Source organism: Delphinapterus leucas, chromosome 9 (assembly GCF_059928025.1).
Source record: "Delphinapterus leucas isolate spDelLeu-1000000601 "Yukka" chromosome 9, BTC_Dleu_Yukka2, whole genome shotgun sequence".
In the NCBI taxonomy this organism is placed as follows: Eukaryota; Metazoa; Chordata; class Mammalia; order Artiodactyla; family Monodontidae; genus Delphinapterus; species Delphinapterus leucas.
In genome coordinates this window covers 42,338,624-42,626,981 of record NC_143137.1, presented here as the reverse complement: position 1 = coordinate 42,626,981, position 288,358 = coordinate 42,338,624, and the positions used below count along the sequence as shown (strand labels likewise).

The window sequence follows — 288,358 nt, the reverse complement described above, 5'->3', positions numbered from 1 at the left end:
AAAACGCACGGCGCGCCTCAGGCTGGTGCAACATCATGTCGGCCTCTGCCGCCGCAGACTCGCCCCGCCCTCCGTGCCCTTCCCTCCCCCACGGCGTGAGCGAGCCAGAGCCCCCAATCAGCGGCTCCTTTAACCCCGTCCTATCTGAGCGGAGAACAGACGCCCTCCGGCGACCTACACGCAGAGGCGGGGCCAAATCCAAAGCTGAGCCCCTGGGAGCTGTGAGAACAAAGAAGAGAAAGGGAAAGCTCTTCCAGCAGCCTCAGGTGCAGCGGATTAAAGCTCCACAATCAACTTGATGTACCCTGCATCTGTGGAATACCTGAATAGAAAACTAATCATCCCAAATTGAGGAGGTGGACTTTAAGAGCAAGATTTATGATTTTTTTCCCCTTTTCCTCTTTTTGTGAGTGTGTATGCATATGCTTCTGTGTGAGATTTTGTCTGTATAGCTTGGCTTCCACTATTTGTCCTAGGGTTCTATCCATCCGTTTTTTTTGTTTTTTTTACTTTTTTTCTTAATAATTATTTTTTTATTTTAATAACGTGATTATATTTTATCTTATTTTATTTTACTTTATCTTCTTTCTTTCCTTCCTTCCCTCCTTCCTCCCTCCCTCCTTCCTTTCTTTCTTTCTTCCTACACAACCCACTGAACCAACCTTAGCCACTGGGGACTGACACCAAAAACAATGGGAACTACGAACCTGCAGCCTGCAAAAAGGAGACGCCAAACACAGGAAGATAAGCAAAATGAGAAGACAGAAAAACACACAGCAGATGAAGGAGCAAGATAAAAACCCACCAGACCTAACAAATGAAGAGGAAATAGGCAGTCTACCTGAAAAAGAATTCAGAATAATGATAGTAAAGATGATCCAAAATCTTGGAAATAGAATGGACAAAATGCAAGAAACATTTAACAAGGACCTAGAAGAACTAAAGATGAAACAAACAACAATGAACAACACAATAAATGAAATTAAAAATACTCTAGAAGGGATCAATAGCAGAATAACTGAGGCAGAAGAACGGATAAGTGACCTGGAAGATAAAATAGTGGAAATAACTACTGCAGAGCAGAATAAAGAAAAAAGAATGAAAAGAACTGAGAACAGTCTCAGAGACCTCTGGGACAACATTAAACACACCAACATTCGAATTATAGGGGTTCCAGAAGAAGAAGAGAAAAAGAAAGGGACTGAGAAAATATTTGAAGAGATTATAGTTGAAAACTTCCCTAATATGGGAAAGGCAATAGTTAAAGTCCAGGAAGCACAGAGAGTCCCATACAGGATAAATCCAAGGAGAAATACGGCAAGACACATATTAATCCAACTGTCAAAAATTAAATACAAAGAAAACATATTAAAAGCAGCAAGGGAAAAAGAACAAATAACACCCAAGGGAATCCCCATAAGGTTAACAGCTGATCTTTCAGCAGAAACTGCAAGCCAGAAGGGACTGCCAGGACATATTTAAAGTGATGAAGGAGAAAAACCTGCAACAAAGATTACCTACCCAGCAAGGATCTCATTCAGATTTGATGGAGAAATTAAAACCTTTACAGACAAGCAAAAGCTGAGAGAGTTCAGCACCACCAAACCAGCTCTACAACAACTGCTAAAGGAACTTCTCTAGGCAAGAAACACAAGAGAAGGAAAAGACCTACAATAACGAACCCAAAATAATTAAGAAAATGGGAATAGGAACATACATATCGATAATTACCTTAAATGTAATGGACTAAATGCTCCCACCAAAAGACACAGATTGGCTGCATGGATACAAAAACAAGACCCATATATTCGCTGTCTACAAGAGACCCACTTCAGACCTAGAGACACATACAGACTGAAAGTAAGGGGATGGAAAAAAGATATTTCATGCAAATGGAAACCAAAAGAAAGCTGGAGTAGCAATTCTCATATCAGACAAAATAGACTTTAAAATAAAGACTATTAGAAGAGACAAAGAAGGACACTACATAATGATCAAGGGATCGATCCAAGAAGAAGATATAACAGTTGTAAATATTTATGCACCCAACGTAGGAGCACCTCAATACATAAGGCAAATACTAACAGCCATAAAAGGGGAAATCGACAGTAACACATTCATAGTAGGGGACTTTAACACCCCACTTTCACGAATGGACCGATCATCCAAAATGAAAATAAATAAGGAAACACAAGCTTTAAATGATACATTAAACAAGATGGACTTAATTGATATTTATAGGACATTCCATCCAAAAACAACAGAATACACATTTTTCTCAAGTGCTTGAGAATGAAATATCATTCTCCAGGATAGATCATATCTTGGGTCACAAGTCAAGCCTTGGTAAATTTAAGAAAATTGAAATTGTTTCAAGTATCTTTTCCGACCACAACGCTATGAGACTAGATATCAATTACAGGAAAAGATCTGTAAAAAAATACAAACACATGGAGGCTAAACAATACACTACTTAATAACGAAGTGATCATTGAAGAAATCAAAGAGGAAATAAAAAAATACCTAGAAACAAATGACAATGGAGACACGATGACCCAATAACCCCAGGTTATTCCAATGTGCAACCAGGACTGAGAACCCCACCCTGGTGAGCAGTAAGCATGTAAAATACAGGGCTTTGAGGGGGCTCCAAGTTTCTACAGGGAATGTAGAGGTTTGAGGTTCACTTCATTGCAATCTGTCAGCAAACCATTTACTAAGGCTTGTATTAGGGAGGTGGCATGGTGGGTAATGGTGCACTGCATCTAGTGATATACTGGGCAGAGACCAGTCCTCTCAAAACAGAGTAGAGTCACTGTGAGCGTACCTGTCGGGCTCTGCCATGAGCCAGCCCCCAGCACTGTTGGATATTCAAGGCAAAGATTCTCTACTGCACCATCACAACATGCTGGGTTTGTGGGTATTGTTGTTTTTGGGTAATAGCTAATTAATAAAGTCAAAGTACTGACATTTTCCAATGATTTACGTTTTTTTGTTAAATTTTAAAAGTTTCAAGGTTATCCTTGTAACAACACCACACTCACACACTTGCACTCTGATGGGTTCATTCATTCAACAAATATCTATTTAATGCCTATCATACGTGTGCCAAGCACCGTGCTAGATGTTAAAGATAAAGCAGTCAACCCAACAGCTGTGGAGCTTATCATCTATCAGAGAGCAGAGATATTTAAATAAAGTATTAAACTGAGATGAGCAATATGATGGGCAAAGTAAAGGCTACCAAGAGGTCACAAAGCAACAAGCTCTTGGAGGTTCAGGGAAGCTCTTTCCTGCCATGAGACCTGACTGGTAAGTGTTGAGTGAAAGAGCAAGGGATGATGTTACAACTAAGGATGAGGAATTGCCCCAAACGAGGTGCCTATTCCCAAAGCTATAGAAAGTCACTATCCCTGAAGGAAATGAATTGTAACAGTTATTAGCTATCATAATATTGTGACACAGTTTACTTCCCTACAGATTTGGGGCAATTCATCAAAATCTCAGTAAACACAGGAGAGAATGTTCTAGGCATGTGAATACCATTTTTATATGCATCATGTTAGAGAACAACAGAATTGATTCTGGAAATATATCAAAAGGTATGGGCTTCCCTGGTGGCACAGTGGTTGAGAGTCCACCTGCCGATGCAGGGGACGCGGGTTCATGCCCCGGTCCGGGAAGATCCCACATGCCATGGAGCGGCTGGGCCCGTGAGCCACGGCCGCTGAGTCTGCACGTCCGGAGCCTGTGCTGCGCAACGGGAGAGGCCACAACAGTGAGAGACCAGCGTACCGCAAAAAAAAAAAAAAAAAAAAAAATGGTAATCACATTCATTTTATGCCTAAACGCCAATGGATGCATTTCAATCCCTCACCAATTCCACTCATGCTCCTCCACCAACATCATTCGGTTCATCCTTCTCATGACACCATGAGTTTTGGCATGCTTCTCTGGGAGAGTGCTTCTCAAACTGTAGCAGGCTTCAGAATCACCTGGAGGGTTTTTTAAAATACAAATTCCTTAGCCCCACCCCTAGAGATTTTGATTCAGTGGGTATTGGGTGGGGCCTCAGAATTTGCATTTCTAGCCAGCTTCCAGGTAACGATGTAGATGATCCCAGTCCTTAGGTCACACCGTGAGTATCACTGGTCCTTGAAAGAAAATCCCAACTAAATTCACAGTCACCTGAGACCCTGCTCCATTCTTTAGCTCTGACTACAATATCCACAGAAGCTTCTGAAGACAGATGCAGACTTGGAATCTGCTATCCCCACATTTTTGCTTTGTAGCCCCTGCAAATGAACTTCCAGAATCAGGTTTCCAGGTGCCAGCTACTGAATATGGCGAATGTGATAGTCCATTATTTGGACTCTTTGTGTGGAAAATTTATATTAGGACTGAGGAGGGCTCCCAATTATTGACCCAATCAAAGGTATTGGATTGGCCAAAAAGTTCGTTCAGTTTTCCCATGTGTTTCGGAACAATCCAAACAAACTTTTTGGTCAACCCAATACTTGCCTTAAATAGCAAAAGATGAGGGTTTTTTAAATGTATAAAAGTCATATCATCATGTATAAAATACGCTGCTCTGCAGAATGGTGTCAGTAAATGTCTCAAATTATACATTTGTTTTTCTTTCTTTTTGAAAATAGTCTGGTATTCATGTCAAGATCATCTGCCAATCGTATCACCCTCCAAACTAGATCACTTTGGAGCCATGAATGTCAGAAAAAAATAATTATTTATACTCACACATAAATTATAACTTTTCTAGATACAAAATTCTAGGTACTTGCATCTGATATTATTGTTAACAATCAGATACCTATGTGATGTTTGTTTCTTTGTAAGAGTTCTCCTTTTCCTCTTTAGAAATTTTTAGAATTTTCTTGTCTTCAGTATTCTTAAATTTACTATTATTTGTTTAGACTTTTATGTTCCAGTTTCACACTTGCTGTAGCCTTTCAACTTAAGGCCTTACACCATTCTTTAGCCCTGCAAAATTTTACATTTGCTATAGATTATTCATTCTCATTGATGTGTAGTATTTCATTATATGATTACATAGAAATTTATTTATCCAGTCTACTCTTGATGGGTATGTGAGTAGTTTCTAGTTCCGACCTTCTCAATTGATTCTGTCACCATAAATATTTGGGTTACTTCTGGTTTGTTTCCAAGCAATACTGCAAAGGCATGTTTGTGCATGTTTCCTGTACACATACATAAACATCTCTCTTGGGTAGCCACAGGTCAAAAACTGATCCAACTGGACCATGAGTAGAAAGAAAACAGCACAACCCGAGGTTCTCTCTCCACCTATTCCCTGTCCATGGCATGTACATTTTCTCTCTCTTCATCCTGACCACACTATGACTTAACTGACTTCTGTTCTTCCCCAGAAGTTTCTCACAGATTTCATTTTATAAATTTTTATTGAAGTAAAACAGAGCTACAAAAAACGTGCATGCATTTTATGTGTGTAGTGCAGTGAATTTCCCTAAATTAAATACCTGTAAGGAACCCAGATAAAGAGATGGAAATTATAGACCGTGTAATTTCAGCTTTACTGGATACTGACAAATTGCTCTTCAAGGTGACCATATCAGCTAACTCTCACACCAGAAGTAAAAATGTACACCCATTTCTTCTCATCTTTGTCGACACTTGGGGCAGTCAGACCCTAGTTTTCACTATGCCAATGAATAAAAATTCTGTCTTAAGTTGTTTTTCTTTAATTTAATGGTTAAGCACTTTTTTCGTGTTTGCCAGTCAGAATACTCTTTGCTCATTTTGCTATTGGGTTGTCGTCCTGTTTTGACCCTTTCCCTAAGAGTTCACAGCTCATCCTGTTTTCTGAACAGCTCCCTCCTATTTGCTACCCCTTCAGTATAGACTTAATATCTTCTCATCTCTATCACACTGCACTCTTCCTAGGCGGGATGGATTATGCTACAACTTTCCCAGGAAATATCATGGGGGCTGTATTCTTTTATGACCATCACTACCTCTTATACTAGGTGTTGTTAACCAGGGGCCGTGCATATATGGCTCACAGAACATTTTCAGTATAAGTTACCAGGTATCATGCTTGGTTGTAATACAAGCAGCTTAGTCCTTTTGCTTTGCACCTGGCCTGCTCCCCTTACTCATGTTAACTTCATGCCTCAATAGGCCCTTGAGGTTTGATGCAAATCAGTGTATGTTACAGTAAAAGCACCTCTGTCTAGGAATTTCTGAAGAAATGAGTTATCATCTCATTTCCATCACCAGCTGTGGGATCTGAGCAAGTCATTTCATGGTGAGAAGCAGTCTCTTCTAGTGTAAAATGAGAACATAAAGATATGTTCCCTGCTTACCTCGCAGAGTTGTTTTGAAGATCAAATAAAAGAACATCAAGGTGATAAGAGTATCTACCAGGCACCAATCCCAGTCGCATCACGAGGGGTCGTGGCTGACTGACAAACACAGACCCCAGGCTTTTCTGAGCACTGCCCTCTGAAAACCTAGAATAGAACCACGGGTGTGAAATACAAATGTGCTCTTTGCCCATATTTACTGAAATAACGTACAGGCTACTAAGTAAATGACTGGGTGAGGATTTTAAGTCAGAAGGCACCCTCAGCTGAAACAAATGCATCATTATGATTTGATTTCGAAATGCAAACATGACCTGAATGAATCGACTGTCTGTTGAGTCCAAATTCCTATATTGTTGAAGCTGGAGCAGATGTGTGGTGGTCTGTCCTGGAAGTGAGGAAAAGTACAACTGAGCAGGGAGGCCTGTCCGGGGAACCACGTGGATCGCTGTGAGGGGCTCCTGCCTGTTCTGGGGACCAGGCCCCCTGTGCTGGGTGGGAATGTGGGGTGTTGAGCAGCACGTGGTTTCAGGAAGCAGGCAGGGCTCTCTAGTGAGGTGGGCTCCACAGGATTCCGTGTCTCTGCTCAGCTGAGCTCCAGCAGAAGCTTAGGGAGGCAGGGGAGGTGTAGAGCTGCAGCTGCTGTCCCGCTCTCACGAGAGGGCAGGACTCTGTCCCCGGCTGCAGGCGCAGGGACAGCTGGGCTCAGCCCCACCTCACGGAGGGCAGCCCCAAGTCCAACGGGACTGGGCAGACACTGGATTCTCCCATCCTCTGCACGGAAACAGTGACTTTCACTGCAGTGGTGGAAGGAGAGGAACGGGGCTCCTTCTACTACTCCTTTAAGGTGAGTTTCCTGCCTTCCACTCTGAACACTGATTTTAAGTCATAAGACAAAGTAGAATGTTAGACTGAGTTAAAAGAGTGTAGCCAATATTGTGAATTAGTGTAGTTTATTTTCTTTACTGAAAAGAGTTTAAAACAAAAAACTGATGATCTAAAGCAATGAATTTTTCATACTGTGCAAGGACCTGTATTGTAATTTCTTAAGAGTACTGGTGGGGTCTGTTGTTGGTTTGTTTTTCTGCTGCTGCTGCAAATGTGTGAATCATGAGTAACATTCATGAGTGGATGACTTTTTAATTTTCCCCTTTTCCTTAGGTGAAAGCACTTTTAATTGATCCTGTAGTAGTGCTTGAAATGTCTGTTTCTTGTAAGGGTTACTGTTGTGAGTTTTTTGCTAGGAACATCAGAGGAGTGGAAAGCCCACATTGCCCAGGACAGTACCTGATGCAGTGAGAGACAGCGCTGAGGAAGGAAGGAAGGATCACACTTTCTTTGTTGAGTCTTTGCATTGAACATCAGTGAGAAATAGGGTCTTTGACTGTAGTTGGTGATGTCACTGTTTGCAACAAGTTGCCCTCCTAAAACAGATGAGGAAACCGGAGTTCAGTGAGTTTCACCTTCAAAGTATCCAAGGGCCACATTGAGGAAAATGTCCTCATTAAGCTAATACTGTTTGCTCCTCTGAACAAGACTGTGGTCAGGAACAAAGCAGGCATCTGGAAAACAGCGTCCTGCTTCTTGCATGGGAATGCTGGGACGTCAGGTTACTTCACAGGCTGCCTGATGGTGCTTTCAGTTGTTACACTAGCTCCCAGGGCTCAAACTGGTCTTTTATACCAAAAAGGAAAATACTTCAGGAAAAATTCTAGCAGTTTTTTTTTTTTTTTTTAATCCTCTGGGTGTTCTTGAAATTATTATTTTTTACTGACAAAGTAGAATTGCTGTAATATCCACGTTGGAGCTTTGCTTCTTTGCCAACACTCAGAATAAAACTTTCAGCAGGGAGCTGTCCCAGGAGCCAGCCTCACTGGTGCTGGAGAGACCAAGAGACAATATAGCAAAGCAGAGCCGAACAAGTCACTTCAGCTGACTGCACGGGACCTATCCCTAGGCACCACCTCCTAACGCATGAATGCTCACACACAGCCCAGCTGCCCGGCTCCACGACAGAAAATAGAAGCTGAAATTGGAGTTTGGGGCCATTTACTGTTGACTGAATAATCCGCTCTATGAAATCAGCCTGCAGGTCCAGAGATTCTTAGAGAAGCAGGCTTTTTGCACCCAGGAAACACACCACTCCTCTCAGCGATGCTGCCTCTGCAGCCTCTTTGATATTGATAGAACATGACAGCAAACAGAATGAAGAGAGACGGGCCACTGCAAGAGGGATAATAATCAGCAATAAGGCAGTTGTTCTGAGATTCAGGCAATAATCATTCTCAGCTGAAATCTCATTTGCCATTTTTTGAACACAGCTCCTAAGGGGATGTTCTGAGTATGTGGACAAACAAATCCCTGCTCAGTCTCTTCTAGTGTTTGTACTCGGTGCTAGCAACATCATCTCCAGGCACTAAGGAACATCACATCGTTTTCATCTCATTTCTATTAGTAAGTTTTCTCTCAAGAAATTGGACCATTAGACAAGGAGAGGAGCAGAAAGAGAGTAAATATGTCTGGCCAGGAGCTTAGAATGTTGTTTCATTTTTTGAGAGGTATAATCATTCATTAAAACAGTGATTTTTAGTTACATAGAAGTCAGTAGTGGTGTTGGTGGGAACTAGCTTAAGTGTCTTAGTGTAACTTTTTCCATGGTCCCCTTTGAGCACAAGCAGTTTTGATGCACTGTTGATACAGAAACAGCTCTGATGCACTCTTGTTCCTCTTGTTCTGATGAAAACTGTCACCCTTTTATCCCACAACCTTCTCAAGAAGAAAGTCAGAAATGTGCTTCTTTACTGTCTCCCAAACTTATCCTTTTCATCCACTGCCTTTTCCAAAAGCAGTAAAAATGTCATCAAAATTGAAATGGTAACAGCCTTACCAGAACTAATAGCAAGAGCAATAGTCATACCTTTCATTGGCTGTGGGCTTTCCTGGTGGCAGGAATTTTTCTAAACAACTTTTGCGAAGTATCTCATTTAATTCTCAGCCCATGTTGTATCTTCCCATCTGGAATTGCCTTCCATCTTCACCCGTGTTTATCTAAATTCTTCCCACTCTTTAAGGCTCCTCTTGGGTTGCTTCCTCCCTGAAGCCCCCCTGACCCACCCCTCCTCTGAGTTCCAGTAGTGTCCTGGAGTGTACCTCTCTCCTTGCCACTTAATCCAACACTCCTTAACTGCTCTTGCAATAAGCATCAGGTAAATGGGTGACAGTTATTAAGCTCCTTGAGTGAAAGGAATGCCTGATGTTTGTTTCCTGTTTTTTCCAGAAATCAGCACCATGCTAGGCTTGCTCAATAAACACTTACTGCATAAATGAAATGTGGTGTTCTGTTTCTGTCCACTGTCTACATGTTGTCAGACTGGGCAACAGGAAGTTTGCTTTCTTAGTGACAGAGGTGGGGGTCTTGTTAACTGCTGCTCCACACATCAGCCCCTGCCCTGCTGGGTCTCTATCAGCTGTACTCACCGAGGTCCTTCTCTGCAGGTACATTCAGCTCATCCTTATTCCATTTCTAAACCAATGTGATGAAGGTAAGTTATAGTTGCCAGCGGGTGGGTACGGAAGTAGCTGTGCCATCATACCTCGTACCTGGTTAAGCCCTGGAGAACCCATACCCACCCCGTTGCCGCCTTACCTAGCCTCAGCTGCCTTACTGAGTCTTCATGCCTGGACTTCTAACCTAGTTACCAACGTAACCCTGTACTTCTCTGAACCCAAAGCTCTCTTGGCAGGAGGCAAGACACCCCTGTTTAGATCTTACTAGCCCCTTCTTCACAAGCTCAGAGCCTTTTCTTTCTTCCCCATCTCCATCTCCAAATTCTTACACCTGCTCCCCACTGCTCCAACCTACTCTGTCAACCTAAGTGTGTCCTTGGATATCAGCGGGGAAGGCAGAGGGGAGTTCACCTCCCCCTTCCTCTCTCCTGGGCTTCACATGACTAATGCTCTGTGGTCCTGGGTTCAAGGTTCTCAGCTCAGGCCCCAGTTTCCTTCACAGTTTCCAGTTTCTCATATGTTCAAGGTTTCATCCAGTTCACCTCCTCCATTCCTAGTCCCCAGCATTAAGCAATTATATGGGCTTCAAGAATCTACCAGATGCTTTCAAGGAAGATGGGACCTGGCTCATCAGAAAGTGAATGGAGGACCTGAATATAAGCCTCCCCAAGTGGAAGACAAAGATGAAACTCTCTTCTTAATAGCCTTTAATATTTTTTTGTTTTGTTTTTTAAAAATATTTATTTATTTAGGGTGCGCTGGGTCTTAGTTGTGGCATGCGGGCTCTTTTAGTTGCGGCATGTGGGATCTAGTTCCCTGACCAGGGATCGAACCCTGGCCCCCTGCATTGGGAGCGTGGAGTCTCAACCACTGGACCACCAGGGAAGTCCCAATAGCCTTTAATTTTGACTGTAAATTTGTTAACAATGTTTCCTGAATCCCTGATTCTTAACGATGAGAAAATTAATTCAAAGTAACGGGGAGGGAAACCTGCTTGAATTAGTAAATTGCCGAAATTATAAAATAATGCAAATGAACTCAGTTTTATTACTCTCAGGTGAGGGGAGAAATATGAACCAAGACTGTGAATATATCACCTGAAGAAGATCTTTTATTGAATCTCCTTCAGTGGGTCATTACAAATGATATGCAATTAGTCTAACTATTGTTTATATGTAAATGGCTGCTTCTAAGTGCTTGAGGGTGATTGGACAGTTTGTTGCCTTTGTTTTGCACCCTTTGCTTGCAGTCTTACTGTTAATTTTGTTAACACACCCTTCCTCCATTAATATAACAAAAGCAAATTCCAGTTCAACCCATGCCCCAATTATTTCACATTAAGCTTTAGGAAAAGCTTAATTTAAGAAGCTTAAGTATACTGTGCTTGTTTTTATTATATTTAGGCTGACAAGTCATTTCTAAGAACTCTCTCTACCTACTGTGTACCAGCATTTTCACCTTCAGTGACTGTCACTTCAGCTCCTCTCTGCCCACTTGCCTGCTTCCCTGAACCCTCCTCTTGTCCCATCACAGCCCTGCAGGACTTGCCTGTCTCACTTCCTGCTTGGACCCCAGGACAATGTCAGGGATGCCCTTCCTGGAATCCAGGAGCCCTCAGTCCTAGACCTCCCAATGTATCTCCTGCAAGTTATAACAAGGGTCTTGCATTTACATTTTTTTGTCCTCTTCTAATCAGTTTAACTCAGTATGTTCATTTTGAGTTTCGAGAGTTGAATAATGTGGCTGTTCATAGGGAAATTACTACTAATTTTGCCCAGTTAGATAATTATTAAAGAGCTGCTATCACTGCCTTTTTCTGCACACCACTTTCCAATCCCTTGCCCTGGGCCAGCTCTACCATGTTCACCTTCACTCCATGTCCTTGAGAAAAGCACGTGTGTCATCTGTTGGCTCCACAAGGCTATTGTGCAGTTCCCAAGCTATGTACTCTAGTGTGTGAGAAAGGGTAACTTCCTTAACTAACTTTCTCTTTGGGTCACTAATATATCTGATGCCAGGAAACAATCTTAGTTAATTCAGAGTAAACTCAGAATTGCAGAGTTTTCCAGCCTGTGAAGGGTTTTCCCACTTTCTGACTCAGGAAAGGCATCTAAGCTCTAGGAATGATGCTTCTACAGCGTGTGTGTTCACATGTGTGTGGTCAGAGTGAGGGAGGGAGGCTGACCTTGGGAGGAATCTGGGCAAGTTGGCGTCAGCTAAGATGAAGAGGACTGTCTGGGCTTCATAAGTGGTCATGCTAGTTCCACACCCTTGTCTGGATCCCCATCTGGCCCGGGTCAGACTGCACTGCTTTCTGCTGCAGCACACCTTTGTCTCGTTTCCTTCAGGTACACAGGTGCCCACATCTCCCTCTTTCCCTCTCTCAACTTTGGCTGAATTTCTGGATCCTTCCTGGGAATAAAAAGTTTGACTGCTTCCCTCCCAAATTTGGGCTGGTCTTCTCTCTCCCCACGTGGCCATCGTATCTATTCAACTCCCACGCCATACAAATCTGGGTAAATCCCCAGGGGCTGCCATCCCCTGGTTCCTATACAGTAAGTGTAGCTCAGCACCCTTTAATCCTGCGCTCGCAGCCTTGGTCTCTTCCTCTCTTTGTGGTAGCCTTATAAGGGGCCAATACAATATCCTCTCACATTCTGTACCACTATCGTACCGTCTGACACTCCTGTCTCCTGCTGCCTGCTTTTCTCTCTGGTGGGGAAACGGACTTGACTGTTTTCTGACAAATTTATTATTCCAGACACTCTGCTCTGAATGCTCAAATGACACATCCTCTTGCAAAGGAAAAAGACACTTCTCTTCAAGCTACTTATGATATCCTCCATGAGGTATTTTTGAAAGCCCCGGGCTGACTTGTGTCTCTTTGTCTGCACTGCTGGAGTAAAGACTGCCCTGAAGGCAGATCGGGTAGAGCTCTCTGGCTGCCTGGACTCTGGGAGGTTTTCTCAAGGAAGTAGAAAGGAGCATATCCATTAATGCTTCAAAAAAAAAATGTCACCCCGTCATCCTTGAAATAATTTCCTGTTGATAGAGTGGGTAAGAATGTTTCGAGCTATGTTCTCAAGTGGACAAGAAATGTAACTTTATTTTCTGTAACTGAACTTAGCTTCTGTCTGGACCTCTCAGTCTAGCTGATGGCAGAAGAAGTAGCCTAGTCATCCCCAGGTAAACTCAGGCTCTCGACTCTTCCCCATCACTGTAGAGAGGCACAGGCTGGAAAGTCGGACTGCTGGGGTCAGGTCCCAGTGCCGCCACCATCGAGCTGTGAACTCGGGGAAGTTTGCTTCTACCTGTGCCTTGGTTTACTTACCTGACAAATGATTCTGAGAATTAAGTGTCCTTCAGAGGGCTGTTGTGACAAGTTAACCCTGAATCTCAGTGGTTTAACACGTCAAAAGTTTATTTTTCTCTCACGTCCCAGTTGCAGGCAGATCAACTTGTAGCTCTGCCTTCTAGCACAAGCAGTTTCCAAGGGAGATGGCAAAGCTTCTCTTACCTGCTTTGGCCTGAAATGACACATGACTGACTCCGATTCCATTGGCAAGAATTAATTAGCTGATGGGCATAGGAGATGTAGCTTAACTGAATGCCCCCAGTGAGGGGAACATAGTACACTGCTGTAAAGCTTGGTTTGACCTTCACCTTCTGCACAATAAAACCCAAACTCTTCAGCCTGGCCTTCTGGCTCTGCACAGTCTGACTGGACCGCCCCCCCCCGCCACCTCCCATCTCCTCTCCTCTCCTCCTGTACCATGCTGCACTGAATACCATATTCCAGGGAAATACTACCTTTGGCAGGAATGCCTTTCTCATAGCTTTTTCTTCTGATATCACATCTAAGCTCAATTGCCCCCTCATCTGTGAAGAATTCAGATTGTTTAGTAGATCAGCATCATCACTATTCTTATGCTTCCAAAGCACTTCAAATCTCTGTGCAACAAGATTCATCTCTTGACATGCATGTCTGCCTACACACACACAGACATACGTGTGCACATAAACATAGACCAACATACACACACACACACACACACACACACATATCAATCATTTTAAGGCAGCTCTAGATCCCACTACCCCTAGCGTAGTGCCTGACACATGGTAGACAAATGGTCACAAAATATTTTGTTGAATGAAAGGGCATATCAAGAAACAATCTGTATAACAAGTTTATTCCTAAGGTCTCAGTAAATTCGTGTGAACACATTAGAGTGGATGGAGTCTTAATCCTTATTCTACAAGCCACTGGGTTTGAACTTAAAGGTACCATGATTTTAGGGAATTCCTGACACCACAGCATGCCCTATTGGCAGGGAGGATGCATAGACAGGTCATTAGACCTGAAGCAAACAACATCCAAGATCTGTCTGTTCCCCTTCCCTTGCCACCAGCTCTGGTTCCACATCTGAGACCTGGAAGCCATCCACTTCTGAGACCTAAGACATCGGGCAGGTTTTGGAAAAGGGTGTTCACATTCACATCCCTGCTCTCCACTTATGTGTTCTGATGCCTGATTATAGAAACTCAGCCACAGAGATCTTCTGCAAAGTGCAGAGGGCAGAGGGCACCACCTGTGGACAACAGGATCTGCTCCAGTGGGGTGAATGTGTCAGCCTTGTCTACTAGAATCTCAATCAGGTAGTCACACATCGTTCCTGTCTGCTGCCTCTGGACACTTCAAGCAGAAAATGTGTCTCTGCTGTGAACAGTGAGACTACAACTGCTTTCGCTGGGTAGGACCCTATACTAGGGACTAGGGAGCCAAAGAGGATTTATCACTGTCCTAAGGGGCTGGGAAACTAATGCTTTCATTCAACAAATATTACTAAGGTGATTTCAGCCTTTTAAATTCTTAACAACTATAGATAAACATAAATATTTCTCTCTCAATTTAAATTTCAAAATAAATTAAATATCATATCTAAAAATAAGTCAAAGTATAAACATGCAGAATACAATCTTCTAAACTGTATTCGTTTCTTCCCCATATGTCATGTACCCCTTTACCTTACCCAGTAGAGAATCACAGATGGGCTTGACTATTACTTTAGGCACTGGGGTTTCAAAGATGAACAAAACAGGTACGTCATTCTCAGACAATTCTGTGTAATGGGGGAAAGAGAGAGCCAATAATTATGATACAAGGGAAGAGAATGCAGTCACTTAGATAAGGGGAGAAAAGACAGGGGTGAGGGGAAAGTGACAGAACGAGGCATACGCAAATTAAAAAGGAGGATTTCCACAGAACTAGAACAAAAAATTTCATAATTTGTATGGAACACAAAAGACCCCAAATAGCCAGAGCAATCTTGGGAAAGAAAAAAAGAGCTCGAGGAATCAGACTCCCTGACTTCAGACTATACTACAAAGCTACAGTAATCAAGACAGTATGGTACTGGCACAAAAACAGAAATATAGATCAATGGAACAGGATAGAAAGCCCAGAGATAAACCCACACACATATGGTCACCTTATTTTGAATAAAGGAGGCAAGAATATACAATGGAGAAAAGACAGCCTCTTCAATAAGTGGTGCTGGGAAAACTAGACAGCTACATGTAAAAGAATGAAATTAGAACACTACCTAACACCATACACAAAAGTAAACTCAAAATGGATTAAAAACCTAAATGTAAGGCCAGACACTATTAAACTCTTAGAGGAAAATATAGGCAGAACACTCTATGACATAAATCACAGCAAGATCCTTTTTGACCCACTTCCTAGAGAAATAGAAATAAAAACAAAAATAAACAAATGGGACCTAATGAAACTTAAAAGCTTTTGCACAGCAAAGCAAAACATAAACAAGATGAAAAGACAACCCTCAGAATGGCAGAAAATATTTGCAAATGAAGCAACTGACAAAGGATTAATCTCCAAAATTTACAAGCAGCTCATGCAGCTCAATATCAAAAAAACAAACAACCCAATCCAAAAATGGGCAAAAGACCTAAATAGACATTTCTCCAAAGAAGATATACAGATTGCCAACAAACATATGAAAGAATGCTCAACATCATTAATCATTAGAGAAATGCAAATCAAAATCACAATGAGGTATCACCTCACACCAGTCATAATGGCCATCATCAAAAAATCTACAAACAGTAAGTGCTGGAGAGGGTGTGGAGAAAAGGGAACCCTCCTGCACTGTTGGTGGAATGTAAATTGATACAGCCACTATGGAGAACAGTATGGAAGTTCCTTAAAAAACCAGAAGTAGAACTACCATATGACACAGCAATCCCACTACTGGGCATATACCCTGAGAAAACCATAATTCAAGAAGAGTCATGTACCACAATGTTCATTGCAGCACTATTTACAATACCCAGGACATGGAAGCAACCTAAGTGTCCATCAACAGATGAATGAAGAAGATGTGGCACATATATACAATGGAATATTACTTAGCCATAAAAAGAAATGAAATTGAGTTATTTGTAGTGAGGTGGATGGACCTAGAGTCTGTCATACAGAGTGAAGTAAGTCAGAAAGAGAAAAACAAATACCTTATGTTAACACATATATATGGAATCTAAAAAAAAAAAAGAAAAGAATGGTTCTGAAGAACTTAGGGGCAGGACAGGAATAAAGATGCAGACGTACAGAATGGACTTGAGGACACAGGGAGTGGGAAGGGTAAGCTGGGACAAAGTGAGAGAGTGGCATGGATATATATACACTACCAAATGTAAAATAGATAGCTAGTGGGAAGCAGCCGCATGGCACAGGGAGATCAGCTCAGTGCTTTGTGTCCACCTAGAAGGGTGGGATATGGAGGCTGGGAGGGAGACGCAAGAAGAAGGAGGTATGGGGATATATGTATATGTATAGCTGATTCACTTTGTTATAAAGCAGAAACTAACACCATTGTAAAGCAGTTATACTCCAATAAAGATGTAAAAAAAAATAAAAATGAAGTGGGAATTAAAAAAGAAAAAGGAGGATTTCTACATAGAAAATCAAGTCACTCTTCATTGAAGACAGGTAAACAGAAGCTTTGAATTTAGATAAAAGAGAGAGATAAAAAGACCCAAGTGGACCATTAGACTAAACAATATGGAGTTTTTTCCTTATAGGCAAGAAGAAATCTTTGAAGTTTTATTAGCAAAAGTGTTAGCAGTGAAAACTGTGACTGAAAGAGATTAATCAGGCTGCAGAGTGCTGGATGGGATGTAGGGAGGGGACACTGAGGAAAGAGAGTCAGTTATAATGACCCAATGAGTGGTGTCAGTGCTCAGACAAGGATTGCCTGAGAGTGGACAGGAAGAAGCCATGGGACTTCCTGTCCAATCATATGCAGGTTTGGGGAATTAGAGAAGATTGGCAGAGGCAGGGAAGGACGATGACATGGAGGCTCAAATTGATAAGATGATTCTAAAGTGTATGTGGAAAGACAAAGGAAATTGAACAGCCACAACAATTCTCAAAAAGAATAAAGTTGGGGACCTCACACTAGCTTGTTATGACTTACTATAAAGCTACAGTGTGGTATTGAGGAAAGGATAGACAACCAGAAATGGAACAAATAGGGAGTCCAGAAATAGACTCAATCATATACGGTCACTTAATTTTTGACAAAAATAAAAAGGCAATTCAATGGAGAAAAGCAAAATTGTTGCTGGAATAAATGGATACCCATATGTAAGAAGGGAACCCCTGCCCAAACCTTACACCCCATAAAAATTAACCCCAAATGGATCACATACCTAAGTGTAAACGCTAAAATAAAACAAACCTAAAATAAAATAAAAAGACAATATAGGAGATAAACTTTGTGACCTTGGATTAGGCAAAAATTTCTTACATACAACACTAATGGCACAATCCATAAAGGAAAAATTTATTAAATTGGACTTTGTTAAAATTAAGAACTTCTATAATTTAAAAGATGCTATTAAGAGAATAAAAAAGCTAACCACATACTAGGAGGAAATATCTATAAACCACAAATCTAATAAATAATTTTTATCCAGAAGATATAAATAATTCTTAAAGCTCAGTACAAAGAAACAAAAATCCCAACTTAAAACAATAGGAAACTTTCAAACAGATATATCACCAAATGGTGACTAAGCACATGAAAAAATGCTTAACATCCTTGATCACTGGTGAAATGCAAAATAAAACCTCAGTGAAATACCACCACACACTTATTAGAATGGCTGAAATAAAAATATACTGATGATATCAAGAACTGGCCAGGGCATGAAGCAACTAGAACCATCATACATTACTGATGGCAAAGCAAAATGGTAAAGACAGTTTGGAAACTTTTTGCCATTTTCTTATGAAGTTAAACATACATTTATTATACAACTCCAAAATCCTACTGCTGGGTATTTGCCCAAGAAAAATAAAACTTATATCTACATAAAAGCCTGTATGTCAATACTTATACTGGCTTCATTTGAAATTGCCAGAAACTGGAAACAACTCAAATGTCCAGCAGTTAGAGAATGGATAAACTGTAGTACATCTATACAATGGAATATTACTTGGCAATAAAAAGAATAAACTTACAGATACACAAAAAAACATGGATGAATTTCAAATGCATTATGCTAAGTGAAAGGAGCCAGACTCAAAATGCTATAATGATTTCATTTACATGATGTTGCTGAGAAAACAAAACTCTAAGAACAGAAAACAAATCAGTGGTTGCTGTGAAGAGGTTGACTACAAAAGGGCACAGGCAACTGTCTTTGGGTTACCGAACTATTCTACATCTTGATTGCAGTGATGGTTAAGTTTGTCAAAATTCACAAAACTAAGCATTCAAAGGGTGAATTTTCCTCTGTATAAAGTATTACTTAATAAAAAGTATTCTATAGCGATGTAACTTTCCTCAAAGCATGTTTCATTTAAAAGTTATAAACCCCCAAGTGACAGCATAGTGGAGGTAATGCTACAACCCCCAGAGGACCTGAAACAGGATACAGATTTAGAAGATTAGTACGGAATTCAAGATGGAGGAGCCTCCGAAAGCACAAAGTATGGATCAAAATAGACAGAATAATGAAGTTCTCACTCCACATAGGTATTGCTTAAATGTCACCTCCTCAAGAGTCTTTGATTTAATGACATTATATGTCTATGCATTTGTTATCTATCTCATGGTGTCTACAAACTATGCTCCATGAGGACAGGAGCTGTACCTTGTTTTATCACTTGCCTCCAGTGCCACCAGTCATGCCTTGATAAGACCCTCAGAGAGTCTTGAAGAGTCAATGAACCCTATCATAGACTTAGCACTGTGCTAAGCATAAATATGGACAAAGAATTCAGGATATAGCTCCATGAATGTTTTCCAAGGGTCCTCTTTATTCTACTTTACAAGTAGACATCAACCATTAGCCATTTAGCATGAATCTTTACTATATAATACTTAGTACTAGTGAGGAATATTGAGGATGCTACCAAATTTTGGAAAACATCAACAGCATTGGTGAAAGGAGGAACTACATGAGCCTGGAGAAGGGGAAAGTGTGTTCAGGAACAGGTCCTGAATAGACTCCTGTAGATAGCAATGCTGTTTGGTTGACCCCATAGTTAATCTCAACATCCTTCTCGCTTTCCCAGCTGAATACTCCCTTGTAGTAAAAGGTAGCACAGTTTGAGAAACTAATTGGAAGTCTATGAGATTTCTGATAAAGGTTTCTCTCTTTTTTTTCTTTTTTTTTTTGATAAAAAGAGAAAGACATGGCTGGAATTTTACTTCCTCCCTTGAATTCAGATACAATGCATGGAGCTGCAGCAGCCATTTGCAAACACAAAACAAAAGCTAAGGCAATTTCAATGAGTTAGGACAGCAGCTACCTATCTTCAGATTTCTTATTATGTGAAAAAAATAATTTTATTTGTTTAAGCCATGGTTAAGTGGGCTTACTTTTACTTTTGAGCTGAACACTTTCCCAAGCGATACAAATACCAAGTGCAAAACTACACATTTAGAGTACTGAAGCCAAGCCGTTGAAAGTGAGAGTCAAATAGACATTTCATATATTCTACCTTTGGGTGGTGCAGGGCCTGGCTCTTCTCATGTTTCTCATCCTGCTATTTTCTAGATTACAAAGGTATTGAACAGAGTTTTATAAACAGTGATTCAGAATGGATTGTATGTTTCCGAGTAACCAAGGAAGAGAAAGTTTCTCCCCCTTCCCAAAGAAAAGAGCCCTAAATTTTTCAGAATTATTCTTCACATTTCAGATAATGACCATGTGATTCACTTAGGTAATGCTATGAAAAAAAAATACTAAAAGTACTTTTAAAAACACTAGTTCAGGGCTTCCCTGGTGGCGCAGTGGTTGAGAGTCCGCCTCCCGATGCAGGGGACACGGGTTCGTGCGCCGGTCCAAGAAGATCCCACATGCCGCGGAGCGGCTGGGCCCGTGCGCCATGGTCACTGAGCCTGCGCGTCCGGAGCCTGTGCTCCGCAACGGGAAAGGCCACAACAGTGAGAGGCCCGCGTACCGCAAAAAAAAAACAAAAAACCACTAGTTCAAAAAACTACCCAAAACAATGGCTCATTTTTTCATGATGGCTCAATAAGAGGATTTTTATTCTCCTCCCTGAAGCACAAGGAATCACAACCCTTCCTGACAGTTTAAAACAACGAAGAAAAGTGTGAGAAATGGGCTGTGGACCCTAAACCAATCCTATATGGTGCTACCCTGACCGCATCACACGGTTTCTCTGGACCCAGGCAGCTCAGCTGTGGAAGCAAAACAATAATGATGTCCCTGCAGGATGGTGAAGAATGGAAGGAGCCACATCTCATGTGAAAGGTGAAGTTTGTGGGGAGAGAAGAAGGAGGATGATCATGGAGAAGTTCTACTCACTAATCTCTTGGGAGGGTCCCCCCAACCCAGAAGGGGTTAGGGGTGAGGGTGGGCTAATGCCCTTCTCCTCAAAGACCAGCCTCACAGACTCTTCATCTTCCCACACTCTCCACCCATCCAGACTATTACCCATTCTTAAAGGTACACAGAGCAGAAACGTCCCCGGACTCCTCCTCTTTTTAGTTCCATTGATAGTTCTCCTACAGATAGAAGTAGGTGGTTGGAGAGAAATAAGAAGCAAGCATAACCTTGACATGATTCACAGGAAAGTAAAGAAACCTGTTTAATTCTGCTTAACCTGAATTTCCTAAATTTATTTGACCACATAACATTACAGTATTACCTCTAATTATACGCACCATGAAGACAATGTCCCCTGGAACATACCTCAGAAAAGGCTCTGCAACATCGTGTTGAGAGGCCAAGGAGGTAAAGTGATCTTACCAAGGTCACACAGCAATTAAATGGTAGTCAGGACAAGAACTGTAGTCTCTAGAAAAAAGTCAGAACTCCTGGTCGGCTTGTTGAGAGGATCATGAAAATAAGAGGGTACTTTATAAACTAGAAAGCACTAGTCAAATTTAAGATAGCAATAACTCACAATGCTAAGCATTACTGAAGTATATAGAATATTTGAATAAATGAAAAGGTATGTGGTGCTTCAGGATAGGAAGACTAAATTTTGTGAAGATGTCAATTCTCTGCAAATTTCTTAATAATGTTAAAAAATTTAATCAAATCTTCAATGTGACTATTTTAATTTGACAAAATAACTTAAAAGCTCTTTTAAAAAAGGTAAGAAAAGCTAAGAGATTTGAATACAGATGCTAATGAGGAAGAGGGATTTTTCTCTATCAGTTATTAATAAATATAAACCTGCATTAAGCAAAACATTTTAGAATTAGCACAGTAATTGAAAGATTAATAATAAATAATTTGCCCTGAAAATAAAATCCTAGTACATATATGAACTTACTACTACAAAGACACTACAAAAATTAGTAAGAAGAAATGAATGTTTTGGCAATAAGAGTAGTGAGTGGATGAGTGATGATTCTTACCTCATGTAAAGTTGTAAGATCAATTTCTGTTGGATTTCGTAACTAAGTTTTTACAAAATAGACAGCAAAAAGCATAATTAGCAGAGTAATTTTGGGATGAGCAATAACTTTCTAAGCCTAACAATAAAAATGTAAGGGGAAACAAAGAAAAGTATTTTCAATAAAAATAAATATATAATATTTATATGTACATAAACATAATATTACATATTATAATATGAAATAGTTGTACTACAAATATAACATGACTAAAGTCCTTAATATATAAAAGCTCTTAGAAGAAAAAAGATATTTCTAACAGAAAAAACAGGCAAAGGAAATAAAAAGAGTTTTAGTTTAAATGCCGACTTAATGTATAAAAAAATGTTATTTGCTTGTGGTCTGAACAATTCAAACTTAACCATGAAGCATAATATAAGACATATCAAATTAGCAAGGATTAAAGACAAATGTTACAAAAGCGTGTGACAGTCTTGTAGACTGTTGGTGGGAAAGTAAATCGGGACAACTTAACCCAACTTTTCTAGAGAGCAATTTGGTACTATACAGCAAGCATAAACAGTACATTTACACTTGGACTTAGTAGGTCTACTTGCAGGATTAAACCTTAAGAATAGTAAAGAAATATTCAAGGAAACTTTAGACATAGTCATTTGTGTTAGATTATTTCATTGAGTACATATCTGACAGTAGAAAAGTGAAATTGTGACACAGCCACAGGATGGAATATTAAGAAATATTATGCACCTATAATAATCATTGTTCCTTATTCAATGTTAAACTTTTTAAAAAGCACAATAAACTGCATATATAATATATTCCAAGTTTTACAGATATATAAATACCTATTCATATCCAGATATATAGCCAGAAAATATAAAAAGGAATATACCAAAAATGGGAAAGTGAGAAATCCTCTCTGGCAGATGGGGTTTTGTCCTTGCACTTTTAAAATATTTCACTAAATTTTTGACAGTGAGCACCTATTACTTTTATTATCAGAATCAACAAAATAATCATGTAAAATACACTATGTAATGTCTCAAAAATATTTTGCAAGTCGCAGTTCCATGAGAGCAAATGAAAGGATCTATTTCCTCTGCAGACAAATCACAAGGGAGGCTCTAAGAGGCATCTGAAAGCAGACACCTTTGTGATGGTAAAGCAGGCCAAATGGAAGAGGAGGAGGTTCCAGATAATGCACTTGGCCCCCAAGAATCACACATCGAAGGGTCTGAAGACCTGCCAGCGTCTCCCTAGTAATGAACTGTCTGGGTGCGAGAGGGATGCAGTCTTTAAATAATGAAGTTTACACACTTTCAGAGCCAAAGCAGAATTCAGGAATTTAGTGATGAATGCAGTGATTCTCCTAATTCATTTCTTTCTCTCCTCTCTCATATTGCTCCTCTTAGAATTTTTTCCCCACTCTGACCCCCAATTAGTATCTTAATAGTGATTTCTGGATTAAGCATGCAACATGTGAATTATCTATTCCTTTAAAACTCCATTTTCCAATTGTGTCATTTTTCTATTATCATTGGGATGGGCTGAACCATAAAGTGCACTTGGGCTTCCATGTTAAGTTGAGAATAGTAGGTAGGTGGATTAGACAGAGGCAGGCATCAGGCTTAGAGAATCAACCTGGCCCAGGGCACTAGCCTCTGCTAGGAACCAGGGCTCCTAAGCATAGGCCCAAGGTGATGTGGCCAACTCCATCGAAATCCAAGAGGCTCGGGTGGAGTGGGAGTGACGCTCGGAGTCAGGCAGGTGCCTGCATGTGTCGACTTTGGATAGGCTCCCAGGGAGCCTATGAAGTGACTAATAAGAGGTGGAAGAATTAGTGTTCAACCCTGGGCTGGGGAGGCTTGCATGTAGGGGATCAGATAGCATGTAGGGGACTAGAAACACAGGCAAGAGAATGGGAGGACAGTGGAAACCAAGGCAGATGACCAGCGGTCATTGGATGTACACTAATCATTAGCTTTTTAAACTCTGTTGACCAGCCACCCAATTTAGATGCACAGAAAATGAAGCCGCCAAGAGTAGCAATATAGGACTAGAACCATCTCCCTGGAATCATACAGAGCCCTTCTCAGGCCCCTTTCCCCCACCTGTTCTCATCTACCAGGATGTTCAGCTCCATGCCCTGGCCTCACATCTGCTTCTGTCCTTCCATTTGCTCGCTCCCCCAGATTTCTCCTAGCTACCTGATTTTGAGCCTCCTGGAAGGACTGGAAATGACAGTTTGATTGTATCATGGTCTGAGCTGAGATAAGCCCTCAGGGGGAAGTTTCCTTGGACACTTTCCCTGTTGAGTAGCACCTCCAAAACAGAAAACAAATTCCCACAGTGTTATTTTTTTAATTATGTGGATCATGAGGAAGAATAGTTTCTTGGTATTTTTATTACATAGAATTACTTTGGTTTCTACTCCACTGTAGAGATTTGGACCTAATTTATCCAAATGTTAGTGTTCTAAGTTTCAAGGATCTAGAGCTCAAATAGCAATTTAAATGTTAATCTCAGTTCTTGGTACACAGCAGACACTTCATTTATTTGTTCAACAATATTAATTTCTACCTAGACTGGAGCCCAGTGGGTTTTAAGATGATTTCTAGCATCTGTGGTCTGATATACTATGGGAATTCAGATGGAATCCCAGAATTTAATTGCCTCAAAGCTTCCAGTGTACCCTATTTGTGATTAATCCGGAGGTCATTTTGTGATTCAAGAACGAATCACAAGAAGGGACTCACATTAAAATGAATGTGGGACACGTGCATTTCTGTTTCTGGTGAAATTCAAGGATTCACTAGTAACCAGAAAGCTGAATCAGCCTGTCATGTAAAGGCAGTCCCTGATTTGCACCAAAGCCTGATATGAATGAGAACAATTAGGCAGTGGGAAGTTAACACTGCTAATTAAACTCGAAATATGACCCATGGCAGTAATGATCAAATACTCCAGCCTAGTAACTAACCCTTTCTGGTCAGAGTAGAAAGAGCTGTATTGAATAATACAGTTATTCAATATGTCCTGGAGGCTAAACTAAGAAATAAATGTTAGACAGTGAATTGCTTTCTTGTTCAGCCCCAGTTTGAGGGAGCTAAAGTTGTATTCTGTCACCTATGATGATGGTGTTGAGAAGTAGGGCAAAGGTAGTACATGCAATGAAGACAATTGGGGAAGATTCCAGATGGGGAGGAATCTTTTCTCTTGGTAGCAAGTTCTTTTAACTAAGGACAAAGACTCAGTGTGGACCTTTCTCCACTTAAAAGTGGAAAAACTATTTTAAAAAATAGTTTTTAGGACACAAGTCCAGTTTCTCATTATAGGCCTTTCTCTGATCTGTGACCACACTTAACGTTCATGGATGGTCCCTGCCTGTCATCACTAACCTGAAAGTTTTCAGTCTGCCTTCATGCATACTCTTGCCAAGCAACCTACTTGCTTGTTTGGCTACTTCTACTCATTTCTCAGACTCAACTCACATATTAATTTCTCTAGGATATACCTTTTGACCAACCATGACCAGTCCCTCCTCAAGTTCTACTACATGTCCCTTATTGGGGATCCTACAGCATCTCCATTACAGTAGTTCACACTGAAAATTTTTGTTTACATATATGCCTCTACCACCAGACTAGAAGCTCTCTGTCCTAGCCTTCCTTCTATGGTACTATGGAACTTCTGTGGAACTACGGTAAAGTTCCCAACGTATGTTGAACTTAGCTGCTAGATTCTCAATAAATGTTTGCTGAGCTTGATTATACAGACTGTAAACCAGTATAATCATTGTCACAGCAACATGACTTCAAGGACAGCTTCCTACTTCGGGCCTGAGTATCATTTCTACACCATCGTATAGGTATATGCCAAGGCTCTCCCTTCAGGGTAAATGCCTTCCCCCTCTGGTACACTACATGAGAGATCACAGGATAACACTTAGTGCCCAACTATTGATATTTGGGACCATCTTGGTCCACAGCCCTGCCGTCCACCTCAACAGACCCAGGCTGCGACAATACTTCCCATTCCATTCATGTTCTCTCTTCTACATGCGGGAGGCCTCCTGCCAGCTGATCCTACCAGCCCCTAGTCAGAGGGTGCAACCTACATTTCTGTTCAAGACCCCTGTTAAAATGATATTAAGAGCCTTACAAAAATATAAGACTGGAATTAACATCCACACTTACATGCAGCTTTATGTAATTCTCTAATTTTTTGTAATTTAAACTAATTAAATAATAAACTATAAATATATAGTTTATTTATAAATAATAAACTAATTACTTAAATTAATTTAAGTAACTAATTTAAAAGTCTCGTTATATATTTTTTCATAATTGAGTATTAGCAATGAAGGCTATCCTGAAAGTAATCCAAGACGGAATTCCCAGAGGTCCAGGTAAAACAGCTAGAAAATGTGAGTGCAGATAGGTGGTTGTGATGACAATAATTCCATGGTATTTGCAAGGATGTCTCCAAGCTGGGTTACTGGGAGGGTGGTGAAAATGCAGATTTTCCAAAGGGGCATCGGCAGGAGGAGGGGTCGTGGGGAAGTAGACGAGGCAGAGGCTCCCATGAGCAAGCCTGGTCCTACCCCCGTGCCTCCTGCTTGACCTCCTTAGTGATTGCTGACCACCTGGCAATGCTTCTGAAGCAGCAGGTAGCGCGAGACACAGGGAAAAATTGGGACAAACTCCTGAATGACAGGTTTCCGATGGTTCAGAAATGGTCACTGCCCAAGGGTCTACAGATCCTCAATCCATCTCATTCCCCAAGTCTAATGAGGCAGCTTTGGGAATCCAAAGCTTTGCAGTCTGCTCCTGCCTATCTCACTTCAGAGTGTGTGTTCCCTGTGTTACATAGTGATTCAGCCTCAATGGAATTAGATGCTTTCAGAGCTCTGTTTTTGATATTTCCAACCCACCTAAGCCAATTACTGAGGCTTGGAGCAGACCTCAGAGCCTGATGCTGTGAATGACAGGTGGCACACTGGTCTCAGTGACAGGACAGCAGAGCTTCTTGGACTGCTGGCTGAGAACTGAGGCTGAATCATAACCTTGAGACTTCATTTCCTCTCTTGGGAAGTATGATGTATTCTCTCCTTCCTGTGTTTGAGATATTCATCTTCAACATCACAGAAATAACAGGAACCATAAAATGAAACATAAAAATGTAAAGGGTAGAGAAAGCCCTGTGATCCCTGGGGCAGACGACGCAGCTGCATCTTGTGCGATATTTACGACTTCTGCTGTGTGGAAGCCACACGTTACTCCAGAGTCCATCCCTCCAAACACATACTGAACATTGACCTTACTCTCAGTCCTGGGGAAGACAGTCATGAAACCGACTCAGCTCCAGAAACCCAGCTTCAGACAAGTTTGGGTCAGAAGGAAAATGAAGATCTGTTTCCCACTTGAAAATTGAAAAGAAATGAGGCAGCTTCACCGTCTCTGGCCTAATATTCGAGCAGAAAGCCACTACAGTAAGCAGGGCATGGACTTTCAGTCAAGCAAAGCCATGTTCAAACTCCATCTGTATCGCTTATAAGCCAGGTATCCTAGATAGCAACTTCTCTGAGCCCTACTTCCTTACCTATAAGAATGAGGACAGTGTCATCTCATCAGTCAGGCTGTGACGATTGGCAGCCTGACCAATGAGTACCTATTTACTGAGTACCTATTATACATTACAAACTAAGTCAGTCAGGTGCTAGATTAAAAAGTGATTCGCTCAAATAATGTTAGTTCCTATTCACTCTGTGATTGTTAAAGATACCTTAGAGTTTTTTTGTTTGTCTTTGTTTGGTTTTGTTTGTTTTCAGTTTCCGGGACTGCAAAGGAAAAGAGGATTATTATTCCTTGGATTTGAATAAATCATGTCTTCCTCTCCAGACAAATCTGACATATCTAGTTTCAACAAGTCATACAGCTAAATGTCCTATATTTCCTGAGATAATTTTCATTTCAAGTAACCTCTTACGATACTTATAAGTACCCTTGTCCTTGTCATCAACCATATATTCATCCATCAGATATTTATTAATCACTTTCTACGGGGAAGATAAAATTTCAGTCCAAAATGGTGACTCAGACTTAATGCCTGGCCTCATGGAAATCTTTTTGGCTCTGGAAACATATCCCATGGAATCAAATCCCAGGTATCAGCCCCATGGCAGCATCAGCATCGTCAAGAGAACACTGCAATTCATCCCTCTCAAACCAAGGTTGTAATTTTCTGCTCTGCAGGAAGCTGGGGTCACTGCGTGACCTCAGTAACTTGAGGTTAAAAACCAATTAGTCATAATCCCACAACTATTTAACTGAGCTTAAAACAGTCTCTAGTCACTGAAAAATTCCAAATTCACCTATTCCCTCTACTCACTATTGAGCATCTGGCTTGAATTTTTGCCTCACATGACCACTAGGGGGCGTTTAATCCCCAACTATATTCTTAAACACTGGTTCTGAGAATGGTGTTGGTATACCATCCGTACCTGTGGGGAAGAGGCGCAGGTGGAAAGCCTGTGAGGCTCAAGTGAAATTTCAGCAGACTGGAACTGAAAATAGGACAAAGAGGGTAAATTCAAGTATCATTCTTAAAAAGTAGTGAGTTATTTATAAATCACTGCTCAAACCTAAATGTAGTCCATGAAACTAAGAAAGGAGATAAACCAAGTTTTATTTTGTGTGTACCATGCATCAGTCACTGAGTTAGAAATCTCCATTTTTGTCATCATATCTATCCATCACAAGTATCCTGAGACAGATTTTATTTTTGTCTTCATTTTATAAATGAGAAAACAGGCTCAGAGAGGTTATCATTTACTGATGTGTCACACATCTAGCAAGTAGTAAAGAATCTGATTCCAAATCAGGCTGGTTTGAATGCCTACTCAGCTTTCTACTAAATGGCTCACTTGACTGTGATGCTCAAATGCCTCTAAACTTGTTTCCCCCATTCCTATTGTCATAATTCTCCAAATCCTCGTATTACCCTGGGATGCGTGTGTGTTTAGGTGTATGTGCAAGCATGGGTTTAAGTATACTATGAATAAGTGATCCTACAACTATGTAATTGTTTTCATATTTAATGACCTTTGTACAACTTGATGAAACAGGGCTTAATTTTGGCTGGGTATAATTTATACAATCTACATGTTTTAGTCTCCTTTGTAGTGCCAACGCTTTATACTAGAGACAATTCACTGATACTGAATGAATTAACAAATAAATAAACATGGCTCTTGGAAAGCAACAGTAGGGAACTTCTCTCATCTGGAAATTTCCTGGAGCCAGTGACTTAAGGTTGAGATTGTCTTTCAATAGAAAACTCCAAAGCAGAAGGAGTGGACCTGATTTCACAGGATTTGTTCAACCTGCTCCATACACATCATCTAATCCCAAGGAGAACAGACCCTGACCTGTTCACAGAGCACCCTGGGACGCCCAGCCCAAAGCACAGTTACTGCAAGCTCCTAAGAAAAGGCTCAGCCGAGCCAGCACTGACTGCTCCAGCCCTCCTGAGTCACTGATACAACTAACTGGCAAGTCTGAAATCCTTAAAGGATATAGCAGGCTGGAAACTTAGGCTTGTCCCACAAGGAATTTTTGAGGAAGCATTCCTTCTTCTCTGAGAAACCTCGGCTTTTGCTCTCAAGGCTTTCAACTCATTGGTTGAAGTCCACCCATATTAGGGAGGGTAATCTGCCTTTATTTAAAGTCGAGTGATTGTAGATGTTGATCACATCTATAAAATACCTTCACAACAACCACCTTACACTAGGGTTTGACCAAACAGCTGGGTCCTCTAGCCTGGCCAGGTTGACACATACAATTTTACCATCACAAGGGGTTTCTTCAGGCTCTTCTTACCATCTTCTCCAAACAGAAGCACTTCTCATCCCAGTCTTAGACGTGTGCATTCTTACCAGGATTCTGCCCAGACCTTTTGGGCTGAAGTCTCTTGGCTTCTGATTTCCGACTTGCCTCTGGATCCCCTTGGCTCCCTGTTCCTCACCCACAGCTCAGCCCACCCCGTCCTTACGTCCAACCCATCCTGTTGCCCCGGGCTTCTGCTTATTCTGGGCTATGGACTTTAGGTAGATGGAAAGTTCCATTTGAAGGAAGAGTGGAAAACTTTTTATGAAGAACTTGACATTTTAAATGAGTAGCATTCCTGCTTTTTTCATCTTTACTAATTATACACTATTCAGTGGAACTTTAATATTACTATATTATATAATTCTGTCAAAGGAGAAATAGTAAGATAACCCATAATCACACTACCCTAAAATAACCACGCTTAACATTTTAGTATACTTCAGTCTTTTCCCTGCATGTATAATTTTGCAGAGTTGTAATCACACCCAACATACAATTTTATTATGTTTTTCCATTTACCATTATATTATAAGCATTTTTAATGTTGCCACATAATCTTCATGTCTGTCATTGTTAATAGCTACATAATAGTTCACTGAATTGAAGTGCTTTATTTACTTAACTATCCTATTATCTTTCAACAATTTCCAATTTCTTCTTACAGTAAATATGCGTAGTGATTGTAGTGCTCTTTTTCAAACTTAGAATTCTTTCACATAGGCTTAAAATTGTTTGGCAAGAATACTGTGTATACATTTTTATCTCTTGACATATATTTCCAAATGGATCTTTTTAAAGGTTGCATCAATTTACACTGCTGCCAGCGTAAATAAGGACCACTGTGTCTTTGTTCTCTTGAGAGTAGAGCTTTGACAGGTGGGGATAGGAGCCCAGGAGGAAGACATTTCAACACCAAAGCCTGAGCCTTGCATTCTGTAAAGTACCCTGATCCTCACTGATACACCAGTTTTGTGTTGCTTTGTTTCTCACAGACTGAGCAGTTGATAACTCTGTGGGTCCTCTTCGTTTTTACCATTGTTGGAAATGCCATCATGCTGTTCTCTACACTGAGAAGGAAGAGGAAGTCGAGAATGACCTTCTTTGTGGCTCAGCTGGCCATCACAGGTACATAACTGCAGTGTGTGCAGAATTCCAATGGCTCCTCACTTTCAATTATTTTACCAATAGAACTGGTGTATTATCAGTCCAAAATGCAACCGCAAATTTGGGAGAAATCTCTTTAGGGATATAAAGCTCAAATTTGAATTTTTCTTCCAGCAAATTTAACATATTTAAATATTTATAAGATTCCATTATAAAAATAACTCCTTATACAACAAACTTGAAAATATCATTATCAGTGCTACCAAAGCATTCTAAAGAGTTCTACTTTCCCTATAACAGCAGCCTCCATGGTTCACTAAGGTGATATTACCATATCATACCGTCTTATGAGCTTAAAGACTATATCCCAGAAAATAGAGTAAAGGGTAATTAGGATCACCGAGTAAATGCAAAATTCTTGGATGAGGGTATAATAACTTTCTTTCACCATATTTTTTCAATTACAGTGTTATAATCCACATTCTACAAAACTATGTGTTCTTCTAAAGTGTAAGAATTTAGAGGTGGTAAGGATATCAGCTTAGAATTTAAAGTACTGTCAAGAATAATAATAAATGAACAACTGAAATTTCACCATCTGTTGTCAAAAAGAAGAGTTGCATGTTCTAGTCAAATCCATAGTCTGCTGTGTTAACCTGGGCTTAATTTCTCACGAATGTTCTAGATAGTCTAGATAGTCTAGATAAATTAATTTGTTAATTCCCTCTGGAAAAACTCAAGGGGTCAGATCAGGAGCATTTCAACTGAAGAATTCTTGGAGAGAGAAAGTTTGCCTAGAGTCTGAGATTAGGCTAACTTCTTATTTAAGGTGTTAAAATTTCCTTCATACACATTTCACCATGATCTCAGATCCTGTAGTAAGCGATTTGAGAATACATATCTGAGTCTTTAGTATGTATAAAAAGGTTACTCTGGTATCAGCTGAAGGATCCTATTCTTTCAGATTTACATAAATTTGATTTGAGTCCCCTATCCTAGGCTAATGGCCTCCCCAAGATTTCTTCAAATTTTCTGGACTTTATATTTTTAGTCATCACTTCTGGTTCTTACTTGCTAACTCTGCTGAACCTTTGCTCTCTTTTACAGGAATCTCACCTTCCCTAGTCTTTTTTTTTTTCTTTTTAAGCCATACTGACCCTAACAGGGCACTCAGCTCCCCTTTCTTTTATATTCTTTAAAATCATCCACAGAAACATAACTTTCTATGTTTAAAAGACTTTGTCAAATGTTTCTGGCAACAGAGGGAGATTGCATTATAGCAAAGCAAATATATTAAAATTGAATATTATATATTTTTGAAACTTTCAGCTACAACCAGTTGTGTCTTTGACTCTCCAATGTTGTTTTATAGGATAACCAAATTTTTTCACATAAACATATTCTTGAATCATCAGATTCAACTGACATCATCAGTGACACACATATTTGGAAAATTAAATTCAGAGACATTAATTCTTGGCTCTTCTGATAGAGAAAAATAAGCGTTAACAGTTATTACTGGGTAAGGCAATATTAATGCCCTTCATTAAATAATATTTTCCATCATGACTCACCTCCTAAGAGCAGCTTCCTACTTACAGGCTGGTATCCTTGAGTGATTCTTTAAGGAATATTTTGATTTCCATTTAGTAGGTGAATCAATTGGAGTCAGATTCATCTGCACATCTATAAAATCCAGATAATGGTGGCTTAAGTTTACATGGATTTATTTTCATCTATGTAAACAATTCTGGAGGTAGACGGTCCAGGGCTCATATTTTATTTTCTTATCACTGGGGTCTCAGGCTCCTGTATATATATTTTTACTCTATTAAAGGATTTTCATACTCAAGGTCACCTCATGGTATGGATGGCTCTTGGTTCAAGGTGGCTGCTAGAACTCCTGCCATCATCCCCAGATTCTAGTCTAACAGAAAGGACGAGAGGAGGAAGGACAAGAGGGGCTCATGCCAGATATGTGTCCTCTTAACTGGCATTCCTAGAACTCCCATCCATTCATTTTTGCTTGCATCTCATTTGTTATCTCTAACTGAAGAAAAGCTGGTAAATGTTTTTGTTTGTTCATTTTTAACCCATTGGCCAGAATAAAATCAAGCTTCTTTTCCTAAGGAAGAATGAGAGAACAGAGATAAGTAGCAGTCTCTGGCATAGCTTGCCTTCCATATTTCAGTTTCCATTGAGAACTGAGAAGTTTAGACAATGAATCTCTGTTTGACTACCCATTTGACTGCTTTGAAGGTGCTTCCTCCAGAGTGACATGCTTTCTTCTTTACACCTCATGTCTTGGAAGGCCAGCACTTCGCATGTTGTCCAAACACTGCAGTGACCCATTGGATGACTGCCCCATTAAGTAGATAAACTCCTATTGTTGACTATTCACATAACCTCCCCCCCCCACCCAGTTTTTAGCTATTATTAGCAATTCTGCAATGAATATTCTCACAATTAAACCTTGTGAGCATTCTTTATAATTTATTTAAGAAAATTTATAGACATGAACTTACTGCATCAAAAGAAGACACTTTTGTGAGCTTCAAACTGGCCAATGTCCTGTTAGGTCACCCAGGATTAAAAGGTGATGAAAAATGTCATGGGACAAATGCTCTAGAAGCTACCAACACAGATCCACACTGAGTCTTGTTTAAAAAGGACCCTGAAAACAAAAGCCCTACTGGCTTGCAATAGTTATAGAATCATGACCAGTTCCTTGAGGACACGGATTCTCTTTGTTCGCCTATAAATGTTCTATCTGTACCTACTCAAGTCTAATTTGCTTATTTTAAAAAGGAGCATTTTCTTCCACCCTAGCCAGTGTATCAGAGAAGAAGCCACACCTAATTTGGCCTTTCTTTCCCCCACAGTAATTATAGCAGCACTCGTATTTGTGAAAACAAAGAACACATCATTTACAAGACATTTGAAGAATTGTTTTTATTTTGCATCTGTATATTTTAATTCACTTCCCTCTTCTCCACATTTCTGATCCCTTCAAAAAATGTTACCTAATTCTTCTCTATATCTTCCATTAGGAATTTTAACTGTAGGTTTAGTCTTGAGAACGGAAGGAAACCAGAAGTTCTTAAAGCTGCTATTTTGGCATATTCTGCCATTCTTAGCACTTCCATTTTAACAATCTATTGGATGAATTTAATGACTGTTTATATTTTATGAGCTAAAGTGCCAATTAAAATTTATTAGTCATTTATCATCTTCAAGACTGACTTGTCTGTTTTATTCAAATGTCATAAAGAAGGGGAGCTAATGAGAGTAACTCCCATTGAGTGTTCAACCAAGGAAAGACAGAAAACATATATTTTTTGGCACATATTCAAATAACGTCCTTCTTCTGATAGGACCAAATCTCACATTGGTGGAAATTAGCTCTGCCTCAAAGCACTTTCTGGAGAGCAATTTACTAATAAACGAAGGTATGTGCCACCCTGAAAGCCTTCCTGTTAATTATCTGACAGCAGAGAAAATTGAGAGGTTCAGGCAGGGAGGTGAGACCAGGAAGACTGAGGTATTCAAGGCCATCCATGGAGTTCACTACCACTTCCAATGCTAATTTCACTCACTTTTTCCCTGGGGTTTTGAGTTGTATACTCAGTTCATTTATTTATTTTAATTCTGCTCATTCGTTTTTTAAATATTTTTTCAGCTTTATTGAGATAAAGTTGACATAGACTATGTATAAGCTTAATATGTACAAAGTAATGATATGCTGTATGTACCTATTGCAATAAATTCAGTTAGCATCCATCACCTCACATAGTTACAATCTGTGTTTGGCGGGGGAGGGGAGTATGTTAAGAACTTTTAAAATCTACTCTCTAAGCAACTTTCAAATATACAATACAGTATTGTTAATGACGGTTGCCATGTTGTACATTACATCCCCAGAACTTATTCTTCTCATAACCAGAAATTTGTTCCATTCGACCATCTTCACCCATTTCCCCCAATCCCCACCTCTGGTAACCACCAATTTGTCCTCTGTTTCTATGAGTTCTTTTTTTTTTTTTTCTCTTTTCAGATTCCACATATAGCATTTGTCTTTGACATTTCATAATGCCTTCAAGATTCATTTATGTTGTCACAAATGGGAGGATCTCTTTCTTTTTATGGTTGAATAATATTCCATTGTGTATGTGTACCATGTATTCTTTTTTTATAAATTTATTTATTTTATTCATTTATTTTTGCCTGCATTAAGTCTTCGTTGCTGCGTGTGGGCTTTCTCTAGTTGCGGCGAGCGGGGGCTACTGTTTATTGCAGTGCACGGGATTCTCACGGAGGTGGCTTCTCTTGTTGCGGAGCGTGGTCTCCAGGCGCGTGGGCTTCAGTAGCTGTGGCGCTCGGGTTTAGTTGCTCTGCGGCATGTGGGATCTTCCTGGACCAGGGCTCGAACCTGTGTTCCCTGAATTGGCAGACAGATTCTTAACCACTGCGCCACCAGAGAAGCCCTATACCATGTATTCTTTATCCATTAATCCACTGATGAAAACTTAGGTTGTTTCCATGTTTTGGTTATTGTATATAATGCTGCCATAAACATGGAGGTACAGATACTTTGAAGATAGAGATTTTATTTCCTTTGGATATATATACACAGGAGTGAAATTGCTGGATCATATGGGAGTTTTTAATTTCTTAAGGAAACTCCATACTGTTTTCCATAGTGGCTACACCAATTTACCTTCCCACCAAAAATGTACAAAAGTCCCCTTTTCTCCACATCCTCACCAACACTTACCTCTTGTCTTTCTGATAATAGCCATTCTAACGTTTGTGGTGATAACTCTTTGTGGTTTTGATTTGCGTTTCCCTGGTGATTAGTGATGTTGAGTATCTTTTCTTTTACCTGTTGGCCATTTGAATATTTTCTTTGGAAAAATGTCTATTTATGTTCTGTGTCCATAATTTAAATGGATTATTTCTATTTTGGCTATTGAGTTGTATGAGTTTCTTATATATTTTGGATATTAACCCCTTATCAGATATATTGTTTGCAAATATTTTCTCCCATTCCATATGTTGCCTTTTCATTTTGTTGATCATTTCTTTTTTTATGTATAAGCATTTTAGTTTGACATATTCCTGCCTGGTTATTTTGCTTTTGTTACCTATGCTTTGGGTGTCATATCCATAAAATCATCGCCAAGAACAATATTGAGGAGTTTTTCCCTATGTATTCTTCTAGGAGTTTGATGGCTTCAAGATCTTACATTTTTCTTTAATCCACTTCAAATTAATCTTTGTGAGCAGTGTAAGATAGGGGGTCCAGTTTCATTTTTTTGCATGTGAATATCCAGTTTTCCCAGCACACTTATTGAAGAAATTATCTTTTCTCTATTGAGTATTCTTGGCTCCCTACAGTCAACTATTAGTTGACTTTATATTCATGGGTTTATTTCTGGTCTCTCAATTCTGTTTCAATGGTCTATGTGTCTATATTTATGCCAGTACCATACTGTTTTGATTATTACAGCTTTGTAGTATATTTTGAAATCAGAATGTGTAATGCCTCCAGTTTTGTTCTTCTTTCTCAGAATTTCTTTGGGTATTTGAGGTCTTTTGTGGTTTGATATGAATTTTAGGAATTTTTTTCTATTTCTGTGGAAAAATGCCATTGAAATCTTGACAGGGATTGCATTGAATCTATAGATTGTTTTGGGTATTATGGACATTTTAACAACATTAAATTTTCCAATCCATGAACAGGGGGTATCTTTCTATTTATTTATGTCTTCTTCAATTTCTTTAATCAGTATCTTACAATTTTCTGTGTGCAGATCTTTCACCTCCTTCATTAAATTTATTAATAAGTATTTTATTGTTTTGGATGCTATTGAAAATGGGATTGTTTCCTTTATTTCTTTTTCAGATAATTGTTAGTGCATCAAAATGCAGCTGACTTTTGTATGTTGATTTTATATCCTGCAACCCAAATCAGGCAAAAATACCAACTAAGCTCCCTAGCCAAATGGGGTCACCATCTGTGATCTTTGCTCTGGTGCATGTGTGAAGAGAAATGTCATCTGCCAAGATCTGAGCACTGGTTGTTATAAGCTCCACCCTTCTTCTCTGCTTGTTTCTGATCCACAGTGGTCAAGCCCTGCAGATTTTCCCAGTGATTCTTGTGAGTTGAGACCAGAGAGGGCATCCTGGGAAGCATCCTGCAACACTGGGGGAAGTGGATGCTCACTTTGGGATATTTTTTCCCCACTGGAGAAATTGTAGGCCCAGTAGGGCCCTCTCAGTGTGGCCTTGTGCCTACCTGGGGGAAGGACGATGCTGTCAGAGTGTAGTTCTTCAAATTACCCTTCTAACGTGGTCCTTCTTGGTCTCTGTGGTCCAGGGGGTTGTTTCACATCACCCCTGTGTTCTAGAGTTTTCACAATCATGTCTTGTCTATGGACACTTGCTAGTTGGTCTTCTTGTGAGGGGGACTGAAGTCAGGAATGATCTATGTTGCCATCTTGATGACATTACTTGTAATTCTTCCCTTTCATAATGAAAATGCTTAAGACTAAGGATTTTTTTCTGAATTCATAAATTTTATGAGATAATTCTTATTGTTTTTATTTTCCAAATATTTTAGTGTTGAATTTTTAATTTCCTCTTTCACTACTAAATAACTATTTAGTAGTTTTTTGTTATTCTTATCTTTAATTTCCAGGCAACTTTATTTTTCTTTAACATTTTGTAATTCACATTTAATTTTATTGCCTTGCAGTCAGAGAATATTTTTAGAAGGATTCCTGCTCTTTGGAATTTACTAAAAGTACCTTTGAGGTATAACACGTAATTATTTATTTTGAAAAATATCTAACGTTTACTAAAAATTAGGACATAATAATTAAAATTGGGGAAATTAAAAAAAAAATCACCTAAATGAAAAAGAGCAATGGTTGTTTACTTTAGAGCTTACTATAGCAAGGAAGTCAGTCAGTATCATTTGTGTTGGCAGGACTCAAAGGTAGGCAGAGGAGTGGGAAAGCTTTGTAACACACACACAAAAAGAAAAGCCTGCAGGTGTGCCCTGATTGGAAACTGTTGGCATGGGAAGCAGTAGGCAGACTAACCAGAAGCACAGCATCCTATGTGATTGGTTAGCATTGCATATTTGTCTTTCTCTGTTTGGTCCTAAGTTGGAAGCAGAGTCGGTTATTAATAAGGGAAGCTGTCAGTTGTTAATCAAGTGCTTCCTATTTGGGGCATATCACTACAGCAGTTATTGTTTGGCTTTCTGGACTGGTTGCTACAGATAGTAGGCTGGCTTCCTGAGCTGGTTACTTCAGGTTGCAGTTCAGAGTTCCATTTTTATATACAGTCTGGTCATTGTCCATATGTATATTCAGTCTCTCAATGTATTCTTTGTGCTTATCTTTCTGAATTTGCCCTTATTAATTACAGTCTTCAGATTTTCTCTATTTCCATATATGTACTTCTTGCCTATTTGATATGTCATGAGTGACTAAAAGTGCTGTTAAAAAGTTTCACACTTTGTCTCATTTTCTCCCAGTATTTTTTATCAATATTTATTTTATAAATTTTAACATTTTGTTATTTGGCTCCTAAAGGCTCCTGACTAATTTATCTTTAATATAGGTCTGAGTGCTTAATGTTATAAACACACACACACACACACACACACACACAATCCTTCTAGTTTCTTTTATTTGTGTGATATTAATATTAAATGTGTCTATTTAATTTTTATTGCATTTGTTTTCCAAGCACGGGACTAAGCATTTTAATAAAATCGCATTTAAAAAATATATTTATCTCATTTGTCTTCTGCTTTATGACTATGCTTGCAATAATTATCAGCAAGTATTTCTATATTTGAATGTTTCAATGCTCACCAATAGTTGGCTTCCCCATTCTTGGTTCCTTTATTTTGATAGAGCTTCCAATTTTCTGGAGTACTTTGAGTGCTAATATTTTTCCTCATTCAGCCTGGATAGGATTCTCAAGCACCCGGCATCAATGAAAAAGACTTTCTCTTGCCTCCACAACAATGGCAGTATAGATGAGGAAACCTTGAATTCACAACTCAGATCACCATAGATGTTGCTCCACTGACTTCTGGCACCCCACGTTACAGAAAAGTCTAAAGTCAGCCTGGAATTTCTTCCTTTATAGCTTACCAGATTTTTTCTTTTGTTTCCAGATTTTCTTTTCCTTTTTTTGCTGTGCTGAGCTGGGTATGGGATCTTAGTTCTCTTACCAGGGAACAAACCTGCACCCCCTGCAATGGAAGTTCAGTCTTAACCACTGGACCTCCAGGGAAGTCCCTAATTTTTTTTTTTTTTTTTTGAGGATTCACACTTTTACCTGGTTATATCTATTTATTGATCCACTATATCAGTTCTGCTTTTTACCAAGTAAGCTCTTTGGATCTGCAGATTAAAGTGATTTCATAGCTCATTTTATTTATGTCTGAATATTGATTATCTTCCATTTATTCTTATTGTATGTTCAGGAGCACTAACTATTCATACGTCAGTAACTATGGTCTTTCTCTCTCACCATTTAGATATCTTGGTCCTATTCTTCTAACTATTAAAACTTTTTCTAATTATTGTTTTGATTAGCAGTGTTAACTCTACTTTTTAATGTTTCTAAAGTATCTTAAAAGCTGCTTTTCCTTTGAGCAGTTTCAAAACATTCATTCCTTACATTATCCAGTACCTTTTTATCTGTCAACTTCTCAGTATTTCTCTTTTTACAACTTACCTAATGTCTTATTATCTCATCTCTCTCCTTTTACGCCACAATGTCAAAGTTTTTCTAAAGTGTAAAAAGAACACAAAACACACTGCTTAAGATTTAAGTATGTTTCCTGAACTAAAAGGGTTTTTTTTAAAGGATTTTTTTTCTGACATTTGTGTATTCTTTTCTACTTAATATTACAAAATTTCTCTACCATATGACTCACTCATTCCACTAAAAGTTGCTTGATTGGCTAACATCTGAATAAATGTGCATGCTTTTCATTTAGATTACTCATACAGTGGCTAGACAATACCATCATTGTTTCCCACTCTGAGAAGAGATGGTCTATGTTTGTAAAGAAAATCAGTTTCTCTTGAGCAGGAAAAGAAGGTATTGTCCTTTCACTATGGGAATAATTTAACTAAAAGGAATGAACTATTATCCCAGGAAAACATTTTCTTCTTTAGAGAAATTGGGTTTTTTTTTTTGTTCCCTCCGTTTGCTCCACCATTAGCACACTGTGTGACCTGGAAAGGGCACTTAACCTCACTAAGTGTTCGTTTTCTCATCTCTAAAATGAAGGAGTTATCTGGATGATCTTAAGAGACCAGAAGTGATCTGGCTCTAGTAGTCCTGTGCTTCTAATTAGAAATTTCCAGTTGTAGAAATTGAGGGGAATTTTTACATTTTCAGATGTCTGCCAATTAAACAACTTTTGCTATAATGAGTACAGGTCACCTTTATGAATTAGCTCTGTTGCTTAAAAATGGTAATATCTGTCTTCTGGTCTACACAGAACGTGTCCAATGGAATGTAGTAATAATAGTAATAATAATAAGATTGACTCACTCCTCTGCTGCTTGCTACCTCACTGGGCTTCCCAGATCAACACACTACAATTCTTTTTGTGGCTTATTCTTTCATTCCTTCCTCTAGTCATTTAACAAATACTATTAAGCACTTACTACGATGAGGCTTGGTTCTAGGTTACTAAGGACACAGTGGCGTACTTGGTTATTAGTTACAGTTGAAACAATAAAGCAAAAAGGGGGACAATTTTGCTTTTGTCATGCAAAGTTCAGTGACAGAATAAGCTCTGGGCTTGATTTGCTTCGCGATTCAGGAATGCCACCAAGGACCCTGTCTCTGACGTGGTAGAAGGCATCACCCTCAGCCTTGTTCCTCATCCTGGCTGTAGGATGCTGTATTCATTTGCTAGGGCTGCCATAACAATTACCACAGACTGGGTGGCTTAAACAACAGAAATTTTTTCTCACAGATCTGGAGGCTAGAGGTCCGGGATGACGATGTTGCCAAGTCTGGTTTCTTCTGAGGCCTCTCTCCTTGAAGTGGTGGCCATCTTCTTCTTTTGTCTTCTGTTGACCTATAACAAATAGACTGCCAATTATTTCTCCAGAAAAAAAATAGGGTTTATTCAGGATCAGTAAAGAATTGCCATTCAGGGTGTGCAAGTATGGCAAGCCATGTGCAAGTCCTCTCACAGGAAGGAGAGGAGAACTCTTTTAAAGAGGGGAAAGGGAAGCTGGGAGGGCTATAGGAAACAAAGGGTCCACCGGAGGACTTGAGAGTTCAAAAGATAATGGCTTTTCATTGGCTGAGTTGTGCTGACGTTTTCTCATTGGCTGAGCTCTTGCCAGGAAAGAAGAGAAAGTCTTTCTTCTTCCTGTTGGGCTCTGCTGTCTTCATAGGACAGGAGAGCTCCCCCTTCTGGCTTCCTGACTATGTTAATTGAGGTTGCTGTTTATCAATTTTGACACTTCACATGGTCTTTCTTCGAGTGTGTGAATGTCTGTGTCCTAGTCTCCTCTTCTTATAAGGACATTAGTCAGGTGGATTAAGTCCAACCCATATGACCTCATTTTACCTTAATTACCTTTGTAAAGGCCCTATCTCCAAATACTTTCATGTTCTGAAGTACTGGGAATTAGGACTTCAACAAATACATTTTGTCGGGGGGGTAGGGGGACACAAGTGAACCCATAACGGATGCTTACTAATGACTCCTGGGGAACTCTTGTCCACATGCACAGAGAAAGACTGTGATTTTTAGAAATTTTCTTAGAAATGTAGGAAGCCACCCTTCCCGGCAGTGCTTAGCAAACACATACATGACCCTCACCAACCTAACTGGAGCTATATGCTCATATATGAACTAATCAGTGTGAACAAGATATGCAATTACTGATGAGCTCACATTGAAGTCAAATGCCCCACTCCTAAGGATTCAGCTTTCCCCAGAGCACACTGGCTGGGATGAGATATTTGAACTAAAAGTTGGGTTCTTACTAAAAGAAGAAGTAGATGTTGGAGAGATAACCTCATTACAAATGGTAGGGGGGAAAAGACAGAGTGCTTAATCCTCAGGAGCTTCTATTCAGGGGAGGGGTCGGGGGGAGATTTTTCTCAGGGCTTTAGGACTGGGGCAGCTGGGCAGTTAATGCCTGGAATCCAGAGCAGGACAGAATATATCTCTACCCAAGAGTTGGGAGCCTCCCAAATATATCTGAAGATTAAAAACATTAAAACTCTGCCTGAGAAAAGTAAAATTTATGAAGTTATAAAGTTAGCTTATTCGATTCAACTCGGGAACTTACACAGATCAAGTGAACTGCAATTGTGTTTGTCTCCCTGATATTCAGATAGAAGGGTGATTGGTGAGCACAACCCTTCAGGATGTTTACAAATATCATCACTTTCAAGTTTATACCAGCCTTGTGAGATAAATATTCCCGTTTTCCAGATGAGGACAACAAGGCTCAGAGAGGGTAAGTGGCCTGGCAAAAGTTTTCGAGTGCCTTCTGCCCTGCCCCATAGCCCCTCTGCAGCGTGAGGACGCAAGAATGAGCAGCCTGGAGTTGCAGGTGGTTCTTTTCCCCTAAAGGGGTTTGAGAGCCACCAGCACCTGTTCAAGGGGTCCTTGTGGTCACGCCTTGAGGATCCTCCGAGTAGAGCAACTTAGTATACAGACAGGCACCACAACTCTGTCCTGTGCAACTCTGTCCTTGGCTCAGCAATTATTGGCTCAATTCTAGATGAACTCTGCCAAAAATTTTAACATTAAGAATTGTTGCCTGTTTCTAATTTTAATAATTAATGGAAGTTTTACAACTCTCAGTGACTTTTAACTCAGTTTTCTTTGGCTTACTGTTTCTTGGGCAGTAACAGTGTGATCACTGTTATACAAACAAAGGCTGGACATGATCTATGACCAACTTCTTCCTCCATGGTAATATCATTGCATGCTTCTGAATTCCCCAGCTTTTTGTACAATTGGGTCACTGTCTCAAAATTCGAGCAATCAACACTTGAGTTTAAAACGTGTCCTTGTAGCATACTTTTTAGGCTAATCCAATTCACGATGCTCTGACTTTTGTTGCCAACCGCTTACTTGACACGTCTAAAAATGCCCTTCTTCATGCACAGCTTTCCACACCTCAGTTGCTGCCAGCACATCTTTATCATTGCTTAGAACAAACAAGAAGTCATCCTAGACTCCTCTCTTTCTCTCACACCACACATGCAATTCATCAGAAAATCATCTGCCTTAAAAAAAATGCAACCACTTCTTGCCATCTCTATTGCTTCCACTCCGTTCTGAGCTTTCAGCATCTCCTGCATGGATTACTTCAATAGCCTCCTGTAGGTCTTCCTGTTTCTATAGTTGCCTCTTTATAGTCTATGCCAAGGGTGGCAAACTATAGTCCATAGGTCAAACTCTGTCAACTGCCTGTTTTTGTAAATAAAGTTTCATTACAACACAAATAGGCCCATTTGTCTACATATTGTCCATGGCTATTTATGTGCTACAATGGCACAGAAATGAACAGATTTGACAGAGATCATATGGCCCACAAAGCCTAAAATGTTTACTATCTGACCCTTTAAAGAGAAGGTTTTCTTCTCTTTAGGTCCCTGGAATACTCTCAACTTGGCAATCTGAAACGTCCTTTTGAAATAAAAATCAGATCAGGTGATGCCACTGCTCACATCCCTCCTATGACTCCCCAGTTTACCATGAGTAAAATCCAAAAAGCTTTACAAAGACCTTTTAAGGTTACATGATCTGGCTTTTCCATTACCTCTCTGATTTCTTCTACTGCTATCTCCCTCATTCACTCTGCTCCAGCCCAAAGGACCCCTTGCTGTTCCTCCAACATGCCAGGCACAATCTTACCTCAGAACCTTTGCACATGCTGTATCTTCAGCTTAGAGAGCTCTTTCCCCAGATGTCTGCATGGCTCACTCTCTCGTGTTCCTCAAACCTTTGCTCAAATATCAGTTGCTTGTGGGTTTCTAATTAATACAACCCACCAGCCCTAGATCCCAGAATTCCTGAGACTTCCTTCACACTGTTCAATTTTTCCTTTTTTTTGCATAGCAATTGTTACATTCTACTATGCTATAATTTACTTATGCATTGAGTTTATTGTTTGCCTACACTCCCTAAAATATAGGGAAGGGATTTTTGTTCTATAACAACTTAGAAAAGGACCTGGACGCATAGTAGTCATTCAATAAATATTTGTTGAGAGAATGAATGAACAAATGAATAAATGAAAAATGAACATAAAATATTTACAGGTCCTAACATTCTGCTAAGCACTATGGGGGAATACACACACACACACACACACAAACACACACACACACACTCCCCAATATGTGACATGTTCCTCTATCTCAAGAATTTATTATCACACACAAAGTTGAAGGAATTTAGGAAAAGTATAATGGAATATAATTAGCACTAAAATGACTAGTATAGCCAAATGTACAGAGTAGATTAGAATAAAAGAGAACAAAGTAGGACAGAGTTGTTTGGGAAGGCTCCTTGAAACACCATGAACCACTCCCAGAAAAGTAGAGAGAATTAAACTCAATTAAACAGTGGGTGGCAGGAGGAGCTCACAGTATTGCATATGAAGGGCACAGCATAAGCAAAGCCAGGGAAGCGAGGAAGAACAATCTTTACCACACCTGTTGCTCAGCAAATTATTAGTCAGCCTTAGCTTAACAATCCAGTGTTGAAGTTGTGATCTTCCTCCATCAATCATCAATCAATCAATGGGACATTGAGGAGCTTGGTCTAATCCACCTAGAGAGTCAGTACAGAGAAAACAGGCTATAGAAGGGAACATGGAGCCCTCTGGAAGACCCCTGGCCAGGTAGTGCTGGAAGAGCACAAGCGCAGGGTATGCCTTTAGTAGAGCTTCTTGGCATCTGCATGTAGGAAATTCTGATGGACATTCACAAAGCTCCAAGCCCCGGACGTAAAAGAAAGGGAAAGAAGGTTTCCATTTAATAGTTATATTTATTAAACCGATCCATGATGGGAAAAGGCAGAGTCTTCTAGATCCACTGAAATAGTTACTTTGCTATAGATTATTCAGTAATATGCAATCCTCTAAATAGTAATATGATAATATAATATGTAATAATACATGTATATACATTAGATATATACATTATATAATATATATCTATAACTGTATATATAATATATAGAGAAATATATATAATATACAGAGATACAGTTTATAATACATGCAGATACATAATATCATATATATATGGATATATATTATACCTATATGTCTATATATCACATATCATATATATCCATATATATCTATAGATTCAAAAAGACTGACAATATGAAATTTTTTAATAAAAGGAGAGAAACCATGGAACTAAGTATCTACTACCGACCAAGAGAGAGAAGTACTAAATCAGGTCACTAGTGTAGTGTTCTGTCCTTTGAATCAAGGATATGTCATCAGGCCTCACGATGATTATGTATCCATTCAATTAATCAAAGTTCATGGAGCATCTTCCATGCACCAGGCTTATGCTAAGTGCCAGGGACTGAGTGGTGAGCAAAACAGACAGTGTGCCAAGCCCTGAGGGACAGAAGTCTCGTGTGGGTGCAGGTATTAAACACACACTGGTCTAGGACAGTTTGGAGGGGTCTCCAAGACCAGCCACCAATTCTTTCTCTGATTATATGATCATGAAAACCCCTTCTGATGACTACTTAAGTCTCTCATATAGATTGTTCAGGAAACTGTGAGGTTTGGGGGAGGTGGCTACAGATTGAAAACCTAATTTCTGAATCTGCCGTGCTGAGGACTAAACCATAGATTTCAAATCACCACAGGAAAGTCACTCTGTGAGCCTCGTGGGGGCACCTTCTTGCTGGCTACATACTCTGCTTTCAAGGGAAATTTTTTCTTGAGCTTTCTTTCTTTTTCCCATTTACATTTTTTCTCACATCTTCTTTTCCCCCCCCAAGTCTTCCTCCAAATAAGCTTGTCTTGACTTACCTTGAGTTCATTTTGTCAGATTGTCTGTTGTTAATTCCATGTCATCACTGCCTCTCTCCAGGTTTTGCTTTGCATCACAGGGGAGAAGGCTGCATTTCCCAGAATTGTTTTTCCCATTTACTTCCAGGTCACATTCTGCCACTGAGGGGTACAGACATGAAATTTGGAAGGTAGTTGAGAAGGAGAAACCACTTTCTCCAGTGGCAGTTCTGCCAGAATACAAGCAGATGGCAAACATGCGATTATCAGCAGCAACTTCTAAGCAAGTTCTTGGAAGTTACCTGATTTCCTGGTGCTTCCAAAGATTCTTGAAGTTTGCAGGCTCCTGGTGAGCCCCTGTAAACCACCTGCTTTGGTGCCACGGGCAAACTAAGGTCATCTGCAGGTGCTTTGTAGCCACTCAGGTGCTTTCTGATTTTATGAACTCAAGCCAAAGCCTCCCTAAGCCCTCTTAAGTCTCATTCCCTTTATCTAAAACCTTTTCTACTTGGAATACCTAGAAAGGCTACTTTCTGACCAAACTTGAAAAGTTCAGTAAGTTTGTATGGGAAGGACTATCCCCAGTTATTTTGGCCCTCTCTCCAAGATCCTTAAACTAAATATACAATGGCCTCCCTTCAGGTAGAGAAGAGAAAACAGAGGGAGGAAATGTAAATCACCTGTTTCTAGATTCCACTATTAGTGACTAATGTGCTCTTTGTGCTTCCTACACTGGAGCCTCACAGACTAATCAGAAGTTTGAAAAGAAGTCCTTTAGCCGATAAGAGAAAAACCTTCTTACCTGACCTCATATTGGATAATTGAGAAGCTCTCCTTGGCCTGTGGGTCTTCTTAGTGATGTTTTCAGCATATGGAAAACAGGCTTGCTTGGCTAGAGAACAGGGACTCCATAAAGGAGTGAGTAGGTTTATAAAAATATGATCAACTAGTGGACTCCAAAGCTGGTGGTTCTCAACATCCTGCAGATAATCAACTGCAAGAGCAGTTACACACACACACACAAAAAAATGTCCAGACTCATACCAAAGATTTGATTTAATTGATCTGGGGCCAAACCAAGACGTTAGTAGTTTTTCAAAGTTCTCAGATTATTTTAATATGCAGCCAGGGTTGAGAAACACTAAGAAGATGTCCATGAAATGCTCAGCACAGATCCTGCTCAAGAAATGTTAGCTCTATCCTCTGCTGTCATTGTTGGGAAATCTGAGACTTGAGCCCAGGCTTCTTGGAGGATTGTCCCTTCCATTTCCCCACAGCAGCCCGGAAGCGTGGATAAGACCATACAACACACTCCTTGGCACTGACTGAACATTCCAGTCAATGGAGACTTTGCAAAAGTACTGATGCCTGGTAATCCTGACCCATTAAACCAGCGCCACTGGGGTGGGACCCATGCATCAGTATTATTATTAATTATTCCACAAACATCGCCACATGATCTGATCTCTATACCCCATTATAATTTATTTGTAGCTCTTTATGCCACTTCAGTCACAGCTGCTTGTTTATATTCTCTCTCTCACTGTACTGTGAACCACCTGATGTCAAGGTGGATGTTTTGTTTCGTATTGTTTTCATACATTCTCTTTCCCCTTACGCTCAGAACCCACCAGAGTTCTAACATTTTGTATATATTTAAGTAATATTAATTTAATTGTCTAATGCTGCAGATACCCATCTGAAGCTCTCCCACTTCTCCAATCTACTTTTTCACTTACATTCCCAGCTGTACTTTCTTCTGTTGTTGTTTTATAATATCTCTTTTCACACTGTAGCCAAAATGATCTTTTCAAAATCCAACTCTATCATTGAAGTCTGTTGGTGGGTATGATAGTATATAGACAATGATATAATTAGCATGCATGTGAGTTATAATATTTGGTCTATTTTTGTGTATGTGAGAAGGCACCCACAATTTACAAATGTCCCCAGTGATTCAAAAATGCACCCAAGGTTAAGAATCACTATTCTAGGGGTAGATTGAGGCCAGATTGCAGAAGCACCTGAGACCCAAGACCAACTCTAGGAGTTGGAGTGTAATAAATGCGGGCACTGGGTCATCACTGATGTCTTTGAGCAGAGATGCAGTGGAACCGGAGACGTGTTTAAGTGTATAAGCCAGAATGCAGCATGTGGATATAAGAGAGATTTAATTACTTCTGAGAGGGTCCTTTATTCATTTCTCAAAGGACTTACATAATCATCTCAGTTCTGTTTCCAGTTTCCTTCCTTCTATAATTATTTTTTCCTCCATTCACTTGCCCTGATAGCCTTATACTCATTTGAGCAACTGTCAAAGGGTCACATTTCAGTATATTAATTCTCTTGCTGAATGTTACAGATGAGTTCCCATCTGCTAGTTTTATTAAAATATAAATGGGGAAAAAACCCTCTACATTATCTAGGAGATACATGTGAGCAGCCTGGCTCCATTAGCTGTTGTCTACAGTGGATATGGGTTATGAGCGGTCATGATCCTAAGGACACAGCTCTTTGTTAAAAAGAAGACCAGACTGGGCAGAGACGGTGCCTCCCTGATTTGTAACTGCCATTGCTGGTCCCCACAGCTAATAGAATTTCAATCGTCAGAGCCATCCTGGAACAATAAACTACAACTATGAATTTAATCATCTAGAAACCAACGACATAGTTTCATTTTTCTGAAAGAATTTGCATCTTTTAAAAGAGTTAGCACATTCATGGTTTTGCTAGCACAGTCTTGTGATGTAGGGGGCAAATAACCAAAAATATTCTAGAAAGAAGATAAGGTAATGAGGTTAAAATATCAGATGGAGCAGCCTCTGGAACTCCTCCTTTGCAGCCCACCTTCACCCCCACCCCAAATTAAAACTTCTAGAAGAAAAAAACATATATTTATAAAAATTAATAACATCATAAAGGCAGAAGGTGAAATCTTCACGTGCCAGAAATAAAGAGCAAATCCTTAGGCTGGAAGGCTATGGGAGCTGAACCCCTGCAGAATATAGTGGGAATCAAGATGTGATACTTTAGATGCCGTGCTGTCACATCTCTGAGACGGTCAAGGCTTCAGGACTCGAGCACGGAACTGGACTGCCTGAATGAAGCCTGGAATTGGGGAAACTGCATCGTCTGTAACTGAGAAATGGAAAATCTCCCCACTGGCTGGGAAGCCAACCATTTGTCCTAGGCCTTGTTTCAGGACCCTCCAGATATGAGAGCCTCAGGAAATAGGATCTCAAACCCACTGTGCACCACACACCAGGCACCAAGTCCACTGGACATCTCTGGAGGACATCTTTCACATAAACAAGGGTCCCCTGTTCTGGTCATTGATTGCTATGTGACAAATAATCCCAAAAGATAGTGGCTTAAAATATCAGTTTACTGCCCCTCATGTTTCTGAGGGTCAGGAAATCAAGCAGGACACAGCAAGGTCCATGACGTGGACTCCATGATGTCTAGGACTTGTCTAGGAATAGCTTGAATGGCGTGGCTGGCATGGTGACGCTCACTGACCACGGGAGCTTAGCAAGGACTGTAAGACAGCTTCCTCAGCTCCTCTTCACATGGGTGTCTCCAGAGCTTCCTTGGAGGGTGGCAGCTGGGTTCCAAGTACACGGGGCAGAAGCTGAAAGGATACCTATGGACCAGGCTTAGAAGTCATGACGTGTCACTTCTGCCAGATTTCATTGACCAGGCACGAGCCACACACCAGCCAGGATTCAAGACGAGACCACACAAGGGTGTGAATAACAGGAGACATGGTTCTTGCCGTGGGAGGCGGGCCGGGAGTGGATTTTTAGAGACTAGTGACCACGCTACTGGAATCAGGCAATGTGTCAGTCCTTGGCTGCGGTTGTGGAAATTCCCATGTAAAAGCCAAATAGAAACATGGATTCAGAATAAGATAATCCAATGGTGCCCTTCAGAAATGATCGTAAAACTCCTCCCATGGAAGGACCTCTTCTCATTAGAGCACCTGCAGGACTGCCTCGGAATTCCCAAAGGTGATAGGTCCCCTGGAAGATGAAGTCAGGTAGAACGTAGGCGCCATTTAGCTGGGATGTGAGCTCCAAGGCTGACTAAGTGGGGATCTGCAGGGTTGTTCACCACCGAAGACCCAGACCCAGTTCCTGATTAGCCTTAGGAGTAAAGCAGAGCTGGGGTCGGGGCTAGATGGGTAGATGGGCTAGCAAGTGAATTTAACTATGCATCAAGGAGTGCCACAGAGACCAGGAGTCAAATGAATGAAGATGTGCCATTATTTTGAAGGACATAAGACCACATGCACGTTTATAAGAAATTTTACTAGGATCACAAACCTCCCATGTCAGACCAGCATTGATCTCTGAACAGAAGCCCCAGGGTAGCACAATTCACAGTGGAGATGTGTGCTCAGATTAGCACAAATGACAAGTCCTACTGTGTTTCCTCTGTCTGGAAGAAGAGTAACTGAGGACAGCCTATGTGGGGGAGAGCGTGAGAGGAGCATAGCTGTCAAGGTTGTGGCAGGTTCCTTTCTGCCCTGCTGATGCTTCAGAATAGAGTGGAGATCTATGACTGCCTCACAATTCGGACTGCTTGAAAGGCAGCAAAGAAAGAATACCTAATTTAATAAATCAAGAAGCTCAAGCATGGAAAGGCAATGCTATCCCAAGCCAGCATTCCTGTTGGAATAAGCACATGGGAATGTGAATTCAGAAAGTCCTTCTCCCAAGGAAATCCCCTTTTTGACAGCTAATCCAGCACAAGTGGATTATAAAGTAGCTCATGCAATGAAACATTTAGAAATGCTTCAGAAAATCATATCATTGGAGCCTCTACCAAGGAATTGTCAGTCAGCCGTATAGAATATTCTGTGTGACCTTACCTTAAATGCTTAGCAGAAATACTTCTTCCCTTCTGGATGGGGTCATATAATTCGTTCAAGCCAATGAAATGTAAGCAGAAGTGATTGTGTCACCTCCAGGCTGAAGCCATGAAAAAGTCCCTTTAAGATTACCCTGTCTGGAATGGCCATCATCAAAAAATCTACAAACAATAAATGCTGGAGAGGGTGTGGAGAAAAGGGAACCCTCTTGCACTGTTGGTGGGAATGTAAACTGATACAGCCACTATGGAGAACAGTATGGAGGTTCCTTAAAAAACTGAAAATAGAACTACCATACGGCCCAGCAATCCCACTACTGGGCGTATACCCTGAGAAAACCATAATTAAAGAAGAGTCACGTACCACAATGTTCACTGCAGCTCTATTTACAATAGCCAGGACATGGAAGCAACCTAAGTGTCTGTCGACAGATGAATGGATATAGAAGATGTGGCACATATATACAATGGAATATTACTCAGCCATAAAAAGAAATGAAATTGAGTTATTTGTAGTGAGGTGGATGGACCTAGAGTCTGTCATACAGAGTGAAGTAAGTCAGAAAGAGAAAAACAAATATCGTATGCTAACACATATATATGGAATCTAAAATAAAAAGAAAAAAAATGGCTCTGAAGAACCTAGGGGCAGGACAGGAATAAAGACACAGACATACAGAATGGACTTGAGGACATGGGGAGGGGGAAGGGTAAGCTGGGACGAAGTGAGAGAGTGGCATGGACATATATATACTACCAAACGTAAAATAGATAGCTAGTGGGAAGCAGCTGCATAGCACACGGAGATCAGCTCGGTGATTTGTGACCACCTAGAGGGGTGGGATAAGGAGGGTGGGAGGGAGACACAAGAGGGAGGAGATATGGGGATATATATATATGTATAACTGATTCACTTTGTTATAAAGCAGAAACTAACACACCATTGTAAAGCAATTATACTCCAATACAGATGTTTTTTTTTAAAAAAAAAAGATTACCCTGTCTGTCTCTCCACTTGCAATAATGAGTATGGAGGCTGTGTTGACACATCCGGGTCTTTAGAGCAAAGCAGCCTGACTCACTCTGCATTTGGAGGTCGTCTGCTACTGCAGGCAGCATAAGCCTCATCTATGCTGTTACTCTGGAGACCTGGCGGGCTCATTTTGTATTCCCAGAGGTGCCCTGATGCTGGAGCCCTCTCATGGGAGAGCTATTGGTGGGGGCAGCACAGGGGTGGGAAAGCTTGTTGTTCAGCTTGGAGAGGTGTTAGCGGAAGCAATCCTAGGATGTGCCTCCAAGAGAAGAAAGCTGAGTGAAGCCACAGTCAGAATGAGGGAAATAGTATTGGTTAAACTCAAAGAAGGAAGCATAGAAAACCTGGAGAAGGAGTGATGATGTGGTGGCCCCCAGAGTTGAGGTGCCAGGACATGGTATAAGTTGTGCTCAGGATTGAGCTGTTCAGGTCTCAGTTTACAAACAGGTAAGACGTGCTTCAGTGCGCATTCAGCAGAGAACGTACTTCTGATGAAGGTTGTGCTCTAAATTCTATTAATGGAGAGTCTTGTTACTTGAAGCGTGAGATGATTATAACAAAGGCATCGTCATCCATCCACCACAGAGGAAATGAGCCCATGTATGGTATTTACCAATGTATAAAATGATGACAAACGTCACACTCCTCTGGGCACTTTAGCCGGTACCTTGGAAAAGTTGAGCATTGTCACAAAAACGCTGTCTTCCTACATCAACCCTGACCTGAGAAGAGCAGGAGAGCATACATACTGGCAGCAGGTTGCAGAGACAGTGTTTCTGCTTCAGATCCTTGCTCTCCCACTTTCTATTGGGAGATCTTGCAAGGTGGTTATTTGACTTCTTTCTGCTTCTATTTTCTCATCTGTCAAATGGAGATGAAAGTGTTTCTTTTTTCATGAGGTCAGTATGAGAATTATACTGGATCAGGAAGAAAAGTGCTAAGTACCGTGTCTGATACATGAGTCCTAAATAATGCTAGATATCATGATTTAACCAGGACCCTTTAAAGTGCTGGACAGGTATCCCTACCCACCCCCTTTCCCCTCTTTTCCCATCTAAATGCCTAAGACAGGTCACTTCTCCCCTCTCCACACCTTCCACACAGTTCCTGGGAGTACAGAACCGCACTGTGGGGTCTCGTTCTGGAATGAGGGCATCACAACTTGAGGGTCCTAATTCCCTTCTGTCTCTAACTTGCCACTATTCTTGTCTGCTTCACGCCTAACCGGGGTGTTTAGGAGCAGATTACACGCGGCCCTGCACCTGCTGCTTTGTGAACGAGGGCTTCTCTTACAGGGAGAGAAGTCAGACAATTCCCTTCTTGGTGCGCTTTACTGGATACCAGAAAATTCCCACTACCAATAACATTTTACCACCATTCACATTCTCATGTCTAAAATTCTGTAAGGCAGGGCACATTCCTTTAGCTAAAATATAAGAATTCCAGGGAGAAGATATATAGCAAGAGTTATCGGTCACATTTACCTCAGTACAAATGAATTTCTCAGATTTCTTTTCTGAAAGCAGGTTAGACAAGGGGGAGATATAAGAGAGGATGAAAAGCCTGAGGATTTCAGAAGCAGCTGAGAAGGAAAAGGATCCAAATGAGAGCACTGGGAACTCCAGAGATGCTCACTGTGGAAGTACCATTTGGAGCAGGTCTGCTCTGAATGGGCCATGTCCCCAAATGAGCCGTACCCCCAGAGGCCTCGTAGGGTTCTCAGGGTCTCACCCGAGGAGGAGACTACTTTCAAATCCTGGGATTGCAGAGTGTGTAACAGTAATCTGAGGAGCTATTCATCAGTGAACAGGAAGTAATCAGAGTGCACAGCCAGCAAGTGTGGGCTTTGGAACCAAAGGCATTTTTTTTAGGACACGTCCCGCATGGGGGATTTTGAGGGCCAATAAATATGTCAAATGTCCACCCTGCCCCTCAGTTAAAGGATTTGAGATCGCCTGGACCTCTAAATGTGCCACTGTGGCCCTTTGGGGGAGTATAAACATAGGAATAAACACAATGGATGAGCAAATCTAGCTGGGATTTATTTGGGCATCATATTTTAGAGGAGAAGTTTAAAATTTTTTAGTTTACACACTTTAAAATAATATTGAGGCTCCCAAAGAACTTTTGTTTATGTGGATTAACTTATCTCTAGAATTATTTACCACTTTGGAAAGTAAAATTGAGAAATTAAAAATATTTTTATTAATTTATTTTAAATAACAGTAATAAAATATTAACAGAAATAACATACATTATGAAAAGTAACTTTTTTTCCAAAAAAAAATGATTGCTTTGTTTCTTCATCAGTCAGCTATGATATCATATGTGTGATATAGTAGGAAATACATATATTTAATCTTTGTCCCATCCTTGGCTCAGAGCTCCTAAAATCCCTGGAATTTCCTGAGCGATGGGGGTGAGAGAAGCACTTTTTGTTATTCCTAAGAAGCCCTTTTCAACTGTACCTGCGTTTATACTAATGAGGTGACTCTTGGAGGGCCCCCAGATAGCTTCAGGGTGAGAGCTGGTACACAGGGGAACCAGCCTTGTGATTAGAGGGTTGGAAATTTCAGCTCCACCCCTTCTGGAGGGACTGGAGATTGAGTTCAATCAACAATGACCAATGATTTAATGTAATGTAATGAATGTAATGAAACCTCCATAAAATCCCCTAAACAGGGTTTGAGAAGCTTCCTGGTTAGTGAACACATGAAAGTGGTGAAGGGCGGTGCTCCTGTAGAGGGTATGGAAGCCATTTGTGCACACCTACACGTTGCCCTGTAGAGGGTATGGAAGCCATTTGTGCACACCTACACGTTGCCCTGTGCTTCTCTTCTGTTTCCTGAGTTGTATCGGCTATAATAAACTGGTGAACATAAGTAAAGGGTTTTCTTGAGATCTGTGAGTTGTTCTAATGAATTATCAAACAGGGGCAGGGAAGGTTGTGGGAGCTCCCAAATCTGCAGGCAGCCAGGCAGAAGTGTGGGTCACCTGGGCTCCCCATTTGTGGCAGGTGTCTGAAGTGGGCATTCTTGTGGGACTGAACTCTTAACCTGTGAAGTCCATACCAACTCTGACAGTCAGTGTCAGGATTGAGTTGGACCGTTGAATACCCAGTTGGTGTCAGAGAAACAGAGGCATATCATGTAGCCTCTGGAAAACACCATATGAAAGAATGAGAGAAAAAGCAGTAACATCTTAGCATTGTTGTAAAAATAGTTTTGACTTTGCAGACCACACCCCCTCCCCAGAAAGGGCCTCAAGGGACCCCAGGAGTCCCTAGGCCCCACCTGAAGACCTCTGTGTTAGAGGATTGTTTTCTGTGATTGGACTGTTCTGAAACTATCCATTCCTTAGCTCCAGAATACATCATACAAGTCTCAAAGGTCCAAAAAAGGTTAAAAATCGCTTTTTCATAATTAAGATTTACGAGGAAGACTCCAAGGAGTCCTTGGAGTTTGTGTCCAGAGACAGCACGGAGCAGAGAATGGTGGAAGATGGGATTTGTTCTGTAAGTTTATCCAGAGCTCATGGCGTATGGTGACTATGCCAGGAGTGCATGAGTACTCAGTACCTAATAACGGCACTGGGGAGGTATATACAATGAGTGGGAAATGAAACGGTAACCTCACTGGTTGTCAGAGGGCTAGAGTGAGGAGAAAGGCCCTCAGAGCACGTGTGCTGGGTATGCAAAACCCTCCCATCCCTGCACCTCTCAAGGGAAGGGTGGGAGGGAAGCCTATCCCTCCTTTCATTTAAATGCTGATGCCTGCCATAATTTGCTGCAAAGCCGTTTTCTCTCTCACGACTTAGGAGAATGGAGTCAGATGGTTAGCATGCTAGACTGTTCAGAGCTATGTTGAAGCAGCAGGTGACCTAGAAAAGATCTGCCCCCCAAAAAAAGCGATAACACGCTGTCCCTGCATAATGATGATATTTTGCCTCTATGCACTGTTAAGAAGTTTCAGAAACATTATGGGAAACAAGAAAGGGATTTTTCATACAGCTGGCACCTGACTAAATAAATGTATTTCATACCTGATTCTTTAACTAGGATCCCAAATGCATTCTCATACTTCTGCCAGACAGATTGTTTTCCTTTTCTTATGCAAAAAATCTAGGTGGACTTCCAGCTCAAGACTGTGCCTGGCTAACAGCCCTCAATACAACCTGTCCCATTTTCTCACTTTAAAAATATGGGAAAAAATGAAAACTCTCACTACTGTTGAAAACCATCATTGACAGACAACCTAATGTCTGAATCAGAGAGGAATAGACACTACTTATAAAGCAGATGGAGCCACACTGTGAAACGCTAAGCCAAGGAGCCTCTGCACCATGCAAAACACAGACTGTCAACAAATGTGAGACAGAGGCATTGTCTGCAGCCTGATCTGACCCACCCATCGAGGAGAAGCTCATCCTTAGATGCTGCCAGGCTCTGAGGCAAGCAGAGGATGGACTCTGCCTCATTAACTACTTTCTAGAAAGAATACAAGTCCCAGGGGAAAAATGGTCCGGATGTAGGAGCGGACTCAGGATATAACGTGATGTGTAGTCCCACAAGTGAGGAGCTGGGTGTATGAGCAGAGAGAAGTCCCCTGGTAACGGGCCACACTGGGAGTGGGTGGGAGTTGTGTGGTTTTGTGTGGTGTGGTATGTGTGTGGGTGTGGCACGTGGGGCATGTAGTATATGTGTGGATGCCTGTGTGCGCATGTAGCATGTGTAATGTGTGGTATGTGTTGCGTTGTATTGTGTGGTGTGTGTGTGTATGATGTACTGAGTGAATATGTATGTGTGAGTATGCAGTGTGTGTGGTATGTGCTTGGTGTATATATGTATGTGGATGTGGTATGTGTAGGGTGTGTGTGTATATACCTAACTACTATAATTAAGACTCCTAAAGAATAAGGCAATTGAAAGAGAGGGATGAGTTCCCTTGGAGAAAGACCCATCAGAAACTTGGAGTTGGCCTGGAGCTGTTTGCGCACGTTGACCTGGCCTCCGGATGCAATAAAGGGTGGTTATTATTGGTTCACCATATGCTGAACAGAGAGTGGGAATAAGAGTCTTTCATTTACACTATCTGCTTCTAAGCATCAGATCTGAAAAGAAATCTGGTTATTTTTTGAGAAAAAGAAGAAATCCATCAAATAATGTGTAACTATAGGAGCATAATTTATACCAAGAAAAAAGAAATAACATCTGGAAGGCTCCGAAGAAAAAGACATCTCTAAAAAAGTATACCTCAATGACTAGAAAAAAAGATATTTCAAGGAAATGTTTTAGTGTCATGAAGAGATGGAAGAAGGCATAAGCAGGAACAGTGCTGTAAGCAAAAAGGCAGGGAGAGGAAAGGAAGAGGCTGGCATGAAAGGCGCCATTGTGGGGAAAGGAGCCACTAAAACAAAGCTTGAGGCAGCGACAACCAAAACAGGTCAATTCATGGTGCAGAAAATCCCATCAACTACTGGAAGTGCAGGTTTGAGAAGCCTTTCCAGAATGCCAGGTGAAAGGATAAGGGAGTCAAAACAAAGTAAGAGGAGATAGGAATAAAGTCAGCAAAGAGTGTTCCTGGAAGAGAAACAAAAATAGAGAAAAGCAGAATCAATCCTATAACATAAGAAATCTTTCCTGAGCTTGCAAAAAAGGGGAGAAAGAGGCTTGTGGAAGCAGATTCCAAGAGCTTACCATACTTAGGCACAGTAACTGAAAATATACCTGGGGTATCCCCACCTCCACCATCATCTAGTCATGTCTTATCAAAGCATTTTTATTCATTCACTCAACAAATACTTATTTTATGTGCCAGGCACTGCAATTATAACGATCAAAGGAAAAGTCCTCAAAGATTTAGGCAGAACAAAATTGTTTACCTACAATACCCACCGTAAACCAAATATTAGATCATTAGAAGAAGACATCTATCATCTTAAGGGATAGTTTGGGGGCTCAGGGATTTCTTAGGCTTCCAAGCTACCTTTCCTGTATGAACGTAACAAAATGACAAATGCAGGTATACATTTGTTACCAAACCAAACTTGGATCCACTTGCTTGCCTCACGCCAAGCCAATCTACTTACACCAGGTTGTGGTGGAGGAAACTGCAGCATTTATTGCAGGTGCCAAGCAAGGAGAATGAGCAGCTCATGCGCAAAAGACCCAAACACCCCATGGCTTTCAGGCAAGGGTTTTTAAAGACAGTGTTAGGGGAGGGGATCATAGGAGCATGGCCATCTCATGGACCTTCTTCTGGCTGGTTCATGGTGAGGTAACAGGGTGGTGTTTCAGGAATCTTAATCATCAACTTTCTGTTTCCAACCAGTCTGGGGTATACCACCATCCTCCACCTGGGCAGTGGCGGGGGTCTTCGATCTTGCAGAACAACTTAAAGATACATGTCAGATTGTTATATATATATCTCTTGAGGAGGAACTATTGCTGAACTGTTGATCTTGACTACTTTTCCTTTGTTTCTGCATTCTCTCACTTCCCTAATTAGTAATTGGTTGAGTCTGGTCTTTGGAACTCAGGGAAGGGGGCTGGGAGACTAAAGCTTTTTTTCTACAAACAAAAAATGGGGGACATGAGGGGCTTTTGTACCCGGGACAGCCCCACAGGTTCCTGCTTGGTTTCACAGAGGTGTAAAAACCATGGCATTAGTATTGAATATTTAAAAGTATATGTAAATGTTTTCTACAACTAGTGGAGAATTGGAGCAGAGTTAAAGGCCTAAAACTGAAGAAGTCATTCATGTACAGAAGTCCTAAAATTATTAAAACACAGATAATCATAAATAATTGGTACATGTGGTTGTAAACTGAAAACATGTACCAAATATTATACTAGAAAAAGGATGTATATAAATTTACATACCCTTAGCGCAACAATTCTATGAGTAGAAAAATTTCCCCCAAGCCATTACTTAAGGATGGTTTAATGGTTTCTAAACAAGGATATAATTTAGTGTTAGTTACAAAATGAAAAAAAAAAAAGAATAAGAATAAAACAGTGGTGGCATTGGTTATATAAACAATAATTTATATCTACGATGAAATAAAATAGAACAATGTAGATGATGTAGATAATGTCCATTTATAGGGTAATAAGCTGCGATATTATTATCTAAAATACGGGTTCACTTCTTGGTAGGTGTCAAGCCAAAAGACATAACCAAGCCAAAGATCGGGAGAAGGAAGGATTTCTTATTACTTGCAGCAAATAAGGAGAACACAGAGACTCTTTCCCAAAGCAGTGTCTCCCCAGCAGCAAAACTGGGGAAGTTTTAAGCTAAGCGTACATGCATATTCATGAAGGGGCTTGGGTGGTCCACTGAGTCCAAGCTTTAGTTGACAGAAGTCACGAGGGTCAGAAAACGTCGATATCATCATCTGTTGGGTTCCGGTTGATCTGGTGGTTGAACACTTTAGGATAATCTTTACCATTGAAACAAAACTGGGAGTCTTTAACAACTGATATATAATCTTTGCTATTGCTTCTCTTTTGCCTGATAATAGTTGTTTGTTCTTTTGTTCCTTTAAGATCATTAATTACTGAGACATGTTCAAGGGCAAGCATTGTGGCCAGGCCTAGATCATAAAATGGTTTAGGACAAAAATGGCTTCTCTTATGTCAAAAAAGCCACGCCTGGTTCTCTTTCTCCAGGGATCCCCTGTCCTGTTTGTTTACAATATGTTGTCATGTTAAAAAGAAAAAAAGCAACTTAAAACCCAATATTTACAGTATAATTCTACTTTAGAAAAAAATATATGGGGCTTCCCTGGTGGCGCAGTGGTTGAGAGTCTGCCTTCCGATGCAGAGGACGCGGGTTCGTGCCCGGGTCCGGGAAGATCCCACATGCCGCGGAGCGGCTGGGCCCGTGAGCCATGGCTGCTGAGCCTGCGCGTCCGTGAGCCTGTGCTCCGCAACGGGAGAGGCCACAACAGTGAGAGGCCCGCGTACCGCAAAAAAAAAAAAAAAGCATGTAAATAAATTCTAAAAATTTCTGCAGTTGAATGTTAATAGTTGTTATATCTAGATGGCAAGCTTTTGCATGCTTGTTATTTTCTATTTTATCCTAGTTTGGCTCATCTGGATTTTCCAGTTTTTCTGCAAGTTGCATGTAAGCAATTTAAATAAGGCTGTGACATAATTAGATTTTCAAGGGTAGAAACAGGATTGCAGGGCCAATATAAGAGACAAAGTAATTGAAGCAAATCAAATGAGAGATGATGGCAGCCAGAAGCCAGGAAGTGGCAGTGGGAATGGGCAAAAGTGGGCAGACTTGAGTGATTCCAAAGACAAGAACTGATGAGCTTGAAGATTGGTTACTTATGGGAGTGAGGCTGCAGATACCTACAGTGCAGTAAGAAATCATGCTTCCTTGGAGTTTAAAATAAGGATGAGTCAGCCAGATGGAGAGGGAGGGAAGGCCATTTCAGCCAGAAGTGTGTGTCCCATTATTTGACCTGTCTTACAGTGGCCTTTCCCAGCCAAATTGCAAACCCACCCACCAAAGTTGAATTAACATTTTCAAAGGGAGAGGAAAGCATAATTCCCTCTGGAAACTCTGAGCACATTATGTCAAAGTGAATCCATCCATCCTGGCTACAGCAGTTTCCAGACAGGCTGCCCAAGGCTGCTTTGCAGAAAAGGCTTATTCTGTGCTGAGCACCTCATTTACACCTGAATGGAGAACTCCTGAGAATCCTGGACCAGCCAAGCACAGCACAGTTACTATTTCCAGAAAATTTTCATTTGACCCCAATGACTTACAATAACAGAACAATGTCCCATTACCCAGTAATAATCACTGTGACCTTCACTGGGAATGAAGGGTCCTTTCCCACAAGGACCTGATCCAAAATACCATCCAGCAGATGGGAGCTCCTGTCAGAACATGAAGATCCATCACACTGACAGGTTCTCCCTGAAGACCCCAAGTGCCAGAGGATTTGAACAAAGCATCCTTTTATATGCAGGGTGAAGGAGGCACAAATTTCTAAATGGCACACAATACAGTAGCCTGTAATTATCTATTTTTAGCAGAATTTTTAAGTCAATAGGACAGGTCAATGGGATTTCCATTCCAAATCTTCATTGAAGTTCTTTATCAAAAAAAGACTGTTTTTCACTTGACCTATTCAACATTTCTTACCAGATATAATTTCTAACAATAATAATGATAATCATAATGAAATAGTATGAATATTTCTTAGTTTGCCAGACCCTATTACAAACCTATCTCATTTTATCTTTATAACAATCAACATGAAGAAGGTAACAATTTCTACAGATGTCAGGGAGAAAATGTGTCCATTTGATTGAACCAAAACCCATCTACCTCCCACACTGAGGAGTTAGGCTTTTATTTTAAAGAATATGCTGTTATCAAGAAAGACCTATTAAACATTTGCTTTGACCTTTGCCCTCAAAGTCATCCAAACCTGAGTTACCGGCTGGTTTCTCGAAAAATGTAATTGTTGACTTTTCTTTTCACCACCTTCGGCATAACTAGTATAAAGGAAAACCTCTAAAATAGTATAGCCATATTGCCACAGAAACAGATTCAGAAAAACAAACCTGAGAATGCTAGAGAAAGGAAACATATTATGTAAGTTTTCCCTTAGAGTTTGGCAGCCTTTGTTCATAGTTGGCTATAAACTCATTTAGTTCTACCAATAAGCCCACACAACTTTACTTCCTGACATCTGTTCTCTCCTCCAATGATCTGGAAGTTTTCTTTCTTCTGATAAGTGTAAAACATTTGTGGGGATAAGATGTGTTCAGAAAGGGACAGAAAGCAGACAGCCTGATTCAATAGGTCTTGGCGGGGGGGATCCCAGGAAGCTGGATTTCTTTAAACAACCCCTTCAAAGTTTTCCTTACCCAAGTGGTTTTGGAACAATGTTTTGAGAATCTCGAGTCAGGTATTTGGTGGTGGTATGCACATAGTGATTAGGAACATGGCATCATAGGGTCCAGAGTCAAATCCCAGCTCTTTGTGTCACCAACTGGGTGAAGGTGGCTGTGATAATAACATATGTAAATTAATGAGCTAATATATATATATATATATATGCAAAGTGCTTAGCCCAGCGTCAGGATGATAGCAGGTAATCAATAAATGGAAGTAATTATTATCATCATTATATTATATGAAAAGTTAGCTAGTAATACAGTATGCAGTGAAGCCCTCATTTTCTTGGACAGAACTAACTAAGCACAAATCCCCATATGTCCGTTGCCCATGGAGTTAGGTGAGAGAAATGTCTAATGGTAACACACAACACGTGTTAACAAGCTACCCAAATTAATAATCCAATTAAATTCCACTTTAAACAGGAACAAAAAAGGGAGGGGACCTCTAAACCCCTTCTCAGCACAAGCTCTCAGAACAGTAGACTGCTGACTGTCACCAAGGTGACTGTAGATACAGCTTTCATAACCATTCCTGAAATCACTCATATTCCAAAAAGAGAACATACTTCTAAGAGTAAAACTTAGTAATTAAGACACTCAGCCAAAAAAAGACATCACAATACATATCATAACACCCATAATAACACTTTTAGAGAATTGACTATTGTCCCATCAACTGTGCCATGCCAAATCCCCTACTGGAATTAGCTCATTCTATCCTGACAGCAACCCTAAGATGAGTGTTGGTTTGATCTCCATTTGCGACTGAGGGTACTGAGGACAGAGAGATTAAGTAAGTATTTATGAACACCTCATGGGCAGTAGAACCAGGTTAAACCCAGGATAACACATCCCAAAGCCTGTGCTCCTAATCAGAAACCACACACAGAACTGCTCATGCAGTCAGGAGAACAGCAGTTTCCCCAGAATGTGGCAAAACCCAGTGGAGAGGCTGTTTAGTGCACTATGCAAGCTAATTGTTGTCACCAGCTTGTTAATGAACAGGAAGTGGGTCAAGATAATGAGAAGACAAGCCACAGACTGGGAAAAAATATTTGCAAAAGACACATCAGATAAAAGACTGTTAACCAAAATATACAAAGAACTCTTAAAACTCAATAGTTAGAAAAAAAAAAACACCCAATTTAAAAGTTGGGCAAAAGACCTGAATAGCCACCCCACCAAGGAAGACATACAGATGGCAAATAAGCATATGAAAAAACACTCTACATATGTCATTATGGAATCGCAAATTGAAACAACAAGATACTGCTATACACCTATTAGGATGGCCAAAATCCAAAACACAGAAAATATCAAATGCTAGTGAGGATGTGGAATAACAGGAACTCTCATTCATTGCTGGTGGGAATGCAAAATGGTACAGCCACTTTTGATGACAGTGTGGTAATTTCTTACAAAACTAAACATACTCTTACCACACAATCCAGCAATCACACTCCTTGGTATTTACCCAAAGAGCTGAAAATTTATATCCCCACAAAAACCTGCACATGGATTTTTATAACAGCTTTATTCATAACTGCCAAATCTTGAAAGCAACCAAGATGTCCCTCAGTAGATGAATGGATAAATAAACTGTGGAACATCTATACAATGGCATATTATTCAGCGCTAAAAAGAAATGAGCTATCAAGCCATAAAAAGACGTGGAAGAAAACTTAAATGCATATTACTAAGTGAAAGAAGCCAATCTGAAAAGGCTACATATTGTATGAATTCAACTATATGACATTTTGGAAAAGGTAAAACTATTCTAAAACCATTCTATTCTAAAATTAAACTGGAAAGAATAAAACGATCAGTGGTTGCCAGGGGTTAGAAGAGAGGGAGGGATGAATAGGCAGAGTGCAGAGGATTTTTAGGGCAGTGAGACTATTCTGTATGATACTACAATGGTAGATTCATGTCATTATACACATTTATCAAAACCCATAGAATGTACAACATCAAGCTTGAACCCTAATGTAAACCATGGACTTTGGAGGTTCATTGATTGTAACAAATGCACCGCTCTGGCGGGGGATGTTGATAGGGGAAGAGGCTGTGCATGTCGGGGGTGGGGGATATATGGGAACTCTGTACCTTCCTCTCCATTTTGTTGTGAACCTAAAACTGCTCTAAAAAATTAAATCTTTTTTTTTTAAAAAAAAGAAGTGGGGCTTCCTTGGTAGCGCAGTGGTTGAGGGTTCGCCTGCCGATGCAGGGGACAAGGATTCGTGCTCCGGTCCGGGAAAATCCCACAAGCCGCGGAGCGGCTGGGCCCGTGAGCCATGGCCACTGAGCCTGCGCGACCGGAGCCTGTGCTCCGCAACGGGAGAGGCCACAACAGTGAGAGGCCCGCGTACCGCATAAAAAAAAAAGAGAAGTGGATGCTAATCTTCAACACGTGCAGCTTTTTATAATTCATTTATAAACAATGATCTCCAAGTGGGGAAAGACTCATGTTCATCTTGCTAGCTTTTTGAAAATTTATTTTGAAATAATAATAAATTCAAAGGAAGTTCAAAAACAGTAGGGTGAGGTCCTCATACCTTTTATCTAGTTTCCCCAATGATGTTTGTACAACATTTTGCATAACTCTGATACAATATCAAATCAGGAAACTGACATAGGTAAAATGTGTGTGTATAGCTCTATGCCATTTTGCCACATATGTAAATTCATATAACCACCACCACAATATCTTGATCAAGTGCCGACTAAGATACTCAATAAAGATACTATTAAAGACTCATTGAATGAACAAATAAGCAAGTGGCTGAGTGGCTGATTGAATGCATGAGATAAATAAACGGCACATAGATCTTATCTGAATATAGGGTCAGTCAATCTCACAAACCATTTTTATAAAGTCTTGATCTGAGGGTTGTTTATAAATGCATGGATTGGAAGCACACCACCACACTATTAAGAGACATTTCAACTTTGCTAATTGAGCCTACGTGTGTTTAGTTGCCCTCCCCAAAAACATTGTTATTGAAATAATATAACATAAATATAGGGGGAAATGTGTACATATATATATATGTATCCTTGATGATAGGAAAGAGTGCTATGCATGTGGCAAAAAAAAAAAAAAAAAAGAAAAAATTGAGACTTTCTTACCATATTCAGAGCAGCCTGTGGGAAGAAAAACAAAAACCTCCCTTTGTAGTAAGTGGAAGGGATACCCGTCAAGAATCCATTCTCCATCCCAGAACTCAGAAAACCAAGAGATGGGGCAGTGTCTCAGCCCTTGACAAAGTTCAAAAGCTCTAGGTGGAGCTAGTGCTCTGGTCTTAGTCTCCAAAAATAACTGGACTTTGAACTGGCCCAAATTCTCCCTCAACTCTTGTCTGCTCATCCAAGGTTTTTTCAGAAACCATCCAAGTATCTGAACAAAAGCGACAGCATCTCTGTAGAAATACTCTCAGCTCCAAATTTGATGTTATGAAAGACCCTCAGGAAAAACCCCTCTGCTGGGCTTCAGATTCCTGACAACTATATCCACTGTTTTTCTTCTCACAGGAAGCCCATCGGCCTGAAGACTGTGGTGTTTAACCACGGTTTCTGTGGGTCATTTCTCAGGTGAGCTGCAAACAGGAGCAGACAGAGAACGTAAACTTTCTCATTGCAGCTCTTTGTTTAGAACGCATTTTTGCTTGCTTTTTTAGCGAGAGTAGAGAAACTTGCTCCTCTGCCTCCCAAGAGAAAACTGAAAGTTAGATTCGATTTCAGAGGGTGCCCACAGTTTCTGACCTAAGGATATTAATCAGGGTGTCTTAACCCCTCCCATCTACCCTTTGCAAGAACCATCACCTATTTCCCCCGTCGGAGGTTCAGTTCTGAGTAAAACACTCCTGAGCACATCATCCTCTCCCAAGGAGCCTTGTCAGCCCCAGGATCCAGTCTATGCAAACATCCCACCTGCCCTGGAGTTGTGGCAGTGCGGTGATCTCTGGAGACTTCCACTTGAAAGGGAATAAAGGAGGAGCAAAGCCCATTGACTGATCTCTATTTGCCTCTCTGTGTCCTAAAATTTCCATCTCCTTGTGAATAAAAGAATCAAAGTATGTTCAATCCCAGTGCAGAGCTATATCCTTGAACTTTACAAGATTTAAACATCTTGAAAAAATAGAACAACCTCTGATAGAAAAATCAATGAACACGTACAAAGTTTCTGTAGTTCAAAAGGAAGCTCTCTAAGGAATTTAGCTAATACAATCCAATAAGAAGACAACAGAATAAATGGTGTAAGTGAAAAAAAATGAGTGAAAATATCAGTTTGCAAATGATGTGACTATTTTAGAAGGAAACACAAGATTGTTTGGAAATCCCATTGGTCCTAATAAGAGATTTAATTAAAGTAGCTGATTATAAAACCAACAAATATAAAAAGCAATTAGCTTTTCTATATACTAGCAATAACCTATTAGGAAATATAATAAAAAACTAAAGATTGCATTTTCAATAACACAAAATGCATATGAATCCACTTTAAAATAAATGTAGTGACTTATGTGAAGAAAATTATATCAATAGAAGTTAACTTAGTGACATTTTTTAAATTTAATAATTGAAAATTCATTCAATGTTTCTGGTCAGAAACGTCCACATTGTAAAGACTGCAATTAAAATTGTGGTTCCATGCAATTCAGATGAAGACTCCAATTGGATTTTTAATTTTAAAACGAGCAGATACTATTTTAAAGCACATCTGGAAACACATATTCTTGATATTTTTCCAAGAAATTTATAACAAGGGAAACAATAAGTAAAATGTAACTGCTCATCTTGAAACAAGGCTATGTTGGCTTAAGATTCAAAAATGAAGGAACAGAATGAAAAGCTGGAAAAAATCAAATATACATAGGAATTTAGGAAATAAGAAAAATGCTTTTGAAGTGAACAAGGGGCAAGAAAGGTGGTTGAATAATCAGAGCAGGATGTGTGCTCCAGCAGATTAGCCCTCCTGCTTTCCTGCACATGCTTAACCCTGTGCTGGCTTGGCCCTCTGACTTGAAGTCTTCCCCCAAAGCTATTCCTTGTCTCTGCTCAGTGTTCCCTCCACAGAGAGGTCTTCCTTGGTCTTCCTAACTAAAATAGCACCCTGTAGAGGGTTTAAGGGATTTGGGGGTTGATCGATGAAAAAGATGTGACCACAAGGTACCAGTAACACACACAAGCTTTATTTAGGTGCCGCTTTGACAAGTTTGCGTGTGAGGAAGTCCCTCACAGCCAGACTGTCAAGTGGCTACGGTGCAGGGGTCACCGTTCAGAAGGGGAGGAAGGTAAGGTGGGAGTGAGATCAGAGAGGGGTTTATGTGTCTAGGGGATGTCGTTCAGCAGCACAGCAGGGAGTCTAGGTCAGGGAGTTCCAAAGTTGACAGCATCTGCTTGAGGTCTTTTTAGTCTATGGCTATAGCTATGGCTATAAAGCTAACAGAGGTTGGGCACAGTTTTTTAGGGTATACAAAACAGGAAGGCTGTCAGTGGCTAAAAATCTGCTTATATGGGCTATATATAAAATAATTAGATGTAAAAACTTGAGTTGGTGCCAGTGCGCCTTTGAGCTAACGGATCTCAGTCTGCAATGAAGAAACAAGCAACCTAGGAGCTAATATACAGAGACCATCTTTGGTTTATTTATATAACACACTTCCACCCGATTCAATGTCAATACCCCGCTTGATATTTTGTTATAGCACTTATCCCTCTGTGCCATTATAATCTATATTATTTGGTTTTTGTGTTTTTATCTGTTTTTCTCATTACAATGTTAGCTCTATGAAGATAAAACTGTGTCATCCTTATACATCGATGTTTCCTCAGTGCCAAAAAATTGAGTGTCTGAACAGAATGGGTACTTAAAAAACATTTGCTGGAGGAATGAAGAAAGGAAAGGAAGAAAAGAGGAAGCCATACTAAGATAAGCATCAAAATAGAGTTAAAATTCCAACGTAAACATGAAATTGTTTTTAGGAAAAATATTTCAATAGTTAGGGTGGGGAAGAATTTTTCTAAGTGGGACATCAAGGTAGAAATTATTAAGGAAGACTAACAGATTTGAATTCAAAAATATAAAACATAAAATTTAAATTATGAGGTTCAAATTTTTAAAAATAAAATTATAAACTAATTTAAATATTTACAGTATAAGTAGTATTTGCATAGCTGATAGAGAGTTGATATCCTCACCAAATAAGGACTTCCTACAAATCAATAATAAAAAGAAAAATACCTAATAGAAAAACAAACACAAATATGTGAATAGGAAAACACAGAAAGGAAATGCCATTCCCCACTGTCTATTTTAAATGTTTAATGTCATGAACTAAATAAATGCAAAAAACAATAACAATGAGATGCCATGTCTGCCTACTAAGAAAAGAAAGTAGGTTTCAGGAAACTGGTACTGCATCAGGCCATTTCTATTAAATACAATCTGAAAAGGTATCAACAAAGCGTTAGAAAGTGTTCTATGGGTCATGTTTTGCTTTCCGATACTTTAAAATTTTTCATCATTACATATTACTTATGCAATAAAAAAGTAATTGTACATTAAAAATGAATAGTTAGGGTAAATCCCTGGCTCCTAGGGTGGGCCAATCACGGAAAACAATGTCCCAATACTGAGAGCGGCCTAGGTCTGTTGCAACTTTGGTAGCACAGAGGAGAGGGTGATGATTTTCTCTGCTTTAGATGAAGGCCAGGGGACGAGAGTTAATTCTGAACAGATGGATCTTGAAGTCTCAGCAGAGGTTTTCCAGGTGCCCAAAGGAGGAATGGATTGTAGGCAAAATAGAATGTGCAAGAAGGAGATGGGCACAGGACGGCATGGGGCGCAGTAACAGCTTGAACTCTCAGTTTCCAGAATTCACACTTGACACTGAATGTCTATCAGGTAATAGGGCTCAGGTTGGAGTTCACCTCACTGGTTATGGGTAAAAGACAGATTTTTTTGATGAAATTTGCAAAGCAAGGGTTAGTAAAAAGAGCACATTTCCCTAATGTCTTACCCCGGGGAGTGCTGGGACTGACCAGAGTGTACCTTCCAGGGGAGGGACCCAGCTTCCCCAGTTGCTCACCTTTGTTATTTATCAAGGGATAGAACAAGTTTATCAATGGGGGGAAGGGTGTGGTGGTGGCAGAAAAAGGGTCTTGACCACTAGGCAGTCTGGTGTAGAGGTCAGTTGTTTACCGCAGTTGTTTAGGAAAGCCAGCTGCCAGCCTGAGACCCATGGGAGTTGAGTTCAGGTGCAGTCCCACCTCTTGACCTGGGGAAAACCTACTGTCCCCACTGGCTCATCACCTAGGCCACTCGGTGAGAATTCCCAAGTTGCTTTTGGACTATTCTATTTATCCGTAAAAGAATCTTAGGGTCACTTTTGGACTATTCTGGTGTCCATACATTTCACTGATTTTAATTTCACTGAGGCTAGATTTGACTCACCCATGCTTTAAGGGTAGTGTGCAGAATACATCACAAAACTAGTGCCTGAAGTTAACTACATGCCCAGCAGTCACGTCTCTATTAGACGTCTTTTTGTGTATTTGTCAGCACATACACATACACGCTTATGATACAAGGCTGTTCTTTTGTGAAAAGTAGCCACAAAACTACTTTTTTTGTAGTTTTTTGTACTGACTTTTTTTTGTAGTTTTTTGTACTAACTGCCAATGCTAGGTGACAGAGAGTGAAGGGTTAACAGTTCTTGGACAGAAAAGAGAAGTTCTAGATAAATGACAAAGAAGAGAAATATTAACCCATGTTATCGGTTAAAGTTTGAGTGATAACAAGGGCAACATTTAGAAAGAGGTAAAGGGGATCCATGAAACTGTTTTAATGATTGCCTCACTAATTCAAAAACTGCTCATCCAGTTAGAGATAAAATAAATGAATGACAAAATGGTGATTAACTTAGAGTGTTAGTAGGTGTTTGACTGTACAGGAACCCCTGCCCAGCAAAAGTGCCATAACAGCTTTAAATAGTATATGTTGAAAAATAAAAGTTGGTTGGAAATTTTAAAAATATATTTTTTCCTTGCAGAATGTGGATAATAGGCCTTTGTGAGGTGAGGTCACCTTAATCACAGACCTCTGTACAAATGTGGATTCTATAAGAATAGTTAACATCATTCATCATTCTTGGTTAGTGTTACTGTAGAGATGTAATGCAATATTGTGTGATTATTTTCATGACAAATATACTGTGATTGCTATTTAAATTACCTTAGTCCTGCATTTCTAGAGTCATGGAAGTCACAAATTTTTCAGTTATAGAAAGAAATTATGTGACATTCAAGAAAACAGAGTTCCACAACTGTCTTGAGATATTTCTGTCTTAGAATATCAAAGACTACATTGGTACCACTACAGAACAAACTGGGAGGGGGAAGTCACGGGAGATAATAGTGAGGAGATGGGAGGTGGGAAGCCGACCATGAGTTGAGTTTCAAGCCATGTATAGGGATTCAGTCAGAATGCTCACAACCATAAGAGTGATGAAATCAGATTGGTTCTCCTGGAAACCAATTTCATTGAAAGATTCCCCTGGAAATGGACAGACAGATTGATGGAAGGCAGGCTGGTAAGAAACCAGACTGGAGGAGTCAAGGTAACAGCTTAAGAGACTATTTTCATTGTCCTAAAAAGATGATAAGGATCTCAAATCCAATGGTCCTCAACCCTGGTTGGATCATAGAGTCAGCTGGGGAGCTTTGGAAACTATGGATTCCTGAATACCATTCCAGATCAAACACATCGGAATCTCTGGGGCATCACTATTTTTTTAAGTTCCCCATATGATTCTGGTGCAAGATGAGAAGTGAGAATGCTGCTCTGAACTACGCAGTCACAATAGATGTGGATATATTCAAAAAACATTCAGGAGGTAAACCTTCATGATGGCTAACTGATGGAAATGGAGGAACAGGAAGTGTCTAACTTCATGGTGTAGGTCTTGGACAGCTTGGAGGATGGGTGGCACTTATTAAGATGGAAAATATGGAGAACTTCTTGAATATATTTCAAGCTTTGAATACACGTGTAGTCTCTTCAAAACCTAACCTGCCCTACAAATCTACAAACTTGGAGTGGCAATCAGCAAAGAAAGCTTATATAATTTGAAAAATAATTCTTTGCTAATGTCAGGAAAATTATATTCTTTCAAAAGTTACAAGAAAAATATGGCTTGACTATAGATGCCTCTTCTCAATGGAGATCTGGATATTGAAATAGCAACATCTCATTGTGAAGATTTTGCTCCTATCTGAGATTAGATTCATCATTTCTTTTCTTTAAGACTGAGTTGGAGTATCTCATCAGAGGACACTATTTCTCAGCAAACTGGTCTATATGGCTATGAAGTTTCATAGCAATTCTTAGATTTCAGTCTTCTTGAAAACCCACGTCCACCTGCAAATGTGTTCTCTGTCAACTCGTACTGGTCTTACCTGTTTTTCTCTTGCTTGTTCCCTCATTTAATGGTTGTATTTTTCCCTGCGAAGGTATTTCTCCCAGGCAGGATCTCTCCACAAGGAACCCCAGCAGCATTAGGTTTACATTATCCTTAATGCTAATAAACAATCACTATGACAATGGAGTAGACAACTCTGATTGGGTCATGAGTCCACACTAGGTGGGGGGCATGGAGTTAACACCGCCTAAATCATGTGGATTAAGGCCTTCTCTGGGAAAGGTAATTGAGATACTGTCATCAGGAGAAGAAATATATGTAGGGTAAGCAAAACCAACAGATGACCAGTAAAACCTCAATGAGTCTCTAACTTTCCATTTCCCTGAGCCTCACCATGACTGGGTGATTCACAGGAATAATCCATGGTTTACTGTGTTCCCTCCCCAGTCTCCACGCATACCCATGTGTGGAGGCAGAGATGGTCGTGCTTCATGGGGAGGCCCTGCAAGTTTCAGAGAAAAGACTACCCTGGAGGTTAAAGCTAAAGTGAAGGCCAACTTGTTGTGCCATTCATGGCAGGCCATCCCTCTTGTTTCTTATCCCGGAGCCCTGTTCCTCTCCTCCTTTTTGCTGACTTTGATAACTCAATGAGTGAATAAATGAAAGTATATTTGGGTGCCACACATATGGTCCCTACAAACCCCATGCCAGCCTTCCTTCTTTCTTCCAAAAGATGAACTGAGTGATTATTGGAATAAAAGAGCTGGAAAAGTGAGAGCTCTCAACTCCAGACCCAGAGAAAAAAGAATGGGGCTTGTGAAAAATAATGCTTAATGAGTTAATTTCCAAAAGCCTAAAACAGAGCTTTAAAAATGTTCATTTCTTTTAAATAGTGGTTAAGGTTTTGATAATCTACCCTGAGGAGGTCATATAAAACTGCTGATAAAGCTTTTTGCAAAGTTATTTATAAAGTAGAAAACTGTAAACAAATTAAATGTCCAACTTTGAAAGAACAGTTAAATAACATATGCTACATCCATTCAAAGAATATAGTTTACCATTAAAAATAATTTTAGTAATAAATTTATAATAATTTTGAAAAAATCTCCTAAATAAGTGAAAAGCAAGATAGAAAATTATATATGCACAGTGAACTCCAGCTATATAAAAAAGTAAAGACCAGGCTTCCCTGGCGGCGCAGTGGTTGAGAGTCCGCCTGCTGATGCAGGGGACACGGGTTCGTGCCCCAGTCCGGGAAGATTTCACATGCTGCGGAGCGGCTGAGCCCGTGAGCCATGGCTGCTAAGCCTGCGCATCCGGAGCCTGTGCTCCGCAACGGGAGAGGCCACAATAGTGAGAGGCCCACGTACCGCCAAAAAAAAAAAAAAAAAGTAAAGGCTTACATGGAGAAATGAACTCAAATAACTGTTGTTTTTGGTGATGATACAACGTATGATCCTCCTCTTCCAACTTCCTACTTTTCTTTAGTTTCCATATTTTTGGTAAGCATAACCGATGTTCAGTTCTCAATCATCTTGATTGACCTGTCAGCAGAATTTGACACAGTTGATCACTCCCTCCTCCCCAAAAAACTTTCCAAACTTGCCTTCTAGAACACCATACCCTGCTGGTTTTTTTTTTTTTTTTTCTTTCGGTACGCGGGCCTCTCACTGTTGTGGTCTCTCCCGTTGCAGAGCACAGGTTCCAGACCCGCAGGCTCAGCGGCCATGGCTCACGGGCCTAGTGGCTCCACAGCATGTGGGATCCTCCCGGACCGGGGCACGAACCCGCGTCCCCTGCATCGACAGGCGGACTCTCAACCACTGCACCACCAGGGAAGCCCCTACCCTGCTGATTCTTCACTCACCCATTGGTCCTTCCTTCCATCTCCTTTCCTTGCTCATCTTCTCCCTTATCTCTTAGTGTTGGGTGTCCCAGAACTTGGTCCACAGATCTTTACTCTTAATTAGCCACACTTCCTTAATGGCCTCACACAGCAGCATGACTTTACGTACCATCTATATGCCAACAAGTCTCCCACTTATATCTCCAGACTAGTCCTTGCTCCTGAACTCTAGACTTGAATACACAACCCTACTATACATGGATGCAAAAAGATATCTCAAACAATTCACGTCCCAAACTAATTCCTGATCTTCCCTCCCCAAACCTATTCCATTTGGGTTCTTTCTCATCTGTACCAGTCAAGATTTGGTCTGGAAATCAGTTACTCTAATTATTATAGGAATCAAGGGATTGAGTAGATAAATTGGTGCTTTCCTAAGCATGAGCAAAGTTACAAGAGTGAAGGTCAAGAAGACTGAAGCCAGAAGATCAAAGAAATACTTCCAAAGCTTGTGGTTCTTAAATGTTCTTTGGGGAACTGCAGCTTTTCTCAGGGTCTATGCCAAAGCTCCCATCAACTGTCTCAACTGCAGAAGCAAAGCAGGCTCTTCCAGAAGCCTGAGAAGCTATACACCTTGCAGTTGCTCATACATCTGCCTTGTATGGCTACTGACAATAATGGCCTCTCCTCACTTTTCCTTTTCAAATTTCTCATTGAAAAACTCTAACCTGGAACCACATGGGGAAAGAGAATCTAGAAAATATGGTTCCTAGATTCTTCTCCATCATGCAGAGGCGTCCCCTAGAAGTAGACAGACAGGTCAAAACAAACAACCACAGCTCTTTGAGAGTAAGGTTTGTATTGCTCCCTGTGGCACTAGCAACCTGCACTAGGTGTGCAGTGTCTTCGTGGCCACTGTTGACCTGGGGAGTGGAGGATGGCAAGTGGGAAATTTAAAATTTTGTAGCAATGGGGGAAAATATTTGCAAATGAAGCAACTGACAAAGGATTAATCTCCAAAATTTATAAGCAGCTCATGCAGCTCAATAAAAAAAAAACAAACCACCCAATCCAAAAATGGGCAGAAGACCTAAATAGACATTTCTCCAAAGATATACAGACTGCCAACAAACACATGAAAGAATGCTCAACATCATTAATCATTAGAGAAATGCAAATCAAAACTACAATGAGATATCATCTCACACCAGTCAGAATGGCCATCATCAAAAAATCTAGAAACAATAAATGCTGGAGAGGGTGTGGAGAAAAGGGAACCCTCTTGCACTGTTGGTGGGAATGTAAATTGATACAGCCACTGTGGAGAACAGTATGGAGGTTCCTTAAAAACCTACAAATAGAACTACCATATGACCCAGCAATCCCACTACTGGGCATATACCCTGAGAAAACCATAATTCAAAAAGAGTCATGTACCAAAATGTTCATTGCAGCTCTATTTACAATAGCCTGGAGATGGAAACAACCTAAGTGTCCACCATCGAATGAATGGATAAAGAAGATGTGGCACATATATACAATGGAATATTACTCAGCCATAAAAAGAAATGAAATTGAGTTATTTGTAATGAGGTGGATAGCCCTAGAGTCTGTCATACAGAGTGAAGTAAGTCAGAAAGAGAGAGACAAATACCGTATGCTAACACATATATATGGAATTTAAGAAAAAAAAAATGTCATGAAGAACCTAGGGGTAAGACAGGAATAAAGACACAGACCTACTAGAGAATGGACTTGAGGATATGGGGAGGGGGAAGGGTGAGCTGTGACAAAGCGAGAGAGAGGCATGGACATATATACACTACCAAACGTAAGGTAGATAGCTAGTGGGAAGCAGCCGCATGGCACAGGGATATCGGCTCGGTGCTTTGTGACCGCCTGGAGGGGTGGGATAGGGAGGGTGGGAGGGAGGGAGATGCAAGAGGGAAGAGATATGGGAACATATGTATATGTATAACTGATTCACTTCGTTATAAAGCAGAAACTAACACACCATTGTAAAGCAATTATACTCCAATAAAAATGTAAAAAAAAAAAATTTTGTAGCACTCTCTTACTACAGTGCACCAACTTCTTTCTTCACTCAGCTTTCTCCTGCTTGTTGTAAGTTACTTACTATTGGGTTGGCCAAAAAGTTCGTTTGAGTTTTTCCGTAAGATGTTATGGAGAAAGCCGAACGAACTTTTTGGCCAACCTAACGTATTCCAGAGTTCTGTGGAAGTTGATCCTGACAGTTTTCACCAGCGCGTTAGCTGCTGGAATGATGGAGCACTGGAGTTCCCTACCCTGTCATGTTCAGCAACATCACCCCCATCTTTTTTACGTTCTTAAGTTAGATACTTGGATAATTTGGCTTCACGCTTTCCTCTTTTCTATTACAGGCATTTAGGCACCATAAGTATTTGTCAAAAATGCTTTAATTTCATCTCACAAGTCCTGATAGATATTTTTTTCATTCTATCTCATTATGATTAATTAATCTAAAATTTCTATTATGATTTCTTTCTTGACAATTTTGACAAATTTTTTTTAGAACTTTAATTTTCAAAAGCACCAGTCTTGTCTTTGTTATTATTCTCTAGCTTAACTTCTTCTATGTTTTAGGTTTTATGAAATTGGAGGAAACTTGACATACCGTGTAATGCATAACATTTTTAGAATGTGCCATGTGCCTTTGAAAATATGTGTGCTCCAGATTTGAGAAGTATCATTAATTATTTACATCAGATCAAGGTTGTTTTCTGCATGATTCAAATTTCCTCTATCCTTAGTGATGTTTTATCTACTTGATCTATAGATAACTAAAAGAGGTTGCTAAAATCTGCAGTTATGGTGGTGGATTTGTCAATTTCTCCCTGCAGTTTTTTTTTTTAATTTATTGATTTTATCGATTTTTTTATTTTTTTTTTTTGGCTGCATTGGGTCTTTGTTGCTGCACATGGGCTTTCTCTAGTTGCGGTGAGCAGGGGCTACTCTTCGTTGCAGCGTGTGGGCTTCTCATTGCTGTGGCTTCTCTTGTTGCAGAGCATGGGCTCTAGGTGCGTGGGCCTCAGTAGTTGCAGCACACAGACTCAGTAGTTGTGGTTCGCAGGCTCTAGAGCACAGACAGTAGTTGTGGCGTACGGGCTTAGTTGCTCCGTGGCGTGTGGGATCTTCCTAGACCAGGGCTTGAACCCGTGTCCCCTGCATTGGCAGGCAGATTCTTAACCACTGCGCCCCCAGGGAAGCCCATCCCTGCAGTTTTATTAAGTTTTTACTTTATTTATCCTAACAGGTTTAGAATCAATACATCTTCCTGGCGTATTCAGTAACTCCCTTTGTCTCTAGTAATGCTTTTAATCTCAAGGATTTTATCTTATATTGGTGTAGCTATAGTGTCTTTCTTTTACTTAATATTTGCCTGATATGTCATTTTTATTTTAATATTTTTAGCTTTTATGTTTTAGGTGCTTCCTTTTTCTGCTTTCCTGAGAACAAGTACTCATGTATGTAGCCCTGTGTCTGGTTTGACCACCTGCTCCCAAGGGGTGGGGGTAGACCTCAGGATAAGAGGAACAGGGAGAGCAGAGGAGATGCGAAGAAGCCCTGATCCTTCATCTGGCATCAAGGTGAATTAAATGACCAGGCCTTCTCTCCACTGTTGGCCTTGGACTCAGATAAAGTTTCCTCATGACCTCTTTGTGTTTGAAACTCTAGGTGTCCAATGAAGAAGCCCTGATCCCCAAGTGTTCTGTTCACGAAAAACACTCCATTTGGTTTGTGATTCAAAACAACATCCATTATCTCTGTGAAACCATTTCCTCTTCCAAAAGTTGTGACGTTGTCTGAAAATAGTATGAGATATTTTAAATGGGGACTTTTTCAGGTTTCCTGTACCCGAGACTGACATCCTACATTGATTGTATAAAATTCCTAGGCACTATCTTTTTGCATAATGCCTCTTTTCCATTCTCTTTATCATCTCCTCCAGGAACTCCAATGAGATTTTTATTAGACTTCTCATTCTGTTCACTATGTCTCTTATCTTTGATCTACCTCTTTGTCTCTCTCTATTGCCTTCAACTTGATTTTTTCAGATCTCTCTTCAAGCTTACTCATTCTCTTTTCATCTGTTTCCAGTCTTCTCTTTATCATGTTTATTGAGATACTAATTTTAATTATTATGTAATTTTTTGTCATTTCTAAAAGTTTTACTTTGTTCTTGTTTTAATATATCTGGTCAATTAGAGAGTCACTTTTTAATATCATCAAATTTATAATTCCCTGCTTTATTTCTTTTAATGTATTTTTAAGTGCTATATAATATTGTTTTTCTGATATTTTCAATACATGAAATCTTTGAACACTTAATTTCTGTGTGTACACAGATGTTCATGTTTGCACAGTGGAGTTTTTCAAAGGTCATAGTACACTCATGACAGATGAAAGTAAAAAAGGCAAATAAAGTCTTAGTATTATTATGAAAATAATTTTGACCCGAAAGATTGAGGGTCTCAGGGACCCTTGGGGATCCTCAGATCACACTGAGAATCACCTCCCTAAAGCATCCATTGATTTAAATGAATTCTTTCTCTCCTATGCATCGAGAATTACCCTTGGGACTTGCCCTTGGCACTTTTAGGAAGATGCCAACGCTGGGAACATTGAGAAAATGAAAGCTCCAATCATTTTCTCTGGAACTCTGGTTGAGACAGACTGCAAGCAATTAAAAAATACATCATATAGCTATATATTTTTGATTCTTAACCAATGTATTTTCCCCTTCTCCTCTTTAGAATTTCTATCACTACACAATCCTCCATTTGGACAGCTATATCATGAGGTTTTTGCTGCTACAATGAAGGTTTATTAAAGGAACATGAAAGCAAAATAGTCTACTTCTTGACTTTTGAGTTTCAAATGATTTGGAAGAAAACATGAAAAGCCAGGCTATGTGGATCTAAGAATGGGAAGGGATGCAGAGAGCACGTGCAGGAGACAGGAGCTTGAACATCAGGGCATTGCTGAGAAGGAGACCTTGAGCCCTGAGCCACCACAGGACAAACACTGCAGAGGATATGGGAGGGGAGATACAAGCTGGAGAAATTCAAGAGGAAGAAGGTCTGTGACTCACTCTACCCACTTTCTCAAGAGGCAGTCCAGGGAATGAGTGAGGCACTGGGTTCCCCCTCCACATAGCGCTGAAAGTGAGAAAAAATGTGTATGTGGGTATCTAGGCAGAGAGCCTCAAACAGCAACATATGATCTCTGGACACCTGCATTCTGTTGTGGGGACAGAGAATGTACTCTGAGCAACCAAGAGCAGAGAGAGCTGGTGCCTTAAAGGGGTCCTGCAGTTAGAAAAAAGGGAGGCACCACTTTGATCTACTGACAACCAAATGCAAGATGGAGTTGGGGACATCATCTCAGTAGATGTCAATGAGGGTAAGGAATGATGCCAATGACCAGACCCCGCCCCCGCACACACACAAGACTTGACACTGAATAAGCTTTCTAGAACTTTAAGAGGACTACAGAGACAAGAGAAGGGTAAACACTTAATTGACTGCAATTAAGTTTTGACATCCAGCAGAGTAAGAGTTCATAGTAGCAATTAATTTCAGTTTTAGAAGATGAAGAATGTTATTTTTCTTGTACAACCACAAACAGAAGTGTAACGATTGCTCGGATTCCAGGATTCCTTAGCTGGGTGACAGGTGGGAAGAGATGAAGAGGGGATGCAGGGAAGGGATCTGGGTACCGCTGCTGCCTCGCTGCTTTCTTTCTATGGAGACCGCATCACAATGAGGCTCATCGTGGCTCCAGGAATGTTTACCGTCTGGTTCTGCTCAGCAAGGCTCTCAGTCAGAGAACATAACTGATGTGTACAAAGCCGGGCCTCTTGCCAGGTCATGGAGCAAGGGCCTGTAATTCAGAGAAAAAGGAACTGGGCCTCTGCCAGTCATGTACCTTTTATGCTTCATACGGGCATCAGTCAGACCCTGATTTCAGGCTGACAAACCAGGAAAAATAAAACCGTCAGAATGCAGGCAGGCTCTTGACGGGGACTGTTAGCTTGGTAATGGAAGGGAATGTTATTGTTCTAGGCATTTGCATAATATTTATTGATCAAGCCTCCTCAATGCTACTATTCTTCCTGAGAGGTTCTGGCAGTGCAGGTGGATGGTTTAGGCTCACATCACACCCTCTGCACACTCAAGCTGGGCCACAGTCACTGACGCAGCTCAAGAATGGGGCAGGGAGTCCCAGTGTGACCAAACAAGAGGCAGAGCCTCCATCAGTGTGAGACTGGAAGTCGAGGCAGCTGGGTTTTACTCACAGCTCTACCACCACCTCGCTGTGTGACCTTGGGCAAGCTGCCAGCACATTTTGTTCCTCTCTGCATTCCACACCACCTGGAATCCCTCCATTAGGGAGTCCCTCCTGGGCCAAGGTTTGATGCCCCCATTAAAACGAAAATGCTGTTGCGAGAATTAAGTGCCTTTAGCCATTAGCTCCCGAGAATTAGTTTGTCAGTTTGATTTGTTTACAGCTGAGAGCTCTTTGGCTTTGGTGGGCTGACATGGGGGTGGGAGCAGGTGGGAGAAGGCTAAGTGGAGCATTGGGAATCTCCTGCCTGGGAGTGGGATGGATGACACAGGGAAGGATCCTAGTGAGTCATTATAGAACCATAGACGCAGGTGCATCCCTCTCCCTGCAGTGCCTGAATTCTTGACAAGTGAACTGGGGATCTGCGGTTAATCATCTCCTCCTAAGGCAAGCTACTTGGAAGCTCCAAGATAATACAGAGAGAAGACCCTGAGCCCAGCCCTATATTAGCCTGAAGTCTAATGCTCCTCCCAGGTGACAGCCTTGAAGGGAAGGCGTGACAGGCACAGGCTGAAGTCAAGAGTGTGACCTTGAGTCTCCTCTTCTTCTGGATAAATCATGCCCTATCCCTTCCCTGCAGACCTAACAACTCCGAGCCCCCTTTGTGGCTGATCCCGGCCTGATGTTTCTTCCAAAGAAACCTCCACCTTCGGTCTCAAGGAAACCTCTCAGAGGCAACGGCATTTACCTGCGGCAGTAAACTGCACGAAACATGGCAAAATGTCTTAAACTGCCTCTGGGTCCATCCATTTACCTCTCCCAAGGTCTCCATAAGCTGCTCAGAATCTCTTCATTCACTGCCTTCTAGCCTCTCTCTTCCCCCAAATTTCCTCCTGAACATTCCAAGGAAAAAGGGAAGAGGGTAGAAAAGAAAGTGAGGAGAAGAAAGGAAGGAAAGCTTCCATTATTGAGAGTCTATTATGTTTCAAACACTTATACCATTTAATCTTTACGAAGTAAGTATACTTACTTCAGTTTTATAAGGTAGCCACTGAGACCCAAGATGTCTAAGTAAGTTGCCCGAGGTCACAGAGCAATTCAGTGGCCAACAATGGATTCAGATAGTGACTCTGTCACAGGTCAGGCCAAATTACAATCAAAATAATTCCTGTCCTCCTGAGAACCTGAGAGCCAAGCCCCAGGGACTCAAGGGTGGGGCGTTGAATAGGGCAGAAAGTGAGGAGGACACCAGCTGCTCATCACAGTTTGGCCCTGATTATAATGACTGCTCCAATTAAAGTTCAATTTCATCTCTTTAGAAGGTTTCCTTTATACTCCAAATCTGATGAGAAGTTCACATTCTAAAAATGCAAATCTGTTAGAATATTTAAAATTCAGGTCTTTGGTTACATCTTTTAAGAAGACTCTTCCTGTGTTTGCCCTTACTCTTGTGTCTATCTAATTTAATAACTAGAATTTTACTAGGTTTTTGGGGAAATGGGGGATAAAGAAGCCTAAGTTATGAGTCTTATCCATGAGTCTCTCACAATCTGGTTGGAAAGACTAGTAAATTTAATGACATAGACATATTAAATGGTGAGCCCTCCTCTCACTCTGGTCTAACAAAGCCCGGCTCATTCTTCAAGGTGCAGAGCTCAAGGGGTACCTCTGTGAAGCTTGCCTTGTACTCTTGGTTCCTACTGTAGCAGATTTAATCAATTACTGCATCTTTTATACCGATATCATGTAATACTCTTTGATATTTTACATGCCTCCCTTTGACACTGGAATGTGAGCTACTTGAGGACAGAAATAGAGTATTCTTTCTTGAATTCCCAGCATATGGCATGGTATTTGAAGCTTAGTAGACAGAAATCAATAATTATAGACTGATGATTATGTAAATAAGTGCTAAATAAAGTGATGCAAATCAGAGACCTCCAGGGAAACCTGATGGAAACTTCATGGAGGGGGTAGAGCTTGCATTGGGTCTTAGAGGATGAATAACATTTGGGGTTGTTGATGCTGCCAAAAGTATAGGAGAAAGTTACCAGCTACAAGGGTAAGACAGAATAAAAGACCAGAAATACAAGAATATCTTCCCAGATGTTTCATGGTGGTCCTGGTTTCAAATATCTCACCCTATTGTCAGACATTGCCAGCTTCAGAATGAGGAACATTGTTTCACAGAGAAGAGGGTGTTATTCTGAATCACAACCCGAGCTGAATGTTCACCATGAACAGAAGGCCTGGGGAACAGGACTGCCCAATGGGATACCTAGAGTTTTAAACACGAAGAAAGCATAGGATGACTTTATCTGGGGCCCAGCCCACCACTAGGAAGAAGGCCCAGCCACCTTGAAGCACTTAAATTCCCTTTGACAGTTCAACGGACATTTGTGGAAACCTTGCCAGGTCCAAGAGGGTCACCCAGCATCAGGACCCCTTCTCATCTCCTCTGCTCTACCTGACCTTCTCCTAAGATCTACTATCCCCTTTGCAGCAGGTGGTTGACTGAACACAGGACTAGGTACATCAGAACTTGCTCTCAGAGAGAGGATTTTCAGGGCAGTGAAGGATACTATAATGACGGATACTTGTTATTATACTTTGGCGCAAACCTCTAGGATGTACAACACCAGGAGTGAACCCTCATATATGAGGACACTCTGTACTTCCATTCGATTTTGCTGTAACCCTAAAACCGCTCTAAAAAAATAAAGTCCTTATAAAATAAAACAAAAACTTGTTTTCAAGAAAGAAGAATAACAATAATAATGCACATATTACATACAGGCGGACACGTTCTTATACACTCAGTGACTGTCTCTGGATATTCAGTTTGATGGTAACAGTGGCTGCTTCTGAAGAGGGGACTGAGTGACTAGGAGTCAAGAGCAGGAGGAAGGGGCCTTTTTATTTTTAGGTTTTATTATTTTGTCAAAATAGGAAGTCTAACCCTGTGCAAGCATTTACAAGAATCAGCTGATGAATTTTCACAAACTGAACACACCTGTGTAACCAGCACCCAAATCAAGAAACAGAGCATTACTAGCTGCCCCCCAAGCCTTCTCCCACCAGCTTCCCATCATCACCCCTCACCTGCACCCAGGGTAATCCCTGAGGCAAAGGTGAGACTTCTCCTGATTCTGTACCTTATCTAGGTGGAATCTAGGTGTGTGCTTTGCTGTCTGGCTTCTTTTGCTCAGCATTTGTCCAAGAGATTCGTCATCATTGTTGCCCGTAGTTATAGACCATTCACTCTGTTGAACGGCATTCCATTGTATAATCATACCACAGTCGATTTCTCTGTTCTACTACTGATGGGCATTTGGGTAATTTCCAGTTTAGAGCTATTATGACTATTACTGCCTTGAACATCTCAGACTCATTCTTTGCTGAGACATTTACTTTTATTATTTGTACTATTTGAATTTTGTATTGTGTGTTTGCATTACTTTTAAAAAAAAAACACAGAAAACATGTTTTAAAAACACCTTCTAGGGCTTCCCTGGTGGCACAGTGGTTGAGGGTCCGCCTGCCGATGCAGGGGATACGGGTTCGTGCCCTGGTCCGGGAGGATCCCACATGCCGCGGAGCGGCTGGGCCCGTGAGCCACGGCCGCTGAGCCTGTGCGTCCGGAGCCTGTGCTCCACAACGGGAGAGGCCACAACAGTGAGAGGCCTGCGTACCTCAAAAACAAACAAACAAACAAACAAACAAAAAACCACCTTCTAGGGCATTTTAACTTGAAGCACAGACTTCACTCCTTCCCTGCTGACAAGTAAGCAGAAAAATTAATAACAAGAGCTAATATTTATTGAATGCTTACTGAACCAACTCTTTGCAAAACAACAAAAAACCTTTTTATCTTCTCATTTAATCCTCCAAATTATCTGAGCTATAGATACTCTTTTTTTTTTTTTTTCAGTACGTGGGCCTCTCACTGTTGTGGCCTCTCCTGTTGTGGAGCACAGGCTCCGGACGCGCAGGCTCAGCGGCCATGGCTCATGGGCCCAGCCGCTCTGCGGCATGTGGGATCTTCCCGGACCAGGGCACGAACCCGTGTCCCCTGCATTGGCAGGAGGACTCTCCACCACTGCACCACCAGGGACGCCCTATAGATACTCTTATCACTCTCATTTTTGACCTATGGAAACTGAGACTGAGGGAGTTTAAATAACTTGCCCAGAGTCGTAGTTAGCAAGCAGAGTTCAAACACAGGCCCTGACTCTTGTACTTTAACCTCTGGTGCGCACTCTCCATTAGACAGGGCTGGGCGTCCAAGGAGCCGGTCAGAAGTGACGAGGAGGAGCTGAAATACAGCAGCTCCAAACGCCCACTCAGCCCAGCCCAACAGCATGGATTGTTCTTTTCCCCATTCACGTCCTAGTTAATCAGATCCTTTTGAACTTGAAAGAGAGTGAGATTGGATTTTGGCTAAGGTGAAGGAAGGGAATCTGTCCCATCTGATACCTTCAAACCTCTCCAGTGTAAGCCAGCAGGAAGCACTTCAGTGCAACCTGCATGGCAATTTAATAATTCCCCAAGAATGCCAGAAGATTTGTAAAGTCACAAGCAATCTGGATCCACCAGCACTTGGGCATAATAAAAGAGCAGGAGTCAGCCAGCTTTTTCTGTTAAGGGCCAGATATTAAACATTTTAGGCTTTGGGGGGTCATATGGTCTCTGTCTCAACCAACCACCTCTGCCTTTGTAGCATGAAAGCAGTCATGGACAACATGTGACTGAATGGGCATGGCTGTGTTCCAATAGAACATTAGCTGTGGATACTGAAATTTGAATTTCATATAATTTTCATGTGCCACAAAAAATTTTTCTTCTCTTGATTTTTTCAAAAATTAAAACATTTTTAAAGATTCTTCATCTGAGATAGATGTAAGTCTTTATATTTTATCTTTTTTATTAGAGAATCCTTGATATGAAATTACTGAGTAGAAAAAAAATGTTTTCAAAATTCTTGAAAAAAAAAAAAGATTCTTAGTCTGACAGCTGTACAAAAACAGGCGGCAGAGTCTAGAGATCTGGGTTTGAAGTCTGGCTCTACCGTTTATTATTTCTGTGGCTTTCAAAACATTACTTAAATTCTCCTAGCTTCCTTCTCTCTGGGGAAATGAGAAGAGCAGGAACCATGCATTCAGGTCCTCCTTTGTGGTTAGCACTGAGACATGCTTTACTTAATTTAATCCTCATAATGACCACAAGAAGCAGAAATTATATTACTGCCTTTCTTTGGACAGTTATGGTGTTTGTTAGAAAGAGATTATGTACATAATTTTGTCTGCCCTGGCCTTCATTGTTTATTGAGGTTCATCCTCATTATAAGCAGAAGTCTCTATGTCGGTTCAATGGTAGTGTTCCTGCTTCTTCTAAGATTCTGTGATTTTTTTTTTTTTTGAGTATCTGTAGTTGTACTGCACTTTAGAGTGAATCGCTTCATCTGATTAGAACTATTCTATTCAATTAGAAGTACGTAAAAGTCCAATTTATACTCCAAATTTCACTGAACCAAAGTTGAATGCACACTCTGAGTCGTCACTAATTCTATTTATGTGCAAAGTAGAGTTTGCCTCAGATACATTCATACAAAACACTGCATTAAATAAGAGCATGTCTGTGAGTTGCCTAGCACAATGCCTGGCACAAGGATAGGCTGCCAATATTTGTCCCCATCCTGCTTAAAGACAAGGATCAGAATCACAGAGCTATTTCTTGGGAAAGGCGTCACCTGGAAAGTTGAGGCCAAGGCACTTCTTTACTTCCAGGCTCATCTTGTACTCTTCCCAGCCCCAGGCCTGAAATCAACCAACTCCAAGGAGCCACGTAGACCAAGATACATTTGAGTGAAAGGGCTACAGGAACTGTGAATGTTCTAGGGACATCAGCTTATATTCTCAATCTAAGCCCAAATATCCTCTCATACTTCAGTGATTCTCAACTAGAAGCAGTCCTTGGGCACTTAGAAATGGTGGGGCATTTGGAGTTATCACAGAGTCCAGGGATGCGAAATTTCCTGTAATGCACAGAGCCGTCTAGCCTAACAAAGCATGGCTCCACAAACAGCATCCCTGCTAACAAATAGCTATCCAATCCCTGAGCCACTCATCACAGCTCGTCTATCTTGAGTTCTGTTCCCTCAAGTATTGGCTTGGTTCTATTCACCTTGTCAGGCACTCATTTAACTTAATCACCACCCTCTTCTTAGTGGATGCCAAATGTATTCAATTAACTACTGTGCCTTATAGCAGATAAAACAGCCAGTCTTTACTGTTGATCTAGTTTAATCAGAGCCTCAACCACTTATTTATCAATTATTTTCAGAAAACTATCTTCCAGAAATTGGTTATGAGCTCAGAGCTTACCTTACAAGGAAGCCCCTTTCATGTCCAGTCCATGCAGCACTCCGTCTAGTCATTCAGCCCTATTCATCGCATCACCCCCAATCAGAGGTACTCAGGGTTTACACGAAGCGTTTTACCAAGCAGTTTACATGCATTATCTCATTTAACCTTCACAATAGCCCTATAAAGCACGTACTCTTATTATCATATTTTTACAAGGAACCTGATGTTCAGCATGGTTAGTGACATGCCTAAGATGGCACAGCTATTACGGGGCAGAACCTGCATTCAAATCCCTACAGTCAGGCTCCAGGACCCATGCTGCATCCACTGCCTATAACACGTAAGACATACCCAATAAAATGAGAAATACAAAATAAAATATGAGAGTCATGGAAAATATTAAACTATACAGAGACAACAAAACCAAATTTAAGCTTTGAGGTACTACAAAGTTAACTACGACAGAGCATATTTCATTCTGTGCTTCCTAGTAGCCAAAACTAAGGGTAAAAACTCCTCAGATATGATTCCTTCCAGCCTTGAGGGAAATGCACCATAAGATGTTTCCTGAGCATGAACACTGATTCTGTGGAGCTTATATACAGGACTTGGATAAGACTTCAGTAGAATGTTCTCAACAATGTCTTTACAGTAAGTGAATCAGTGATTCTCATAGACCTTCAATAGGATCTGAGAGCATGAAGCCTGGTGGAGGACAGAGGGAATGAAAAGTGCCCATTGAACTGAGAAGGCACCTTTTTTCATACGCTTTTTTTTTTTTTTTTTTTTCGGTACGCGGGCCTCTCACTGTTGTGGCCTCTCCCATTGCGGAGCACAGGCTCCAGACGCGCAAGCTCAGCGGCCATGGCTCACGGGCCCAGCCGCTCCGCGGCACGTGGGACCTTCCCGGACCGGGGCACGAACCCGTGTCCCCTGCATTGGCAGGCGGACTCTCCACCACTGCACCACCAGGGAAGCCCCCTGAGAAGGCATCTTGAGACCAAAAAAACGAGGCAGGAAGCTCCATATACTCAATGGATCAGTTAATTATAGGGTAACTTACTCACAGGATGGGATCAGGTTCAGGCAGATAACGATCCAGAAGCATTGGCAGCTGTAGTCCACTCTGACGAGGGGCCACTGAGACAATTTTATAGTTAATCTAGGGTATAGGGGTAGGTGTTTGGAAACAGGACATGCATTCCTAACTTAAGATTTATGGATGGGTAACTAGTCTCATGGATGGGTGACTCGTCTCATGGGCGTCAGGAATATATCAGCAAAGGTTTTCATTGTTTGGGGATTAACAGAGCATAGAGGCTACCCGGTACTCTATGATTATTAAACAATATATATTAACTACAAACCCTTTGATGACAGCGAAGTGCACAGTACAGTCCTGGGTAGGGTCAGTGAAATAGGATATTTGCTAAGATCTTAGATTATGCAAAAGGACAGCCATAAAGACCATCCCAAGACAATGAATGATCTTGTGTCCCTTCCTGCCTTACTTCCTGTTACAAGTTGGATCCTTTGGGAAACAGATGTTAGAATAGAATTAGGCATGCAAAGGTTTTGGGGGAAGTAACACCTATGAAAAGAAAAGGAAAGAAAAAGGAATGGTCAGGAGGACCCATCAAAGTATGATGGCAACCTACCAGATTCTGCCAGCTCATTAAAGGATTCCCATGTTGCATAGAAATGACTAGACCCTTCTACCTGCACCTCAGGCACTGGCAGAGCTTGGATTAAGAATAACATGATCTCAAGCTGAGGCAAACCTTGAGAATCTAACAGCTGGAGGATGCCAGTGAACCACACTCCTTGCAGCTCAACAGCAGTTTCCTGAAGAGGGATCTGACTAGTGTATCTCCATGTCTGCCTCATGTCCCTATGTACAAATTTATACCTGGTTTCAGCAGGATGAGATGAGAACCAAATATTTCTTGTTACTATTGACCACTTCCGTTCCAACCTGTTACAACTCACCTGTCCTTGGGCAAGAGTGCAAAGGGAAAAAAAAAGACATTCAAAGAACTGTCTCTTGGATAACTGCAAATGGAACTCCCCACCCCTACACTTAGATTTCTAAACATCCCAGGTCATTGATGTCAATTCTTCTTACCAGGAAAACACAATCTCATTGAAAGAGGAAACAAGTTGTCCATTTCTTATATTTATACTGAGTCAATTTGAGTCCCGTGTTGTGCAATGATGACTGAGTACAACCCTGCCTCAAGAAATTTCCCCTTAAAGTGGAGTGAAGAGGAGAAATAGCAGTGACTCAGTGCCTTATCTTCCCTCATTTCAAGCAAACATTTTCTCTTGCTGAATCTGATGTTTGCACGTACCAGTGTAAGACTTCTTCACCACTCAGCAATGATCAGTGACCCAGGCTGGCCAGTTAGCCTCATTCAATGAGATTCTTGGCTTTTGAACACAACAGAAGCAAAGGGAATAGGTTTTAGGAGGACTTGGGTTTCTTTAATTAGACACATGATTTTTATTTGTTTGGTGGACCAATGGAGAAAGGAAGACATTAGTGGCATTTTATGACTTGTTAAGACTAATTGAAAAATCTCAGGAACAAAGCTTTCTGTGAAGAGAGTGCTCTAATGAGAATGGATGTGATGATTATTTACCTAACTGAGCAGTAATGACCGAGGTACAGGCCACTTTCCTGGGATTAATAAAGAGCTGGGGAGTGACAGTTTAGGCCATTAAGCTCAGCTAGTACTTAATCTTGGCGGAAGGGCACAGTGCCAGAATCATATTAGTATTGTAAAATGAGCCCAAAGCTTAGAGACACAAGAACTTACTTTTTTGAGAAATAATTTTAATTGGCAGTTAAGCACCTGACATCAGTTTGGGCAATGCAAGTTCTATCATTAAAAATCTTTCACATAATGTCTTGAAATCTTGTTTCATTTAGAGTGTTCTCAAGCATATGGTTGTTAAAAAAGAAAAGTGGGAGAGTGGGATCCTTAGTAATATCAAAAATAGTTTCTTGTACAACTGCAAGGAAACTATTATCACCTCCTCTGCTTTAAAAACAAAACAAACAACACTAAAGACATTGAATTGAGCTAGAAGCATCAAACCTGGAGATTCACAGTTGAAACTGTTACCCAGAGTGTCCCTACAGTAAAACCAGAGCACCTCTCATCCGTTAACCCATAGTTGGAGCTTAAAGGATCTTACATTATCAGACATGTTGATGTTATAAATATTGTGTTTGTATTCAATAGCCCCTTATCCAGTGCAACAAATGTTCATGTACTACTCACTTACCAAGAAAAAGAGTTACTCAGCTTGCTAGGTGTTCATTGTTCCTATAGTTCTGCTCTGCATGGGAAAGTTCAAACATTAACTCAGAGCAAGTAGAAATCTAAGAAGTGGAGCCTCAACTTGCTCTCTATGCAGAGTGAATCCTACCCTGCTGGCCTTGCATTTTCAAGACATTTGCAAATCTGTTTTATAAGCCAACGTTTCCTTCTTTATCTAGCAAGCACTGAGTATCTTGCAAGACACCATAAAAAGGGATGAGACTATAAACATGAGTAAGGCACAGCCACTGTGGTCTTGCAACCTAGCAGAGATCTTAGAATCCGGAGAGCTCTTTTAGAAATCTGCTGAGGGATCAAAATTTCCAATCATGTTCTTCCTTCCAGCATCTGGATTCTGTAATCATTATCTTAATCTACATTGAAGGAGATCGTTAATGTGGCTCAGTCTGCTCTGTGGCACCACCTCTGCTGCAGCCAGCCAATCAAGCAACAGCAGTAATAATGTAGTCATTCACTGAGTGGAAAGTTACCAAGCTCTTACCACTAAATAAGACGATGTTAGGGTCCGGAGACGTGAAGGTGAATAAAAGAATCTCTATTCTCCCACGGTATAGCGGAATTAGAAAGAAAATTTTAACATGTTAATGTGTTACAGGTACTTCGATAGTAGGGTAGGGAGAAGCCCAGAAGAGGGAATCAGCCAATCTCAGTAGTCTTCAGGAAGAAGAGAAGAAAAGGCATCATAAAGGAGGTAACATTGAACTAAACCTAAAAAAGGTAGGAGATGTCCTTCAGGTAGAGGTGCATAAAGAACCTCCTAAGTCAAGGGACCAACATAAAGAAAGGGGCTGGCAGAAGGAACAGCTGGGGATGGTCAAGGGAGTAAGGGCTTCCCAGTAGAAGCTCTCTCAGCTACGTCATAAGTGCCTCACTGGATTAACTAACACTTCCACTCTTTCTGCAAACTAGCAGAAAACACCCTGACTAACTAGCGTCCATGACAAGATGGATGGACCCTAATGAGCCTGTCCATTTCTGCTTCCACCTCTTGGGTTATTTGAGTCACAGATGTTTGTTTCCAGTTTATGCCAGTTGTACTCATTACTGAAATTATATAATTAACATAAACAACATTGAAGAGTTGTTGCTTCTGTGAAAATTAAGTTGGATACTTTGAAAAGACTTGACTTTTTTATTTTTACTGAGTCACTAAAAGAAGTTGCAATAGAATTAAGCCCAGAGAATGGAACTATAAAAGAATGAAGGAGGATTATAAAAAATCCCTACAATGAAATTCTGTCTCAAATTGCTTTGCTGATATCTCAAGTTCTCATTCTAATCTAAAGAAACCAGAACTGGCAATCATAAAAAATGCATTAGGCACACAAAAAAAGATGAGGCATAAAATCAAATAAAAGTCTTGACCCTATGGTAAAGAAAAGACATATAAATGTCCGTGAATGTTTTATGTTAAGATATTTTAAGATGAGTTTGTGGGTGCGCTTCCTTTCTTTAACCAATGTTTTGACCAACTAACTGGATGTCACTATTAATGTGCTGGTTGAAAGGGTTTCTCTTGAAGTATGAATTTAGGATAGGATGAGAAAAGATCACACTGAAGAGAAAGGCAGGAAGGATCCCAAAGTCACAACAGGGCATTTGGAGTTTATTCTGTAGACCAGGGGTTGGCAAACTACAGCCCAAAGGCCAATTTCAGCCCAAAGCCCATGTTTATAAATAAAGTTTTATTGGGACACAGCCATGCCCATTCAGTTAGAGGAGTGCCCATGGCTGCTTCCACACTGCAATGGCAGAATTGAGGCGTTGTTATAGAGACGGTGTGCAGGTATACAGGAAGGTTTAGGCCATGCCTGCAGGAAAGGCATGAAATGCTGCCCTCCTGCCAGTCATTTCTCTCAATAAAAACCATAGGCCACCGTGGGACCAAATTCTATTGCCCCCAAAGCACAGAGAAGGGCACAGAAACATTAAAAACCCTCAGTCTTTGGGATGGAGGTATAAAGCAGCTGGTCCAGGATACCATACCAATGCCATTAGAAGTCTCCTACCACTAGAGGAAGAGATTGAAACTCTCTCCCACACACGACCCACCACAGATACAAGGCAGGAGTTTGATTGCCATGGGAGGGAGGAATTGGAACACTGAAAATGTCCCAGCCCCAAGGCCCAGGTGCACAGGTCTACGTTAGACTGAGGCTGAGCCAGGACAAAACAGAGCATTACAACCACCAGCTTAGCAAGCATCGCGTGGTAAATCGTAACAGTGCTACAGGAATAGAGGTGCATCTGAAAGCCGAGAGTGCAGCATTAAAACCCTCCAGTACCCCAGCTCCCACCATAACAGAGCATCCAAAGAGGAATTTGAAGCCTGTACAGGGTGAGGATGACCATAGCAACAATGTCATTAACCATTAGGGAAATGCACATTGAAGCCACAATGAGAGGCCACTGCATACATTGTCAAATGACTGAAAGAAAACATACAGACAATACCAAGTGCTGATAAGGATGCAGAAGCACTGAATCATACTTTTTCGGTGAGCATCACTGTGGTGCAGCAACTCCGTAAAACTGTTGAGCAGTTTCTTATGAAAGGCCATACTTACCCTATGGCCCAACAGTCTACTCCTGAGCTTTTACCCTGAGGACATGAAAACTTATGTTCACACAAAATCTTAGGAAGCCTGGAAGCAACCCAGACTGAGCTTATCCTCCTGTATTTGCAGGAAGCGCCACCATCTACCAGGGCCGCATAAGCCAGGATCTTAGCATTGGGTTGGCCTGAAAGTTCGTTCGGGTTTTTCCGTAAGATGTCACAAAAAACCTGAACGAAATTTTTGGCCAACTCAATACGTTGTCAACTTCTCCCTCCACCTCACCTCTAAAACATCTAATAGTCACCAAATCCTTCTTATTTTACCTTACAAAATATATGTCAATTTTGCATCTTTCTCTATATTTTTACTCCAATTTGACATATACTAGGTACCAGTGATTTCTTTTTCTTTTTTTTTAACATCTTTATTGGAGCATAATTGCTTTACAATGGTGTGTTAGTTTCTGCTTTATAACAAAGTGAATCAGTTATACATATACATATATCCCCATATCTCTTCCCTCTTGGGTCACCCTCACTCCCACCCTCCCTAATCCCACCTCTCTAGGTGGTCACAAAGCACAGAGCTGATCTCCCTGTGCTCTGTGGTTGCTTCCCACTAGCTATCTATTTTACATTTGGTAATGTATATATGACCATGCCACTCTCTCACTTTGTCCCAGCTTACCCCTCCCCCTCCCCATATCCTCAAGTCCATTCTCTAGTAGGTCTGCGTCTTTATTCCCATCTGGCCCCTAGGTTCTTCATGACCTTTTTTTTTTTTCCTTAGATTCCATATATATGTTAGCATACGGTATTTGTTTTTCTCTTTCTGACTTACTTCACTCTGTATGACAGACTCTAGGTCCATCCACCTCACTACAAATAACTCAATTTCATTTCTCTTTATGGCTGAGTAATATTCCATTGTATATATGTGCCACATCTTCTTTATCCATTCATCTGTTGATGGACACTTAGGTTGCTTCCATGTCCTGGCTATTGTAAATAAAGCTGCAATGAACACTGCGGTACATGACTCTTTGTGAATTATGGTTTTCTCAGGGTATATGCCTAGTAGTGGAATTGCTGGGTCATATGGTAGTTCTATTTGTAGTTTTTTAAGGAACCTCCATACTGTTCTCCAAAGTGGCTGTATCAATTTACATGCACACCAACAGTGCAAGAGGGTTCTTTTTTCTCCACACTCTCTACAACGTTTATTGTTTGTAGATTTCTTGATGATGGCCATCCTGACCGGTGTGAGGTGACACCTCATTATAGTTTTGATTTGCATTTCTCTAATGATTAATGATGTTGAGCATTCTTTCATGTGTCTGTTGGCAATCTGTACATCTTCTTTGGAGAAATGTCTATTTAGGTCTTCTGCCCATTTTTGGATTGGGTTGTTTGTTTTTTTGATATTGAGCTGCATGAGCTGCTTGTAAATTTTGGAAATTAATCCTTTGTCAGTTGCTTCATTTGCAAATATTTTCTCCCATTCTGAGGGTTGTCTTTTGGTCTTGTTTATGGTTTTCTTTGCTGTGCAAAAGCTTTTAAGTTTCATTAGGTCCCATTTGTTTATTTTTATTTCCATTTCTCTAGGAGGTGGGTCAAAAAGGATCTTGCTGTGATTTATGTCATAGAGTGTTCTGCCTATGTTTTCCTCTAAGAGTTTAATAGTGTCTGGCCTTACATTTAGGTTTTTAATCCATTTTGAGTTTATTTTTGTGTATGGTGTTAGGGAGTGTTCTAATTTCATTCTTTTACATGTAGCTGTCCAGTTTTCCCAGCACCACTTATTGAAACGGCTGTCTTTTCTCCACTGTATATTCTTGCCTCCTTTATCAAGATAAGGTGACCATATGTGTGTGGGTTTATCTCTGGGCTTTCTATCCTGTTCCATTGATCTATATTTCTGTTTTTGTGCCAGTACCATACTGTCTTGATTACTGTAGCTTTGTAGTATAGTCTGAAGTCAGGGAGCCTGATTCCTCCAGCTCCGTTTATCGTTCTCAAGATTGCTTTGGCTATTCGGGGTCTTTTGTGTTTCCATACAAATTGTGAGATTTTTTTTCTAGTTCTGTGAAAAATGCCATTGGTAGTTTGATGGGGATTGCAATGAATCTGTAGACTGCTTTGGGTAGTAGAGTCATTTTCACAATGTTGACTCTTCCAATCCAAGAACATGGTATATCTCTCCATCTCTTTGTATCATCTTTAATTTCTTTCATCAGTGTCTTATAATTTTCTGCATACAAGTCTTTTGCCTCCTTAGGTAGGTTTGTTCCTATTTTATTCTTTTTGTTGCAATGGTAAATGGGAGTGTTTTCTTGATTTCACTTGCAGATTTTTCACCATTAGTGTATAGGAATGCAAGAGATTTCTGTGAATTAATTTTGTATCCTGCTACTTTACCAAATTCATTGATTAGCTCTACTAGTTTTCTGGTAGCGTCTTTAGGATTCTCTATGTATAGTATCATGTCATCTGCAAACAGTGACAGCTTTACTTCTTCTTTTCAGATTTGGATTCCTTTTATTTCTTTTTCTTCTCTGATTGCTGTGGCTAAAACTTCCAAAACTATGTTGAATAATAGTGGTGAGAGTGGGCAACCTTGTCTTGTTCCTGATCTTAGTGGAAATGGTTTCAGTTTTTCACCATTGAGGATGATGTTGGCTGTGGGTTTGTCATACGTGGCCTTTACCATTTTGAGGTAAGTTCCCTGTATGCTTACTTTCTGGAGGGTTTTTATCATAAATGGGTGTTGAATTTTGTTGAAAGCTTTCTCTGCATCAGTTGAGATGATCATATGGTTTTTCTCCTTCATTTTCTTAATATGGTGTATCACATTGATTGATTTGCGTATATTGAAGAATCCTTGCATTCCTGGGATAAACCCCACTTGATTATGGTGTATGATCCCTTTAATGTGCTGTTGGATTCTGTTTGCCAGTATTTTGTTGCGGAATTTTGCATCTAGGTACATCAGTTATATTGGCCTGTAGTTTTCTTTCTTTGTGACATCTTTGTCTGGTTTTGGTATCAGGGTGATGGTGGCCTCGTAGAATGAGTTTGGAGTGTCCTTCCTCTGCTATATTTTGGAAGAGTCTGAGAAGGATAGGCGTTAGCTCTTCTCTAAATGTTTGATAGAATTTGCCTGTGAAGCCATCTGGTCCTGGGCTTTTGTTTGTTGGAAGATTTTTAATCACAGTCTCAATTTCAGTGTTTGTGATTGGTCTGTTCATATTTTCTATTTCTTCCTGGTTCAGTCTCAGAAGGCTGTGCATTTCTAAGAATTTGTCCATTTCTTCCAGGTTGTCCATTTCATTGGCATATAGTTGCTTGTAGTAATCTCTCATGATCTTTTTTATTTCTGCAGTGTCAGTTGTTATTTCTCCTTTTCCATTTCTAATTCTATTGATCTGCGTCTTCTCCCTTTTTTTTTTGATGAGTCTGGCTAATGGTTTATCAATTTTGTTTATCTTCTCAAAGAACCAGCTTTTAGTTTTATTGATCTTTGTTATAGTTTCCTTCATTTCTTTTTCATTTATTTCTGATCCAATCTTTATGATATCTTTCCTTCTGCTAACTTTGGGTTTTTTTTTTGTTCTTTCTCTAATTGCTTTAGGTGTAAGGTTAGGTTGTTTATTTGAGATGGTTCTTGTTTCTTAAGGTAGGATTGTATTGCTATAAACTCCCTTCTTAGAACTGCTTTTGCTGCATCCCATAGGTTTTGGGTCATTGTGTTTTCATTGTCATGACCTCTTTCTTGAACTTCTGCACAGTTCCCTAACAAATCTAAATGGTAATTCCAGTACTGGAACTACCAAACTGATCTCCCCCTCCCTCCCCGCCACAACCACTACAGTAACTAAAGAAATCTATTTAAAACATGTCTGAGTACATAAACATTTAATTGTTCCCTCAGTATATGAAAAAACAAAAGCTTCTTTAATTGGCACATAAGACCCTAAAATCCCTGGATTCTTGTCTCTCCACGCCCATTTCTCGCCACTTTCAAGCACCTATTTTATCCTTCAACAAATTGTTGTTGTTTCATATGCACAAGCCATTTAATTTCTCACCTCACTTTGTCTCACCTCCATAACTTTGTTCATGCTGTCATCTGTGCCAGAATCAATGTCTTTCCCTCCCTTTTCCCCTGACCTATCCTTACTGACCCTTCAGGGTTCAGCTCAGGTGTCATCTCATTTTGACTCCTCCCCACTCCAATCATATTCAGGCTCGGACAGGGAACCCACAAGAACCTGTCAAAGGAACGCTACGGCCTGCCGGGAGCTGGTTTTGGCTTTTCTGAGTGTAACAGTTTCCTAGAATCGTTCACAGAAGAAATTTTAAAAAGCAAGAGTAATACATGGAAGTGATTAAGCCTTTAAAGTGTACACTTTGTTCCTAAGGTCCTGTTAATTACCATTTAGGAAAGGCTTATTTGCATTGTCCTCAATTACTTAGGCAACTAAATAGCTTTTACCGATCAGATTGAGCAGCATTTGCTTAATAACAAATGCAGTGGCACAGTCTATTGATAGTCTCCTCCCAGAGATGGGCTTATTTAAGCTTGAGCTCCAGAGGGAAAGTTTTTTTACTGGAGTGCATTATAATTGTTCATAGAACCACTTAGATCTAGAGAAACATAAGCTTGGGGGGTTTTTCCTCACTATTTTTAAATTAAGGAATAAGTAAACCAAAAGAGCATATCCAAGTAATTCCAATGTCCATTCCACTCATTCAATGAGTCCACATCTGCCACGAAAAGCTCTGTAAAATTCCTATTTGATCTAATCACAAGCCCACAACTCTGAAGACCCTGCTCTCATCTGACCTTCTCAGTTAGAACTTCTCTGACTATCCAGAACTGCCGTGAGATTTCTCTCCTCCAATTTTTCTGACAATTTTCTGGTAGTTCCCGTGTGCTTGCCAATGCTTCTAATTGTTGTTAGTTATAGAGAAACAAAAAGGAAGAGACAGGCAGAACACTGGTGTTCAATATAAAAATGCCAGCTGGGGACTTGGCAAGAGGCAGGCAACACCAGATCGTGGAAGGCTTTGATGCTAAACTAGGGGCTCAGACTTCACCCTATTAATGGTGAAGATCCAGAAAGAGAAGATTTACCCTCCTGCCTCTCAGGTCCTGGACAAAGTGTTATAACTTATCTCCCAAGAAAGTGACCCTAAGTCAGTGAATCAGTCTTAAGTTCTAGTCCTATTCATCAATCAGCAGAGAACCCCTGAAGCACTGTTTTGAGAAAGATTCTGGATCACATAATCAATTAAAGATATTTGTCATGGGGATGGGGGGAGAAGGAACTTCTAGACATATAGCATATTTTACCATAGCTTCTGGAGACATCCGTACAACTTATATAGTCTGTAACTTTAGAAATGAGCACAAAATCTCTAACCTTGGTCTCATATCTTGGTCTCAATTCCTCTGTAGTTTAACCAACTAAGTCAATGAAATTGATAAATCATGCACTTGACTTTTTCCAGAGGTGGATTTGAAAGGGGAAAGAAGAAGAAAGCAGAGGAACCTGGGGAAGGGGGCCATACCTGGATGTAGGGAGGTAACGAGAGGTCCAAGTTGTAAAATGATGGGTGCAGAAAGGGAAATTTTGAGGGTCTTCATGAGAATAAATATTTTCCTTTTCTTAGTTTTGCACTTTATTGATCCTCACACGGTCCTTGTTTTAGTACAGGTCTAAACACCTTTAAAACTCCTCTCCTCTGACTTAAAAGGTCAACTCTGTGATTAATATAATTCCTCTTCAGTCATTTCAAAACTCCTTCCTAAGTAGCTACATCTGAGTGGCGAGAGGCTCTAGTAATAAGGTCAAGTAACTCCTGCCTTGTCTTACATTCCCCTTAATGGCCACCTAACAAATCAGAAAAAAAGAAAAAAAAAAATCTCCCCAGGAATTCATTTCTACTGTAGCATAGCTGCAAATTTGAAAGAGGCTGAAATCAACCACTTGTGTGTTTTTGTTAGACTCTTTCACAGGACTGGTTAACATCTTGACAGATATCACTGGGAGATTCACTGGAGACTTCATGGCACCTGATCTGGTTTGCTGAGTAGTCCGCTATTTGCAGGTATGTAGCACCTTCCAAATGTGATGAGACAAACTGACATCAAAATTAGCTCTTGGATTCTTCATAAGGAAGATAATATAAAATCCTGCACTCTGATGCAACAAACTGCTCACTTCTTCCTAGTTGAAAGGAGAAGCAAAATTTCTAAGATTTTTTCCATGGTTTTTTTTTTTTTTTTTTGGTTGTTAAAAATAATACCTATATAAAGAAAATACAAATAAGAAACAATAAGAACATAAACATTCATATTTCAAGCATTAGGTAAAATTTCTGGGTTACTATTCCTTTTGACATATTATGGCTGTCTTAGTCCATTCAGGCTGCTATAACAAAAATACCACAGAGTAGGTGGCTTATAAAAAATAAACATTTCTCTCTCATAGTTCTGGCAGCTGGAAATCCAAGATCAGTGTGCCAGCATGGTCAGGTGAGAGCCGCCTTCCAGACTGCAGACTTCTCATTATTTCCTCATACACTATGACCAAGTGGGGTTTATTCCAGGTATGCAAGGCCAGTTCAACATTCAAAATTCAATTGATGTAATTCATAACAACAAAAGGTAAGAAAAGATTATATGATCATATCAATAGATACAGAAAAAACATTTGACAAAATCCAATACCCACTCACGGTAAAAACTCTCAGAAAACTATGCATAGAGAAAAGCTTCCTCAACTTGATAACAAACATTTACAAAAAACCTACAACTAACCTCATACTTAATGGTGAGAAACTAGAAGCTTTCCTCTTAAGATTGGAAACAAGGCAAGGATGTCTCCTCTCAACACTCTTATCCAGAATCATACTGGAAGTTCCAACTAATTCAAAAGAACTAGAAAAAGAAATAAAAGGTACATAGATTGGGAAAGATGAAATAAAAACATCTTTGTTCACAGATGACAAGTTTGTCTATGTAGACAATTAAGTAAAGAATAGCAAGGTTGCAGAATACAAGGTTAATATACAGAAGCCAGTTGTTTTTTCATATACCAGCAATAAACAATTTGAAGTTAAAGTTAAAAACACAGTACCATTTATGTTAGCACCATATATATGAAATATTTAGGTATAAATCTAACAAAATATATGCAAGATCAATATGAAGAAAACTGGGAAAACTCTGTTTAAAAAATATCAAACAATATCTTAAAATGTATAGATATTCCATGTTCATAGATAGGAAGGCTCACTATTGTTAATTCTTCCCAATGTGATTTATAAATTCAATGCAATCCCAATCAAAATCCCACCAAGTTATTTTATAGATATGGACAAATGCTGAAGTTTAAGGCAAAAGACACAGAATAGCAGATACAATATTGAAAAAGAAGAACATGCTTGGAAGATTGACACTATCTGATTTCAAGAATTACTATAAAGCTACAGAAATCAAGACAGCATGATATTGGAAAAGAATCAACAAACAGATCAACAGAACAGAATAGACGGCCCAGAAACAGATACACACAAAAAGTCTAACTGATCTTTGACAAAGGAGCAAAGACAATTCAATGGAGAAAGGATAGCCTGTTTAAGAAATGCTGCTGGAGTCATTGGACATCCACTTGCAAAAATAAATAAATAAGAATCCAACCAACTTTACACATTTCACAAAAACTCACTAAATATGGATCACAGACTGGAATGAAATATGCAGTACTATAAAACTACTAGAAAATAACATAGGAGAAAATCTAGGGGACTTTGGGTCTTTCAATGATTTTTTTAGATACAACATCAAAAGCACAATCCATAAAAGAAAAAATTGAAAGTTGGGGTTTTATGAAAATTTAAAATTTATTCTCTGCAAAAGACACTGTTAAGAGACTGGAGAAACAAGGCACAGATGGGAAAAATATGCAAAACATACATTTGATAAAGAATTTATATCCAAAATATACAACAAAATCCTAAAACTCAACAATAAGAAAACAAACAACCCTCTTCAAAATGGGCAAAAGAACTGAACAGACACTTCACTAAAGAACATACACAGATAACAAACAAGCATATGAAAAGAAGTTCAACATTACATGGCATTAGGGAATTACAAAGAAAAACAACAATGAGATACCACTACACACCTATTAGAATGGCTAAAAAAATTTTTTTAATTGAAGATATGAAATGGTATTGAGAATGTGTAGCTACAGGAGGTCTCATTCATTTCTTGTGGGAATGCAAAATGGTACACTTTAGAAGACAGTTTCATAGTTTCTTATAAAATTTAACATATTCTTACCATACGATCTAGCAATTGTGCTCCTAGGTATTTACCTAATTGAGTTGACAACTTATATCCACACGAAAGCCTGCACAAGAATGTTTATAGCAGTTTTATTCATAATTGCTAGAATCTAAAAGTAAGATACCCCTCAAAAGCTGAATGGATAAATAAGCCAAAATGAGCTATCAAGCCATGAAAAGTCATGGAGGAATCTTAAACACACATTGCTAGGTGAAAGAAGCCAGTCTAAAAAGGCTACTTTTGTATGATTATAACTACATGACATTGGAAAAGGAAAAACCATGGAGACAGTAAAAAGATCAGTGGTTGCCAGGGATTTGGAGGGATTGAATAGATAAAGCACAAGGGATTTTTAGGACAGTGAAACTCTTCTGCATGATACTGTAATAATGGATCAATGACATCATGCATTTGTCAAAACCCATGGAACTGCACAACACAAAGAGCGAATCTCAATATAAACCTTGGACTTTAGTTAATAATAATGTATCAATATAGGATCATCAATTTTAAAAAATTGACCACACTAATGTAAGATGTTAATAAGAGGAGAAAGTGTGGGGAAGGGGGGCTAATATGGAAACTCTCTGTCTTATCTGCTCAATTTTTTCTGTAAAAGTAGAATTGTTCTAAAAAATAAAGTATATTGACTTTTTTTAAAAGTCGGTTCAGAGATTCTACTTTAAATGAATCCAATCTGGCATTTTTCTAAATAAAAATTTTTAAGTTTTCTGCATTTAAGTCTCACTTTTCTGCAAGAATTTTTTTGTTTTTTTGGTTTCATATTTCCTAGGTCATTTTTGTCAGAATTGAGGGTGGGGTAGTGAGAATTTAGACATATGTCCTCAAGCTGCCATCTGTTCTACAAATGGTATCCCATATGTTGTTGACGTGTAGAATTTTCATTGTTGACATTTATGAATTGACTATAATTATACTTTAATTTCCTTCTTGACTCAAGTTAATTATAAGGGTGTTTACATTTCCAAGTGGTATTTTAAAAAAAAGAAGGTACTAATTTCAGCTTTTACTGCTTGTTGTTTTAGATATGTGAATTGTATAAATTCCACTTTTTGGAATCTATTGAGGGTTTTTCTTCTTGGTAGTTTAGTTTATGACTAATTTTTGAAATACTGCCTAGATATTTTACAATAATGTGTATTATTCTTACAGTTTGTTTAATTATTTCTACCTATGTATTATTGTGTTTTTTTCCTCTGTAGAACTTTGAACATCTTAGTTATACATTTAGTGTTATGTTACTTGTTACATTTAGGTTTATTAATATTCTATTGCCATTGTGTCTTGTATCTATTATCACTATAAATAATCCTTTTATTCCATGTAGTGTTATTTGCTTTGAATTTAATTTGTCTAACAGTAGTACTGTAATGAATGCCTTCTTTTAGTTTTCAGTTGCTCAGTATACGTTTGGTCATCACTCTATTTTTTTTTTAACATCTTTATTGAGGTATAATTGCTTTACATTGTTGTGTTAGTTGCTGCTATATAACAAAGTGAATCAGTTATACATATACATATATCCCCATATCCCTTCCCTCTTGCACCTCCCTCCCACCCTGCCTAGATGTTTGAAGACTCCTGAAGTTAAATACTCTTTTTGCCTGTGTCTCAAAGTAGATCTCTTTTTATTGACTTTGCCTGCTCCTCTGGGCACTCTACTGTGACCTTTCCTCCTGCTTCAGATTCTGAACTTGTGTGAGCCATCTCACTCAACACAGCCGCGGATGCCGCCATTCTTATGACCGTCTCATCACAACATTCTACCCGATGGGGTTCTGCCCTTGGGAGCTCTCCTTCCCATCCTTCTCTGATGCCATCTCTTCAATTGAGTGTGGCCAGCCTTAACAATTCTGAATTCATGGATCCCACATAAAAATCCCAGTTTTCTCTAAGGAGACAGTCATCTTATTTTTGTTGTAAAATTTGGCCATCATTTATCTCTCTGACCGTTCATCGCCTTTTTAGCAAGACTAGAATTTCTTCTTATATCCCTCAGGGGAGCGTTCAATCTCTGATCACTCTTCAGAACGCTCTCCCTATGGCACCTTCTACAACACTGATGCTGGGATGCATTTGTGGTAGTGTTACAGAGATAAAAATAATAAAGCAACGATGTAGTTGATCGTTGTTTGTCTGAGCCAGGGAATGAACAAAAAGATACAAATTCAGACAAAGGTTACTACCAAAGTCATGTTATTTCTATTTCATCTTAGAAGAAATTCAGACACTCACCCTTAGATTTCACTCTTCGAGTTACTTTTCTACCACTCTGAATTTGACCCAAAGATTACAAAGCAATGATATGGCTAGACTCCTGGTAGAAATGAGGCTCAAAGTTATTTGAAAAATTCCCACCCTGATCATCCTTTCAGGGGTATTTCATTTAATTACCTTTTGACTATGCTCTTCACAGAAGAGATATTAACCTCTTATATCCCAATTTCCTTCTCTGCAAAGTATGCAAATATCACTAAAGGGCATGGGTAAGCTTAATAAAAGAGAGGGTGGGAAGGAAGAAGAGGGGACCCAAGGGCTGACCCTAGTGAACAGCTCTGCTGCAGAAGTGGATGAGGAAGGGGAGCTCTGAGAGTGTCAGCACAGATGGTGATAAATGATTCAAAACAGCACATGGGCTCCCTGAAGCCAGATCCCTTCTATCATCTCTCAACAACTCACATTGATAAAAGGCAAATGAATGTTTGTTTCTAATTATTCTGGAATGTCAATTGTGGCAGAGAAAATTAGTTTAGCTTTAAAAGTCAATTACAAACACATGTACCATGCAAATGTCAAGAGGGACTGATCCTTGGAGAAATGCAGCGTCTCCGAAAAGCCAAGTGAATGAGTGAGCAAGCGAGAGCTGGAAGCACTCTCACTTGTCACAGCCAGCAGTGCAAATCCCAGTACCACGAACAGCAATCTTCCTGACATGGGAGTCAGTCATTCCTGTCCATACTCCAAACGTCATCCATCCCTTGGTTCAGTACCAAGGTTTCTAAATAGCACAAAATGCTCTTCTTTCCATGATGTGCATTTCCTCACCTCTGTGAGGCCACTCACCTCTCATTTCTGTTTTCAGGTTGTGCTACTCTATGCCTCTACCTATGTCCTGGTGTCCTTCAGCATAGACAGGTACCATGCCATCGTCTACCCCATGAAGTTCCTGCAAGGAGGTGAGCTGGCTCAAACAAGTACGATCCTTGGGTGAGGGTTTTCACTAATATTATCCTCTTAGTAATGGTCTTTTCCTCCCCCTTTCTTCTCCTCTTCCACTTCCTCCCCAACTTCATGAGTCTGATTGTCCAAAAAGATGTAGAAAAGAAAGTTTGGGTGCCTGGGAAAATGCTGATGGCTTCTATGGATGGCCAAGAGCCACTAGGAAAGGTGCTTTGCTGGGCCTACTTTGTGACCATTTACCTTGACGCTGACGCTGCCAGGTTTGTTTGTTGTTTTTTTTTAAGAGCAGTGTCAACACGCATACCTATCCAAACTAATGAACACTCCCACTTCTACTTGCTTACTTTCCAGAAACAAGCACCTTGCTCTCCTTACCCTAAAACCATGGAAATAATTGGAAAGATGTCTTAATTTATAATTATAATAGAAACAAGGAAAACCCTCTTTGATCCAGAGATAGCAAAGAATCCCTGAAAGAAGGAAGCAGATGGGTCAGAGGGAAGGCTGAAACCACACAACCCACAATACACACAGATGATGATGCAGCAATATGGCAGAAGTCTTCCTAAATAGATCGTGTAAATTTCCAGAGCAAGAAGGACTCAAGGAAACTGGCAGGATGATTCCTGGAGTACAATGAGGACATTTAATCACAGCACATCTCCCTTCCCACTGCTCTTCCCCTTTCCAGGCGTGCAGGAGGGATGGAGGTCTCTGCTTCCAAGTAGTGGAGATATTGGATTTGGAGAAACAGAGTGGGGCCCTGGGAAGCAGCTTGGAGGGATGGTGGGTACCTAGTCACAGGACTAATTGTCCATTCCTCCGCCCACAGGCAGAGCCCACTTACCTCTTTGACCCCCAAAAGCAAATAAGAAGCCAACATACTACACTTTCCCAAGCACGGTGTGAAAATGGTAAAATGAAGAACCTAATAGGAAACCTTGCCTACAAAAATGAGGTGCAATCAAATATCACAGAAAATGTGACAAAAGCCAAACTGTGGAAAATAGATAATACGTTTAAAATACCATTCTGCAGAATTTACAGCTAAGGAAGCAAAATTAATAGAGCAATCAGAACTTTAGAATAAGTAGAATTAATGTCATCAGATACTACTAAATACTTCAGGCAGTACTGAGACAGATACTTTGAATGGCAACTTAATAATATCTAATCAAATATAAAATGTGCAGCCTTTTGACATAGAAATTCTACTTCTTGGTATCTTCTCTGGACAAATACTCACATGTGTGCATGCACACGCATGTGTTGTATGTTGCAGCATGCTTAGAATAGCAGGAATTCAATGCTAACCTTGGTGTCCCTCAACGGAGGAAAGGCTAGCACCCTATGTAGAAGTTTCAGTAGATTAGGTTCATTGATTGCATACTATGTGCTATTCATGATTCTAAGTTCTTTACATATGTTAAATACTTTAATCCTCACAACAGCTCTGTGATGTCAATTCTATTATTATTTGCATCTTAATCTGGGCAATTACAATTCAAAGAGTTAAAGTAGTTTGCCCAAGGTCACACAGCTAGTAGGTGCAGAGGCAGGATTTGAACCCAGATGGTCTGGGTTCAGTTTAGGTGTCCTTGATTACTCTCTCTCAGTGAGGAGGTGGTAGAGCCATGGAGAGTAATGTGCATTGACATGAAAATATCTACATCATATATTGAGTAATAAAAAAAACATACATGCAGTATGCATACTGTATGATAACATTATTGTAAAGAAAAACTCAAAACAATGCTAGATATTGTGTACAGACAGAGAGAGAAGAGTGTGAGAGAATGCAAGAAAAAGTGAGGTCTCAATAATAAACAACTGCCTGCAAAAATGTACACCAACTAGTCCTCACGTCTGGGGATGGGAGCTGGACTCTCCATAGAGAACACAGGGACTTACACGCCTTTAGGGAATTTTTATACCAGAAACATATCAGTGTGTTGTGTGCAATTGAAATTAATTTTAAGATCGAATTTATACCTGTTTCTCAGGCTTTCTGTAGGTTGTGTGAGTGTAGGTAGGTGTGCAATTAGCACCAAGCTTTCCAGACAGTGTCATGCTCTAGCATCTTCTCTGGCAGAGAAGCATGCAGGGGAGGGCACGAGGGTAAATGGGAGAGACATTTTATGATATATGTATGCAAAAGTGTGATACTCTTACTCAGCCAACCACTTATTTACGTCCTGCAGGCTCTGGGAAGGATTGCATCTGGTGTACAAAAAGACACCCACACCAGAGTATTTCAAGGCGAAAGAAATAGGAGTAAAGTGAATTTAAGTATAAGAAAACATGTGAGGGGTGTCCCAGGACACTTGCTGGAGGTTGAGGCTTTGGGATCCACAGTCAAGAGGGAAACATGGTCAGTTACATGTCTCACCACCGTATTCATTAGATAAAAATTAATCAACTGTTTAGCTTATGGGAAATATGACTGGTTCTGGGAGATACTGTGCAATATTATAAATCATGTCCTAAATTACAGGAAAGGCAGGAATGAATATTATAGTGTTCTTTAAAAGATGTAAAGCAATTTACTTCCTCACTATAAAATTAATAGACGCTTCAGTTAGGGCACTTGGAAAATAATCATCTCTAATAGCTTCAGGGAAAGATGCAAGCCTGGAAACAGAAATTAGCCATTTTCCCTTCCTCTGCCCAATCCCAACTGAAGTCATGGAAGAAGCCTACAAATAGGAGGAGGCCTGCAGCTGGGATGGGAGCCAAGGAAAGACACCATCCAAAGACCAGAAACTTCAAGGAATTCCCAGCACACAGGGAGCAGATTAAATATTAACAAGGATGCCAAGCCCCCTAGGAAAGCTGCATGGCCTTGCAGGAAGTTGAAAAGATCTGCACGGTTATAGGATGTGGTAGTTGGTGGAACAGGGTGTAAGAAGGTCCAGGGAACCCTGGGCTAGAGTCATCTTGCTGCTCCAGCACGTTAGAATGTAAGGGCAGCTGTGAGGGGCAGGGTTGGGGGTTTATGTGACGGAGCTGAGAGAAGGCGGGAGAAAGAGATTCCCCACAGAGCAGCACAGAAAATGGAGCCAGTGGAAGCCAGGAGGAACTCTCCTGTGGCTGAGCAAGCACATGGCAATGGTAACAAAACCAAGGGAAGGAGAGCAGAAATGGGGGGAGGGGGCACATTTTTACTGATGTTTTATTGCTTTTTACTAAAGTGGTTATTTCCTTAGCCAGCAACTCCAGAGGAGTTGTCAGTTTTAAAGCTCTTTAGTAAAAGTAACTGTGAGAATAATTAGAAAAACATCAACCCATAATGAAGAGAGATATATAGTGCCAGGTATGAAAATATAATATAAAACTTTGATAATTATAACAATATGATACTAGAACCTATCTAAAGCATATAGAATACCAAATCAGTTAGAAAAGAATGAATTTGCCAGTGTATCGTGTTAGAACAGCTGTCTAGCCATTAAAAAAAAATAGATCACTACATGTCACAGTTAATTACAAAGTAAATTCCAATTGGATTGAAAAAGCAAAAATTTTAAACATAAGAGGGTATGGGTATGGGTAAAACGTTCATCATTTTGGTGAGGAAAATATCTTTCTAGGAAAGAAATCTTGCAGTTCTTTAGTAGTCAAAAAGATCATTTGTATATATCGTTCATTTACTTGTCGCTTTGCTTCTTAAAAATTTCTCAAAATTTTTTCATGTCCTTTGCCCACTTTTTCAATTGGTGTGATCTTATTTCTTTGCCAGAGTTCTTTATAAGAAGGATATTAGCCCTTTGCTTGTCATATATAAATATTTCGTATTTGTCATTTTTTTTTTTTTTTTTTTTTTTGAGGTACGCGGGCCTCTCACTGTTGTGGCCTCTCCCGTTGCGAGCACAGGCTCCGGACGCGCAGGCCCAGCGGCCGTGGCTTCACGGGCCCAGCCGCTCCGCGGCATGTGGGATCTTCCCGGACTGGGGCACAAACCCGTGTCCCCTGCATCGGCAGGCGGACTCTCAACCACTGTGCCACCAGGGAAGCCCTCATTTTGCTTTTTAAGTATGTTTACAATGTTTACTATTTATAAATAATTAAAAAATTTTTATTTAGTAAAAACTATTTTTATTTCCCTTATTGTTTCTGCTAATTGAAGAACTGCAAGATTAAATATTTGGATAGGAAATCTTACCAACAAGATAACTAGAGTAAGAGGAAGAATCCTCAGTGTTGGGCAACTATAAGGAAAAGGACACTTCTGTACACTTCCAGTGGGAGCCATAAATTGTAGACACTTTGGGGGAAACTTAGCTATATTTGCCCCAATCTTCAGTTTCTAAGAGTTCATCCTAAGGAAATAACCAGAGCAGTGCAAAGAGATGCATATGAATTATTTATAATACAAAATAATTGGAAACAATTTAAATACTTAATACTTTGAAAAACTGGAGTTTAGTCTAACCATGGGAAAATTTTATTTTGTCCGTGTTTTTTATTTATTTTATTTTATTTATTTATTTTTTGCGGTACGTGGGCCTCTTACCGTTGTGGCCTCTCCCGTTGCAGAGCACAGGCTCTGGACACTCAGACTCAGCGGCCATGGCTCACGGGCCCAGCCACTCCGCGGCATGTGGGATATTCCCAGACCGGGGCACGAACCCGCGTCCCCTGCATCGGCAGGTGGACTCTCAACCACCACGCCACCAGGGAAGCCCATCTGCTTATTAATTTTTAAGTTCATTACTACATTAAAGCACTGCTTACCACGTAAGGTGACTGCAGGGGCTTTTTAACTACCTAATTACCACTGACATCAAGGGGCTGAGTTTTCAAACAGGAGCAGAAGAGCTCCCACTCCACTGGATCACTGGATCCATGTACGGGGATGACAGAAAGACCTAAAAAGACTGTATTATAATTCCACCCCAAGGTTCCTGCTTGTTCAGTGTGCCAGTAATATCTGTTTTCTAAATCTTTCTAATAACTCTTTTCAGAGTGACAATTCAGCAAGAACAGAAGCCCAGATATTATTCTCCCAAGTATTTGGGATTCAAGATTCTACTAGAGTCGCTAGTTTATTCTAGAATTGTTCTCACTTCTTATAGCTCCTTGACCACACCCTACACACCTCTCTACGATACCACCAGACTCTACATTTCCCTCCCCACCCAGAAACATGCACCTGCTTTCCAATTTGAAAGTTGGAAGGTGGAGGGAGGTCTCCTGTCCCTGGATGAAGAAGGGCTGCCCAGGCCAGTCAGCACAGACAGCACAGCTACAATGGGGATGAAGAAGAAGACCTTCAACAACAGCTTAACAGAAAGCATCACATCAAAACAACTCTTTTCAAAAAGCACTCTCATGTATATTAATTGTCTCTCTCTAGCCCCATCATGACTTGATTAGGTGAGCAGAGTGTGTATTTTTTTTTAATCCCACTTTAGAGAAGAACTCAGGCTGAGACTGAGTGATTTGCCCAAGGTCAAAATATCACATCTGAAAGAGCCCAAATCTAGTGTGTAGGGTCATATCTACCAGACTTCGGGGCTAGGTTTGAATGAACCCTGCTCTCCAGAACCAAGTCCAGTGTTCTTTCTCTGCCTTACAATTCCTCCCTTATTCCTTCAAATAAAAGAAGGCTACTTAACATTTGGCAAACAGCTTTCAAACACTGTCACAGTGCTTCACAGTGCTAGGTACAAAAGAAGGATGACAGACAGACCAAAGTCCCATCCCTGCCTTTGAGGATGGGCAAGGTACAAGAGACAAGCATTCGCACAGCAACCTATCAAATGTATGTGGTACAAACTGAGCTCCATAGTACTTTAGAAATGGGTGCATCAACATCTCAATCAAGCAGGTAAATCGGGGAAGCAAAAGAGGAGAAACTGGGGAACACTGACCTTATACCAGGCAGTGTTCTAGCTTCTGTGTAAGCATACTCTTTTTAATCCCTGCATCAGCCTTAGATGCTGGTCCTATTATCCCCCTTTTATGCATGAGGAAACTGAGGCTCTGAGAGTTCCAGAATCCCTCTTCCACCATGATATTTTTCCACACTAGATGCCAAGCGTGCTCCCAAAGGATGTTTCCAGATGCCCAAGCATCCCTCTCTTTTTTCTGAGTAGAAAAGCAGGCCAAGGTCCTCAGCGTGATTGCCTGGAGCCTCTTTCCTGTTCTCCATTCCCACCCTTATCATATTTGGGAAAAGGAAACTCTCCAATGGTGAAGTGCAGTGCTGGGCCCTGTGACCCGACGACTCCTACCAGACCCCATACATGACCATCGTGGCCTTCCTGGTGTGCTTCATCCCCCTGACAATCATCAGGTAAGAGGCCAGCAGGCCAGACCCATACAGGGGCTTTCCCGGTTCACCAACTGCTGCTCTCCTCCCTTATAGGTCACTCATTGCTCCTAGTGTCCTTTGGGGAACGGGCTAGATGACAAGATTTTATCTAAAGATGCTATGTACTAAGCTCAACTCCTCCAAAGTGGGACAAAGAGGAGGGAACTAACATTTTCTGAGTATGTGCTGTGGGGCAGGCATTGTACCAGGTGGTTAACATTGATCTCATCAACCACACTACAACTCTGTGAAATAACTATTATCCCCATCTTATAAATGATAAAACTCAAACTCAGAGAGGTTGAGTAACTTACCCAGCGTTATGCAGGATTTAACCCCAGGTTTGTCTGATTCCATATCCTGTTCTTTCTCCTATATCATGCAACCTTTCAAATATAAGACATAGTACCAGTTTCAGAGATCTTATAATCGAAAAGACAGACAAACTTGAAACAAAATTGAGCAAAAAAATGCAATACACACAAAAATATGCTAGACAATGTACGCAATGAGGTCAAATAATGTCAGGGAACACTTCTTGGAAGCATCCTTTGAAGGAAGGAAGGCTTCAGATAGGAGAAGGGGACGGTGGAGAGAAAGCAGTTTCCCTGGTAACAGGGGGTCAGAGTGCGTATGGTGACAGGAAAGGACAGGCAGGCAGTGCCGATGGAAAAGAAGTTGGCAATAAGCTCTTTCTGGATGGGGTGAGACTCAGTTGTGAAGGGCCTTAGTAACCAAGCCATAGTATGTTCCCTTTGTCCTGCAGCCAATGGTGGGCCAAAGATGGTCTTTCAACAAAGAAGACCACAACCACCTGGACAAGGCAGGGTCTCCCTTGGTCACATGGCAGGATCATCTCTGAAAGAGTGGCTCTGCACTGGTGGATGGGATCAGGAATTGCAGGGAGATACCTGGCATGTTGAGTATGTACATGGGTCTTGCTCATCCTGCACCTTCTGAGTGTCCCCAAGCCGGCCATCGAGTGTCACGTAATTCATCCTGGGCAAAGGAAGATCAGCCTTTGGGTTTCAATAGTATAAATAATGCTGTGATAAAAATCTTTGTACTTAAAATTATTCATGAGTCTCTGACTATTTCCTCAGAACTCATTCTAATGGAATTGCCAGATCACAGATGATGCTCATTTTAAGACTTTTGATGCATATGCATAAACCGCCCTATTAAAAAATGTGTATTCCTGCTGACAGCAAACAAGAGCTCTCATTTTTCCTCCCCTGACCCAGAGGAAGGTGGTGTCATTTCTTTATTAAGTCTTTGCTGACCACAGAGGTTTGAAAAAGTATCTCATTGTTTCAATATGCATTTCTTAGATTAATTGATGGCATATTCTTCAAGTGTTTTCTGACATTATAGGAGTCTCTTGTTCTTACTCTTTGTTCATCTTTAGTCCCTTAAGATACTAAAGCTGGAAAAATGTTATCCACCACATAGTCCAGCCCCTAAACTTTTTACGAGTAGACTTAGGGCTAAAAGAAGCAAAATGACTCGCTCTCCATCAGCAGCAGAGGTTGAGCTGGACAGGAGCAGAATGATTCCCACTGTTAGCCCCTCAGCCTTACTGAGACTGGATATTGTCCAGTCATCTCTGCTGAATCTACAAGTTAACACTTATATTGTATTTCAACTTACTGCTCTCCTCTCCACCAAGTTGAATCTGGGGGGAAGCCTGAAGGGAAGATGAAGGTTATTTAGACAATGAATCAAAGGTAAGTAACAGCCACATTAAAAGAAGCCCATGGAAGAGGAAAGAGGCCAGTTGCAGCGGTAAGAAAGTATTTGGAAAGAAGTGACTCATGACGTCACAGGCAACTGACACATCGATTTCAGTGGCAGCAAATGTCCCAGCTTCTCTCCTGATTAATTTCCCATCAGCTCCTGAAATCAGTCAAAACCCCTGCTCAGCAGGGCGGATGCAGCCGTGAACCACAGGCTCCCAACGTGCTGTCTGGCCAGATCCCTCATGCGGGGCTTTCACTGTCTGAAATTTCCCCCATTAATTCGAGCTGCCTCTTCTCCAACTTGCCTACGGCCCAAATTGTGCATTTTTGTAGTGTCTTTGGAAAATGCAAAGTCTAATTTAATGATTAAAGGGGATGATTTCAAAATCACTCAGCCCTTGTCAGACAAAACAAAGGCCTCAGTAAATCCTGCTCCTTGCTCCTTGCTTCCAGCTGGGGTAGAACCATGAAAATTCAGAGTGACCTTGCTCTGTCTGTCCTTGAGCTTCCCTGAAGCATCTCCTACCTACTCAGTCATCATCTTCCCTCTTCCTCTTCCATGGTCAGGCTTCTGCGGGAGAGAAAGCTTCTCTCTGGGGGATGCAGCATAGCAACTCCCCGCTTCTTGAACCAAGACCAGGCCCAGATGGAGTTTTGTGAAGAATTTGTTTGCCAGCTAGTTGAGGGATAAGTTGCTATAATTTCATCTCTCTCAGAGCTAAAGCTCAACTCTTTTTTTTTGTTGTTGTTTTTCTTAATCACACTTTGGTACCCTGAGCTTGATTCTGTTGCTAGTGACTCTTTCAGATAAGGTTAAATTCTTAATTACAAGACTGAGTAGACAAAAGAAACAACACAGATAAGGTGTTCATGCTCTTTATTAACCATGCCTCATGCTTTATTGTCCCTCATGCGTGATACATTTATATACAGATATATATATACATATATATGTATATTCTTACCAAATTGATAGGCAAAAATACGTATATACTATTGTTTTAATTCGCATTTCGTTCATCACAGATGAGGTTGAACACATTTTATATGTTCGTTATTATTTTTGTTTTTTAAGTAAATTACCTATTCGTATTCTTTTACCCGTTTTTCTCCATTTTATTTTCTCTATTCTCTGTCTTTAGAGATATTTTTTACATAAAAACTTTTCCTGTTTTTATACGATTAGGATATTTCCCTAGTTTGTCCCTAGTTTGCCTTTTCATTTTGAATGTGATTTTATTTTGCTTTCAGTTAATAAGACTGACATAATTAAGGAGAGAAATCATGAATACCTAAATTAGAAAGTCAAATGACTCGATTTAAAAAAAGAATCATAGGAAAGCACTTTGCAAAACTTTATATAAATGCATGTGAAAATATGAATGAAGTGTATATGGCTTTTCTGTAATATATAAGCATTTTATATTTTAGTGTATTCACATTGACACACAATTTTCTTTACATTTTTTCATTTCTTTTCTTTCTTAGGAAATTGTCCCTTTCACAAACTATCTATACTTTAACTTTTTAATGATTTATAATTTTAATTATTTGAAAATAATTTCAGTGTTGAGAGCATGTTAAAAATATCACCTTAAAATATTTTTTATTTGATTTTGATGTTTAATTTGATTTTTATGTAATATGAATTAGAGATCTAAGTTTAATTTGTTTTTTTTTAATGCTGGGTCATTTGTTCCAATATCACTTACTGAATGATTTATGTTTTCTCTACGGTATGAAATGGTAATTTTATCATATGCATATTTATATTATAAACGCTCTTATTGTTTCTGAGCTTTCTAGTCCCTTCACTTTATTCTGTTTTTATTTTCTCTATTCTCTATCTTTAGAGAATTCTTTATGCAATAACCTTTTTCTTTTTTAATATATTGCAAAAATTTCCCTAGTTTATCGTTTGTTTCTTCACTTTGAATATGGTTTCATTTTGTTTCCAGTTTGTAGTGATTGACATAATTAAGAAGAGGAGAAAACACACAAATAACTAAATTAGTGGTTTTTCTGCCCCTAACACCACATTGTTTTCATTACTGTAGCTTTATATACATTTAATATCTGCTAAGACAGATCGCTGGTCCTTTTCAGATTCCGTAGCTATTCCTGGAGAAGCTGCTCACACACTCTCCTTGCACCCACTACTGCAGCCAGAACAAGCCACCTCTTGTTTCCGGGACACCCCACGCTCCTCTCACCCCTGGGCTTTTGTGCACATCATTCCTTACGCCTGAGCACTCCTCCAGACTCACCCTGCCTTGCTTCTGGCAAAATGATTCACATTCTTTCTGTCTCATTTCAAATACCAAACCCCACACGGAGCTGCCCCTGCCAATCCTAGGCCGCATCCCGCCTCAGCTTGTCCATGTTGCCATTAAGGCTTCATGGGAGAGTCACTGCCTGCTAGTGTGGCTACATTTCTTGAGTACATGGACTCTTGTCTCTTAATCTCTAGACTCCAAACCCAGCACATAACAGACACTTCATAAATGTTTGATTAAATAAACAATGCAGACCTGACTGATGAACTTCATCAATCAGACAGAAGTGTCATGTCACTCCATCTCTCTCTCTCTCTCTCACACACACACACACACACCCCTAGTATGTAAATTTCTGGTTATTTAGTGCCTAGATCAGTTTCTGGCATATGGTAGATACTCCATAAATATATGTGAAAGGAAAGAAGGAAGGAAGAAAGGCAGAGAGGGAGGGAAAGAGAGGAAGGAAGGAGTGGTACTGTCAGTGGCAAACTGTCATGAGAGCTGTGTATGGATAAAGATTTAGCTGTTCTGTCATTAATTAAATCAGGCTGCCAAGACTTGAAACCACAGTGACTGACAATAAAGGCAATACACTGTCTTTCTGGGTCAACACAACTCCTGTTGTTTCAAAATTTACTTGACACAACTGTCTAACTGTTGCTGGGAAAGGTTTTTAGCCCTGGTGTGATTGCTTTACTTTAGCTATGGTTATTTTCTTGCTACCTAATTGATTTCTCATTCTCCTATCATTTTTACTCTGTGAGACAAAGGCAGAGGCTTAAAAGATCCAGAGCCGACAATTGCAAAGGAATAAGAGGAAGAAAGCACGCCTGTCATGGAGCCCTGATTTATGTTACACGAAAAAAAAAATCCATCTTATTTTGCTTGGGGAAAGGGGAACAGACCGTGGGAAAGCCCCAAGCTGAAGTCAGTACAGTTCTATGGACTACAAGGCCATGGTGGGTAAAAGGGCCCAAGATCCTAGCCAGCACTGTCCATGACATGAAGTCCAAGGCCAAGGTCGGATGACCCATCGCATCAGTCAAGGAAGTGACATCCTATATATTTTTACCTGAGGGGTGGCAAGAGTTAGGTCTTTTGAAAAAGCCATTATCACTAGCCTGCCAGGTTATGGTAGATGCTTGTGTTTGGATTTCCCATATCCATTCCACTCTAAGCCACTCATGGCAACCCCTCCCCTCGGCATGTGAATGGTTCAGGAATGGCCATGTCATCCAATTCTAGCCAATGAAATGTGAGCTCTCTGAAGAGCTTTTGGAAAGATTTCCCCATTCGAAGCAACAAAAGAGTATGAAATGAAAAATAAAAATCTTCCTTCCACTTCTGCCCTGTCCCCCTCCTCAGAAGTAGCACTGTTAAGAATTTCTTATATACCAGCGGTTCCCAACCTTTTTAACACCAGGCACCAGTTTTGTGGAAGGCAATTTTTCCACGGGGCGGTGCGGGGGTGGGGGGGGGGATGGGGGAATGGGGAGGGAGGGGCTGGTTTATTTAATCAAACACTCCCTCACCTGCCGCTCACCTCCTACTGTGTGGCCTGGCTCCTAACAGGCCATGCACCACTACCGGTCCGCGGCCCGGCAGTTGGGGACCCTTGCTATATACCCTTCCAGGACTGTTCAATTCATATACCAGCATATACACATGTATAGAAACAAATTATACACGCTGAACAATGTCTGATCTTAAAAAAAAAACATGTTAATCATTTTACTTTCCTGTTTAGAGCCATTCAGTGGATTTCCATTGTTTCAGGATAAAGTCCAAGACCTCTAACCCTGCACTAAAGGCCATGTGTGATTTGGTTCTTGCCTCACTCTCCATGCTTATCTTAAGGCACACAAGCTGCCTTACTCACCATGCTTCAACCATGCTGGCCTTCTCTAAGTTCTTCAAATGCACACGATCCCTCCTGTTTCAGCAACTTTGCACATGCTGTTCCCTCTGCCTGAATGACCATCCCCTTTTGCATTTAAAAAATCAATTTTATCCTTCCGATCTTAGCTGAAATTTCACCTCCTCTGGGAAGGCTTCCATGACCCCCAGAACAAGTCTTCTATTATATACTCTTGTATCTCCCTATATTTTATCTTCATAGCATTAGTATTAGTGAAATTAACTAATAAAGGGGAGAGACGCTTTTGGTCAGGGAGCATCCTTAAGCCCCTGCTAGGAGAAGAGTAAAAAGGACCGTGCTAAGTGAAGCATCAGCTCCCCCTACACCCCCTCCCTATGCTTGGCCTCTAATGAGAACTTCAGAGCACAACTGGACATCATCCTCAGGCCCCAAAATGAGGCAAAGATGCAGGCAGAGAGAGCCTGTGGCTCCAAGACTGTGATGGGCCTCCTTCAAGTCCCCAGGCCTGTGCTGAGTCCTGCAGCATTTGTGAAAGGGGCACTTTTGGTCTGAGTGGAATGCTCTCCATGTGTCTTGAGGACAGAGAGAATTTTTGTTCTGTTTCCTGACACTCCTCATAGACAATCCAGAAGCAAGACTCAGGAACTGGCCTCAGGCATCCTCTTAAGTACTTAATGCCACTTGAAAGGTCTTCCTCTGGCTTGGACTCCCGCACTCTCCCTCCGCCAGGAGCTGCCTTCATGAAGGTAATGAAGGAAAACGGGTCTGTGTCTGGACTGTCTTCCATAAAATCAAGAAATAAACCAGCCAGTTGCAGGGAAGAGGTATTTTACTCAATCTTAGTGACCCTTAGGTTTTCAGATTTCTAAGAAACTTGAAGAAAAGCTACAACTGCTGAGGGAGTGGAGATAAAGAAAAGACATGGAAGAAGTTGACCCAAAAGAATGGAGGTGCTATTCCTCAGCTCTGTTTCTGAGAATGGGCTATTTCTAGGTCTGCTTGATCTTTAAGATACAACTGCCATAGACAAAATTCAGCGGGCCTAGTGTTATACCGGCATGGAAGCCCCAAGGAAGGGGGAGCTAACTGTCACTGAGGAACAGAGGCAGCTCTGAAAGGTTTCACAGCAAAGTGATATATAGAGAATGGGCTAAAAAAAAATAAATGTATTTTCAGGAAGAAAGGAAAGCAGACACAGAGAAATGGAAGACCTTGGATCTCACATTCACCCAAAGTCAACCACATACTAAGCATGGAATCGGGGTTAGTTTAGTTGGTTTCTCCTGTTGCCCACACGGAAAAAATGTGTTGAGAGACAGTGGGGAGGGAGGGAGGCAGGATGATAATGATAGAGATGAAGAAAGCAGAGACAGATTGTGGGAGACTTTGGATGCCCTGCTTGAGAGACTGGATACCATCTTATAGGAAAGAGGAGGCACTGGAGGGTTTTTAAGCCAGGGAATGATGCTCTGTCCCAGAGCTCCAGTTCTGATGGCGGGAGGTGTGGGCATTCGAGATGCTAGCAGAGTGGAGGTGTTTAGAAGACTATGTCAAATAATCAGGCAAGAGACTATAAGGGGTGCTTGCTTTGTCAGCATGTATACTAAAATTAGAATGATACAGAGAAGATTGGTATGGTCCCTGCATAAGGATGACACATTAATTTGTGAAGTAATGCACACTTCTGTGTTTAACGGGTACAGAGTTTCAGTTGCGGAAGACGAGAAAGTTCTGGAGATGGATGATGGTGATAGCTGCAGAGCAATGTCAGTGTACTTAATGCCACCGAACTATACACTTAAAAATGGATTAAATGGTAAATTTTATGTTATGCTTATTTTACCACAATAAAAATATCATCAAAATATCAATATTAAACAAAAAGAGATCATGAGGGTCCGAAGTGATAATGAAGAGCAGGAACGGAGAGGAAGGTACAGGTGATGGAGACATTTTCAAGGACAGTCCATAGAACTTGTTGATTAATTAGGTGAAAGAAATCAGCAAGAAGAAGGAAATGAATGTATTCAGAGTGCTCTCTGACGCATGACTGTTACACCCTGAGAAGTGGCTGGATTTGGGGAATAAGCTAAAGAGGCATCTTACTTATTAGTTTTCCTGGCTAACAGTAAAGCTGCTACTGGCTTTCCACCTGCCTGCCTGATCCTAAGGAGACAAGGTGGGGGTGACTAAAGCCCAAACCCCTAACACATAAAATCTTTCTTAATTTTCCATTGTACATATGGTTGATGGTCAATAAATATTTGAATTATTGATCAATTAAGCCCTGGGGTTGCAATTGTAGTACACAATTAATACTTGATGGTGGCTGTAACCTTTCCTTGTATTTAATTTACCTGGGAAAAAGTTTCCCTGCTCTAACAAATATTCAACTCAGGGTAAAGAATAGACTCATTAGCAGTTTTCTTTCTCATTTTTTCTTTAATGTAGACAAACAATTTCCAGGAAAGTCCCTGGGCAGGTATATGAGAAGGAGTGAGGATGCTCCAAAAAGGCCCCGAGCTTTCCTGGAACACTCAGAGGGGTTCTCTGAGCAGGGGAAAATCAATAAGGAGGGTTTTACCACAGCCATTAATTAAAGTATATTCTAAAGATCATTAAAAGCAATTAGTGCTTTGTCAGCTACTGCAAACTAGAACTCTAATTTTTTTTCAACCAAGTGATTCTCAAGAGGGAAGTTGGTGCAGTTTTAAAATGAAGAAGTGCTTTGTCTCAAAGTTTTTAGTCAAGGTTCTTAATAAATTAGAAATGTCAAATAACTAATTAAAGGCATGCATGTTTATATTTATCAAACGGAACAAAAGATACAAAATTTGCTAATGCTTTTGAGTCATTAACACTTTTTTTCCTTTTAGGTACAGATTATATCATGTAAAAGTAGGTGTGATATTATGTGAAAATTGGGGAAGAAAGAGAGGAAAGAAAATGGCATTTATTGAGCCTCTGCTAATTTTCAAGCCCGTGCATAGCACTTTAAATGTTGTCACATTTGATCCCTATAAACCTCTTAAGAGGTTTGTATTACTACCTCGATTTGACAGTCTCAACTGAGGCCCAGTGTCTTAGTGGGTTCGGGCTGCTATAACAAAATGTCACAGAGTAGGTGACTTCTAAACAACACCACTGTATTTCTCACAGTTCTGGAGGCTGGAAGTCTGAGATCAGGCTGCCAGTACATTTGGGTGAGGGCTGTCCTCCAGGCTGCAGACTTCTCCTTGTAGCCTCACGTGGCAGAAGGGTCAAGAAAGTTCTGTGGGGTCTCCTCTTATAAAGGCACTAATCCCATTCATGAGGACTTCACCCTCCTTATGATCTAAGCACCTCCCAAAGGCCTCACCTCCTTATACCATCACATTGGGCATTAGGATTTCAACATGTAAATTGGGAGAGGAGGGGGACACAAACATTCCTCCTATTTCGCTCAGTGTATTAGTTATGTATTGTTGGGTAACATATTATCATGAGCCTGGTGACTTAAAACATATACTTATTATCTCACAGTTTCTGTGGGTCAGGAGTCTGGACAGTTAACTGGGTCCTCTGCTTAGGCAAGGCAGCCATCAAGGTGTCTGCCAAGGCTGGGGTGTCATCAGAGGCTCAACTGAGGAAGGATCTTCCTCCAAGCTCCCCTGGGCTCCTGGCAGAATTGATTTCCTGGGGCTGTAGGACTCACAGCAACTTGCTTTTTCAAAGCTAGGAATACAGAGAGACACTAGCAAGACAGGTGCTACACAATTATGTAATCACAGACATCCCATCACTTTCACCCCAATGCATTGATTAGAAGCAAGTCACAGGTCCAGCCACACTCAAGGGGAGAGGATGACACAGCGATGTGAACACTCGAGGTGGGAATCGTGGAGGCACATGAAAGCCTGTCTAAAATCAAGGTCATATAACCAGCAAGTAGTAGAGCTGGTTACAAATCTAAACCTTTCCGACCCCAAACCCTGTGTTTTGATTCCAATCTAAGCTATACCTCTGACCACAGAGTTATCTTGGAGAAATCAGTTAACTTCACCAGGTCCAAGCCTCCTGGCTTAAAAAAAAGAAGGAGCTGCCATCTACTGTGATTCTACAGAGGTGGGCAGACCGTGGTTGAGAGACCCCTGACTCCACACCTCACACTCAGGAAACTCGGAGTGGTCTTCACAGTATGGACCCACCAGACATTTTAATAGTATCTTTGGTCCTTTCCGCAGTGTCATCTATGCCATTGTGATCAGAACGATTTGGGTCAAAAGCAAAGCCCATGAGACTGATTTCCAGCTGCTCAGGTAAGTCTCTCATCTGCATTACCCAACTCTTAGCTAATTTTGCTTCTGTACAGGTTTTCCTCTAGCAAATGTGAGCTTGGGTTTTATAACAAGCCTGCTCTGTTATATCAGGGCCCAGCTGGCAGGTCAGACCCCCAAAGGCTGTCCCGGGCAGGCTCTGCTTTCTCCACGTGGCTTCCCTAAAAACTGAGGAAGGAGGACTTTGGGCCTGGCCAAGTTGTGCCAGCAGAGTCCTTTGAAGCAGCCTTTGAGCCAGGATCTGAGGGTCACCCTCGTCTGGCAGGTCTGGCAGAGAGGCCCCCTGGAGGACTCTGGGATGAAAAGAGAGGACAGTGCAGGGAGGAAGCCGCACATTCAGCAAAACATGAGGACAAACATTTCTACTTGGCTTACATTCTACAAGAAAACTGCCATCTATCCACAGAACAGTCCTGGACCCTAGGACAGTCAAGGCATGGTTCATGCCTTCCCCACTGTCCCAGCACACCACCGCACAGCAGAATGAGCCCGAGGCTGCCAGCTACAACCCTTCCCCAAATCCCGCTTCAGCAAACCTTAATGCTGAGCACCGCCTACACAATAGGTGCTGAGACTTGGAACGCCACCCTGCTTCCCAGGCAGACGTTGCTGGGCCTCTGAGGACAACCTGGAGAGAACACAGCAAACCAACATGCCCGAAAGAAAAGAGAAAGTGTTCCTGGGTGTCTAGTTACTTTAATGCAACTAGTTCGGAAGGAGCGGACCAGCTCTGCTCCCATGGAGCTTCCACACCTCCTCCCATTCCAGGTACACGCACAAATGCACACATTGAAACACCCAGCCTCACATACACACACACACACACTTACAAGCCCATATGCACACACATATATATACTCTCCCACATAGGCTCACACAAGGGTAGCAAGGTATAACACCGATCCCTGGAGTAAGAAGTGCTCATTTCTGTTCCAGATGTGCCACTAAGAGCTGTGCCACCTTGCAAAGTCATTTAACCTCTCTGGACTCCAAGGGGTTAAAATGAGGGGACAGGTTAGATTCTCTCTAAGTCTTCCTCTTTTCAGACTTTCAGCTGTTACCTTTACTGGACCAAGACAGAGCTCATTTTCCTCCACATCGAAGCTACTTCTTTTAGGGTTACTGAGAGAAAGTTAAGAGGTTCATTACTGAGCACTAATAATCTGTATCCCTTTCCCTAGGAGAATTAGTAGAGATGTATAAGTCTTGGTGTCTTCATCTGAATTCAGTTCAATTCTGCTGTGTTCCAACACATGTCAGGAGTGGTCCAAAGGACCAAGAATGCTAAGGAGTAAATAGCATGTATCTTGACTATAGGAAGCCTACAGCCTCGTGCACTGGGTCTCAGCCCTAGCTGCACAAGAGTGTTTCCCAGGGAGCTTTACAAATGCACCAGTACCCAGAAACTGCTGCCTGAGAGATTCTGATTTACTTCATCTGGGGTGGGGTCTGGGCATCATTACTTTGGAAAAGCTCTTTGGATGATCTTAATGTGGATCCATGTTTGACAGCCTCTGGTCTAGTAGGAGACACTGTCACAGGCAGCTGACTTCCACTCTGAGTGACGAGTATAACCCAGAGGTGTTCACAGGCTGCTGGGAAATTTTCCACCCATGAAGAATCTATCATTTGCTTGTGGCTCAGCACAGATCTTTGTGCCTCCCTCATGCTGGTCTAGTCTTTGCACTCTGGTTCTTCTAGAAGAACAAGAGTAATCAGAGGGGATAAACACAAATGCATTCATTTTATTCTTTGTGGGTGGCTGGCGATGGTCAAAGATCAGAATATTTGTCTGGAAAAAAAAGATGGATGAAGGCATCCTTCCTATATCAGATATCAAAGAAATACACCAAATAGTTGTTGAACAATCATAGAATTACATGAAAGGGGGAATAGAACAGGACAGAAACTCTAAAGGAAACCTAAGGTATTTAGGGTATGATGAAGTAGTTCAGACTGATAGGAAAATAGAGATTGTTTGAAAATTAGTGTTGTTGAGAAAACTAACCAACTATTTGGAAATAGATGGATAGGTAAATAAATAAAAAAAATACACATGATTGCTACCTTACATGCTACAAGGAAATACACTTCTGATTAAGGGAAAGAAAAGAAAATATACAAATTATTGTTTATAATCAGGAAAAATTGAAAAAGGTATGAACATCCTACAATGAGGGATTAAGTACATTAATTATACAGCCATACAATGAAATACTACAGCTCTAAAAATTATTGTATAGTATGCTTATTGCCTTAGAAAGATGTTTACGATGTATTAGATTAAGAAGGAGAAAGCTGTATGGTGTTGCCTTTATAAATGTGTGAATATATAATATACAATAGAATATATAAGTGCATGTACAGATAGATGATAGCTGGATGGATAGATAGATGGAAAATGTCAGGGAGGACAAGTACTAAATGTTATAGTGATTATCTCTGAGTGGTAGAATCTTAGTTGACTTTTATTTTCTTCTTTTATTTATTTATTTTTTTGTGTGCTTGGACACTGAGAGGTCTAATGCTGAGACTGTATACATATATTCATTTTGTAAAAATTATCATCTATCTTTTACAAAAGGAAACCATATTAATTTTTAAATTATACATATCTGTATAGATATATCATTGCCTGGGGAGCTTTTCAAGTGAGTTGTCACTTAGCAGAGTGCATGACCCTAGTGTGATGGTGAACAGATCAAGTGTAGTGCGACCAGAAGGCTTTGGAAGGTCCAGAGCTTTGGGTTGGAAGGATGCATGGGGAAAAGGAGGATGTTTTAGTATGCTCAGGCACCACAACAATATACCACAGTGAGTGGCTTAAAGAACAAATTTATTTTATCACAGCTTTAGAGACTCGAAACCCAAGATCAAGGTACCAGTCAGTTCTGTTCCTGGTAAGAGCTCTCTTCTTGGATTGCAGATGTTCGCTGCTGCCTTCTTGCTATCTCCTCACATGGCAGAGAGGAGAGAGACAGAGAAATTTTTCTAATGTCTCTTCTTATAAGGGCACTAATCCCATCATAGGGTTCCTGCTCTCGTGATCTCATCTAACTCTATTTCCCAAAGGCCCCATCTCCAAATACCATCACATTGGGGGTTAGGGCTTCAACCTATGAATTTTGTGGGGACACAAAAATTCAGTCCATAACAGGGGAAGAGTCAGGGAAAAAAAAGAGATGGTGGAAAAATACAAAGACCGACCAAATGAGAATAGACAAAAGCTATTTTTTCAAAGCTTGCTATAGCAAGGGAGTCACCCACCGTCACTTGTCTCTTGGCAGAAATACAAAAGCAGGCGGTGGAGTGAGAAAGCCTCCAGGACGTCCTGATTGGTGGCTGTTGGCATGTGGAAGCTGTAAGTGTGCTGACTAGAAGCATGGCATCCTGTGTGATGAGTCAGGGGTGTGTATTTGGCTTTCTCAGGATGGTTTTAAGTAAAAAACAGGGGCAAATATTAAAGAAGCTGTCAGTCATTTATCAAGTCTTGGCTATTTGGGGTAGACTGTATTCTTATTTGGCTTATGGACTGTGAGATAGAGACAGTGGTCTGACTTCCTCCAAGTCTGAGTTGCACATAGCAGATTGGCTCCCTGGTCTGGTTACTGTAGATAATGGGTTGGTTTCCTGGGCTGGTTGCTGCAGAGTGTGGGTCAGAGTTCCATCTTAAATATGATCTGGCCACGATCCATTTGTTTGTTCAGTCTGTCAACACAGACTGACAAGACAGAGGGACAGACAGAGCACTTACTGTCAGCTACTTCTGGGTCCTTTCCATACTTTACCTCCCTGAATCCTTACAGAACTGAGAGGTGATATTATCATCTATCTTTTGCACATGGAAGACAGGCTCGAGGGTAAAGCAATTTGCTTGTTTTCATAGGTAGCGCATGACACAGCAGGATTCAAATGCACACATGATTGGCTAGAAAGGCTATGTTTTCTCCTCTACATCAAGCTCCCTCTCAGGAAGAAGGACATGACAGAAAGGAAGGTGGTGAATGACTGAAAAAAGAGTTCAAACTAAAAGAAACCAAACCAACCATTTTTTTAATTAAAAAACCCAAACAGGATTGTTGGCATGGCTGTCTTTCACCAGCCTCCCTGCTGTGCTTGGCCTTCAGAGCACTATTCCAGAGTCACCTCCTGAAGTGTTTTGTTTTGATATATTTAAAAATCTAAAAGGTGACCTAATTTCGTTTAAGTAGGCTGAGCTCTTCCTGTACTTTCAGATTTAAATCAGATTGCTTTAAACCCTTGTCCTGTGATTTCTGCCGGTTCCAGGAGACTGCTGTGACCTCTCTCCCTGTCCCTCTGAGTTCTTACCCCACTGTCTCACCTCCAACAGCTCTTCTGTTCCCTCTGATCCTGGTCCAACGAACCATGGAATTCACCTTATTTTCCTTAGGTTTGAGGTGATGAAAAGTTTCCACATTCTGTCAGCTACCCCACCACCCGGGGTATCTCCCACCCCTTTTTTCTCAGCAGGACTTTCACCACTGTGGTTGGGCCCCTGTCTCTCTCCATAGTGCCCCATTTCTCACTGCTACTCGATTTTCCAGTCCCTGCACTCTTGGGTTTCCCCCATCCTCTAGTCCCTGAGATATTACAAAGCCACATAGAGATCCATTTTCCCACTGATAACACAGTATGCCATTACTCCTCCCCAAAGGTGGAAATGGCTACAGTCAGTTTTTATTCTTTAATAAAAGTTTATATGTCCATCACACCTATGCTTTAGTTGTCTGTATCTTTATATCAGCATCACTGACCCCTTTCTGGAATGAGGAGCAGGCAGATGGTGGTTTCAAAAGCCTGTATACTCTCTACATCTTATTCATAAGCAGAACTCACTTGGTTTTCTATCTGTCATTACAGCCAAGTAGCTCTGGAGTTGGCTGGTAAGTAGGATCTCCAGTGGTGTTAGTACCCCAGGATTACTGCTCATCAATGAGGGGACATAAGCAATGATTAGCATGAACAGAAGCTCACTTTGTAAACACGGGCTGCAAAATTCAAGTTTAAGAATCACTCTTCTTTCTGGCAAGTATGTCTATTTCTCCCCCTCAAAGGCTGACAGAAAGGAAAAGAAAGAACTATTTAATAAATGATCTACAGACTTTCCCAAAAACAAGTGCGTGGAAGGCGAGAGGTAGAGAATATGAGGTTTCCAATCCCGTAGGTTATCTTTCATAAATGAGCTTGCTCTTGATGCCCAGGGGTGTTTACTCCTATAAAACAGAACATTTATCGCATGGGGGCAGGAGATGGGGGAGGTGCACCCATGAAATATATGAAGTATAAGATATCTGATATAACTGAGTCTGTCCATTATGACTTGGAAGATGTGATGTGATCCATGCTATATCCAAAGTACATGTTTCCAATTAAATGGGGCAGAACGAGGTGAAGAAAAATTTTTGGACTAGGAAGTGGGTTAGAGTCCTGTTCACCTCTAACTAAATGAACTTGAAATAAGCTCATTAAGTACATTTCTTCATCAGTACATGAGAGTCAAATGGCTTCTTTGCAATCAACACCATCAGCAAAAGACATAAAGAACTTTATGAAAAATATATACATATATAAATAAATGACACTTATAGCATGTTCGTGGATAGTAAGATTCAGTACCATAAAGATGTCAATTCTCCTCAAATGATCTACAGATTAATGCAGTTCCAATCAAAACTGAAATGGGACATTTTACTGAGCTTGACAAGCCAATTTAAAAACATACATGGAAATTTCAAGCACCAAGAAAAAGCCATGAAGACAGTTCTGGAGAAGTAGAACAAGGTAGTAGAGGTTTACTGAACCAAATATTGATTTATCATAAAGTTAGAATGATTAATAGAGTATGGTATTGACACAATTCAATAGAAAAATGGAAAATAAAACAGCCCCCAAATAGACCTACACATATATGAGAACTTGATACATGTCAGAAGATCATAGGGAAAGAAATGAAATTGGAACTTCACCTCAATTCTTAGGCAAAATTACATTCCAGGAAGTTATAGACTTAAATGTGAAATGTAAGACTTTAAAAAAATTTTAAAGAAAATGTAGGGTGTTATTTTTATGACATTAGAATAAAGGAATTCTTAAACGAGATACAAGATACAAGGTACATTAAACCAAAAAATTGATGGATAAATTTGACTCTATTTATATTTAAAAGTCAAGCCAAAAGGTGGGAGAAGCTATTTGCAACACGTAATCTGAGAAAATGTATGAAGAATGTACGAAGAACTCCTAAAAATCAATCAAATATATTTTTTAAAAAGATAAATAGAAGAAAAATGAGCAAGGCACAAACAGACATTTCACAGGAGGGAAAAGAGAAACAGCCAAAAATAAGATTCTCAACCTCACTGATAAATCAGGAAAGTGTGCATTTAAACTTCAATTAGATACAATTTTCCACTCACAGGACTGGTAAAAAATTTGAAGTCTGTTATTTCTAATTATTGACAAAGATATAAACCTCATGGTTCATCTGGCAATATCACTCCTAAAAAACTTAGTAGACTTCTGATTTATTTGCTTCCAGTTTCACATGCCAGCAATCACCATATTGAAAAAGTCTTTCTGAAAATAATTCTCAGGTCTGACTTGTTTCTTTGCTTCCTCATCCAATCCCTTTCCCCTAACTGAATAGAAGCTAGCTTGAAGCCATCTGAAACAATAGGTGGGAGGCCACATCCTTAGTCTGGTCTTTCCCTCATTGCTGGTTTAAACTCCTCACTGTAATAACTGAATTTGGGTTCAGGCTTCATCGGCACAAGACCTGCAGACTCAGAAGGTATACACATTCGCATTTTCATTTTGTACCCGGCCACGCAAAGTATATAGCTGGTGCTACGAGGGGCTAGGAGCAATTGACCCTTGCAACGCTACAAGATCCCAAATTTTAGGACGTTCTTTTAACTTCCTTTCATTTTTGTTCATAAACCAACCAACTCTTGTCTGAGTTCATCTCTTTTTTCTAATACTTTGCTAAACACAGCTGGTGGCAATCAACACACACTATTAACATTCTGTTTATCAACTGTGTTAGTTAATTTTGTGTCAACTTGATTGCCCTAGACAGACAGCTGGCAAAACATTATTTCTAGGTGTGTCTGGAGTGCATTCCTGGAAGCATTTGAATCCATAGACTAAGTAAAGAAGATCGTCCTTACCAATGCCAGTGAGAATCATCCAATCCACTGAAGGCTTGAAGAGAATAAAAAGGCAAAGGAAGTGTAAATTTGCTCGAGCTGGGACATCCATCTTGTCCTGATCTCGTGCATCAGCATTTCTGGTTCTTGGGACTTCAGACTAGGATTTAGAGATTTACACCATTGGTTGCCTGTTTCTCCAGCATTTGGACTTAGACTTATACCATCATCTCCCCCATGAAAATGCCTTTGGATTTGGGCTGAATTATACCACCAGCTTTCCTGGTTCTCCAGCTTGCAGACAGCAGATTATGGGATTTCTCAGCCTCCATAACTGCATGAGTCAATTTCTATTACACATTTCCACATATATATATCCTATTGGTTCTGCTTCTCTGGGGAGTCCTAACTCCACACCACCCTTGTACCCTCCCTGGGGGTCCAGTCTCAGTAGGCACACAATCTGCCTTCCAAAGCATCATATATAACAGCTCTATCCAATGCATCTCTAGTGTCCCAGCTTTCCCTATCAGTTTCCTTATTACCTGCTGCCTGCTCACTAGGCCAATGCCACATGTTTTAGGTTTGTGTTATCACAGCGCTGCATATGAAGCAACAATCTCTGCTTTAGTTAAGGAAACTCTAGCAGCTACACCAGAGAAACCCCCAAATACAGTAGCCTTAAAATAGAAGTTTGTTTCTCGTTCAATTAAAGCCCAATTAACAGTAAAGGTCAAAGGGATGGATACACAGTCATTCAGAAACTCAAGCAGATGGAGATTCTGCCACTCTTAACAGATGGCTGCTAAGGTATTGCTTAGCATCAGCATCCAGCAGTCTGGGGAGGGGGGAAGAGAGAGTGAAGGATTACTCAGGGGGTTTATCTGAGCTAGGCCTGGGAATGGTACATATGGATTCTTCCCATGTTCCTAGAGGCAGAACTTAGTCACATGACTACCCCCTGCTGAAAGGGAGACTGGGAAATGTAGTCTCTCTGTGTGTCCCGGGGGCAAAGAAAGGATTTGGTGTATAGCTAACCTGTCTCTGCCACAATTATTTTAGGTCTGTCAGGGTTCCTGGCTCTGCCTGAGCTGAGGCGCTGAGGAACAGAAAAGGCTGTGAGTTAGGTAAGTTAGGTCATACCTCCTCCTATCTAGCTATGACCTCCTATAAAAAATAAAAGGAAGTGGCCAAAGTCCTGCAGCTAAGCAGATGAGACATAACATGCTAAAAATAGTTAACATTCAGGTTATATTCGTAGATAAAGAGGTCATCAATGATCAGAAATTGAAAGTGAATTTTAAGTTTAAAAATTTTAGAAATCAGGCAATCAGGCATAACCGCTAAAATGTTTAATTTTTAAAATAAACCTGAAGTATGTAAAGTTCCCAACATATGAAAAAATATTTATTTTAAAATATTAACCAGGTAGTCTTCCTTGTTAACAAACAAATCACCTGGACTCATTGTAGGTCCATTGTAGGTCCCCTCCACCCACCAGGAATAAATTCTGCTTCACTTAAAATCCCTAGATACCACCGGTTCCCCTTCATGGGCTCAGCGCACAAGAAAAATAGGTTCCCAGTGACTCTGCAAGGGGCATGAAGTATGGGAAGGTAAGGAGCAGGAACTGGCCACTTGGACACTAACCCTCCAGCGTGGGCCCCCACTAGGGATGCATCCTTGAACTAAGACAGCCTAAGGCAGCATGCTGCTTTCAGTCCTGAATCTAATCGACCCACCGCCTCTAGGCTACCCCCTATTAATGCACAGTGACTGCTGAATTTAACTGCTTTTCTGGCTCCAGCTCAGCCCCACGGCCTGAATAGAAATAATCCTTTCATCTCCCAATAAAGGAGAATACTGGGATTTTATAGCTCAGCTCACTTTGAAGAGCCATCTTTAGGAGCTGGAGGCTTTGCATTTCCTAGAGTGGTCAGATTAAATATGCTTTTCACTGATCTCATTGGGAGATCGAAGGGCAGGAGTTGATTATATTGTCACCCATTTGCTCTATGGAAAGTACTGCAAGTTTCCATTTTAAGCAGATTTCAGAGCACAAATGTCATTCTCGAGAAGTTTTCTGAAAAACCAACTAAGTCTTCAGAGCCATACTGTTTAGGAGCCAGCTGTTAGTCCAGCAAATGGAGATACTTTGAAAAGATACAATTTAAAAAAAAATAAATTTATTAATTTTATTTATTTTTCTATTTTTGGCTGCATTGGGTCTTTGTTGCTACACGTGGGCTTTCTCTAGTCGCAACGAGCGGGGGCTACTCTTCGTTGGGGTGCGTGGGCTTCTCATCAGGTGGTTCTCTTGGTGCGAAGCACGGGCTCTAGGCACACGGGCTTCAGTAGTTGTGGCACTCGGGCTCAGTAGTTGTGGCTCACGGGCTCTAGAGCACAGGCTCAGTAGCTGTAGTGCATGGGCTTAGTTGCTCTGCGGCATGTGGGATCTTCCCAGACCAGGGCTTGAACCTGTGTCCCCTGCATTGGCAGGTGGATTCTTAACCAATGCGTCACCAGGGAAACCCAAAAAGATACAATTTGATCTGCTGTCTTTTTTTTAAAAAAGAAGATGTTGGGGGTAGGAGTTTATTAATTCATTTATTTATTTTTGCTGTGTTGGGTCTTCGTTTCTGTGTGAGGGCTTTCTCTAGTTGTGGCAAGCAGGGGCCACTCTTCATTGCGGTGCACGTGCCTCTCACTATCGTGGCCTCTCTTGTGGAGCACAGGCTCCAGACGCGCAGGCTCAGTAGTTGTGGCTCACGGGCCTAGTTGATCCGCGGCATGTGGGATCCTCCCAGACCAGGGCTCGAACCCGTGTCCCCTGCATTAGCAGGCAGATTCTCAACCACTGCGCCACCAGGGAAGCCCTGATCTGCTGTCTTTTACTTGTCTCCCATGGCTATAATCCCACCCTGATAATTATTTGATGTATACAATTCCTATATACAGATAACATTGTATAATAGCCTATCTAAATGTATATAGTAATACCTTCTGTTCACTTCCATAAAGGCAGCTCTTACCTCCTGAAATACCGTTAAAACCTATTCATCCCAACTAATAAGGGAATTGACATTCTCAGTGTGGGGCTTGGCATCTTGAATACATTATTTTATTTTAATTATCAAAATAACTCTGTGAGTTTGATGTTTTATGCTTCATGTTTGAAAGTGGGAAACTGAGGCTAGAAACAGTAGGCAATTTGCATAAGGTGACACCGCTAGTAAGTTGTGGAGCTGGAGGGTGTATTCAGGTTTGACCCTAAAGTCTGTATCCTTCCCAAGATATCACCTTGAAAATCAAGGCTTTTCAGCCTTGACACTATCAGTGTTTTGAACTAGATAATTCTTTTTTGTGAGGGGCTGTTCTGTGTACTGAAGGATGTTTAGCAGCATCCTGGCCTCTGCCCACTAGATGCCAGTAGCACCCACTCCCAACCATTTGTGACAATCAAAAATGTGTCCAGGGCTTCCCTGGTGGCGCAGTGGTTGAGAGTCCGCCTGCCGATGCAGGGGACACGGGTTTGTGCCCCAGTCCGGGAAGATCCCACATGCCGCGGAGCGGCTAGGCCCGTGAAGCCATGGCCGCTGAGCCTGTGCGTCCAGAGCCTGTGCTCCGCAAGGGGGGAGGCCACAACAGTGAGAGGCCTGCATACTGCAATAAAAAAAAAAAAAAAAAAGTGTCCAGACATTTCCAAATATAACCCAGGGGGCAATATTGCCCTCACTTGAGAACCACGGCTGTAAATGCTTCTGAAGCACTTGCTTCCTTACACCACTGAAGTTTTGTGGTGCTGTGAAATGCACGGAATGATTTGAAGGCCCTAATAGTGCCTAAGAGTGGCCTTCCAGGGGAGACATTAAGAAATAAAAATCAATTCTAATTAGCATTTCAGTTCATTGCACATAAAAAGCCCCTTATTCCTATGATTCCTGCTAACAGTTTGCCCTCTCCAGTGAGTAAGTGTTCCCGCTGTGAAAACACTCAGAAGCTTCGATGGCTGGTAGCTGTCTCAGAAATTCAGCCCAAACTCCTCAGGGAGACATTTAAGGTCTTCCCACTTTGGCCTCAGTTCTTCTCCCCACTCTCAAATCCAGCGTCCTCTCAGGCTCCAGCCAAGCGAGATGACTCACCGAGGTCCAAACGCTTCCTACATTTTCTTGTTTCCGTGTCTTGGCTGAGGACGTTCCCTCTGCTTCACACATCTTTCCCAATCCCACGCCCCTACCCCCAGCTCTGCCTTGGGAATCTCTGCCTCTGCCACGCGGCCTCCTCTGCCTAACGGTAAGGGGATGGCTTACTTCTTCGTTCATAGTCGGTTTTTGGTTTTCGTCGCTCTCATCTCATCCAGCCGTGTGCGGAGTGTGTGCTCTTTCCTGCTGGACTGAAAGTTCCTAGAGAAGAGGAACTCTATTTTAGCCTATTTTGTTCGGTCCTTATCTCTTAGCAGATGTGCTATGCTTGGTGGGTTGGACTGGATTGGATTGGAGAGGGGGTAGAATAAATAGTGCAAAGGTAAATTTCACACCAGTTTCCATGAGGATTTAAATACACTTCAAACGTGAAATCTGAACGATGTAGTGAGGACCAGCGAGCACAGTAGTTGGCCTCTAGGGTATAACCGCCCTGCCCCATATGACTTAGGTGCCCTGGGTGGGCCTCTGACCTGGGCCACCACTAGAGTTGTGCCCCTTGAGCCTTAATCAATGGCACGCAGCTGAGGGTGTGTGGGGCTAGCATTCTATCCATGACTCCCTCATTGAGGGTATGCCCTGGGGCAGGTCTGCATATATCCAGAGAGAGGGCACCTTTTCACAATTTTCACAAAGGCACCATACGGTCTGGTAGAAGCCCTGACAGTAAAAACTCTCCCACAACATCAAGGCACCTTGTGTACAACATCTCCATCCCCAAATTTGTCATCTAACTACTCCTTCTACTAAGAATTATTGCACTGAATTCTGCCCATCCTAATCAATATTTGTTTTACCACTACTTCTTGACTAGAGAGAGGTTTATATTAACTCCTTCAACAAATATTTATTCATCATTCACTAAGTTTAGAGGATGCAGAAACAACAAAGTCTCTGTCTCCATTAAGCTTACATTCTAGTGGGTTCTTATATTTAACCCTCACACGTTTTACTATCAAACAACCCACATAGGCTTAAAGTTATAACCAGGCTCCTACTTGGGACAGGTTTTTATTATAGCCCCGCTTGAGCTTTTCTCGAGAGTAGGGTTTCTGAGTTAAATGAGTACGTTAGTCTGGGGTAACAATTCTAGGCAAACCGCTTTGCCCTAGGTTGCTGAAGGGACAAGACGGGTGTCTCAGCATCGCCCCCTGTGGTCACATGGCTAATTCCAGCTTCAGCTGATTCAGGGCATCCAGCCAAGCCTGTTGAGAGAGTCTGGATGTCCCAATGCGTTTGCATTTTATATTAAGCTGCAAACTGAGCAGTTTCCAGCATCCAGCCCAGAGCCATCTTTAGGAAAATGTCCAAGGAGGGTCTTCCTGGGCATAGGTGAGGAAGATGGAAGTGGTCCCATGACAACTGTGGGTGTAACCTATGATGCTTCTATTGGCAGAAGTAGCATTTATTTTACCATTCTCCTTTTGTGCCTGCAGATGGAAAGTGGTGCACATTTCCAACTGAGGGCTCATCTCAAAGGCAAAAATCAACGCCATCAAGTATAGCATTGTCATCATTCTTGGTAAGCAACGTCCCTCCTTTTGTTGCAGAACTGTGTGGACATTCCAAAAGCAAATTTGTACCTAGAACCTGGTAGGTAGAGAGCCCATACAATTAAAAAATTTGTCTACGGGCACTTCTACCTTTGTCTGCTTAGATAAGAATATGTGGAGCTAATCAGTCCATCTATGCCTCCTTCAAGGGCGGACATTTGGTTTCTAATCACTCTCTTTATGAATATTGTTGTCCACCGCAGCCCTGGGGTGCGTAATGTGGAGAAAATCAATTAGGACATAACTGGCTGAAGCTGATGCTCACCATCATCCCGTTGACCCAGTTGCTTTCCTGAAGGCACACTCTCCCCAGGGCTGAAGTCCATCAACCAGAGGAAGATAAAAGTGGCATTCCATTTCTTCTGGATAGTTAATGTCAAGGTCACTATAAATCCTTCCTTAATGGATGCCTTATCTTCTCTCCACCCTACTGTCGTCTTCCCTTTCCTTTTCCTTTCTCTCTACTCTTAACACCCATAAAGTCACCTCATCTCAGGAAAGAAAAAAAAAAAGGTATTTCTAGAGTACCTAATATATGTCAGATTGGTGTACGTTCTTTGTTATTCTCAAACCTTCAAAATGTTCTCCCCCTTCCACCCTCTCAGTTAATGACCCTGATTCTTATTTCACTGAGAAAATACTCTATCAGAATAGAACTTCCTCATTCTCCTGCCTTCACATCCATGGACCTACCTGCATCTCTATCTGTCTTTTCTCCTATTACCATGGATAAACTGTCTCTGCTTCTTTCTAAATCCAAAATGCTCACTTGAGCCCTGTATCCCATTCCTTCCTGCCAACTCAAGATTTGCTTCTCCAGTCATCTCCTCACCCCCACAGATGTCTCCCTTGCCTGGATCGTATGCACACAAGCATACTGTAATAGCTCCCTCAATAAACTCTCCCATAACAGACCCTCTTTAACACTCTCTTTTCTAGCAGAACTCCTCCACTTTTCACCTCTCATTCTCTGGAGTCTATTTCTGTTAGCTTTCTTTCCTATTACTCTAGTAAAGGCATCCTTATCAAGGTCACCACAACCAACAAAATGCCAAGTATCAATTCTCAATCTTTACCTTACTTGACTTCTAAGCAACATTTGATTCGTCCTTCTTTGGAACACTTCCTTTGCTTGGAAATTATATCTATGATTTCTACTTGAAATCTCTGTGTATAATTTCTAATAAGCTTATCATACTCGACATGAAAACCCAGAAGTCTCACGCTCTCCTACCTCCTGCAAGATAACTCTTCCTCCTATTGCCCCCAGTTCAGTAAATGACAGCATCTTTCACCCAGTGTCCACACCAAAAACCTAAGAATCATCTGTCTGTCATGATTCTATTTCTCTCCCACTTCACATACCTAGTCCATCAGTAAGGCCTAGAGGCTTTACCTACAAAAGAGATCTCGAATCCAACCATTTCTCAGCATCTATGCAATTATTTTTTTGGTCTAAGCTCCCACCAACTTCTCCCTGGAACACTGCAGCTGATCTTCTCTTATTCCTTCCCTGCAAAGCAGCCAATGTGATCTTTTTAAAAATGTAAATCAGACACTATCACTACCCTGCAAACCCACATATAGCTTCCCATTACATTGGAATAAAGTCCTACTTTTTCCCATGTCTTACATGGCCTCTGTGATCTATCCCCCAGCCAAGTCTCCAGCCCCATTCCCCTGCTCTTCCCCTTTCCTATTCTGTAACAGTCATAACGGTTTTCTTGCTATTTCTTCAAAATGTCAACTTGTTCATACCTTGCACTGTCTCCCCCACCTGTAATGTTCTGCCTTCAGATGGTGGCATGGCTTATCCCTCACATCATCTTGTTTTCCAACAATACCACCTCTTCAGAAAGACCTCCTTGATAAGTCTTAAATAGCTCTCCTGTAATCTTTACCCTACCTTATTTTTCTTCATATTTCTACTTCTACCTGACAGTATAGGATAGATATTGATCTGCTTATTGTCTGTCTCCCCTGCTGGCATAAGAAACCCATGAGAGCAATGACTTTTGCTTTTGTGTTCCTTACATTATTATCACCAAGGCCTTAGGGGGTCCACGCACACTAGGTGCTTAATTAATATTAGTTGAATGAATGAATGAGGTTATGCAAGAAGGAAAGGGATTTGTACCATTTCCTTTTTATTTAGCTCAAATACTACCCCTCCCTACCCTTCTTGCAGCTCTTGGGAGCTCTGGGAGCATAGCTCTCATGTTAGCTCTTCTAGTATATCAAATCACCAGAACCGTCCAGCTCACCTTTCTAAAATGCAGCTGCAAAATGCCAAACAGACCACAAACAGTGTGACTCAGCGAGCAGAACATAGTCACAAAACAACACTGCAGGCAGACCTGGGAATAGAGCATATACCACCCACCAGGGCTCAAAATCCTTTCCCAGAAGCTTCTTTAGTAGATCAAAGATTATCTTGCCTTCCCAGATAATCAGAAGCACAGATGCGCATTCCCTGGATGTTGAGTTAGGAAACATATCTTATACATGTGTTTCAGAGCCAATATAGCCTTTCGTAATCAGGCACTATATTCCCAGGCACTGGGCTCCCTTTAGTCAGAGAGCAGTGCTGTCCACAAGGAGGTCAGCCAGTGTCAACAGCCCAATCAGACCCAAACCCTCCTTCCTATAACAAATATTTTGTAATGCCCCTTTACCACCCTGAAATGAAATGTACACATAAAACTATCTAGTTAACATAATTCTTAAAGGATCAATATACAATAATATAAAGGAGGAATAGAAAGAAAATAATTTATAATAAAATAACACAGATTTCAATATAGAAATACTTGGGCACAGCCCAATGAAGTAGTAATAGCTCCAAATGAAAACCAATGCACGTGTGTTTTCATGCAGACATGAAAACTAAGCAGTATTGCTGCCAGTGACTTTATTTTCCCAGCAGGTGAGCAAATCCTGCTAAAGTTCCAAATTAAACAAAGTAATCTTTCCTCTATTTGCAAGGGAATTACACTTCTGGAAGACTCAGTATTTATTTAAAATATTGTGCTCATATATAAAACAGAGTTAGGTTTCTAGATTGGGATCATTATAAACAGGGTTCTCTGCTACATAACATTTGAAGGATGTATGGGACATGGGTGGGACTGCCCGTATCGTGCACGAGGACCAGTATCCCTAGGAAAACCAGAATCCTCCCCTAACACACACAAATACATAAACATGCATTTAAAAAATTCCCCCAAATGGAAGCTTTGCCCCTCCATGCCCCAGAACCATTATTCTGGGCCAATGCCAGGCTTCACCACCTGAGCCCAGAATGTTTAGTGGTCTTTGTGTTTGAATTGCACCGTTTTAATAGATTGCCAAGGTCTGGGGTAAAAAATGTGTCAGTCCGGGCTTCCCTGGTGGCGCAGTGGTTGGGAGTCCGCCTGCCGATGCAGGGGGCGCGGGTTCGTGCCCCGGTCCGGGAGGATCCCGCGTGCTGCGGAGCGGCTGGGCCTGTGGGCCGTGGCCGCTGGGCCTGTGCGTCCGGAGCCTGTCCTCCGCGGCGGGAGGGGTCACAGCAGTGAGAAGCCCGCAAACCGCAAAAAAAAAAAAAAGTCAGTCAAACCGTTACGGAGGAAAGTTGGTTCCTGCAGCCAGATGGCAAAGGAAGCCTGACTTCTCTGAGGAAAAATCTATGCGTGAGAAAGGGGGAGAAAAAGGGTGGAGAGGATGCAGCAAGAAAGTAGGGGAGCACATGTGTGTGTCCAGTCAACCCCAAGAAGGATTATCTCTGTGGTAATAATCTGGGTTCTCCAGAGAAATAAAAGATAGATATATACGTAAAGAGATTATTATAAGCAATTGGCTCACATGATCGTGGAGCTGAGAAGTCCCCAGATCTATAGACCCAGGAGAGCTAAAGGTATAGTTTCAGTCTGAGTCAAAGTAAGAAGCTAGAAGATAGTCAAGCAGACAGAGTGACTTGCCTCTCACTCAGCCTTTTTTATTTATTTAAATTCTTTCCCCTAACCAGTGTTAGGAAGATATTTTCTGTTTAAAAAAAAATTATTTATTTATTTATTTTTGGCTGCGTTGGGTCTCCATTGCTGAGCACGGACTTTCTCTAGTTGCAGCAAGTGGGGGGCTACTCTTCGTTGCAGTGCACGGGCTTCTCAATGCAGTGGCTTCTCTTGTTGTGGAGCATGGGCTCTAGGTGTGTGGGCTTCAGTAGTTGTGGCACGTGGGCTCAGTAGTTGTGTCTCGTAGGCTCTAGAGTGCAGACTCAGTAGTTGTGTCTCCTGGGCTCTAGAGCACAGGCTCAGTAGTTGCGGCACGCAGGCTTAGTTGTCCGTGGCATGGGGGAATCTTCCTGGACCAGGGATCAAACTCATGTCCCCTGCATTGGCAGGTGGATTCTTAACCACTAGCCACCAGGGAAGTCCCACTCAGCCTTTTCATTGTATTCAAGACTTCAGTGGATAGAATAATGCCCACTCATAGTGGAGAAGACAATCTGCTTTTTTTAGTTTACAAATTCAAATGTTAATCTCATTCAGAAACAGTCTCACAGAAACAACCAGAAATAACATTTAACCAAATATGTGGGCACCCCATGACCCAGTCAAGGTGACACATAAAACTGGCCATCACACTCTGGCTCTCCATTTCTCATCCCTTTCCTCTGAGGATTTGGATCCAAACAGAAATCAGACAGAGTCTTACCCACACCAACTGATTTGTAAGAGGTATAGGGTGGGTGTTTTCTGGAGTGGCTGACTTAGAAATGGAAAAGAAAATTGAGAATCTTGTGACTTAGCCAGGCTGTGTTCCGAAACATTAGGTACCACACTTCGCCTCATCTACCCTAAATCAGGAGTCACCATCGGGGCAAAGTGCTCCCTTTTCTGTCTTTTCCCATAGAGTCTCCAAAGGGATTTGCTGGGTTTTCTTTCACACTGTGTAGAATGAGAGGCTAAGGCTATGCTGAACAGTTCCCAGCCTTTCAGTAATCCCTACAGTGGTCAAATTGGAGCCTCCCTTTACGAATAGAGAAGCTCCAGCAAATTTACTCAATTTTAGCAATGCATCTGTGGGATGTAATGTATGTATGTGTAGATGTGTGTGTTTAAGTAAATATGACATTAATGTTAACACACACACAACTGTTCTAAATATTTCTGAGAGATTCCAGGTGCTAAGGAAGCTCCTAGTTGAAGCTGCAATCAGGGCCAACACAGAGGGCCCCCTGGGCTGTGGGCTGCTATGGTGCTAACGGCTCTTTCCTCCCCAGCCTTCATCTGCTGTTGGAGCCCGTACTTCCTCTTCAATATCTTGTACAATTTCAGCCTCCTTCCAAACACTAAGGAGCGTTCCTACGCCTCTGTGATCATTCAGAACCTGCCGGCCTTGGATAACGCCATCAACCCCCTCATCTACTGTGTTTTCAGCAGCTTCATCTGCTTCCCCGGTGGGTAAGGGGCATTCCTGCCTGGGTCAGACATGGGGATGCCCACTGCAGTCACCTCCAACCTGTGTCTTCCTCATGCCAGAGCTCCCTGGCAGATTATAGATGAGACACTGGAGGGTCAAAAATGTTCCGCTAGTATGACAAATTCAAATCCAGCCTCATCCATGGCTCATGCTTTCTCCTATATTACATCACTTCTTACAGCAACCATCCTAATCGGGTCACATATAGAAGACTTTTTTTTTAGTTCAAAGCTTCTCTACATGAGTTGTCGCAATACAATGCCTTGGTGATAGCAGAACATGAAGCATTATTATCATTTTACAGATAAATTCAGGCTCACAAGGTTACATGACATTATTGAGATTATATGAATAATTAGTTGCAGAGCTGAAATTAGATCCCTCCCACATCTACTCAGTCTGCTGTTTTTCAGCTGTTTTTCAGCTGTTTTACTGCACAAGCTACAGGGAATAGGTGGAAAAATCCATAGGATATAGAGCAGTGGAATGGTTTCAGGTTTGGGTTTGATGCCCTCCGCTGGATCTCTCCTCCATCAATTGACAAGATCTTTCAAGTCCTTCTAGAATTATGGATGGTAGCATTTCTCAATGATCCTAAAAATCTTTGATAAGTACTAGAATGGCTACCATCCCCTGCCCCCCCTTGCCTCTGGCCTCTCGCTCGTTGCCGCACTCCCCTCCCCTCCCCTCCCCTTTCCTCTTGTCTCCGTGATAGAATCGTAGAGCGGTTTCAGGATTGGGTTTGATGCTGCCATTGCTGATTCACAGCTACACGTGACCTAGGGAAAGTTATTTAACTTCCATAAACCTCTGTTTCCTCACATGTAAAAAGGGGCTAATAGCAGTGCCTACCTCTTAGCCAGTGATGTCTCTGTCCATTGGGCTCTGGTCCTGACCAGTAGGAAGGAGGGCTGTGAGTGGTGGGGAAGGAAGGTGAGGGGTATTACATATAAAGTGCTTAGCATAATGTCTGATTCTTAATACATTCTCCATAACTGTTAGCTCTTAACATCCCTACTTCCCTTTTCATCAGGTCAAATTATTTTTCCTCTCTGCTCTGTTCTTTCTCTAGGGAGCAAAGATCACGGGATTCCAGAATGACATGTCAGGAGAGAACTGAGAGGCATGAGATGCAGATTCTGTCCAAGCCAGAATTCATGTAGACCCTGAGGCAGTGGTATTGCTAGGCTGAGCCCCATCAGCTCTCCTGGGTCCCCATCAGCACCCTGGGCATGTGCACGAAGCCTGAGCCAACTTCTCCACCCTGCACTTTTCATCACTTGGGGGATGCACAAGGAAAACACCCTAATGAGTGTGTGTCACCTGCATTGGCAAGTTCTAGCCAATATGAAGTCACATACTATTCACACCAGCCAGGAAAGATGCCCCGTCTTTCCCCACCACTCCCAGCTGTCCGTCCCACTGGTCAGCACCAGAATCAATGGACAGAGACTTCACTGGCCTAGGGCCTAGGCTTGGGCAAGCAGAAGGGACTAAAGAAGCATGGTACATGTGTCTTATAATTACAGTTTAAGAAGTAAATAAAAGTCTTACCTGGGCCTAGATTTTCCTCCCATTTTTGGATTTAAGTTTCAGTAGTTGTAGCCAAAGAGATGTTTGTCTTGAAATGCCAACAAATTCACTTCCAGGCATTGAAGCTTTGTGTCTCCTCTGCAGATGGCCTTGGTTGGCAGATGGATGTGTTGGCAGCAGCCAACCTCACAGTCTCATTGTATCAACAAATGATTTGTAGAAAGTACACAAATGCTGGCCCTCCAGAGCAAGGTTGAAATTGAGGGGTACTTTCTCTGGTAGGAAAAGAAATAGTACAAAAAGTCATGGTCCCTGACCTCCAGGCTCTGAGAGTTCGGACCTGGGTCTCAACACATGGCTTTTCGGCTCTCTGAAGGCTCCTGCCTTTGCATTCTGCATTTAGGCCACTCTGGGCTCCATTCCTTATACCTCAGGGACACTTCTCTCTCTTTAGTTGGGAGGTGAATTCCTGTGGCTTTTCCAGGCATGATGTTGCTGTAAGATCTTTATCATTTTTGCATGTTGCACCCATTGTCTATCTAACACCTTGGCTGGGAAGCACTGGTGAGGCTTATTTTGACAAGTCCAGAGTTTGGTATATATAAGCATAATCCAAGTGAAATATGACTAAATGTTTTCTAGTCAACTTTTATCATCAGATTTTTCCATAAGTGGAAGTGGAATAATTTAATTTGATTATATATACATCCACACCCACGGCTCTGGGATGCGCGTGAGCTCCTTATTTTTAGCCTCACATACATTCTTGACATTAAAATCTCCTTGGCAAAACCCTTCTTCCCAGAATTATTCTGAGCTTAAGCCTTTTTTTTTTTTTTTTTGGTCTACTGCTAGTGGAGTTATTAAAATCTGCAATATATTTTAATAGCACTCTATTCCTCATTATGGTGTCAACCCAAAGATTTCACATTTAAGGTCATAGTGGCATTTTTCCCATAAACTCTCTTTCCAATTCCATCTGACCTTAGGGGAAAGTATTTCTTAGCCAGAAATCAGATTCCTCAGTCACCATCTCTCCGAATTATTTTCTGAATTTGAAGAGACTGAATAATCTAGTTGTACGTCCATAGAACAGTTTTGAAGGCTGCCTTCCTTTCTGTCCAATCAGTTAAAAGTGAGAAACCCTGGAAGCTTTGAGTGGTTGAGAAGTGCTTTTTGACATTTCACTTTAAATCAAGATGTGCCACAGAAGACCCACAGAATCACTGCTAAAATAACTGCCTGCATGGGAGCCTATTAACAGCAAAATCTGGCGGCTGTCCTCACTGGCAAAACGGGAGGCCTGGGTTCTTTTGACAGATGCTTTCAATCTCTGTCAAGCTCTGGTCTGCAAAAGACATTACAAGCCTACCTCACCCATCAATAGACCCTGAAAGTTAAGGAGAGAGTTGAGTGAGGGGCTTTGTGCTCCTTAAAAACTGTGAATGTGATTTTGTAGTTGTTGTGGTGCTGTGTCTCCCATTCCCAGTGAAGACTGGAGATCAGTAAGATGATGGTACAGGCTGCTGCAGGGTAAGTTGCCATTAAAATGAAACTTGCTTCATATTGGGGTGGATTCTAGAATCTTCATTCTCATGTATGTTCTGAGCTTGAGGAAACATGATTTAAACATTGAGGAACACTGGTAATTGTTCCATAGTCTTATGACCTTGGACAAATTATTTAATGTCTCTGGGCATCAACTGTCTCATCTGTAGGATGGGAACAAAATAAGTCTGGAGCAGAGGGTCTTGTGGGTTCTTTAGAGGTACAGGTTCTGAGATTGTAAAGACTTAAATTACATCCAGAGAGTCAGAGCTTCTGGAATTTCTTCCCCAGGGGACCAATGACTGTATGACTCAAAGCTGAGTTATTTGCTCTTTAGAAGTTGTAACTTCCCCCTCTATCACCATGAAGTGAGAGAAACATCATTTCCTAATTGGGAAATACAGTTTGAGCTCTTGGAGAAAGTGAGCAGCTTAGTGCTGTGATGTCACCGCTTGTAGCCTTGGATGCCCAAGTTGGGGCAGAGAAGCCAGCAGGGTTCTATATAAAATAAAGGTGCTTACTTCCCACATCAAGATGTCAAAGAAATGGTTACATTATCTCATAGCTTTAGGCACAGGTGAAAATTTAGGATAACGAGAATAAGTGTGTTTAATATATTTAGCCATGCTAGAGAAAATGTGTCTCCACTTTACTGAACTAAATTAAATATAAATGGTAAAAACTTCTCTACTTTCAGGGCTTGTGTTGAGCATAATTTAATGGAAGTTTAATTTTGCCAAGCAACATCTCCCACTTTTTCCCCCCAGAAACTGGTAATACCTTTTTAATGGCTTTAGTTTGTGATTATGATGAGAAAAAACGTATTCCTTCTCAACCAAACAAACATGCAGCTTAAATTTGCTTCCTCATTTCATTTGGACAAATCTGTACATCCATATACAGAAAGGACTTTGCCTCTTCCTTCTGCATCCACAGTGCCAAAAGGGACCACAAGCCTGGGTCTGCTGGGGAAACAGGAAAACAAAAATATTTTGGCAGGAAATAAAGCAGTTCTGCTCTTCTAGGATCATCTTGGGTGAACTACAGGGCTACTGGCAACTACAGTTCTTTTATCATCATCTGAATATACCTCATTTTATATGCAGATCTACCAGTGTTTTCTGCAGCTTTTCAATTGTATTTGATTGAAAGGAGATGGTCCTGTTTAGGGGCCAACCTCCTCGCTTTTGGAAACCTGAAAAACACATGCTTCGTTTCTCTGCAGTTGCATTTTAAGAATGCATTATCCTCAACAGGGCTGGTTTGGTTAACATTTTTAAAGTGCAATTCCACGCGTATAGAATGTTAAGGTGGATGGAGGCTTCTTTTGTCCAAATATATCAGTAACTGTAATAATGTATGCAGATTAAATGCTCCAGTTAATAATCAAAGATCGTCAGACTAGACTTTTGTTTGCAAAAGACATGCCTAAAACACAATGACACAGAAAGTTTGGAAGTAAAAGAGTGGACAAAGGCATTCTATGGAAACAGTACTAAAAGAAAGCTGGTGAGACTATATTAATAAAACCTAAATAAACTTTAAGGCAAAAAGCACTAGTAGAGTTAAACAGGGACATTTCAAGTAATAAATATTTTAGTTCAATAAGATGATATAATAATTCTGAATTTCTATGCATTTACAATATGGCCTCAAAGTATGTATTCCAAAAAGTCAGAACTACCAAACAAATAGATAAATCCACAGCCGTAGTGGGGAATTTTATCACTCTTAATTCCAGTAATTGAAGCAGGCAAAAATAAGGAATGACCTGCATAACTGGAACAACATGAGTAACACAGGTAGGTCACTTTATCCTACCACCCCAGAGTAAACAGTCTTTTCAAGCACATGTGAAGCAGTTATAAAAGTTGACCATACGCCAGGCCATAAAACAGGCTTCAAAACTTTCAAAAGATTGAGGAGGCTTCCCTGGTGGCACAGAGGTTAAGAATCCGCCTGCCAATGCAGGGGATGCAGGTTCAAGCCCTGGTCTGGGAAGATCCCACATGTTGCGGGGCAACTAAGCCCGTGCGCCACAACTACTTAGCCTGAGCTCAAGAGCCCGTGCTCTGCAACAAGAGAAGCCACAGCAATGAGAAGCCCGCGCACCACGACGAAGAGTAGCCCCCGCTCGCCACAATTAGAGAAAGCCCACGTGCAGCAACAAAAACCCAACGCAGTCAAAAATAAAAAAAATTTTTAAATAAAAAGCTTTCAAAAGATTGAGCTCATATAGTCTGGTTTCTCTGATCACAATGCAATTATGCTAGAACTCAAGAGCAAGAGTATAACTAGAAAATTACCATATGTTTGGAAATTAGGAAATATGTTTCTTAATAACTTATGGTCAAAGAAGAAAATACATGAAAGTAGAAAATAATTGTACTGAATGATAATGAAATTATATCAAATGTGCGGGATACAAACTAACACTAGAAAGAAGAATTTTTCTTCTTTTCCTTTAAGTCAATGAATAAATCATCTATCTTACGAATGTAGGAAAATTCACCAAAATAGACCCAGAGGAAATATAAGGAAGAAAATAATAAGAGTAGGAGTAAAATTAATGAAATAGAAAACAAACATATGGGAATTCCCTGGTGGTCCAGTGGTTAGGACTCTGAGCTTTCACTGCCAAGGGTGTGGGTTCAATCCCTGGTCTGGGAACTAAGACCCGGCAAGCTCTGCATAGCATGGCAAAAAAAGAAAAAAGAAAACAAACATACAATTTTAAAAGCTCAAAAGATAAAATTCTGTTTTTTGAAAAAATAATAAAATTATAAACCTCTTGTGAGACTGGCAAAGGAGAAAAAAAGAGGGAAGGCACAAATAAGCAGTATCATTTATTTTAAGGATATCACTGTAGGTCCTAAGGTCAATAAAGAGATAATAAAAAGATATAATGATCAAGCTTATACTAAAACAAACTGAAAATATAAATGAACAGGACAACTTGCTATAACTGACAGAAGAAGAAACAGAAAATATGAGTAGTAAGTATCATTACTACTAAAGAAAGAATATGGCTTCATTGGTGAGTTCTACCACCACTGAAGTACAAAGCAACTCCAATTTTATACGGTCTTCAGGAGGCTACAAAAAGGGTGACTTTTAAAATATTTATGAGACTAAAAAAGCCTTAATGCCAAAACCCTACAAAGATATTACCAAAAGGAAAATTACAAGTGAACTTCTGTCATGAAAATTAAAAGTTCCAAATAAAATGTTAGCAAACCAAATCCAGCAAAATATAAAAAGACTAAAGCATGTAGCCAAGTTGTATTCATTCCAGGAATGCAAAGCTGGCTTAATATTAGAAAAGCACTTAAATAACAAGATTTAGCACAAAATTACAAGATTGAAGAAAAATCAGTGTAATAGATACAGGAAAATGTTTGATAAAATTAATGGGCATTCAGGCATGATAAAAGATTTTCAAAAACTTGAGATAAAAAGAAATTCCTAACTCTAAAGGCTATTACCAAAAAACCTAATGATAAAACTTTGAGGTGGTCCCTTTGAAATAAAGAATGAATGAGTAAAGAATGCCAGCATCATCACTTTTATTCAATATCATATTGAGATCCTAGCCAATACAGTGGAGCAAGCAAAAAAAAAGAAGAAGAAAGGTGTAAGAACTGGTAATGAATAATAAAAATCAGTATTATTGATATAAATGTATAGTAGAATATCAAAATAATATACAATTATTAGAATTATTAATTCTATTATAATTCTAAATGAGATAAATTATTAGAATCATGAGGTTTAGTAAGGTTGCAGAATACAAAATCAATACACAAAAACCTACATCATTTCCACACGACAGCAACAAATAAAATTTATTTTTTTAAATTATAATTTACAATCCTTAAAAGATGAAGTTCATAAATGGTATATAAATCTCTATGGAGAAATCATAATACTATTAAGAGGTATTAAAGAAGAACTAATTAAATGTAGAAATAAATACATCATGATTATTATTTGGAGGACTGAATATCATAAAATCATCCATTCTTCTCCAATCAATCCATAAAATTAATACAATGACAATCAGAGCTCCAGCAGGAATTTTATAGAACTTTACAAGGTGCCTCTAAAAATTTATATATAAAAGCAGAGGGCCAAAATTAGCCAAGATACTCTTGACTAAGAAGAAAAAAATGGGAATGTTTGATTGACCACATACCAAAACTTATCACAAAGCCATAATAATAAAAGTTGTGGTATTGTGTCAGAATAGACAAATTAACAAACACAACAGAAAAAAGAGTCCAGAAAAAGATGTCCACATATAGGAAAACTTGATTTATTTCACAGATAGCATTGCAGAGGAATGGGAAAAGGGTGCTCCTTTCAATACATGATGTGAGGACAATTGTGCATTTACATGGGAAAAATTGAAAATGAAAGCCTGGTGGATTATATGCAAAAGTGGTTCCAGGTGGATTCTGGATCTAACTGCATGAGACAAAATGCCTTGAAGAAACAATGTAGGAGAATATCTTTAAGATCTCTGAATAGGGAAAGAGCTCTTTAAACAAAACAAAAAAACTGCTGCTCTAAAAGGAAAAGACTGATAAATTTGACTACCTAAAATTAGAAACTCTGTTCACCAAAAGACATCATAAAAAGGGTGAAAAGGCAAGCTACAGAATGAGAAATGATATTTGCAAATGACCAAGATGTAGTATTTAGAATATATAAAAACTCATACAAATCAGTAAGAAAAGACAATAGAAGGCAGATAGAAAAATGGGCAAGGCTTGACTTCAGAAAAGAGATTTTCCAAATGGCCAATAAACACATGAAAATGGATGTTAAATCTCATTAAAAGTCAGGGAAAAGTAAATTAAACCACAATGAAATACTAAATGCACCCACCAGATTGACAAAAATTTAAAAACCTTGACAATATTAAGTGTTGGTGAGGATGTGAAGTATCAGAAATTCTCGTTCTGTTCTTGTGGGTAAACAATTAGTACAACCATTCTAGCCTTTAACTAATAAAAATTAAGGATGCATGTACCCTGTAGCCTTGAAATTCCATTCCTGAGTACAGATACTACAGAAGAGTATAATTATGTGTGCCTTGATATCTGTGAAAGAATATTCATAATAGCATTGATTTTAAGAACCCCAACTGGAGGAAAACAAATGCCCACCAGTACAACAGATAAATAGATTGTGGTATATTTCATACAATAGACTACTTTGCAGCAGCAGAAATGACCAAAACTCCCACGATAGCTGCCTGCCACAACATGAAAAATTCTTTAAAAACATAATATAAAAGTAAAGAAGATAGACACCAAAAGATACTATATGATTTCATTTATGTAAAATTCAAAAACAGCCAAATTATACTATTGTATTTGGGGATGCACCCATGGACATTAAAATTCTAAAGCGAAGCAAGGAAACTACTTTTTATAAAAGCCAAGATTGGGGCACCTTTGTGGGGAGGGAAGAGCTGTGCTTAGGAGGGAGCCTGCAGAAAAGAGGCTGGCAGGGTTCTACTTCTTGCTCTGGGTGTTCACTTTCTAATTACTCATTAAGCGATATGTTTAAGTTTCGTGCACTTTTATGAGTGTGTGTTACATTACACAATAAAAAGAGTTTCTAAGACTGTATTTTTTAAAAGCCTTTTAGGACCATTATTCTGGAAGCTGTGTAGAGAAGGGAGCCAGACTGGAAACAGAGAGGTTCTCAATTGGGTACATACAAGAAACAGCAGAGATGAGATGGTTCAAAGATCCTTCTGGGTTCCTTCTCTGCATCCGAGCCAGCATGTATCATTAGCATCCAGTAATAGGAATATTTGATGCCAACATTTTTCAGTATCTGCAGAAATATATCTTGGCTCCTCCACAGAGCCTTGGGAGTCAGTTCAGCAGAAATCAATAACTAGCTTCTGTTCTCTTGTTGCCTATTCAGGGGTCCTTGAGTCCTGAAGATTTTACTCCTAGCCTCCCATGTACTTACAAAGAGTCTCCTCCTCCTGTTTCCATCCATTCTGCCCTTTCTCCTCCCTCATGTGTAGCAGATAGATAATACACGTGCTACGTTAATCCCAGATCACAGCTGAATCAGCATTCCTCCAGATAGGGTTTCATGTAAATAGGGAACATTTGAGGTGGTGTTACCTATACCCAAAGAACTAATTGCTAAAACGTAGGTACTTTGGGCCTGCAGGAGGGGGCTAGAATATTTGGGGCCAAAATCATGTAATTCATCTCTATAACGATTTGACAGGGTTTAAGAAGGCTGATCAAATGGTCCCAAATCTGGCTGCATCACAGAATCACCCAAGGGGTTAGAAAAAATGTACAGATTTTGAGATCCCCAACCGCATTCTGAATCACTGGTTTCTGGGTAGAGCCTGGAAATCTGTATGTACAGCAAGCAACTCAGATGATTCTGGTGCAGGGGGCTCTGGTGCAGCTCTTCAACGGGCCAGTACTGAGGAGCCAGCACTCAAAAGCATGCCGGGTCATTAGAGCCCACGTTCCTCATGGCCAGGAAATGTGTGGGCCACCTTTGCTTACCTCCGTCCAGTTGCCCTGGGTCCAACCTGAGGACAAACGTTCTTCTAAGAGTCCAACTTGATCACCTTGCAACTCTCCAGATATCTGTTAGGTAAACCCAGGACAACTCTAATTTCTTCCCTCCACTCTGAACTAAATGCTGTTCCGCCCCCACCCAAGAAGACAGACCTTAGTATAAAGTAGTTCTGCATGCAGGTAGATACCCAAAAGAAAGTCAAGTGGGGAAGTATGGCCACAAGTTTATGTGATGTCTGGGAACAAACAAAGAAGGATGCCTCTGAAGGGATGTTTTGGGGGCCGTAACAACATGCAAATAGGGTATCACATTGAAGCCCTTGAGAGCAGCCTTTCTTAACTTTTTGATCTCAGGACCCCTTTATGCTTGTTTATGTGGATTATACCCATAGATATTTACTGCATTAAAAATTAAAAGTGAGAAAGGGCTTCCCTGGTGGTGAAGTGGTTGAGAGTCCGCCTGCCGATGCAGGGGACGCGGGTTCGTGCCCCGGTCTGGGAGGATCCCACATGCCGCGAAGCGGCTGGGCCCGTGAGCCATGGCCGCTGAGCCTGCGCGTCCGGAGCCTGTTGCTCCGCAACGGGAGAGGCCACAACAGTGAGAGGCCCGCGTACCGCAAAAAAAAAAAAAAAAAAAATTAAAAGTGAGAAAATGTTTAATATTTACTTATGAATTAATTTATAAAAATAATAAACTCATTACATATTAACATAAATATCTCCTATATGGAAAGTAACTGTAGTTAGCCCTTCAAAAAAAAATTTAGCGAGAAGAGTGACTTGTTTTAACTTTTTGCAAATCTCTTTAAGTTTGGCTTGATAGAAGACAGCTGGATTTTCAGATCTTCTGCATTCAATCTGTGGCAATATGTTGTTTTGATAGAAATATATAAAGAAAATCAGGCTTCACACAAATATGTAGTTAGGGAAAAAAGGAGTATTTTAATCTGCTTCTGCACTCAATCTGTTGTGCTAGTCCATGCCATGTAACCTCTGGAAAATTCCACTGTACACATGAGAGAATGAAAATGAAAAAGGCAAAAACATTCTAGTGCTACTATGAAAATAGTTTTAATCTCACAGACCCTCCCTGAAAGCTTCTCTCCACCCACCAGGATCAGGACCACACTTGGAAGACTGCTGCCTTAAAGAAAAACAGTGTGCACATTTGTTTGCCAGTAGCAACAGCTATTGCTTTAATACTGCTGTCTTGGCTGCACAACTGAGGCAGGGTGAGGTGGGTAGGCTAATGGACCACATGCCTCTGTTTGCAAAGCTGGGGAAAGCACTAATTATAGGCAATTATGATTGAAGCTTTGCTCCAAGACGACACCTCAACAGGTAAACCTAGTGATTAAACCTGTCTCTGCTGGGAGCCACAGCCCATAGTCCTACTCAAACAAGATACTCAGGGCATGTCCAGGACTGGGGACAAGTGGTGCTTGGACTGAGAAACAGACTGGCCAGTATTCACCTCAACAGTTGTGGTGTTTACAGGGTTCTGAGTGTGGGCAGACAAATGGCTCTCCTCATTTGCTCAATGCACTTGCTAGGTGAGCCTACCCAGACCACATTCTTTAATACTGCAGCTGCCAACCCTGCAATCCTGATCTCTCACGCCGTTCTGTGTTTATCTTTGCACCAGCACTTATCACCTCCCAGTACACTATATAATGTACTTATTGATTATGTTTATTGCTTATTGCCTGCATCTCCCATGAGACAAGTATCTTTGTCTATTTTGTTCACTGCTATATCCTCAGGACCAGAACAGTGCCTGGGATAGAGTAGGTGTCAATAAATATCAGTGAACTAGTAAGATTTACAGAAGAAGGGGCAGAGAAGAACATCACCAGCCTGCAAGCAGCCTGCACCCAAGAGAGGAGGAGGGCTGAGCTGAGCATGCCCAGTTTATTCTCTCCAAATTCCTGACGCAGATTAGACCATTCCTTCCCCTTTGGGTGACTGAAGAGCAAATAAAAGTTGAAAATGTGGCATCTCCACATGAAAGGAAACATCAGAAATGAACAAGCATCACCAACCATCGACTTTCAATTGTTTGTTCTCAACCCCTTTGTGCTTTAACTATTTAGCCTATGGTCAAACCAGGGGTGTGGCGATCCTCAGATGAGGAGACCAGAAGTTCTATCAAGACCTTTCTACTCCTCTTTCATCAGACACTCCCCCAATGCCATCCACAGCATCTGGGCCCTTTATGTCCCTACTGTTTCTCAGCTCCAAGCCCACCCTCCACTCCACTTTTGATGCTGAAGGTGGGGGGGGGGGGACTCTGCAAACCACATTTCCCAATTCCTTTGACAGTTGTTTCTCGTTAGGTAGGGTCCACCAAAGGGAGATGGGCAGGACATTGTAAAAAAAGAACACATCTTGGGGAGTATGGGGGGCTCATTTCCTGTCTTCCAATCATCAGCTTCATCTCCTCAGAGTTACTAGCAGGATTCAGACCACACTTCTCCTCGGGTGCGTAGAGCTTGCCCCAGGAATCCCAGCATCTGCCCTGGGGGCCCTCCTCTGAACTCGTAGGGTAACTCCACGTCTTTCCTTTTGTTCCCCCAGTCTGAGGGATGGTAGCTGCTTTCTGCAGTTATTAATCTCTATGTTACAATTCTTCTTTGCTATTTAAGCTCTCCAGCACCTGTGTACCCAATTCCCTGCACTGAGACCCTTCTATTTGAAATATCTACCATGGTTCCTCTTTCCCTTGGATGGCCCCTGACTGGTACAGCTCCTTTGTGGATCCTCCTGGGACCACTGGTGGACAAGTTAGAATTGATCCCCAGAGGGTTCCTACGTGAGTCAGAAAATCTCCATTAATTAAATCTCTACGTTGCTGGAAATTAATTCCCTATTCCATTTCTCTTTCCTAATGATGTCCCTCCACATTGTCCAATATAGCTAGAGTGACTGTACAGCCCAGTTCAATCCAAACAGTATAGGTTTATGCCTGTTGTCCCAGCATAATTATTAATAGAGCCTCCTTTCTCTCTCAAAACTATCCTAGTTTGGGTGATAAATTATATCGTCACTCTAAATATAGATCATTATGTGTTCTACAAAGAAATTAAATGACGGTAAGATACTCCAGCAATAAAATACCAATTACAAGATGTTCCAAGTTTGAATATCAACCCCTTCTCACCACGAATCTTCTGGGAAGAAATTAAATTTCAATGATTAAAGCCAATGATTAAGTTAAAGTCCAAAGATATTAAAGTCCAAAGGATTTAAGGTCTCAAATCATATTCTCTTCCCCTTGTGATTTAAGGTTCGAGGAAAATTAGAGTCCAATTCCCTCCCAATTTGTTATTCAACTCCTATGTTTTATTCCTCAATGTTCCAAGGACCTGCACCAAATGTTGGAGTTGAGGGGTCCAAAAATAGCCTCTCTCTTCCCATGAGAGCTTTGAACAGATTATAAAACAAAACAAAGGATGACAGAAGGGAAATTAAAACAACACCCTTATGTGCTCCCTTTTAGCATGGTCCATAAAAACTTCCCATGAGTATTTCTCATGCTCTCTCCAACTCCATCTGCAAGCTGAATGGAAAGAACTCTGAGGACTTAGAAAAGGGTGAAGCTAAGAAATTTCCAGTTGTTTCTTGCAGCACTTAGGTCACCCTGCCTGATATACCCACCAGGTTCCTGGAAGCACTGACCCAGGACAGGTATTCCTACAGCAGGGAGTTAGCTGTGCAGGGGAGACATAAAGGAGCAGAAGAAAACTTCTGTACCCTGTGGACAGCCCAAGCCCAGGAGAAAGAGAGTGGAGCTGAGCTGAGCATGCTCAGCATCATCTTCCCACATTCAAGCCAGTCAGATTAAACTCCATCAGGTAGGACTGAGGGGTCCTCTTTCCAGAGACTGAGATGATCACACCTTCCCAGGGAAGGATCTATCTCCCCACCAAAAGAGTTTTCTTTTTGTGCACCCCCTGTTTTGACCTCCAACAATCTTTCCTTTGCTCCCCATCCAGATTCAATTAGCTCTTTCTCAAGACACACCCCCTCCTAACTTCCTTAGGTATAAAATAGAGGAGAACTACACTTGCTTCTCTCTTGTGACTAGCCCACAGAAAGCCAGCCAAAGAGTCCTCGTTGGACAAAGTTGGGTGAAAGTTAAAGGAGAAACAACGCCTTCTTGACCTGCCTCTCTACCTGCTCCCAATTTCAGCGTCCACAAAGGGTCATTCTTAGTAGACATAACAGGAGATCCTTAGCACATTCTTTTATTGTTTCTTTTAAAGAATAGCGGCATTTCCTTACAAATCACCAGGCTTTTTCTGAGGGAAGTTTGTGCCCTCAGCAATTCCCTGCCTCAGAGTCCACCTGCCCTGGAGACCACCTTCCTTTGCTTGAAATGGAGAGAGAAAAGCTCAGATCCTCACCATAGCAGGAATAATGCTGGCCTGGGCTCCCTTTAGTGTGCCTACCAGTCTTTTCTGAAGGACACTGTCCTGCACAGCCTTTAATACTCAGGCCAACGTTTGGTCCCATGTGGCCTAGCACCTCCTGGCCAAAGCGGATTAGACCAAGGTAGACCCCCAATCCATGGGGGCTCATCCACAGACTGGTCAGCATACTATGGACAAGAGACTGAGTCATTTAGTGGCAATTGAAACCCAAATTTCATATGATTCAAATGGGAGAGGTCACAATGGACACTTTCAAGCCCATAAGACAGCAGGACCCATGAGTAAGCAGAGGAAGTTGACTGATAGAGAAAGGACAATGGGGTAGTTGTACAGAGAAATGCAAATGGAGAGAGGAGTGGGGAGAGAGGCCTGAGACAAAGAAAGAGAGAGAGAGGACACAGCTTGGAGGAACCTATCCACGGCGGTATCTTGGATCCTGACAGTTGTTCAGTTCCTTCTACATCTGTCCTTATAATAACCCTCTTTTTCCTTGACTTAACTTGAGCGCATCACTGTGCCTTGTTTGACTAGAACAATTCATTTCCATAAATGTTATCAAACTGTGATGAGTGATCCCCTAGAAGACCATGAACATGTGGGCTTCTTCCTACCTACCTGTCAGGTGGCTTGAGCAACTAGCTTTGGGAAGAAGTTGTGAATGAATAATAGAGAGTTTGGCAAGATCGGCACTTTGGGAAGAAAGGAGAATAAGTAGGTGAATCTTTGCTTTCTTCTTTAGGTTATTATGAGGCTCAGAGTTTAGGGTAAAGGAGAAGACATCACAGCAAGAAGAATTCTCCAGGCCACATGGGGAAACAAAGGAGGTTTCTTCAAGGACATCGTGGTGCTGGACATTGTGCATGTGGATAGTCTCACATTCAATAAGGGAGTTCAGATATGAAAAGGAGGCACTTTGAAATCTGTGGAATGAATAAACTAATGAGGCACGTCTACCCCAGATGGAGAAAGCCCGTCAGTTTTCTTAAAGGTTTCCAATCTTGGGACTTCCCTGGTGGTCCAGTGGTTAATACTCTGCTCTTCCATTGCAGGGGGTGCTGATTCAATCCCTGGCCGGGGAACTAAGATCCCTCATGCTGTGCGGTGCCGCCAAAAAAAAAAAAAAAAAAAAATCTCAATCTTTAAAATTTATAACATGGGAAGCTATAATATATTGAATTATCTCAATCTTCTGCCCCCAAAATAAAGAAGTTAGTGAGGCCATCAAATGAGATGAATTTGACTGAGTTCAAACTAGCCAAGTAGCCAAATAATCTGGTGTACATTAGAATACTATTATATAAACCTCTGGTGAATTTCCTTTATTAAAGAGCAAGAAGTCAGCAGGAGAAAGGCAGCTTTCAGGGGGTATGCCAGAAGTAAAAGCGAGCTGGAGTCGGGAACCCCTCATCATCCTTCACTGGAAAGCTAGGGAGAGATGAGGCGGCAGTACCCCTCGGCACCTCCCCTCAGCATCCCCCAGCCAGCACGTCCCAGCACTCCCTTATGCCTGCCTGGCTCATCCATCTCTGAGTAGCTCTGACCTAGCTGGGGAGAACACTGAGACTGGGAATTGCAGCATCCCTGACCAATGAGAGTTGAAGGTCCCTCAGCAGAGAGTAATCCCCCAAGTCGAAGGAAGGGATGAGATCTGAACATAGAGCTGCACTAGACACCCAGCGTCAACCCTAGCAGGGCCCACCTCTGGGACACAGCAGCATCTGCGCTTGTCTAGGAGAGGGGTGGTGGTGAGCCTGCTCTTGCCACGAGAGAGTGAACTCCCACTAAAGGGAAGAGCTGGGTGCCCAGCATGGCCCAGTAACACAGGCCTGGTTCTTCAGAGGAGAGCAACTTGGGAGTCCTGTGGTATCCGTCACTGTGTTTGCCACCTTAGCAACTCCAGTTTAAACCCATCAGGGCTGCTTTGTCCCCCCCTGTCAAAATAGAATACAGATGGGGAAGGAGGTACTGCCAGTCCTCACATTGCCAAAGGCCTGGGTGGGGATGGCCAGAAAGACGAGGGGCCCCGGCTGCAACACCAAGCCTGTTTGAAGGAAGTAGCGGCTCCAGGTGGAGTTGAGACGAACCTCTCATGAGGAATTGGAAAGACCTCACAGGAAAGCTCACTGTGCGTAGCATTTCGGGCCAGGGTTCTGAGGAAGCGAGTCCCATAATGACCACGGAAAGAAGACTGTCCACCTTGCCACCCTCCAAGACAGGGCTGACCCAGGACCCAGTATGATAGCAGACAGAACTGTTCCTGAACAACACTCTCTGGAAACTGCGAGGAAGAAATTGTCCTTCATTGCCAGGTGAGGGCAAGAATCAGTGAAACAGGGATTGGACAGTAAAACAATTCAAGTGAAACAATAAAACAATTCAAGGGGAGAAAACACAGGCCTAGTCATTCAGAGTGCTTGAAAGTGATTATTCTAAAATGCAAATTTGGTGACATCAGATCCTGTTTAAAATCGCTGCCTTTTCTCCATTCCCACACGCCCCGCCTTAGCTCAGACCATAATTAACTACCACTAGGATAATTGCCATAGTCTTCTGACTACCACCAGACTTGCCTCGCGCCCTCCCCACACACTGCTTTTGGGAATCACAACTTGAACCTTTCTTAGAGGGTGAAACCGGCAGGGCTGGGGGTGGTGGTGTGTATTAGTTGAGAGGCAACAGAAAGCGACATCTTTCTGAACTAGAACTCATGATTTTTGTGCCAAGTATGCTAGATACTTTCTCATGCTCCATTTCATTTAATTTCATTGTCACATCCCCTCAAGAGGCACATGTCAGTATCTGCACTTTAGAGATGAGGAAAATGAGACTCAAAAAGGGCACGCAAAATGTCCAAGCCACATAGCCCTAAGGGGTATGGGGTTTGAACTCGGGCTTCCTGATATCCTGTCTCATGGTGTGAACCAGTGGTGACATTTCCCTGCCCTCATCTGCCCTCTCCTTTCTCTCTCCTCAAAGCCCCAGGACAACATATATGGATCTGGCTCCCAACATCTCTTCCTTGATCTGCTGTGGTCTATGACCTAACCAACCCTCACTGTCACCTTCTTCTGTCCACATGTCCTTTGCCCCTTCATCTCCCCCTCCCCACTCCCCCTCCCAAGACTCCATCAGAGTTTTCTGTAGCTTCACCCCCATTTTCTGGAGAAGATGAATAGACCTCAGCATGTCCAAGGCCTACAGTATTTCTGAGGAAGGTGGTAGGGCCCAGGCTGGGACTATGTGAACAAAGGCTGTTACAATAATGCTTTCAGGGCTGGACTAAGTGTGGTGTGCACACAATGCCTTGCATTTTGTCTCTTAATCATCCCCTCGCCTATCTGGCTGGTTCCTGACATTGAAATCCTGTAACATCCAGTGAAAAGAGAGCCATTGTTTCTTTCCAAAACAGAATCTGGCCTGTCATTCCAAATACAGATAGGAGCCTCGCCTTTTTAGTCAGTATCTGCAGTGCCACTGTCCCTGCTTGCCCTTATTCTCCCCTAACAATAGCAGCCAGGTGTCACCAAGGGCATGAGCCAGCACAGCTGAAGGCCTCCAGGAAGTGCTGGGGCTTGACACCCTCTTGGAGAATGGCTTCATTCCTCACCTTAAACTTGGGGATCTCCAGGCCAATCCAGTGATGGAGCTACAGGTCCGGGTGCCCTTACTGGGCCTCTCAGTGGCTTGCCTGAACTTGCAGCCTCTGATCTCACCCCTCAAATCAGGCCCTTGAGTGTAGGGCACCGGAAGCAGCTATGCTCTTTAGAAGATGTTACCCTTAGAACAGAGCTTCAGTGTGTATAGGAATCCCTTGTGATCTTGTGAAAATGCAGGTTTGGATTCAGCCTGAGATTCTGCATTTCTAACAAACTTCCAGGTGAGATTACTGTTGCTGGTCTGGGACTGTGTGTTTACTCACAAGGGCGTAGAGATTTGCTCAGTCCCCAGGGACAGGACTAGAACTGACATCTGAGGGGCATCTGTGAGGCTGTGAGGAAGCCACTCAGCTGGAGTTGGCCATGATGCCATTGTCCCCTCAGCAGACCCAGACACAGCAGCAGGGTCCAGCCCTTGGGAAAGAGTTGAAGAGGATGAAAGAAATGATCAGAGATGCTCACAGAATAAAAAGGGGTAGGGGGAAGGACATCTGTGGTGGTATTAGTTGGAAGGTGAGAAACAGGGTGGAGTGTGGGCTATAGGTCCTGTGAGGAGTTATCAAAATGAGGTCACACATAGGAAGACCCCGGCACTTATTCATTTCGATAAACCTTTCCTCTTTTCCAGAGTCCTCTCTTCCGTGTCAGCTCCAGGAGGCTGACTGTGTGATGCACTCAAGGAGAAAGCCAGAAGCTCAGCCAGCGGGGCCTTCCTGGCTCCTCTGCTCTAACCACATGCTGCAGGTGGTCCTGAGCCCTCTGCTACTTCCTACTGCTCACGACGGCACACGGACACCAGTGGTTCTGCAAATGGGTCACAGCAGGTTGGGCTATGTCAGAACCAGCAGGGAGGCTTGTGAAATTGCAGCGTTCAAACCTAGAAATTCTGACATAGTAGCATGTGGGAAAGAGCCCAGAAATTTACAAAAAGGTTTAAGCTCCTCAGGCTGTTATGAAGCACAGCCAAACTTGAAAAGTATTGATTTATGCAAAATAATACTACCATCCAACTGTGCAAAATGCTGCTAAAAAAGGTAGTTAAATGCCAATATTATAGTGTAACTCCAATTGTTTTTGTGTGTGTGTGTGTGTATGTATATGTTTTGTAGTATATAATAAACAGTATACTTCCAAGTTTATAAATACACACACATTAGATATAGATGCATAGATATCTGGGTGGTAGGATGATAGGACTATAGGGTTTTCTCTTCTTTATTCCTTTCTCTTCTTTACTTCTGTTCTCCACCCCTACTGCCCAAAGGACGGGGGTGACCTCAGGCTCCCTTGTCCCCGTGTGCACATCTGATGACGTCACTCTGGTCTAGAGACAAAAGGTGGATGGGGTCAGGGAGGCCTTGGAGCAACACACATGTGCCCCAGTCCCAGCCTCACCACTTACAAGCTGGGCAACGGACTTCCATGACCCAGTTTCACCATTTGTAACAAAAGGCTAAATAGTACCTTCTTTGGGAGGCTGTTGTGTCCCTGACACAAGCACAATGTAGATACGCAACAGAATGTTTTCTTTTCTGACCCTTTTACTGGAAATTCCTGCAAATTTGATTCCAGTTAAGTCTCGAGGGTATTAAATAATATTTTTTCCACGTATTTCTGAGTAGTACAGATGGTCTTCTGTGCAACAGCATGAAATTCATGAACCCTTCCCAGGGTCTGAGGCCACTGTCCACGTAGCCTCTGCCACTGAATGCCCTCCAAGAAGATGAGAAGGGGGTTCTTTGTTATCCTCCCTCCAACATACGCACACCCTTCCACCCACACCCACCCAGAGCTTTCGGTCCTGGGGTCTGTTTCTGTGTTAAAATGTACCCAGGTTTGCTTCAGTCAGGTATGACACAGACAAGACTGTCACAGAGGAAGAAATTTATACTCATGGATCCCTAGAAACAAGAGGTACACCATGCCATGCCATGAAGGGCCACATGAGAAGCACCAGGGTAGGTTAGGAGGCAGAAGAGGCAAGAGAAGAGAACATGGCCCAGAGCGTTTATTAGGGTTTTCCCCAGAGGGGATGGGCCAGGCAGGGTAGGTACAATGAGTAAACTTAGGATGGGAAAGTTTGAAGAATTTCAGCAGTCTCTGGGCTGTGTGGGTGGTCTCTAGGTGTCTGGCACCTGGCTCTAGGGTGATTAAGGGCAGGAGGAATACTGACTTGTTGTGTGCAAGTTTGGTAAAGGAGATGATGTATGTGTGGGCTCTGGGTTGGTTGGTTTGTATATGACAGGTGCACTCTTGGGGAAATCATTTGCTATTTTTAGGAATTAGCTGGCACTGGGAGGGGCAGTCTCTCCAAGATCAAGGCACCAAATGCCAGAGTATTAAGGATACAAAAAAATTTTTAAATATAGTCAATACAAAAACAAACAATCCAACCAAAAAATGGGCAAAAGACCTACCTAAATAGAGATTTCTCTAAAGAAGACATACAGATGGCCAAGAGGCACATGAAAAGCTGCTCAACATCACTAATTATTAGAGAAATGCAAATCAAAACTACAATGAGGTATCTCCTCACACCAGTCAGAATGGGCATCATCAAAAAATCTACAAACAACAAATGCTGGAGAGGGTGTCGAGAAAAGGGAACCCTCTTGCACTGTTGGTGGGAATGTAAATTGATACAGCCACTATGGAGAACAGTATGGAGGTTCCTTAAAAAACTAAAAATAGAATTACCATATGATCCAGCAATCCCACTACTGGGCATACACCCTGAGAAAACCATAATTCAAAAAGACACATGCACCCCAATGTTCCTTGCAGCACTATTTACAATAGCCAGGTCATGGAAGCAACCTAAATGCCCATCAACAAACGAATGGATAAAGAAGATGTGGTACATATATACAGTGGTATATTACTCAGCCATAAAAAAGGAACAAAATTGGGTCACTTGTACAGATGTGGATGGATCTAGAGACTGTCATACAGAGTGAAGTAAGTCAGAAAGAGAAAAACAAATATTGTATGTTAACACATATAGGTAGAATCTAGATGGTACAGATGAACCAGTTTGCAAGGCAGAAATAGAGACACAGATGTAGAGAACAAACATATGGACACCAAGGGGGGAAAGCAGTGGGGCGGGGGTGGTGGTGGTGGGATGAATTGGGAGATTGGGATTGACATGTATACGCTAATATGTATAAAATAGATAACTAATAAAAAAATTTTTTAAAATAGTCAATACAGCTTTGCATAATCTACCCTCAAAAAATGCCACTGAGGTCTTTAAATGACACAGAGCAAAATCAATTGCAGGGTAAGAAGGTTTGTGTATTTTGGAAAATCTTGTGAGGTAGACACAGACTTCAGGACTCTTCTACCTTCCTCTTTAAATGACGGCCCTCGTAATTTTAGCACCAACTTTTACATAGCACCTTCTTTCACAAATTTTACTTTATTTAATTTCCATAACCATTCTATGAGATAAGCCTTTGGTCCCCACTTGATTTATAAAGAAACAGTCTGGTGGGGTGTTTGGGGTCAGGGGAGTGAAAAATAAGGGACACACTAACATGTGTGAGAGCTTAACACATAGCTCTCCTAAAGGGTAGGTAGTGTTCTCCTCGTTTTACAGATGGAGATTTGGAGGCTCAGAGAGGTTCAATGGCCCTGGTCAAAGCCGGAAACTGAAAGGTCCTCCTGGGTTAGGCACTGAACCCATATTGGTTTGATCTCAAAACCTATACCCTTTCCACCATATTCACTGATTCAAGCAATAGTGGTGAACCCCCGTGTGTTCCAGAAGCTACTCTGGATGCTGGATGTACAAAGCTGAGCAAAATAGATGGCATATTCCTTAGTCTTGGGGAATTTACAGAGTAGTGGGGGAAAGATATTAATCAATTAATCATCAAAAAATATAAAATCAGAACTGTGTTAAATACTTTGAAGGAACACTTCAGTGGCCTGGAGCCCACCTCTAAAATCCTGGGCCAGGAGCCCAGGTCTAGGGTCTATTTTACCAACAATGCAGCCCTGGTTGGGGTGCTGAAGCTGTTTCCTGGTCCATAATAACCACCAGGGCACCAGGGGCGTGCAACCTCCTTCATAACGGGTACTGCTTGACCCTTCACTGCCCACCTCCTCCAGCAGGTCCAGAAGGTGATGGCCACTCAAATCAGATTCCAGCAATACCAGAAGACATGGAAGAGAAGAGCCAACAAATAAATTGTTGAGGGCGGTTAGGAGGAAAATCCCTGGAATGTGAGCCTCATATGTTCACCTGCCCGAAAGAGTTTTCCTTCCTTAGGAGGAGTGACAGCATTTGTTACTGACACAAAGATACCAAGATTCTTCCCTTCCCTTTTTCAATTCTGACTCAGGGGGTGTGAAGGGAAGACTTTTTTGAGAGGGGGAAGCTGCTGAGAAGGTTCCCTTGCTCTTTAGGGGGAGCCACAGGAAGAGACACTCTGAGTATTGAAAGGTCTGGGAGTGATGCTTCAATGTGGCTGCTGGCACTGGGACACAGTCAGCGCCCAGGGGGCCTGAGCAGACAGACCTAGGTCCTCAATGCCATCAGTGGGCCAACAAATTAGCTGTGCCTGAAGTCCACCTACCTCAGAACTTCCTGTAACCTGAGGTAATAAAGTCCTTGTTTAAACCAGCTTGAGATGGGGTTTCTTAAAGACAAATATATATATATATATATATATATATATATATATATATATATATATATTTTTTTTTTTTTTTGCGGTACGCGGGCCTCTCACTGTTGTGGCCTCTCCCATTGTGGAGCACAGGCTCCGGACGTGCAGGCTCAGTGGCCATGGCTCATGGACCCAGCCACTCCGTGGCATGTGGGATCTTCCCGGACCAGGGCATGAACCCGTGTCCCCTGCATCGGCAGGCGGACTCTCAACCACTGCGCCACCAGGGAAGCCCCAAGACAAATATATTTTAACTGATGCCTAAGAATAAGTTTTAATTTTAATATCATGAAGTTTACTTACAACCTCATGGGAGCAAAGTCATTGATGCCTTCTACCTAGATCAAAGGTGTCTTTTTAAATAAACGTTTTATTGAAGTATAGCCAACATTTAAAAATTTGTGCAAATCCTAGATGTACAATTTGATGAATCATGATAATGGAACACACCCACGCAACCACCCAGGTTGGACCTAGAAAAATGGGGAAAATTTGGATAAGTAGAAGGTAAAGGGCCAGCCAGGCGTGGTAGGTAAAATGAACAACTTAAGTCTAAGTCCCAAGGTAGGACCTTATGAGGTACACTAGGGAGGCTATAAGAGTGCAGACTTGACAAACATGGATAATTAGGATAAAGAAAGAAAGCGCATTCAGACTCATTCATTATGTGCATTTTAACAGACTTGTCCTTCTGATGCACCCTTTTGTCTGGACCCAACAATATCTATTCCTATTAGGAATATAAAGAGGAGGAATCCAAGAAGTACCAAATCTAAGGTCAACAGCAACTTAGAAAAACGCTGGTTAGTAAGCACACATATATTTTCTTGCTCTGTCAGCTAAGAGGGACTAAAAGCTGTGACACTCCAGTAGCAATGAGCACACAGTGATTTCTAGTACCATTCTCTAATTCAAAAAGCCAGGGTTTATCCAGAGCTGATTCTACGTCTGGGGAAGGAAATATACAAGATGAGCCTGGAGCATCTTGTAGTGCCAGAAATAAGGGAGTTCTTGGGAAGGAAAAAGCCCCACAGTGATGGGGGTATCTCAAAAGGACTGAGGAGCCAACTGAAAGGGCCCCCATGGCCAAACTGGAACAACTTGAACAACAACATCAAGTAATGTTGGATCATAATCCACAGTGTAGAATAAATATCCATGAGTCCATATTCATATTAAAATCATTAAATAAATTAATAAACAGAGAAGAAGAGACAAATCTTCCATACAGAAGAATTCTAAATAAGGTTGGCAAGTATTTCACCCTCAAGGATGTGGATTATAACTTCCCGTCTCTGAAGTGTGGGCTGCAGATTGTGACTTCCTTCCAGAGAGCACAGTAGGAAAAGGGAGAATAAGCTTTTCTCTCTGTGGTAGAGAAAGCTGACAAAACTACCTCAGCCAGGTGGTGAGGGTCGGCACCAGTAGTCATAAATCATATTGATAGTATGCACCCTTGCTGTGATGTGATTAGAGCGTCACTTTACCTCTGGTCTTCCTCCCCAAGATACATAACCCCAGTGCAATCATGAGAAAATCATCCGACGAATTCCACTAGAAGGACACTACAAAATCCAAGTTTATCGAAAACAAGGAACGTCCGAGAAACTGTCACAGACAAGAGGAGCCTGAGTAGACATGACAACTGTATTAGTTTCCTAGGCCTGCTATAACAAACCACCACAAAATGAGTGGCTTAACAGAGCAGAGGTTTATTCTCTCACAGTTTTGGAATCCAGAGGTCTGAAATCAAGGTGTTGGCAGGGCCATGTTCCCTCTGAAGCCTCTAGGGGAGGAACCTCCCTCACCTCTTCCAGCTTCTGGTAGTCCCAGGCATTCCTTGGGTTGTAGATGCTCCACCCCAATCTCTGCCCCCATCGTCACACGACTATCTTCTCCCTGTGTGTCTTCTCCTCTTCTTATAAGGACACCAGTCATGTTGGATTAGGGGCCCCCCTACTCCAGTATGACTTCATCTTAACACCTCACAGCAGCACCAACCCCATTCCCAAATAAGGTCACCTTCACAGGTACCAGGGATTAGGACTTAGTATCTCCTTTTGTGTGGTACAATTCAACCCAGAAACAATCCTCACACCAACTGTCGTTCCCATTTTACAGATGAGGAGCCAGGGACTCAGAAAGGGAAAGCAACTTGCTCAAGAGCACCTGAGTAGCAGAGTGTCAGAGGCAGGTTTCTAACTCAGGGCTGCCTGGTTCTCAGGCTTGAGCTTCTCCACTACCTTATACAGTCTTTTTCACATTAGACATCCGTTCCTGCCTCTGCCCTCTCTGTTCATTCCCTTCAAATTACAAGGGAGCAAATTGAGGTCTAGAAAGGGGTAGTAATTTTCCCAATGTCAAATAGAGGGGAAAAGGGCAACAAATTTTGATACTGAGACTTTGAATTGATGTATTTCAATTACAAATTCTTATTAAAAATCTTGCCACTCAGCCATGTACAGGGAGAGGGAGAAAGAGTAAGAGAGAGAGAGAGAGAGGAAAAAAGCCTTGGGAATTGGTAGGATCTGGATCTGAGGGCCCTGTGTTTACAACAGAAGAGTTGCCTATGGCATTAGGTCTTCAGTTGCTTCCACAGTTTTTCCTCCCATGATACTATCTCTGAAAACAGTGACCAGAAGAGAAAAGAACCAAAGAAAAGGAATTCAGAACAGGTCATCTGTCTTCCATCATCTGTCAAAAAGTTGGTACATTGAGGGTTTCATGGTGTACTTAACAAGGAACCCATGCCATAGGTCCATAGACACATCCTCTGTCTTCTTAGCCTGGGAAAGTTCTGTGCATTTTTCTCTAAGAATGTCAGGGTCATCATCATTGGCACTCACCTCGTGATTGATTTTACAAAGGTCACAGCTATGATGAGAGTCTGGAAATGCAGTCACTTATCCCCCTTCCTTGCTGATGGCCATTGACAAGGCTGGTGTAAAGATGGTGTCATGTGTTGAAAACTGGTCACACAAATATATCAGGTTCTAACTACTGAGACCTGTAAATGTTATAAGGAAAAAGAATCATTGTAGGTATGACTAAAGTAAGGATTTTGACATAGGAAGATTATCCTAGATTATCAGGATGGGCTCTAAATGTGATTACAAGTACCCTTATAAAAGAGCACAGTGAGAGATCACACGCAGAGGAGAGGAAATGTGACCATAGAGGCAGAGATTGACGTAGTTACAAGTCAGAGGCAGAGATTGAAGTAGCCACAAGTCAAGGAATGCCGGCTGCCACCAGAAGCTGGAAGAATCAAGGAACAGATTCTCCCCAAAGCGCTGAGAGAGAGCACAGTCCTATGCCTTGATACCAGCCCACTGATACTGATTTCAGATTTCTCATCTCCAGAACTGTGATAGAATAAATTTCTGTTCTTTTAAGCCACTGAGTTTTGGGGAATTTGTTACAGCAGCCTCAGGAAACTAATACACGTGGTAAAAGATGGATTCCACTAATAAGTGAGAAAACTCACCCTCCCACGTTCCTGATCTTCTCTGGTTGGTCCAGGTCTTGTCTTGGGTTCATAGTCTGTCCTCCTGGGACCCCATCCCCACCCCCGCCAGCTGCCCTAAGCAGTGACTGTCTCGTCTGTCCCAGAGACAACACTTCCTGAGCAGAGGTCTCATCAGCGTCCCCTGGGGGTTTCTCATTCATTTTCAGATCTTTCTGAAGCAGGTCTCACCCTGAGGCACCCTCACCTATGACAAATCTCTGCTTCCTGCCCCCCAAGTTGTCCCACTGGTTCTACTTCTGCTCTGCCCTTGGTCATCATGCCCGAAGCACTGAGACCTCATCCCTGTTCCCACATGCTACCCTCAGATTTTATCTTTGGCTCCAAGAGATGGTATATTTCTGCATTTCTATTGTAACATTAATGTTTTCAAACTTCACAGAACTTCTTGGGCCATGGTAAGCTTTCTGGAGAAAATGTTCAATTGAGTAGGGCCACAAGGAGGATAAGTGGGACATGGATAAGAGAATCCAAGGATAGAACAAAGGAAATGGCACAACCTGATCACTCTAGTGATGAAGAAAAAGTCCGAAAGGAGAGAAGGAGCTGCAAGGTCACTTGCCAGCAGAGTAAAGATGAGCAGCCTCAGGTTCAGTAGAGAGGTCATGGAAAGTGGCTAGGGTAGGCCTATCCTAGCAAGTGGGGTCCAGAGCTGCCCTTTGACATGGTGTCCGGTGCCGCCACACTGAAGGAGGCATTGCTGGGCTGGATGAGGCAAGGTTTGATGAGGTCTCCCCATCCCACACCACCACCAGCTGTGGTCCCCCTGCAGTAGGTTGAGAAATAGCCCTCCAAAGATGTTCAGCTCTCAGTCCTGGAACCTTTTACCTTACAGTATAGGGAACTTTGCAGATATGAGTAAGTTAAGGATCTCTGGATGGGGAGATTATGCCCAATGTAATCACAAGGGTCCTGACAAGAGAGACGCAGGAGGCTCAGAGTCTGTAGCAGGAGATGCGATGACAGAAGCAAGAAGCTGGAGTGGAGTGGAATACAGATGGCTTCTAGATTTTGAAAAAGAGAAGGTAATAGATTCTCCTCTGAAGCCTCCAGAAAGAACACAGCCCTGCTAAGATCTTGGTTTTCGCTTTCTGACTTTCAGAGCTGTAAAAGAATAGATGTGTGTTGTTTTAAGCCACTAAATCTGATTTAATTTGTTGCAGTGGCTGTAGGGGATGAATACACCTCCATATAGTGCAGGGAGGGTTGATGGGAGCACATGGGGGCTTTGGACATTTTCCAAAACTTCATGGGCCAAGATATGCTGCAAATGGCAACATCCGTGCCTTCAACATCCGTCCCCAGGCCATCTCTGGGTCACTCACTCACTTGGTAAAATGCTTTTTATGTTGCCAACAAGGTCATCCACCTAGATGGTGAGGCCAGTGTCCACCCAGAGCCTGTTGGAATCCTCCAGGTTGACGGCATTGTGTATGTTAGCGCCAGCGGGACACAGCCATTCCACCTGTCACCAGGTCTCTTAACTAAAGCGTGACCTGCCTCACCCTGGCACTGTGGGGACAATGGGGTCTGTTCTTCTTTCCTGACTCTCACCCAGAGAGAGGAAAGAGAGCCGGGGAAAGCAAGTTCAGGCAGACCGTGGGATGCAGGGAAGGCACTTCTCCAGGCCCAGTCAGCCTGCCAGGCCAGCACCAGCAGCCTGCCAGGCCAGCACCAGCACCCTGCCAATCGTAGCTGGCATCCCAGATGCTTGCAAATCGAAAGTAAAGAGATAGGAGACCTCTGGCTGCCAGCAGGCTCCATTTCTCCACTCTGTGTTCCATTCCCTTAATAAAAGCAATTTCAAGCTACCACCCTGCAGAGCATTAGCGTAACCGGCCGAACCCTGGCAGTACCATCCTGATTCTTTCATTTGAAGCACATGTTCCTTATAGACTTTCTTTCAAATAAATCATATTACTGGCTCCCAAGAGAATATTCCTCTGGGCTCACATGGCAACCCAGGAAACAATCGCACCACAGCCTCTATGACATGCCCGGTACTCAGGCCTTACTATCAAAAGCTGGAGAGTGCCTGGAATCAGAGCAATGTTCCTACTGTGTTCCTAAAATAATGACCACCGACCTGCAGGTGCATTTTCTGTAGGGAATAGTAATTTGCATGCACCTGCCCTGCTTGAAGGGGGCTGGAACACCACGCTGTAGGACAGCAGGGGGCAGGACAGTGGCTTAGATCCTGGAAAGCTATATAAGGCAGCCTTCCCAGGCGGAGGTGAGCCAGCACCAGAACACAGAATCTTCTGATTCCAATACCAGTACTCTCTCCACCGCCCATTCTGTACCGCCACTGGTAACCTCAATCCTTTTGCTGAAGGCCCCCAAATTCCAACACGCCTCCTAAGGGTAATCTAACTCTCCAATATCTACCTAAGCTTATGTTAGCTTTTTTTTTTAACCTAATTTTCTAAGTTGATCTAAGGGAGCAGACAATGATGGGTCCTTTGGCAGGCAGACCTGGGCAGGGCCTCAGTCCCTCGGCAGGCCCAGCCAGAGTTCCTTCTCTTCCACCTCCACTCTGCCTGTAACTGGGTGGGAAATTTAGGCTGAGGTCTTACATCTTCAGGGAAGGGGAGTGAAGCCTCTCTTGGATTCCTATCTTTACACCGAGAGTTGTGGCATCTGGCACTTAACGAAAAGACATCTTGAGTTCCTTTTGGCTATTGATGCTTGTGTGTAAACCTCTTACCAGGTATTGACACTGGGAGGCCAGTGTAGTTGAGCCCAGAGCCCTTAACAAGTCCTACAGCTCAGGAAAGAATGCCATAGGAGGTCATATGGTAGGCCTTGATCAGTAAGTAACTATAATTGAAGGGGAATGAAATCAATTATATATCTTGAGCCGTCCACACATAATTATTTTAAAATCATATCATGGTATTTGGGCATTACTTAAATGACTTGAAAATTGGTCTTGATAAAGCCAGTAAATGCATTTGATTTAGGATTGTGTCGTGGCCAATACTTGTAGGACATGGACAGACCTCTGTGGTAGGCAGAATAATGGCCCCCAAAGATACCCACATCCTAATTTCCAAACCTATGAGTATGTAAGGTTCCAGGCAAAGAGGAATTAAGGTTACAGGTGGAATTAAGGTTGCTAATCAGATGACCTGAAAATAGGGAGATTATTGCAGTTTATCTGGATAGACCCATCCTAATCACAGGGGTCCTTAAGTGAAAGAGGGAGGCAGCAGAGGGAGAACCCGAGGCATGGCACCTGAGAACTTGGTCTGACATTGCTGAAGAAAGAGGGCAGGAGGAACAAGTTACGAAATGTGAGTGGCCTCTAGAAGCTGGAAAAAGCAAGGACATGTTTTCTCCCTTAGAACCTCCAGAAGGAACGTAGCCCTGCTGACACCTTGATTTTAGCCCAGTGAGACCCATTCAGATTTCCGACCTCCAGAACTATAATATAATAAATGTGTGTTGTTTTAAACCACTGTGTTTGTGGAAATTTGTTACAGTAGCAATAGGAAACCCTCTCAACCTGAGTTTCTCAACTTCAGAACTATTGACATTTTGGGCTGGAAAATTCCTTGTTGTGGGGCTGTCTTGTGAACTGTGGGATATTTTGTAGGATCCCTCACCTCTACCCACTAGATGTCAGTAGAAGGTCCCTCCCCAAGTTACAACAACCAAGAATGTCTTCAGACATTGTTTTGAGGGGGAACTGCTCTGAACTCACCATGGTTGTCCATTTTAATATGCACTTGCCCTCACACACATGGGATTCTAGTCACTGACCTTTTCTATGTGGATGCTTCTGGATGAGGTCTTTGATGCCAATTGAAAATTAAGTACCACACAAAATCAGCATTAGTCTCTGATGCCTCAGAGTAAGTTTCTATCATTTCAACCAAGCTGGTTTAATGGTGACAGACAAAAAGGAATCTGAACATGCTATTAAGTAAAGAGAACTGATATCTAAATGGATGCAAGACAAACTCTGCCCACTCCATGCAATGCTCTTTATCATTTAAGCAGCATGAACACGAGTAAGATGTGATTTCTGCTCTTAGGACCTCATTGTCTCATAAGGGAGACTCCTGTGCAATTTAAAAAACCCAAACTCTCAGTAGAGATTAAAAGGACTGAACACACACCATGGTCATATATTTTGAATCAAGAATCCATGGTCTGGACACAAGCTGTGAGAAAGTATAACAATAGGACCAAATATTTGAAATCAAGACTGCCTCAGAAAATGTGTCCATGCCACCTATAAGAGGCATATGCAGCAACATGGATGGACCTGGAGATTAGCATACAAAGTGAAGTAAGTCAGACAGAGAAAGACAAATATCATATGATACTGCTTATATGTGGAATCTGAAAAAAATGATACAAATTAACTGATATGCAAAACAGAAATAGACCCACAGACATAGAAAACAAACTCATGGTTACCAAAGGGGAAAGGTGGTGGGGGGAGGGAGGGATAAATTATGAGGTTGGGATTAACATATACACACTACTGTATATAAAATAGATAACCAATAAGGACCTGCACAGGGAACTATACCCAATATTTTGTAATAACCTACAAGGGAAAAGAATCTGAAAAAGAACATATACATATATATATATATATATATATAGAGAGAGAGAGAGCGAGAGAGAGAGATCATATATGTATATATATATCTGAATCACTTTGCTGTACACCCGAAAGAACACAACATTGTGAATCAACTATACTTCAGTAAAAAAATTAAATTAATTAAAAAAAAATTTTAAAGAGGCATATGCAAATTGTCACTGGGAGCTTCCAGAGCAGAGATTCACATGGGCGAAGAGGAGGAGGAGGAGGGGACCACAACCCAAGCAGGAGAAACACGTGCACAAAGAGGCAGGACAGGAAAGCATATGGCCCACTATGTAGAGTTAATCAGCAATTCCAGATAGATGTGGCTGTTTAAAGATAATTCCAAACATGCATAATACCAAGGTTTAAAAAAATAGATGTAAGAGGAATAATTTTTATTTAAGAATACATAATCTGTCAAGAAATTTTTCAAGGGTAGGTGCTAAGGATTTAACCTAGATTCTCCTCTCTCCCTAATCACCCATGGTGTAACCCTGTGCGAAGTACTTGTCTGTACCTCTGTTTCCACATCTGTAGCCTGGGAATAATAATGTCTACCCTGAGGTGCACTGAAGGAGTCGTATATCTAGACTAAGTGCTTTATAATTGTTCCTATTAATATCACGGAAAGTGTTATTGCCAACAGTGCTTAAATAATAGATAGGCTGCAGTTCACCTGCAGGACTCCTTGCTACAGGGCAGAGTGTTGGGTTTGACCCCATCAGGGCACATGCTGCTGGGGGAGAGACTCAGGAGTGGGGAGAGCAGCCACGGCGCGGGGCACTCCAGGACCAGGCACCTGCAGGGGCGGTGTGGGGGAAGATCCAAGCCTTCTGAATCAGAGAAGGATGACTGTGTTTATGACCTCACCTGTGTGCCGCATGGTCTCACACGTGTCCCTGCAAGCACTGCACAAGAGCCCTTATACAGAACAGTCACGGAGGACTTCTCAATCTGCTGTCCAGATGGACATTAGGGAGCGGTGGGGCCCCTGGTGAACTTGTGGGGCAGACGTCTTCGGAAAGAGAGAGTCACCCCTCAGTTCCAGCCAATCGGTGTCATGAACATTTTAGCAGATCTCATTTTTAATTAAGAGAAGCTGGAAATCAGAAATTTCAGGGGGGAACTTCCTATGTTTTAAACAGACAGCTCATTGGTCTGTAAGACAGATTCAGCCTATAGACCACCCTTGTGAGACCCCAGCTTAGAGTCTTATGAAATTACGTTTCTTGCCATGTCTTCTGATGTCAGAACACCACCGGCAAGAAGTCTGGGTACTTTTTTTGTAAGACTCTGATGAGCCCCAGAGGAAGAAATTATTTCTGAGTTTCTCTGGAAGAATCTATATATTGATTAAAGTAGTATTACTACCTTAACACCATTTTACTGCTACTTTTACTGCCTCAGCTGGCAGCTCGCCAAACTCTTCAAGGCCAGGAGGCTGGGAGTCATTTGCTATCTCCTTCTCCTGGCCCTCACAGCCAGGTCCTAGAGAATGGATCACTTCAGTATCTTGTAGATCTGTCAATCCCACTGACACTTCAGGTTATGCCATCCTGTTGCTGAAGCCCTGCGGATGTTTCCTAACAGATCCTCATGCATCCACCCACCTGACCAGGTCCTCCTGCACACTCCACTCTGCAGTGACCATCCAAAGTATACATTGTCTGAGCTTGTGTCACTGCCTCACTTGGAACTACTCCAAGGTACCAGCATCAGCAAGTCAAAATCTGAGCTCCTTGGCATTACATACATGTCCAGGGAGTGCTGAATATATACATGTGTCTGAGTGTTGGGGGCAAAGGAAGCTGGGAATATCAGGTAGGGGCCATATTATAAAGAACCTGGAATGTCATGCTGAGGAGTTGGGCTGCATTATATAAGCAATGCAGAGCTATGGATGGTTTGAAGAGAAAAGAACCTTGTCTGGTCTAAATTTTATAAATCTCAACACTGTTTGCTTCCTTTATAGCGCTTATCGCAGTTTGTAATTATTTCATTGACTTTATTTTTTTCCATATCTCCCATTAAACTTCCAACTATGAGAGGAAAGGAACCATGTGTGTTTTGTTCACATTTATTTCTCTTCTACCCTGTAAGTGCCTGGAATATAGTAGGAATTCAATAAAAAGTTGTTGAATAAATGAGTAAATGAATGATGAATGCAGGAATGAATGAGTAGAAAGAGCACAAAATTAACCATGGCTTCCATCCAACCCATACCTCACCATTGCTATTTATATAAAGACCTTTCAGAAATACGTCAAGATAAGCTGTGTATCACAGTGAAGTTTTGTAATGCAGGATAGAGCAGCAGTGACTGGGCATTAATGATGTGCATTTTTATTGAATATCTGCACAATGTAGAGCAGCAACTACTAAGTGATTAAAGGAGTAAGACTTTCAAAAGTGCATACATGCCATAATTAATTGAAAAATCTGCTCACTGTTACTAGGAGCATAAATGCCAAGATTTGGTATTCAACTTGTTCTGTAAGCATGAAATATCAAGAGACGTAGCAACAGACTTTATGCAGGTATGCCTTCTTTTAATTCAAATCGATCAAGTTCTTTAACAATTTGGATATATGCTGAAATGCTATCAGGGGTCTTCTTTGGGCAGTGAGATTTTCTCAATTTTGCAAATTTTCAGTTATAAGCACACATTACTTAAAAAAATCAGAAAAACAGGATAAACAACAAGGTCCTACTGTATGGCACAGGGAACTATATTCAATATCCTATGATAAACCACAATGGAAAAGAATATAAAAAAGAATATATATATGTGTATAACTGAGTCACTTTGCTGTACAGCAGAAATCAACACAACATTGTAAATCAACTATATGTCAATTAAAAAAATTCAGAAAAATAAAACTTTAAGAAATGTTTCCTGAAAAGGGAATCAATTTACTGTGTGTTGTCTGAAGCCCTATAATTGATATTTTTCAAATCCTTTCTATATTCATTTTGATCCTTACCATCATGAATTTTTAGAGTAGGTGGAAATCTTGTAAGATCATCTCATATAGCTCTCCCATGTTTCATGGGTAAAAGTTTGACTACCCACTCCCTCCCTCCCCCACTGCATGTAATTCTAATAAAACTGTCCATCATGGGGAGGGTAGGGTTGGAGGGGAGTGTGGAGATGCTGAGAAACAAGATCCAAACTAAACAACCAGAGAGTAATTTAAATCATTTCTCTAGAAACAATAATTAATCTGGCAGTGTTCACATGATTTAAATGGCCATTCAGATTACTTCTGCTGGGGAGAGGATTATTCTCTCTGTGTTGGCCCTCGAGTTAAGGAAAGGTGTGGATCTAGAATGGCCATTCATATCTTGAATGACAGATGTGCTTGGCCCAACTCCTCGGACTTCCCGGAAAAGTATTAAGCCAATAAATGACTCTTTTTGCTGAAGGTTGGAATTTATTTTCTGTCACATACATCAGACAGAAATCTTAATAAATAACCACCCATTACTAATGCCATTTGTCTACTTTATTGCATTTATTTTATTATTTAAAGAAAGGCAGACTGCCACATGCAGCACCACATTTGGATGTGTCTGCAATCTTGGAAGCTTGACTACCCTACGTTTTCCTGCAGATGGACCTGGAGAGCCTGATTGGAGGTTCTAGCAGGGGAGTGCAGCTACTCATGTAGCCTTGACTAAAGGCTGGTTCTCCTCTATAAGTGAAGGTTGTCCTCTTCAACTAAGTGTGCAGCCTTGGGAGGGATGCTTGTGGAGCAGTGAGGGAGGAAGGGGACACCTGCCTAGCCAGCCAGATCAGCCAAATCAACCCTCGTGATCAGTGGGGTGACAGATGTCACAGTCAGATTGCCCTCATGTTCTGTCCCCTTTATTAAGGCCTCCAAGACGAGGACTCCAAAATATCCCTGAGTCTCCTATCTCTATGATTTTTTTCCTAATAGTCATAGAAAAAAGCATTTGCTTATGTTGAACTTAAACTTTCTGCTACAATTTTAAGTTAAAGACTTTTGCTTCTACCTGAGATAGAGTGAAAGGAACTGGATTTACTCTCCTACTGAAATAACAACAAAGACATAATATATGAAAAAAAGATTTTTAAGTCACTGGATATTAGGCAATGAAGGACAGTGATCCCAGAGGTAGCTAACTAATGAGGTGAGCCCTAGAATTGCCTCAGATTACAGCCTTGAGAGAGTTTACAGTCTGCAGCCTATGAAGGGGGAAGCCAGAAAGAGGATCATGGACTCCCTGAACTGAGAGTCTGGGGAGGTAAAGGGAGTTTGAGCTTGCAAGACAGAGCACCAAAAAGGAGAGAATTGCTCAGAGGGTGATCTGTAGAGGTTCCCTGGGTATTCAGCACAGTACCGATAAGCATATACACTTAAGGAAACTACCCAATGCTGGGGGCAAACCATCTTGAAGGATTAGAGAACAGTGCCCAGTGCTCACACAGGACTGTGAATAGTGACTGTTTCTACCAGCCAGAGAGAAAAACACATAATTCATACACATTGGGTAGAGTACCCAGGAAAATCGTGTAGTAGAGAATAAATGGTCCTAAACTGAGCACAGCTCTGAACCTACCTAAAAAAATCATAAAAGCAAGACATATAAGATCTGTTTCAAAGTAACTTAATTGCATCACAGAACAAAGTTCAAGGATATTTATAGGAATATAAAAATAATCAGCACCAAACAGGATGAAATTCACAATGTTTGGCATAATCAAAGATCTTTAGATATGCAAAGAAGCAAGAAATCATGACCCATGATGAGAAGATTAATCTATCAATAGAAACTGACCCCAAACTAACATAGATAGTAGAACAAGCAGAGAAGGACATTAAATCATTTATTAAAATGTATTTTACCCAATATGCTCAAAAGTTCTGGAGAGACATGGAAATATTTTTTAAAGACCCACATAGAAATTCAGGGCATGAAAACTATAATGTCTAAGATGTAAAGTACACTGAATGGTATTCACAGTAGATTAGACATTTCAGGGGGGAAGATTAGTGAACTTAAAGGCACAGCAATAGAAACCATCTGAAATGAAACACAGAGAGTAAAAAGAATCCCTCCCTCCTGCCCCCCACCCCCCAAAAAAATCGGTAAGCTGCAAGACAATTACAGGCAGCCTAAAATCTAAGTAGCTGGAGTCTCCAAAAGAGACAACAGAGAAAGGGGTATGGACAGAAAATTTATTTGAAGAACTAATGGCTTAAAATTTTCCAAATTTGATGACTACTATAAACCCATGGATCAAAGAAAGCTCAATGAATCCCAAGGTCAAGAAACATGAAGAAAACTATACCAAGACCCATCCCAATCAAATTGCTAAGAAGCAAGTGAGAAAGGCAAATTTTAAAAGCAACCAGAGAATTCTGACATATTACATACATATGGAGGAATAAAAATAAGAATTACAGCAGATTTCTTCTTGGAGATGGTGAAAGCAGGAAGACGGTGGAGCAACATCTTTAAAGTACTGAAAAAAAAAACTGTCTACCTAGAATTCTTCACTCTGTAAAACTATATTTCAAAACAAAGGAAAAATAAGACCATTTTGGTCATACAGAAGCTGAAAGAATACCTCACCAGCAGACCTGCACCACAGGAAGTGTGAAGGAAGTCCTTCCTGTAGAAGGAAAATGATACCAGGTGGAAATCCTGAGCTACACAAAGGCATGAAGAGCAAACATGGAACTGAGCAAACATGTAAGATTTTTTTCTTATTATTTAAATTTCAAGTCATTCTACCTTTAATTGGTCCTCCAAGACCTCCAACTCTTCATTAAAGCCCTTCATATAAGTGAATATCAGTCAACTTGCTTTTTATCCAGCTCTCCTTCTAACTTCACATCCTCATTTCTATTGATTTTTATTCTCATGGGACTCACTTTCTTTACCTTCAGGACCGGTGCTGCTCTTCTTTACACTCCTCTAGCTTCTCTCCACCTTCCTGAACTGTGTAACTAAATGTCCAGAACAAGTTTGATTTAGTACCAATAAAGTCATAAGTGGCTTGACTGCCACCTCCTCCACTAAAGGGCTTTTAATTGCTTATGAGAACTTGCAGGTTATCCCTGTCCTGGAAAGTCATTGTGCATACTGGCATATTAAAGGTTCTGAGAAGGTCATTACTAAAGTATTCTAAGTCATTTATTCCAGCATTTCCCCAACTTATTGACACATAGGACCCTAGGAACACAATTTGAAAATTATTGTTCCCATTCAACATCCTCATTTTATAGGTGAGAAAAAGTTCAGACAAGTAATTTGCCCAATAACACACAAAATGTTAGTGTCAAAGTGGAAAATAACACTTAAGTCTTCCAGAATAAGTTCAGTGTTCTTTCCTCAGCATTCACTCAGAAATCTTGGAATTCTTGAAACTTTCCTTAGGAATTTCCTATCCTTCTATAACCAAGCAGGATCCTATGAGGCCTGGGACAGACACCTCCCCCATATCCTCTGCTTTAGCTCCTCTCTGAAGTACCTAGATAACAGTATCTGATGCACATTTCCTGGGTTGTTTTACAGATGCTAAAACCTCTGCCACGTGGAAGAAGTAAACCACTTGAAAATCAGGGAGCACATAGCCCCCAGGCCTACTGGTACCTGAGGACTGAGAACCTAACCCCTGTGACACCACCGTTACCTCACCACCAACCAATTAGACAACTGTGCGCAAGCTAATCACATACCCTGCAACTCGCCTCCCTCACTTTGCCTTTAAAAATACCTCCCTGAAACCCCTTGAGGAGCTCAGGTCTTTTGAGCATGAGTTGTCCTGGACTTCACATCTGGCACCTTAGGATAAATGCTGCACTTTCTTTCACCACAACCCAGTGTCAGTAGGTTGGCTGTATTATGCCAGCAAGTGGACCCAGGTTTGGTTCGGTAACACTTCCAAAACCAATTTCACAGCTTATAACTTTGCCTTTCACTCAAAAGGATTTTTCCCAGCATAAAACTCTACAACTCTAGGAGTCAGTGGATGCCTGGGCATTTGGTTAGGAATCAAATTTTCAGATCATAAGCCTCTGCAGGGAGTTCAAGGTCGTTGTGAAAATACCATGTGAAAAGGCAATGCTGTGCGTTCTCCAAGGTGGCAATTCTACTTGGAATTAGCAGCCATTTCTCTGTCATCACTTAGTCATTTTCCTGTTCATCTCAGAAGGCATCCCTAGCTCTGCAGGGAGTGACAGATGCTGTGCTGAGCAGAGCTCCCGGCCCATCCCATCTCAACCAGCCAGGCGCACTTTAAGCAAAGTCTGAGTGAAAGGGGCAGATGTGGGAGCCAGACTATTTTGACAGGAGATTGATTTTCTCCTCCCTTCCCCCACAAAGCTTTTTTTTCTCTCCTTATGTTTGGATGAATTATTCCTACTCTCAATGAACAGCAAAGAGGAACAGCAAAAAATTATTCTGGGGGGGTTGGGGAGACATCTGGGAGGAAAAGCACAAAAAGAAAACCTCAGAGGTTTTCAGTATTAAGAATGGTTAGGGCTTCCCTGGTGGTGCAGTGGTTGAGAGTCCGCCTGCCGATGCAGGGGACACGGGTTCGTGCCCCGGTCCGGGAAGATCCCACATGCCGCAGAGTGGCTAGGCCCGTGAGCCATGGCCACTGAGCCTGCATGTCCACAGCCTGTGCTCCACAAAGGGAGAAGCCACAACAGTGAGAGGCCCACATACCGCAAAAAAAAAAAAAAAAAAAAAAAAAAAAGAATGGTTAGTGATCAGTTCCACCCTGATTTGCTCATCTGTGCTCAGCACTACGATTAAGGGAAGGGAAATGAAGGGAGAATTTTTTTGTTTATAATTAATTTAATTTAATTTATTTATTTTTGGCTGCATCAGGTCTTCGTTGTTGCTCATGGGCTTTCTCTAATTGCAGCGAGCAGGGGCTATACTCTTCGTTGCACTGTGCGGGCTTCTCATTGTGGTGGCTTCGCTTATTTCAGAGCATGGGCTCAAGGGCATGTAGGCTTCAGTAGTTGTGGCACGTGGGCTCAGTAGTTGTGGCACACAGGCTTAGTTGCTCTGCAGCATGTGGGATCTTCCCGGACCAGGGATCGAACCTATGTGCCCTGCACTGGCAGGCGGATTCTTAACCACTGAGCCACCAAGGAAGTCCCAGAGGGAGAATGTTTTTAAGGTGTCTGCTATTTAAGCTTGTTAGGGAATTCTTTTCAAAGAGATTCCTGATCCTCTGGTTGGGAAAAATAACCTAACAGAAATGTTTGGTTATGAATGAGAAGCCCCCTGGGAATAGATAACCTAGATAAGAAGGTTAGAGAGAAAAGAATTGAAATCAGGATCTCAAAGAGATATTAGCACTGCCATGTTCACTGCGTTCATAATAACCAACTTGTGGAAACAACCTAAGTGTCTATCAACAAATGAATGGATTTAGAAAATGTGGTATATGCATACCATGGAATATTATTCGGCCTTTTTAAAAAGGAGGAAATCCTGCTATACGTGACAACATGGATGGACCTTGAAGACATAATGCTAAGTGAAATAAACCAGTCACAGGCCCAATACTGCATGATTCTACTTATATCAGGTATCTAAAATAGTCAAACTCATAGAAGCAAAGAATAGAATGGTGGTTGCCATGGGCTTGTGGGAGGGGGAGATGGGGAATTACTAACCAACAGGTGTAAGTTTCACTTAAGCAAGATGAAAAAGTTCTAGAGAACTGCTGTACAACATTGTGCCCACTGTTAACAATACTCTATTGTACTCTTAAAATTTGTTAGGAAGGCAGATCTCATGTTAAGTGTTCTTGCCTCAATTTTTTTAAAAAAGGGTTAGGCAATGAGGAGATAAATTGCTCTGCGTAATGAAGGGGAACTTAGGATTTGACCAGAGGGGGCTCACTAGTGGCTGGAAGTGGGGGGCTGTTGACCAGAGGAGGAAGGAGAGTGAAACAGAGCAAGGACAGCATCCAGCAGCCCGTCAGAGGGCAGGGCCAAGGGAGGAAGCCTAGCCAGTGAAACATTTCCCGAGGTCTTAATGGGAGCACAATGGCAGTACCACCACCCAGGCCCTCCTTTCACCCCAGACCTCAGGGGAAGTGTGTGATGTGGTGGCTCTGGTGTCTGGCCAGCCGTGTCCAGGGGCTTAAAGGAAAAGAGCTGCCTGCTGAGTTCAGGGTGAGGAGGAAAGAACAGTGATAGGAAAGAAGATGAAAGAAGGTGCTGGTGTGATTGACAGGCCAGCGAGGTGAAACAACAGCAGGTGGGAAGAGATCCCTAGATCATTTTTATTCTTATGTTAAATGGAAGATTGAGCACAGAGAGCTGGCAGTAACTTGGTCACAAAAATTAGATCTCATTTAAACCTCATACCCAGGCTATGAAGAATCATTATTCCTATTTTACGGACTTGAAAACGGAAATTTACAAAGGTTAATGTGTTGCCTAAGATCCCTTAGCCTTTTCCAGAGAATGGCAAAGCCAGGCTGCATGCCCTGATCTGACCCTCAGCAGCACATGTGCTCCTAACCAGTGTGCTTGGGATAAAACTTGCACGTCCCTGAACTTAATTCTGGCTCTCCTTGACAGCAGGGAGCGTGACTTATTTATTCTATGATGATTTCCCAGTGACTGGCATACAGCAGGTACTCAATATATGTACGTTAAACTGCAACAAAAAATGAAACTAAATCCTACAATTTCTGTCATGGAGAATATTCTCCAGATACTCAGAAGTTAATTAGTTTGCCTGAGATCACATAGCTAAAACGTGACCCAGATCTGCCTCAAGTAAACATTTCCTGAGGACCTTCAGCCAACCTCCCAGTGGCCCTTTGGGGGCACCACAAAGCCCCCCAGCCTGCCACACCTGTGCTCCCGGCCAAGCTAAAAGGTCCCAGCGCTGAGGTGAGTTGGCTTTGCACAGCACCTCCTTGGGTAGGGAGTGTCTCGCCAATTCTTTACCACCCAGGGTAAGATTCCAAAAGTCAGGGGGAAACAGCAAGCAATGGGAGGCTGGGTGAAGGGAGAAATCAATAAAGGAGGCTATCGTGCATTAAAAAAAAAAAAGCTTTGCACACAGGCTATGAATGATAAGGCCTCCTGACGTCAGGAAATTGATTCTTGGCAGAAATCTTTGCTCAGCATGATTCTTCTGTTACCATAGGGATCTTTTGGTGATAAAAAAAGGTCTTTGTGTCTGGAGTAAACAGGGAACCACAATAATCATTTGCACAAATGCAAAGTGAATGTTTAGTCACCTGGAACCAGAAATAAATTCTGTATGAGTATCAAAAACACGAAGCAAGGGGCACGAAGACACACTTAACTAGAAACCCCAATGTGCCCTTGTGTGCGCCAGTGCACACAGGAGTCTCTTTCACTCTCCAGTGTGGTGCCTTCCTGCCTGGGTGTGGGGAGGCTAATGAGGCCACATCATTTCAGCCTCCTTATCCACTGCCATCATGGGTAGGAGGCAAAGGAGGGAACTGGCATTTATCACACTTTGACTACAGAACTTTTACATACAATACCTCATGTAACCTACATAACAGCCATGTGAGACTGGCATTATTTCTTATCCCCAATTTACCCAGGGGGAAATTGGGCTTTCCAGAGGTAACTGACTCGGTGCTTGTAGAGCTGAGTGTCAGAGTCTGGATTCCAACCCCATTAACTGTGTTCCCAAGGCCAAGGCCGTGTTCTTCCTACCACACCAAGGTGAATGGGGTGCCTCGGGCTAGGCCCTGGGGAGCAACTTTCTAATTTCAGCTTTACTACTGAGTACTAGCCCCAACTTGGGCAAGTCACTTCCCCTCTCACAGCCTCAGCTTCTCCATTTATAAAAAGATGTTGACTTCAACCTTGCCAGCAAACACTTTCTTCTAACAGCCTGTGGTTTTGGAACCCAGCAGAACCTTGTGCCCCCAGCCTCCTCAAGTACAATACAAAGACCGCTCCATGTCTCCTGTCTCCTGTTTGTAGATAAGCTGAAATCTCCCACGCCTCCCTGAGTCAAAAAAAAGCAGGCTTAAGCAGTTAAGGATTAGGACAGTAGAGTCACAGACCCACTGTCTGATTCAGTTGTTTTACAGGTACTGTAACCACCCTCAGCAGGAAAACCCCTTTGCTTTGTCATTTTTTTTTATATGATTTTTTTTAACATCCTTATTGGAGTATAACTGCTTTACAATGTTGTGTTAGTTTCTGCTTTATAACAAAGTGAATCAGCTATATGTATACATATATCCTCGCATCCCCTCCCTCTTGCGTCTCCCTCCCGCCCTCCTTATCCCGCCGCACTAGGTGGTCACAAAGCACCGAGCTGATCTCCCTGTGCTATGGTGGCTGCTTCCCACTGGCTACCTATTTTACATTTGGTAGTGTATATATGTCAATGCCGCTCGCTCACTTCATCCCAGCTTCCCCCTCCCCCTCCCCATGTCCTCAAATCCATTCTCTATGTCTTTTTTTTTTTTTTTAGATTCCATATATATGTGTTAGCATATGGTATTTTTCTCTTTCTGACTTACTTCACTCTGTATGACAGACTCTAGGTCCATCCACCTCACTACAAATAACTCAATTTGGTTTCTTTATATGGCTGAGCAATATTCCATTGTATATATGTGCCACATCTTCTTTATCCATTCATTTGTCAATGGACACTTAGGTTGCTTCCATGTCCTGGCTATTGTAAATAGAGCTGCAATGAACATTGTGGTACATGACTCTTCTTGAATTATGGTTTTCTCAGGGTATATGCCCAGTAGTGGGATTGCTGGGTCATATGGTAGTTCTATTTTTAGTTTTTTAAGGAACCTCCATGCTGTTCTCCATAGTGGCTGTATCAATTTACATTCCCACCAACAGTGCAAGAGGGTTCCCTTTTCTCCACACCCTCTCCAGCACTTATTGTTTGTAGATTTTTGGCCATTAATGGCCATTCTGACCAGTGTGAGGTGATACATTGTAATTTTGATTGGCATTTCTCTAATGATTAGTGATGTTGAGCATCCTTTCATGTGTTTGTTGGCAATCTGTATATCTTCTTTGGAGAAATGTCTACTTAGATCTTCTGCCCATTTTTGGATTGGGGTGTTTGTATTTTTGATATGGAGCTGAATAAGCTGCTTGTATATTTTGGAGATTAATCCTTTGTCATTAGCTTCGTTTGCAAATATTTTCTCCCATTCTGAGGGTTGTCTGTTTTGTCTTGTTTCCTTTGCTGTGCAAAAGCTTTTAACTTTCATTAGGTTCCATTTATTTATTTTTATTTCCATTTCTCTAGGAGGTGGGTCAAAAAGGATCTTGCTGTAATTTATGTCAAAGAGTGTTCTTCCTATGTTTACCTCTAAGAGTTTTATAGTGTCTGGCCTTATATTTAAGTCTTTAATCCATTCTGAGTTTATTTTTGTGTATGGTGTTTATTTTTGTGTATTGTGTTCTAATTTCATTCTTTTACATGTAGCTGTCCAATTTTCCCAGCACCACTTATTGAAACGGCTGTCTTTTCTCCATTGTATATTCTTGCCTCCTTTATCAAAGATAAGGTGACCATAGGTGTGTGGGTTTATCTCTGGGCTTTCTATCCTGTTCCATTGATCTATATTTCTGTTTTTGTGCCAGTACCATACTGTCTTGATTACTGTAGCTCTGTAGTATAGTCTGAAGTCAGGGAGCCTGATTCCTCCAGCTCCATTTTTCTTTCTCAAAACTGCTTTGGCTATTCAGGGTCTTTTGTGTTTCCATACAAATTGTAAAATTTTTTGTTCTAGTTCTGTGAAAAATGCCATTGGTAGTTTGATAGGGATTGCAATGAATCTGTAGATAGCTTTGGGTAGTATAGTCATTTTCACAATATTGATTCTTCCAATCCAAGAACATGGATACTGACAGATACTGGATACTGTCAGAACTTGGATACTGACAGATGGAGAGACATGGTATATCTCTCCATCTGTCAGTATCATCTTTAATTTCTTTCATCAGTGTCTTATAGTTTTGTGCATACAGGTCTTTTGCCTCCTTAGGTAGGTGTATTCCTAGATATTTTATTCTTTTTGTTGCAATGGTAAATGGAGGTGTTTCCTTCATTTCTCTTTCAGATTTTTCATCATTAGTGTATAGGAATGCAAGAGATTTCTGTGCATTAATTTTGTATCCTGCTACTTTACCAAGTTCATTGATTAGCTCTAGTAGTTTTCTAATGGCATCTTTAGGATTCTCTGTGTATAGTATCATGTCATCTGCAAACAGTGACAGCTTTACTTCTTCTTTTCCGACTTGGATTCCCTTTATTTCTTTTGCTTCTCTGATGGCTGTGGCTAAAACTTCCAAAACTATGTTGAATAACAGTGGTGAGAGTGGGCATTCTTGTCTTGTTCCTGATTTTAGAGGAAATGGTTTCAGTTTTTCAACATTGAGAATGATGTTGGCTGTGGGTTTGTCATGTATGGCCTTTATAATGTTGAGGTAAGTTCCCTCTATGCCTACTTCCTGGAGAGTTTTTATCATATATTGGTGTTGAATTCTGTCAAAAGCTTTTTCTGCATCTATTAAGATTATCATATGGTTTTTATCCTTCAATTTGTTACTGTGGTGTATCACATTGTTTGATTTGTGTATATTGAAGAATCCTTGCATTCCTGGGATAAACTCCACTGGATCATGGTGTATGATCCTTTTAATGTGCTGTTGTATTCTGTTTGCTAGTATTTTGTTGAGAATTTTTGCATCTATGTTCATCAGTGATATTGGTCTATAGTTTTCTTTTTTTGTGACATCTTTTTCTGGTTTTGGTATCAGGGTGATGGTGGCCTCGTAGAATGAGTTTGGGAGTGTTCTCCCTCTGCTATATTTTGGAAGATTTTGAGCAGTACTGGCGTTAGCTCTCCTCTAAATGTTTGATAGAATTCATCTGTCCTGCGCTTTTGTTTGTTGGAAGGTTTCTAATCACAGTTTCAATTTCAATGCTTGTGATTGGTCTGTTTATATGTTCTATTTCTTCCTGGTTCAGTCTTGGAAGGTTGTGCTTTTCTAAGAATTTGTCCATTTGGCATATAGTTGCTTGTAGTAAACCCTCACGATGCTTTGTATTTCTGCAGGGTCAGTTGTTACTTCTCCTTTTCCATTTCTAATCCTGTTGATTTGAGTCTTCTCCCTTTTTTTATTGATGAGTCTGGCTAGTGGTTTATCAATTTTGTTTATCTTCTCAAAGAACCAGCTTTTAGTTTTATTGATCTTTGCTATTGTTTCCTTCATTTCTTTTTCATTTATTTCTGATCTGATCTTTATTATTTCTTTCCTTCTGCTAACTTTGGGGGGTTTTTTGTTCATCTTTCTCTAATTGCTTTAGGTGTAAGGTTGGGTTGTTTATCTGAGATGTTTCTTGTTTCTTGAGGTAGGATTGTATTGCTATAAACTTCCCTCTTCGAACTGCTTTTGCTGCATCCCATAGGTTTTGGGTCATTGTGTTTTCATTGTCATTTGTTTATAGGAATTTTTTGATTTCCTCTGATTTCTCCAGTGATCTCTTGATTATTTAGTAGCGTATTGTTTAGCCTCCATGTGTTTGTATTTTTTACAGTTTTTTCCTGTAATTGATATCTAATCTCATAGCATTGTGGTCGGAAAAGATACTTGAAACGATTTCAATTTTCTTAAATTTACCAAGGCTTGATTTGTGACCAAAGATATGATCTATCCTGGAGAGTGTTCCATGAACACTTGAGAAGAAAGTGTATTCTGTTGTTTTTGGATGGAATGTCCTATAAATATCAATTACGTCCACCTTGTTTAATGTGTCATTTAAAGCTAGTGTTTCCTTATTTATCTTCATTTTGGATGATCTGTCTATTGGTGAATGTGGGGTGTTAAAGTCCCCTACTATGATTGTGTTACTGTCTGCCTTGTCACTTTAGCAAAGCTATAGTGTAACTAAACTTGGTTTCAGGCACTCCCATGCTCTGCTCATCTCCAGCCCTAGCACACTTTTCAAATCTTCTGATCACACGATACGTTGCCTAGCCTGTTGGTTCCTTCTGTAGATCAAAGAAGTAGAAATGAAGAATAAGTAATTAACAGATGACCAGATCTCTTCCCTAGCTTCACCATCAGTAATCTTGAGAACAAACTGTGTGAACAAACTGTTTGAACAAGATAACATCTAGAAGAAGATCACAAGACGAGGAGCCTGCACACAATGGTTGGGGGGTGGGGTGGCGACTCCTCTGACCCCGTATCTCAATGATTAACTGAGATTCCTTCCCCTTTTCCCTTTAAAACGTTCATGGCTGAGCAGAATCTTCATAGTTGGTTTTGGGGGACACAGGTCTGCCTTCTTCCCAGATTGCTGGCTTTCTGATTAAAAGCAACTTTCCTTTTCACCACCAACTGCATCTGGGGTATTGATATTTGAGCAGTGAGCAGCTGGACCTGAGTTCAGTAACAGATTTTATCATCCTAAATGGTTGCTGCTGGCCTTTTAAATGAGACACCTGTTTCCCTTATCCCTCTGTTCCCTTCATATTGAACTGAAGGCCAATGGTATGCCAGGCACCAAGGGAAATATTATTTACAAATTGTGATTGCCAGAGAAATTGAGGATTTTCTCTCAACAACCTGCCACACCTATGATGGGCTCTACTTTTCATGTGTATTAGTATCTGAGAGTGTCTATTTGTTTTTTCAACACTGAATATTTGTTGAAGAATAATTATAAAATATGCATAAAGTATAAATAATTATAGTAAAATCACATCCATGTACCCACTACCACATTTCAAAGAAGAACACATACACTTCAACTTTGAAGACCCCTTTGTGCCTTCCATCCTCTGAGAGACAGTCACTAATCTAATTTTACTTATAATTTACTTGTTTTTCTTCATATTTTACCATGTTTTAATCCCTTAAAAATGTATTGTTTAACTTTACATGTTATTGAACTTTCTCTAAATGAACTCACATCACATGCATTCTTCTGCAAATTAGTGGGGGTTTTTTGGCTTAATAGTTCCCCAGGAGTCATCCATGTTGTTGCCTACAGCTGTTTTAGTTTTACATATTCAATAGGACACTGCTGGATGACTATACTTCAATGTCTTTATCCATTCTATTTACTCCAGACACATGTGCAAGTGATTTCCTGATTTTCTGCTGTTATGAACACTTGGCAGTAAATTTCTTAGGCATGTATCCTGATGCACGTGTAGGAATTTTTCTGGGGTATAAATCTAAGGCATGGAGAAGTTGGGTCTTAGTATGTATAATCTCAGATTTATCAGGAAATGCCATTTATTTCCAAAATAATTACCCTCTACTGGGAAGGAAAAAGACTTCGTGTTGTCCCACCCTTTTCCTAGTACATTAAAATTTTAACCAATGTTGCAAGTTATAAATGTTGTCATTGTGGTTGCATTTTGCATTTCCCTGATTATGAATAGGTTGGATTTTTTTAAAGATTATGAGCCATTTGCATCTCTTTTTCAGGAAATGCCATGTTTTGGCCAATTTTTCTTTTCATTATTTTTACTCTTTGTAGGAGTTCTTTATTTTGTATACTAATCTTTTGTCAGGTAGACAAGTTGCATATATCTTCTACACATCATGGCTTGCTTCACTCTCTTCATGTCTTTTAGTGAATAGAAGTTATTAACCATAACATAGTGAATTGACCGCTCCTTTCCTTTAAAGTCAGTGTTTTGGACTTCCCTGTTAGCGCAGTGGTTAAGAATCCACCTGCCAATGCAGGGGACATGGGTTCAAGCCCTGGTCCGGGAAGATCCCACATGCCGTGGAGCAACTAAGCTCGTGTGCCACAACTACTGAAGCCCACGCACCCTAGAGCCCACACGTTGCAACTACTGAAGCCCACACGCCTAGAGCCCACGGTCTGCAGCCAGAGAAGCCACCGCAATGAGAAGACTACGCACCGCAACCAAGAGTAGTCCCCGCTCGCCGCAACTAGAGAAAGCCTGTACACGGCAATGAAGACCCAATGCAACCAAAAAGAAATAAAATTAAAAACAAGAAGTTATTGTTTTGGGATTTTCGGAAGTCCTTCTTTGAGGAAATTCTCCTTGAGGACATAAAGATATTATCCTACATTGTATTCTAGATTTTATAGTATTCTCTCGCATACTTAGGTCTTCATCTATCTGGAATTTTATTTTTATGTATGATGTGAGGTAGGGAAACAATTTATTGTTTTCCATATAACCAATTGTCAGCTTCATTTATTAAATATATGCACGTTTATTCTGAGCTATCGATTATTCTATTAGTCAATTTCCAAATCCCTGTGCCGATACTTTTACTGCTGTTGTGATAAACCTTTCTCGATGGTAGGCAAAAACGTCCTTTCGTGTCCTTCTTCAGATTTGTCTTGATTATTCATCTATAAAATTTTTACATTCAGCTTGTCAAGCTCTATAAAAAGCCTATTGGTGTGTTGATTAAAATATAGGTCAATTTGAGGTAAACTAGTATTTTTACAACTTATGTTCAATTCATTCTTGGTTCTTGTTTACATCTTTGTTCATGAATGTAATAGACGTGTAATTTTCCTATACTGCATTAATCCTACTCTGCTCTTGTTGCTTAATGTTACAGTTGCCAAAAAACTGGAGTTCTCTTATCTCCTATTCTCTGGGTGTTTGTACAAAATTGATATAATCGGTATCTTGAATGTTTAGTAGAAGAGGTCTGCAAAACTCTCTGGATTTGTTGTTTTCTTTGAGGGAAGATCTTAAAATATTATTAATTCAATTTCTTTGCTAGGGATAAGATTATTCCTAATTTCTATTTCTTTTTGGACTAGTTGTATTTTTCTAGGAATTTAACCATTTATCTAAGTGTTCAAATTTATTGACAAAGTTTTTCATAACATCTCCTCCACCTACTCTCTGCAGCTTCCGTAATTTGCCATTCCTAATTTTTATGCCTTCTTACTTTCTCTCAATTATGAATTATTTCAAATAACCAACTTTGGCTTTGATACCGTTGTTTTCTATTTCATCAAGTTCTGCTCGTTATTTCCTTCAGTTTGGGAAGGGAGTATTCCGCTGTTCTTTGTCTATATTCCTGACATTGACATTTGAATTCATTTTTAGTTTAATATGTGCATTTTAGACTAAATAGGAAAAAAGCAAATTTCTAGATTTGCTTTAATTATATCCCTCAAGTAGTTTGTAGTATACCATTGTTCTATTTTTTTCCTCAAATTTTCATCATAAGATTCTTCTTTGATTCACGGAGTATTTAAAACTGTTTTTTAAATTTTGTATTGATTTTTCACATTAAGGGGTTTTAATCATTAATTTTTTTTTCAAGAATCACTATCTGGCCCCCCGTAGGATCAATTTTTTTCATTCAACAAATATTGAGCACACATATATGCCAGGTACTATTCTAGGTTACATCAGTGAAAAAAATGGATAAAAAAATTTATGCCTCCCTGGAGTACATGCTTTGTCAGTTCTTGAAAACGTCCCACATGTTAGAATAGAATGTGTATTTTTCATTTGTTCAGTGTAGCTGTTCTATATATGACCATTACATCAACATTATTTTATTACTCAAATCATGTATATCCTTACTGACCTTTTTGCCTGCTTATTACATCAATTTCTAAGACAGGTATGTTAAAATTTCCTGCTGTGTTCGTGAATTTGTCTACTTCTCGTTTTTAACCACCCTTGGAGGCATATCCTTTTTAAAAGAAGACTGATTCTCAAATAAACATGTCTTACCTTAAAAAGTTTGTAAAGAATGGATTCAGGATTCTAATTTAGTTGTCTCAATTATGGTAATATTAATTGTATGACTGCTGTCATCTGTTTTGTCTAACATCCTCATCTAGTGATAACGTGAGTCCCTCCCCATCCTTTGGGAATCCCCTCCTCCCAGACTTGAACTAAATTCCTAATCAGAGTTCCCTGCTTCCTGACCAGCAGTGAATGTGCCCAGGACCGGCCATCCTAGTATCCTAGGACCGGCCATCATAGTATCCTGGGCCACACAACCCAAACTAGGCCAAAGAGAATCCTCCCTTTGGAGACAGACATATCCATCTTTGCCATATTGCTTCCCAGCAGTTATTTGGTTACCAGCCATTTCTGAATGTATCAAGGTAGCTAGCTAGGATATGTTGTGAGGTTCATTTTTGTTTAGCTGTTTATCAAGGACATTTTTTTCCTATATATGATATTAATCTAATCTGGAGATACTGCGTTTCCTTATTATTTCATCTCCACAGTTGGAATACATAATCTTCCATTTCGTTTAGTTTAAAAAAATAAATTTTAGTGCCATCTACAATGGAATTGACTGCATTGTTGAATAAAGTATGGTTTATTTAAAAAATCATTAAGTGTTACCACTTGCTAGGCACGGTGCTAGGAGGCACTGTGGATTCGGAATGGAATAAGACATAGGTCCCGTCTGACAGGACACAATGCAGTAAAAAAAGTCATGTTAAATGTGCAGAATTTAGGGGTTATAGGAGTGTGGACAGTAGGGGCAGTTCACTCAGCCAAAGGATAGGCAGTCAGGGAAGGCTTCACAGAGGAGGTGACATTTGAGTTGAGTTGTATCTTGAAATGAAAACTGATCAAGAAAGCATATTCCACGAAAAAGAAAAAAAAATCAGCAAAGAACAGAAACCTGATTCTCCACAACTAATATTAAATTGTCAAAGTGATTTTTAAATTAGTCTCTTTTTATTCCTTTTTGGTTTTTGTTTGTTGGCTGCTATATCCCCATTTCTCACTGTCACTCAAATCAGGGTTTACACATATACATACTTATGCTGCCACTCTCCCACTGCCCACAGCCACCATGGCACTCATCTCTAACCAAACACAGAATTCTTTCCTTAGAGAGTCTACTCAACACTACATTCCATTATTCATAAAGTAGAAAGAGTCAATCATTATTAATAAAGGAGACTGTGTGAGAGAAACTTGCTTACCGTTTCTAATTCGATTGGGCAGAGACATGCAAAGGGTGGACATACAGATGTTAAGGCAGAGAGGCCTGGTTCTAAAACGTCACTTGGGCATTTTTTTGAAGTTCCAAATCTTAGGACACACCCCAGACTGATTAAATCTCAATCTGTGGAGGTGAGGGAAAGGCTTCAGTATTTTCAAAGCTTCGCAAATTATTTACAATGTACAGACTAGTATGAGGACGACTGCCATAAAGAGTCTTTGTTAGAAAAAGCCAAATTCATCACAGATTTGGAGTGAATAACCGAATTGCAGCTCCTAGGAAGAGGATGTTCTAGGGCAAGAGGGAGGCCTCTGAATCTGGGCTCTGGTTAATAAGCAGATACCAAGAGTGAAGACCAGAGGGGGCATCATCACCAAGGGGGGCAGAACCAGGGATGTTAGCTGTGTCCATAAAGCTGAGCTGAAGAGCTGGCCTTAGGCACCATTTTAAAAAAATCAGTTTTCATGGCCTGATGCCAAATCTTCTTAGAAATGGTCATTTTTTATTTTCAGTTCTTTCTATTTTTTTAGAAATGGGTAAGTACTAAAGCTTTAAAAGCAATCAGCATAACAACTGAATGAGCATAATTCTGCTACATTCAACTTTCTTTCAAGGTATTAAATCTGCATACAGGGGGAAAAAAGTCCAGCTACTTTTAAAAAATCAATGAAATTATATTATGCTGAATTTAAATGCACATGCTGCATAAACAGAATACTTGATAGTGCTACCATTTATTTGAAAGTCATTTTGACAACTCATTACTTAATTAGAATTTTGGGTTAGATTTAAAAGTACAGAAAGCATTGCTCTGAAAGCAGAGCCAATATCAATAGTATCTTAATCTCTTTGCAAAAAAAAAAAATCTACCTTTTAATTACACTACAATGACTCAAAATCTTGAGAAAAAGTCTCCAACTCTCACATTCATTCAGAATTTTAAAATCTCTCTCATGGGAGGAAAGGTAAGAGGAAAGAGTTTTCAAGACTTTTCTATATCTTAATGTCCTTTTTAACTTCGAATGTAAAAATGTATTTGTACTGATACAGTACTGTGAAATAAAAATCAAGAATGTAATGAGGGCTTCCCTGGTGACGCAGTGATTGAGAGTCCGCCTGCCGATACAGGGGACACGGGTTCGTGCCCCAGTCCGGGAAGATCCCACATGCCGCAGAGCGGCTGGGCCCGTGAGCCATGGCCGCTGAGCCTGCGCGTCCGGAGCCTGTGCTCCGCAACGGGAGAGGCCACAACAGTGAGGGGCCCGCGTACCGGGAAAAAAAAAAAAAAAGAATATGATGAAGTTCAAAAGCACCTCCTCTTTTTCTGCACAAGGAACAATTTTACTGATTTAAATTAGAAAGGTCTAGTTGGGGGAAGGAGAAAGGGAAGGCAGAAGAGAGAAACAGGTGATCTGTGAACCAGAGCTGATCCTTAACTGCTCCCTAATAGAGGGAGAAGACTAAGGATTTTTGGAGCCAAACAAAAGTAATAAAGTGGAAAATGAAGTTTTAAAATCCACACACATAACTGAATATATCTATTTTCTTTTAGGCAAAGTAATTTTACAAAAGTAAATTTGATCTCAAATGATTTCACTCTTTTTCCATCTCTGAACTGAAAAGAAACAGGTCTAAGCCCAGTCTAGTGTACAAGTTCAAAATACTTAAATGACCCATACCACCTATTCAGAAAACACAATGCAAGTGAGCTGTATTAGTGTCTGGTTAAAAATTACCTTATCTGTTCTTGGTTAAAAATCACCTTATCTATTCTTTGTTCCTTGCAAGTTCCGTTGAAGCATGCTCCCTAAGAGACAAAGAAAGGACTCTGTAAAATTCAGTTCCCAATATAGGGACCCTCTAGCCTGTCCTGGTGGGATAAGTGCTCTCAGGAATGGAGCACCCTCTAGAGGCCAGGATTCCAGATAGTCTCTTCCCATCCATTAGAGCCACTTTTCTCAAGTACAATCCCTGCAGGAACATCATCAGCATTATCTGAGAACTGGTTAGAATGCAAATTCGGGGGCCCTACCTGACTTACTACTTTGGGGCTACTATAACAAAATACCACAAACTGGGTACCTTATTAAGAACAGAAATTTATTTCTTACAGCTCTGGAGGGTGGAAGTCTAAGATCAAGGTGCCAGCTGATTCAGCCTCTGGTGGGAGCCCACTTCCTAGCTTATAGATTACACCTTGTAGCTGTGATCTCACATGGTGGAGGAGGAAAGGGAGTTTTCTTGGGCCTCTTTTATAAGGGCACTAATCTTATTCATCAGAGCTCCATCCTCATGACCTGATCACCCCCAAGTGTCCCACCTCCTAATATCATCTCCTTGGGGATTAGGATTTCAACATATGAATTTTGGGGACACAATCATTCAGATCATATAGCACCACCTTAGGCCAACTGAATCAGAAACCTCTGTGGTGGGGTGCAGCAATCTGTGTTTTAACAAGCCCTCCAGGTGATTCTGATGCACACTATATTTGAGAATAACTGACCTCAAACATGTCAGAGGATGAAGGTGTTACTGTGTAAAAAAATTATACAGGCATGAATTAAGCTAAACTGTCTTTCCTCCAAGCAGATTAAAAACAAAACAAAACAAACAAACAAAAACTAAGTTGATGCTTATATCAAGCAAATACAAGGAGCTATAATTTAAGAAATGTCATGAGACCAAACTGTGGTTTAGAACTAATGTATGAAAAAAAGGTTTCAGCAATTCTGGAATTATCCTCAAAATATGGCTTTAAAGAATGATTGTGTCCCTTCATGGAAATGATAAAGGAAATGTTAGTGTATAATGCCATAAATATAAGAAGAGTATGGGGAACCTCAACACCTATACCACCACTGATGGAGAGGACTAAGTAGTGTCATGGACCTTTAACCCTTCCCATTTATTCAGGACTGCAATCTGTCACAAACCAGTTCATGGTTATCTGACTACAGAATGAGGCTGAACATGTCCAAGGAGGAAATGAAAATAACAATCAAAAAAACACTTTCTATATTTTTCATGATCTTTTTTATTTAACATATATAGTACATGTAAACTGGCATAAAATTCATAAAAATACAATTCCCCTATGCATTATCACTTTATTTCTGATACATCCTTTCATTTTCTCCTTAATATCACTGTTCTATTTTAACACTACGCTGTTTCTGCTAAGCACTTTTAGAGGCTTATCTTTTTATAGAAATAATGCCCCAATTTTGTTTTTTTTATGTCATAGCAATAGCTATTTTATCACTTCCTTGCCCATCCTAACCTTCCTCACACTAAAGCAAAATATTTTTAAATGCTAAAAATGCATAAAATACTGAGCTTTAATACTATTTTGTCACGTATATCAAACCTACCACTACTCTGTGCTGCCATAAAAGATGTTAATGATCTGCAGCACCGGCTGCTACCAGATGTGACCAAGGCTGAGTGGGCAGTGTAGCCCAAAGCCTCTGTTCTAAACTTACTGGCCTAAAATATACTCATAGTTTGCTGGTGGAGTTACATCAATAAATACTGTTATAAAAGGAGTCTTCTGGCAAAAAAAAAAAAAAAAAACTAATTTGATTACTTTTATCTTTTCCCAGCATATGAAACAGTTATAACAGTATTTTAATGTTTTTCCTATATAGAATTTCAAATAATTACATGTGAACTTACTGGGAAAGGAATTCCTGAAAGGTGGGAAGAAGAGAGAACTTTAAAAGTAAAATTTTTTTTTAAAAATTGTAACTGCTGGATGTATAAAACATATTTACGAGAGAAACAATGGCAAATAAAGCAGAGCACACACTTCCGCTCTTCCTGCCCATGGTGCCTCTCATCCTCCTCGACCTCAAGTGCCCACTTGCCATTTTTCTGCATTGCTTCATCATTGCTCAAATTCTACTCCTAATCCACAACTCCCCAGATGCTTCCTTGTTTTCTGACTGGCAAAAGACCAAGAAATAAGTCACCCGGTAAGTGAGAAAGAGGGGGCAGGCACCTGAAGACACTGACAATCTCCGCTGGAAGGAGGCTCCCTGGGAGAGGCGGGCTCTGGGGCAGGCTGGGGGCTGCACAGTCCTCAGCCCAGGCTGTCTCGGCAGCTGTCTGCTCTAAGCAAGCTAGTGCCTCCCCCAGACCAGGCTTGTCCTTGGGCTCTGGTGAGAAGGCAGAAAGAGAACAGCTCTTCACTGGCTCCCCGGAGTGGGCACCGGAAACCATCCCTGAGGACTCAGGTCTCAAGGACAATCCACAATGAGGTTAATCTGCCTGTGGTTAATAAAGAGAACACTGTGTAATTAAACGTGTAGTCTACCAGAGTCATGGTTTGCTTAGAACGTTAAATCTTAAAACCATTTCTCAAAACTATGAGGATTCACTGTTTTGAAGAATCTCATTTCACACAAATTAACTTTTAAGAAACAAAAATTCATACTAGGAACTTAAAGCAGGTTGGAAAATTTTCCAAATAAAAATAAACAGGAAAGAAAAAAAACAAAGAGGAAGGCTGAATATACTCATTCCTCATACTGAAATGATGTTTTTTGGAACCAAAATTATAACATAAGGTTTAAGGCTTCGTCTTATTAAAGACAGGCAATTTTAAAAGTAAAATATAAAAACTCCATTCACTTATCATTATTCATTTACTTATTTGACAAAAAAAATTAGTCATATTTTATTATATCTTAATAGTAAAAGAAAAATTACCACATACTACAGTCTACTGTTCCACTATAAATTATGTCTACTCAAATATACATTAGTTTCTAGATGCATTATATTTGTGGTTGTTCAAAATAGTTTTCTTAAGTCTACAATTATACATGAAAAATTTTAAGTGGTTTAAAGTTATTAAAATATAAACATTTGAACAATACTAAAAATGAATACTAAAAATACACAATTGTCATTAAATTTTTTAAACCAAGAATAAGTACTTGATAAGCAACTAAATGTGTAAATAGCACTTATTTGACAAAGAATATTGAGAAAGAGAGAGACAGACAGACAGACGCACACACACTAATGCCACATGGTTGGTAGTTAACAGGAATTTGGTCTTAAGGACTAGGTCCAAGAGCTTGGATTAATAACAGGCAGGAAATGCTTCATTAACGAGAGCAACAGAGAACAAAAGAATGTGAAGAAGTGAAACAGAGTTCTACATAGCAAATATGCATGTCTGCCCCATCTATTCTTACTGAAGTTGATGACAGGGGCTGACTTGACTGAGGAACTTACAATAATCGCTGAAATGTTCAAAAGACAACAGCAAAACGCAGAGAAAAAAGCAAGTGGCATCAATAGTCCACGAACTGTAAAATGAGCCCCTAAACAGTCCGTAAGTGACTATATTTTCATATCACCCTTGTCACGACCCATCATATTTTTTATACAGGTAGCTTTGCTCACTTTAGGACAAATATTTAAGTCAAGTACAAGCATATACTCATTTGCATAGCAAATTTTAAGGGGTGCATTGAAATAGTAACCAACTGATAAACGTATAAGTATTTTTACAATCAGAATGACATTCAAATTGACCAAATAAGATATTTTTTGTTTGAAAACAGTTACTTATAAAAGTTTTGGGGATTTGAATTAAAAACAAGGCATGAGCTATTAGCAAAACATGAAAACCATTACTGGTGGACTTCTCTGTAGGCAGCGGTCATTCCTCTATAACTTCTAAGACTTTGTAAACACTATTCTGGAATACAGTGGTGAAGTGAGGCTTGGACTCCTTTACTAAGAGGGTACATAAGGGAGGTTTCCCAGCATTAGCAGGATCTTCCACATCCCAGATTTCAGGCATACTGCAACCAGGCCTAGAAAAGTTAACGTGCAGATTAAAAATCAATGTACATTATATAATGGCAGATAAAGGAACACACTTTTTATGTTCCTACTCTCATGTCATTTTTTTCTACTTAGTTTTTTTTTTTTAAATCCTATCATAGTTATTTATATTTATGTAAGCTACCATAAATCCTCTTGAGAACAAGGTGAACACAGCGAAGGTAACTATAAAGAAAGAAAAGACATATAATATACATGAATTCAGGTGGTGGGGTAGGAAATCTCAGTTGAATTCTGCCTCAGCTACTTACCAAGAATTTTGTGTTGGGTAGTTCACTCAGTCTCCCTCTCCACATTTGTAAAATGGGAAGTACCCATGACATAAGGGATTAAGGGAGAGACTGTATCAAGCACGTACTCAGTGGTAATATACTGACACAGAACATTATACAGGCGTCCCTCCGGGAGATCGCGGATTTGGTTCCAGACCACCACAATAAAGCAAACATTGCAATAAAAGTGAGTTACATGAATTTTTTAGTTTCCAAGTGCATATAAAAGTTATGTTTATATTGAAGTCTATTAAGTGTGCAGTAGAATTACACACCTTAATTTAAAAATTCTTTATTGCTAAAATAACGTTAACCATCACTGAGCCTTCAGTGATAAGGCTTCACAATCTTTTTGCTGGCGGGGGGCCTTGCTTTGATGTTGATGGCTACTGACTGATTAGGGTGATGGTTGCAGACAGCGGGGGTGGCCGTGGCAATTTCTTAAAATAAGACAATAATGAAGTTTGCCACCTTGATGGACTTTTCCTTTCATGAATGATTTCTCTGTAGCATGCAAGGCTGTTTGACAGTGTTTTACCCACAGTAGAACTTCCTTCAAAATTGGAATCAGTACTCTCAAACCCTGCTGCTGCTTTATCAACTGAGTTTATATAATATTCTAAATCCTTTGTTGTCATTTTAACAATCTTCACAGCATCTTCACCAGGAGCAGATTCCATCTCAAAAAATTACTTTCTTTGCTTATGCATAAGAAGTAACTCCTCATCCATTAGTTTTATCATGAGATTACATCAATTCAGTCACATCTTCAGGCTCCACTTCTACTTCTGGTTGTCTTGCTATTTCTACCACATCTGCAGTTACTGCCTCCACTGAAGTCTTGAACCCCTCAAAGTCATCCATGAGGGCTGGAATCAGCTTCTTCCAAGCTCCTGCTAATGTTGAGACCTTGAGCTCTTCCCATGAATCACAAAGGTTCTTAATGGTATCTAGAATGGTGGATCCTTTCCAAAAAGGTTTTCAACTGACTTTGCCCAGATCCATCAGAGGAATCACTAGCTATGGCAGTTATAGCCTTATAAAATATATTTCTTAAATTATAAGACTTGGAAATTACTCTTGATCTATGGGCTGCAGAATGGATGTTGCATGAGCAGGCGTGAAAACGTTAATCTTGTCTGTCGTACATCCATCAGAGCTCTTGGGTGACCAGGTGCATTGTCAATGAGCAGTCATATTTTGAAATGAATCTTTTTCTCCCGAGCAGTAGGTCTCAACAGCGGGCTTAACAAAATCAGTAAACCATGTTGTAAATAAACAGTTCTGCTGTCACCCAGGCTCTGTTGTTCCATTTATAGAGCACAGGCAAAACAGGTTTAGCATAATTCATAAGGGCCCTAGGATTTTCAGAATGATAAATGGAGCACTGGCTTCAACTTCAAGTCATCAGCTGCTTTGGCCTCTAATAAGAGAGTCAGCCTGTTCTTTGAAGCTTTGGAGCCAGGCATGGACTTATCCTCTCTAGCTATGAAAGTCCTAGATGGCATCTTCTTCCAATAGAAGGCTATTTCATCATTGAAAATCTGTTGTTTAGGGTAGCCACCTTCATTAATGATCTTAGCTAGATCTTCTGGATAACTTGCTGCAGCTTCTACATCAGCACTTGCCACTTCATCTTGCGCTTTGATGTTATGGAGACGGCTTCTTTCCCTAAACCTCATGAACCAAACTCTATAGTTTCAAACTTTTCTTCTGCAGCTTCCTTACCTTCTCAGCCTTCATAGAACTGAAGAGAGTTAGGGCCTTGCTCTGAATTAGGCTTTGGGTTAAGGAAATGTTGTGACTGGTCTGATCTTCCATCCAGACCACTAAAACTTTCTCCATATCAGCAATAAGGCTGTTTCACTTTCTTATCGTTCATGTATTCATTGGAGTAGCACTTTTAATTTCTTTCAAGAACTTTTCCTTTGCATTCACAATGTGGCTAACTGTTTGGCACAAGAGACCTAGCTTTTGGCCAATCTTGGCTTTTGACATGCTTTCCTTACTAAACTTAAACATTTCTAACTTTTGATTTAAAGTGAGAGACATGCAGCTCTTTCACTTGAACACTTAGAGGCCACTGAAAGGTTATTAATTGGCCTGTGTCTCAGGGAGTAGGGAGGCCCAAGGAGAGGGAGAGAGATGGGGGGAATGGCTGGTTGGTAGAACAGTCAGGACACACACACCCATCAAGTTTGCCATCTTATATGGGTACAGTACATGGTGCCCCCAAACAATTACAATAGTAACGTCAAAGATCACCTAATCAGTAACTGATATATTACTTTCAAATCTATATTACCTACTTTATAATCATCAATGTAATAACTGATTCAGGGAATTATAAGAAGTGGATGCAAGAACTACCTGGTGAAAGGCTATTGATTATAAAGGAGATTTGTCTCCTTAAAATGGAGAAAATTGGGGAACATTCTTTAATCAAGTGATCAAACTTAGCATCACCAATAATAGAACAAAGTGACAGGTACCTACCAAAGTGACATAATGGAAAGTACACATCTTCTATGTACTATTCTTGCCAAATTTTGTCAAACTGAATCTAATCATGTGGAATAAATTAGACAAATCCAAATGTGGGACATTCTTACAAGACAACTGGGCTGGACTCTTCCAAATATCAATAGAAACAAAAAAGGTGAAAGGAATTTCACAATGTTTATGTTTTTTTTTTAATATTAAAAACAGAAAAATCAAGGAAAAATTATAGAGATTTGCAACAGCTTATGGTTTGTCATAGTTGTTTCACTTTTCTTTATAAGAGAAAAAACCATTTCCAACAAGTCCCTTTTATTCCCAATGGCAATCCCACCCCCCTGCTCTCCACCACGAGGCAAGCACTAGACAGAAATGCACATGCTTTCTCCTTTTCAATAACATTTTTAATTTAAAGGTAACCTTCACCCAAAAAGTGTCAAAATATAAACCTATCAAAATAAATAAGTGAGTCACTGTCACCTCCAACACCGTTTCTCAGAGGTGGCTTCTATAAACAATCCAGCATACATTCTGCTAGACCTTTTCACGTTCAGACATACAAGCACACAAAAACATAGGCACAGACATATTTATATTCACAGATGCTCCTGGGTTGCTTTTACAAAAACAAGATTAATCTGGGACTCCTCACTTAGCAATGAAAAGTGGTCATTGTTGCACTTCATAAAGACCTACTTTATGCTTTTTCATAGATGCTAGTACTTGTATGTATTATTTAACCACTCTTTTATGGATGGATGTTTTAATTGTTTCTCATTTTGTCATTATAAAACAATGCTGATATAAACAATGTTATGCCCATATTTTTCTGTAAGCTAAACTTCTAGAAGCAGCACTATCACTATACAATTTTCACTTTGTTTCTATCAAAGTATCTCCCAAAAAGGTATTACCAGTGAGTGTTCCTGCAAAGAGTGTTCACTGCACACTTTCTTGCACACCCTTGTCGACACTAGATTCTATCGATGTACGAAAATATGACTGAACTTGGATTTTCTATGTTTTAATTTTCTCACACATACTAAGGCCAAACCGTTATTACACTGCAGGCCAATGACAGTAGAGAGTAAAACATATATGAAGTACCAGCTACTGAGTTCAATTGCTTTCAGGAAAAGAAGAGGGCAAAGAGCTGCCTTTGTGAGCTCTGTCTAACATCCTTTAGTCCTTTTCTGAGTTTTCTGAAGTTTCCCCAGGCCAGCCAGCTACATCTTTAAAATGGCATTAGTGAAAATCTGAATAATTTTCTTCTGAATTCACGTATTTTAATTTTATGTCAACTCTATTATGGGAATTAATGAGAAAGAGAGCAGAGAACTGAGAATAAAAAAGGAGTTAATTAAAAACTCATCTACAACTTGCATTTGAGTATATTTTCCTACTTGTATTTGAACACAGGGTATCAAGTATTTAAGGAATAATCAAGCACACAATTAACCCACTCTGTTAATGAGAGCACATAAATACAGTGCCCACCAAGGTGCCAAGCACAGTTTAAGCTCCAGATAGATATTAGTCCCTCTTCCCTTTCTTCTCCTATTTGAATTCCCCACTTGCTCCCCCTGTTCTGCCATAGCTTTCTTTTCCAGTAACATACAGCTGTCTCAGGCTGGCATAACAGAAAGAATTGGAGAGTGAGGGCCAAGGGAATAAAGAAGATCCCGATTCTGGCAGAGAGCTCTCTGGCCAGAAACTCAGTTCTTCCTTCTGCAAAGGTATGTGCTAAGTATTAGTCCTTCTTCCCTTTCCTCTTCTGTCTGAGCCCTCCACCTGCTTCCCTGTCAGGACAGAAAGCACAGCTGTGTTTTGTCTCCAGCTTTAAGCAGAGTGCACCTATCTAAGATTTCCTGAGACTTATAATCCTGTAGTAGATAGTGTTCTTTCAGTAACTGAGCAGGGAAACCAGATGAGAGGAAGCCACTTCTTCAGCTTCCTCCCTCCCCACTCCTGCTGCAACAAATACAACAAGGGCAAGTCAAGGTCCAGAGGCGGGGAAGCTGGCACACACCTCCACCCCTCTCAACTCTCAGTCTTAATGCCTGTAAGTGAGCTCTAAATGGAGATGATCAGAAGCCAGTTACTTTACTGCTGACTTTGTTTAGTGTGCAAGATTTATTGCCATACTTCCTAAATTTGTCTTTTGATCCTTTCTTGTGTACAAAAACCAGTGCTCTGCCCATCAGAACATGAGACTACTACAACTATGCAAATCCAAGGAGCTCCGTCAACATCTTAGCTCCATCAACATCAACGGGCTTAGTTGCTCCACGGCATGTGGATCATCCCGGACCAGGGATTGAACCCATGTCCCCTGTACTGGCAGGCGGATTTTTAACCACTGCGCCACCAGGGAAGTCCCTTTTTTCTTTTCAGAATGAAGCACCTTAGCCTCTGCAATTTCCACATATTCAAAACACTATGCAGGAGGCTAGGAAAAAATGAAGACTCTTGAATCAAGGTTCCTCATTAGCTTGGAGAAAAAAGGTCATGAAATAATTTTTATGTTCCAGTAACCTACAGGTGTTTCAGGCTGGCATCACTGAACTGGAGAGTTGGAGAGTAAACCCTAAGTCAGTAAAGAAGATCCCAATGCTGGTGGAAATCTCTGCCAGAAAACTGAGTCCTTCTGACTGCAAATGTCAGCCCACCATTCATTTATTACAGTGTCTTCATCGAATTGTTATGAGAGATGCTTTATGACTTTTTGTCCTAAATTTATATAACAAAGTTAAAGTTTATGTATATAAGTTTCACATATATTCTTACGTTCATAAAGACTTAAAGCGTTTTCTAAATTATGACTCAATGACATTTTCTGTAGATCCTGATTAAATTCAAATCACCTGTGACATATTCAATGGAAAATCATTCAACAATAAAAATTTATTTGAGTTTCCTTGTGGGCAATGCTTGATAGGTACTGCGTCACAGAACTATCTTTACTCCTAAGTCAATATTTAATCATTTCATCTTAACACCCTTGTGTATTGTTGAAATACATGGTAAATGAGTATGATTAAGCCACAGATACAGCAATCTCCTGGAGACTTCTGTTTACTTAAAGAGTAGTGAGAATTTTAAAAATAACAGTATTCCATAAAATATCCTTGATTTCTGATAAAACTATTCCCTTCTGTATTCCTCATGGGGTGAATGCTCTAATATTTTAATAGCAAGCTATCATCTGCTGTCTAGTCACCCAAGTGTAACATTTCTAAATAGTCAACTTTAGAATTCACGTTTGCTTTTAAAATCTTACTCTTATTGCTCTACTCTGCTTAGTGAACTTCTCTGTGGAAATAGATACTTTTTAAAACTATAAACCCAAGAGAATACGGGTCACCGTAAGGTTAATTATTTTCCCACTCAAATAAGATGCAAAACAGAAAGAAAGAAGTTCACTCTGAGTTGATGCTGGGAGGGGGGTTCCCATCTATCACAGGATATGGTATGGTGCAGAGATGTGGTATGGACAAAGCTGCCTGACTTCATTATAATGAGACTCTCCATTATTTGGTTCCAGACTCCACAAGTCTTTTGAAAGAAAATACATCCAACTTTAAATAAAAGTTTCTCAAAAAGACAGCAAAGGCAAATATGAACAATTTGGGAAATTATCAATAAGTGCCAATACCTTTAAGGTAATGTGCACATGTAAATCATTATAAAATAAATAGATGTTTAAAATGACTAGAAAAGATTCCAAATAATTATCAAAAGAGCTTTTTCTGCTTATACTTTGCTATTATATACATCTCACACATACAACTAGTAAAGCACTTGCCATGAGACTGAATTAACTTTAATGTCTTCTGAATATAAAATACTGTATTGAGTACTCACTTGGATCTTCTTATACACCAGGACTCTTCCAGAACGTAGTAATTCACTTGTAACTTTATCAATTCTCGCTTCACTTCTTCAGCTGCTTTTCGACTATACATTGAATATACTATTTTTGTTCTGGCTCTAAAGAAAAATAATTAGGCAGAAGATTTTCAAGATCAAAAGAATGCAATCAACCTATTTGGACAAAAGCACTGAATGGAACTAGAAGAAAGTCTCTACAGAAGAACCAGATCAAGGGAACATTCTGCACAGGAGTTCCTGCTGAGGGGCACTGGGGAGGTCAATGGAGAAAAGCACAGGTAGCACAAGAGTCCTGAGAGAAAAAGTTCAGTTTAATGAATCTCTTCATTTCCAAACTTAGTCTTTTGGTTTGTTTGAGTGCTTGTTTTTGTTTTAAATTCTCCATCACTCTATCACAAGTAAGAGTATGAGCTACACAGACACAACTACAGGACTACTTTAAAGGTACAACAGTCCTAACTTTGAGAACAAACGATTAGCATTAAATGGGTCTCCATTTTATTCCTAATTTTAAAAAAAAACAAAATACAAAAAACGAAACTTATTCAACACAATTGCTCTGGAAATTAGTTTGCTAACATTGATTTTTTAATGAAAAAGCTTTTTATTTATAAAAGGTATGTCTTGCTGTTACACAAAATATTAATAAGGATTCACCAATTACTTAGGAAATGACTAGCTGATCAACCTAGAAATTGCATGAAAATTAAATCTATTTCCTTTACAAAGAGAACACAACACTCTAACTTATAAAAAATTAGTAAAAAAAGAAACAAGAAAACAAGATCATTCTAGTAGGCTATATTGGTGAAAATGAGAAAAAAATCCTCTTTGAATGGGATTCCATCTCAACTGACTCCTCAGAATTCAAGAAAAATAGCCTATAAGAAAACCTTAATAAAAACTATAGGCTAGTGAATCTTCCGGGGAACTTAAAAGGTGATGATAACTAATAAGGACCTGGGTGTTTGGAGCCCTGTAACCTGTATAAAACAGACATGGGGTGATTTCTTTTTACTGCCTAGGAGAGAAGATAACCCCAAAGACTGTAGTTTTATTGTCCTATGGGGCCTTAACAGTTTGAATTGAACTTAGCCATCTTATTTCAGCATTCTTTGTCCCCAAGCTCTATAAACCCCAGTTAACCATATCCTTTTGAAACACTTCTCATTATTTTGCTGGTTCCCTCACTCACTATTTGTAAGAAAAATTTGTTTTCAACAATGTGATATTTGTGTACTAACCTCAAACCTGCATCTTCATAATGTGGATGATTCACAATGGGCCGAAGTGCGGAGAGTTTAACACTTGCCATTGTAGGCATAGCACCTGCAAACACTGCATCTGCAAAGCAGGAAGGAAGGTCTTAGGAAGACACCTGGTGAGCATGACAAGGGGTCTCCTTCTGGTCAACTCAGTTACTTCCCAGGTGAAAAAGTTGAGGCCCAAATCATGATACAGAGTCAATGACAGAACCAGAATGAAGTCAGGTAGCTAATAAAATGGTGGTCAGCAACCAAGCCTGGATAAACTATTTTCCTTGGAAGATAAAGCCTCATCATATGTCTTATCATTGAGGATTTCTGTTTCTTTTGTTTGTTTTTAATGTCTTTTCTTGCTTCTAGGAAAGAAGTAACAAATTGACTAGGGAAGTTTTATAGCACCTAGGAATTCTGGAAGATGATTTAATATTCAGTCACTTGATACTCAGATGACAACAAAAACCTCTCTTTCTATACATGAATAAAATATCACATTCCATGAGTTCATTTCAAAAAGGAATGTGAAGGGCTAAGGTTAAAAATTAATTAGGAAAATAAGGATAACATAAATTATTTTAAATTGTGCCATGCAAAACTTTGGATATACTTTGAAAAAAATTAGAATTTATGTAAAATAGAGAAATAAATTACTAAGAAAATAGATGTAACATTTCCTTTGCAAACTACATAAGCAAGACTGACATCTCTCTCTTTCTGGATAATCTAGAAGCAGGATTGCTTAGAAAGATTGAAAGTAACTTGGGTTCAGGATTGTGCAGTTGTACATAGAACTGTAGGGAAAACCACAGCTAAATAATATGACCTTTTTTTACCTGGTTTAGTGCTATATTTAATCCACTCTATAAGTTCTTCTTGCGGCAAATTGCTGAACTCCCCTACAATATTCCACTGGGTTTGCAGATTTGCTGAACCTTGTATTGACATGGCTGCTAACACAGCAAAAACAACAGCACCAGGATGTACTTTGCAAAAGAGCCATCCAAATAGCTGAAACCAAATTAAGAATACATTGACAACTGTTAGTACAAACCAGCCTGCATCCAACTTCCCAGAGAAGAATACAGTCTCTGCTAGAATCCCTGATACAGGACTAATAATTATAAGGAAAAGTTCCAGAAACAATAACCTGAGGGATCAAAACAATTCTACCATTAGCCTAATATAGGTGGGACATGATTTAAGAAACTCTTCTGTCAACTTGCTCTACTCCCAGATTCGGGTAAGGCCAGGCCTACCTACATAATTTGCCAGGCTCAGTGCAAAATAAAAATGTGGGTTCCTTGGGACTTTCCTGGCAGTCCAGTGGCTGAGATTCCATGCTCCCACTGCAGGGGGCATGGGTTCAATCCCTGGTCAAGAACTAAGATCCCACATGCCACGTGGTGCAGCCAAAAAACAAAAAAAAATGTGGGTTCCTTGTCTGACATTTTTTAAGAAGTTCAAAACAGCAATAGCAGAGCATCAATCTAGGTGCAGAGTCCTTCTGAGTGTGGGCCCCTGGGCGATCATTGCTTTCTATCAATATCTGTAGTTATCATTCATGAATTCAGCCTGCACTGAATGAGTGTTTGTTGTACACCAAGGACTATTTTAGAAGTTAAAAGGATAAGGGATCTGCTTTGGCCCTTACCCCTTAGGAAAGATTAGTACAAAACCATGAAGAACTTTAATTATAAACAATTTAAAGAACTTTGGGTAATTTAATATTATTTTAGGGCCACTCAATAACAAAGGCTGGGGTAAAATTATCATAGCAGCTATAATGCCAACATAACAATCATCTCACCTGTCTTGAGCAGATCAAGGAAGCCATAACGCACATGTGTGGCGTCAAAAAGAGTTTTAGTCTCATAATTAAAACACCAAGAACTGTATATGCTAACAGCTGCAATGCATGATAAACCAGCTGAAAGAAAGAGAAAATATTTTTACTCCTACTATTTGTGAAGTTTAAGAATATATTGTTAAATTGGTGAATATATGGAAAAGGGTACTTTTTCTTAGTAACAATATTTTGATTTCTGAAATAACATTTAATATTATAATCAATATTTTGATTTCTGAAAGTCTTAAAATTCACTTTCAAACTTGTCCCTTTTATTAGAGGGCTAAAATTATAAAGTCCCTAAGGGAAGTGGTCCTATAATTCTGCTCAGAATCAAGCCTAGGGTTAATAAAGCCCACATTTCTGAAACAGATGGAAATATGAAATACAGTATCATGAACTATAGTCACCATGCTGTTGCTGAGAGAGTAGATATTAAAAGTCCTCTTCACAAGAAAAAAAAAAGAAAAAAATTTGAGTAACTATGTATGGTAATGGATGTTAACTAGACTTATCATGGTGATATTCCACAATATATATAAATTCTAGTCATTACGTTGTACATCTGAAACTAATATAATATTATATGTCAATTATACCTCAATTAAAAAAAAAAAACCAGGCTGAATCACCAGGAGATGAGAACAGCAACCAGTCACATCTCTGAGGCCTCAGGGCAAGATGAGCAGAGAGAAAAGTGATCCCTAATCATGCGAAAGACACTCTGCATACGCGTCTAAATGGTCTCCAGCAATGAACTGCTATTACCTTGAGGATGATCAGAGCCGACCAAATGAGTTTCCTACCTGATTGCTCTAACAAATGAATGGTCATGTTTGTAGTATTCTCGTAAAAACACATGCAGGCCTATTTTGAAGATGATTAGTGACTTGCCAATAAAGTTAGAAAATGGAACTAGAAAGAAAAATCCAAACATATACAAACAATTAAAACAAGCCAAATTTTGGTAATATTAAGTCTTTACCTCTCCATGATCAAATTGGTGTTTTCTGAAATGGAAAAAGAAATACTATCATTGAATCACTACTGAAGCACTTACTTCAATCATGCGCATTTTTATCTTACAAATAGGAGTTTTACAACTTCTGTAATATGCCCTCAGGACACATACATGTAAATCAAAATAACTGAAAGTTATAAACCAAAACTGGTGCTACAGTCTTTTAAAAGTTTCTTTTGCATATCCCATATCTGACTACACGGATATTTATTAGGCCAACAAGGCTCGCTGGCTGTGTATCAGGTACCTCACTGGTAATATAACCTGGCAAAGCAGGGAGTGAAAAGAAACTCTGCAGCCCTCACAGTCCCATACCCCTACTTCCTGTCCTCAGCAGTCCCTCAGCTCTGCCGTAAATTCTAGCTGCTTTAGAGACAATTTAGGAAGCCACACACAAGATTTTTTTTCAGCAGCAGCTCTGGAATATAAAAATAGCCACATAATGCCAGCTTTACCTTTGCTTGACAGTTTTAATTTCCTAAGAAAGGATGCATCTTTTATAGGCCCATATATCCTCCCCACATCTCACTCCGGTCCCCTCCCGCACCCCGACCCCGTGTTGAGTCTCATCACAGCAGTGAGAGCAACCTTTTGAAAATGGGAATCCAGACATGCCACTCCCTTACTTAAAACTTTCCAATCGGCTATGGGGTTTTTTGTAATTAAAGTAAACTCTCAAATCCTTACCATGCTACACATAGTCCTCCTAATCTGGTTCCCCACCTCCCATCCTGGAAACTCATCTCCTACCAGGTTCCCTCTTGATCACTGTGCTCCAGTCACTGGACTAATTTTATGCCTTAAAGCATCAGAGAGCTGCCTTTGACTCCCATATTCAATGCCCCTGACCTTGATCACTCCCACTCCATTTCCCTGTTTTATCTTCTCACAGAAAACACAGTTTTCACTTATTGGTTTATTTGATTATCATATGTCTCTCCTAACTAAAATGAACCCTTCAGGAGGACCAGGTACAAATCCATCCATCCACTCAATTTCATTGAGCCTTGAGCAGTAAACAAGATGGAAAAAAATCCGTGCCCTCACAGAATTTACATATAAGTTGAAGGAGACAAACAAAAAGCAAATAAACATACATCACATGGCGATAAATACTGCGGGGAAAAAAGGAAACAGGGTAAAAGATGCAGGGAGTGCTCGGTGACTGGGATGGCATATATTATCAGTGTGGTCACCAACTGAGTGACATCTGAGCATAGCCTGAAGGAGCTGAGAGTTTGAGCCTGAGGATCCCTCAGGGAAGAAGAGCACTTCAGGCAGAGAGAACAGACATGGCAAAGCCTCATGGTAGCAGGCTCCCTGATAGGCTAACAACAAAGATGGCATGATTAGGGAGAAGAGAGAGCAAGGAGCAGAATGAGATGAGGGAGATCCAGGAGAACGGTACTGACAGGGAAGCACATTCTAAGGCTCAGTACTGTGGTCACAAAATTTGAGATTCTCATTAGACACCCAAGTAGAAATGACAAACAGGGAATCGTATGTATAAATCTGGAGCTCAAGGGAGAAGTCTGGATCAGAGACACAAATGTGCGACTTGATAACACATACCTTCTCTAACCTAAACACTGATATATTTCCAAGACCTAGAAAACAATGCCTAGCACATAGAGTTCAATCTTTTTTTTGAATGAATGAATGAGCAAATGATTCAATTAACCCCTAAGGTAGGTTAATTGAATAGGTAGCACACAATCTGATTTGAGGACTTGCTTTCAAATATATTGATGTGTTAGCAAACAGTAAAATTACTGGGCAAATGAAGGAAGTGAAATGGATCCTCCTTTATTCTTCTTTCATGCCAAGTAAAAATTGTCAGTTACCATTTACCGAGCACCTAAAATGTTAATATGATCATTACATTCCATTAACTCTGATCTTACAACTATTTATTATCCTACTTACAACTATTTATTATCCTAACTGGCAGCTCAGGAAAACAGGTTACAGAGGTAGTAAGAGGCGAAGCCCGGTCTATATATTGACTGGTTTCAGAGTCAATATATTTTCTACTTCATCATGCTGTCTCTATCCTACTTTATCCCCTAGCTCCCTGAATAAAGGAGATACTGATACTCACACCTTGAGAATTAAAATGTATGTCCTACCTCTCCCCTTTTTACATTGGCATATGACTTTGGTACTTATGCAAAATGAAATGTCGATGTGCCATTCTCCTTTCCAAAAAGCTCTGATCCTACCTGAATTGAGAGCCCCGTGAAGCTCAGTGCTTTTCTATAGTTACTTCTATAGTTGAGTTATTATTGAAAAGACTCTTTTGTTTCTGTGAAAAGTTCCACCTTTCTCTTCCAGAGGTGCATACTATAGTTATAACGGTAGCCCCTTTCTGAGCTCTTAAAAAAACTTCATCTCAATTGAAGAGAAATTTTGGCATTACATACCAGAAGCTTTTTTCTTTTCCCCAGCCCTCAAAGGCATCAGGTAGAAGTAAGGGCACAGTTACAGTAAATTGTTTCTAAACGAGAACAAGGATTGCCTCAAGAGTGCATGCAATTAATTTATCACTGGTTGGAGGTGAAAGAACAATAGATAAGGCTGTGTGTTATAAAAGAAAATATATAGACACACAAATTCAATAATCTCTACTCCCCCAAAAAATCCCACAAAAGAATGAAATTAGAATTAAAACTTCCTTTGCTCCATCCTCTAATCCCATGCTCCTAACAGTTACAAGTTTTATCCTTCCATATCCCTCCTATGTACGAAGACACATACAAAACCTTTATATTTTAAACAAAAGTGTAATCATCATGTATATGTCTTGTAATTTTTTAATTCAAGGATGTATGATGAAGTGTTTCCATAAAGAAATCCCACTTTATGACTGGGTCATAAGTAAATCAATCCCGCACTAGTGGATATTTTGGTTGTTCGCATTTTCCACATTACATACACCACCACAGTGGGCATCTCTGTACCATCACCTCCGCATTTCCGTGAGCATTTCTAGGGGACACATTTTCACTGGTGAAACTGCAGAGTTAAAGGACAGGTCCACTGTATGTTTTGCTTGTATTGCCTAACTGCCCAACCACCCACTTCCTCCCACACTTGCAAGCACTGGGTATTATTAATTTTTACAAACTTGATAAGTAAAAAGGCTTTCACTTTTATCTTTACCATGGGACGGAGCACTTTTTCATGTATCTGTAAGTCATGCATAAGTCTTGACTCACTCAACTACTATTCTTTCCTATGTGCCAGGCACTGCATATAAACCATTGAACTGAACAGAAATGACCCCATCCCCATTCAGGAGACACAGGCAACACATCAGTATGTAAGCACACATGGTGACAAATGCCGAGAGAAAGAAAAAGGGTGTGACGGTGGAGAATAACAAGGAAGGAGACAAGGGATCTACTCAGAAATGATGGTCAGGAAGGCCTTCTTGAAGGAGGTGGCATTTAAGCAAGGATTAAAGGAGTGAGTCACGCCAAGCCAGGCTGCGGAAAGCAGGAGGCACAATTACAGACTTAGGGTACGACCACTGCAAAACTGCAGAGGCAGGAGACTACTTGTCATGGTCAAAGAGCAGAAAGGAGATCTGTGGGACATTAGTATAGTGGAAAAGGGAAAATGGGAATTTTTTTTTTTTCTCAATTGCCCATTTGAGTCTTTCACTCATTTTTCAAATGGGTTTTTAGTATTTTTCTTATTACTTTATAGCAGTTCTTTATGTATGATGGTCATTAGGCCCTTGTTATAATCTGCAACTATTTTCTCCAAGTTGTATTTTTCTTTAAACAGTGCTTACAGTATTTTACCAAACCAAAGAATTTATCTGGTCAACCTTGTCAATCTTTCTTTCTAGCTTACAGGCTTTATGTCATACTTAACAAGGCGTCTCTAACCCTAAAATTATAAAAATAATCTCTTGGTTTATTTGAGAGCTTCATTTTTCTTTTCTATATTTAAATCTTTGCTCCATCTGGAATTTATTTTATGTAAAAATGAGGTGTGGGTCCACTTTTACATTTCCCTGCTCTTCTCTCAAAAAGCTGTCCATTGGTCCTAAAACCATCAACAGAGTAATTTGTTTTCCCTGCCAAACTGAAGCACAAAGCTGTATCCTTCAAGTATAGATTAGTATAGGGCTACAGTCAGATCATACTGGATGGGATTTGGGGAATGAACAAGTGATGTGCTGAGCTCTACACAAATGGGGAATGATGAGAAAAGCGGAGAAGGGGGATGGCAACAATCGAAACACCAATTAACAAATGTTGAGTGTAAAACATGTAACTATAAAATTAATATACCGTAAATAACTACTTAATAAACAGAGGAGGCAACAAAATCATTAATGGCATATTTACCTTATATGTGTTTGTTGTTTAGTTAAGACACCCCACATGTCACTCACAATCTGCAAACAGATTTTTAAACATTTTATAACAGCTGTATTGGGAAAAAGAAAATTTCAAATAATGTATCTTCTAAACTTTCAAACTTTTATTTACTTAAAAATACAGAAGTATGGAGATAAGAAGTAATTCAGAAAATAGTAATTACAACAACAAAATCTTACATTTGTACAGTACTTCATCATATCTATATCCAACCCTGTTCAGATAAGTTTTATTATCCTCATTTTAAAAATGAGCAACAGGCTCAGAAAGATTAAATGATCTCCCTAAAGGTGGACAACGACTAAGAAGGGTCTTGAAACTTGACCTCTTGGCTTCCGATTCACCTTTAAGTGAATTCCACCATGCCCAGGTTGTTGGCAATGCCTCTCCTTAATTATACACACACATAACTGGAGAACTGGCTCAGGGACTGATAAGCACAACTAACTAAACACTGTGCTTTCATATTTAGCAGTCACTGGGAGGTCATCTAATCTGAAATCCTGTCCCCATTGTGGATGTCCTCTGTGACACTGCCTGATAGATTTTAATTCAGCCCTTGGAAGAATCAAACCTATAACACTTTCCTAATCAGTCCAGATCAACGCTGGTCCAAAGCCCTAACTCCTAGAATTGGCCATAATATTAAGGAGCCAAAATGAGTATAATCTTATTTCCAAGTGGTAGCCTTTTAAGTCTTTGACAAGAATTATCCTCTTTCCATTTAAGTCTTTCTTCTTTACATCAAACATCCCACTCTCTTTGACCCCAATCTAGTCATTTTCATCATCTCTAGCCATCCAGGTTGCTATCTTTTTAATACATTCTGGATTGCCAACATCTAGTATTTTTTTATTACCTACTGGGTGCCCACCCACATAAAGAAAGCAAAGGAAGCAAAGAGCACAGAGCCTGGCATACAGCAGAAACTGACTAACCATAAACGGACAAGATTTAAAAAGGGCTGTGAGACTACAAAGCTGAATACTATACAACACTCAATGCGGGGGGGGGGGTAAAGGTACAGTCTGATTCTCACTCTTCCCTTGCTTTTTTAACGGACATGATGTGAGGCTGGTCATAACCTCTCTGACCTTATAATTTTGCACTTGTCAAAATGGAAATAATAATATCTGTGTACCCCATAATGCTGTTGAAGAACCAATTGAAATAAGGTATATGAAATGTTTTGGGAGATTATAAACATATGATGTAAATAATAATTATAGTACAGAATATTCTACAAATATATGACACTGTACTAACACAAAAATAATAGCTACAAATCAAGAAACTTTTAGGGTCTATCATTTTGATTACAGACTAACCCCAATTCATTCTCTTAAAACACCTGTACTTACAGAGTTCACCAACTCTTAAAAGAAAAAAGGAGGGACTATTACATCACTCTTTACTGAAGATTGGAACTTCCGTGGCCTGATTTATATGTGGACTTAAAATTTCATTATCAAAGTCAAGTTGGGAGTCTATTTTATCAAGTTTAGTAATACACTGTTAATATTCTATTTTTTCCTTTTGATTAATAATAAACTCTATCCAGACGTTAATGAATACTGCACAAATGACTTAGAAAGGCATATATTAAATATTTTAAAGAAATATTACATAAAAGTTAAAAGTGAATCAGTAATAATTCACATAAGCAAAAACAACTGTATCTGTGTCAATATGGTTCCTCTGATCCTATCTTTCAAAATACATGACTATCAAAACTTGAGCATCCTTTCCCTAGATCTACTTTATGCTGGCAACTAGCACAATGTTTTTAAGGCTTATAAATGTTCATCAAAGGCTATTAGTAAGAAAATACAGAATGTGTTTCAATAAATCTATATAAAATATTGTATTAGATTAACATGTAGCCTAGTATATGTAACTACACAAGAAATGAAGAAATAAGAAAATGTTCTATTATGAGAAAGTGCTCTTAAGTGATAGACCTACCTTTCTAATGATTGCAATAAACACGACAAGAACAACTGGAAGCAATAATGTCTTTGTATACCTCAGTGGAGTCTGAAATTCAAAGAGATGTTTTGTTAGAAGAAAAGATGATTTCAAATGAAATTTCAAATCATGATCCAAGTGAATTTTAAAACATGTTAGTAAAGAAACATAAGCATTCACCCATCTAGGGTCCAATCTACTCACTGACTCCCATTGTAAAAATGAAGATGCATTTCCATAGAAACGAACTTGCCCAAAATGTTGAGTTGAAAACACTAACAAATACAGTTCCCAAACACTTGTAAAACATGACTAGAAAGACTACTGTTCACTTTTGCACACTACTTTTCTAACTAGAGAGCATAACTTATTATTCACCTAGGGTCAGCAGAACTCCTTTAAATGGCATGAGCTTTACTGTGCATTTTATCTGGGATAAAAATCATAACCATGATCTCCAGATACACACACACACACACACACAATAATGACTAATGTTTATAAGAGGAATAAAAACATTTTTACGTTTCTTTGGTAACAGATAAAAAACTACAGAAAAATTTTTTTTATTAAAAAAGCCCCACACATTGTAATTCTATACACCTCTCGATAATTTGAGATCACAGTCTTAAACAAACCTGGGCTTGAAATTTCTAAATTGCAATTGATTTGCTTATTACCAACACTTTCCCTCAGAAAAATAATCTTACATCATTAAGTAAAATGATGTATGCCTTCCCCAATATGTTTATAAAGAGAAATCTAGCTTCAACCATATTAAAAATGCTGGTACATTTTAATTCTACAAAGTATACAGTAAGTAGCATTTTCTGATTTCCCTCTCCTTAGTCCAATTTTCTCACTATTCTGTATTAGACAAGTAATTTTCATAATTCATTATACAAAATGCATTCTTCATGAGTTAGAAATTCCATTAAAAAGAACTTTTATGTTTTCATTTTACTATTTACCTTTATAAACATTTGCATGTTATTATTTTAAAATAATAAATATATTTCTATTTTGTAATTTTTAAGTTATGTTTTAACCTACACAAAAGTCATAACTAAAACTATTTTTTATAGATCTAAACTTTCAAATTTTATTTACTTTTTTGGCCGCACTGAATGGCATGCGGGATTTTAGTTCCCCAACCAGGGATCAAACCCATGCCCCCTACAGTGGAAGCGCAGTCTTAACCACTGGACCACCAAGGAAGTCCCCTAAAATTATTTTATTATTTTAAAAGTTAGACATTTGCTAATAACAGTTAACAATAAATATAAGAAAAGTAGTAAGATACAGATGTTTAGTTTAAAAAGGAAGTATGTCAAAATTGAGTTAAAAGTATTTAACAAAATTTAATAAGGAGTTCAAACAATTTTAACATTATATTCCAAAAGTTTATTTAAAAGGTGTTTTTTAAATATTTCTTTTAAAAAGAAAATCATATTAGCATCAGATTTTCACAGCAACACTTTAGACCAGAAGATAGTAATTTATTTAGGATTCTCAAGGAAAGATAGGTGAGCCAAAGATTTTCTATCTAGCCAAACTGACCTTCGCACATAAAAGCCACTGATAAAATATTTTGAGCATGTAAAAATTCAGGGATTACTGCTCCCATGAGCCCTTCCTGAGGAATCCACTGGAGAGTAATCTTCACACAGCCAAGAAATGTGTTCTTCGATCCTACAACTCATAGTGTACAATAAAAACAATGATCTACAGAACTACGACAATGACAGGGATATAAAGATGACAGAAGAGTATGGGAGGTTATACGTGCTGACAATGAAGATACAATGGGACTCTTAAAAATGGGGTAAAAGGGGGAGAGTATATAAGAAGTAAAATAATCTCCCTGATTATAGTATTACAATAAATTAGAAATGGGTGGGAATAGGCATGGGGCAAGAAACGACTAGCTAAGTTCAGTATAACTCTCAGGAGGAAACCGATAGAAGGGACTAAGGTTAACATATATAAGTATTAATATAAAGGAAACAAAATTATAAAACTTCCTCAATGCCAAAAGATACACCAGAGAGAGGGTATGCACAGAATAAATGCAAACCACACAGTGAGAGATGTATGCACGTGTGTGTGTGTTCTATTAGAACTGTAAGTTCTTTTATTTTAATACTTCTTGTGATTGTTGATTTTATTCTAAGTTACATATGCTCATTGTGAAAACTAGAAAATGGAGAAAAAATAAAGGAGACAATGAATTTCACATTTTAATCAGTTATCAGCATTTCCTCCCGGATGGATTGCATGTTCACATTTGCTCATTTCTGCATATGTCGGGGGGGAGGGTGGAGGGGGGATGTGTTTTTGGTGCTGGGAAAGGGTGAGAGCCCTTGGTAACTTTTTTTATTGATTTGAACAAGCTCCTATACTAATTATATTAATCTCTAGTTTCATTTATTATATTTATTCCAAGAATCATCCCAGTTAGTCATTTCCTTTTTAATTTTTATAATACTTAATGTACAGATGTTTTAAGTTACATGCAGACAAATCTATTAATCATTCTCATATATGTTTTGCACTTGTATTATGCTCATTAATAATGAAGTTAATATTCATTCAAATTTTTCTCAGATTAATTTTTCAGGCTTCATTTATATTTAACACATTAACTGAAGTTTGGTGTATAATATGATACAAGGCCTTAAGCTGACTCCCCACCCCAATTCAATTTTTCAAATAATATTCATGAAACAATGCATCTTTTAACCATTTATTGATATATTATGTGGTGCTCTCTTCACTTCATACTAAGTACATACACATAAACATAGTTAAGTACCTACACATGGGTCTATCCAGCATTGTCTGTTTTTGGTCCTAATGTTCCTGTTTTGGTATCCTTGTACTTTAAATATTATTGCTTTCCATTTTCATATCTAAAAAGCAAAGATCCCCCTCACTGTTTTAACTTTTTTTTTAGTAGCACAATACAATTAAAATATGATTATTATAGAAAATTTAGAAGATGCAAATTACAAAAAAAGTTAATCACTGATTATCTCTCCACCAAAAAAAACCACTGTTAAAATTTTGATCTCTTACACTTTATTCTATGTGTGCTAATTATAGGTCAATAAGATCGGACCATTTTGCTCATCCCATTATACATCTTAAGTGTCTTTCCATATCGGTATGATATCATGTTAAATTGTTCCCTCTTCCCCACTATATGGACGTACCATACAAGAGATGCCCTCTCTGAACTGGCACCGTGCTCTGTCTCTACAGCATCGTCCCTGTGAAGGTACCTATGGAGATGAGGAATGGCAGGCTGGACACAGCTTTGCCATTTTCTTCAAAATGACTGAAGGCATCTTATGCCTCAATAAACAATTTCTTCTATCACATAACTGATGGTTCATACTCTCAGGTTGTAACGGCGTGTATATCCTCAATAATGTTAAAGGATTTCCACTGAGTCCTCATTTCTCTGCTGATGTCTATACTCTACTTCCTTTACCACCTCCTTGAAAGAGTTTTGATCTGCTATTAAGCATGCATTTTAAAGCCTTGCAAGATACTTTTCCTTAGTTTCTTTCAGCAGGTTCAACACTATCATTTGTACACTTTTTATCAGCCATTATGTGTCAAAACCATTTGCCAGAACACAGGAAATGAAGACTGATAGGTCACTGGAGGAAACAGTACATCTGCAGGACACGCTCAACTCGGAATGTCTGGTTGGTAAAAGTCTGCTGCGTGCTGCACTCTCCTCCACTGGTCTGTAATTTAGGACATGGGCTGACCCAGTGGGGATCGGGGAAGATGAATGTGTCAGCAGAGGACTGTTGGCCACTTCCATATATATACACACACACAGCTTTGAAGAAAAATGTCTGACAGATAATAAAATATCATCATAAATTGGGGCCACATGGGTGGTGTGAAAAAAAGGCATATATATACACATGTCTGTTGAACCAAACTAGCTCATAAAGTATTGCAAAATGGTATTTAATATAAAATATCTTAAAATATCAAAGTACTTTCCTATGTATCTCCTTTCGTCCTCACAATATCTATCTGTAGCATACTACCAGAAACTAGTAAGCTACAACTCAAAGAATGAGAGTCACTTGTTCAAGAACATCAAGTAATATCACAGACTTCTGTCTCACTATCCACTAAACTACTCGCTGGTTTCCTTCTAAACACCTGAATACAGTTTTAGGAACAAAATGTTGTTGGAATGAAAAACTTATACTCAATGATATTCCAAAGCAATGAGATCATTCAAACAAACAACCACAAAGTGAGTGGAAACTTAAAAGCTTGAGAGCTTCACTGAACTAATGCTATCCCTAAAAAGAGGCGACTTGAAATGCCTCTGTGTTTACTCAATCCTAAAAACTATTGCTAGACTGAATGCATGTTTCTAAATTATCAAAATAAGAAAAGACCATATATTTCAGGAAGCTGTACTAATGTAAATAGGAATATCTTCCTTTAAGCCGCCAGGTTTTCCTTTTCCTTCAAACTGAGATAAGAGCACAGAGGTAAGAGTCTGAATAACAGGAGCACCCTTTATGAAAAATGAATGGACCAAAACCTAAGGAAAGAAAGGAGAAATCACATCTTACCTCCTTCTCCATAAAATCAAACTCCGCTGCACAGGTATACAATAAAGTGTCAAAATCCTTGTAACTGAAGAATTTTGATGTTAATAAGTTGCCAATATGAGCCTAGTAAGGAATAAAGGGAGGTACCATTAGATTATGCTGTATATTGTAATAATGCATTTTAACCTTAATAGTACCTAAAAATAGTTTCCACTGCATGACAGAGCTCGCTGTTCCCACACCTGGCTACTTCTGGACCCTCCAACTTCACAGTCTCCCTTCTACTGCTGACAAGTGATAGCTCCAACAACTCCCTGCTGTCCACGCTCCATCATCAACGTTCCAAAGGTTTTTACCCTTGGGTTTTCCCTGCTCAAGGTGTTAAACCTGGTGAAATACACTACACAGTATCCAGTAGGCTTGGTAACACACACAGGCATCTGTCAATCACGAAGGGACGGCGTGTGATAGAGCAAAGCAAAGCAAACGTTAATTCAGATTTCTGAAAAGCGGTTGGAAAAGACTTTTTGAAAGAAGTAGAAAATGGGCAGGCCTTGGAATAAAACACACTTTTGCCTCACAATCAGCAACTGTGTAATTCTTCACATGTCACCAAGTGCTCACACTTATATCACCTAACTTACTTCCCACAAGAAGCCATGTGAGGAAGCTGTAATTATTTTCATTTAACAAATGAGAAAACATTTGCCAAACTTTCAATTCATTATTGTCTAAAAAAGCAAGAAGAGCAAGAAACATAGAAAAGGGGATAAATCATAACTGAAACACATCATGGCTAAAACCCTAAACGATACCTAAATGAAGTAGGGGGTCAGGGAGTGAGTAGGAACTATAAAGGGTGGTGGGATACGCCGAAGAATCTCAAATGCTCTGTCTCCTGGGGAAGAAATGTATTCTGATAAGTTTAAGAAATCAATAGGAGGGAGAGTACATAGGTCTAAAATACACAAAGTACCTAACCACTGAAAAGGAAAAGAATCTAAAAAGAAAGTAAAATGTTTGGAAAATCTCAAATAAAATGAAAGAAGTAAGTCCTAATATAATGATAACTGCCATAAATGTAAAGAGGTTAAATTCACTAACTAAAGGACAGATGCTCAAGTTGGATTTAAGGGGAAAAATTCAATATCATATTGTCTACAAAAGACAAACTTAAAAGTACGCAGAAAGGTTGAAAACAGACAAAGAGAACAAGATATACCAGATAAAATGAACCAAAGAAATCTGGGTTAGCTACTGTGATGTCTCACAAAACTAAATTCAAACAAAAATATATGAAAAAAGACAACAAAATGACATTATATGCTGATAAAGCAAACAGCAAAGCAAGGTTATACATATCACGAACATATAATATTTGCAATTTGCAATTAACAGTATAGATTCAAAGTGTATAGAAGAACAACTGAAAAACTCTGTAGGAAGAAAAAGTTGACAGTGTTCATTGGAAATGTTAATTTCCCTCTAAAGTAGAAAAAGCAGATAAATGTTAACATAAAATCTGAACAATATTAATAAGCTCACAAACAGAAAATACAAACTTCACAAAGAGAGACTATATGTTACCCTCAAACACAAGTAAAGATTTTTTTAATGTTCACATCCTATGCCACAATAAATCTCAATGAATTTATATAATGCAAATTATTTTTTTCTAATCATAAATGCAGCAAAATTGGAAAATGGTAACTAGGAATGGCTTTAAAAATCCTTTCAGCTAGAAACTAAATAACATAAAACTTTTTAGGTTAAAAAGAAAGTCGCAAAATAGTTAATTTGTAAGACACACAAAAAAGTACTACTTAGAGGGAAATTTATAGATTTAAAATGCATTTATCAGAAAATAAGAGAGGTGAAAACAAGAGCCAAGCACTTTCCCTCAAGCATCAGAAAATGCTACAGAACAATCCCAAAGAAATAAGAAGACAAGAAATGAGGGTGACAGAATTCAACTACAAAGAGCAATACAAGAAAACCCAGGAAGACTTTAAAGAAGTGGTACTTTGAAAATATTAATATAATAAATAGAAAGTAGAAAAAATAGCAAAAAAATAAAAAGCAGGTCTTTACAGATTAATATAATATCAAATCCAAATAAGGAAAATTAAAGGGCATAAAAGACAATTCACATATATGCAAAAAATTTCAATAAGACTTTTTCGCTAACTGAATTCTACAATAATTTTTTTTTAATTTGATGATATATATGAAATGGGTGAGTTTCCTCTAAAGACATAAAACACCAATAGATTCCTACAGAAAGTGGATTTGTAGTAGAAAAATCTCCCATGAACAAAACTCCAGATCCTGAGGGCTTCACTGTCGAATTCTAACAAACCTTTAAGGAAGACATAATATCGATTCTATATAAATTCTCATTAAAAATAGGAGATTGAACATTTCCCAATAATTCTGGAAGGCTGCATTACCTTGAAACTAAAACCAGGCAAAAACATTACAAGAAAATAAAACTACAGACTAATATCCCCATAAATATCAGCAAAAGTCCTTAAAAATATTCGCCAACCAAATCCAGCAATATTTAGAAAAACTAATACACTGTAAACAAGTGAGGTTATCTGAGAAATATAAGGCTGGATCAACACACAAAAATCAATGAATATGGGGACTTCCAGATATGGCAGAGGAAGAAGTTAGTAAATCCCCTCTTTCAATATAACAACTATGAAATTGGACAAAACTATCAAAAACCATATTAGGATCAAGTAATTGATCAAAAGGAAAACAAATGGAGAAACATGCATTCACAAAAAAACTGATGAGGGACTTCCCAGGTGGAGCAGTGGTTAAGAATCCGCCTGCCAATGCAGGGGACACGGGTTCGAGCCCTGGTCCGGGAAGATCCCACATGCCGTGGAGCAACGCCACAACTACTGAGCCTGCCCTCTAGAGCCTGCAAACCACAACCACTAAGCCTATGTGCCACAAGTACTGAAGCCCGCATGCTCTAGGGCCCACGTGCCACAACTACTGAGCCTTCATGCTGCAACTACTGAAGTCCACGTGCCTAGAGCCCGTGCTCCGCGACAAGAGAAGCCACTGCAATGAGAAGCCCGCACACCGCAACGAAAAGTAGTCCCTGCTTGCCGTAACTAGAGAAAGCCCACGCACAGCAACGAAGACCCTATGCAGCCAAAAAAACCAAAAAAAAAACTGATGAGCTCTGGGTGGAAATAGTGGGAGTCTGTGGCATTGTTGCTTTGGCCGCTCCCTCCCACCATTACATCACCTCTGCTTGACCCAGCTTGGTCAGCCCAACGGTCCTACCCGGGTGGGGTTGGCCATGAAAAGCAGAACCTTTGCTACTGCAAGGAGCTGACTTGTTTGGGGGCAGAGCAAAAAATTTATGCACCATCAGTAAAAGCATCAAACTCAGGAGGAAATGAAAGGCGGAAGTTCACAGCTCTGCCAGCTTAGGGTTACAGTACTCGTTTGGTGAACAGTAGACTGGCAGACTAGCTAGACATTTTACAGAGATTCTGAAAAGGAGACAACCAATGACAGGAGACAAGTTCTCACATCCCTGGTGCACTGGAAAGTTGTCCACAGATGCTGGTGGATCCAAGAGAGCCCAAGCTCTCTACAAATCTATGACTGACTGGGAGGCGGTATGCATATTCATGGGAGATCCAAGGTGGGCATGGCAGAAAGGAAAAGATGAGACAAACTTGCTGTTCACATGAGAGTTAACATAGTAGGTCTGAAGGGGATCCTTTGAAAAACCTGCTTGCAAGGTTGACCCTTAGCTGGCATAAGGGAACTTGAATTCCGGAAGGCTCCCATCACCCTAAATGATAATAGTGGCTTATACTGAACACCTACATTCTTTCTGGGAGTTTGGAATTTTGATAACGTGCTAGGCAGAGGATGCTTATGTTACCAGCCTCCAATAAAAACTTTGGGGCACTTAGTACTGAGCTTCCCTGGTATACAACATCAGGATTTTACCACGAAAAATGTTGATACGAGCAAGGATGGGAAATCCAGGATAGACCGAGAAATGCCTCGCTGGGTTCCTAAAGGACAGGAAGTGTGTGTGTAATTAACAGAGAAGGGTGGGTGGAAATGCTTCTCAAGAGCCGTGTGGCCTTGCCATTCTCTTCCTTTGACCAATGTTAAAATTAAGTATTTATTTATAACATTGATGTCCTTGATCAATGTTACAGATTTCTAGAAATACTAAAGCTGCAACTAACTTATTTCTGATTTGGAAATAACTTTTTACAGCTTTTTTTTTTTTGGCCCTGGTGCAACATCAGGCTGTGATAGAAATGACAATAGTCACTTTAACCTGAATTAAAACTCTAACCAGCTTGTCTTCCCCCAGTGAGTAGACAGATTCCATAAACCCAGGACATGGGCTCTTTCCCTTTTCTTCCTGCTCATTCTCTGCCTCCTGGCTGACTCAATCACCACTTAGCGCTCATCTTCACAGTTGACTTCTAGGAGCCTTCCCTGACTCTCCCTGTGTATTCCTGCAGCACTCTATACTTATTTTTTTTAATGAATTTTTTAAAAATACATTTTGAATTTTTAAAATTTTATATTTTATTTTATTTTTGGCCATGCCATGTGGCATGCAGGATCTTTAGTTGCCTGACCAGGGGTAGAACCTGTGCCCCCTGCAGTGGAAGCATGGAGTCTTAACCACTGGACCACCAGGGAAGTCCCACTCTGTACTTATTTTTATCAGAGCTTTCATTACACTGTATTATAGTTGCTAGAAATTGTCCCTGTCTCCCACTAGACCATGTCTTATTCAGTTCTGTATCTCTAGGATGCATTCTACTACCAGGCACATAGCAGGTACATTGAATGAATGAATAAATAAATGCATTTTAGACTATGCTTTTAAACTTTTAAAATGTCTTTCACAGGTTGTAGACCACCCCTTTAATAGCCCATTGTTTTCCATCTTTTTTAAGCAAACAATTCCTTTGTTCATATGAAAACATGTATAAATGTCCACTATGTAAGAGATTAAAGCAAGACTATCCTGGGTGAAGAGGGGCTGGCAGGGGGACTGAGAATAGATGGACCCCACCAAAGAGTCCTTGAAGTCCCAGAACTTCACAGAACTCAGTTTCAAAACCACAACTTTAATCTAATACAGAAGGAAGAAAGACCATCAATTAAAATAAATTACAGAAAAAAAAATGTGGCTTACTTTACTCTTTCCATGTTGGCTGGTGTCCTGCTCTCTCTTTTAATTTAATTAATGTGCTTACCAAAACATCAAAATAAAATAGGCAATACAAAATTATAGATAGAGTGAATCTCTACAGTTATAAAGCAGAATTCTTCTCATTTTATTTTCTCTCCTACCCAAATACCAAAAAAAAGCAAAACCAATAACAATAATAAAAATGTCTCTTAATAAGGCTAACTTGGATTAAATTACCTACAAACCTTTCACAAACATTGACTAGAAAACTGGAAGAAAAAGAGAATAAGTTATATGATCTATTCTTTAAGAGTCCCTGAAGATGGCATCTTTATCTGTTACAAAAGGGGATTATAAAGAAACAAGAGAAAAATGACTGTAGAGGCCTTAAAATTTGAGCTTAAGTCTCTAGAGCTTTCTTACTTTAAAATTTTAAAATCTTTGTGATATAGAAAGACCAATAAAATATGAGAGTTATGTCAAGAAATTAATTTTGGAGAATGGACTACAGACACAGTCATATTTACTCTCTATTATAGTAAATAGATAAAATAACAGGTGAATAGACTTCACCTTAGAATTTGGCTTAAATAGTGGTACTTTAACAACTGTAGTAATTCATTCTTAGCCTGTTTGATTTATTTCAAGTCTTCCAAGTTTAAGCAAAAATACACTTACATCATCTGCAATACCAAAGATTTTAGACGTCAAATACTTGAGTATGACAGTTCCAAATAACCAAAAACATCCTTGGATAACCTACAAAAGAAAAATATAGCAAAACAAAACTAAACTGATGCATCCTAGAGCCATTGCACAGACATAGCCTAGGAAGAAAAAAATAAATGCTTTAATCACACGTGAAGTAATTATCTCTATATCCAAGAGAAAATGCCAAAAAGAAATGCACCTTAAATTAAAATAAAGAATGTTACTCCAAAATCAAGGGGCTATCATCAAAAAGAAAAATATACACAATCTTGTTGTCAAAATTAATATATTTTATAGGAGATTTATACAGCAATTGCAGTTAAATTCCCCTTCTACTAACAGTTTCTTACACATGCACTGCTCCTCGGAAAAAACATGGGTCATACATAAAACTGAAATTCTTTAACTACCTATCCAATATTAATCTTAACTTGCTTCACAAAAAGAGCAATTTGGCACATTAAAATTGAGCCTTAATATGTTATAAAACTGTTAGATCCTCTGCAGTATATAGGATAGTTCCTTGAAAGTAAAACATAAAACCAATGATATATTTTGGAGAAGGAAAAACATATACATTCAAATAGATTGATTCTTACCCATAAACTAAGTTCAGATACATTTACTTTCAGGAAACATGGTTTCATTGCCAGTAAACCCTGCATGCAGAAAATAACATAGCATACAGTTAATACTTACAGACACAAATTCAGGTACCAAAAAAATACTTCTAAATAATAAGACTCTCAAGAATCTAAACTTCAGCACACTTTCAGTGTTTCACATAGAATCACCACAAGCTCATTTGATTTCAAGAAGCCCTGTTTTATCCAGAGTATTTTAGGTCAGTTAGTCACTTTGTAAAGTTGAAAACAGAATCTCCATACGTAAATTTGTATGATTGATTTCTATGACTGGTTCTGATTTACCAAAGAACCAAGAAGTATATAATAATTTCAGAATTTTAGACAGGTGTCTAATAGTTATAAGATTTTCCTTAAGTTAAATATTACTAACTCCTTGAATAAACTACAAATGAGTTTTTAACAGATCAACTAAATACTTCTCCTCTATCAAATCTTATTTCTTTCCAGGTACATAATAGACTCCCAAAGTATAGTACCTATACAGATCTAAATCTACTTCAAACCTGGCAAAAATATGCTTAGAATCAAAACATAAATACATGAACCCAAATTAAATCTTTTCAGAAGTTTCTGAATATCTGAGAACACAAAACGTGTTACGATTGTTTCAAAGTGATAACTAGAAATAAAAACAGGCAAATGTGTTTATAGTTAAATATGCAAAAACATGCTATATTCTGTACCCATTGCCATCATTTATTTTTATACACCAAAATACGTGAAATATGCATAATGCTTAATCCATACCTAAGACACACCTCAGTGTCAAGCACCTAGTAGGAAACCTGACACACTGTAGGTGCTCAATAGAACTGAAGAGAAATTTCCTGCAAAATGTACTTAAGATTAGATTTACTGATAGGAAATCTTCCATTCAATGTACTTGTGTACTGTACACAAGTAACAAGAGTCATGTACTTTACTCTGAGTAATAGCGGGACTTCCCCATGTACACATTTAAATATAGAATTGAGTCCATTGACACATTTCCTAATTACAAACAAAATTCATGACTGTAAGAACTATCACTAATCTCACAGCACAGCAACTCAGTTACTGGGTTTTTGTTTTTGTTTTTGTTTTGTCATTGTTGAAAACACAGCATCACCACATGCTAACTGCTAACTTCTGTGCCTAAGTATACTCAAGTCACACAACCTGAAAAGGGTGGTGGCCCAGATTGGGAAGAGGCATACTCCTGGGAAATGGGATCTTAAATAAATGTTACTTGTAAAATCAGACAAAGAAATAGCAGATTCCAAATCTGTTAATGGGTTCTAGAAATCAAGAAAGACAAAATGATCTGAGTTACTTAAATGATTATTCAAGAAGTAGAAACCATTTCAGTTAAGACAGTGCAGTGTGCTTTCATCTTCAAAAATACCAGCCTAATCCTAAAGCACATGCATGTTAAATATAAGGAATAATTTTTTTCCTCTTAGGTTTGCAAAACATTGTAATGGAGAAACCCACAGGCAAAAAAAAAAGAGTAACCACCTCTGGAAGTCCTTAAATTTAGAGAGACTTATATTTAGAAAGTCATCCTGCCAAAAGTGGCAGAAGGAGTTAGATAACCTTTTACCTTTTGCTCTAATTCTATAAGACAGTCTCCCCATAATCTAAATCTGTTCTTGGTAGTGATCTAGTAAAATATAACTGAATCATCACCTGATTTAAACTATCTGAATAATTCATACAAATAGACATGAGGGGAAAAAACTAAAAATATAAGGCCTTGAGCCTCTGATCACAGTGAAACAAGGAGAGACTGCTTGAGATGCCAGAGGGAGGAAAGGGGGTCAGAAAGTGGAGCAGGAGTAGGATAAACACTGAAAAGAGGGGAGGAAACAAGAAAAAGAGGAAAGCATAGAAACCATTCTAAAATGAACTCCAGGACCAAAAGTCAGGTGACAGAAAAGATGAGGAAAGGACAGATTAGGACTGTGAAACAAAGCACTATGTTTTCCAGTATTAACTTTTGTTGTGTTTCTTTGGAAACGAGAACTTAAATACATTATCACATATAGATGTATTCAGTAAGACACTTGAAACTGGTCTTGTAGAAAATCCCTCACGAATCTCAAGCCAGTGATAAAGAAACTGGTAAACCATTAGTTTCAAAAACAGACATTTACTTAAGGAACACTTACCCAAATAATTACCAAAGAGGAAGCATAATAAGAAGTTAATAACATTGAGTTTCCAAACATCAAAACAAAACAAAGTGCAAGAGAAATCTGGAAAAATCCAAGAAAAATATAATTAATACACAGAAAACAAAAAAAATGATTTTATTCTGAAAATTGCACATGCCCATGATAAACAAAATTCAAACTGTTCAAAAGAGAATATACAAGGAAAACAGCCCGAATTCTATGCCACACTTCAAAACCCCAGAGATCACCACCACCAACAATTTTCTGTGCATCCTTATAGACATTCACATGTACAAATTCCAGTTTATAATTTTTTTTTTTAAAGAATCGATTTTATTTATTTTTGGTTGTGTTGGGTCTTCGTTGCTGTGCATGGGCTTTCTCTAGTTGTGTCAAGCGGAGGCTACTCTTAGTTGTGGTGCGCGGGCTTCTCATTGTGGTAGCTTCTCTTGTTGTGGAGCATGGGCTCCAGGTGCACAGGCTTCAGAAGTTGTGGCACATGGGCTCAGTAGTTGTGGCTCCCGGGTTCTACAGCGCAGGCTCAGTAGTCGTGGCACACGGGCTTAGTTGCTCTGTGGCATGTGGGAATCTTCCTGGACCAGGGCTCGAACCCGTGTCCCCTGCATCAGCAGGCGGATTCTTAACCACTGTGCGACCAGGGAAGTCCCCAGTTTATAATTTTTTAAAACCACAAATGGAAACTTGGCCCAGAGGCTATGCTATTGCTCGCTTTTACTCTCGGTTCGTTTCAAAGAGCTTTACCTATCAATTCAAACCAATCTAACTCATTCTGTTGAATAACTGAAAAAAGTACTCCACTCTAGAGATGTACTACAGTCCTCTGACTACTTCTGAAAACTTAAGTGCTTTCCAGTTTTGTTTTGTTGTTAGTTTTGTTTTTCCTATTACAAATACCGCTATGAAAAACACCCTTATTTATGTATCTTATGTACATGTCAACACATTTATGGGATAAATTACTATCATGGAATTAATGAATCAACAATACACATATTTCAAAATTTGAGAAAATACTGACAAATTGCCATACAAAATATTGTACTCTCCACCAACAGGGCATGAGAGTTCCTGCTGATACGCACTCCTGCCAACACCGTGTATTATTCTTTCAAATATTTGCCAATCTAATCCAAAAAAAGATGTTGCCTCATTGTTTCATTGTTCCATTCTTTTATTAGTGGGTGACACACAGCATCTTTTCTTCTATTTACTGTTTATATTGTTTTGTGTGTGCATGAATTGTCTATTCCTAGTGCCCATTTTTCTATTGGGCTTTGGTATTTTCCTTAAGCACTCTCTTCATATATGATAGAGCATGGCTCCTTACCAAGCAAACATATCATAAATATTTTCCCAGTTCATTTTTATCTTTCTTTGTAGTATTTCTCTATTGTAGTTGCTTTCTACATTTTTATGTTAGTCAGTTTTTCATTCATTTCCTCTAAGTCTTCAGGATTTAACTCCATTATTAGAAAACCTTTAAAAATAAAATAATCCATGTTTTCTTCCGGAAGTTTTATTTTGATCCACATATATAAATTTCCATATGAATTTTATAATCAGCCTAAGTTTCAAAAATTGACATTTTTATTAGAATTGCCGTATTCTACAAAAGTACATTGCATTATATTTTAGTTACATCTGTCCAATATTGAATCTTTGCATCTGAAAATAATACATGTTGCTTCCATTTCCTTTTTTTTTTTTTTGGCCACACCATGCGGCTTGCAGCTTCTTATTTCCCAGACCAGGGATTGAACCCGTGCCCCCTGCAGTGGAAGCACAGAGTCCTAACAACTGAACCACCAGGGAATTTCCTGTTTCCATTTCTTTAAGTCTTCTTTTACCTACATCAGTAGAAGTATAAAGTTTTCTTTATATAGATCCTGCATATTAAGTTTATTTCAAAGTATATTACTTGTTTTGCTATTGTATAAGAAATCTTTTCATATTTTCTGATTTTTTATATTTAGAAAAGTTACATTAAGTATGCATAAATGAATATAAACTTTCATTGTTTCTAGTAGTAATTAGTTCATTAATTTGGGTTTTTTAAGTATTCAAAAGCATACTTACAATGATACTTTTACATCTTATTTCCTCTTATTTTTTAGTCAATTTTATTAGTTAATATTTATGCAACAATGTTAAGAGTGGCAGTAGGCATATTTGTCAAGTTTCTGGCATTAACGGGAATAGTTCTGCTGATTCATCATTTTGTGTGATAGTAGCTTTTGGTTTAAAGTATATGTATGTATTAAAAGTTCAATGAAATATCCACCTATTTTCATTTAATTAAGATCTTAAAAATCAGAAAGAGATGTTGACCTTTATCAAATGCCATTATAATATCAAAGGAAATGATCACATTGTTGATCTTTTTAAAATCTATTAATGCGATAAATTATGTTAACATAATTTCTAATAATAAGCCAATCTTGCATTCTTGGAATAAATTTACCGTCACGTTATTTTTTTCTTATATGCTTACTAAATGTTAACTGCCCAGGTCCTTGGACTCTTTAACCAATAGAAGTTGATAAGAGGCCAGATGAGAATTTCAGGCAATGCTTAATCAGGGCTCATGCTGCAGCACAAGGGAGCGAAAGCAAGAAAAAGGTACCCTTGCCCACTCCCGGAGAAGAGCTGCTTGGATCCTTACATGGGGTAACAATGGGGGTGGACCCATGGGCTGGGCAGGAGGCCTAACTTAGGTGGTCTGTCCATGCCCTTGGAGGTGCTATGTGCAGGAATCATGTGCAGTACCCTGCTTTTTGCTCCCAGCACCTCAGAAACTTGTAGTTTATTTCTGGCCTTTTTGTATCCTGTTGCTCATAATTGCTCCAACTGTGCATGGTGTAGTTATTTTAGTCACTTATAGTTTCTCTGTATCTTCTTGCTCAATGGAGACTTTTGTCCAGGTGCAAGCACTCCAGTAGAAGATTCCAGGTCCCAGCCTATCTCAAATGGGTAAGGAACCAAATTCTCAAAATTTTATAACAATAGCCTTTTTCCTTAAGTGCCACAATTTAAAACCAACTTAAAAATTTTCCCAATCAATTTTGGCAGAAACTAGTAAAATATCATCACTTTGAATAAACAGATTCATAACCAAGAATCAGGCAAAGCACTGCTAAGGGTATTCAAGAGAAATATAAGGTAGTATTAAGAAAGGATGTGTCAAGGGTCTGGAGAGATATTTGGGGTCCATTTTCCCAATTTTTTTTTCCCACTGTTCAAGGTTTATTTATTGTTTTAGTTGGTATAACACTTAGATAGTTGGCTGCATTATTTATGTCGATTTTTCTTTTCTACATTACATGGCAATGTACACTATTCTGATACATATGGTACATAAAATAAGATTCTTTAGAACAGTTATGCACAAGACATGCAATACTGGATTTATAATCAATCCCAGGATGTGATTAATTGGAGAAAAAAAAGTTGGACTTGGCATCTTGGCTAAAGGAACCAGCAGTTATATAACACAGAGTTAAATACACATCTGGTTTGAAGGGCAACTGCAGCATCTGCAACATCGTCAGTGGTACCTCTTGAGGAAGTAGAACTATTTTATACGAACCAATTCAGGACCACACAAGATAAGTGCCGTGCAGCATCAGGATAGAGCTGCAGGGTTTTATGAACCATTCCTATTGCTAACGTTAGGAAATTGATGTTCTTCCTAGGCTGTCTTAACATTAATGCTTTAGTCACAGATCAGATATAAAGGACAATATGCACAACCTCCATTCCCAACTCTGGTAACTTCTCTGCTCAAACTCTCTAAGGGCTTTGATTCTCACTTCAAGGAAAAACCAAAGACCTTTCAAAGACTTACACGACCCTACAGAGTCAGCCCACTAACCTCTGGGACCTCATTTCTAATGACCCTTTCCCTTCTCACTCAATCCAGCCACACTCTGCAGATTCTAGAACACACCAGTATATTCCCACCTCAGACCACTTATGCTTGCTGCTTCTTTTACCCTAATGGATGCTCCCTCATCTAATCCCATGTAACCTTCTCAGTGAGGCCTTCTTTTCCCACTCTTTTAAATTACCACCTCCCCTACGTACTCAGTAAATCCCACTCTCCTTGTCTGTTTTGTTTTCCGTAATAGTTATTATTCCCATTTAACATACTGTTTATCTTATATATTTGATTTATTTCTGTCTATGTACACTAGAATATAAGCTCCACGAGGGAAGAGATTTTTTAAATTGTTTTTATCACTGTTGTATGCTAAGGGCCTAGGAAATGTTTGACAAACAACTGGTGCTCAAAAATATCGGTTAATTTAAATGTGAAGAATAAAATTTGAGGAGTATTATACTGAGAAAATTGAGAACTTGGTACATAATGAAAGACATATTACAAGTTATTTTAGTATCTATATCTTTTTTGAGTATCTATATTTTAGCAGATTAAAAAGAAGAAAACACTGTGAACAACTTCATGTCAATGAATTTTAAAACTGAGATGAATGGGAAAATTCCTAACAACATAAAAGTGCTAAAAAATGACTCAAGAAAAAATCTGAATTGTCCTATTATCATTAAACAACTTAGATCACGAATTTAAAATCTGTCCACAAAAAAAAAAATAACAGGTCCATATAGTTTAACAGGCAAGCTCTGCCAAACTTTCAGGGAATATTCCTCCCAATCTTACAAAAAATCTACCACAGACAGAGAAAGTAGAAACACAATTAACTCTATGGGGCTAGAATAAATCTGGTATCAAAATCAGGCAAGTGTAGCTGGAGGGTTCTGGAGAAATGGCAGCATAGGGAGCACTAGGAAGAATCTGTCTCCCCACCTAGACAACAAATGCAACTTGACAAACTATCTGATGGAACTATTTTGGAACTCGGGCATCTATCAAAACACGCAACTTCCAGGAGAACCCCTAGATGGCAAATTGTAGTCAATTTCAGTAAATTTTAGCTCTTAGCTCACCAGCAGCTATCCATCCCTCATAAACCAGCCCTAATGCAAACAGTCATGCATGAGTTTAAAAACAGACAATGAAAGCAAAATCACAGCAAGTGGAGCCAACCTAAAAAGCTTCTGCACAGCTAAAGAAACAATCAATGATAAGAAGAAGCAACCTACAGAATGGGAGAAAATATTTGCAAACTATATACCAGCTACAGTTAATATCCAAAATATACAAGGAACTCTTACAACTCAGTAGCAAAAAACCCCAAAATAATCTGATTAAAAAATGGGCAGGGCTTCCCTGGTGGCGCAGTGGTTGAGAGTCCGCCTGCCGATGCAGGGGACACGGGTTCGTGCCCCGGTCCGGGAAGATCCCACATGCCGGGGAGTGGCTGGGCCCGTGAGCCATGGCCGCTGAGCCTGCGCGTCCGGAGCCTGTGCTCCGCAATGGGAGAGGCCGCAGCGGTGAGAGGTCCGCGTACCGCAAAAAAAAAAAAAAAAAAAAATGGGCAGAAGACCTGAATTGATGGTTTTTCCAAGAAAGACATACAAATGACCAACAGGTACATGAAAAGGTGCTCGATATCACTAATCATTAGTAAATGCAAATCAAAACCACAATGAGACATCACTTCACACCGGTTAGAAAGACTTTTATCAAAAAGCCAAGAGATAAGAGTGAGGATGCGGAGAAAAGGGAACCCACTGTTGGTGGGAATGTAAATTGGTACACTATGAAAAGAGTATGGAAGTTCCTTGAGAAATCTGCAGGGCAGAAATAGAGACACAGATGTAGAGAACAAACGTATGGACACCAAGGGGGGGAAAGCCGTGGGGGGGTGGGTGGATGAATTGGGAGATTGGGATTGACATGTATACATAGATGTGTATAAAATGGATGACTAATAAGAACCTGCTGTAAAAAAATAATAATAAAATTTAAAAAAAAAAGAAATTAAAAATAGAACTACCATATGATCCAGCAAATCCACCTCTGGGTATATACCCAAAAGAAACAAAAACAGGATATCAAAGATATATCTGCACTCCCACGTTCATTGCAGCATTAGTCACAACAGCCAAGACATGGAAACAGGCTAAGTTTCTATCCATGGATGAATGTATATTGAAAATGTGGTACATATACACAATAAAACAGTATTCAGCTATAAAAAAGAAGGAAGCCCCTGCCATTTGCATCAACATGGATGGATCTTGAGAACATTATGCCAGGTGAAGTAACCTATTCTGGAAAAGACAAATAATGCATGATTCCACTTATATGAGGTACTTAGAGTAGTTAAAAGCATAGACAGAGGACGCAGAATGAGGGTTTCCAGGGCTTGGGGGGAGGAAGGAGAATAGGGAGTTATAACTCTATAGGGTATAGAGTTTCATTTTTGCAAGATGAAAAGACTTGTGGAGATAGACGGTGGTGATGTTTGCACAGCAATAAGAATGTACTTAATATCACTGATATGTAAACTTAAAATGCTTAAGACAGTAAATTTTATGTGTATTTTATCACAATAAAAAAATGGAAAAAATTTTTGGAAACAATTCCATATTTTTTTCCTTTTTAACTATAGGGATTTAGGAGTTTATAAAGCAACTATGGATAATAAGTGACTAGTTCCATAGTCAGTAAGTGACATCATAAAGCGTATATCATTTACCCAGGATAGGTTCTACTACAAACTAAACCTGTGTAATGTTAGTACTTTTATAACTATAACTTTGAGTCAAAGTCCTCATTGATAGTTGCCTATGTGACTGTGTGATTGACAGACTCTAAATGCTTAACAATTACTTGAATTTTTATTGCTATGTAAAAAAAAAAAAACATATTAAACAGTTTGGGGAAAAAAACTCAAGTCTAAAAAAGGATAAGTACTGTCCAATACCATTCATGAGATTTAAAACCCTAACAAAATAGCAAATGAATCCAGCAATATAATTAGTATAAAAATTGTTTAGTCCAGAAAAGCATGGTTTCTTAATGTAAAAAATCAATTAATGTAATTCACCACAGTAACATATTAAAGAGGGAAAAATACAGAGGATCATCTAGACAGATGCAGAAAAGCATTTGATGAAGCTGAGCCTTTATTAATTTCTTTGAAAAAGTGTTCAAAGCATAATGAGGACATGTTAAAAGAACAAAGAAGCCAGCAGGAAGTAGCTGGCCAAATCGGGAACAATTCAAGCATCAAAGCAAATAATGAAAATAGGGGATTACATTGCAGTGAATAAAACAGATGCCATTTTTTCCTTGGACATAAGAGAAAAACTGATGAAAAGTCTGAATAGGAGTGACACAAAAAAGGAAAACAAAGGGCCCATAAACATAAGAAAAGATGTTCAACTTTATTGAAAACCAGAGAAAATGTAAATTAAGGCCATAAGATACCATTTTATACTCTCCAAATTGACAAAATAAAAAAAAGATATAGGATAAGAAGAACTGTTATACGTTACTGTTCAAAGCAGTCTAATCATTTTTGAAAAACAATGCAACATTAAATTGTGAAGTTGAACATGTATTTAATTTACCACCTAAAAATTCTACTACTATGTAAATACCCTAGAGAAACTCAATATATATTCCCCAGGAGGTACGTGTACACCATTACACATAAAAGGAAAACACCTATATGTCTTTCAACAAGAATATGGATAAATATATCATGCTTTATTTATACAATGCAAAACATAAAGCAAAGAAAATGTCTGAACTCCAGCAACATACAAATTTCAAAAATCTGAGTGAAAACTTATGTCTCACAAAAGGATACCATTTTATAAACCTTAAAAACAATACTAATATTTAATAATAAAAATACATTATTTAGGAATAAGTAGATGGTAAAGTCATAAAGAAAAGCTAGTTAATTATAATTTTAAAAGTCAGGATAGTAGTTATCTCCAAGAGAAGTGAGGGGATGTGTTCGGGACACACAAGGGCTTCAAAGTAATGATGGTTCCATTTTTCAATTGTAGGGTAGGCTCATGGTTGTTCATTTTAGAACTCTGTCCATAACTTCTCTATATGTTATAAATGTCCTATTTATATGTATCAATTATTAGAGAATAAAAAAATATATGGGGCTTCCCTGGTGGCGCAGTGGTTGAGAGTCCGCCTGCCGATGCAGGGGACACGGGTTCATGCCCTGATCTGGGAAGATCCCACATGCCGCGGAGCGCCTGGGCCCATGAGCCATGGCCGCTGAGCCTGCGCGTCCGGAGCCTGTGCTCCGCAGTGGGAGAGGCCACCAACAGTGAGAGGCCCGCGTACCGCCAAAAAAAAAAAAAAAAAATGGCTGTAGTATAAACCCTGACAGTTGGGGATTTTTTCTTCTTCCTAATACAAGTGTCTGACTTAAAGCTTTTATTGCGATCCACTCCAAACATGGTTATCTCTTGAATAAACATATTGCCAGCCACATGACTAGATAAAGGGTCAGGCCACCTGCCCCCACTGAGGCTCCTTTGTTTTAGAGATCTTGATTAACTTCAACAACTGACCTTTGGGCCAGTTTTTTCTCTTCCTGTGATGTAAATTCCCACTCGTATGTTTTAAATTCACCCACAAAAAAAAAAAAGAGCCCTCAAAATCCTAGGCCCCCATCCTGGACCCCAGTAAAGGCAGAACTCCAAGGCATGCTTGTTCCCTAACTCTCCCATGCCTCTCCCCACACCCCACGACCTAACTGTGTGGTCCCAGGTGTGCTGTGTAATTTCCAGGTCCTGTAAGTAATAAACCTTGGTTTTTTTCAAAGTTTCCTGAAAATTATTGCTGAAGGGCATCTTGCAATCATAAGAACCACAAGTGCCTGTTCAACCACAACATTGTTATTGATAGGCTGAGACCAGCACAAAACAACAGCACGCTGTAATTACATTAAAATTATAGGAAAAAGAAAATACCAAAATTGTAAGAACTAATGACAGAGAAGACAAATGTTTTTAAAAATCAATATTCATCAAAATCAACCATCCAGCCTTAAGACCTTTGCCCTGGCTATTTCATCAAGCTAGAATATTCTTCTCCATGACATCTACTTAGCTGACTCCCTCTCCTCCTTCCAATCTTTGCTCCACTACCCCCTTCTCAATAAGACCTCCTCTGACCTCTTCATGTGACACCTCAATCTCCCATCCCTTGAGGCTTGGCCAGCCTGACCTCCTTGGGGTACCATGACTTGTCCTTTTCCATAGCCCTTACCACCTTCTAACATACTATATAATTTACCCATTTACTATGTTTATTATTTATCCTCTGTCTTCTTCCTCCACTCTTTTAGGATGTAATCCACATATACGCTGGGATCTTTGCAGTTTTATTCACTGATATGTCCCACATGCCTGGATAGTTTGTGCTCAATAAATGAATATTCCACTTCATTTTAACAGAAGGCTCCTGGATAATATACCATTCCATGTTTCTCTTTCACGAATTACCTCTTTTGCTGATAATGTATAAGTTGGGCACAAACTCAAATCAGATAATTAAATTTTCTGGGTGGCCTATTTAAAACAAGGTCTGTTAATTATATCACAGTTTTTGAATAACACTTGTTTTATTTATGGAATTACGTCAAAACTAGTTGCAACCATGAATAAATAAAATACTAATCAGGAGTTTGTTTTAAGGTCAAGGTAAATGGGAAAAAAAAAAAAGAAAAACCATTACCATGTGCATATAAATGATCTTCCGTAATCTGCATATATCAATGTATCCCACAACATATACTGCAAATAATGATGCAATCTGAAATTTAAAAAGAAGTTATATTAAAATTATATATATAATGAATAGATTAAAAAATTAAGAAAAGATTATCTTTATTTTGCCTCAAATTTATATTTATATTGAAAGTAAGTTCTTTAGTTACCCTCTTACCTGCTAATTTATTATTTATTATGGTCAATATATTAATATAGCACATATCAGTTGATTTTTCTCTTCCATTCACATCTCTCTCAATTAACCATGTAAATTATCTACTTTACGGATTATCCAAACAATACTCCTTTTAATGTCAGAGTGACTCTACTGCCAACATGTACAATTACAAAGTGCCTTGCTCAATCAAAAAATATAAAAATTTAATTATAACATGTGACAATACATAATTGGGGAAAGTACATTAAACTAAAAAATAATTATGTAATGCATGTGTGTGTAAAAATACACTGAGTTCTGCTTGTTAGTCAGTCTTTACGAGTATCTCCATTAGTGCTTTCTTTCATTTACACAAATATTCAAGTGTTGGGCATAATCAAATTTATCAAATTTCAAACTAGAAGTACTTTCACTACAAAGGTATTTTTAATTTTTTTAACAGTTTTGAAGAAAACTGTGTATGTATTTACCAAGAATTCTAAGAGTACTGGAGTTATTTATATGCATTAATTCATTATATGAATTGATTAAATAATTTACCTCAGTAAAGTATAGAGAGGTATTATGTCAAACAATGCCTCTCCACCTTTCTTCATGGAAAAAGCAGTTCAAATTAAATTCCACGCTTCTCCTACTACACAAATATGGTTTAAACAAATGGCAAAACAGCTGAAACTTAAACATGTAACTTAAGTTCCATTCATCAAGTTTTTTGTCTCCAAATAATCTACAACAAATTTTCCCAGTAGCAAGAAAAACAAGGTCTCCCTTGACCCAGATTTCCCCATGGGGAACATGGCACTGCTGAAGGGTGACAGATATGACGCAGTAACTGCGGAGAAGTGTGTTGTTATTCAATGTAAGCCCGACAGAGGAGCACAGTACTGCCTACCCTCACTCCATGCACCTCCCCCCCAGTTCCTCCCCCTCCCGCACCAAAAAACAAAAACAAAAACAAAAAGCAGGCCATCTCCAATAAGTGAAAGGATAGGAACTCTCCCTTTCCACTCCAGGGGCTAAGCAATACACAGCAGGCCTACAGGGTAGAATCTTAAGGAGTGACCCTCAGGGACATTTTAAACCAGAAACATTTAAAATGTCCTCAAACTAAAGAAGACAAAGGAGTCTAAAAGATAAAATCAAAGAAAGAATGAAGTACAAACAGAGCCTCTTTAAAAAAAAAATGATAGAAGCAGCAAACTTGATGTCTTAAGTAGCAGGTAATGTGTTAAGACTCTTACATACATGACCCCATGTGATCCTAAACGCAACCCAATACAGTAGGGTCTTTCATTTTCTCTACTTCATAAATGAGACAACTGAAACTAAGAAAAGTTATGCAGTTTGTCCAACTCCAGCAGCCAGTGAATAGAGTTAGGACAGAAATCCAGGTCTGACTTCATTTCTCAAGCAAGACATCTCAAAGAACATTAAAAAGCGACTCTTATACTGCTTTATACGAATATGAATATGGCCAGTATAAGAAAGGAGTAGAAGCAGTGGTGGCAGGGAGAAATGAGCACACATTTTACTCCCTCTCTCAATAAGCGACCTTTACCTTGCTTTATAGACCTCTATTTGAAGGGAAAGAGACAGAGTACGTGGAAAGATGATAAATATATTACAGGCTGGTAAGGGAGTTATATAAAACATAAATTGTTTAGCTATTTTTCCTATGTTATTCTATGTGTATTTATCCTATGTGTAAGAAAGTCCACTATTATTCACAAAAACATTTTACTTAAGATAAATACTACAGTCTCCTTAAGAGAAATACTTAATGTTATAACACTAGTTCTCTTTTAAGCAAACTTAACATTGAAGAAAAAAGATAAGCATTCTTATAAACTTGAGTTCAATAAATGCATTCTACTAGTAAGTAAATAATTAACACCCATTAATAAGTAAATCATATATTTCCCTAACCTGAAATTTCTTTCAAAATATGGACTAAAAAAACTTTTTAGGACTTAGAATCATATAACATCTCAGTTCTGTAATTTTAGACAAATGAGTTCTCATAATCAAGCTCACTAAGCTTAATTCGTTTTAAAAATGTAAGCACCTTACCTGAGTAAGAAGTACAAACTGAGCAAACTGCCATGGAAGCATAAAAAACACATTGGAAATGCAGAGTGCAATCAAGCTTCCTCTGTAAAGTTTTGTAGCCCTTAAAAAGATAAAATAAGTAAGTTTAACCAGAAAATATTCTAGCATGGCTCCAAACCACTGCAAATTAGAATCTCTAAACATGATCTGGTTATAACATAAACCAGATATAAAATGAACCAGTGGATTAGAAATTATACCTCCTGACACTCAATTACAACAATTTCCTGTGAAAAGTAAATCCCCAATATAACTGTAAAAAACAAAGCTTTCCAAGGAGAGAGAGAGCACCTAGGTCAGTGTATCCATTGAGATTTTTCAAACTATATTTTTGTGAATTCATAACCAAACGTATTTAAAGCTGCATTCAATAGATTCATTTGGAGACACAAACGATGTCTATGAAAAAATCACAGAAGTAGCAGATTCTAAGTGCTAAGTATTCTGCAGACAAGCAAGCAAGTATTCAGGATACAGGCTGAGCAGCTGAGGGAGGTTTTGTGGAGGATATGGGATAAAAGTTGGGTCCTGCACAGGTAGGACACAGAAAAGAGGCAATGGCAGAAGCCCTTCTGGAGTCACATTCAGAGGCTTTGCTTTGGTCCTGACTTGTATGCAAGGGATTTTTAGGAGGGTGAGGTGATTCTCTCATGCTAGTTTTAAGAAGTACTTTTCTCCTAAATCAGTGAACCACTGTGAAGCCCCCAACATGCCTAACATCTTCACTGTGGCTGTTATTAGGTGATTTATACAAAACTGAATTTCTAAAAATACTTAAAATTCAAAATTGGACAAAACCATTTTTTTGTTAGGATAAAATATCTTTCTAACCTTATTTGTAAATGATGTTTAGCATTAGGAAAAGTCTATTCTAGCTTTATAACAGTATCCTTAGTACCTGCAGCCCACATGAACATTGCTCAGCTTCTTCCTGGCTCACTCAAGGCATTCACCTCTCCACCGCCCCACATCAAGAGATGTCAACTCTAGGTGGAAACCGAGAACTAGAGGAAATGGCTGCTCTACCAAAGAGAGAGAATTCAGTAATAAAGATGAAATATCAGAAGACTTAAAAGACCACTAGAAATTAGGCTGTCATCCTTCAGAAGAAAGGTAAGAAGTTTACCACAACTCTAGGAAAGGAGGATGTGCTTTTCCCCAGCAAAAAGGACTGCAGTTGCCAAGAAAGCAGAAGGAAGATGTCAACTAGAGAAAAACAAAGAGAATGATAAAAGCCCTTGAAGGAAGGAAATTCCCTTACCTAACACTTTTTTATAAAAACCAAAAGTAAAGACAAGAATGAAGAGGTGGATGAGGCTGAAATGACAATGATTAGGAGGCTAAAGAAAACATAAAGAGCTTACCACAAAAGCACCTGACAAACAAGACAAAAGAACCTAACAGAACGCGGTCCCTGAAGCCAAGAAACAGGAGTTGGAGTAGCTCCACTGTGGTCAGTAGAGTAATAGCCTCCAAAGAGGCCCACTACATGGCAAAGGGGAATTAAGGTTACCAATCAGCTGACCTTCAAATAGGGAGATTATCCTGGATTATCCAGGGGGGCCCAATGTAATCACAAGGGTCCTTAAAGTCAAAGAAGGTTGGAGTAAAATGACTGCTAAGAACTCAATCCACCATTGCCAGCTTTGAAGATAGAGGGGGCCACAGGTCAAGGAATGCAAGCAGTCCTCTAGAAGCAAAAAAAGGCAAGAAAACTGGTTCTTCCTTAGACTCTCCAGAAGAAGTGCAGCCCTGCCGACACCCCTATCTTAGGATTTCTGAGTTACAGAACTGTAAGATGTAACATGATAAATCTGTTTGTGGTGATTTGTTACAGCAGCAATAGCAAAGTAGCAGAACCTTCTACAGTACACCCCTCGGGATGGATTAAAGGAAGCAACCCTTAGCAGGTGGAGCAGCACCGTACACAGCTGCTCAGATCACAGCACATTAGCAAGGGAATATGGGAAGAATCAAAAGTTTGCCATCACTGGATTGAAGACAGAAGCAGAGGCAGAAGAAAAGCAGAAAGTAGAGATTGATGGGCAGTCCACTGTATTGGAGAAAATACCGTATTGGAGAATACAGTATTGTATTGTATTGGAGAAAAAAGCCAAGATCAAGAACGCGGATGTGGAAACACAGCATGTGCAGTGATGAATCAGACACTCATACGGCACAACACTTCCTCCTGAAGTGTTTGAGAAGGAAACCTCTATCAAAGTGCCCCAGAACTAAAGGTTATGAATTCAGAGTTCATCTTATGTGAAGATGCTAAAAAAGTTCTAATTTTCATAATAAAAGAGGAATTTAAGGGACAGCAATCAGGCTGGAGTTGCAGAGACTTTAAAAGCTAATACAAAAGCTGCCACCCATCCCACATTCTGTGAAAGGCTGGTCTAAAAACTCTACATAAGAGACAAAGCCATGTAATGGCTCTGTTCCTGTTGAGATCATCACGGGAAATAGATCATTCAAAGGGTTTGATGTAACAGACTTCAACCAGTTCTCCTGAATTCTGCAGATCACTGAAAGGAGTTCTTAGTCTGGGTCATCTTCAGATTTTCATCATGCTTTGTTCTGTTCTTTCATAGACCCCGTTTTGTTTTATCTTCACCCTCTGAAACAAGGCAGTAGCAATCTAAATTCAATATCTGTCAATAACGAGGGGAGGGAAATGTTCTCGGTCCAACTCTCTCCACTCTTGTAGTGAGAAACATGGGAGGGCTCAATCCAATCCTGAGTTTCTAGCAGGAATTATTCTAGCATACCTTTGTCTACTCATGTGGTTTCTTTCTACCCCTACTATCCAATTCTCAGGGATGCTAAACAAAACACAGAAAGAAGAACTACGTGTATTAATGTACCTGACCACACCTATTCTATGAACCGTTCTTTGCTTTGAAGGGCTATAGCTTATGCGATACACCCTACTGCCACCAGCTTTCCCTCTTCTATTTTTGGGAGGCTACTGTGGTGGCAGAAAATGGCTTGGGAAAGTAGAGATGGCAGAAGAAGTGGAAGCAGATTTGCTGCTCCTCGAGCAGTACCTGTGGACCACTAATTAAAGGAAAGAAGACTAAAAGGCAGATCAAGAAAATGTTTTGGGTAGTAAATATTTTGAAGTTATACTTTTTTTTTTTTTTTTTTGCGGTACGTGGGCCTCTCACTGTTGTGGCCTCTCCCGTTGCGGAGCACAGGCTCCGGAAGCACAGGCTCAGCGGCTATGGCTCACGGGCTCAGCCGCTCCGCGGCATGTGGGATCTTCCCGGACCGGGGCACGAACCCGGGTCCCCTGCATCGGCAGGCGGACTCTCAACCACTGTGCCACCTGGGAAGCCCCGGAAGTTAAACTCTTAAAACCCCTTTATGAATTCAACCTAGCAACTGCATCAACTTAATTATTTTATTACACTTTTTATACTGGAAGTTCAAAATATTCTAGCTTAAGTTATTCAATGCAGAACAAACAAACAACAACTACTAAAGATAAGACAAAGTTACCTGAGAATATGAGTCACCAGCAGCATCTGAAGTACAAGGAATGGATACGAGAAGCTTTCGCGGAGAGGAGGTGTCCACATCACACGGGTACACTGAAACAAAATTCATAGTGTATGGTATCTTTGTTAAAATTGTTGAGTAAGAAACACCAAGCCAAAGCTGCTATGAAGTTTTTTCTACAACTTAATGGTGTGCTGGAAAACAAGCTACTAACTTTTCTACCAACAGCAAAACTGGAAGATACACATGGCATAAGCTCTTGAGCAACAGTAACATTATGAACTGTCAACAACGAAGTCCTAAAAAACTTCAACTGTAGCCTAAAAGGAAAGTAGGGAAAGCACCAGCAAGAAAATGTTCTGCCAAAAGTAAAAACACTACATTTGAACTGGTTTTGAAAATGAACTATAGTTTGTCTTCTTTCATGTGAATTTCAGCAAAACTCTCCATAACCAATATTTCAAAACTCCCTGTGGTCATCACTGTTAGTATTTTTACTGACAATGCTGCTTAAAAGGAGCACTCCATCTTTGTTTTAGGACTTCACAGAAGTCCTAAAATAGTTAAGTATCAACCTTTCTGAAAAGCTTACTTTAGACTTAATTAAATAATGTAGTATCCCAGTATGAGACTCCATCATATTTCTGCATATATACTAAATATATTAATAAGTCCATCTTTCAATTTAAAGAAAACTGCACTGGATTAAATGTAAACAATTTGATATTACTACTACTAAGCTCGTCACACTAGAAGAAATCATTACATCTTTCACGTCAAGCAGGGCTACTTTAGAGACTATACAGTATTACAAAGACCACAGTGGAAATAAGTTTTTCCTTTATTTTAGCTCTACCTCAGACTATTAGATATTTCTTCTACTGCTATAGAAAGTTTGAGCCAATTTATTCCTCTTTTTTACCAAAACTCACCATTCTCTATGAAATTAACATAAATATCTATTTATAAATGAACTGTACATACAAGAGAATATGAAAAGATTGAAAAAGTCTTTAAAAATGTATATTTGTTGTTACTGAAATGCAAAATAAAAAATCTGTTAGTTTATTAGATTAACTAGAGATTTCAGTATGATTGACAGTAGAGATATATAAAATTTATAAGGCTACCAATCTCTATGCAAAAACCAATAAGAAAATATTTAAACTATTTAATACACAATTTGAAAACTTTCTTCATACAAACTGTTCACCCATATTTATTTTGTTACCAAATACAACTACGTTGTCATCTCTTAGAAATTCATTTCTCTTAATAGCAGGAGTCACTCAGTTTGCTAAAACTCGATTACATCCTCTATAAAGTAAGGATAAGAAGGCTCAATTATAAATTAGTAACAAAGAACAAGGTTTTCTCCTTCTAAAAAGTTAAGAGTGAATGAATTCATATGTATGTGAAAGTGCTTCTTATTGTTTCTCCAATAACACAGGGTGCTTTACTAGATCTGGTACTAACATAATTGCTGTTCCAGATGACACCATATGAGAATACTAAGCAGATTTGTTTTAATCATACCTTAAGTTTCAACAAATAAATATTTTTTATTTAACTATAATTTTAAATAGAAAATAAAAATCTATCGTTCTCTTTATAGGTTCAAATGTAAGAATGAAAGGAGGAAATATACACACGTGAACTGCTTCAAAAAGGGTTACACAAATGTATTCTATACTCTGACAAAGAATAAGAAATTCTTTAATTGTGAAAGTAAACTCAATAAAAAATCTTACACTGTTTTAATTGTCATCATCCACTAAATAATTTTCAGCGCACACTTCATAGCACTGAATAATACTGCAATATAACACTGCCTAGATATTGATGACAACAGGCTTTTAATCTATTTTCTGCTTGGTGAAGGCTGAATTTTTTAATCATCTACTCAAGAATCAAAAATGAAGAATTTTAGCAATAAACAGCTTCATTTTTCAACCTCTACTTTCAAATAGTTTACTTATACTATTAGAGATCTAGCATAATCTAATTGATTTCTCTTCACAATTTAAAAATAGGAATAGAACTGACTAGTCAATTATAAGTTATAGTTAGTATCAAACAGATCATGTTTAAGGCTTGTTCAAGAGTTTTAACTAGAGTTAACCTTTGTAGGATCAATTGTAACTTGTTGGTATAATGTTTGGGTTTAAAACAAATTATCCCACCTCTGACTGCTGCACTGCTATGTTAGCTATAATATTGCTGTAAACACTATACTTACAAGCGATTCCAAAAAAGATTTCTGACCACCATGGGTTTGGCTACTCTTTTTCTGAGAATGGTGTAGGTTTAAGGATTCAGCTATCCAGATGTCAACCATAATAACGCTAGGTGCAACAGCTCTCGTTTGAACATCTTCTGTCTGATGTTACTTAGGGCAGTCCCATTGTTTAGGTAGACCCTTAGCTTGGCATGGGCTTTGTGAGGCTGATGGGACTGCACCTTGATAATAAGTCAGGTAGCTTTCTTGGAGTTTGTCTCTTTCTGTACCATGTACTGACATGCTGCCCAAATAACCAGTCAGTTACAATTTGAATTTGTAATACAATTTTGGCTCACATGAAAATTAATGTTTCAGTGATGTATAATTGTTATTAGTAAGCTTTACCATCTTAATAAAGAATTTCTACTGGTTCTATGAAAAGAAACATTTACCTTTTTTATCTCTGAACTTCTAGGATATCACCATATCCTACCATAAAGTTTGCACAGAACTTCTGTGAAATCAGTCAGCTTTGTTGGATAAGCAATAAATTACAGCTTCATGACTCTATCCTTTATAGCAATGACGCAACCTGACCATTCCATACTTATTTAAAATATAAAAAGCTGACAAGATGTTATCAATATCAACTCTACCATCTTACCATGTGGTTGTAAACTAAACTTCTCAAGGTAATCAACATAATCAGAATTCTGTATACAGTATGAAGGTATTTGTCAAGATACAAAGGCAGTATAAATATAAACTGAAACAAATGATTCTAACTGTATTAAATGGTAACATAACAGAGAAGCAAAAGTAATCTAGGTATATTTTGAGCTGTTTTACTTTTGAACTCAGTACGAGGTGATCTTGAAACAACTTTTTGTGCAAGAAAGTAAGCGTTGAAAGAACACTGAGGACATATCAAAAGGGCAGAGAATAGTACCCCTCCCTCCCAAAAATACACACACACACACATTTGTTAGGAATTAATCTAATAAAAAATTTGCAAGACATAAAACATTGCTGAAAGAAATTGAAGAAGATTGATATAAATGAAAAAATACCTATGTTTATAGATGGGAAGATCTGATATATTTAGAATGTCACTTCTCCCTAAATTGATCTAGAGATCAAGGCAATCATAACTAAAGTCCTAGCAGGTTGTAAATCTACTGGGGGAAGGAGGAATCATGGAAAGCTGATTCTAAAATTTATATGGAAATACAAAAACCTGGACTAGCTAAAGCAACACCGGAGAACAGAGTTGGAGACTTTTTACTACCAGATATCAAACTTTTAAAGTTACAATATTTAAGATAGTATGATACTGGCTTAAAGATAAATAGAAAAATAGAACAGATTTGAGAGTCTAAAAACAAATCTACAAATATACAGTTACTTGATTAATGACAAAAGCACCACTACAATTCAATGGGAAAAGAATGGTCTTTTCAACAAACAGTACTAAGTTAATTGGATATTCAGATTGGGGTGAAGAAGCAGTGAAGAACAGGGAGGAAGCAGAGAGAAGTCACAGTCTCACACAGTGCTTAGCTTCCAGGAACTTGCTGAAGTCGAATCCAGTGATGGACTGAAACTAAAAAGCTAAAACTTCACCCCCTCCAGATTCAATTGCTGGTAAGATCAAAGAGATCATGCCCTGGGCTGAGCATCTGGGAAACTGGAGATTGAGCCACAGAGCAGAAATCTCCTTAATTCATTTGAAACTGGAGGTAAACTAAAACAAATTAAAACCACAGCCCTGCCCAGCTTAGCAAGACTCATGGTGGAATCAAATTGCTCAGGCCCTTACCCTACATACCTGACACAGGAAAAGATAATCTCTCTCTGGGAAAAAAACAAGCAAAAACAATGATCTAGTTCGGGCTTTATCATTCTTTTATACAAAATGTCTTGCATAAAAGAGAAGTCTATGAGACACGCAAAATACAAAAATATAACCCACAATCAAAAGGTAAATTCTAGTTAAATCCACAGATAACGTGACTGTTGGAATTAGCAGACAAGGACTTTAAATTTAAATTATAATAATTAGGTTTAAAAATTTACAGAAAAAGATGGACAGAATGGGTAAACAGACAAGAATTTTCAACAGAGAAATGGAAGCTCAGGAAAACAATGAAATTCTAAAATTGAAATTTATAATATCTAAAATAAACAAGTCACTGGATGGGCATTAAAGCAGACTGAATATCAGAATAAAATACCAATGAACTCAGGGATATGGCAAAATAATATATCCAAATAGAGACAAAGAGAGAAAAAATGAAAATTAAAAAAAAAATGAAGAGAGTATCAAAAACCTATGGGATAACATCAAAAGTTGAACATACATGGAATGAGAATCCTCAAAGACAATAAGAGAGAGAATGGGGAAGACAAAATATTTGAAGAAAAGATATTTGCTAAAAGGTTTCCAAAAACTGATTTAAATAAAAAAAAAACCCCACGGAACAAAGATGTTCAGAGAAACTTAAGCAGGATACATACAAAAAAGACCAAATTTAAGTTCATCACCATCAAACCAATAAAAATCAAATAAAAAAACAAAGCTTTAAGGACTTCCCTGGTGGCGCATTGGTTAGGAATATGCCTGCCAATGCAGGGGACGTGGGTTCGATCCCTAGTCAGGGAAAATCCCACATGCCGTGAAGCAACTCAGCCTGTGAGCCACAACTACTGAGCCTGCGCTGTAGAGCCCGTGAGCCACAACTACTGAAGCCCATGCACCTGGAGCCCATGCTCCACAACAAGAGAAGCCACCGCAATAAGAAGCCTGTGCACCACAATGAAGAGTAGCCCCCTGCTCACGGCAACTAGAGAAAGAAAGCCTGCATGCAGCAACGAAGACCCAACACAGCCAAAAATATAATTAATTAATTTTTAAAACAACTACAGAAAAAAAAAAGAAAAAAACAAAGCTTCAAACCACCACAGAAGATACACATTACATTCAGGACAACAATAATAAGAGTGACAGATGACTTATGAAACAATGGAAGCCAGAACACAAAACAATGACACTTAAAGTGCTTAAAGATAAAGCTTTCAATCCAGAACTCTTATCCAGCAAAAATATACTTTAAAAAAATGAAGGTAAAATAAGGATGTTTTTAGAAAGGCAAAAGCTAAGAGAACTTAGGGCAGCAGATCTTCACCACAAGGCTAAATAAAGTTCTTAGACTAAAGAGAAATTATACCAGATGAAAACCCAGATCTGCAGGAAGAAATGAAGAACACCACTGAAACCCAAACTAAAACATCCAGTTATTAAAGATGACTAAGAGTTAACTAGGCACAGATTAGGAGATACAGGGGGAGGGAAGTATACAGGGCTAGGAAACAGCATGTGCAAAGGCCCTGAGGAAGGAAAAGGAACAGTCCTTTCTGGGAACTAGAGGAAGGAAGGACAGCAGGACTGAGGCAAAAAGAAAATGCCCTGGAGTAGTGAGACGCAGAAAGGGCCAGGTCACAAAAGATACTGCAGGCTAGTTTTCTACTACATTAGAAGCTAGTTTTCAAATCTACATCAACAGATTCATTTCCAGCTAACACTAGCACACTCTCTGTTTTTGGACTTTTGGAGTTACTGTAAGTTTCACAAATAGGCACACCACTCAATAGCCTGAATAACACATCTTGCACTTACACTATAGCCCAAATTAATGTAAAAAATATTTAAATCATGTCCCTCTTCTGCAGGTAACCCTCCATGGCCTTTCCACGTGCTCCAAATGAACTTTACAATGACTGACAAGACTACAGAATTGGCTCCTTCCATACACCACCTCCCGTCTTTCACTGTTGGCCTTATCCCTTCCACTCTCTGCTCTTCCACAATGGACCCCTTGCTTCTCCCCAAATAAACCAGTATTCCCCCACCTTAAGCAGAAGATTGTCCCACCTTCACATGATTATCCACAAGGACAGGGGTCTTTGTTTTACTAACTGACACATCCCCAGCATCTACAAGTCCTGACATACAGTAGGACCTCAGTATATGTTGTTTTAATTGAGTTGAATAAACAGAAGACTCAGAATAAATATCCTGGCCAAAACCTTACCATCATTAGAAGGGAAAGCAAGGGGGGGGGGGGGAGGAAGGAAAAGAAATTAACAGTCAAAAATTGCAGAAAAAGGGCTTCCCTGGTGGTGCAGTGGTTGAGAGTCCGCCTGCCGATGCAGGGGACACAGCTTCATGCCCCGGTCCGGGAAGATCCCACATGCCGTGGAGCGGCTGGGCCCGTGAGCCATGGCCGCTGAGCCTGCACATCCGGAGCCTGTGCTCCGCAACGGGAGAGGCCACAACAGTGAGAGGCCCACATACCGCAAAAAAAAAAGAAAACTGCAGAAAAATATTGTATTTAGTTTTTTTTTTAATGTACCCATCTAAATGCTTTAAAAGCTAAGCAAAATTGTTAGCTTTCATCTTAGCAATAATTCTCAATAGGGACAAAATCGACATTTAATTAAAAAGCTTGATAAGTGAAAACATCTGCATAATTTTTATTATGAAATATATAACCTCAATATTATTGATAATTACTATGAGCAATTAATAGCTCCTTTACTGTGTTTTCACACTTTTTAGATTTGAAGGTTTTAAATTTCTGTTTTAAATAATTTGATTAATCATTTACACTACATAATTTGCAGTTCTTTTATTAAAGCAAATATTTTCCCTTGTAAAATCATCTGAGAAAAAAATATTTTAAAAAGTACATCTTACACTATCTTAGACTCAAGTACAGAGCAAACTAAATAATGGAAATAGAAAAAAGCAGGTAACAATTCACAACTATTTTTTGGCACATAAACTCACATGATTTAAATAACTCTTCTAAGAAAGAAGGGTACCGATTAGAAACTGGCTAGAAATTCCCGTGAAGCAAACACTGACTCTCCGGAAAAGTTCACTAAATGGATGAATAGGTACTATCAGAGTAGATGCTTCCCCCCTTATAAAAACTATGTACTTTAGCAACATTTTTAAAAATCAGAAGAAAACAAGGGTCTGAAAATCGTACAATCTGAAAACCAAAATAAATATAAAATTATAATAAAATAGTTTTTTAGTTACTTGAGTTCTCAAGATTATTTTACCCAAAACTGCAGTTTATGTTCTAAATTTTAATGTCATTACTCAAAATGGTTACTTTTCTACTCTAAAGCTATAGTTACTGATATAAATACAATTATCTACTTGACTAATTCAGTAAAACCACAATTCTAATTCTAATCTCATTTAGTTTACCTTTTCCTAAGTGGAATGTGTTCCCTAAGCATGTTTCAGTGTACCAAGTAGCTAAAAAGTATCAAAAAAAAAACCCTCTCAACCTGAAAAATGAACTGAATTGTCTGAATTTCATTGTTAAAAACTGAAAAGACTTTGTCAAGAATGATGTTCACGCTACATGAGTATCAAAATTATTAGAAAAATGTAAGATCAGGAATTAATAACCTCTAATTTACACTGAGAATATTTCTGCTTAAAGACAGTAGTATTTAAAACTGTGCCTTGGCTTCAAAATTTACAACAGTCCCTTTCCTCTCAACATCTCATTGTGAACCCTCAATGTTCCTTTCTTCCATTGTTAAGCAGTTATTTCCTATTTCTTAGGTCATTCTCACAGATCTGTGCTTCCAAAAGGTTTATGGTCCAACGACAGCACTGAGCAGCATCCACAGTCAAAAAGAGCCAAATAATTCTTTTTTTCTTTGCTCAAAATCCAGATCAAATCAAGTAATTGATGTCATATTGCAATCATTTGTCAAATGCTCTAATCCATAAAGCTTTAAGTTTCTGTGATTCTAAATACTAAGCATGTGTTAGTTCAATTTCCATCAGTAATCCACTGAATAATAAAAAATTCAACCTTAAGTCTACAGTTAAGTTTTTGCATGACTACTCTTAGAGCTTTGTGACATGTGCATATTCAAATGCTGTAGACACTTAGTGTAGAAACACATAAAAGGAATGAGTTACTTCACACAAAGCAACCTGACCTTTCTTTTCTTTCCCTTCATACAAAACTTACCATGAAAGAAAATTGGACAGAGATATATTACTAGAAATTCATTTACAACTATAATTAATTTCCTGGAAGGATTTTACTGGCATCTTGAATTTATATTAAAATTTAATCTAAAATAAGTTACTAATGATAATATAAACAATTACACAAACTAAATTATTTAGCAGTAACTGTGTGTCAAACATTGTTCTAGGCACATTACACATATGAACTCATTTAATCTCCCCAATAATCCCATGAAATGGATAACATCATTATGCCCGTTTACAAAGAGGAAAGTAAGGTGAGATTAAATGGCTTGCCTAGGTCACTCAGTCACTAAATGGCAGAGCCAGGATTTGAACACAGGTAACCTGGATCCAGAGTCTATGCTTTTTACAATGCTGTTCTCTTTGGAAAGCCCTTGGATACGTGAAAATTTATAGATACAATAAAATATTCTGCAAAGGATACTCAAAAGTATATCAAAGTTGAATAGAAATGCATTAAACTAGAAACATACACTATAGCTCCTACATCGAAAAGTTACCCCGACACAGGAAGTTAATGGATACATGGCTAGCTTATTTGCGTCATAGTTAAAACACAGTGTTAAATTATATATAGAATTAACACAGACCCACTATTTCTTCATGCCACTAAGAGATGTATCACATAAAAGATATAATGGTCATGAAAAGTTAACTAAAGATAAGTGCTAGTGTTTAAAAAAATGAATCAAAATAAGATCAAACATTTAAAGAATGCTACTATAGATTACATTTAAAGAAATTAAGGAAGAAATTTATATTTCTATTAGTAAAATCTCCTAAAATTTTAAAAAATACTTGACTGACTACCTAAAGAAGAAACTCATATTTCTAGAAGTAAAATTCCCTAAAGATTTTGAAAATATTTGTTGACTACCTACCTCTCCATGATTGAAAAAGAAGCACAACACTGTAACCAGGCCTCCTAATCGACTGCCGCTGGAAAAGAGGATAAGAAAATGTAACTTGAATAACAGAAAGCAGGTCAATCTTAATAAAACCTTGAAATAACAGAGCATGATAATCTGCCAGTACTACAAGAAGTTTTAGCCACACTAGAACTCTACTATACTTATTTACAAAACAGCTTATTTCCTCTAAGGTATCATTAGTCAAAACAAGTTTTATTTTTAAAAAAATCATTTTCCATCTTCAAAATGTACAGAAAAACACAAACTGACAAGAAATAAAAAATTCTTAATAGTCATGTTACTGTGCGTCATGCAACCTGACCTTTCTTTTTCTTCTTTTTTTTTTTATCCTTTAGTACACATATTAATTTGTGTCCCTCAGCATTTCTCAAAGTATTTTTCTTGGCATATAATATATATTCAGAAGAGGGGATGGGAGCAAGTACAGAAAAGTGCTTAATGGTCATAAAGCTGGAAATCACCACACTGTCTCCTGCTCTTGGAAATTCACAAAGCATGTTAGCACATTAAAGATTTAATTAATTCAGTATTTCCCAAACCCAAGCTACTTTTATATATGCTTGGGAAACCTAGTTTACAGATAAAGTTTTATCGTTCATTTGTTTTCCAAAAATTGGGAAATACAACACAAATATCAAAATATGAGAATCTGGCTTATAACTCTAGCTAAGAAACCACAATGGTATAGTTTGGCAGTCCTAACAGTTAAACCTTCATTTGATCAGGTAAGAGTGAAAACATCCCCATTCTCCTCCTCCCCTGGCCAGAAGCATTTGGGCAGGTGAAAGTAAGGCTGTTTTTAGGTTTGTTCCATCATTTCTTTCATCTCTACTATTGAGGTCTTTTTACTCTCTTTAGCTCATGCTGCTTTCTTGTTATTTTACCCAAATATCCTTCTTTCCTTCTATCCATCCAGCAAATACGTGTACAACACAGAGAAGTAACAAAGAATCAGACATAGGTATTCTAGGCCATTATATTTATTCTTCAGGATGTATGAATGAGGAAACACAGAAGAGATATATGAGATGGCAGGGATAATCCATGTAGCAAGAACATACACCCTGTGCATCACCCCCAGAAGGAGAAAGGAAGGGCTGGGATCCCCAGCACGTGGGGCCAGTCAGCCAAGAGGAAGGTGAAGTTTGCATGTTTAGTGGCAAGGAGTTTACAGAGTTGCCATTTTCCCTAAAGTCAGGGCACAGAGTCACTTGCTGCTCAAGAGAACAGGTAGCAGGGCTAAAGGCTTGAGGAAAGGGGGGAAGGGGATGTCTGAAATACCACTTGCATTTAAGGAGAGAGGTAAGGAGGGAAAACAGAAGGACTGTAGAGCCATCTTTTTTTTTTTTTTTTTGCAGTACGCGGGCCTCTCACTGTTGTGGCCTCTCCCGTTGCGGAGCACAGGCTCCGGACGCGCAGGCTCAGCGGCCATGGCTCACGGGCCCAGCCACTCCCCAGCATGTGTCCCCTGCATCGGCAGGCGGACTCTCAACCACTGCGCCACCAGGGAAGCCCCTGTAGAGCCATCTTTAAGGGAGCAACTTACGTCCAAGATCACAAATTCAGAGACACTAATGGTAGGACTGTGTGATTTTACTCCACTGGTTATTAACCTGGACTGGCACAAATGAAATATAAAGGGGCAAAGAAACAGCATATTGGCCAGACAGTAGTGAAGTGATGGATCACAGAAATAAGAGGGACAGATAAAGGAGCTAAAAAATAGTACAGGCCAGGAAGCGGAAGTCAGTTCTCTCCTCAGAGGCACAGCACGGCTACTTCAAAAGACCAGCAAATAGGCAAACCCCAGCCCTCAGAGCAAGGGATGAGACTTTAGAAAGCTTAAGAATGAGTTATGGGCTTAAATAAATAATTAGATGTTTAAATATTAGATATTAAACAGATAAATATATTTTAACAATCTGAACATATTCTAACAAGACAAAAAGTCCAGAGGTCTATATATTTAAAAAATGGTTTCCTCCTAGCAACCCTCCCCCAAGCCTATTCACCTAAGATAATCAGTAAAAACATTTGTGTGTGTGTCTATCCTTCCAAATCTTTCTCTATAACCATATAAACATATATTTTAATGTGATCGTACTATTAATATCCCTCAGAAATGTTCCTTTTCTAATTAATCTATTATGAAGATTATTCCTAATCAATACTTGTAACCCAAGGCATTCTTTTTTTTTTTTTTTTCCTGCGGTACACGGGCCTCTCACTGTTGTGGCCTCTCCCGCTGCAGAGCACAGGCTCCGGACGCGCAGGCTCAGGGGCCATGGCTCACAGGCCCATGTGGGATCTTCCCGGACCGGGGCACGAACCCGTGTCCCCTGCATTGGCAGGCGGACTCTCAACCACTGCGCCACCAGGAAAGCCCCAAGGCATTCTTTTTATTTTAATAGATGTCAAATATTGCACAGTACAAACACACTGCAATTTTTTCAGCCCTTTTCCTGTTATTGGTCATACAAATGTTTTTCAATTCCTTGCTATAGTTTTTAAAATGTTAAAATAACATCGCTGTACATGTAAAAAAAAATGGTGCCTTTACTTCTATTGAATAGACGTGTGAGACTGCCAAGTCAAAGAACGTGAACTTTCCAGAGAAGCCATTCCAGTCCACACCCTCACCAATCTATGAGGGGTCCGTATCTCTATAACACAGCACCCAATATGCCCAGATCCTTTTACATTTTGCCCATAGGAAGGGCGAAAATGTTTTTCTCACTGTTATTTTGATTTGTTCTTCCTGCCTATTTGTACAAGCTATCATTTTACTTTTTAAAAATTTTTTAATTAATTTTTATTGGAGTATAGTTGCTTTACAACAAAGCATCATTTTAGTGGGCTGTTTTGTTCTGTTTTCTTCATTTACTCTTCTGTGAATTGTATGTTCACATTCTTGTCTGTTTTCCTATTGGATTCTCTGTTTCCCTATTTAAAGATTAGGGATACAAATTTTTTTACTGGCGTGTGTGACAAAATCTTCTGATATAATTTACAGTGTATTCTGTCAGAAAAAAAATTTTAATTTTATGTAGTTAATTTCATAGTAAAATGTCAATATTTTAATTTATTTCTTCTGCATTTCCTGTCTTGTCTGTGAAGGTCTTCCTTACCTCAAAATTATATAGTGTTCTAATATACTATAGGTTATGGCACAGCATCTTCCATGATTATATAGACACCTTTGCTTAACTAATAAAGCAGGGAGGCAGACTTTCTGGTATATTCAGGCCCTGCATAGCCAGGAGGAGAGAATAAACTTTGCTTATCTACGAGGAATGTTCTAAGTTACAATCACTAGGAAATGATATGACTTGCAATAAATCCAAAATAGTGTTCCCAGCATTTACCTTCCTACCCTCCAATCCTTAATGCCTATCACATAGGTCATTTTATTTTGCTAAACAGAAAAGATGTAGTAATCAGAATACTTAAAATTGATTTTTTTTTCCATTACAGTTGATATTTCAGCATTCCCTAGTGGTTAAAAAAAAAACGTTTCTTCTGCAATATTACCAACTACCACCTGTGAGAAAATATGAAAGTTCCTACTGTGCAAATTTGAAAGGATTCTGAGCTTGGCAAACATTTACCACATTTACTCATACATCCCATTAATCTTTTGAGCCTTGATTTCCTTAGATATAAAATAAGGGGGTGAGAATGTAAAAGATCTTAAAAATACTTTTCAGTTCTAACGTTTAATAATTTTATAATTCTCTTCTTTCCCAAACTTTTCAGTGAAGCAGATTCAAACCAATCATCACATTTTGGTAGGCTGTGTTAATCTCAGAGGTTTTTACCTCTATTTACCAAAGAATGATGAAACACGCAAAGTTCAAAGAGAAAATGAAAGTAGTAATTCAAAATGATATTAAATTACCCTTGGAGTAAGTTTTCTTCCTGTATAAATGCTTAAGAAAGAGCATGTGAGAGAATATTTTGGAAAGAAATCAATTAAGAGAATTCCCGTCTCAAGTTTGAGATGTAATCCTCAGCACCTGCTAGCCCACCAGGCCTGGCTGAGAGCTGAGCACCTTCCCTTAAACTTAGAGGCAGGGATACATTGGAGCATTAAGGAAAGAGAAGGTAAAGGTGAGAAAAAGAATGAGAATCAGGAAGGCTGAGAAAAGTTCTCAGCTTGGTCCTGCCAGTCTGTTATAAGCAAATCATTAATGCCTTTAAATTAACTCTTTGTCTGCCAGGGCCAAGAAAAATAATATTTTATTTACTAGGTTGTGAACTTTCGATACATCACTGCAGCTGTTGGAGTGCCTACTACTGAGCCTCTCCTAGGGCAGAGATTCAAAAGGTATCTGAAGAGTAAGTGAAAACATAAAAACTATTCAATCAGAAGACTGTTGGCATTCATTTTGGGGGAATCTTGTGGTCAAACATACAACATCTCACGTCATTGCTACTGGGACCTCCATTCCACGGTGAAAAACTTCCTTCCCCATCAGCCTCAGCCTCTACCCAGATGCTTCCTTCTCCTGCCTTGAAACCTCACCTTGCTGTGAGAGTCACTCTGTCATGCTCCTGTATTGGCTCTAGACCTGGAGGTGAGGCCAGCAGCCACCTCTGTTGTCACTTCCAGACACTGCTCCTGAGCCTTTCATTAAACCCTGCTCATCTCAGCTCATTTCTTCACTTGCCCTCCTCAGGGCTGTTACCTCCCAATACTCCAGTTCATTCCCCACTATTCACAGCTTTCTCCTTCCTCACAGGCACACCTAGCTTCTTAACCCTCTGTTGAGCACCACTGGAGAAAATTACACCAACGTGCAAACCTGTGCTGTCCTAAAATTATTTTAAAAAGAACAACTCAATCACAAAGCCTCATGAACTCTGCCTCCCAAATATCATGGAGTCTGTCTGCTTCTCTCCATCCAACCCCCACTATACTAGCTCAGGCCACCATCCCCTTCCGCATGGACAATGGCAGCACCTTCCTGCACAACAGCTTCACTATATCCAGGCTCACTCCTCCTACAGTGTATTCTCTACATCATGCCATCATTAAAAATAAATTAATACGATCACACTAACACTATCCACTCAGTCCTTCATTGGCATCCCATTGTTCTCAGGAGGAAATTCAAACCCCTAAACACGTCTAAAATGCCATGTGGGATCTGGTCCTGCATACACTTCCAGACCCCTTTCACTATTCTTCCTTCTTCCCCAAAACCTGTGCTCCTGTTGCACTGTCCTTGTCACAGTCCCACAGTGTACAAATAGCCTTGTGGGGGACTGGACTGATGGCAGAGCTGAGGCAGTCCTAGGGAGAGAGAATACCATGGTATCGTAGTAAGAGAGATGCTGGGATGTCCCAGAGAGACAGAGAATGCCAGGGTATCCCAGGGAGGCAGAATGATAGGGTACAAATAAAGAAGTGCAAGGACGCCAGAGATATTCTGAAGGAAGAAACCAATGGGATTTTGTGACTACTTGGATTTCAGAGGTAACTAAAGGGGATAGTCATGGATATCTCCTCAGGCTTAGACTTGGACAACAAACAGTGTGGTCAAGTGTCATTTGCTGAGGGACTTCCCTGTTGGTGCAGTGGTTAAGAATCCGCCTGCCAATGCAGGGGACACGAGTTCAATCCATGGTCCGGGAAGATCCCACATGCCGCGGAGCAACTAAGCCCGTGTGTCACAAATACTGAGTCTGTGCTCTAGAGCCCCCCAAGCCACAACTACTGAGCCCACACGCCACAACTACTGAAGCCTGTGCACCTAGAGCCCGTGCTCCACCACAAGAGAAGCCACCGCAATGAGAAGCCCACGCACTGCAACCAAGAGTAGCCCCAGCCTGCACTACTAGAGAAAGCCAGCGCACAGCAACAAAGACCCGACGCAGCCAAAAATTTTAAATTAAAAAAAAAAATGTCATTTGCTGAGATAATGACATAAAAGGGGGCAGATTTTGTAGAAAAGACACCAATATTTTCAACCAATAACCTTCATCAATTTAAGCATGCTGAAGAGAAATACACATCTTTTAAATATTCATATACAACTGTTAGACCAAATGATTAAAGATGTGCTAGCAGGCCAAGTTAATAGAACATTCAAAAAACCAAAAAAAAACATGGAGCTGGAAAAGTTTGAGCTGGTTCAATTCACAGCCTACTTTAACGTTTTTAACCAAAAATCCAGCCTGCATAAACAGTAAATGCTTGATTTATTAATGAAGAACAAAAAAATGTCAAATAAAACAATGCAAGTGAAATTAGCATACAGAATAAGAAAGTCAACTTTTCCTTAAAACAGGTGGAGGGCAGGGAAGGAGTCAGAAATTGATGTAAAAAGTTAGCCTATTCTGCCACAGAGCCTAAAAAAAAACACAGTCACTTCATAGGTGACTTGGGTTGGATCATGAGAAGACAGAGTTGGAAAACTGGTTATATTAATTATGACTATTCACTTCAGGATAGAAAGGGGGTTATTAAGCAAAATTAAAAGGGGGGTTTGACATACAGACTAATCTTCCAGTCCCTCAAGGCTTCTGGAACGTATCTATAAATAAAGTAGTTCTAAAAAAAATTCTGGTATCAAAGAAGCCACTATGAACCTCCAATGGCCAAAGATAATAGAGAAAAACGGAAAACCAGAATTGGATTTTCTTTGTACTCTGTGAGTGGTTGGTTCCTCATGTGGAAGGCATTTTCCGATGAGTAGCTATGTCTACAAAAGAGTGGCCAGGCTTTTCTCACAAAAGCTGAGAAGCAGTAAAGAACTTAGCAGAAACAGGTAGAGAAAGGTAAATATTCAAAGGAGAAGGAGAGTCAGGGACAGATCGGAGTGGTCACATAGGTCCTGAGCAGCAAACATTAAATGTAGAGACCTTCATAAAGAAAATCATTTAAAAGTCCTCCTCAAAAAGCTCCCTTAATGCAATAAAGGGAATGGAAAAGAGAGACGGGGAATACTGCTTCCTGCCTTGGTGAGTGCACTTGAGCCCTCACACACTAAGTGTCCACAAGAGGTGGGGGTGGGCAATTGTCACTGGTACCTGGTGTCACTTCTGCACTGAAGTGATTAAGAATCCAATGTGCCTCCACTCTCCATATAGAGGCTTCTGAGGCTGGTAAATGAAGAAGCTACAAGATGATCCCGACCTGTTCATTCTATAATAAAAGCCACTAGCCAGTAAGTCCCATCCACCTTACACCCTTCCAACTGGCTTTTACAAGCTACCTCGTTCTTAAAAATAAATGTCAAGCTAAGGATCACCAGGCTGTGAGGAAGCTTTCAGCGTGAAAAACAGAAACAAATACAAATTGAAGGGGGACCTGCAGTCAAGAGACAATGCAAGAAGCAGAAGAAAACTTCAAGCTCAAAACTCTTTAGGAGAGTTGGAAACCTCATAGAAAGTACAATAAAGTATAACAGATAAAATAAGGGAGGGAAAAAACTAGAAATTAGATTTCAATCCAAGAGTTCCATATCCAAACAATAGGATTTTGAGAAAAACAGAGACAATGGAGAAGAGAAAGTCATCCAAGGAATAATACTAGAAAATTTTCCCCAGAACAGAAGAATACACATGTCCAAATGAACAGAACCCACAGGGTATCCAATGAAAAGGATGAAACAAAATCTACCACATCATGACCTTTATTTAAGACATGAAAAAGAAGAACCCAAAAGCTGCCAGAGGGAAAAAAAGCCACTTACAAAAGGAATTGATGGCAAAACAGAACTTAATTTTGAAAAGCCAAATTGAATCTTAGAAGACAGTGGAACAAAGTCTGAGGAAAATAAAATACTAAAATCAGTCAAATCAAGTGAAAAAGTAAAATATAAAGTTCCAACATGCAAGCCTAGAGAGTGATCAGTCTAGTGTGGAACCAGAAGACAGAGGACTCTAAGAGGGAGGCCCCAGGGACTAGGGGTGGGAGAATTGAAATGGTGAATTTTATACATTTGGCAACATATAAATTAAGCATTTTACAGTTTAGTTGTGGTTTAGAATTAATCAATATACAGAAACCAAAGGAAAACAAAATAATAGGCAATTACTAACTACAGGAAAGAAACTGTTACCATGTAAACAATTAATTACCCTACGTGACTCAGCAGTGAGCAATATTTACATGGTTATAAGAACCTAAGTATGGGCTACTGGTTTCCATGGTAGAATTGCTGAGATTTCAAAGATGTGAAAGTGGTTTCTCTGGACAAAGGAATGGATGGGTTATGGAGACAGACGGGGTAAGAAACTGCTGCTGCATTTTATCACAAAAAGCCAATAAGCCAAGGTCATGTACGTACACACAAAATAATGACAATTAACTTTAAAAACACACTAATAAGTCTCTTACCCAGCTGTAGAATATAATAAAAAAAAGTAGTTCAATAAACTTAATTGGGGACCTGTTTGTCAGACAAAGAGCTATGAGTAAAACAATCATAAAAATCTTCCAGACAACATTAAAACAGATGTTCTTATTCATCACTAAAGGAAATAAAATAGTATATTTTATTAATTTTGGCTTGAAAAACCATTAGAACAGAAACTTCAAAAAACAAACTGAAACATCACAAATCGTCAGACCATCCCAAGCTACGGGGCACACTTCTATAGGGAGGAGGATGAATTGGGGAGAGATGTGCAATCAAAGAAATACACATTCAGGGAAACTGAAATGCCACACACAGTCTGCTACCTTTCATTTCAATTTGTAATGTGTCAACAAAATGATTCTAAGAAAAATTAATGGATCACAAAATCACATATATGAGTACTAAAAACAGAGCAAAATAGGATCCTAAAAAATAGTAATATTAAAAAGAGTAAACTTATACGTGTCAAATTAAAAAAACAATGTCCACAGTTTTTCAAAACTAAACAATATACCATATTTAAGAATATATACATAGGTGGTAAAGTTATAAAGAAAAGCAAGGAAAAACTTAGACCAAAAGTTAGGATGCCATTTCCTCTGAGGCCTGGGAGAAGGGAAGAAAATGCACTAAGGAGGAATTTTAAGTGAATGAAAGCTTCCAATAATGATATTTCTTAATTTGAGTGATGGGTACACAGGTGTTTACTTTACTATTGTTTAAAAATATATGTAAATATTTTATACAATTCCACAGGTAGGACACATTTCACACATAAAAGTTTCCTAAGAGAGGACAGTGGGTACTACAGTAGGTAATGTACTCAAATCACAGAGATGCACGAAACATAAAGTAAGGAATTTCATATAGCTGTTTCTTTTAAGACCCTAAAAGTAAAGTACAGTAAAAGTATTTTCCATGGAGGACAACAAACAAGTGTGCAAGTAGGCAGCAGGGCCTGGAGAGTTACCAGACTGTATAAGTGGACTCAGAGTCATCAACTCTACTCAATGCTCAATGATTTCTAAAGAAGATCTGCTCAGATGATCTAGAACAGAGAGCTACATGCTGAAAGAGCCTAAAAATCAAAAAGGGGTATTTTCTGGGCACCCTGCAGTAGAACAATGAATGGAAAAGGGCTCAAAGATTCTATTACAAGATCTAAAAATCATACTCAAACTTAGGTGCTTTAATGATTCTACTCTATTTCTCGCCTTAAGAATTGTGGGAGGGACTTTCCTGGTGGTACAGTGGTTAAGAATCCACCTGCCAATGCAGGGGACATGGGTTCGAGCCCTGGTCCGGGAAGATCCCACATGCCACGGAGCAACTAGGCCCATGAGCCACAACTACTGAGCCCACGTGCCACAACTACTGAGGCCCACATGCCTAGAGCCCGTGCTCCACAACAAGAGAAGCCACCGCAATGAGAAGCCTGTGCACCACAACAAAGAGTAGCCCCCACTCACCACAACTAGAGAAAGCCCGCTTGCAGCAACGAAGACCCAACGCAGCCATTAATTAATTAATTAATTAATTTTTAAAAAAGAATTGTGGGAAAGGAATTTTTGTCCATCCTTCAGCTACAGTTTTTATGAGAGGTGTAGAAACTCTAAAGATGGTGGCAGCCATAATCAGTGAGAGACTAAAGAGAAAATTAAGCACAAAAAGACAGGAACAGAGTCCCTATAGGCTGTTCACAGCACTTCTCCGTGAAAACCTTGAGTGGTTTTATGCATTATTTTACCATCCTTAGATTAAAACCAAACAAAAGAATGGCTTGGCTGGCTGCCAGTAATCACTGTAAAAGTGGCAGGTGGTACAGGTGGATGGGACCACATCCTCACCACTGGTGAGACCAGACTGCAGTAGAGGAAGGAACAGGAGTTTTAAAGATTAGATTGGGGGTGACAAGGATACCCAATGGGTAGTCCAGTTAAAAAATCTTGCTTCAATTTTGTCCTTTGAGAAGGAAAGATAAGAGATGCACATATTCCTTGGCAGAAGGGAAGGAACCAAGAAAGACAGACTGAAGGATGGTGACAAATAAAGAATAACAAATAAAGAATAACTACATGGGCTTCCCTGGTGGCGCAGTGGTTGAGAGTCCACCTGCCGATGCAGGGGACACAGGTTTGTGCCCCGGTCCGGGAAGATCCCACATGCCGCGGAGCGGCTGGGCCTGTGAGCCGTGGCCGCTGAGCCTGCGTGTCTGGAGCCTGTGCTCCGCAATGGGAGAGGCCACAACAGTGAGAGGGTCAAATACCGAAAAAAAAAAAAAAAAAAAAGAATAACTACGTGGTAGCAAGTAGGGATGAACTCCGTAACACCAACAGGGGGATGAGCCTTAAAACAAAAACACATCTTCAAATGGACATCCCTCTTTCAGGACTAATTCTGTCCTAAATTAATTTTCCACTAATAGAAATATTCACCCTCAAAAAACAAAGTTTGTTTTGACTTCCTTTGAATTTCAAAGCAAGGCAAAAGGACGAAACCAACTAACTGGGGAAATACACACACTTCTGGGACACACACATGCCCAGACAGACACCTCTATCAGAATAGAGACAGGAAACACGTGGAGTAGGAGGGGGGAAGGAGAGAGAGTTGATATGGAGAGGACAGGCCTCCTTGGTTAAAAGGGCTTTCAAATTCCCACTTTCAGTTTTTATGAGGCCCAAATACTTTGTTTCCTGTCCCTAATACCACAAGACCTCTGTATCCCAGTACCACACTCCTTTTATTTGAGCTAGTCAGAGTATTTCTGGTGAGCTATTTCCAAAAAGAACTAAAAAATCCTGTTTAGAAACTCTGTTATTATTTGTACACATCTTTTATATCAATAAAATTTATAATAAATTTTAGGCATATGTATATTTTTTCCCGAGAGTTGGCTGTTAAACATTTACCAGCACACCACTGCTTCAGGGTAAATATTAATAGCTATACATACCACCCAATCTACTCTTACTTAACAATGCACAGTGTACTAGTGAAGAAGCATCCCACACTCCAGAATAATAGTAAAATCAAACTGAATGACAAAGAACGAAAGGATTAATATTACTTGCATGATATCGGCCCCTCGGGTCCAACAAGAAAAGCTTGCATTTATTAGTAAGTGATTCCACTCCTCTGGAATGTACTGAATTCCCCTCAAAAGAAGCAATGGGGACTTTCATAACAGCCTACTAACTACTTTCCTACGTTCCCTCCCCCTGGCAGAACAGAGACTTGCACACGCGGGGTCTTGAGAAACTGTCCTCCAGAAACTGTCAGTCTGTGGCTGAGAAATACCAGGGTATCTTATGAAATATATAACTGTAACTATGTCTTCACAACACAGCTTTTAGAAAACAATCAACAATAGGTGTTTTAAAGAAATACCAAAATCCTGAGAATTGCAGACAAGAAGGTACATCAGAAATAGGCTGTGTTTGCAAAAACATCTTACTTCATCTCCTTAAGTCAGAGGTTGGCAGCCCAGCCCCATTTCACCATTTGGCTATGTTTTCTATTTTCCCTTTTACTTCCATTTCCGGTGAAATGAACTGGCTTATTTGACTTCAGAAAACCCACGTGTGTGTGTGTGTGTGTGTGTGTGTGTGTGTGTGTGTGTGTGTTAAAATGTCATACTCAATCTGCCTATAAATTTCTAATCTGCTAAACAAATATCAACTTTTATTTCTCAATAGAAACACAATTTATAAAAAAGATTCTAGACTCAATTGAAGATATCCTCCTCTTTATTCTTAACCTACATGTTAAGAAGTCTGCCGCTTTATCCCACTTTATAAAATTAGAAGGGTGACAAACCTAACAATCAAGGAAGAAAACATTAAGAACTACCTCTAATTGGACACCGCTAAAAATACTCATGTCAAGAACACTTAAAAATGCACTGAAAAAAACTGATAGAAAAAGTGACAGAAGACTTGATTCAACATATTATAAACCAGGGTCACTACTGGAGTATAATTTACACACCTGGGCCCCCAGGGTGCAGTGCAACAGTCAAGAGAATACAAGTGGCTCCACAATACACAAGAACTGGGTGTCATTTGGGGATGGGTGGACGATCCTAGAGTTTCGGATGTGTTTGGACAGGACTAAAGACATTATTTAGGGAAAAGAAAATGTGTGACACTAGTGGGGTCTCTATATCCAAGCATAGCTCCAGAGGGTAAACCACCAGGTACAAGAGTCGGACAACATCAACAAAGGGGCCAGCTGGGGCACAAAGCAGTAAAGTAGGTGAAGCTGAAACAGGATGCAGCCCTCAGAGCTGGGAGAAGAACCAGGGACAGCTAGTTAGCAAGACCCAAATCCTCTTATGGTAAAGTCACTCCCTCCTGCTACCCTAAGCAGTGAATGGTCTGTGGATGTTTTTTTTTTTTTAATCCTAAAACTACAATAAGAAATTAGACTTTACATCACAACTCAGCACATGTACGTCTACACACATATACACAATAAGCAACAAACAGAAGTTTCTCTAAATAACACCCATTTTATAATGGTATACTTTATTTTTTACATTTGTGTTCTTTTTCATGTAAAAAAGTTGCTGGGCCTGACTCACTAAATTGATTTTAGAATCCCCTAGATAAAGCCCTGCAATTTGACAGACTCTGTGCTGAAGTAGTCACTGGCTGACTTTGGGGGCAGGTGGGTGTCAAAGGTCACATGAGATCATAGCTCACCTTGAATCCTGTCCCTCTATTGGTCAAATTTCTGATTTCCTTCACTTGCTTTGGAAGTGGTTTCAAACAGCCTGGCATTAAGGTCATTCATCAACCAGCCCAACTCATTTCTCTAATCTTACTCTTCCACAAGGCCTCCTCAGTCATCTGCGTCCCAGTAAAACTGATCTGCTTGTAACCCCTCCATATCCCAGATTTTCCACCTTTGCTCGCCCCTGGGATTCTTTTCTCCTCCACCTATCCAAAATGCTCTGACCCTCCAAGGCGGAGCTAAATCGACTGCTCCACACAGAACAAATTTCTCCTGCCTCCAGAACTCTAAGCACTTTATCCTTGCTGTCTATCTTCTACTGACACACGCCTACCACCACTGCCATCTCTCACCTCACCCCACCACCATGCTCTCAGAACCCAAACACGCAGTCTCAAAAAGAGACCACTTGGTACGCACTTTATGTGCTGACTGAACAAACGAACATGTAGGGAGCACACTGCTGTCTGCGGACTAAAAAATCTCAGGCCAGGGCCCAAACCACCAAGAATCCCTCAACCAAAACTAGAACCTCATATTCTCTGCGGCAGATATAGTGCCTTCAGCCTCTGAAACAGTTGTTATAGCAAGCATTATACGAAAATGATACTGAATGTTTACTTTAATAAATGTTTAGAAATTCTTTCAATTGAAAAACAGCATAACTATAGATTAGCAATTTAGTAATAATGCCATGTTCCATGTTTTAACTTCTCTTACTTAAAATCTAATTTCCCAAATGTAATAAAGCTATCCATAAGACAGCTGGGTAGTACTTAGCAAAATGGATAGATCCCCTCAAACTCATCTAACTTTGGCTTCTCATGAGACAAGGCACACTGGCCTTGCTTTCCTTCAAGTCAGCCCCCTCTCCTGATGACCAGATACTTTGGTTAAGTTATTTCTGTGTGTCTTGTTTCAAAAACAAAATTTTTCACATCATCTTTTAATCATGAGTTTTCATTTCGGTCTCCCCCAATTACATAATTAAAAGAACTTTCTTTGATGCTAATATTTCTGACTTTGCTCTAAGTATCTTAAATCTCTATGCAAATATATTTTAAGTTGATCTTCTAATAGCTTCCTCATTTGACAAATATTTATCAAGCAACTGCTATACACTCAAACACTGAGCTAGGATGCAACAGACTCTTTGAGGCGCACTAAACTAAGAATGCCACACTTCCAGAGCAAAGAAGATAACAGGATAATAGCAGATTCACACTCATTAACCCAAATTGAAAATCACATACATACGCTATACTTCTGCACCGCAAAGAATCAGTAAGAAGTAAAAAAGAAAATTCTAAAGATACTCTGAAGGTAACATAGTTCAAGCAAGTAATGTAAGGGATGGCAAAATAAAGAAGAAACAGAAATACAAAACTCAGAAAATTTGTCTATCTTTTAGTTTTAGAAATGTTGCTCAACTATGAAGTAAATGAGGTCAGATATTCAATATCTGTATAGAATATATTTCTATTTAACATCAGCAAAATAGTCATTAACACCATTTGATAATGAGTGGTTCTTTCCTTTATATTTTATGTAAACAGTATATACTGCTTATGCACAAATGCCTATGAATATTTAATATTTATCAAATATCCCCATCCTGCTCTACTTAAACCTTTAAAATTATTTTAAATGTGGCTAGCTAAGCCAATGGTAAAATCATTCAAATGGGAAATATTTTTGTATCTACAAATAGATATATTAGAAATGACATTGTTATAAAACTGAACTATAAATCAATCATTATCTCACTATTCTAGTATATAATATTATAAACACATATGAAAAATGAATAGTCTTACCTTAAATATGTGCCATATATGAAGAATAATGCCATCATTAGTCCATTTAAAATAAAAATTACAGCAACATAAAAGCAAGCAGGATCTCCCAATCCTTTAAAAATAAAGAAAAAAATATGCTCTAACTATAAATTATGTGTCTGGCAATTTACATTAAAATGTGCTTATTCTGAAAATGGTTGCCATATATATTAAATGGTTGCCTTGGTTCCCATATGAACACATGACACTAGTGTGGAACATAGATGAGAGCAGAGTAGTAACTACTGTGGTTTCAAAACAGGGCTGAAAATTCATGGATACTCCTCCTGTAGAGGTATGGGGTCTATGCCCCTGCTTCTGAGTCTGGCTGGGCTTGTGACTGCTTCAATACATCATGGCAGAAGCCATATAGAAGACGCCATGCAGTATCCAACTTAGAGCCCTGAGCTACCACATGAAAAGCCTAACTATCCTGAGGTACTATGCTACACAAAAGCCCAAGTTACATGAAAAGGGCACATGTAGGTGTCACAGTTGAGTCTCAGTTGGGCCCAGCCTTGCAGGTACAAGTACCATGCAGGTACTTACATTCTGGCTCTAAGTGAAGTAGCCCCAAGTTAATTCCAGTCTTCCCAGCCATTTGAGTCTAGCAGAGTCCTCTGACATAGTGGAAACCAACCAACCATCCTATACCCTGCCCAAATTCCCTACTTTCAGAAGCTGTACACCACTAAGTTTGCAGGAAATTTATTATGCTGCAACAGACAACTGGACAATGTCATAGAAACTTGCCTTCACAGCTTTCAATAGGGCTGAGTCCTTCTCCTCTGGTAACTGTCCAACATATCTTGGTTTGAATACCAATCAAGTCCATTATTTTGATATAAATCCTGTACCAGCTGGCTAAGACTACCTAATTTTTTTAAAAAAAGAGAGACACCATAAGAAAAAAATATGATCCTCAACAGTTTCCTTACTAGAATATTTTTGATATATTTTGATAATTATCAAACTTTCCCTTCCTGTACCATCCACTTGGGTCCCTTTAAATCTAGTAAAAGGACCTTCACAATCCCCTGTGTAGATTCTTCACTGGTCAGTCTTCACCAGTGCATGGCCTCTCATGGGTAAGAATAAAATATAACAAGAAATATGCAAATCTGTAATCTTCAAAAGCTATAAAACTCGACTAAGGGACATAAAGGAAGAGTTGAACAAATAGAAAGATACTCTGTCTTCCTGAATAGATCTAATTTTTCAAGATGTGAATTCTTCCTCAAATTAATTCATAAACATAACACAATGCTAAGCAAAATCCCAAGTGTCTACTGAGATGCATTATATGGAAAAATGACAAAAAGGAGATAACTGAAGAAAATGTCCTAACAGATAACAAAATTTGTTACTTACATAATTAAATAGTGTGATGCTGGCACAAGAATAGCCAGGCAGATCAAAGTAACCATGGTGGAGGCAGTGGAGTGCCACCCAGATCCCCCTTCAAGGCTGAGGCACTCATTCCCCTAGCAGCTGGGAGGGTTGGTGGGCGACAGCTCCCAGCTGAGTCCCTCTCTGGGAGCTACCCTCTGCTGAAGAGAGTAAATTCACTGAAGATCATACCCCCTCCCAAGGGCAACTGCATCCAATGTCTAACTACTCAACAAGGGGAGGTATAAAGGCCAGGGGCCCTTGCCTCAGGTAGGACAACTCTGTGGGGTCATCCCAGTTCCAGAGCTTCCCAGGGGATTGGCTGAGGCCTTTGCTGTGACTGCATCACAGCTCAGCTCTCCTCCTCCTCCTCCTACTTCCTTCATCCCCCTTCAGATGTTGCCCCCAAGGGCTTTCCCCTATACACTTCCTGTGTGCACATCTCCTCTTTTCCAGGACCTCAACCTAAGGTAACACTGAACACGAAGTCCAAAAGCAGATGCAAGCATATATGTATAATAATTCTGGATATAATAAAAAAGCAGGGAGAAGACGGACCACTCATCCAAGTGTTAGGTTACACAGAAGACCACTTTGAAAACATATAACGTTAGATCCCTACCCCAACACTGAGCATCCAGACGAATTCCAGATAAATTAAAAATGTAAATCTCAAAAACATAATTATAACAATTAAGAATGAAGATTTTTTACATATGAATAACTAAAAACCATAAATCTAAAAGCTTCACAGATATCTCTGAACAGAAAAAATACATTCTCATCATACTGTACAAAACTGAAAGGCAACAAAAAGCTGGAGAAAATATCTTATCATATAGCATAGTATTAACATCCTGCATATAATAAATGAGCTCTTATAAAATATCAATAAAAACATAGACAAAGGGCATGAATAAGCAATTATTTTTAAAAGTGAAAATGCATTTTAAGATATAGCATTGAATAAAATATACATACACACACATATATACAGCAATGAACAAAATACTTCATGTGATCTTAACTTTTTTCAGCCTATTAAATTAGCAAGGATGCAGGGAAACAAGCATTTTCAGAAAAACTGCTAGTGGGAATATAACCTATCTAGAAAGCGTTTTGGCAACATGTACCAAAATCATTAAAGCATATATTCTATTGAACTAAATAGTTCCACATCAACATATTCATAGTTTAAAAAAACATAAGAATGTATGTAAAGATTTCGCTTCAAGGATGCTTATTGCAGCTTTAGATCTTTTAAAAGTTGAAAACAACCAAAGTTTTCATAAAAGATGGACTAAATAAACAATGGTAGATTGTATATACAGCCACAAAACATGATGCTGTTGAAGAAAAGATGACTTAGGAAGATGGCTTTAAATATTCTTAAAAGACAGGGCTTCCCTGGTGGCGCAGTGGTTGAGAGTCCGCCTGCCAATGCAGGGGACACGGGTTCGTGCCCCGGTCCGGGAAGATCCCACATGCCGCGGAGCGGCTGGGCCCGTGGGCCATGGCCGCTGAGCCTGTGCGTCCAGAGCCTGTTCTCCGCAACGGCAGAGGCCACAACAGTGAGAGGCCCGTGTACCGCAAAAAATATATATATATATATTCTTAAAAGACAAAAAGCACTTATAAAAAATGTTATGTGTTGTGTGATCCCATTGCTGTAAAAGTAAGTGTGTACATGGTTATAGAAAGTACTCAATAAGTACTTTGGTGATTATTTATTGGTCTCTATCTCCTCTATCTCTATTGCCTTACTAATCAATCAGGCTAACTCAGTTGATCTGGAAGTTGGACTCCACTCACTCAATGCGAAATGACCAAAAGCCCTGCTTCGTGCTGGTACTGAGCCCAGGCTTGAGATCCCACAGAGACCATGGTCCTGGCATCAGGCAGCATGCCTTCTAGAAGCATCAGCATGCTAAGAAGGGGGAGCCCAGGGGATGTGCGCTTAACAGGAGAACCTCAAGGAGGAGTCAATGAGGAAGTTACATCTCAGGTTGGTCCTGGAGAATGCTTAGGGATGCATCAAATGAAGGAGGGATGGTGAAGGAGAGGCCAAAGGTTACTGATATCACTGCCTTCCTATCTCAGGTCCTTTCTTCCACTCCCACAGGGGAAAAGTGCATTCAATTAAATGAAGAATCCCAGATAAGGAAGAAACATTATTTGGCAAATGACATGTACAAGTAATGGCGCTCCTCTGCTATAATCCCTATAAACATACCAAATCTAGACAGTTTTCATACTTTGTAAACCATGCAATCATACTAATCATTCCCATAAAATCAGTTAAAGACCTCCAAAATTAATAATGATCTTTTTTCCATATTCCTTTCCAAGAAAAGATACACGTTTTCTTTAAAAAAAAAGAAAATTTAATATACTGAATCACATCTTAGATTTAGAATCAGCATTTAATATAAGTAATACTTTAAAAAGTAAAAAAAAAAAAAAATCACAATTGAAAAAGTATCTTACCTCAGGGTAAAGATTGAACCTTTTTAATGTATTAATAACAAGAGGATATTCAGTCAGCTTATCATTCATAATCATCCATACTCCATCCAAAAATGAGGGTGCTTCCACAATAGTCTTAAAGTAGGAATAATATAGTCCCTGAAATAAGCACATGTTATGATTAAAAGTACATAATCACTATGCCTCTTATTAGCTTAAAAAAAAACTTAAATATACTGCTTTTGAAAAATAAAGCAATCAAGAAAGTAACAGCTACAATTAATTTCATAGGTTTCTGATCACTAATAAATGCTCAGGTTGCAAAAAACTTACATATCTTAGTATAACCTTGTCTTAATTGAAACAATTGATCTCAAAATAGCTTCAAAAATAGTTTCAACATTTAAAAAGTAATATAGGGCTTCCCTGGTGGTGCAGTGGTTGAGAGTCCGCCTGCCGATGCAGAGGACACGGGTTCGTGCCCCGGTCCGGGAAGATTCCACATGCTGCGGAGCGGCTGGGCCCGTGAGCCATGGCCGCTGAGCCTGCGCGTCTGGAGCCTGTGCTCCGCAACGGGAGAGGCCACACAGTGAGAGGCCCGCGTACCGCAAAAAAAAATTTTTTAAATAATAAAAAGTAATATAACTCAGACAGCACACTTCATTTAAGAAACCCCTATAACCCATACTAATTGAAGTGTTAGTAAAGGCTATCTATGAACAGGATGAGTTTACTATGGAACCTAAGTTTACCATGAACCAACGCAATCATCCTCAGCCAAAAACGTTTCCCCCTAAATGCTTATTTGAATCCTCAAAATGGTACTATCAGCCACCTTTCCTCCAGAGTCATATGTAAAAATACAAATATATTAGGAAGGCTACACACTGATGTATTACATATAAGTTACATTCAGATGCCAGCTAGTTTTACAGACTATTTTCCTTCTTCTCAGCTCAGCATAAGGTAAGTACCCTGCAGGACCAGGGCTCTGAGGGTGGAAGAGAGGGACAGTGGTAGTACTCCCATTTTGAGGAAAATAATTTTTTACTTTGACATGCTAATTATGAAAGATATCAAGGTTGGAATACTACATGGGACAAAAAACAAGCAAGTACTAGAAGCCTTATGAGGGAGCAGAAGTGGCAGCATAGGGCAAAACAGATGAACCAATTCCATCTGCTGTACAGTTTTGTTTAGAGCTCCCCTGGTAGCCAGTACCATTAGCTATCAAACACTAAACTCACCTTAAGGTTTATAAATATCAAAGTGATTTGCCTACCCAGAAAAGGAAAAGAATGGTTCTTGATACCATGGTATTTAGCTCTCATATCACTGTTTTTTTAAATACTTCCTACTGTACTAGGTTGAATAATGTCCCCCAATATTTCATGTCCACTAAAACCTGTGAATGTGACCTATGTGGAATAGGCTCCTTGCAAATGTAATCAAAATAAAATGAGGTAATACTGGATTAGGTGGACTCCAAATGCAAAATAACTGATATCCTTATAACAGCAGGGAAATTTAAACACAGAGGCATAAGGGAAAATGCTGCATGAAGGCAGAGGCAGAGATTGGAGTGATTGTACCTCCAATGCAAGCCAAGGATTGCCAGAACCATGAGAAGCTAGGAAGGAGTCTCAGAGAAAACATGGGACAGCCAGCACCTTGATTTCAGACTTCTAGCCTCCAGAACCGTGAGAGAATAAACTTCTGCTCTTTTAAGGCACCTAGTTTATTGTACTTTGTTATGAGAGCCCCAGGAAACTACAACCTACCTTGTAGGTTTGATTTTGGAACCATGTGAATATCTTATATAATTAAAATTTAAAAACAAAAAATTTTACATGCCTAAATAGCAAAAAAAAAAAAAAAAGAAGAAGAAGAAGAATTAATTACTTATCTAGCTGGGAGAGGATTTCAAACAACTTTAAGACATATCAATAGTAATTTTACTGTACACCCCTAATGGAATATATCCTAAAGTCAAAAAGAGCTGCAAGAAAGTTTTAAATTATTTTCAGTAATCATTTTTAATAATATCTTTGATATTTTTATTCCTCAAGTATAAGTAATTTGAAACCAAGATTCTCAATCTAACAGAAAAGATACAAATTTAATATCAAAAAAGTAAAAACCACCTAAAACTAAATTTGAATTTAGAAATATAAATCAATAATTTATTTTCTCCTTTTAAAAAACTGTTTCCTAATTCTGTTTACTAAAAAGGCCTAGACACAATGGCCAATCTAATATAAAGTATTATCAGTGAGCACCTCTAGAACCAAAATTGTGGTCTCTAAATACCATGTGCTACTGAAAGGAATCAGGGCTCCTTGGAAAACTGGATGATTCCAGGTCTGGAGAGGAAATGTCTTGTAGTACCAGCAAGTAAGGAAGCTACAGAATACTAGTGAGGTCATGTCAAGGAGACAGAGAGAACTGCAAGGGCTCTCACCAGCTAAAGACAGATAAGTTTAAAAAATATGTTAAAATCTATCAGGCCATAATGGTATTCCAAAAGGAGTACCAACAGAACTCCATTGGTCACCACTAGGAGATGCTAGGGAACCAACTCATTTTTCTGAAAAGTTGTAATTAAAAGAAAGAATCAAGCATTTTCCTGTCTTTCCTGTGAAGTGTACCTCAGAGAAACAAACCAAATAAGTATTGTGGGAAAGTTCTTCTCTACAGAGGAATTATGGTTATTAAATGCCCATTCCCCAAGGTAATTTAAACACTGGTTGATCTTTGATGACATTAAGTAATTGCTCTTCATTATTTTCAAGTATGACAATGATACTGTAGTTAACAAAAAAAAGTCCTTTCTTTTGAGACACATATGAAAAATATTTACAGATGAAACGATATCTGAGGTTTCCTTTAAAAAGAGATGGGTGTGTGAAGATGTAGATGACAGAAAAATGGGTATGTGTCCTCAGTTGTTGAAGCTGGGAGAATGGGTAGGGGGAGTTGTCTACTCTTCCTACTTTGGAACATCTTTGAAAACTTCCAGGATGTAAAGCTTAAAATGTTGAGATTACTAAACTACTATAATAAAATATTACATGAAAACTAACCATTTCAGTGCGAAAAGCCATCTCCCTTTCCAATGTTGAGAGGTGAGAAAAATGACGATCATTTTCAAAGAGGTGTGTGATATGGCTCCTGTAAAACAAAAGAGTAACAAAGCAACAGTGTTGAAACTTATACTAAGTATAATTTTAAAAGAAATTCTAAAAGCAAAAAACAAAAAATCTATATATTTGCAACTCATTTTGTGATAAAACTCAAACACAATGGTATGCATATTTGTTTTTCCACTCAGTATATCTTACATTTCTACTAAACTTTCTCTCTATAAGAATTTTAAAAGCTAATTCAAATTAGATTTTAAAATTAGAATGAACCAGAATAATGACGTTTTAAGCCAAGTATAATAAAATTATAGATTAAACTATAAATGTCATTGGGTTACCATTTCAGAAATGTCTGATTTATGAAATTCATATTTCTTTCTATCCAGAAAATTAAAAGAATGAATCTTCCTCTCAACATGAACACTATATTAATGTTAAGGGAAGGAGAGTCTCAAATATAACCTCTTTAATAATAGATCTTTTTTATTAAAAAATTGCATTATTCTGGCTCTGATCTATGAATTAAACTACATTTTCAGACTAGTGTGCTGCATGTAATAATATACATTCATCCTTAAACTGAAATTATTCATATATATATGAGAAATAGTTTGGTAGGCTATAAACATCTGCATAAAATATACCATAGGAGAAAAACAACCTTACCAGTGCAACACTGCTGCAAAGGCAGCTGCAAGAAAAAAGAAACGTAAATTATTACTTTAGCATTAAAAAATGTTTTCACCCTACAGAAAAGCATTACAAAGATAAGCATGGTAAAGTTTGGGAACTGTAAATCTTGAACTCTTAGGGACTGGGCAAAGAATAGGGACTCTTCAAAAGAAGTCCCAGGGCTCTGCTTAAAATACCAATAGACTAAATTATAAAAGAATTAAGCATATATCTACAATTTTCATTCATACACTCATTCAACAAAATAAATGAGGAGCTATTATTTGCCAACAACTATACAAGAAACCCTCAGATGGAAAGTTCCTCAAACTCAACTGCAAAGCGAACAGAACCAATGGTGAGAGGCAACAGAATAAAGAAATATGGTGACCTCAGGGAACAGGACTGGGGATGGACAAAAAGAGGGAACTATCACTTTCGATATGTGCTGCAATATCTTAATTTCTATAATACATTTTACTTTTTTTTTTATTTTTTGCGGTACGCGGGCCTCTCACTGTTGTGGCCTCTCCCGTTGCGGACGCGCAGGCTCAGCGGCCATGGCTCACGGGCCTAGCCGCTCCGTGGCATGTGGGATCTTCCCGGCATGTGGGATCTTCCCAGACCAGGGCATGAATCCATGTCCCCTGCATCAGCAGGCAGACTCTCAACCACTGCGCCACCAGGGAAGCCCACAGTTTACTATTTTTTAAACAAATTTAAAACAAAAGAAGAAGGAAGAAGGAGATGGAGTGGGGTAAGGAAAATAGAAAAGAGAGAGAAAACAAACTAGTAATAAAACCAGTCTCATAGTTTGCTTTCTGTACAAGTACAAAGAACACATTAAAATGAATACAGAAAATACCATTCAGTTTCCTTGTATCACAAGATTCGCTGTATTGCAGGCTTCTGATTAAATAACTACTAAGGAAATGAACTATAAAGTACTCTTAGAAATGAAAGACAAACAGCTCAGATCTTATTGTCTTATTTTTAAAGAAGTATTTATATTTTTAAAAATTAAAAAATGCATTTTACCTAGAAGATACTAATAGTTACAAAAGAAGAAGATGTACTCTTTCCAGATCATTGAAACTACAAATATTTAACTAGGTTTGTCATTTGACATTTATTTGTACATGGTACTTTGACCTTTTGAAATTTTGATTTTTTTTTCTTATTGACAAATCTAGTATCCACTCCCTTTTTGGTTTTTACCTTTAAAGACTTCACACCGCCATAATATAATCTGGGCTTTATTTTCTCAATGATCTAACTATCATGTTGCTGAATAAATCATTCTTCTATCATAGAATGTAAATACCACCTTATACTGAAGACTTGTCACATTATACTTTGGTAATCCCTTAGAGCTTATAATTTTGATTTCATTCATAAATTAATATGGGAAGAATCTACATATTTATAATATATATGTATATGTTAGTATCCATAAACATGATATATAACTTCAGTTATTCAACTCTCTTTTCAACTGCCATCGACAAAAATCCTATCAGTAGAGCTAATACATAATACATAGTTAACTCATATTTCTTATTAAGTCTTACCTGGGAGTTTAACATCTTTTTGTTCCTGCTAATAACCATGAAATTTTGTTTTCATTATACTTTACTGGATATTGTTAATGTATTTATTTTTGAAGTGTATTTATTTTGTAATGTATTTCTTTTGGGCTCATTTACTAAACTATTAATTCTTTTATTTATTTATTTTTTTGGTTTATCATCTTCAATTCTCCATTTTAAATAATATTTTAAAAAGATAACTTTGCTCATGTTTTATAATTTTACTATTAGTTTCTTCTTCCCATCTGACAATAATAATAAACTTCTAGAATAATACCAAGTAATTCTGGTAAAAGAGGGCATCCAGTATTCTGCTGACTTTAACAGAAATGCATTTCACATTACGCCTTTAAATTAGTCTTTGACCTTCACAATTCTGCAGCGGTACATAGGATTTCTCAAGATCATCATCTCTCTACTTCCTCAGAATACTACAACTTCTCAGAAGGATGGAAGATACAAAGTGCCTTTTGGTGCCTTCCTTTAATTCAATCCGTGCAGCACTAGACAATTCTTGGATTTCTTTGCATTTGAATGACCCTCTTCCATAGTTTCCAGGGTCGATTCATAATCTGTCCAATGTTTTGAAGTCCTTTGTTCATTTCAATTTAATAATAGTAATAAAGCAGCTAACATTTGAATTTTTATTACCTGCCAGGCATTTTTAAGTGCTTTACTTGAACTAACTCAATAAATCCTCGCAACCATCCGATGTGTTAGGTACCAACCTTCCCTGGTATACAGATAATACGTTGATTCCCAGAGAACTTTAGGAACTTGCCCAAGAAACAAAGTGGATAAACAGAGAAAGGGAGGTTGGAAGCAGGAATTCCGACCTAAGATCCCTGTGCTGTGTGGCCTCTTGTGGAGGAGGGAGGGGCTGACACAAAGGCCAGAGCCTCCTTACCCTAAGTATCTTATTCCCCTTCCCTCTTTCTTTATTTATTTTAAAGATAAAAGAAAAAAGTTACCATTCATCTGTTGATAAAGGCAGTATGTTTTATAGAAGTTATTATTTTTTTATAAAAGTGTAGAACTATACTTTAATTTATTCAAAATTGAGATAAATTATATGCATATGTCATTTGAAAATGAAAGCCCCAGCAAGTAAAGCAGATACTGCCTTGTGAGCATAATTTAAGCATAAAGACATAAAATGACAAAAACTTCCTCAAGTATCCCTAAAGAGCTTTTCTTGCCTTCTTGCCTACAGAAAAGATTATAAATGATTTTCTCTAAATGTATTCCAGTGATTATCAATCCTGTGTATAGTCTTCTGGGAGTGTCACAAAATTGATAACCAATTTTTCCAGTTTAACACATATGCTATTCTTGTCATTCTAAGGTACTGAGGTAAATACAGCATTTTTTTAAAAAAATCAGAAGATAAAGAAAACTTTCAAAAAATCCAAAACTATTCTATAAGAAAAAGGTGTTCAAGGAAAGAAGGTTTGCTTTGTAACGTAATTCAAAAGATTGCAATCCTGTGGCTGAGAATTCTGAAAGGCTCTTAAGTTTTGCTAGAAGCACACAAATTACCAATACTCTGAAACTAAATTGGCCACTCCTTCCACTTTCTGATTAAAGAAATTTTGTACAAGATTATATGTCACATTATATCAATTTTCAGCCTTATGCGATTTGAGCTGCTTCTTCACTGAAAATTATTCTTCTCCTGTTATTAGAATCTTGTTTAAACAAAATAGAATGTAATTCCCTGAGGGTACAAACAATGTTTCACTGAATTTTACTACAGCAGTACTTAGCAAGAAGCTGAGCACATAGCCAGACTCAAATGTTTGCTGAATTAATGCATATAATTAAGGTGGGAAATTAAATAATCCTAAACCCTGTCCACATAATAAACCAGAGTTGAATATACTTTGATTGATGGATGGCTACACACACACACACACACACACACTCGTGTGCATATAATTGTTTTGTTTTGTTTTTTTTCTAAAATAGTGTCCCAGCGATCAGTGCATATTAGACCCCTCGCCTACGCGCAGCCCGCTGCCTAAGCCTGCCATTCTCAGTCTGGAACCCCGGCACAGTGGAGTTCCCGAGGTCCTGCCCCAGCTCTGCTCCCTCTGACACCCCTCCTTCCAGCCACAGCTCGGAAAGTGGGAAGGGGACGCCCCCTGCTTCCCCCCCTCGATCTTGCCTGGCCCGCAGAGCTTTCCAGCAGTAAAGAGGGCAGGAGGAACAGGGAAAGAAATGGAGGAGGGGGTCCTTCCACGCTGTTCTGCTCAGTCCTCAAGGGTTCCTAGATCCCATCCCCTCTCCAACCAGCACCAGATCCCCCAGACCTCTCTCACCAACTCTCCCAGCCTCCTACCTTCCCCCAGGTCGCCTCGCCCCAGCAGGTGACTCAGAAGTCCTCCCACCCACCCAGTTAGGATTGCTGGGAAGTTGAGCCCCGCGATCTGCTTTCCTAAGATTCCTCAGCTGAGTCTTCTGCACGCTAAAGTTGGAGACCCACTGTCCTTTCTCTCTTCCTCCTCCTCAAGGCAGGAGAGCAGGAACTGTGAAGCCAGGGTGGGCTGCTTCTCCCCTTGCCCCTCTCTGGTAACCTGCCAGCCACCCTCCTGCAACCGCAGCCAGGACTACAGTTTCCCATCTACCCTACATGTAATCCCTCACGCGTGTACTTCATAACTAGTACTTGACTTAATTCACAGAATACCTTCACAAGCCCTCTTATTTGAGTCTCACAACAATCCTGTATTTATTCCCATTTTACAAATGAAAAACTGGGCCTCTGAGAGGTTATTTCCCCAAAAGCAAGAACCTGGACCCAGAAGTTCTAATTCCAAGCCTCAGTTTCTTTCCACAGTGACAGAGCTGCCTCCCTTCCCATCTGTAGGCATTTGATGACCTCATCTCGTAACAATATTTATACAGAGAAATATATTGTAAGTCCAAAATGACTTGCAAAATTTAAAAATACATCTTATTCTTAAATTGAGGTTAATCCATACTTAAAGCATTCTGCAGTTTTGGCCTCCCTAATGCTCAAGTAACAAAATGACATAAAAAGAAGTTAAGAACTCTTCTTAAATCCACTGGACAAGGTTTTAAAATCAACCTTGACAAGTTCCACACTCAACCTCTTCCTAATATTACTAACAATTGTTCTCAAGGGTCCATTCAGAGTTTAAAAGTTTCTTCCCAGAAGATGAAGTCACCAGTAAATAGTCTCCCTATTCCACACCAACAATCCATCCTGGAGAAGGAAGTCAGTTTCTAAATGTACAGACTTAAGCATCTCCTCCCCCTGTCTAAAAAGTCCCATGACTTTCCATGGCCCACACCATGGAGTCCACATTCTGGCCTTTTTCCAGTTAATCCCACCACACACCCTTCATGCTTGGCTGCACTGGGCAATGATCCCCTAAAATGACAAGTGTTTTTTGGTTTTGTTTCGTTTTGTTTTTGGCTGCGTTGGGTCTTCATTGCTACGCATGTGGGCTGTCTCTGGTTGCGGTGAGCGGGGGCTACTCTCCGTTGAGGTGCGTGGGCTTCTCTTGTTGCAGAGCACGGGCTCTAGACGCGCGGGCTTCAGTCCTTGTGGCACATGGGCTCAGTAGTTGTGGCGCACAGGCTTGCTTGCTCTGCGGCATGTGGGATCTTCCCGGACCAGGGATCGAACCCACGTCCCCTGCATTGGCAGGTAGATTCTTAACCACTGCGCCACCAGGGAAGTCCCTACCAAGGGTTTTAATGATGCTATGCCTTTGCTCCTGCCTGAAAACTACTAATTCATCCTTCAAAGTCAAAGGAATTCAAATGTGGCATTTTGTGAAGCTTGTCCTGCCAACATAGCTATTACACTTTTATTAGAGCACCTAAACAGTTCCCTATGCTAGGATGAGAAGCCTTGAGGCTGAGCTTGTGTTTAATTCATCTTAATATCTACATCCTCTAGCATCGTGCCTGGCACCTCACTGGGTTGAACTGTTAAATGACTATCACCATGTGAGAGAAATTAGAGAATATACTCAATTAAGTCACAACCTAAACACCTAAAGACAATATCTAAGCATTCCAAACTGCTCAAAGGGTTCCAATTATGTGACGGTAAAACAGATATAACAAAATTAATATATTGAAGGAAATCATGTTTCTAGTCTACAGTACCTAGAAAAAATCAAAGCCCAGTTTCTGTATAGTAAACTAATAAGTAAAAAGACATTCTTTAGGACCCAGTTTGGGAAAGAGAAAACGGTCATGTATACCTCAGGCTTGGCCCCTTCCTTCTTTCTACACCTAGACTGTGTGTTATCAAGGGCTTTAAAGCCAACAAGTACATAAATGCCTCCTAGATGCACAACACATTTTCCTAGAAACTGAGGACATTAAAGCGATAGTAGCCAGCATCTAGGCCCTTAAAGATAAAATCTTTGAGAGAGAAGATTTAGGTGCATAAAATAATGAGAGAACACATTAGGCACCCAAGCAAATAGCACAAAGTCTATGAACTGTAAGAAATCTGAGAAGGCAGATCAATAGTGGCCCTCTCAGCACAGGGTTTATTAAAGTGGGATTGGGTGGGGGGGGGAGGGGGGATGGATTACAGGACATGATTACAATTTAGGCGAGGATTTATGGTGCGTAGCCAGAAAAGAAGACAGTTACAATAAGGCTGTATGTGGACTCTGATCCAACATCACGAAAGAATTCCCATCACTGATACTGGTGTTATAGAATATACATGATATTGACAATAATGAGACATTAACTGAAGGCTCACTCACTATATATATAGTGTGTCAGGCTCTCAGAGCTCTAGGAACACCAGGAGGGGAGTTTGGCAGCGCCACTCAACCAGTGGTATCAAGAACGGTAGGGCTTCCCTGGTGGCGCAGTGGTTGAGAGTCCGCCTGCCGATGCAGGGGACACGGGTTCCTGCCCCGGTCCAGGAAGATCCCACATGCCGCGGAGCGGCTGGGCCCGTGAGCCATGGCCGCTGAGCCCGTGCATCCGGAGCCTGTGCTCCGCAACGGGAGAGGCCACAGTGAGAGGCCCGCGTACCGCAAATAAATAAATAAATAAAAATTTTAAAAAAAAATTAAGAATCGAATTCTTTTTTACCTTCCATGGTAAGAAAGTCCTTCTTAAGAAGAAATATTCCTTAGATTTTATATGACTTATTTAGCTTCAGTCTCATTTTCACCAAATGTGAAATGAGGGGTTTTCACCTGGTTATCTCTATTCCTAGCATGTAATGACCTTGTATAGCTACAACTACTACTACTAATACTTAGGACTTCACACTGTCCAAGGGGCCTCCATGGCTATTTTCTGTTTTCCTTTTAGAACTTTCTGCTCCCCAAACTAAAAGCCTTGGCAGGTTTGACTCTTTTAATTTGTTTTTTCAATAGGGAAAAAAGGAATGCACTCAATTTATTAATAGAGACATTAAGTCTCAAAGTGAGAAGTAGGACTACTTTAAAATTCCATCACGATTGGAAGAAACTATATAGCTCCTAGGTAGAATTCACAATGGTCTGTGTAATAATGCTTGTAACGTTGACCTTAGTTAATTTGAATCTCCTCCATATATTTGGCATTGAGCAAAATAATACCTTACAACAGTTAGGGAAAAATTAAGAAATTCTCAATTATAATGAATAAATCTAACAACTGTTTATCAGTTGCAGTTCACAGAGCACTTTCACATATTAAGCAAAAAGATCCAGGAGGCCTTTTGAGGCAAAAATGGCTCGTATTTTCCCATGAGGCCCAAGGTCACATGATTGGGATAAACCAAGGCCTCATGGATTGCCTGGGTTCTATGCTTCTGGTGCCCTTCTAATTGGAAGCTTAAGCATTAAAAAATGTTAATAAGCACATTTAACCAAAAGGGTACACTGACATAAAGGAGGAAACTTCTTAGAAATAATTTAAAAATCAAGGACAAAGGTTTATTTTGAAGTGAAATTATAAAAACAGAACCTGGAAAATGTATATCAAACAGTATAAAATTAGGCCTCTAAACAAAGAAATAGACAAAGAAAATTTTCACATTTAAAATATTTATGTATATACATATATTAAAGTAGGCAATACTTAATACCATTACCCAACATATGGGTTTTTAAAGCAATAAATTCTAACTTCCTTCTAAAATCGTATCCTCACATAATATGGACACAAATATTTCTAAATCAAACAGTAACCTACATTACCAATTTTCATAAAGTAACTTTCTCCTTACCAAAAAAAAATTCCATTTCAGTTTTTAAAGAACAAGTATCTAGATAAAATATACACCTGAAATAATATGCTAGCTCATTAAATGCCCCTGGGCAAGCATAGTGAAACTGTAAAGCTTTAATAAATCTAATGGAAAAAAATGTAGAAGCTGCATCTCTTCACCAGAGGGAAAAAAAAAAAAAAAAGATCCATATATACACAATATACACCCAGGCCCAGCATATTATTAAGCAAGAGATTTTAAGAAGTTCATTAATCGATAAGCCATTTAAAGTTTCAAGGCTATGGTTATGGATTCTCAAGGTTATGCATTCTCCCCAAATTGCAAACTGCCCTTGGGTAGCACAATGTTTTGCTTAGCCTTTAAATGATTAAGAAAACTGTGATACTGTTTTTTACTATTTTATTCCATTTTTTTTTTGTAACAATGCCAAACAACCAACTAACACAATCAAAAACAATTCAGAATTTAGTAGTTTCCGAAAAAAGGTTATGCAAAGACAAAATGGAGACTGACAGGTTGACCATAAGGATTTAACAATCAGAGCAATTCCCCATAAGCCACCAAAGTAGTGCTCTTGCTAAAAAAGTTATCAGGTCTTGGAACACATGAGATCATCTTCCCATTAAAGCATCTGTGACAGTTGCCTTAGACTGTAGATCTGAAACCTACAATTTGACAGATGTGCTTAACAAGCCAAGATACCTTAACTTTAATCCCAAACTTCACCCAGTGAACTCACTAGAGATGTCAGACCATTCACCTGGCCCACCTTAGTTTCCTCACATATCAAATTCCAGGAGTTAACTTTTAAGTTCTAGATTCCCATGAAACTTCCATGAAGATCAAAGGTGAGAAGAGTGAGGAATCAGGTCTTATTTTTAAAAAACTTTTAAACATAAGTAGAAAACAGTAGCTCTCTGCTAGTTATGTAAGTACTTTATGATTAGTATTAAAACGTGGGGAAAATATTCTGAGGTGTGACATTTTCAGCACTGAAAGGCTGCACTACAAAAAGCAGTGGTTACTGTTAGGAAGTAATAGGAAAATGCAATGCAGAGCAGTAGTATATTAGGCAAATTTGAGTTGGCGTGAACATACGAATAAAGCCTCACTCTTCTCAATTATAACAATATTCTCAAATTAAAAATCTGTCAAGATGGCAAGTGTTCAAAAGTTATTGGCCAAGTGATTTATAAACTGTGTTTTAAGATATAGTTGGTGCTATTGTAAACTAGAAGATAAAATCACCTCCATCCTTGGTCAGTACAATGAATCACTCAGAACTTCTGTGACTAGTTTTGGTGACTGTGCTGTTATGTTAACATTTGCTGCTATGTTTAAAATACAAAATGCCATCCAAGAATCAATTACGTGTAGTGAAAGTACTGGAAAACACACCTGATAATTGGTTACTATGGAAAGGAAGTCAAATATGAGGAAATATGCCAGGAAAACATGAAGATATATGAGCTCTTAAATGCATTCAGCGGGGGGGGGGGGGGGGGGGGGAAGACAGTAATAATGCTGAGAAAATGAAAATTAGTATCAAAACAAAAATAAAAGTTACAATAGTTGTAGATTTATGTACTCCAAAAATTAATTCTTCCACTTTTTAAACTTAATCGTACTCAATGATTCTTGAATTATGAAAGACCACCCATGGAGAACTGATCTTTCCTATGAAACAGGACTGCTTTTTATGGGATTAAACAATAATATAAAGGTTTTGACCTAGAAAGAGGTGTAATTTTTACTAACTTTTATGACTAGTAATCATCAGAATGGTAACTAAAGAAAACTAGCAGACTCTTGACCTTGGAAGAATAATGTTCCAATGGTTTGGGCAAAGTATAACCTGATGGTAAAAGATGAACTAGCAAAACAAGAATTTAAGATTAAACATATAAATTATAAAGCCTATGCTACCCCATTTGGAAACAAGCACACAGGCTTGTAGTCTCTATGATAATGTGAATATCTCATTAACATAAGCTTTAAGAGACATTATAATATAGCCTAATCTTACAAAGTGTGTAAAGCTTACAAAAATAGCTACAGTGCAAATTTTAGCAACATCCAAATACACACATGTAGATAATAAAATTTTATCTGCTTTCAGTATTGATGCCATATTATGGGCCAAAAATCAATCACGAGTTGGTAATATATCCTTATATTTACACAAATTAAACTTATCACATTTGTTATTTATTTGAGCTCTCATGAATATCACATATTCAGAACCCTCCTAATTGTATATTTTAATAATAACATATATTTAAGTGATTATAAACATTCTTTAAAGTTAACCAGAAGTGTACTTTAGAAAGAAAAAACTGGTTTTAAACAGAGGAAACTCTCTAAAAGCCCAAATACCCATCCAACTCACTGGCTTTCAGGGAACTGTATTAGCCCAACATCTATGTATTAACACACCCTCAGCGCTGGTGCTCAGGTGTGTCTAAGTGTTTGTTTGAAAGCCATACCACAAGATGGCCAGTGGCCCCTGTGCCTCTCGGTTCCTCAGCTTTTCTTGCCCATTAAGCCAACCCCAATATGCTCTTTTTCCACTTCTATTCCCTTATCTCTAGTTATGATCCCTCTCTTCCTTATTTCCCCTGAAGAAGGAAGAAACAAGAAAGCTAATGCTTACTGAGCACTAAATGTTGAGGTTTCTCTGAACTGGACCCTGGGGCTTCATTTCTCTTCTTGCTATTCTCACCCTAGAGAAGATGAAATATAAGCATAGCAGTCAAGAGCATGAACTCTGGAGCCACATTGCCTGGGTTCAAGTCCTGACCCTTCCACATTCTAGGGGTGACCTTGGGCAAGTTACTTAACATCTGTGTGCCTCAGGCCCCCAATCTGGTAAAATGGGTATGACAATCACAGTGTCATGGTGAGGACTGACTTAATAGTTAAATGAATTTGAGATAAGTCGGTTAATCTAAAATACTTAGAACTATGCCTGGCACAGAGTAAACTCCATATCAGGAGAGGATACTATCATCAATTCCCATGAATTTAATACCATCCATTTGCTGATGACTCCCTGTTTTATGTTTCCACTCAGATCTCTTCTCTTATGTCCCATTGCCTACTTGACATTTCTACTTGGACATCTCACGAATGTCTCAAAGGTAACATGTCCAAGATAGAATTCTTGACCTTTTCCCTTAAATCTGTCCGCTCACCACACCCCTAGTCTTCACCATCTCCGTGAATGCTACTCCAATTAAAATAACAGACATATCAGATGATAAATAGCAACTCACAGCCCCTTTTGGGAAAACAATAGAGATTAGGAGAAACTTTGGCAAACTGGGCTGTGTCCCCATTTAAAAGAGGGGAGGGGTAGATACACTTAGTTCCAGGGGATTGCTGTCAGGTAGGAATGTCAGCTCTGTGATGCTAGACAGTCGGCTCCTAAAGGGAAGCAGAACATCAGACCTTAAAGCTACTAATGCTTCCCTCCACCTCAACCCACCCCAGATTCTCATTTAATTGGTCTGATGTGTGGCTTAGCTTTGGGGATTTTTTGAAGTTTCCAGGTGACACTAGTATACAGCTAAGGTTGGGAACCACTAGTCTAGTCCAGGTCTCCCAGTTTTACATGTGTGCAAACTGAGGCTCAGAGAAGCTAAATGCTTTGCTCAGGCACCAATGAGTTTGAAACAGGTACAGAATCAGAAAACAGTTCCTCTAAGGCAGTGTTGTCCAACTGTGGGTCATAATACTAGATCATGAAATCCGCTTAATGGTTTATAAACAGCATTTTTTGAAAAAGGACAGAACAGAAAATCAGAATGCACTGTACATTACAGAGTGAGTACAGTGCACGACCTTTTCAAATCCGTTCTCCTCCCTTCTCTGCCTTGTTCCCAGCCCCAGGAGGCTGACCCTACAGAATGATTCAGCTGGACCCCTTGCCTAAGGATTTCCCGTTGGACAGCCAGTGAGAGGCACCAGTGGGAGATCAGAGGGTGGGCAGAGTGTCTGGGGTCACTCTTCTTGGGTGATCCTGCCCCCACTCCACAGCTCTCCTTGGGTTCAGCTCTGGAGGAAGCTCCCTTTCCCCTTCAGGCCCAGAGGTGGTAGCACCTTCCCACTGGTGACAATCCCTGGGTGCTTCAGTGTCCTTTTTGGGTTCCTTAAACCTGCTCACACTTTTGAAAACAGGCCACTTGTTAAATCTGTTTCCTGCCAGGACACTGACATAAAACAGTTTGACAGACAGAGAGACACATGCATAAATATACAGGGTTGGATTTTCAGAAGTGTGAGCAGTTTAACGTAAATCGTGTTGCTTTCTGCGGGTTGTGGTCAAAAAAGTTAGGAAAACACTGTGTCATGGTTCTTCTTACTACACCACTGCCTCCCCTGGCTGATATAGGGAGCTACTGGGTTGAAACATCTAAAAATAAACATTTCAAAGACCTTCTTTATGACTGTTACCATTAAATGGTAAATAATGTCTAAAAAAAAGAAAAACACGTTTATTAAAATAGATTTTTTAACAGGGCTTAAGACTGCCCAACAGTGGAAAGGGCCATCCTGGTAGGTTGTGAGTTCCCCATCAGTGCTTCACACACGTGGAGGAGATGAGAGACTAGGGACCCCTAGTCTGCCTCTCTTTAAAAGGTGTGCTTCTATCAGGGAGCCTCAAGTTGTAAAATTTCTTCCAAAACACAAATGAAACAATTTTTGTCATAGCAAAATCCTGTACTAAAAAACCATACCATGTCAGCTCAGTTCTCACTCATTCTGGGAGGGAAGAAGAGTGAAAATGAGGCAGCTTTCAAAAATGTCTAAACTCTGCTCCTCTTTACAGGTTTTGAGAGTACAGATCCAGAGAAAGAACCAAACATTCCAGGTCTGGTTATTCTCCAGAATCATCTTTCAAGCTGCCCCGTGTCCTCATGTAAACGGTTAGCAAGGACAGAAAGTCTCTAGACCTTGGTCTGGTCATCCAACCTCCATCCATCTGATGGCCAGTGTCCAGAGTACATCCAAAAATGTGGGACAGCACCTTCACTGTACCTCTTTCCAATACCCAAAGGGATGAGTCAAGTAAAGTGTCACACTGTTACATTAACACAAAACTTAGGTATGAACCATTACTAGATCCAAATATAAGCCATCCAATATAAGATTCAAAGGAAATGAAATTACAAGCAAAGAAAATATGCACATAAGAAAATGGCAATAGATATTATTCTATGATTTGTTACTGTAACCTCCCTTAAGGAGTGATGCCCGTTCCATATTTTGCTACAGAGTGGTTAATGTTTATAGTAGCTATCTATTCAAGAAAAATGCAACTTCATTCTGTCACCAGATATCAAATCAATATTATGCTTGTGCTTTTAGTTTAACAGCAACTAAAACTTGTTAAATGTTTTAGATACAAAGTGTCTAGCCATATAGTACCCACCCCTTTTAGTTCTGCTCCTCAGGATGTGCCCTGGAGTAAGTAGGGCAGGTGATAATCCCGTGTCACAGAGAAGGCAAGGCTTGCAAAGGAAATAACTTGAAACTTAAACCAAACTTAAACACAGTGAACTGGATCAGGAGCCTCTGTCTCATCCACTGTACCATGCTGCCTCCCCAAGGTGAATTGAACTAACCTGCACACTGGCAAGGTTTTTCAAGCTCGCTACTGAAAAAAAGGAGAAATGTACTGAAAATACTGAATTTCTCTAGTCTTGAATCTACAATAGAAAAAAAAAAAAAAAGTACCCCAAAAGCAATATCAACATTTCTGAGCCCATTAAAATGTGTGTGTGTGCAGGCGCACACACACGGTGATGACTGGCTTTCTATGATTGAGTGGCTGTGATCTCAGGGGAAGCCGATTTGTTGTATTTTATTCCCTGGTCTATACTGAACTCCAAATTCTTTGGGGTCACTAAAGGAATTTGAAAGGACCAAGAGTTAAATAATTCAGTAGCCAAAGCCCATTAATGACATTATATAGGAAAAGGCAGTGTTACAGCATTTTACTTGCTGACTTAGACTTAGAAAAATTAGGCCTATTATCCAAACTGCTATAACTTGCCTTATCAGAATGTCGACCAGAAAACAAAGGAAACCTGAAGTCGGTCCACAACATGTGAATGTTTCAACTTTATTTTTTTCAGCACATCATTACATATCATCCGTTAGGTCAAGGCAGCGGATGAGCGGGAGCCCTCCATACCAATCTTTCCCAGGTCAGCAAGGTCCCAGCTTGGGGGCCCAAAACACAACACAACCGGGAAGGTGACGTGCGGAAGGGAATCACAAATAAAGTGCCATCGGCGGTGTCTGCAGCCAAGAAAAAAACAGCACGCCAAAATTTAATTATAAGTTTAGCAACTTTCTAGAACACGGGACGTGCTTTTGCTTTGAGTTCAGTGGAATCGCTTCCAACCCAAAGCAAACCATTCTCCCGGACAGGAGGCGAGATAACTGGAAGGCTGCCGGCCCGCGCCAATCAGCAGCGTCCAATCTCGTTAGCGCAGACCTGCCAATTCGCTGCCAGGCCGGGCAGCTGTTGATCTCGGGGCCATTTTTTTTTTTTTTTTTAAAGCAGAGACAGAGAGCAAGTAGGAAGGGAGCGAGGAAGACCGAGCCTAGGGGAGGGAGAGGGAAGGAAGAGGTAAGGATGTCCCAGGAAAACTCGGAGAGGGCTGCGAACTGGCAGGGACCGACCGGCGGGGCTCGGCGGCACGGAAGCCGGAGGAGAGCGGAGGGGAAGGGGAGAGGGGGCCCGCGCCTCAAAGTTCCGCGTCCCGGCGGCGCCCGCGCGCTGGGCTGCTCACCTAGCAGGAGCGTGGTCCAGGTCCGGCCGCGCCCCGAGAGCCGCAGGCCCAGCGCCCCGCGCAGCCCGGCCGCCAAGCGCCCCCCGAGGCCGCCCCCGGCGAGCGGCGGGGCGGGCTCGGCGCGGGGCCCCTTTCTGCCCGCGGCGCCCTTGCGCCGAGGGGACGGGGGCGCGCGCTCGGGCCCGGGCTCCCCGGCGCCGACATCTGGCGACCCCCTCAGCGGCGACTGCGAGGCACGGGGTGGCTGGGGCGGCTTGGGGGCCGCCTCCCGGTGCTTGTTCCGCGCCTGCAGGACCATCTTGGCATAGTCGCGCCCGCTCGCTGCGCGCGCCCGGACGGCGACCGGGGAACGGCGGGCCGGCGGGGCGGCCCCGGCGCCGCTCACTCTCAGGCGGGCGGGCGGAGGGCGGGCCGGCCCCTCCCCGCCGGCGGGGAGGCGGGGAAAGCTGCAAGGCCTGGCGGCGGCTGCCTCCCTAGCGGTGCTACCGGGAGGCGGCGCCGGACTCGTGCGCCCGCCGCCGTGCCGCTGCTCCGGTTGTCACGGCGACCGCGGAACGCCGGGGGGCGGGGGCGGGGACACCCTGTGAGCGGCTGCGGTCCCGCTCCCCCCGCCCTCCGCGCCGGACGCGCGCTCCCGGACAGCCAGCGCGCACGCGCGGACTTCCGGCGAGGGCGGGGGCCGACCTGGGGCAGCCCGGCGACCCCGGCCCTACGTAGGACCTGTGCAGGACTCAGCCAGGGCGAGGGCACGGATCGCATCCCGGGAGCGGCTGTCCCTCCCTTTGGGAGCGGCCGAGAAGAATAAAGGGCCCTCTCGGGGCGGGGGCCGCTGGTCGAAGTTTCGGACCCGATTAAGGCTGCAAGTGGACCCCGAGAAAGCCCGCGTGGCCCAAGCAGCTCGTCGCGGGGACGGCCGGACCGGGGAGGGGACGCTCGGGAATGACCACGCGGGGGCGCTGTGCGTGCGCTCTGGAGCCTCGGTGGCCCTGCCGCTGGAAGAAGAGCAGAACAAAGTAGAGCCACTGGGTCACGTTACTCCACAATGTGTGGCCTTGCAGTTTAGAGCGCTGCCGAGTGCAGCTCCCGCATTCGCTGATACGACGAGCGGGGCAACCCGATTTTAAATGGCAGCAGAGTATCTCAAGGGGAGCTGTTAAGGGTCGAGACACAAGTGTGTGCCTGACATTAAAACTGAAACCCAGGGTAGGAGCCCAGGCTGAGGGTGATAAAATTGAGTGGACCGAGAAGAAAAAATTATCGTATGTTCTGTTACTTTTAAATGCTGTAACCTTGTGGCTTGAAAGAAAGCAGAAAAACTTTATTTGCTGTTAAAATACAAAACCTTAGTCGAAAACGCATTTTCTTAGACGTAGCAAGCGGAAGGCATGACTGAAGGAAGCCCAGGAAGATTGGGAAAACCAGGCAGATCCCAGTTACCCTTCTCCCCCCCACCCACCCTTGCATTCTTTGGACAAAACCCTACAGCCTCCTGGATAACTA

The 288,358-nt window shown here is 40.0% G+C and overlaps 1 protein-coding gene, 1 long non-coding RNA gene and 1 other non-coding gene across 8 annotated transcripts; 1 reads left to right on the top strand and 2 right to left on the bottom strand.

Annotated features, from left to right (window-relative positions):
* Window positions 1–13,599: 13,599 nt before the first annotated feature.
* LOC149748386 (uncharacterized) lies at window positions 13,600–66,179 on the bottom strand. Of its 3 annotated transcripts, XR_016394301.1 has the most exons (5): window positions 45,879–66,179; window positions 44,533–44,650; window positions 32,367–40,918; window positions 28,302–28,364; window positions 13,600–27,638 (listed from the first exon to the last, which is right to left on the bottom strand). It is a non-coding gene; the product is annotated as an uncharacterized LOC149748386 (long non-coding RNA). The 3 variants fall into 3 exon arrangements; XR_016394302.1 differs by having other exon boundaries at window positions 13,600–32,478; window positions 40,812–40,918; XR_016394300.1 differs by having other exon boundaries at window positions 13,600–40,918.
* Window positions 66,180–116,909: 50,730 nt separating this feature from the next.
* On the top strand, window positions 116,910–117,016 carry LOC115801758 (U6 spliceosomal RNA). The gene has a single exon (XR_004022096.1). It is a non-coding gene; the product is annotated as a U6 spliceosomal RNA (small nuclear RNA).
* Window positions 117,017–160,459: 43,443 nt separating this feature from the next.
* DPY19L1 (dpy-19 like C-mannosyltransferase 1) lies at window positions 160,460–287,225 on the bottom strand. 4 transcript variants are annotated; one of them, XM_022583561.2, is made up of 24 exons: window positions 286,859–287,223; window positions 272,235–272,259; window positions 271,509–271,596; window positions 268,447–268,584; window positions 265,324–265,444; window positions 264,550–264,643; window positions 249,576–249,633; window positions 240,383–240,474; window positions 236,840–236,939; window positions 234,557–234,634; window positions 224,890–224,976; window positions 222,692–222,751; window positions 222,060–222,140; window positions 216,197–216,298; window positions 211,578–211,649; window positions 209,580–209,629; window positions 205,183–205,207; window positions 204,159–204,278; window positions 203,185–203,359; window positions 202,334–202,433; window positions 201,063–201,188; window positions 194,215–194,396; window positions 190,299–192,834; window positions 160,460–163,452 (listed from the first exon to the last, which is right to left on the bottom strand). In XM_022583561.2, the coding sequence occupies exons 1-22, from the start codon at window positions 287,154–287,156 to the stop codon at window positions 194,240–194,242; spliced, it is 2,247 nt and encodes a 748-aa protein (XP_022439269.1). In that variant the 5' UTR covers window positions 287,157–287,223; the 3' UTR covers window positions 160,460–163,452; window positions 190,299–192,834; window positions 194,215–194,239. The 4 variants fall into 4 exon arrangements, with proteins under 4 accessions (XP_022439269.1, XP_089773664.1, XP_089773663.1 ...); XM_089917538.1 differs by lacking the exons at window positions 160,460–163,452; window positions 194,215–194,396 and having other exon boundaries at window positions 190,596–192,834; window positions 286,859–287,225; XM_089917537.1 differs by lacking the exons at window positions 160,460–163,452; window positions 224,890–224,976 and having other exon boundaries at window positions 190,598–192,834.
* Between the last annotated feature and the right edge of the window lie 1,133 nt (window positions 287,226–288,358).

Coding starts and splice junctions, on each gene's coding strand:
- DPY19L1 (XM_022583561.2), bottom strand. CDS start 287,156: ATGGTCCTGCAGGCGCGGAACAAGCACCGGGAGGCGGCCCCCAAGCCG. Junction 236,940..240,382: donor CTGGTGACTCATATTCTCAG/GTAACTTTGTCT, acceptor TATCTTTTTAAG/GGCTACAAAACTTTACAGAG. Junction 234,635..236,839: donor AGTTTGTACTTCTTACTCAG/GTAAGGTGCTTA, acceptor TTTAAATTTCAG/ATTGCATCATTATTTGCAGT.